The 269,368-nt window shown below is 46.1% G+C and overlaps 11 protein-coding genes and 2 long non-coding RNA genes across 47 annotated transcripts; 7 read left to right on the top strand and 6 right to left on the bottom strand.

Moving 5' to 3' along the window:
• Positions 1–4,152: 4,152 nt before the first annotated feature.
• On the top strand, positions 4,153–19,653 carry CABLES2 (Cdk5 and Abl enzyme substrate 2). 4 transcript variants are annotated; one of them, XM_015881665.3, is made up of 10 exons: positions 4,153–4,787; positions 11,988–12,059; positions 12,258–12,350; positions 12,702–12,779; positions 13,769–13,877; positions 14,499–14,664; positions 15,346–15,449; positions 15,836–15,942; positions 17,188–17,392; positions 17,843–19,653. In XM_015881665.3, exons 1-10 carry the CDS (start codon positions 4,294–4,296, stop codon positions 17,981–17,983), a joined length of 1,569 nt encoding a protein of 522 aa, XP_015737151.1. In that variant the 5' UTR covers positions 4,153–4,293; the 3' UTR covers positions 17,984–19,653. The 4 variants fall into 4 exon arrangements, with proteins under 4 accessions (XP_015737151.1, XP_015737153.1, XP_085375817.1 ...); XM_085519690.1 differs by lacking the exon at positions 4,153–4,787 and adding an exon at positions 5,072–5,352; XM_015881667.3 differs by lacking the exon at positions 11,988–12,059.
• Positions 19,654–22,203: 2,550 nt separating this feature from the next.
• Positions 22,204–26,119, top strand: RPS21 (ribosomal protein S21). Its single transcript, XM_015881687.3, has 6 exons — positions 22,204–22,246; positions 22,465–22,550; positions 23,832–23,895; positions 25,108–25,179; positions 25,828–25,883; positions 26,056–26,119. The coding sequence occupies exons 2-6, from the start codon at positions 22,501–22,503 to the stop codon at positions 26,063–26,065; spliced, it is 252 nt and encodes an 83-aa protein (XP_015737173.2). The 5' UTR covers positions 22,204–22,246; positions 22,465–22,500; the 3' UTR covers positions 26,066–26,119.
• Positions 26,120–47,372: 21,253 nt separating this feature from the next.
• On the top strand, positions 47,373–122,271 carry LAMA5 (laminin subunit alpha 5). 4 transcript variants are annotated; one of them, XM_085519663.1, is made up of 80 exons: positions 47,373–47,919; positions 52,749–52,901; positions 78,095–78,212; positions 79,781–79,899; positions 80,382–80,552; positions 80,705–80,802; positions 85,082–85,197; positions 86,049–86,167; positions 86,684–86,774; positions 87,029–87,163; positions 87,502–87,564; positions 88,850–88,990; positions 89,348–89,485; positions 89,888–90,022; positions 90,442–90,576; positions 92,038–92,175; positions 92,351–92,403; positions 92,603–92,702; positions 93,211–93,263; positions 93,662–93,767; positions 94,431–94,530; positions 94,751–94,907; positions 97,000–97,129; positions 99,489–99,631; positions 99,733–99,839; positions 100,259–100,412; positions 101,079–101,239; positions 101,798–101,906; positions 102,177–102,274; positions 102,779–102,977; positions 103,297–103,423; positions 103,647–103,786; positions 104,111–104,226; positions 104,372–104,583; positions 104,686–104,890; positions 105,072–105,216; positions 105,495–105,635; positions 106,004–106,165; positions 106,289–106,390; positions 106,474–106,557; positions 106,880–107,110; positions 107,507–107,620; positions 107,898–108,025; positions 108,208–108,288; positions 108,726–108,940; positions 109,510–109,610; positions 109,786–109,966; positions 110,250–110,393; positions 110,465–110,616; positions 110,695–110,805; positions 111,119–111,230; positions 111,752–111,922; positions 112,281–112,477; positions 112,564–112,680; positions 112,755–112,909; positions 113,139–113,280; positions 113,576–113,678; positions 113,771–113,884; positions 113,989–114,168; positions 114,517–114,659; positions 114,849–115,025; positions 115,152–115,288; positions 115,544–115,697; positions 115,810–115,943; positions 116,061–116,223; positions 116,664–116,789; positions 116,997–117,148; positions 117,501–117,633; positions 117,870–118,010; positions 118,217–118,347; positions 118,433–118,603; positions 118,700–118,832; positions 118,932–119,083; positions 119,193–119,379; positions 119,483–119,635; positions 119,748–119,907; positions 120,014–120,144; positions 120,243–120,333; positions 120,634–120,753; positions 120,887–122,271. In XM_085519663.1, exons 1-80 carry the CDS (start codon positions 47,632–47,634, stop codon positions 121,039–121,041), a joined length of 11,055 nt encoding a protein of 3,684 aa, XP_085375789.1. In that variant the 5' UTR covers positions 47,373–47,631; the 3' UTR covers positions 121,042–122,271. The 4 variants fall into 4 exon arrangements, with proteins under 4 accessions (XP_085375789.1, XP_015736975.2, XP_015736974.2 ...); XM_015881489.3 differs by having other exon boundaries at positions 102,776–102,977; XM_015881488.3 differs by lacking the exon at positions 97,000–97,129 and adding an exon at positions 96,574–96,712.
• A 156-nt stretch (positions 122,272–122,427) lies between these two features.
• On the bottom strand, positions 122,428–129,336 carry ADRM1 (ADRM1 26S proteasome ubiquitin receptor). 6 transcript variants are annotated; one of them, XM_085519665.1, is made up of 10 exons: positions 129,311–129,336; positions 128,630–128,859; positions 128,185–128,301; positions 127,982–128,105; positions 127,486–127,572; positions 125,222–125,303; positions 124,761–124,990; positions 124,302–124,459; positions 123,353–123,455; positions 122,428–122,652 (listed from the first exon to the last, which is right to left on the bottom strand). In XM_085519665.1, exons 2-10 carry the CDS (start codon positions 128,837–128,839, stop codon positions 122,546–122,548), a joined length of 1,218 nt encoding a protein of 405 aa, XP_085375791.1. In that variant the 5' UTR covers positions 128,840–128,859; positions 129,311–129,336; the 3' UTR covers positions 122,428–122,545. The 6 variants fall into 6 exon arrangements, with proteins under 6 accessions (XP_085375791.1, XP_015736978.1, XP_085375792.1 ...); XM_015881492.2 differs by having other exon boundaries at positions 128,630–128,840; XM_085519666.1 differs by lacking the exon at positions 127,486–127,572.
• A 177-nt stretch (positions 129,337–129,513) lies between these two features.
• OSBPL2 (oxysterol binding protein like 2) lies at positions 129,514–158,279 on the bottom strand. Of its 3 annotated transcripts, XM_015881491.3 has the most exons (16): positions 158,212–158,279; positions 157,864–157,961; positions 154,703–154,801; positions 149,612–149,776; positions 143,835–143,982; positions 143,502–143,577; positions 142,394–142,528; positions 141,664–141,761; positions 140,789–140,971; positions 138,926–139,033; positions 137,937–138,026; positions 137,165–137,288; positions 135,197–135,325; positions 134,372–134,495; positions 133,698–133,788; positions 129,514–132,915 (listed from the first exon to the last, which is right to left on the bottom strand). In XM_015881491.3, the coding sequence occupies exons 4-16, from the start codon at positions 149,646–149,648 to the stop codon at positions 132,813–132,815; spliced, it is 1,446 nt and encodes a 481-aa protein (XP_015736977.1). In that variant the 5' UTR covers positions 149,649–149,776; positions 154,703–154,801; positions 157,864–157,961; positions 158,212–158,279; the 3' UTR covers positions 129,514–132,812. The 3 variants fall into 3 exon arrangements, with proteins under 3 accessions (XP_015736977.1, XP_085375790.1, XP_015736976.1); XM_085519664.1 differs by lacking the exon at positions 154,703–154,801 and having other exon boundaries at positions 157,857–157,961; XM_015881490.3 differs by lacking the exon at positions 154,703–154,801.
• Positions 158,280–172,860: 14,581 nt separating this feature from the next.
• Positions 172,861–176,862, top strand: HRH3 (histamine receptor H3). 2 transcript variants are annotated; one of them, XM_015881696.3, is made up of 3 exons: positions 172,861–173,127; positions 173,547–173,713; positions 174,544–176,862. In XM_015881696.3, exons 1-3 carry the CDS (start codon positions 172,914–172,916, stop codon positions 175,402–175,404), a joined length of 1,242 nt encoding a protein of 413 aa, XP_015737182.2. In that variant the 5' UTR covers positions 172,861–172,913; the 3' UTR covers positions 175,405–176,862. The 2 variants fall into 2 exon arrangements, with proteins under 2 accessions (XP_015737182.2, XP_085375814.1); XM_085519688.1 differs by having other exon boundaries at positions 172,884–173,127; positions 173,589–173,713.
• An 8,574-nt stretch (positions 176,863–185,436) lies between these two features.
• MTG2 (mitochondrial ribosome associated GTPase 2) lies at positions 185,437–189,961 on the bottom strand. Its single transcript, XM_015881591.3, has 6 exons — positions 189,802–189,961; positions 188,412–188,559; positions 187,729–187,844; positions 187,239–187,457; positions 186,470–186,608; positions 185,437–186,061 (listed from the first exon to the last, which is right to left on the bottom strand). Exons 1-6 carry the CDS (start codon positions 189,943–189,945, stop codon positions 185,667–185,669), a joined length of 1,161 nt encoding a protein of 386 aa, XP_015737077.2. The 5' UTR covers positions 189,946–189,961; the 3' UTR covers positions 185,437–185,666.
• Positions 189,962–190,133: 172 nt separating this feature from the next.
• Positions 190,134–204,239, bottom strand: SS18L1 (SS18L1 subunit of BAF chromatin remodeling complex). The gene is made up of 11 exons (XM_015881590.3): positions 203,805–204,239; positions 202,169–202,245; positions 200,973–201,057; positions 200,049–200,193; positions 196,727–196,924; positions 195,620–195,784; positions 194,589–194,690; positions 194,095–194,187; positions 193,184–193,303; positions 192,265–192,392; positions 190,134–192,076 (listed from the first exon to the last, which is right to left on the bottom strand). The coding sequence occupies exons 1-11, from the start codon at positions 203,871–203,873 to the stop codon at positions 192,050–192,052; spliced, it is 1,209 nt and encodes a 402-aa protein (XP_015737076.1). The 5' UTR covers positions 203,874–204,239; the 3' UTR covers positions 190,134–192,049.
• A 153-nt stretch (positions 204,240–204,392) lies between these two features.
• Positions 204,393–209,109, top strand: PSMA7 (proteasome 20S subunit alpha 7). 2 transcript variants are annotated; one of them, XM_015881592.3, is made up of 7 exons: positions 204,393–204,549; positions 205,916–206,042; positions 207,032–207,156; positions 207,492–207,614; positions 207,954–208,073; positions 208,559–208,621; positions 208,876–209,109. In XM_015881592.3, the coding sequence occupies exons 1-7, from the start codon at positions 204,454–204,456 to the stop codon at positions 208,966–208,968; spliced, it is 747 nt and encodes a 248-aa protein (XP_015737078.1). In that variant the 5' UTR covers positions 204,393–204,453; the 3' UTR covers positions 208,969–209,109. The 2 variants fall into 2 exon arrangements, with proteins under 2 accessions (XP_015737078.1, XP_085375815.1); XM_085519689.1 differs by having other exon boundaries at positions 206,962–207,156.
• A 1,068-nt stretch (positions 209,110–210,177) lies between these two features.
• On the bottom strand, positions 210,178–221,745 carry LSM14B (LSM family member 14B). Of its 17 annotated transcripts, none has more exons than XR_014935772.1 (10): positions 221,563–221,745; positions 217,448–217,611; positions 216,997–217,132; positions 216,428–216,544; positions 214,487–214,657; positions 214,293–214,389; positions 213,281–213,451; positions 212,948–213,101; positions 211,862–212,041; positions 210,178–211,508 (listed from the first exon to the last, which is right to left on the bottom strand). XR_014935772.1 is itself a non-coding variant. In XM_015881582.3 (10 exons), exons 1-9 carry the CDS (start codon positions 221,681–221,683, stop codon positions 211,870–211,872), a joined length of 1,287 nt encoding a protein of 428 aa, XP_015737068.2. In that variant the 5' UTR covers positions 221,684–221,745; the 3' UTR covers positions 210,178–211,508; positions 211,862–211,869. The 17 variants fall into 17 exon arrangements, 16 of the variants coding, with proteins under 16 accessions (XP_015737068.2, XP_015737069.2, XP_085375802.1 ...); XM_015881582.3 differs by having other exon boundaries at positions 214,293–214,373; XM_015881583.3 differs by having other exon boundaries at positions 214,293–214,370.
• Positions 221,746–221,944: 199 nt separating this feature from the next.
• LOC107323013 (uncharacterized) lies at positions 221,945–232,407 on the top strand. 2 transcript variants are annotated; one of them, XR_014935773.1, is made up of 4 exons: positions 221,945–222,000; positions 223,253–223,327; positions 223,498–223,697; positions 229,459–232,407. It is a non-coding gene; the product is annotated as an uncharacterized LOC107323013 (long non-coding RNA). The 2 variants fall into 2 exon arrangements; XR_001559129.3 differs by lacking the exon at positions 221,945–222,000 and having other exon boundaries at positions 223,202–223,327.
• On the bottom strand, positions 231,569–233,802 carry LOC146757845 (uncharacterized). Its single transcript, XR_014935774.1, has 2 exons — positions 233,711–233,802; positions 231,569–231,778 (listed from the first exon to the last, which is right to left on the bottom strand). It is a non-coding gene; the product is annotated as an uncharacterized LOC146757845 (long non-coding RNA).
• A 799-nt stretch (positions 233,803–234,601) lies between these two features.
• Positions 234,602–268,735, top strand: TAF4 (TATA-box binding protein associated factor 4). Of its 3 annotated transcripts, none has more exons than XM_085519673.1 (16): positions 234,602–235,020; positions 236,885–237,973; positions 253,128–253,294; positions 253,762–253,881; positions 254,982–255,101; positions 255,279–255,401; positions 256,140–256,229; positions 257,125–257,367; positions 258,403–258,550; positions 258,908–259,022; positions 259,664–259,833; positions 260,430–260,560; positions 261,830–261,955; positions 263,371–263,427; positions 263,511–263,630; positions 267,153–268,735. In XM_085519673.1, the coding sequence occupies exons 1-16, from the start codon at positions 234,708–234,710 to the stop codon at positions 267,318–267,320; spliced, it is 3,300 nt and encodes a 1,099-aa protein (XP_085375799.1). In that variant the 5' UTR covers positions 234,602–234,707; the 3' UTR covers positions 267,321–268,735. The 3 variants fall into 3 exon arrangements, with proteins under 3 accessions (XP_085375799.1, XP_085375798.1, XP_085375800.1); XM_085519674.1 differs by lacking the exon at positions 234,602–235,020 and adding an exon at positions 252,325–252,499 and having other exon boundaries at positions 237,837–237,973; XM_085519672.1 differs by lacking the exons at positions 261,830–261,955; positions 263,371–263,427; positions 263,511–263,630; positions 267,153–268,735 and adding an exon at positions 261,104–261,267 and having other exon boundaries at positions 234,603–235,020.
• The last annotated feature ends 633 nt before the right edge of the window (positions 268,736–269,368 follow it).

Here is a 269,368-nt window from a genome sequence, read left to right as displayed (position 1 = left end):
AAATGAGCAATGCCTTGTGCAATGACCCAAAATCTACCCATGATGAGTGTGTGAGTTATGTCCCTTGGAGCAAAAAAGCAAAAGAAAGACTGTCCCAAAACCAGCTCAGTCCTTCTGGAGGGCTGGCAGCCCATGTTGGCTGTTTGATCAAATCATAGATCAGCTGCCATCCACATAGATGTGTGTGCAGGTTGGGTGCCTGTGCCCATGAGCTGCTTTCCCAGAGGACCAGACTGGGAACACAACTTGGATGCAGTTCACTCATTGGCTGCGCCTGAAATTGTGCAAATCTGAAAGAGCAACAGGGTAAGTGTTGCTGTTCCCTTTTAGCCCATCAGAAATAAATAGCACGGCTGGCTGCCTCGCAGGCCGTCATGCAAAACATTTCCGATTGCAGACCACTGCAAGCTTTTTGCTTGCTGATCCTTAAGCATTTGTAGGTGCTGAATCATTCTCCCTGCGCTGCTGGCTGCTCTCAGCCCGCAGACCTGGGGGATGCACACCAGCCCCTTGTCCTCAATGCATCAGCCTCCCACTGACTCAGCAGCAAAGTGACGTTTCCAGCTACCGGTTTGTAAAGTGCTGTAAGAAATATGTTTGCGCAAGCCTCAGTGTGAGTATAAATCTCCATCTCAGGGGAAAAAAAAAATGCCACCACACAAAGGTTCCTCTGTTGCACTGAAACTGAGCTGCTGCTGTGCAGGGAGGCAGCAACAGAACTGGGAGTGAACAGGGCTGTGCTGGGACACAGGAACTAAAAGCACCACTAATAGAGAACTGCACACCAGATTTTCCTCCTTCCCTTAAAGCTTTCAGCTTTCAGCAGTGTCATTCCCTCTACAGCAGGAAGTATTTTGAAGATATCCTAAGGCTGTTTCTTTTTCATGAGGCTGACTGCCACCTTCTCTGTAGTGAAATCCCTTTAAATGGGATCTGCTCAGTGATGCCCATTTATAGTGCTGGCTTTGGGAACACAACTTCACCCCTCCGCTCACCACAGGAACACTCATTCCAGGCATTGCTGTGCTCTTGCTTAAGTCCCGTTTGGGGGATATGAGTGGGATGGACATTTGGGTGAGTGCTTCCCAAGGTCAGATGCACCCTGCAGGCATGGTACAGGCAGCCACGACCCCACAGCTTGCTGATGTAGGACAGCTGCGGTGTTGGGACAAAGCTTAAGGGCAGGACTTGAAGCCTTACTTGTTCATGTGGGAATGGTACCCTGTAAAAACTTCTGAGGCTTAATATGTAGGAGAGTCTGGAGGAGCTCACAAGAACGTGTAGTCCCAAATGTGGTAGCTGGAATGATTGTGGTGATTGTGATGGTGGTTGGAGAGGATTTCATGAGGATGAGGGGTTTGTGGCACAAGGACCTTGGGCTGGAGCCTGCTCAGGAGAGGGGATGAGAATCACAGAACCACAGCATCAGTGAGGTTGGAAAAGAGCTCTAATATCCCCCAAAACCAACCCCAGCCCACTCCAACACACCCACTACCCACATCCCTCAGTGCCACATCTCCATGGCTCTGGAACACCTCCAGGGATAGTGAACCCACCACCCCCCTGGGCAGCTGTGCCACTGCATCACCACTCTTTTGGAGAAAAGCAATGTTTTATAACACCCAACCTGACCTTCCCACAGAACAACTTAAGGCCACCAGCTCTTGTCCTATCTGGGAGCACAGTCTGACTCCCCATTCTCGCCCCAACCTCCTTTCAGGGTGTTGTTCTGCCTGACATCTGACATCCCCTGGGCTTGAGCTCTTCACAGAGGAGTGCTGAGGGCTGTTACTGTGCTGGCCAGGCTGCTGCAGGGCCTGAAATTGATGGGCACAGGTTGCGCTGCTGTAACCATGGGTTATGGAGAGTATTTCAGAAGCTGCCTGTGGGATTACGGCTGTTTTCAAACCATGCCCCAGTGTTTGGGCTCTGGGACAAAAGCGGCATTTTTCACTGTTTCTCTTTCATTCCCCAGATGACACAGGCTGGCAGAGAGGAGCACCTGAGCAGTGTGGCACTGCAGAAGGGTTACACTGTGCTCGGGGTGGAAAATGTACAGAGATTCCTTGTGCTTCATCTTCGTAGGAGCAGCTGCTCCAACTGGAAGGCTGCTCCTCTGGCTCCCAGCCTAAATATATTCCTGACCTGCTTATCTTTGCTTGAGCTCAGGCCATGATTTTGCAAAAACATAACACCCAGCCCACATATGTACTTTAAATGCTGTCTCATATCAGATGCTCAGGCCAAATCCTGCAGTCTTGTATGTAGGAAAAAAAAATCTCCCAGTGTCTTTGGTACCTCTATTCCCCACATAATATATATAAATAAGAGCCAGAGCAGGGCCTTATTCCAGCAACTCCTGGCTAACCAGCCATAGATCCAAATTATTCAGGGCATCCTGTAAGGTCCATCTGTTAGTCCAGGAGCAAAATGAAGTGAGTTGTGTATTGGAAATTCAAAACAGTGCTTCACTGTGTGCATATCCATTCAGTGATGCTGCTAGAAATGCAGAACCACCTGCTTTTACCTGAGGTTTGGCAGAAGTTGAGATTCCTATGTGCTCCAGCTTGGAACTCAGAGCTGTGCAGACACACAGAGACAAGCCCAGCCCCTTTCCAAAATAGCATCCCTATGTTTGCAGTGTGCTCAGCCAAAGCAGAGCTTCCTCAGCAGCAGCAATACCCCATTGCAAGGAGTAAAGAAGAGCAGAGATCCCCTGCCCTGCACCCAGCCCCTACCTCGTGAGAGTGATGCACTGAGGCCGCCCATCTCTTTTAGCAGCAGATCTATGAAACACAGCACCGTGCCCACTGCAGCCACACGCTGTGAGCCCATCAGATGCAGATGAAAGCTCTCAGCATTGCAACACTCAGACCTCTGATTTCAGCTTTGAAGGCAGCAGTCCACCAAGCAATGTAGGCCACCTCCACCGTTTCATCCTGTGCTGACTCAGAGGGGCCATTTGCGTCCTACAGATGCTTTTGCAAGGAAAGATGAAGAAAAAGAAATTGCTTTTTTTATTTATTTTTCATGCATTTATTTGAATCCTGAGTTCTAGAGAACTGTTTGCCTAGTGATGTTTCCATGCTCATTTATCCCGTGGCTTATTTGATTAGCCTGCCACCAGGAAGGATTTTAATTCCTCTTTATGCCAAATTCTTTTGTCACAGCTGTGATATGAGATGGTTCTGCCAAATAATTTTGGCTCCAATTCTGACCTATATGGGTCTTAAGGTACTGAGGATGTTCTCAGGACTTTGAGGGGAGACTTTGTGCTGTGCTCTCTTACTTTAACAGTCCTTAAATGAGAGCCTACAAGAAATATATATATATATATCTTCCACTTTATTGCTGATATTATTAAATGCTATAGATGTTATGGTAGAAATGTTAATGTACCATTTGTAAATGTAAGCCAAAATAATCTCATCACACAGCCCTTAGCTCCTGTTTGCATCTTACAGGACAGTTTCAACATCTGTTGGCTATTTAGGGCACACATTTAGTTCATGTCATTGGCCATCATTTGGATTGTTGGTGTTTTGCTCCCAGCCAAACACCCCAGAGCACATCTGGATGCTGCTGTATGATGTCAGCAGCACACACTGCCACCAGCTGGGGTGGCACATGGGGCACAGCCCTTAGAAGTGAATACTGGGAGGTGAGAGTGTGCCACAGGGTGTGCTTATATTACACAGCATGACGACGAGACTGGGAGCAGTGTCCTTGCCCAGCCTTTCACAGAATCACAGAATGAGCCGGGTTGGAAGGGACCTCAAGGATCATGTAGTTCCAACCCCCCTGCCTGGCAGGGCCACCAAACATACACCTTTACTACATCAGGTTGCCCAGGAGACCCCATAGATCCTCATAGAGACCCCATAGATCAGGTTGCCCAGGGCCCCGTCCAACCTGGTCTTGAACACCTCCAAGGACGGGAGCCTTTCTATGGTGATAACAGTTTATGCAGCTGTGCCATCCTCACTTGCAGGAAGGCGATGTGACACTGAGAGCGGAGATGGAGAAGTTTTTAAAAGTGTTTTTGTTTCGTTTTAAAGCGATGCGATGGGTGGTTGTGTGGATGTGGGCGTGGAAGGGACACTGAGCTCCTTATCTCAACCCCGGCGGGGGGGGGAGCAGAGCAGCGCGATGTGCAGCTCTCAGCGGCAGCACTAGGACCCTGCTCAGCTTCTCTTCGCATTTAATTTGCATGCAACCAATAAGCCAACGAGCCGCCGGCGGCTCCGCTGTCCGATCCGCCCCACCCGGGCTGCCGAGCGGCTCATTCGGAGAATGGCTGCGGCCGCTGCGTGCGGTTCCCCGGCCCCGCGGCCGCCCCGCGATCAGCCGGCACCGCCTCCAAGGAAGCGGGGGGACTCCCGACGGCGTCAGGCCGCTCTCTTCTTCCTCAATAACATCTCTCTAGACGGCCGACCCCCTTCCTGCCCGGAGGCTGAGAAAGCGTCGCCTCCCCCTTCGGGCCCGGGAGAAGCGGAGGAAGCTGTAGAACCAGCCGGAGCCCCCCAGCGTCTGCTGTCCCCGCCGCGGTTGCCCAACGGGCCGCCTCCTGCTCTGCTGCTGCCGCCGCCGCCCGCTGCATCCCCCGCGGGGCTCAAAGGGGATGCGGAGCCGCCCCGCGGGGGCATCGCGTTGCTGCTGGGCGGCCCCATCTGCCCCCCGGCCCCTCCGGGACCTCCCGCATTGCTGGGCGCCGTTAAACCGGGTGCTACGGGGCTGCTGAGCCCCACGCAGAGCACCGGGTTAACGCTGGAGGTGCAGCGGCAGAGGTGAGTGAGGAGAGCGGTTCCCTGCTCGGTTCCCTGCTCGGCTCCTCCCAGCCCCGCCGAGCCCGGCCCCGTTGGGGCGTGGGAAGCCGAGGGTAGAGAGGAGCTTTCCCAGGGCCCTCACCCGGCCCGGTGCCCCCGGGGGTGGGGAGCGAGCGTGGGAAAGCGGTGGCCCCGGGGGAGGAGGAGGAGGGGGGCGTGGGATGTCTGCATGGGGAGCACCTGCAGGGGGCGGGCGGGGCAGCCCCGGGGCCGCTCCGGTTGGGAGATGCTGCCTCCATCCCTACGGGAGCGCATCGCTCGGCCCCGGGATGCGGAGTTCCCGTTATGTGGCTCCTAACGCTGGAAGGCAGCGTCCGGTTCGAATCTCTGCGATTTGAGCTGTAAAAGAGCTCCTTTCAGGCCGCTTCTTGCTTTGTAAAGTGAGCTGAGCCCAGAGCCTGACGATAAGGAGGACAAAACCGAAGGCACCGACGGTCTGTGGTCCAGAGAGCGGCTCTCGGGGCTCTGTCAAAGGCTGGAGCTGATGTCGGTGGCCCTGAGCTGGGAGCTGCGGTGCTTTGCCCAGGTGCTGAGCTGTTCTTCTCTTTAGTGCTCTTTGGTTTTAATATTGTGGGTGGTGATTTTGAGTTTAGCATCAGGAGCTTTAGAAGTAGAGAGATTTCTGTGATGTTATTTGTTCCTTTTCTGTGCTAAGTCAATCAGGTGCTAAGAAAATACTCATTACATTCAGAAAATACTCAGTACGTTCCTTGGGTCTGCTCTTGTTCAATGTCCTTCCTGCCTCTCTTGGTATCTCATCTCAAGCTGTCGTGCTCTACCAGTGGCTCCAGTCAACCCAGCTGAAAAGAACAATTAGATTGGGAAACAAAGGTAGAAAGAAGCATAAAGAGGTAACCAGAGAAATGAAAGGGCTTCTGTGTGAGCAGTGACAAATCAGACCAGTATTTCAGCTTGGGAAAGAGATGGCTTCAAGAGGGCATTGCATTCAGCATTTGTCTGCTTGTATCTCCAATCTGTGTTATGTACCATAACCTGCCTATGGGACGTGGTGGGGAGTTCTTGAGCTGCTTTGTGGCTTTCAGGTCCTTTAGGATGGAAACTTCCAGCATGAGCTGGGTGTGTGCTGGCAACACTCCTTGGAGGCATGGTTTGATCTGAATGCTTTGCCTTCATAGTGCTGCTTCAGAAACCGAACGACTTAACCTCCCACTTTTGTTTCCCTTCAGGTATCTTCTGTTAATGGCATCTTAAATTACAATGCTGTGTGTGTACTGCTTCCTTACCTGCCTTGTTCTCTTCCCTTCTCCCTTTCCACCTTACTCTGTTCTTTTGTTCTGTCAAAGAACAAGTGGAACAAGGGGCATCAGAAATGACTGAGTTAATCTAAATCATTTCAAGGTGGGAGTATGAACAGCAGTGGTAACAGCAGTGCTTTGGACCAACTCCGCATGGAAGTGTTGATTGGATGCTGTACTGCTGACATAGGTGTGATCAAATCAGTTCCCTGTGTGCAATAGCAGAAGTGCTCCATCAGGCTTTCCTGCTGGTCATGGCTAATGCAGTGTTTTATCCCGCTGTCAGCTCTGCAGCTGCTTTCATTTTGAGAAACATTTGTTTAAAAGAAAGAAAAGCACAAATCCTGTGCTAATACACTCTTTTTTTTTAGAGTCGAATGGAACATAATGTTTAAAAGCTTTAGCTGTGATTTCTAAGCCTTCTGTACAATAACCTGTGTAGGCATGGTGCTGCTAAGGAAGCAGCAGTACAGATTGGAGCCTGTGAGCTGTGACCTTTGAGCCATGGCTGTGGGCTGCTGTGCTGCTCAGGGCTGAACATGAACGCATCCTGTGCCTGGGCTTTATTTAAAGCTCAGCTGAGATGTTACGGCTGCACTCTGCTCCCCAGCAGCATTGCTCCAGCACACTTCTCCCACACTGCGCCCACAGGTGAATGCATGCGGCCAATAACAAATGCCTGACAACTCATAGCCGCCTCTTTTATTGATTGCCTGTTGTTCCCAGCCAGGTACATCCATCAGTCAGCAGCAACGGGTGTGCCTGGCAGCTGTAACTCTTGACTCTGAAGCCTGCAGGATCTCAGCGTGCTGCCTTGAAGCATAGTTTGTTTGGTTTGCAGTCTGGAGTACTTCCCTCCATTCTCTTCCTTCAGTCCCCCCCAGCTGGTGCCTCCCTTTTGAGCCATAGCACTTGGGTTTTGCAGAGCCCACCCTGAACAGGGCCATACGCTGGATGCTTTGTGCACATGATGGTGAATACAGAGGTCTGAGGTTCTCATGCTTCTTGCATAGCTTTGCTGAGCACAGAAGTCTGCTGCAGTTTAGCCACAGGACAGCGCTTTTACTTTGGATTTGGGTTTGGCTTGCTAGGCCTTTTGTTTCAGGGGGGAAAAAGAGAGAGAAGGAACATTACTCTCACAAATTCTGTATTGTGATGTGCATGCAAGCTGTGAAATCTGGGGTTTTCAATGAGGTACTGTTGATAATGCAGGTGGGTGGTACTTAGCAGGGCTGCAGCTGAGCTCTTTGGATATGGAGCTATTAAACACTTAACCTTTGGTTTATAGATACCGTGTGTACAATCCACTGTTTCAACCTGTGAAGATGATGTTATGTGAGGAGTTCTTTGCTCATCTTGGAAGTGCAAGGAAAGGGAAAGTGTTTCACAAGGCAGTGCCCAGGTTTGTGGGAAGCACTGAGACTGTAACACAAGAAGCTTCTGCAGGAGCTGGAACACCTTGGCTGTGAGCAGCTGCCTTCTGGGAGCGCTGCCCTTGGGTTGTTTGTTGGGTTTTTTCTCTGGAGTTTTATTGTGCTGAAGGCTCTTATTTTAGCAAGGCACATGATGAGATGCATCATCACTCAGGGAAGTACTTGAATATTTCCATGATGCATAATGTCCTATCTCTTGCGTTTCACATGCTTGTTTTGGTCAGCATTTTGGTCATCTTAGCAAACAGCGTGAAGGACAGGGGGACCACACTGGTTCTAGCTAGAGATACCCATAATACATGGTAGAGCCCTGGGGCCAGTGTCCCGACCTGCATCTCCTTCTGGCTTTGGGTGCAGCAGCCCCATAGGGTTCTCCAGAGGTATAAGTGTGCTTTAGGAGAAGTGGGCTCTGGGCACTGCAACCTTACATCTGCCTGCTTGCCATGGGGCTTGATTGCAACAGACTGCTTTCGTAAGGCTTGCTGGAAGGCATTGTTTTCTCCTTGGATTGTCAAAACACCCTTAGCACCAGAGCAATGTGATATATGGACGCCATTTCCGATTAGCATTAGGACTTAATCTTATGTGGTTGTGAACCAGCAATGAGGCAGCAACCACTGTGACAGTCTTACAGGCTGCCTATGTGCTCTGCGTTCACTTCCAGTCTTGCTGCAGTTTCTTGTCTCCTTCTCATTTGCCCCATGTGCTGCATGCTCCATTCCTTGCATGGGGCTTTGCTGCTCTGTAAGGAGTGCAGGATTTGCTCTCAGGTTTGAGACCAGCAGGAAAGCCCTGCAGCCCTTCAGTTTTACAAACAAGCCTCAAGTCACAGCACAAAGGTCAAAGATTTGGGTCTTCCTCTCTAACCCTGAAGTATGACACATAGCCCCGCTCCACACTTTGGAGTGTAGTTTGTGTACTCAAAGTCATGTATTGCACCAAATATATGGTGATGGCAGTGGTTTGAATTTGATTTACTATCAGTGTGGTTTAACTTCTATGTGTGTAGTTGCCACAGAGGTGTTGCTGCCAGTGAGCTGCACTCAATCTGCTTTGGAGGAGCAGCAAATGCTTAAGGCACTGACAGCAGTGAGGCATGGGGTGTGGGAATAGGGATTCTCACATGCTACAATGCTAGCTAGGAAGCAGCAGCGTCTCCCAGGCTGTTTACATAGTAGCAGTTGAGAAAAATTAAGCTTAAAGATGGGATCAGGTTCCCTTAATCCTCTGTGCTGCTGTGACCGGGTAACAGCAATGCTGTCAGTTCATCGCAGGTTGTTGGCTCACCCGCAAGGAAGGGAAAGCCGTGCTATGATTCTGCATGGTGTGTCCTGACAAAGCAGATCTGACAGGTATGTCTCCCTATTGCAAGCAAGGTTTGGGATCTATGGGATCCTCAAGCAGGTCACCTTTGGCTGTTGTCAGTAAGCCCGTGCCTGCACAAACCAGTAACTGATTTTTGTCATCATTACATTAATAACTCAGTCTCTTGACAGCTGTGATTACACTGAGGTATGTGGAACACCTTACAAGGGGGCAGCCATGCAAGTAACTTCGGAGTGAGAAATAAGAAACCAAATTTTATTAGCCCTAATTTTACACTGTAATTAAAATTTCTTTACCTTCTCTGTTCTGTTCATCTATTAGCAGTGTGTGTTGTAAAGGAGCAGCAGAGGCTCTGAGCCCACAGGACACTGAGGGATTACTGGTGCTATACATAGAGTGCTCTTAGCTGTGTCCTGTCCTGCTGGGAACACTTAAGAGCTGGGTTAACCTCTGGCCTGGGATCCAAGTGCTGCTTTGCTTTGTTACCTCCCTGCTGATACAAATGTGAGGCTGGAAGCACTGAGAAGTGGGGTTCTTTCAGTGGGATGTCTGTCAGAAGGGAAATTAGGGCTGGCTGCTGCCTCCCAGGGTGGGAGTGGGAATGAAACCGAGCACACGTGGTTGGGTTTTATCGGTTCAGAAGGTGTCTGGTTGGTGCCTGGTCAGCTCAGAGCAGTGCTGTTGGATTCTGTGTGCACACAGATAACAAGGCCAGGCTAAACTCATCTCGTCCCTTATCTCTGGACACATGCTCTGTGTAATACAGCCCTGGGTGGGTCTTTGTTTACTGGCTCTTAAAACAGTGAGAAAGCACCAAAGAAGGCCTTGACTGGGGCTGGATAGACAGACAGATACAAACCAACCCTCTGTGGTTTGTCCAGGAGCAAGTTGTGTTGGCTCTCAGGTGGTTTGAACTTCCATTAGGGTCCCACTCATATTACAGCCTCCTACACAGAACTCATCAACCTTTTAATATTGGCTGCTTTAGTTTCTAATTGCCAGGTAGAGTGTTAGTGAGGTGTGTAGGGTAGCAGAGTTCTGGTTTTGGCTTTCTGCTGTCATATTGAGGTCACACTTGGCAGCGTGTGCTCTGTGTAAGTGACTTGAAGTCTTTTGAACTCAGCAGATCAGATGCGAACAAGGGGTGTTATCCTGGGTGACTTTGCTTAGCACAGGGTGCGTGGCTCTGCTGTTCCTCATTGGACAGGAGCAGGTTTGCTGCATGACCCTGTGCTTCCTGTACATGTGAACTGACTGAGTGAGAAGAGCACTGAAACTAAAACAGGTTGCAAGCTAAGTGCAGACAGCTCTAAAAAGCCTTAGTTTGCAGCGTGCTGCGCTGTGTAATAAGAAGTGTTGCCAATAGCACTATTCCAGCAAGGCTCTGGTACTGCAAAATGTTTGAGTACACCGTGTGCTTTGGACCAGTGAGACCACTGAGATCGGAGGAGAGCATCCTGCCTTGCCTGGCACGTTGAATTTCTCTGAGGTGACAGCTTCATATTAGGACAGAAAATCAAAGCTGAAGTGCAGCTAAAAATGAAGTTTCCTGTTGGCACAGCAAGGATGAGTCATTGTGGCTCTGAGCAAAGGGGCAGGATCCTTTCACTGCGGCAGCAGCACTTGATGAGATGTGCTCTCACAGCGCCGTGGGGTCAGGTGCTTAGTGCTCTCATCCCTGTTGTCATTGGCTTTGGGTTTGCTTTTCCTGGTTGGAATTTAGGGTGGTGCTGTGTAGAGCTGTGTAGACTCGATGGTCTCTGGGGTCCTTCCAGCTGTAGTTCCATGACAGCAGTGGAGTTCACTGAGGGCTGTATTCATGCCATAACATTTGAGATAGAAAACATTTCCATGAAATGTGTAGGTTTTATTTTAGATTGAAGGATAAATGCCAAAGTAAACTAAAGCACGTGTATGTGAAGGCATTGAACTTTACTGGAAAGCTTCCATGGGCAAGCAGAAATATTTTGAAACTAAAGCCTGGATGAAAGATGTGTGGATGCTTATGTCCATGTATAAGGAGAAACCAGATCATGCTCACATCCAGAATGCCACTGGACCTCCTTTGTAGCAACAAAGCTGTGTGTTTGTGTTTTTTATCCAACTTTGCTGTAAAAACTCATCCATAGCTGCTAGCAATTAAGAAATCCCATGTTATCTGTCCTCCCTGCCCGTTGTTCCATACACCTACTGAGGTGCCATGGTTTTGGTCTAGGGCTGGGTGTTAAATTTTAAGCTTTAGGCCTTGGTTAACCCAGAGTCCTACAGTGTATGCCCATAAGCTTCTTCCAAGTTGGCTTCCATGGTGATGTTTTCTGTCTGTCAGTTGAGTTTTGGTGTCACTTTGGCACTGGAATACACGTGGTTTGTGCTAAAAGCACAGCACAGTGTGTGCTTAAAGTGAAAAACCTGCAGTTTGACAGCTGTGGTGTCAGTATTTTGATAGTGTTGGTTGAATCTGAGGATCTTGTTCCTATAGAAAATGCAGCCAATTTCTTTGTAGAACTGTCAATAAATTTGACTTTCTGCTAACTGTCGTACTAACTCACAAGGTTCCTATTATTACTCCCTTTGTATTTTCCACCTGGGGGTTTCAGATGGGCCTTGAGTATTCTCTGCTTCCTCTAACAGCCCTCCCTGCTGTTCTCCTGAGAGCTCTGTGTTACTGAGCTCACGTCCTGGACTCAAAGTCTGCTACTAGAGCAACACCCTGTGTTCTGGGGCAGGAGTGGAGCTACAGATGTTCTGCCATCATACAGATGTGTGTGTTGATGTGTTTTGGTAGGCTGATACAAAATGCCTTGGTATGTGTAGGGAACTTTCTGTAATATTTCTGATAAGATTTCAAATGAGTATTTGGAAGCTTTTTAGGTGTTGAGCTTAGAGGTAGGTGTTCTTCTGTGTTGAGTGTTCTTGTTAACGAAGCCAGTATAAATATGTACCCAAAGATTTCAAAGTTCCTAGCAGGGAAAGCAAGTTCTTGGCCTTTTTAGGAATGTGGAACTCATAGGTAAGCACTCTTCCAACAAAACGAATCCAAGAAAAGCTGCCATTTGTCCTAAGAGCTCATACATCTGTTGCAGTTCATAAACTCAGAGGCTATGAACTAATATTGTTCACTCTTCGTGGTGTTGTACATTTTACAGAAGGCGTTTTATCTCCCAGCGCTGCTCTCTAGACTTTTTAGAAGACATAGTGGAATATGCCAGTGTACAAAGGTACTTTCTTTCAAAAGCAGCATTAACCTTGACTCGTTGCATGCAGTCCTCTCCTCCCTCCACCCTCTTCCACGCCAGTATCTGAGGTCCTGCATGCTAGTGCTGCCATCTGATCATAAATCTGGCACGGTTTTTCCTTTTTTGTTGTTGTTGTTTTTCAGAGTACGTAAGTGTTTGGGTTTTGTCTTCTAATTGCAGAACCAAGCATATATCTGGGTCTCCGAGGCACAAGAATTTGAAGAAGATGCACTTCATCAAGAACATGAGGCAGTATGACACGAAGAACAGCAGGTAACACCCAGAGACCAGCTGTATCCTCATACTTGTGTGAAGTGAGATGTGCCCATAAACAAACTCTAGTTCCACATGATTAGTTGGTTAGCATCAGTGGGAATAATGCAGCATCTTCCTAATTTTAAACACCTTTTATGTTGAAGGCAGTGGGTATTTGTATCTGCTACATCTGCAGCAATCAGCTGATAGTTCTGCCCATCTGTCCCAGGGAGGTGTTTAAGCCATTCTGCCCTAACACCATCCTCCTTTCTAGTACAAAGAGAAGTCCCATGTTTGTGTTTCATAGAAAGCTGCTTTGTAACTTCTGGATCATAATTCTTATCCTGACCTTTTCCCATCTGCTTACAGGATCGTATTAATCTGCGCTAAACGAACACTGTGTGTGGCTTTTTCTATCCTACCTTATGGGGAGAGTTTACGTATCAGGTGAGTTGCCTTTAACTGTGCTGTTGTTTGCAAGAGGTCTTAAATGAGTACATCTGCTAAAGGTCTGCTGCTTCCTTTATTGGGAAGCCTTCAAGGTTCAACAAAACATGAGAAACAAGTCCTGCTAATCAGATTTCCATGCAGCTTTGCTCAGTCTCATGAACTGTTAAGTTGATTCTGTGAAGGTCTGACCTGCACGTATACTATAGAAAATCATTTTATTTTAATCCACTTCTGCCAAAACAATTGTGTTGTCACTTCTGTCCTGTACGTAACATACGGCAGGAGGAAACGGATGTTTAGTGGTGGGAATTGTATTGTATTCAAATTCACTTGATGTAAAAATAGTTGATGGGAAAACGTTTTCCCATGTAGTGGAAAAGCAGCAGGGTTGCTGGTGTTATTTTAGGGCACTCGTGAGCTCAGTGTTATTGTGCTTGTGTGGAAGCTGGCAGTGCAGTTCTTCAACTGAAGGCTGTCTTTTTGTGCTGGAATATAGGTGACAATGCTGCATGCTGCCATCACTGAAGCAGAGTTGCAGCTCACATTCCCAGTGTGAGCTTGTGTGCTCAGTGGCTGGAAAATGGCAACTGAAAGGCCAGCATCTGGTCCTGGAAAACTAGTCGTATAAATTATGCTTGTGTTAGTTAGTAGTTAGAGCATTTCTGTCTTACCAATGGTTTGTCTTAGGCAGAAGGACCGTACCTAAAAATAACCCCATTTTTTGATGGGTACATTGCTGCAGATTTGACTTTTAGAATGAGGTGAAGTGCAGTTCTTGACTCAATGTACATCTCCATGTTTTGAGAAGAGTAGTGAAAAATTAGCTCTTACTTGGAAATGAGGTTGGTGGACAGTCCAGTTCATGCATAGTGGAGCTCTGACCCTGTGGTGCTGGTAGAGGCACAGGACGGGCCCTGGCATTCACCTTAAAGGCAGCTGAGCTCATGCTATGTTTTCCAACAGTGCATTTTCTTGTCTGCATTTAGTGATCTGAAGATGGATGGACAGAAGCAGCGACATCCTTCTGGGGGTGTTTCGGTCTCCACTGAGATGGTCCTTGGAATGGAAGGAGTAGAGCTGGGGGCAGATGGCAAGGTAAGGAAACACTTTGTCTCCTGATCTGTAATGCTGGTGCCTGGCATGGAGCGATGGGTGGGTCAGCTGGCTGCTTTCACCCTCGTAACTGTTTGATATGGGGGCTAATCACTTGTTTTATGCAGCACTTCCATAAACTGAGAACTGTAATTTAATGGAGTAGTGGAAGTCTGCTTAGATCCTTAAGGTTTTGAATGTTTGACTTGTGATGATGCTCCTGAGGAGGCTGTCAGTTTCTGGTCATTTCTGCCTCTGTTTCTGGAGAATTATCTTCACTGGCATTTCAGACAGTATGTGAATATTTTTTTTTAATATATATATTTTAAAGGATAAAATGTATAGCTTTTGTATATTGCCAGCATTTTATTGATGTGATTCTCCCCTTCTTTCCTACATCCCTCTCTTTCCCTTTCTTTTCCCCTACATCCTCAACTTTTTCACATTGAAGACCACAAAAGCAAAGTATTTCCACTTACAGGCTTTTTTTTTCCATTCCCTCCCAATTTCAAGGTCCTCACTCTCACTGGGGATCTCAGAGCTGTAGAATCCTATATGACTGGAAATAAGCTTCCAGTATTTTTTATTCCCTCCCCCCATAACTACAACTTTCCTTTCTTGAAGGTTGTGTCCTATGCAAAATTCCTGTACCCAACCAATGCCCTGGTTGTTCGCAAGGCTGACAGCCATAGTGCTGTCCCTTCCTGTCGAGCTGGTGCTTCACGGAGTCTTCCTGGGTCGAGATATAAACCTGTGGCTGCAAAAATGATACCAGCAGGAACAGAGATCGGTAAGGATGCGTGCTCACCACTTCTGCACAGAGCAGAAAGGGAGAGGGGTGTTTATCTGAAACAATTGCAAGTGTTGATGTGTTTGGAAGGAGACCGCTTGGAGCCGAGCAGGGAAGGTTTGTTAGTGAAGTATAAAGTATGAGGCTTAGGTCTAAGTCTTGTATGCATTCCTTGCATCCTCTGTATATCTGGTATAGCTCATGCAATTCAAGGATTGCAAAGCATTTCCTTGGAAATATGAAGCTTAATATTGCTCAGCAAGAAACATCTGGTATGCATGGGTACAGATGGCCTTCCTTGCCTTCTAGCACTGTAACAATGCACAAATCAAAGGCTTGTGTTAAACTGTGTGAAAGAGCAAACCTGACAATGCTGTCATCTGTTAGATTTGAGCAGCAAACTAGGTTTGTGCAGTTCTCTGTGTGTACTTGTAGAAGACAAACTGTTAGTTTGTGCTGTCTAAAATGGTGTTGGGCATATGTTGGAGACAGCTTGTTTGTTTTGTAATAACTCTCATACCTGACGCTTGCGGAATGCAAGAGAGTGACCCAAGCTGAAGCTTGCCTGCCCTGTGGGGTCTGCCAAGACTTCTACTGTTTGCTGTTTGAACACTTTAATAAAAAGGAAACAGGAAATTTGAAGTTCTGTGGCTCAATGTTGTGCTTTCTTCATTCCTTCAGGAAGTGAAGCTGGGGAAGTGGCAGAGTATGATCCTAATCTTCTGGATGATCCTCAGTGGCCCTGTGGAAAACATAAACGGGTTCTCATCTTTGCCTCTTACATGGTGAGTGCTTGTGTACCTGAGCAGGGTGAGTGCCTGAGAGATCCTCCTATAAACAACTCCCCTTGGAAAGGAAAAAGTCCTTGAGGAAGCAGTTGTGGCTTCTTAAGAGCTGACTGGGAGATGCACAAGTGGTTGAGTTTGTATGCTGAGCTTGTCAAGGACCAACTTGTCATATCTCCATGTTGGCATTTATTTACGGTAACTGTTTGCTTACTAGTTTGTTAAGATTCTTTTTCTGTGGCTGAGACTCAACCTGGGCTATTACCCAGAAATTACAGAGTTATAAAACTTGGTTTTGCCCTTGTAGTGAAGTCCTTGACAGATCTGTTCTGTTCAGCTGCCAGTGCTGTTCACAGGACAAATAATATATTCTTCCTGTATTTCAGACAACAGTCATAGAATACGTGAAACCCTCGGACCTTAAAAAGGATATGAATGAAACCTTCAGAGAGAAGTTTCCTCATATCAAGTTGACGCTGAGCAAAATCAGGAGGTAAGAAACATGCAGTGAATAATGAGAAGAACATCTACACAGTGCTTTTATCTGCCACTTGTATGGAGCAAATACTAGATCTATTTATAGTACATATGATTAAATGCTAATCTCTTGTTGCTGGTTGAGCTGACTGTAGGATGACAGGAATGCTTAGGTTTCTGGGAAAGAGTAGCAGTTGGTTTTCATCATTCAGCCTAGATGAGTTTTGTTTCGTCAACACTAAAAGCCAATTAACAGTGAAGTAGTATCAGCTTTGAAACAAATACTTGTAACTTGATTGTTTGGCTCTCATGCAGTCCTGCTGTTATCCAGATCATCTCTCTGTCTGTTTTCACCTTTCAATTACAAGACTTGCTGATGAATGTAGACTCAACAAGACTGTAGAATAAAAAAAGTCTGTTCTGGGAACACTTAGTAAAGAAAAGTATTTTTTGAAGGCAGGACTGTGCGCACAATTCCTCACTGTCCAGGAAATGTCTGACTGTTCACCAATTAGACATAATGTTATGCCTTCTGAGTGCTGTAATCTTGCTGGTATTACACCAGAGTTAATGCAATTAGAGCCTTCTGAAATAGCCAGCTTAGAACATGATATTGCTGAATCACTGGCACTGCAGCTCCCAGCTGAGGGCAAGGTTTGCACATTTAGAGTCTGGCAGTGCCCTGCATGCTCTTCTCTGTAGTTGTTTCAGGGTTTTTTGCAGAGAGCTCTGTAGCGTGAGAATAGCAACAAGAGGGAGCATCCAGCATAATGTTCACCTTCATGCAGAAGTGAAGGGCCATCTGCTTTGGGATATGAAGCAGTTTGCCCTCCCTTCTCTGAGGTCTGTGGGAGACAGGCCTCCCTCTGCAGAGCATTGATGTGACAGTGTGTAGGTTAGGGCAGTTGGGTCTAATGATTCATGAACCTGTTTGGGATCTCAGAGGGATCCGTACAGCAAGAGCCTGTGTTTCAATGAAAGAGCTGAACCCATAGTGCTCACAGACGGATAAGGAGCTGTGTTTCCACAGTAGATGCAGTCAGGTTAAATCAGTTCTTGGATCAGCTCCAGCTTGCTGCCAACTGGGCTGCTCCAGTCTGGGATAATACCAGTTCTGGTCTTCCAGATAAGAGTCTTAAATGTGTCCTCTTCTGAGTTTCCACACTGAAGTGTACCTACAGCATTTTCTAAAAGCTCATTCCTGAAAACAGGAATTTTGTGTCTCATAGGATGTTTTTTCTTTTTCCCTCCCTGTTCTTAGTTTGAAGAGAGAGATGCGGAATCTGAGTGAAGAATGCAGTCTGGAGCCAGTTACTGTGTCCATGGCTTATGTGTACTTTGAGAAGCTTGTTCTCCAAGGCAAACTCAACAAACAGAACCGCAAACTGTGTGCTGGTGCTTGCGTTCTGCTTGCAGCCAAGATCAGCAGCGATCTCAGGAAACATGAAGTTAAACATCTTATAGACGTAAGTACTATGAGGCACGTTTTGGGTGTGGTCAAAACCTTCCTTTTTTCATAGAACAAAGTAAAGATTAAAAAAACAAGATTTTCAGTAGTGCACACTGCATTCAAGGCTGTCTCTTTCAGTCAGTTTCAAGCTTCATCCAGGGCTCTTCTTTTTGGATGCTTTTCCTAATTTATGAGAAGCTCCTGGCTGATGCAGTATAACGTCCTACTGATCCTACAGTGAGGTTATTTCTGTGTTTAGTGGTTGCCTGGAAAACAGTAACTGTTGTGTGGGTGTGACAGCTGTGCTGATCTACATATTTGATCTGTGGCACTACTTCTCTCTGGCCTTGCATCACTCATTCCTCTTTTATGCTGACTTAGTCTGAAAGTGCATTGATAAATTCTGGATAACTGATTCTGTTTCTCCCCTTCTGCTTTTTTTTTTATTTATTTACTACCATCATAGAAACTAGAAGAGAGATTCCGATTCAACAGAAGAGATCTTATTGGTTTTGAATTCACTGTCCTTGTAGCTTTGGAACTGGCTCTCTACCTTCCTGAAAACCAGGTGTTACCTCACTACAGACGGCTCACACAACAGTCTTAACCAAAGCTACACTCCAGCTGGAAGCTGGCGGCGCTGGGGAATAGCATCGCTGAGCTCTGCTGCTGACATTGCCATTGGCCTTTGTGCCCTGGGAGCATCCTGCCAGCTCTAGTTCTGAAGTCTGCAGTGTGTTTTCGGACAGTCAAGGTTTGCATTATGGACACGTATGCAAAGTCTGGGAGATGGTACGAGAAGAGTTGTTGAACTTCATTTTGTTTTGGACATTCAAAGCACAAATATTCACCAGTCAGCTGTCGTGGCTGCTGATTATTCCTTATTTATCTTTTCAGTTTAACAAACTGTTCTTCCCTATGAAGAATCCTATGGTATTGTTTCTTTTTTTTTTGTGTTTACTTTACTCCTTGAAACTAAAGGAAGCATCACTTCCATTCCAGTGCACCATAAAGTCCAGATGTTTTTAAAAGTCTTCTTGCATTTTTACATTAATGGAACACATACTTTATTTTTTTTAAAGATGTGCCTATAACTGGCTGGTCTGGTACCAGTTCTTTTTAAGTTAGTTATGTTATTTAGTAGATAATCCTGAGTTTATATAGCCATTTATTCTTTACCTGCATTGGCCTTGTGTATAAGGAAAATGATTCCAGTATATCTGCACTGGTGATACCCAGGGCAGGCATCTATCCTATACTATCTATAACTAGACTGAAATTGCTGTTTCAATTTAGTTAACTATAATATCTTAAGAAAATACACTTTATTTAATGATTGTTTTGAAGTCTGTCATGAAATACCACCTGTTGAACAAGGTATCTGCAGCAAAGTGATTACTGGCCCGGTTTACTCTTAAATGAAAGATGAGTGCTTTTGATAAAGAGCAACTTGGTCTCAAATACATAATTTCTTCTATTGATTTGTGTTCTGTTGTCTGAACTAAGCACCTTTTTCAGTAGGACTGTATTATATATGGTCTTACATGCTCTGAGCAAGTACTTAAGTCAGTAAAGCTATTTCTGCCAAACCAAGCCAATGACACAAAACATGCTTGATATTGAGAAAGCTACTTTACTCTGTTCTTCCAAGCATTTGCATCACTGTGACGGTCCTCATAATACAAGCATTTGTTGCACATCTGAACAGCCACTTACAAGCTGGTGCCAGGCAGCACCCCACTGCTGACACAGAGGTTAATAAGTTCTTTGACCATTGACTATTCCTTCATCTGTTCTTTATAATATCCAGGTTGGGAACGAGCTCTGATTACATGTGAAACCTTCTGTGATGTTGGCTCTTGGTTTTATTTTCTGAAGCAATATTATGATGCAGGTAGCTGTGTCCATTTGCAAGAAGCAAAACTGATACTTGGCCATTATGACTGAGAAATGTGTAATTTGTTTGACATCTAAATGGAAATGCTAAACCTTGTATTGAGGTATGGGTACCTGCTATCTAATATGTAAAGTAATGTAAATTTCTGTTCTTTGTATTAGATGTTGTAGGCATAAACAAAGCTGAATTTCTGTTCTTCAGCCATGTTTTGCCTGGAGCTAATTTTGCTTCGTTAGAGTTGCAGCAAATTGTATTGCAGCCCCTTGCTCTTTATGTAGGGCTCAAATTGTATTTTTCATATGTAATAACCACACTGACTATTGAATCCTTTGTAACTGTGTTCAGCTGTACGTAGCTTCAAGTTATTTGTGTGAACTTAATATTCTTCTGGCTTCTCTTTAACACAGAAGGACTTTCCAGTCTCTGTAAGTGAGATGGTAGGTAATAAGTTAGCCTTGCCAATATTCTAACAGAAGGGTTTTAAAGCTGCCTACTGGTCCAGCTTTCTACTGAATAGAACTGTCATTGCATGCAACTAATAACAAAATGCTAAACATTGTCACGGTTTGAACGAAAAGTTCACCTGCGCCCGTGACAGGGGCCGTGGGCCCCGGAGGGGCCCTAGGCCGAAAGGAAAAAGTTAATTAGGAAAAGAAAACAGCGGCAACGATCTAAGGAGGCACACTTATTTACTAAATACTATATCGAAATACAGGATAACACAATATAATACAATATAATTGAAAATTGAGCTAACGAATCAAGCAAAATAGGAGAGAGAATGAGTCCCGTAACCGAGAGGCCTACTGTAAATCTAGGCGAACGGCTGAAGGCTCCCACACACTCCCCTGAACGCCAGAACTCGAAAGACGTCAGTCTGTTCTGCGACAGAGTTAATATAGAGTCCAGGTCCCGTGACCTATCGTGTTGTTCCCTGGGAGATGTAGTCTTCTTCTGTAAGTTGCAGATTCAGTAAAATTATTCATGCTTAATATGATGTTATGATGTGGAATACTGATAGCAAAAATTACAAAATTATTAAACCATGACAAACATACAGCGAGCATTGGAATTAGTCAACAGCGGTGAGCACAACTGAAGTGTTCCACTGCTCCCTATGGTCATTGGGCAAGGAGGAAGAGCTGAAGTTGAGCAGAGAAATGTTTCAAGTGATATCTCCAGAAATTCATAAACCACTTTGTTTAGTGAGAATGAAATTGGAGGATGTCTCTGGGGATTTCTACTTAGGATGAAGAGTGAGTTATTAACTTTCTCATAATATGGGGGAGGGGGAGAAAAATGCATTTACTTCTGGAGTAGTTCAGTCTGTATTCAGTGGAAGGAAGTCTCTGTAGATCCAGTGGGTGTTTGGGCTGGAGTTCCTCTAGCAAAACATTAACTATTTTTTTTTACCATCATAAACAGGTAGGATTTTGGTTATGTTTTGGTTGTGGTTTGGGGTGTTCTGGGTTTTTTTCTTCAGAAGAACAGATTAGGATCAGGAGAATTACTTTCCAACAGTGTTCTATCATTTCCTGCATGGGGTGCAGGCAGATGTGCTACCCCCTGTGGGCTGGTGATGTTGGAAAGGAGCAGAAGCACCGCTTTGGGCTGATACAATACAGTATCAGTATCGGCAATACAGTAGCAGCGTGTATGTGTTTATTGTTCTGTTTCCAGCTTCCAGCCCTCTTCAGTTCTTCCTTTGTGGCGATATTTATCATTTCACCTAAAAGCTGCCACCGTGTGGCAAAGGACCATAACTGCAAAGCACTATTACTGCAAAGGACTATAACTGCAAAGCACTATTACTGCATTAGGGTTAATACAGCGGGTATCAAACCTTCATCATCAGCTCCATCTGCCCGCAGCTCCTCCTGGGCCAGCTGTGGCTGTGCAGCTCTATACTCAGCACGGGAGGTTCTGGATAAGAGATAAAAAAAGGTTAAAAAACAAAACACAGAAATAAGTGTAAATGTTTTTTGTCTTATTATGTTATTTAAGAATCCAGCTTAGGCTGTTCCATTGTACTTTTATTTTTTTTTTTTTTTTCCCTCTCTCCCCCCGTGAATTTGTGCGTTTCAGATGCTGTGAAATAATAAAAACCTGTTTTGATACGTTGTTTTGTAACCAAAAGTGGCGTTCCTAATTGGTGCTTGTGGGACGGGCGAGCAGTGAACGCTCCTCGGTGCGGCCTGGTCCGCCTCTGAGAGAGCTTAAAGCTACGTCTGATGCCATGACTCCAGCAGTGCGCTCTGCCAGCCCAGAAAGCAAATGGGATCCTGGGCTCCATCAGGAGAGGGGTGGTCAGCAGGGATAGGGAGGTTATTGTCCCTCTCTACTCTGCTCTTGTGAGGCCCCATCTGTTGTACTGTGTCCAGGTGTGGAGCCCTCAGTACAAAAAAGATATGGAGATTTTGTTAAGGGTCCAGAGGAGGGACAGGAAGATGATCAGGGGGCTGGAGCAGCTCCCCTATGAGGACAGGCTGAGGGAGTTGGGTTTGTTCAGCCTGGAGAAGAGAAGGTTGCGGGGTGACCTCATTGCAGCCTTTCAATACCTGAAGGGAACTTACTGCCAGGAGGGGAGGAAACTCTTGTAAGGGCTGACAATAGCAGGACACGGGGAAACGGTTTTAAGTTAAAAGAGGGAAGATTTAGGTTGGATGTTAGGGGGAAGTTCTTCACTAGGAGAGTGGTTAGGCCCTGGAACAGGCTGCACAGGGAGGTTGTGGATGCCCCGTCCTTGGAGGTGTTCAAGGCCAGGTTGGACGGGGCCCTGGGCAACCTGATGTAGTAAAGGTGTATGTTTGGTGGCCCTGCCAGGCAGGGGGTTGGAACTACATGATCCTTGAGGTCCCTTCCAACCCGGGTCATTCAGTGACAGTGTGACGACATGCAGGAAGTACATCCCCCCCCAGCTCTCATTTCCTCTTCCGTCGCTCAGCCCTTCCTTTCCGGCGCGGTGTGTGTGCGGTATGGCGGCGTTGTGCGGTCGCTCCGCGGATATAGAGCGTGGGGCGGGGCGGGGAGCGGAGCGATGGGGTTGTGAGAGCCGGGAAGGCCCCGGGGGTTAAAAGGAGAGAGGGAGGATAACCGGAGCTTTGCTCATGGCGCACATTGAGGCGGGGTGGGGGGAGCTGTAGGGCTGGGCCTCGTGGTAACGGCGCTGAGCTCTGCCTGGCTCTTTCTAGGCCTTAGCGCTCGGTGCTCGGTTCGGTCCATCCACGATGCAGAACGACGCCGGCGAGTTCGTGGATCTCTACGTGCCTCGGAAATGGTGAGCGGAGCTGCGGTATTGCCGGGATGAGAAAGGGGCTGTGGCAGATCGTTTGAACTGCTTCAGAAGGAAACGTGATTGTAATGCAGTAGCATCTCTATATTGCAGACTGATGCAGATAACTGGTGGTGCAGTGGTAGGAATGCAGCTTTGCAACACAGAGTCACAGAATGAGCCGGGTTGGAAGGGACCTCAAGGATCATGTAGTTCCAACCCCCCTGCCTGGCAGGGCCACCAAACATACACCTTTACTACATCAGGTTGCCCAGGGCCCCGTCCAACCTGGTCTTGAACACCTCCAAGGACGGGGCATCCACAACCTCCCTGGGCAGCCTGTTCCAGTTCCTAACCACTCTCCTAGTGAAGAACTTCCCCCTAACATCCAACCTAAATCTTCCCTCTTTTAACTTCAAACCATTTCCCCGTGTCCTGCTATTGTCAGCCCTTTCCAAGAGTTTCCTCCCCTCCTGGGAGTAAGTTCCCTTCAGGTATTGAAAGGCTGCAATGAGGTCACCCCGCAACCTTCTCTTCTCCAGGCTGAACAAACCCAACTCCCTCAGCCTGTCCTCATAGGGGAGTTGCTCCAGCCCCCTGATCATCTTCCTGTCCCTCCTCTGGACCACACCAGAGGCCTGGGGTTCGAATCCCCACTATGGTGCAAGTGGTAGAAGTGCCGCTCTGCTACACAGGAGGCTCGAATCCCAGGGGTTGGACTCGATGTTCTCTAAGGTCCCTTCCAACCCACACAAGACTGTGATACTATGAAATGCTGGCTGTGTCAGGAGCACATTGTGTAGATAAAGCTGAGTCTGTAAAAAAAATGAGCAGTTTGTTGGTTTGGTGTTTTTTAGCTGTTTTTTAAGCTAGTAATTTCTGAGCGGACTGAACAATCTGGTTCAGTCATTTTTTGGTGACTTTAATGGTTCCAAGCGTATAAAGGAATAGAAAATCCATTTGTTAAGAATTACGGTGACCTGATAGTTCTTGCACGTCAGAAAAGTCGTATTTAATGCTCTGTTTTGAAGGTCTGTGCTTGTGGCTGCACTGAATAGGAATAAACTGATCATACCAGACAATAGGGTTCGTTGGCAGCTGAGAATGACTAAAGGGAAAGTCTCCATTAAACATTCTTAAAACTGAATTCTGTGGGGTCTTTTTGTGCACTGAATTGTCTGAGCCTCATGTTGTTACGTGCAGCCATTACTTTCATGTAAGTCTTGTCTATTTGTACTGTTGTCTTACTTCTTTTTGATTAAATATGCTTCATTATTTACTCCCTAGCTCTGCCAGCAACCGAATAATTGGTGCTAAGGACCATGCTTCCATTCAGATTAACATTTCTGAGGTAAGTTTCTTAACAGAAGGGTTTGATAAGGGAGCAGTACCTTTCAGTTTTGGTAGAAGGTAGTAAAGATAAACGCTTGTAGTAAACCTCAGTAACTGTAAAAGTGTAGAACTAGAGGGTATTCATACTTACTATGATACAACTATGCCACTCATGGTTATTTTTCAACCCATTGGTTGAAAATGACCCGTTCCTGACCATTTAACTGCATGACTAAATAAAACATCCAACTTTAGATATGGGAACAAGTGCTTAATTGTGGAAGGTTGGTATCCTGTTCAGTTTTAGCTGTCCAAAAAAGCACGTTTCTTCAGCTTGTTCTGGTGCATTCAGTTCTTCATTTTATGTTCTTATTGAATCAGAAGTTGGAGTATTAAAAGAAATGAGAAGTTTTGTTTATTTCTTCTTCAGCCAGAGATCATGAGGGCTACATTCCGATATAAACCAAGAGATCCTGTTGTTTAAAATCCATCTGATTTAAAGCATTTTTTTGAATTATTTTTGTCACTGGCAAATACATCCCTTGTTCACTCTGACCTTCAGTGATCCCTGTTGCTTGCTTTCTGAAGATGGGAGATTAGCAGAATTTGGGAACTAACCCATGTGATATTACAGCAATCTGTTTTTCAACACTGTTTAATTTCATTATTTATATTGTGCAGTCTTATTTTTCCCATTAAATTTCTCAGTGGTTGGACAAAATGAGACCATTCATGTCCTTCAATTTGGTCATTTTAGAATGGCCCAGGTTGGAAGGGACCTCGAAGATCATGAATCTTCAAACCCTGTCACAGGCAGGGCCACCAACCTCCCCATTTAATACCAGACCAGTCTGTCCAGGGCCCCATCCAACCTGGCCTTGAACAGCTACAGGGATGGATCATCCACAGCCTCTCTGGGCAGCTGGACTTAATAACTTACCTTGAATTAATTAAAAGAAACTGGAAAAAAAATTAAGCAGGCAGTAATATTTACCATTTTTTGTTGCATTTTGTAATGCTGTGTGATCCATTAGGTGTTATAGCTATGTTATGCAGTAAACGATATGTTTGCTTTGAATACATACCTTGTAGATTCTAACAGAAGTGTTTGCCTTGGGGTTTTGCAGAAAAACAATATTTGTTTGTGAGCTTTTGGCAAATATGATGTAAAACCAGAAAATTTGGTAAGAATTCTGTAAGAATCTCTGGGATAATTTGCTTGTAATTACAGGTTGACAAGGTAACGGGCAGAGTCAACGGCCAGTTCAAAACATACGCCATCTGTGGAGCGATCCGTAGGATGGTGGGTATTTACTGAAACAGAATATGATTGTGTTCGTGTTTATATTGATCAGGGATTTTGGAGGTTTGTTTGGCCCTGGAAAATGAAGTGTGCTTTCAGCACATTGTGGAGGAAGAGCTCTTGTTGGACTAATAAAGAGAGAATGAAGACGTGAGCTAATTGACTTTAAGAACCAATTTCTTATGTTTCTTCCTCTATTCTTTGATTTGAGTTCTTTGATTTGGAGAATCGTTTATGTTTGTATTACTTAAAAATCACTAAAAGATGCAAGTGAATTTTTGTCTTCCAATAATACACCAAGCAACTGATAACCTGACTTGTTTTATCATTATCAGGTATAATGCTGTCTTAGATTTGTTGAACAAGCATTTTGTGAAGCTTCCTGGAGTTCATCAGCAGTTCATTTAGTCAGAAATATGTCTTGTTAATGCAAGTGAATGATCAAGTTCTGTCTCTATATTCTGAAGAATTCAAATTGAACAGCTTGTTTTAAAAGCAGTAATCTGTGGCAATAAAATGTACTCATCTGGTTTGAAAGAAAGAAATAACGCCATGCATTTCACTGCCAGCACTAAGTGCTGCTGCATTCTGTTTTCAGTGAGTATCAGCAATCCACCGCTCACCTAAGAATTACTGTTTTTATTACAGGGGGAATCAGATGACTCCATTCTGCGTCTGGCAAAGAATGATGGAATTGTTTCCAAGTACGTGTGTTTATCTTTCTATAATAACATTTGCAGAGGTAACTTTCATGTGTAAATCTAAATTTCAGGATGAAAATGTATACGTTGTATTTATAGGATGCTTGCAGAGTTGAATACTTACTGGAGCTCTTGAGGTGTAAGATTGTAACATCTTTGTTTTATTTTCTTCTAGGAACTTCTAACAACTGAAATTGGAATGGATACATTGGATGTAAAATAAACAGTTCAAACCTGTAGCGTGCTGTGTCTTTTGTGCTAGTAGGGAACACCAGTGGATTCATTGTGGTTTGCTTATGAAGTACTTAATAATGTGTGTCAATGAAGGGTGCATTATACAGATACTACTTCTGAATTCCTAGGACAAATCAGGCTGTAGAACAGCGTCAGAGCTGCAAATCAATTTCCTCTTCACTCTTTGTCCATTATGATCTTTCTAATTATAACAAGCTTTGCAATTATAGCTCATCTCTTTTCATTTCTAGTGGAATAGATTGCAATGGAACAATCCAATCCTGCTTGCTGATTTTTCACTGTCCAAACCAAAGGCTTTGTTTTGGTTATGATATCAAAGTTTATCTTTTTTCCTGCTGATAGAAGACTCACAACATTTGTTCTGCCTTTGATACACGCTCTGTAACTGAATAGCAAATGCTGGAGTTCATGGAAAATTGTGTGTTAGCAGCCTGATTTCAACGTGAGAGAAACTGAGTTTTAACCCCTTAAGTCTGACCTTGATTCTGAGGAGTGAGGAGGTGGTCTATGGAGAAATAACTCTTGCAGTCTGGCAATATTTTGATAGCTGATTTAATAGTCTTTGAGTGGCTAGATAAACTTCCTGCTTGCTGGCGTGTTATTTCTTAGCTATCTTAATAGCAGAATCCAGGGAGTCTGCAAGCGGTGTCAGTGAACATTTACTGACTTTGCATTTCTTATCTGCCCATTCCTTTTCTCTGGCCATTTTCCATCATTTCATGCTTTTGATGTAACATGCAAAGAAATGTTTATGTTTTAATTTGGAAGAGTTGATTCTTGATTTTGCCTGCTGTACTTCAGGTATTTAATTAGAACTGTTTCTGGACTGCTGAATGTACTTATAAAGCAGTCATTGGGAGAAAAAGTACTGTGTTGCAGGAAAGAAATATTGTATCCTGGTTGTACTTTGTTAACTCCTCTAGGACAGTGTTAGCAATTGTTTTTGCTCTGTCAAATTCAAAGTTTTCTGAAGAGATAGATTGTGTTGCTATGTAGCTGTTCATGCTATAAATCGTCTCCACATAGAACTGGTGTGGGAAGCTTCAACCTCAGACTTCTCTTGAGTGTGAAATAGTGGCACTGTCAAACCCAGGAGGATCATTTATCTCAGGTTTTGTATCTTCCCACTTATCTGTGTTTTGCCCTCTTGACACTTCAAGCTGCAACATACATCTTTGGAAGATTGTATCTGTTGAAGTGAGGTGCGGTAGATCAGCTCATGTTAACATGTAGCTGCAGAGTAAAGCAGACCTTTGTTTCACAGGCAAATTCTGCAGAGGGCTAAAATCAACTGTTAGCTCTTGTCAGAATAGCCATAAGGTAAAACACCTTTGCTTGTACATTCTCTATTTGCACTGATGACCCTTGAATTTATGGTCCTCCTCCAGCGTGACAGAACCTTTGAACTCCTGCATTTCAACCAAGCAGGAGCTCGCTTGAAAAGACTGAAAAAAGGGCTTTGTGTTAAATTCACTTTTTGAATGCCACACTTTATTCTGGAGTTATTTTCTGGCATCAGTGTCCAGAGAGCTCAGGGAGGAAAAAAAGAAGCTTGTAATTGTGCTGTGTTTGCAGCAGATAAATCTCTAAAAGCACGTTCTGGAAACACAAATACAGCATCCAAATAGGAGATATTTTGGCTTGGCTGATGTCCAGTCATTACTTTCTTTTGTACGCAGTAGGAGGAGATAAGTTTTAATTGGACTTCATGTTTCTGATGTATCTTAAATTAGCTGCTTCTGCCTCAGCACTAGGGAAGAACACTAAATAAACCAGTATCTGTTTACCGCTGATAAATGCCTGGTTTACCAGAGAGTAAATATTGTCAACTTCCATCTAATCCTCTGGGACTTTGCTCATCCATGTGGATTTCAGTGGAATTCCCCCCATTAAGAGAAAGTGAACTGACAGCTTAAAAGTTCAAGATGAAGTTGAGGTCATTTGAGTGTCTCTTAAACGATAAAAGCCCATTAGAACTTAAATATACCAGATGAAATTTGCACCAAGTATTAATGATATATTTAAGAATTACAATTCAAAACCTTCTGTGCTACTTATACTGTCTGTTGCTTTTTGTTGTTAGTGTTTTTTACATTCTGAGCAGCGAGCATCATTTTCTCATTAATTTCTTGTGAAATAAACTGATGAAATGCTGTGATGCTGTTATCCCAAACGTAGTTCAGCTGGGAGGGGATTAATGCTGTCCTGAGGGCTTTGTGAAGCTCACTGTGCCGTCAGTGGTAGTGCATCCAGCACGAGGTGTTGCAGGGCTCTGCGGAACACTAACAAGGAAAGGTATGTGGCCCTTTAAAATCAAATTTGAGTTGCAATTTCTAGTATTGTGGTGTAAAATGTTCTTTGTTTTCATGTGACAGGAATAGTTCAGATCTTCTAGAGCCAAGAAAGGGAATGAACTGTACTTGCGCTATACAAGATGGACAGAGTTGCCCTTACATGGTTACATTGCACCAAGTCATGAAATTCTTTTCTGTTACTTGCAAGGACTTGGCAGTGGCATCCAAGACATCTGATTTAGCTGGGGCTATTTCAGTGTATTTGGCCAAAATGTTGCTGCTCGTGCAGTCTGTTCCTTGAACACCTTGGTTTTGGGTTGGAGCTTGTAGGTGTCTCATATTGATTTGGTTTCTTCAAAGCCTCTGAATTCTTTTTATGACTTGCATGGTGTTGAAAAGCTGCTTCAGTCTCAGCTGCGTGTTCTGATAGAGGTCTGGGGTTAGGAGGCCACTGTATCTTCTGTTGCTGGGAGCACAGAATTAGATGTTTTGATGGTATCAGCTTTGCTTGCAAGGTGCCAAGCAGGCAAAGCACTGCCAAGGCTGGGGGGAGACGTCAGGCAAAACGTCTCTCTGGCATCCTTTGTGCTTCACTCAAACAAGGAGCAGTGTGACTCGGAGGAGGAGTACAAAGGGTCAAGAGTTACTTTTGCCTTCGTGTATGTCCCTTAGCACTGCTCTGTGCTGCCTGCTTCCATCTGCCCAGGAGCGCAGGCTGCTCACAAGTGCTCCCTGCAGAAAGGAAGCTGGGATAGCTTGGGAGCATTGCAGTTTGTTTTCCTGAAGCAAGCAGAGGCTCAAAGCTGCTTTGATGTGAAGCTGCTGAAAGCCTGGCTATAGCTGAGCTGTACCCCAGTTTTGGCAGCATTTTTGGTTTTCATTCATCTTTTGAGGATGAATGTCTGTTCCCACCCCACGCGTTTTGTCCACTTGCTGTCACTCTTGGTGATGGACAGAGACAAAACACCTCTCTGGTGCGAATACTGAATAGGTTAAGGATACTTTTGTTTTGGATTAATTCACTGAGGATGGTTTGTGTTTAAGCATTCTGGGGCAACAGCTTCCCTACATGTATGTAGGAATGATCAGCCATAGAAGAAACACAGAAAACTAATGAGTTTCTTTTTCCTGCTGGGAAATACACTATTGTCTAATATCAGGCAGGAGGAATTCCCCTTGGCTAAATCCTCACTAGGAGCTGTAGGAACCAGGAGTTTAAGAACTGGGAACTGCTTTCAGACTCTTGAAATCAGCATCCCAGTGTTGGTTCTGCTGCTGGCTGCATCAAACACAGAGAAGTCTTGAGGCAGTCTGACCAAAATCCGCACATCTGGGGATCAGGAGCCTTTGCAGGAGGCAGCATCCCTCCCTGCAGTGACACTGTCCCCAGAGCTCGCTTCTGATCTTAGCTATGTAATGGTTGGTATCAGATCTGCTTTCATTTTAAGGCCACAGATGTGGGGTTTCTTTCCCTAACTGTTATTTGTCACAGACATCTCCACGGGTTTCCATTTCAAGCTTATCTGGTTGGACAGCAGAGTTAATTCTGAGTTCAGCTGCAATTGCTGCTGACTTTCTGTTGTGAGTCTTAATTCCTTCCAAAAGGAATATTTGGGATTTTCATATATAAAAAACCCCATTGTACAGTTCACCCATCTCTGGAATGAATGTAATGAATGAAGCATTTGCAGAATGACCAGGAGATGTGATGTGAAGTGGCAGTGTTGATCAAATAACTGTTGTGTAAGGTGTATGTACTTCAAAGACAATCTGTATTAGATTCAGTAGAGGTGAACCAGACATGTTTTAACCACTGCATAATGTTATCCTCTATTCAGCAGGGCAGTGTCACACAACTTGTGAGTAACCAGATATCTTTTGTTCTCCTCTTGTATCCTGAGCGGTTTACAAGGGTGAGATGGGCTGAGGGTTTTTCTTCCTGTAGGGCATGGGTGGGGAGGGGGAGGGTCATATCAAAGCTGACTGCTGGGAAGGGCCCCTCTGATTTATGGTGCTCTGCAGCTCGAGATAACGCCTCTGGGACTTTGGGATTCCAAAATGCAAGTAGTGCTCCTTGGGAGTCTGCTCCCTGTCACCCATCTCTTGCATCTAGAAGCTGTGAATGATGCCAGGACTGTGCATTGTATAACCCACTGCTTCTCTGCAATGCACAACAGTCTCTGCCTTGACACTACTGCTGCACAGCTTGTAGACCTTTGAAAACAATGGAGTCTTTAATAGTTCACAAGAAGCAATCAGACTTTGATTTCCACCTTCATAAACGTGCACAATGACAAAGCTACACCAGAATCGCTCCAGAGGTGCTCGGAGCTGGGAACAGCAAACTAAGAGATATTCCAGTGAAAGGGCGGTGACTGATGCTGCAGATAGCAGTTATCAGAGGAGCTCATAAATCCACCCAACCTAAACACAGTGTCAAGCAGCAGCCCTTCTGCCTTGAATGTCGCCTCTGGGGATGTACAGCTGCTTGTTCTGATCAACAGTTTCCATTCTGTCTTTCAGGTTCCCAGAAGACGCTGTTTCCTGGGAAATGTCTTTGTGGTGCTGGTTGAGTGCCTGCGTGGCCTCAGGGAGAAGCAGCAGAGCTTGGTGTTGTTCTGATGTACAGCCCCAAACTGCTGTTAGGCTGCCATGGGGTGGCTGGGAAACGTGCAAGTGGGTAAAACAATGTGTATTGGTGAAACCAGCTTGCTGGTGTTACAGAGCTTGTTTAATCACGGAGTCATAGAATGGTTTGGGATGAAAGCGACCTCAAAGATCATCTCATTCCAACCCCCTGAAAAGTCTTCATTAAGAAACAGTACCAGCTTCTCTCCTGGGGCTTGTAATTAGTCACTTAGTAGCCCCATGCTGTTTAACACGATGTCTCTCCAGTGGCATCACTGTGGTTGCAGTCACCCCATTCCTCTGCAGATGGAGATTACTTGAGGTGAGATGGAGGGGATGCAGAGATGGAAAGCAAGGAAGCCACAAGACTAGAGCTGATACCACCACAGAGATGTGCTGAGTGTCAGGAGTTGGCCGGGGCTGCTCTGCAGGTAAGGGGTGAGGTGGGGCAGTGCAGCAGCATTGGGCACAGCGAGGCCAGAGGGGCTGGTGAGCTGATGCTGAGGACGAGAGGTGTGTTGTGGATGAGGCTTGGGAGAACTTCAAAGGTGCATTGAAATCTGCAGGTGTGAACAATGTGGCCGGAGCCCTTTTGATGAAGTCTAAGGCAGCTTCCCATGCTGAGCTTCCTAATGGCTGACAGCAGGACTGTCCCATTCCCATTGCAGTGGGAAGCAGTTGTTCTGGTTGGCTTTATCTGAACACCTGGATTAATGGTAGGGAAAGTCCTGGCGTTGGTATTGGAGCCGGGAAGGAAAATGAGTTTTTCAGGAGTCCTTTAATAGCGGTTTCTTCATTAGTTGTCAGAACTGCTGGCATTATTTAATCGTCTGTTAAATCCCAATCACATGAGCACTTTCCCTGAGTGCAGTGTCCTGTGATAATTGCCTGGTGCTCGTGTCAGAGCCGTGTTCTGCTCTCCAGCCCACGTTAGGCTGAGTGCCCTGTGACTGCTGCTGATGTCTGCACAGGGAGGAGAGGAGTGGAATGTGTTTTCAGTGTAAATTGATTTTAAATGACCAACCCAACCCATCCTCACCACGTCCACCAAACCATGTCCAATGTAAAGCTATGGCATATCATACAAAGAAATCAAACCAGGAATCATTGCATCCAATTGCCATTTCCCTCCTCAGTCCCAAATCATCCAGCATTGCCCATTATCAGTGCCTGAGTGCCACTACCAAAGGAGTGTTTTATATCTCTTTCTCTCCTTTGCTCTCTCTCGGGTCCCTTTAGATCCAAAATGATTTGTACTTCCTTCTGACCCCAAAGGCGGTCAAAAACAAATGTATTGACATGGAAGTGAGTACCTTAATCAGCAAAATTCATGTTCTGTTGTGTTTTTTTGTTTATGTTAATAATTATAAAGGGAGACCGAATGGAGAGAGAGAGAGAGAGAGGCTGAGAAAGGAAGGGCAAATATAGAGAAAGGCGATGTATGTTCTGGCGAGGAGCCAGAGGCCCTCTGGGCCAGGTTTGGATAAATCAGGGCTTAATTCCTGGTGTGAGAAACCACTAGAGTGAGTCTGCAGCAAACAAAGGGCGATTCACAAAGGGACACTGCTGTGGGTGGGTGGGATGGGGCAGCCTGCCAGGCCTGCTGGCTCCTGGGCCCTCAGCGTGTCTTGTAATGCCCAATGAGCTGCTCAAGGTTTCCTTTTCTGCTGGTGTTTTTTAAAGAGTGTTTATTCTCACAAAGGGATGGGCAAGAACCAAATACCTTGAAATATACCCTATGGTCCAGAAAACAAAAGGTAGGTAAGAAACACCAGAGTATGTTAAATTGATGAAAATTAAATTGAGATTCTGAAGTGAGACTTGAGAGGGAGGGGAGATTTCTTCCTTTAGTATTTGGGCTGGGCTCTGTGAAACACTTTCCTGGACCATCAGCAGTTGTTTACATTGGAAAGGCAACTGTGTCAGCAGCCCTGGGCTCAGCACTTAGAGCCAGCCCCATCTCCATGGGGTCCCCCCAGAAGCACCAGTGCTTGGCACTGCCCTCTTCCAGACCCTAAAATGTTCTCCTCCATGGATCAGAGAGATGGCATCCATGCCCCCTGTGCTAACTGGGCAGTACAGATCTGCTAGGGGAATTTGCTCCACAATGGGAATCTTGCCTGATTCTTGGAGCTTCACTCCACTCTTTACCTTGAGACTCTTTCAAAGAGCACAACCCCAGACCCGTGGTATTTCCATCACAACCCACAGAATGGGTGGTACCAACAAATTGCGCCCACATCCCATTGGGTTCTCCGGTTCTTCCCAATAAGGGGAGCAGAGGGAATAGCTGCAAATCTAAAGCTGCTCCATTAGTTGTGCACTGTACTTAATAGCCACCAATTAAGCCCTTGGCTGGTGGAATATCCTCTTTTAATTGCTCAGCTCTGTGTGGTATGTTCAGTTGTTAGCACTTAGGGAGGCATGCACTGCAGTTTCAGAAACTAAAAGCAGAGCTTGCAATATGTGCAATGCACACAGCTTCTGGGTCCCTCTCAAGCAGCTGTTGGGGACACAGCGCTGCTCCCCTGGGGTTCATCCCTCTGTTTTCCCATCATGTTATCTGACTCCTGAGGCTGGCTCTGCAATTCTGCCTACACACATTTCTTGTTGCTGTTGGATGTCCTGGTATGACAGTAGGTCTGCCCACACAGGGCAGCCTGTGGTCATTTACCAGCCCAGACCAACATTGGCTGATTTCTAGTATTTTATTTTGGAAAACGCAATGATGGGAGCACAGGGAATTGATCTTTTGGGTCTCCATATTCACTTTTGGTTCATGGGTTTTCCCATGAGCTCATGGCTGAGCCAAAGAAGGTGTGAGATGTATCTATGGAACAGTTTGGGATTTGTTTTTATCCAGTTTAAACTGCCAGAATCTGCTCCTTGAGTTGCTTCCACTCAAGTAGGCTGAATCTATTGGAGTTTCCAGGAGCAGACATAGAGACACTAAGACGCTGTGATGTAGGTGGTAGAGAAACCCACTTCTATGGTTGGTTCTATGACTCTATGGGTCTGTCTCTCCATGTTTCTATGACCCCACTGTTCTGAGTTTATGTGGTTCTATGAAACATACCAGCAGATGATAATGACTGGGAGAAGGCTACCAGCCATCCTGGCACTTTGCATAGCTGTACCTCTCTGGGAAAGGAGATACAGCCACTGGGTTCTCAGCCATCTTCCACCACTCTCATCCTGCCTGTGTCCAAGCCCAGCCCTGAGACCCCAGCTTGGTGCATGGAGGTGTGCAGGTGAGGGCTAACTGCTGCATTACACAGGGTTGGTGTGACTAATGGAAGGGAAAGAAGTAATGTTTGACCCTCGCTAGTGTCACAAAAGGAAACGATGCCCACCCATTGTCTGAATAGTCCTTTCCACTCGCAGGGCTCTGACAAAGAGGGCTGTGTTCTGTTCGTGTATGATTAACTAAATCCTGTGTTTGATGTAGAGGGCTGAACGGCGGCTAAGGGCGCTGTTTGCAGAGAGAAAGGAGATGCAATGGTAGTGGCAGCAGCTGTGCCTCCGCAGCAGTGAGATTTGGGTGGATAAAGGCTGTGTGCTGCTCCCACCCTGTTCGTGGCCGTGGTACTCACGGTACATACCTGAAATCTGAAAACTCCCTTTGTTTGGCCTCGCCGTGGAAAATGTGTTTGTGCGGACGGGAGCGTGCAGCGCTGAGAACACAGTGTGCTTCGTGCTGCATGAATCGCACACTGGGGTAGAGGGGAGGGAAACGTCGTTTATCTGTGTGTGGAGAACTGCTTGGTTAATGGAGGCTCGGGAAGCCCCTCAGGGATCGCTTATCACTTATCTCCTCCTTCCCTGCCCCCGGCGTTTCCCGCTGTTCAGACATGGACTCGCTCACAGCACGTTTTTCCTCGCTGTTCCTACTTGCCTCCCATGAACCACATCTATCAAAACCACGAGGGTCAGCTCCTTGCAGACAAGGAGATACAGTTAAATCCCCGAGATTTTTCATGCTTATTCGTTTCAGCATCACCTGTCTCTGCTGCTCATCGTCTAACACCGCTTTTATTGCTCTTAATTGCCTTTCTCTGTTAAAAAAGAAAAAGCAAAAGTAAAACCTGGCAACTCAATTTGACTGCAAATGCTTTTGAAGATTGACAAGAACAACACTGACATTGTTGCATTCCAGCACGAGCTTGCCTTCCACGTCAGCAATCGGGACAAAAATGATATATCGTGTTGGTGTCCCAGGTTTAATTTCACCTACAGCATCTGTACATTATACGGTAGCAGCCATTAGCGTGAATGATGCCAAAACTAGACAGAGCCTGTGCTCTTAATTGTAGGGAGCATTTGCTGTGCTGATGACAGACAGTGGCTGCCTGTGTGTGCTGCTTTCACCCCACTCACTTCTTCCTACTTTTTTGCTGCATCGTTTGGAATGGAGGTAGATAATACAACTTTGCACCGTTTGTGGCTGTTTTTGTAGGGTTTTCTGTTTGCTGGTTTGTTTGGTTTTTGTGCAAAGCAAAGCATTGCAGCGTTTGGTTTCCTATGAACACCTTCACTGCTGGATATCCTTTGGGAATCCTAAGAGCCTTCCTGACAGCTCTGACCAATTGTCCCCATTCATGAAAATATGTCTCAGTATCCACTTCTTACACCCAGTGTCAGACAGGCAGCTTCACTGTTAAAAAGATCAATTATTCCATAGTAACACTGTTGTGTTATTCTTGTTAGGCCAGAGCCCCACATCGATGGAAGATGCTGGGATGCAGATGTTGTGCTCTCTGCCATTTTGTGGCCGATCTTAAAGGTCTGTGAAATAACCACTGCCTCATTCTTTACCTCTGTCAATGAGTCGGTGCCCCCTCCCCCAGTCCCAGCTCACTGAGTTGTAAATCAGAAACTAAAGTGGAGCATCTTTTGTTTTGCTGTCACAACTTTTATCTCCTGCTGCAGTCACAAGTTAGAACTGGGAGCTGGTCTGGGGCTATTTACAGCACAAGGGTTTCAATAGCAGGCACTCGCTGCAGACTCCAAGAGGGGTCCCCATACATGGAGAGTTTAAACTCTTTGCTACTGTGTCATGTGCTAAGACCAACTTTTTCCCATGGATTGGTATCAGACAGACATGATCTAACTGAGTTGTGTTTTGAGCCAGATTCCTGGAAGAGCGGGCTGCTTGTTTTTACATCATTAGGAGGTTTTTCATGACCAGCCATTTGGGTTTTCAAGCACCTTTGGGTTTTAGTGAGCCTACGTTAAAAGGCGCGATTACACCCCGACATATGTTTTAAATTACTCCACTTGGGCTGTCGGGAGTCTAATGTAGAACAGATTTAAGTAGCTTGAGTTACAGTCAAAGATCCCCACGAGATTGAGCTTGGCCAGCTGAATGCTTGCTAAGGGATGACTCATTTAATCTTTGTCAGCATGGTAGATGATGCATGTTAAACCACGCGAGCGGACACATCTAACAGTGGAGCTTTGTGCTGTGGGAGCTCACAGGCTCTGTGCAGTCGCCTGGTTTTGTGTGTGAGCGATGGTAACAGCAGCCTGGGCTGTAGGGGAACTGTGTTGGACTGGAGTTTGTTGTGTCCCTTGCTGGAAGCACTGAGTGAGAGGTCTGGAGAGTCAGCGTGGCCTGGGGAAAGTGATTCAACAAAGATATGGGGGCCCAAGGAAATGCCCTGATTAGCTGAGATTTATGAGCCAGGGATAGACATGTCACTTGAAACTGCTAAAACGAGGGAAGGGACCTGGCCCTTCCTGGATGCTGTGGAGAGGTGCAGGCTGTGCTTTCCCATCTTCTTGTGTCCGTATGTTCCTGGTGCCCATGTATTTGTGTCCACATTATTGGTGTCATTGTGTTTTTGTCAATGTCCCTGGTGTCCATATACTTATGTCCATGCTTCAATGCCTCTGATATTTCTGCACTCATTAGCTTCACGTGTTTAGGCTCTTCCTTTGGGTTCCTGGCCTGGCTTACTTTCTTTTACTAAAAGAGCCCTGCAGCCTCAGTCATCTTTACATCTTTGGTTTAGAAGAATCAGATATTTTCTCTACACAGACCTGGAATTTTCTGCAAATCTCGTACTGAGCAGGTGAGCTTGGGGCAGGAAATGTGGGATCCCACATGTGCTGTGCAGGACACATATGACAACAGCAGTGCTCTGCAGAATCCAACTCTGATAGAGCTGCAGTGTGAGCAGCAAGGAAGGGGGGGGGTCTTATGGTACCTTTTATCTTTAAAATAATTAGGGAAAAAAATGAGCCAAGGCAGCTGGAAATGGCAGCCAGGCAGGGGCTGACTTCAGAGGAGAAAAATGCCAAGGAACCTCAGCGCTCCTTGGGGCAGGGGGGAGCTGCCAGCCATGCTGGGGCATGTCATCCATCAGCTGTCAGTGGGGCTGGGAGTGCTGCGGGGGTATGGGCACACCTGTAACCTTTGCCTTGTGGAGCTGCCTGTGCTGTCCCCAGGGTTTGCTCTGCACAGCGGGCTGCAGGGCAGCAGGAAGAGCTGTGGGTTCAGGTGGGAACTTATAGCTGTGGGGGGAGAGAGGGACATGGAGTGTGCATGGCCCACCCCTGCACATGGGGTCCTGCGTTACCCAAATCTGTAGGTGCTTCATTAGATACTTCCCCTGCTTCCCCAGGGGAAGGGGACCCAGGGGCTGGATTTGGTGATGCAGTATCACTGATATCCATGTGGTAAGCACAGCATCCCCAGCACTGATCTGCTGCATGCAGGCTGCTCCTGTGGCTGCAGGTTGGGTGCCAGGTTTTGCTTCCAAGGAAATGTAAAGGGGGTGAGCTTCAAATGAGGGTAAAGGCCTCCCAGTCCCATTCTCCTTGGTTATTGTATAATTTATACAGTACTTCAAAGGTACTCTGCAAACCAGCACTTGAAAACCCTCTCCTCAAGGCCTGTAGTATGACCTCGCAAGTATTAAAATCCCCAACTCTCCCAGCCTGGAACCCTTTCCAGCTCTGAAATATCTCCCGAGGTTTCTTTTCCTTCCCTTCATCAGCTGCTTTGTTCTAACATCCAACTTCCTCCACCAGAGCAGTCTCTGTTCTTCCTGATATTTAAGAAGATGCCGTTACACGCCAATGAATCAATTTCCTTTTTTAGTTGCTAAATATTTACAAGCATTTTAATGCTTTTTTAAGGCCCTAATTTTAATGTCTTTTTTTTTCCTTCTGTCATTCTGTCTCTGAGGGAATTGGAAGTGAGGAAATACCACTTGTAACTTCAAAAACAGAGCTTAGAGTATTCCTGATAGCAAGGCTGTAATGTTTGCTGAGGATCAAAGGAACCTTCCCAAACTTCAATGTTTACCCTTAAGAGCTGGCAGCTGCATCCTAATTAACCAACCAACCCATAACGAACCAGCCAAAAACCAGCCAACCCATAACCTACTAGCCAATAACTAATCAACCCATAACAAACCATTTCATAACCAACCAACCCATAACCAGCTGGCCAATAGCCAACCATTCCATAACCAACCAGCCAATAACCAACCAACCCATAGCAAACTAACATATATAGCCAACCAACCTATAACCAACCAACCCCTCTCCAATAGAGCAGGCAGTGCTGGCTGAGCTGGCCTCACCTCAGCAGTGTGAGTAAGAGCTCGGTTTTCCTCTGGCCCCTTTGGGCAGCCCAGTTCTTGTAGCCAAGCTTTGGCCCCCAGGGGGTGGTTTGAACTTCAGGATGGATTTAGCTCAGCTCTGTGATTTTCCTAAACTCTGCCTGCCAGAGGTCTGCAGGTCACTGGGCTCTTTCGTCAGCAGTGTGGGAGAAGGGATGCAACTCCTGATGCTAGTCACAAAAAAAGCTGGATGTGAAGTGGGTGTAAAAACTACACAGTGCTCTGGGCACATGCTTGCTATTGGAGACCGCTGTGTATTGAAGAAGTGCTACTCCCAGATGTGTGTGTCCCACATGGAGCACTTCTGACACTGTGGAAATGGTTAAAGAAGTGCTGCTCTTCTTGCTTAGATAAACAGAGTCCTGTGTGAAGAGCTTGGTCATAATCCCTTTCTAATCTCTGGTTCTAAAAGTGATATATGGAATGTAAACACCGTAAAGATTAGAAATCACACACACAGAAAAAAGAAGTAATGGGAAGAATTGTGGAGTTGTTCTGCATTCCTGAGGAATGCTGCAGGAATTCCTTTCCTGGTGCTGCTCCCCAGTTCACCTCCTTCAGACACACGAGTGCCTTGCAGAGGGATTTAAAGAAACCTGGTATGGGCTGGGAGTGACCCCAAGTAAACAACGTGGCTGTTTGCCTCCATTTCTGAAGCCGTGAGGCAAAGTAACAGGATGCAGCTACTTGTCAAGGAATTTGGGGATTTACTTATTGCTGGGCACTCAGGAAGGAGCGTGTCAGCTGTGTGTTACTGTCACATGGGGAACAGCCCTCTGTCACTCTGTATTTCAGTATATTCCTGTGGGATCCCTCTCTGACCCTCTGCACGCAGGGCAGCGCCGCTGAGCAAAGCTAATCACACTGGGTGTGCGTGTACCAGGTTTGGTTTTCAGAAGCTTACCTGTTTACCTTGAAACCTAATGATGTTAAGGTGTACAAATTTCTGCTGCGAGTGGGGTGGGTTCAGAGGGCATGGTGAGGAAGGATTGGGTCTGGATTTAGTGATCTTAAGGGTTCTTTTCAAATCTCAGCCATCCTGTGATGTATCTCCCAATAAACCCTTGGTCCTGGAGTTCACCTTGTGAAATAGCTGAAGTTAAAAAGCATGAAGGCAACTCTCCCCCCCAAAAAAACCCTGAATACATGGGGCTGAGCTGTGGCAGCTGCAGCCTTTGAAGAGCCCAGCTCTTTGCACATGGGGGATTTCCAGTATTTGAGATAGACTCCTACCAACTGGTGAAGGTGATGTGGATTGGAGGAGGGGGGATGTATTCACATTGTGCTGGGTCTTCCAGTCTGTGAGTTATGGTATTTTGAGTCTTGAGCTCAGTCTGTACCAGGATACTTGGGGATCCATGGCAGACGGGAGGAGGTCTGAGATGGATTGTTTGTGCTCAGCAGCACTGAAACAGAGGAACTGAACCTGTGGGCAGCTCTTGCTTGCTGGGTGCAACACATGGAACTGGGAAGCAATTTACAGAGCTGGAGGGGACCTGTAGGAATTCTGGCCCCGGTGCAGAGCCTTGCCTGAGTGAGGGCTTGAGGGGAAACACGAGGTGGTTTCACTGCAGTTTCTGCAGGGTGTTGCTATGTACCTTCCAGAGCCCTTGGGCTGCGTGCGGAGCAGCTGTCAGGCTGAGCAGGATGCTCCGGGGATAAAGGTGGGCTCTCATTGAGTAGGAGGTGTTTGCAATACATTGCCAAGGCTTTTTGGCTTCTATTATATTTTCTTTGTCAGAGACCACCCAGAGCTCTCCCTGAGAACATGGCTGTGCTCCCAAATTGCTGCCAGGAGATCCCATTCTCATCCCGTACCTGCAGAAGTTCAAACTGCCTGTCCCCTGCCTGTGCCATGTGCCATTCTGTGGGTCTAGGGACCCTCAGTATCCTACTTACACACCCTGTTCTATCAGCCCTGTACAGAAATAGCTGTGCTCCTGATGACTGACCTGCGTAGCCTCATGGGGAGAGTATTTCTTAAATGGCTTAAGATAGCTTAAGAAAAAAAAAAGTAAATAAGCTGTAACAAAATGTATTTACATTCTTTTTATACCTGGGTCAGCTCTCTATGCTGGTTCATAGCCCGGTCCCACAAATGGTGGTGTTGGCATGGCCAGAGGGGGAAGGAGAGCAGCAGAGATTAGGGGATGTTGGTGCCAAGGATAACATGAGTGTGGGGAGCAGCTCTGCTCTGCTTTCCCTTGACTCCAAATGCGACCAACGCTACAAAAGAGAATCTTCCTCTCCAACATGCAGCGAGCACCTGCAGTAATGAGGATCTGATAAACACCCCAAAGCACTTAATCAGGGCTCATACAGAGGAAGCGTAGGTACCCTTGTTAGCATGCAAATCACATTCTCCCTCTATCACTGTCTCTGTGTCCTTCCAGAGCAGCTCAATGGCAGCAGGCATGAACTAATTAAATTCCTTTATTCATACCTCATGCAGAAGTGTGGAGCTTGAGGCAGGAATGCCAGTGGGCACACACCCATCCCTCTGTTTCCAGCTCTTGGGATGCCTCATTAGGGAAGGGATAAATCCCTCGCATCAAGCCGGGGGCATCAGCTTCCATCAGCATGAATCTCATCAGGGGTTCCAAGGGCTTTCATCCTGGGAGTCCTTAATGTTCAGAGCTGTGGTTCAGCCCACAGTGGGTACCTTTCATCAGCGATTCCTCACCCGGAGCTCTCTAATAATGTGGCTCCTTTAAATGAAATCCTGAACGCCCGGCCTGGCTGCAACAGCAGCATACCCTCAAGTTAATGACTTTAATTGCTGTAAAATTACCAGATAGCACATCTGTAACTTTAATCTCCTGATCCACAAAGCACTTTTTCCCTTTGGTGTTTTTAAAGCAGCCTTTGGTTGCCGTGCCAGTTCTTTTGGGATCTTTGGAGAGAATGCTCCCATAAAAGCCCTGCTGTGGTGCTGAGGTTCCTTTTATCCTTACAAAAATATCATCCTTTGTATTCATTCAAAGTATTTGGAAGCAGGAAAAGGTTCCTTCATGATCCATCCCAGCAAACCAACCAAGTTAGAAAGGTTTCTTTGCTTACCTGGATGACTGTACAAAGGTTCTGCACAATGCAAACCTTAAAGTGCTGAGGAAATTGCAGATTATTGCAAGCCTCGATTTACCCATTTGCTCTTTGTTTCCTACTGGGGGGAATTATTTTTAAGTGCAAAACAGCAAGGTGTTCCTATCGAGCTACCGGAGGAATAATCTGCATGGAAAAAGCTGAGAGGCTTTCCCAAATAGGAAGCAATTTAGATTTCAGATTAATGCCTGTGACAATGGAAATATGAGCAGTCTCTTCCTGAGATGGAGCCCCAAGCACGGCTTGCTCTTATCTGCAGTGCACAGGGGTGTGAAAACTCATGCTGCTCAACCAAAAGGCAGAAATCCTACACGTGGCATTGCACACCCAGACATGCTGTTCTGAAGGTGATGATTGCTGGTGCTGATGGCAGCTGGAGAGAAGGTAGCACTGTGTTTTCATGATTCTCCTCCAGACTGACTCTTAGAAGCTGGTTCACATGAGGCAGATCTCATGAGGAGATGGCTCATTCAGGGCAGGTGGGCTCTCTGCAATGCATTTCCTATGTCCCAGTTTTCTCTCACACCAGTGGTTTTAGCTGCTGAAAACTATGTTGCTGAGGACCCTGCAATGCTCCTCACTTTGCATTGCATGAGGGCTCTCTGCATTCCTCACCTGTTCTGCTCACTGATAAGGTTAACAGGGGAAGGAACGCGCTGCCAAACTCATTTTAACAGATGAGGGCCGTTTTCACCCAGCTGTTGGGCTGATGGCTTTTCTGACCTAGGAAATGCAGAGTGGGAAACATTAGTGCAAAGGGGAAGATGAAAGAGAAGAGACTGTAAAGTGCAGCCCTGTGAATTTCTCCTCCACTCAGTCAAGCTACAAAATAATCAGATTAAGCCGTAAGTGTATAAATGGAGCTGGAGTATGTTTGCTCTGCTGACTCGGTGGTGCATGCAGGGCTCTCTGAGAGTGCTGTAACTGTAGCCCTGGAGGTATTAGTCACGCTGGGAGGGCTTCAGTGAATGTAAGAGGGCTTCATCTGGGCAGTTACCAAGGCAACTCTCACTAATATTTCATCACAATGCTTTCACCCTCTCCAAATCCCACGGAGTAGGAGTGGGAATCTCGGAGAGAAGAGTTTATTGTCAATATTGTGCTTGGACTGAGTGTATCCCTCCCCCTTATCCCCCTCCCTCAAAAAACGCAAGCATTCTCCATGGGCAGAACTCACAATGAGCAGCTGGAGCTGAGCTCTGCCATTCAGCACTGCCTTATGCCCTATGGAAGGTCTTGTGTAGTAACCAATCTTCTTTCCAGCTCTGAAATAAGTGGAGATGCACCATGAGCCCATCTCCATCTTACTGAGATGACACTCAGACCCCACAGTGCTATACCAAACTCATCACACCAGTGCCACTCACTGGGATGGGCCATTCCAACTCTTGGGGTCAGGGAATGATGTTATTTCCCACGTTCAAAAACTGCTTTGTAAGGAATGAGGGCAGAAATCCTTAATTTGTATTTATTTATTTATTTATTTATTTATTTATTTTCCCCAGACTTTGCATCTAACTTCTTTAGCAGCTGGCACTGTTTGTAAGACCCACTGCTCTCATTTCATCTGGGAAAACACGTGCAGAACAATTAGAAAAGCTGCTGGGGAGGAGCAAATAGCAGAGCCTTATAGCCAGAATGTGGCTTATCTGCTCCCTTTAGTTCCTTCTCCTTAGTGCTTGTAATGCTGCTGGGATCTGTTGCTTGTCACCTGCAGCTTTAAGGTTGGATGGATGCACAGCTCAGGGCACAGACAATGTAGCAATCACTGCTGTCTTGCTTTGCCAGATCCATGTTAGTTCTTCCTTCTGCAGTGTTAGCTGCAGACTTTGGGACCTGTTGTTTTCAGTTATTTGTGACACCAGCAGCTCTCTAGAAGGGAAATGCAGTGGATTACACTCAAGCAATCCTTATTGCTGTAAATCACTCCTCCTGCAGATCCTCACCCCTAGGAATCACCACCTTCAGTTTGCAGAATGGGATGTGATGCAGTGTTTCTGAGGGGCAGCAAAGCACAGCAGTGACCTCATGCCTGCAGAATATGTACACACAGCCACAGGGTACAGGAACAAACCCAGGAGCATGAACCTCCGGGTATTCCAAGAAGCTGGAGCTACATAGTAGGAACAGTCCCTGAGTCAGGCTGGAGCCAGGCTCCAGTTAGCAGTGCTGGATGTGTCCCACCTCTGGGCGTGCTCTCTGCCTGCACCCTGCTGGCCTCTCACACATGAGTGCACACATCAGCACTGCCCTCGTTTCCATCCTGAGTGCATTCAGTCCTCCCCCACTCCCTCCATGGCTGCAGTGTGACATAACTCCATGTCCTCCTGGAAGGATTTGCCCATGCTGAGCTGATGGCTGCTGACACCATGGAGTCCTCTGCAGCCCTTGGGCTGCAGGGAGAGCTATGGTGTGCATCTGAGCTTGATGTGGCTATTAACATAAAAGCAGCTGATTCCTCGTTTGATCTATGCAAAGAAAAACATGTTGCTGATGGTGACCAAGCCTAGAGCAAGCTCAGGGGACAGTGCATATGTGTGTGTGTGTGTTCAGTGCTCTCCAGAGCAACACAGAGCTCGGGCAGTCAAACAGAAAGTGTTTGGGTTCCTGCCAGCCAGGCAGGCAGCATGAATGGAACACCTGTTCTGGCTTTGGAGAGTTTGGAACCATCCGATGGCAGGGGAGGTACAAACTGACCTGAATTGGATTGAATTCTCTGGTGTAGAGTAACACGTCCTGCTGGGCCGTGGGACTGTGTGATGTGCAGATGTGTTGTTGGTATGTAAAAAGTGCTACCCAGGAACAGCAAACCCAGCAGCCATGGGCCAGAATAGGCTTTTCCAAGTCTGAATCAGTGTGAAATGGGGGACACTGTAAAGGAAGTACGGGTGAGATACAGAAGTGATTCTACAAAGAGAAAGAAATAGCAATTAATTCCAGATGTGTCCTGATTCTGTTCTTGCTAATGATTACTTGGAGCATCCTTCCCCTCTGTGCACTCCAAGGAACAAAGCTGAACAAGTGAAGCCCCTGAGCAAACCCCTTGTGCCTTCCAGAGAGCGTTTCCCACTGCAGATGCAAACAAAGCCCTGTCCCCATATGCAGGAGGGTTCACAGCTGTGATTGAGCCGTCAATGTGAAGCACAGACAGGAAGATGTACTCTGAGTCTCCGTGCTGTTTGCAGAGCTGTCTGTGTGTGCACGGGGTCTGTGCAAGCACACACACTACTGTCCAAGAGACAGGAGACATGAAACCCAATGGTGGTTTTGTTTTGCTTTGTATTATTTTGCAGTCCTCTCAGGTAGTACAGCCTGTAAAGCGTGTACAATGATAAAGCTGGAGATGAAGGCTGCTGCTTGTTCCTGCAGCTTGTGTTGGTTCCATTCCAGCTCAGGTGGGATCAATTCTGAGCACCCAGGAGCTGCTCTCGTGTCTTGCCCCGTGTCAGGAAGTGTTCATGGAAATGGCGATCTCAGCTCAGTGCTCTTAGGTCAGCACAGAGGAAACACATTCCTTCACACTGCTTGCGGCAGAGCAGCAGAAAAGTAATTAAATCTTCCTTAAGATAACGAGTCCCTGACCCCACATAATGCATGGTACAGAAACCATATGCTCTGCTGTTTCTCTTGGCTCAGACACTGACAGCTCTGAATGTAGAAGTACCTTGCTGGGGAACACCACAAGTACGGCACAGCTCCTCTTCCATTGGACATATGTTGGTTTTTTTCCCAGAGCAAATAGCACCTTATTTAATTTCTCTATGTAATAAACACCACAAAGCCGGGTAATTTCTTGGTATTACTTCTGAATTACTCAGCAGGTTTCCACTTTGTGGCCACTTCTCTGCATTTCTACCACAGGGTAAGAATGGATGTGGGGATGGGAAATGTGTTGGCTGTAATTTGCTGAATCTTTGTTCAGGTTTAAGCACTGGGTTCCCTAATTCAGGTAAGGTTAAGGGAGAAAGAGCCTGCTGTGTTTCCAATGGAGGCTTCTGGCAAGATCCTCGTGGTCTGTAAGGAGGCAAAATTAGACTTCATCAGAGTTTGGATGCTGCAGTGGTTGTGGCAACATGCTCAGTATCTGAACAGCATCACCAGAGGCCAGATAGTTCCCATTCTTTCTATATTCAGCGGTAATGGGCTGCATTGGAATGGAAAAGTCTTTTCTGCTCCAGCACCTCCAGTCTGATTGTGTGACTGTGGGCAGCAGCTCTGTGGAGCCCAGCACAGGAGCATCAGTGCCATCCCTGCAGCCCCAGTGCTGCTCCCAGTGGCTGGTGGTGCCCAGGGCTGTGGGGCGGCCTTTGGTTCTGCTCCTGTGCCTGAATCCATGCCACAGAACCCACGTGCTCACAGTGATCTCACTCTGGATGGACGGTTCACTTTCCTTAATTGCATTTTGGAAGGGTGATTAATTACATGCCACAGCGTTGCCACTAGAGGGATTACGGATATTAGAGCGGTCCCAGTGTTTTGCTTTGAATCTCTCGTGGGGGTGGGAGAAAGTGATTTCCCTAATCTGTGCGCTGCTTTCCTGGTTAACTCTTCTGGTGTTTTCACAGACGCCATGGGCTACAAGCAGCTAATTAATATGGCATTTGATAAACTTGGAGGAAGTTTAACTCCAGCTCAGTGAAGTGCTGGTTTCCTGTTCATAACCATGTTGGTTAACGATTACTGCGCTCAGAGGCGGCTGTTCCACTCTCCTCAGAGCAAGCTGCCCATTGGAATGTGCACTTTAAAGGGCAGAGACTGCCCATGCTTTCTAAAAGACTTTGTTTTCAAGGGTTCCTTTTAGCCTTTTAATTGCGTGTTCATCTGCTGCGTAATAAGACCTTGCATGAAGGTGGGTAAAGGGGAAAAATCTCCCAAGAGACAGACAGCAGGAAGGGGTTAAAGGCACTTGGATGCTGGTGGGGATCCTTCCTGCCCCAATGGCTTTGGCAGCTGTGCTCAGTGCCTTGCACCATGCTGCGTGCACGGGTATGATACTGGGGCCACCATGTGCCATGGTGGCACAGCTGGATGCGGGCTGCAGCCCTGCACCTCCTGTGATGCTGCTGATGCTGTTGGGTTCCTGCAATCTGACATTATATGGCTGCATGTTCATCCAATAGCTGCCTTCCCCCGGCAGTACAGGAGGTGCTGGCAGCGCTCCCGTTCTTATGAGCCATGGGGACACGAAGGACATCGGGAGCAGAGTGATGGGGAAGGGCGGCTCAGTGGTGCTCCTTTCCCCCCTTAGCTAAGAAGGCAGAGCCAGTCCCCAGGGGGCCTGGCTGCCTTTGGGGCAAAGAAGGACGATTTTTCACTGTCCAAATTAAACAAACAACAAACCTTGAGGAGAGTGAATGGGACTCGGGGACCTTTTAACGTTCTGTTAATTAGTAATAGAGCTTTTCCCGGAGATAAACCATTCCATTGGTTAATGGAGTTTATTAATGCACTACAACACTAGACACTACAACAGGAGGAGGGCAGCGCAGCCCCGCGGCCACAATAGACACATTGTTTCCGCGAAGATCCCGTCCCTTTCATTCTTCTTTTTCTCTTCTTAGGAGGAAAAGAAACAAAAATAGGTTGTGGTGGGGGGGAATCCTTTCACCCCATTTAGCCTCTCCTCCTCACAGCTCGGGGCGGTTCGCAGGGCGAGGCCGGCTCTGGGTTTGGGGAGGGGGGGACGGACGGGACCGGGGGCGGTGCGGGGCGGGAGCGGGCGGCCCCTCCCCGCTGCTGGGGCTGAAGTAGAGCGGGTGCGGCGGAGCGGAGCGCAGTGCGGGACGGGAGAGGGGAGAGAAGCCGCTGCCCCCTCCGTGCTGCGAGGGCGGCTCGGGGAAGATGGCGAGGGCTGCGGAGCGGGGGCTGCGGCTCGTGGTGCTGCTGTTGGGACTCGGAGCGGGGCTGCCCGACGCCGCTCGCCCTCCCGCCTCCTTCCCCGGCGACGTGAACGGGCACAGCCTCCATCCGCCCTACTTCAACCTGGCCGAAGGGACCCGCATCTCCGCCTCCGCCACCTGCGGCGAGGAAGCGGCGGGGGCTGCCGGCAGCCGCCGAGCCGTGGAGGATCTGTACTGCAAGCTGGTGGGGGGGCCGCTGGCGGGGGGGGATCCCAACCAGACCATTCAGGTAGGGGCCGAAGCTGGGGATGGTCGGGGGTGCTGAGGGCGGGGGTCCTTTCTGGGTCCCCCCGGAGCCGCCCACGTGCTCTCCGCTGCCGGGCTCGCTGCGGGCTGCGCACGTGAAGCGCTGCTCGCCCAGTTCCCATGGCGTTATTTATAAAGGACTCGGAGCTTCGCGTTGGTGCGATGCCGGGCGAGGCTCCCCGGCCTCCTGCACGCACGGGAATCGCTGGGGAGCGGTTGGCCTCGTGGGTCCGAGCTCTGTTCCTTGGGGTCAGTGTGAGATTGCGATGAGCGGAAGGCAAAGAAGGAGCGTTTATCAGGTGACTGATCTCAGGGGGCTCGTTTTAAGCAGAGCAGAGGGAGCTCGCAGCTACCAACAGGGAGGGCAAAAGGTGCTGTGCAGCTCTTGAAAAGAAAGTAGAACTGTAAACCAGGTGTAGAGCACGAGAGGAAGCTGCAGGAGCTCCAGACCTGCTGCTGCTGCTGTCTCTCCCCTTAGAGAAGCTGCTGAGCCCCCACGTGCAGCCCGCACCGTAACCACCAGCCCTGCAGCGTGTCGCTGTGAGGCTCCCGATGCCCGGCACCTGTTGCAAAGCAGCAGCACAATGTGATGGTCATGAAAAGCAAAGATCTGTCGGCTCCTTATGCAGAGCCTTTCTTGGCCCTTTTGTTAGGGCTGCCTTTGTTGTGGGATGAGCTTTTGAAGCATTTTTCTCATTCTGGCCGCATTCTCCTGAGTCAGTGCTCTGCTCTGCGAGGAATTTTCCTGCTGTAGTGTTTACAACGTGACATTTCGTCCCCTTTGTCATAGAAATTGTTGAAGATGTTACTGGAAGGCAAACGCTGGCGTGGGCTCCTCTGAGCTTTGCTGCTTTTTAAAGCGATCTGTTTCATTCTGCTGCACTGTAAAATAGAGCAGCTCGAACACTATTGGGAGACAATAGGGACCTAAGCGAAGTAATCCTGCTTGTGCATCGTGCACGTGAGTTTTCATAGCAGAAGGCAGTAAAGAAAGGTAAAGAATAACTGCTTGCTATGTGTGGTTTGAAAAAAAAAGTAAGTGAATAATGTGCCAAGCAAAACTAGGAGGGTAAGATAAAGCTGGTAGATGTGAGCCTGCATTTATCGCTTTGCTGCTGTCCACCCGTGCTGCAGCCACATTAGCTGATGGATGTTGATGCTGGGGTACAACACATGAGCTGCAGCTCTTCCTGAGTCCACTCCTGGTACCATGGGGGTCACATCCTCCTGCTTTCCCCAACTCAGTGGGGGTCCTTGGCCATAAATCTATGCCACCCACCTCTCCTGTCCCCAGTGAAGCTTTGCAAAAGTCCCTTTGATCCAATGCTGCTCCCCAGGCTGGAGCTTTGGTTGGGCTGAGGGCTTTAGAAAAATCCTTTTGTGGCAGCTTTCCGTGACCGCAGGCAGCACCTAGCAGGGAGGGGAGGAAGCAGGCAGCTGGAGCAGAGGTCAGAGCTCTTCATTCATCCCCCTTAGGGAACTCAGCACCCTTTTGGTGACCAAAGCAATGGGGAAGTGGAAGGGCAGTGTGTTCTATTTAGGCAGGCTGAGGTGACAGTAATGAGCTCTGCATGCTCGTCCTTGGTGCTTGTTTGTCCCACCAGTCCCTTCCCTCACCCATCTACCTGCTCTGCTGTCTGGGCATGATGTTGTTGTGGTGAAAATGGACTCTCCATCAGGAAGAATGCCTCTTGGGGACACCCCAAGGGTCTGCCTGTTACTGTGGAGAAGAGATGTTTGCTTGACTGAGGACCCAGTGTAGCATTAATGCAACCATCAGCTCAGTCCATCCTGTGTTCTGCTTGTTGTCACCTGGCACTGTAGTAGACTTCCAGGAAAGAATTTTCATTGACTTAAAAGCCTAATATTCTAAAAATGTCGATAATCATTAAACTCTCTAAAGTAGTGCTGCCCTAAAGACACTTGCAGTGTTTTTGGCACAGCTTGTGGGAAGGCTCTGGACCTTTACAAGGAGTTTCCTTTGCTTTATTCAGGGCTCTTTGGCAGAAGACAGCAGCTCTAGCTGCAGGAGGCTTTTCAGGCTGTGAGGATGTGATGCAGAACGCTGCTGAGGTGTGCTCAGAGGAACTCATGGAGCTTTGTTCCTTCATCCCACTCACTGATCAGCATGGGCAGTCCCACCTTAATGCAGAGTGCCTTTCACTGATCTATTGAAGATGAGACAAAGGGAAGATATTATAGGTTTGTTATCCCCACGGAACTTTGCTGAGGGTGCCTGTAAGCTGTCTGTTTCGGGGCAGACACAGTTCTGCAGAGGCTCTGCTCCCAGCAAATCATGTTTATGGATGGTGGCCTGGCTTCAGATTAGTAGCACAACAATAATGGAAGTTACTAGCGCAGCAGAGAAGGATGGCTCAGCCTTGGTGTCTCTGCAGGTTGGAGGCTGGCTGCCGTGGAACCTCTGAGAATCTCTTCTGTGCTTGTGTTGAAGGGACTAGAGCTCTTTGGTCTAACTGCATCTGGGTAATTGCCAGTGAAAGAGATATCAGATGAGACAGCACCTGCCTGGCTTTGTGAGCTGTTGCTTGGCTGTGGGGATAGCCCTGGGAGCAGCTTGTGAACACACACTTTTATCTGGAATAGCACCTCCTGCTTCCCATTTCCTGCCCTATGTCTCTGCCCCAGCAGCCCTGTGATCACATCCCTGTGGTTTTGGGATGAGGCTGAAGCAGGGCTGTACCCCAGCACAAAGCTCTCCTGGGGGCAAGCATGGCTGCAGGGCAGCAGGCAGCCTTTGTGTGTAGGGGAAATGGCTCCTACTGATGTGAGGGGAATGGGATCAGGGTTTGCAGAGCTCTGGAAGCTGTCCTTTATTCAGATGTCCCTCCTTATCTCCCTCCAGTTACAGTTTGCTTTGATAGTGGACTGTTTATACCCTCTGAGCTGCCTTTGCAGCCTCTCTTTTCCTCACATACCTTGGTGATGTCTGTGCCCCTCCTGCTCCAGGAGCCTGCTGTCTCCCCTGAGCCTGCAGCTCACAATTGCTTTTTAATTAAAATCCTCTGCTGATGTCAGACCCTCTCATCTCCCTGTAGAGACCTGGCATGCTGTGCAGGAGCATGAGCTGCTTTAAAGTACAAATAGCTAGGAATGATTCACATGAGGATTAGGTCTGGTTCTAACAAAATAACTAATGAGCAAATGGTGCAGCAGAGGGGCCAGTGATGCTTTTATCAGCAAACCTGGCTCAGCTGCTGACACGTTACCCAGGGGCAGCTAACCCTGCAGGCTGCCCAGCGTGGGGAGGGATAACATCAGCATTACAAATGTGTAGCAGCTGATCCTAATTTTCACTCCCTTCTTGCTAAACTTGAGTTGGCTGTCACCTGTCCATGTGAACTTTGGGTTCAAGATGGCTGTCACATCTGTGGCAAGAATTTAAAGTATGAAAACGCTTCATTTTTCTGTTATTTATCCTGGTTTTGTAACCTTGCCTTGCTTCTCCCCCCCCACCTCACTGTGCAGTAGAAATTTCCACACAACCTGTTGCACCGGTTCCCCTTAAAGGTTTGTGCTTCACAGTGGGTCAGTTTTATCTGGTCTGCGTTCCCTCCTCCTTCCCTGCATGTTGCCCTCTTCAGCAGAGCTCCCCTCTGTATATCATGGCCACCTGGATGCTTCCATCTGCCCCATTCGTCACCCTGGCACTTCCCCATTAGCTGTTTTCATGTTTCCAGAGGAATTAATTGAAAGGCATGTTTATTTGACACAATTTGCATTGCATAATTGCCTGCAAATAACATGGCTGTGGGGAGGAATGCGGGGAATTCTTCATTTCTTTTGCAGTGTAATTCCTGCAGAGGTTGAGGCAGCTGGAGGATCATGGCCCCATGGCTCTGCCTTGCCTCAGCCCTCGCAGGGGTGTGGATAGAGCAGGCAGGAAGGAGCCTGCCTGCCTTGAGAACGTGCACTGGGTGTAATATTAAAGCAGGCAGTAGCTGGGAGAGGCAGCCTGGGAATAGCTGCACCTTTTAAAGGGAGACTGCCTGCAACAGTTCCCTTAAGGGCTGTCTGTAGTAGCAATTCAAGTGACAGAAGTGATGCTCCATGAACCAAATAACTCCCTGATTTACAGGGCTTCTTGCAGGCTTCCTTAAGGGCAAGTCAGATTCAGTTGCCCATTCAAGGGGAAAGAAAGAGTTGCCCTGAGCAGCTCAGGGCTTTTTCTGATGCTGCTCAGGTTGTGGAGCTGATTTTCTGGCTGTGTGGCTGACAGCCACTACACCACCAAAGCAAGACAAGAGGCTCTGTGAGTGCAATGACAGCCAGGTCCCTGGCCAGATGACAGCAGGGGCCATCCCTTTCTGGCCTTGTATTGCAGCATCACCAGCGTGAGAGTCTTGGCTGCCACACTATTAAACTTGAAAATGGAGCTGAAAGGACTATACTTGTGAAATGAATAGGTTGACGAGCAGCAGATTGCAGGGAGCTGGGCAGAACTGGAAGCCTGGGTTCATAGCAGTTGCTGAATGGTGTGGGTTGGGATCTCTGGGTATTGCCAAGGCTGTGAGTGGCAGTTCAGCAGATCAGCCCCTGTGGCACTGGAGCTTAGAATGGCAATGTATAGTGCGAATGTCAGATACAGAAGGGGCAGTCAGAACTTTACATCAGGTTATTGTGGGTTTTCAGAGCTTTCTTATGTCCATTTTTCAGTCCCTGCTTTAAACTGGTGCATACTAGAAGCTTATATATAGTTTCATGCTGTATTCTGAGCTGTTCTGGTACCTGCCTGCTTTGGGTCATGTTTTCCTGGACACAGCTAAATGCTTTTTTTTTTGTGCTTTCCCTCAGGGTCAGTACTGTGACATCTGCTCCTCAGCAAACAGCAACAAGGCACATCCCATAACGAACGCCATCGATGGGACGGAGCGCTGGTGGCAGAGCCCCCCGCTGTCCCGTGGGCTGGAGTTCAACCAAGTCAATGTCACTCTGGACCTTGGACAGGTAAACCAAGTCCTTCTCATGTTGTAGGCTGTGCTTTGCTGGCATGGACCTGTCCTTCTGTTCTTCTCAGGTTTATCAGTGGATGGGTGAGGTGAAACCTCATCTAATCCAGGGCAGGAGGCTCTGTTAAAACTATAAAGTTATTTGAAAAAATTAAGTCTATGCTGAAAATCTTTCCCTAAAAGACAAAGAATGACAGTGAATGCTTGGTGATTGGAATTCTGGCAAGTCAGAAGGAATTAACATTGTAATGGCAATGGCTGGCAGCCCACAGCCCTCCTCTGCTGCTCCCATTCAGTCACAGAAGCATTCCTCTGGAAATGAGTTGTTCTCTCAGACCTTCCTTGGCTTAGGAAAGATGTCCCCATCTGATGCTGCAGGAACAGGAGGGGTTACAGACTAGGAGTGAGAAGGGCTGAGGGGTGGGGGCTGCTTGCTGCAATGTGACATTACTCCAGATGGGATGTGGGTGCACGGGACATCCCATTCTCTTCCCCAAGCACTTCACCAGGGACTGTCCTGTTTGGAGGAAGACAGGAGTAGGGAAGGGGTTGTGTGTCATGTACAGATCCATGCTTTGAATAATGAGCTTGGTTCCTATGGGTGATCCTGCATGAATCCAAGAGCTGAACTTAGTGATCTTTGTGTCCTTTCCATCTTGGGGCATTCTGTGATTCTGTATTAAATGGGCCTTGCAGTTGTGCTGCTGGGGATGGTTCAGTTCTGGGATGAGTAATGTGGCTGCTATGACTGCACAGTGGCTGAGTGCCCCTTAATATAGGAACTTGCACTGATTGTGGTATTTTCAAGCCTTGTCAGGCACTGAAGCTCTGCACTGACCTTGGAGGCTGCTTTCATCCACTTGAATGGAGTGAAAGCTGGTTTGTCATCATTCTCTGTCAGAGGTCTGACTCCAGCTCTGCAGCTGTCTGGAGCCGTGCTATACACAGCACCACCAAATGTCCCCTGGTGCCTGGGGCATTGTGTGTCACACGAGCTGGGTGGGCACATCCTTCCCGGACAGCACATAGTGTGCCAATCCTCTTCGGCAATATAGGTGGCTCCGGCAGCATCTCTGGTGGCTCCCAGCAGGCAGGGTGTGCTGGGGCTGTGCTTGCAGTCTCTGTGTGCTGTACCCTGGGGTGGGGTTGCACTTTTGCTGCTGTGAGGTTGGTAGCATGGCTTGCATCTGATAGTGAGATCCTCTGGGGCTACAGCTCACTCAGTGATCCTCCTGCAGGAATATGAACCTAATGGACCCATGCTCAGTAGCTTTCTCTCAATGCATGCCCATTCTGCACATAATTGCTGTAATAACCTGTTTGTACTCCTGGGGAGAGTCGGTTCTTTGCTTTTCCCCCCCTTTGTTTTGGTGGGTCAGGCAACAGAAACAAAATGCTACAGAATCACCAATTTCCTCTTCTTGAAGTTGAGACTGATGAAAAGAGAGGGGAAAAGAAAAAGGGATTCTTGGGACCCAGCAAGGTCTGCAGGGTGAGCACTGGAGCAGACTGCATGGCAGCCAGGTCTGCAAATTCCTCAGATACCTGTGAAACAGTGCAGGTAACACCCACACAGGCATGTCTGAGTGCAGGGCTTTTTTTCTTTTAGGGCTGGCAAACAAGCCCTCTCCTTGCTCCATGTAACCCTCTGGGGAGCTTTTGGACCAATTAAGGTTTAATTTAAGGAACTGACTGTTATGGAAACTCTTTTCTTTTTGTCCCTTTGGGGGAAATGCTGGTGCCCAGAGTGGCCATGGCATAAAACTTCAATGGAGCGCAGTGGGATGGGATGGTGTCAGCCCCCTCCCTTCTCTGTGTCCCTGCCCTTTGTCCCTCCTTTGCCATAACTGCTTAATTAGTGGCTGGAATCGAGTTCCTGCAGCATTTGGCAAGGCTGTGGCAAGTGGGAGAGGGGCTGTTAATTAAGCAGCCTGTTGGGCTCTGCTTTTGCTGGCTGGGAGCTTGCTCTCCTCACAGGGATGTTAAAATCGGATCAAAGCTCCTGCCACAGCAAGGGGAGGTTGTGCCTGGTTATCTGCTGAGGGCTTGGGGTCTGATTTGCTCCTGCTGCTGCCATGTCTGTGTGCTGTTGTAGGGAGGGGCAGTTTATCTTTGTAGGGTGAAAAGCTGGAAGATGCTGAGGGATCAGATCTGACCCTGGGAACCAGAAATAATGCAAACTGCTCCAAGGAGCAAAGCGAAGTGAGTTTTTGAAGCTACTGGGGGTAGAAGCTTGAGTAGGGAATGCTTGTTTTATTTTCTCACTTTTAATCATTACTTCGTGCTTAATGCTTTAATATGGTTTGGATGAATGGTTGGGTGACTGCATGGGTTTGTCTGCTGCCAGATTCAGCACTTGCAGCACCATGGTGGAGCACAGTTCTGGTTTCACAGGCTGGAACAATTGGAGGATGCCATGCTCGGGGAGAACACCATTGTACATTGTGGTACTGCTGTGCTCACAGAGGGACAAGAGACCATGACTCATGGTCACAGTGGAGATCGTCCCCTGTGATCCTGCAGTGGGTGGAGGGGAGGAAAGGGTGTGATGGAAACTTCAACCCCCCCCCCCCCAAGTAGGTCGCTTGAGTCAGAGCTGACAGAAATCAGGAGGCTCACAGAGCCATGAATGGCTGGCGTCCCGCCAGGGCTGACATCTTCCTTGCATGAAGGTGAACCCAGGCCAGCCCTTCCCTGAGATGTTTATGGATAACTGGTGCTTTATGGTAAACTCTGGGGGAGAAGGAATTCTTGTGGTCGTGCAAGAGCTGGAGCTTCGTGCCAGTGCTTGCTGGAGGTTAATTACTGCTGTGAGATGGTGATGGGATCGCATCCCCCCACCCCCAGAGCCCGGTGACACTGGAGAACAGCAGAGGCTCAGACTGAAGCTTTGCAGGGAGTTTTGATTTACACGCCTCAAGCTATTTAACGCTTGTTGTAGTCAGGAACGAGATTTATGTCTGAAAGCCTCTATGTAAGGGGTAAGCTTCTGGCAGGGCCCTGCTCGCCAGCAAGGAGTGCCTGAAATCAAGGAAGGAAATGGCCCAGTGTCTCATTAATGAATGTTAAGTTCTGGACTGGGTGAAATGGCCTAATGCTGGAGGGACACTGCTGAATGAGAGCACAGCACTGGGCACATCACAGCACTATGAAATCCTTCTCTTCAGTTTCTGTCTCCCTGTTGCTGTTCCATTCAGATGAAAATAAAGGGGGGCTGCTCCAGGCTGCCTATGGGATGGTAGCTGGAGGAAAGCCCTGCAGGACAAAGGGCTGAGCTCTCCTACCTGTCCTCAGCAAAAGCCTTCAGCACAGAGATGAATCTGATGTTTATTACCTGGCTTAGTTAATTCAGACCTTCTTGATGAGGAAACTGGTTAAATCTCAGGCGAGAGCTCGTGGTTATTCTAGCATGGAGCCTTCCCCAAGCCTGGGGTGGGATGGGATGATGACCATTGGAGAAGGATTTTCAGCTTAAAAACTGGATAAACCTCTCTGCTCTCTCACCTTCTCCCATTTACACCCTTGTTTCAGTTGCTGTGAGGTTTCTTATTGCTGCTGGGAGATTTCTCTGATGCCTGTTTCCCTCCAGGGTGTCCTGTCCCTTCTTGCTACATGCAGAGGGAAACTTAATGAATCTCTCCTTCCCCCTTGGTGGGGATGTCTTCAGCATTCCTGTTGTCTGCACACACCCAGCAAATGCAAAGCTTCCTTTTGTCCCAGGACCATGCGCTGCTGTATCCGCCTGGCACATGTTTCAGAAGGTGTTGCAAAAATGGGGCAATATCTGAGGGTTTTTGTATGTAGTTCTCATTAAAAAATAAAAAAAAATCATCAACACTTGACTGTAAGGACTCCCAGTTCATCATCGTGTTGGGGCATTGCTGTGGGAAAGGGGTAGGAGGGCTTAGCAGCGTTTATGGTGGGGTTTTGCACCTTAAGTAAGGGGCTGGGGCAACAAAGGGGCTGGATTTGCAACAAAGGCCTTTTTTTCTCCAAATAATTCTTTGCATCTCGGAGCAAAAGCAGTATTAAAAGTAAAGCATATTAAGCAGGCTGAACAGAAATCCTTCTTGCTTTCAACAGCTGAAGCAACAAGCTCTTCTCCTGTTTAGAGTCCTCTGCCGTTGCCTGTTCTCCAAAAGGAGATCAAGATTTCCATTTGCTTATAGGCTTCAAAACTGCAGTTTCCCCACCTGGAACAGCTCGTGGACTCTCTTTACATAGGAGCCTGCTGAGCACTGCTGCTTCCAATTGAGCATCAAGTGGAAGCAGAGCACGGGAAAGCTGGGAAGGTGCGAGTGTGAGAGCAGCGCTGGGGCTGGCACTGAGCCTGCCTGCATTATTCTTTTCCCACTGTATTTCCCCCTTTATTGTTTGAAATAACTTTCCTTGTACAGGCTATTTTTTTCAAAGTTTCAGTTCCCTTGACCCAGACCCAACAGCTTTTTGTTGCTTTTTTTCCCCCCTGGTGAGGGAGATTTTTTGCCTTTTCTCAGCCCTTCCTGTGCTTTCTGCCAGCTCCAGCAGGATTCCTGGCTCCAGAAGCTGTGTGAGAGCTGCTCAGGTGAGCAGGGAGTGCCTGGCTGTTAGCCAAGCAGGGGTCTGTCTGCTCCAGCAGCAAGAACAAACCCATCCTCACCCCATCCATCACCCTTGCCAAGTCAGATGCCAAGTTCCCATTTCCAGGATCCAGAGCAGCCAAGACTGAGATTGTTGTTTTTTTTCCCCCCCTTTTCTTTGTTACCGCTGTTGCTGCAGGGGAACAGATGTGGTGAATATCACTTTGAGGTAAATCATGGGTGGCATGAGTTAGAATTCTGCGTTACATTTACTTCTGTCATGAAGCAGTAGTGCTTAAAATCACTTCTCCTCATCTGAGTAGCTGGTATTTCACTTGGACCATTTGACTTCCCCAAAAGCTGCTGCTGGCACTGAGAACAGGGCTGCTGGTGGGGCAGGAGGCTCTGAGCACATCACTCAGCACTGTTACACCTTTTGTGCTCTTAGAGGAGGCTATTTCTGCCTGTCCTTTACATCTTGCACAAACAACCCTTGTACTTCTTCTGCTTAATCTTCCTGAGGCTCTGCCCAGTCCTGAACCGGCTATGGGGAACTCGCACGTTAAAATCCAGCCTCAGCCTACCCCCATTAGAACAGCTCCAGGTAACAACTGATGAAAACATAATGAGTGTTTCTAAAGAAAAGAAACCTGTGCAAGACTTCCAGTGTAATTTCTCCCTAGGTATTGTTGCTTATTTTTAATTTCTTTGTGCTGAGAAGCAAGGTGGCTCGTGTTCCCCTCCTGGCTGGGCTGCCTGTTCCTGCCCCTATCCCTGGGATTCCTCAAAGATTAGGAGAAAGCCTCCAGGCGAGCTGGGGAGAGGTCAGGCAAGCTGTGAGCTGGCATATGGGAGGCTCTGCTTTGTAATGAATAGCTGGAAGGCAAGCCTTGTAATTTCTTGCTGTTCTCCTGGAAAGTGCCTGCCTGGCTGGGCTGGTAAACAAGCGTGTGCCTTGGGTCAGGTGTGAGTGTGCTCTGGGGTCGGCTTTGTCTGCCTTGTTTGTGATTGCACCCAGCAAGTTAAAACAACCCAGAGCCATCTAGGTCAGCCCCTGATTACTGGAGAGCTGTGTTTTTCTGCTTCAGACAGTGGTGATTTGTAAAGGTCAGGGTACACAGTGGAAGCAGATCTTCGCTGCTTTGACATAGAGCACAGTGATGCCCAAGCATGTGGCTTTGTGTTTTACTGCAGTTTTGCTTGTCCTATCTCCAAAAACAGAAATAATGCATCTAGCTCTGCCACTTTGTGTGCATCCTGTCACCAGCCTGAAGCATACAAAGCCATTTGCTGGACACACTCTTGGGTCTCTGCTGTGGCTGAGGCCTATGGGTGCAGCCCAGACCAGGCTGGGAGATGCAATCATCCTGTGGCACTGCACACTTGATACCACTTGATCCAGACCACAATGAGAAGTCTCTCAAGTGAGCAGTTGCTGCTTCCTAGGAAGGCTTTCTGGGAGCTGTTCCTGCTTTCCACTGCTCCATCTCAGACCCCACTGGGCTGGTGTGCAAGTCACTAAGTGTGCATCTGCCCAGCCACCTCTGCTTTTCCAAACCTATTTTGTTTACCTCACCTCACACCTCTCTCTCCATGCTCCACCACGCCTGGCTCAGCCCTGCTTTCATCTCTGCCTCATCCTTTTATTACAGTCATAAACACGGACCTCCAGGCTATGCCCAGCCTTGATCCTTTGTTTCCTGTTTTCTGGATTCAGTTCTCCTCAAATTCTAAACCTCCCTTCCCCTGTGTGGTGCCAAGCAGTGCAATAAATAGTGTAATGTTGATGGAAGACAAAAGGAAGACCAGCAGGAAGGCACAAGGTGAGATGCAGTGCCTGGTTGATAGGACAGGAACACCTTTCTGAAGGCTTCTGAGTGGCTGGAGGGCAAGCAGTAGCTAATTAGGGAGTTGTGGTCTAATCAAAGAGAGCTGGTAATTAAGTATGTGCTTCTTGAGGAATGCTGAGGGGATGCATAGAGAGAAGATGTAGGAAAAGGGATGTGTGATACGGGGAGACCTAGGAAGGAGGACAGGACCTGGCACATAGGTGAGTGCACAAAGCAAAAGCAGTTTGGTGGCTTGGAGCTCCCTTGGATGAGATCACCAGAGACTTCCAGGAGGAACGACTTTGTTTCGTGTTCCATAGAAGGGCTTGCCAAGTGTGACTATAAAAAGGCTTTTGTTAATATGAGGTCACTGCTAGTGGAAGGTGGGTCTGCATGAAGCCAGCTTCTGTTGTGCAGCACAGGAAGTATGGAAGCTTCCTCTGAAAGCTCTGGTCTTGCTGCGCAAAGCCTGAAAGGCAGCCATCCATAGACATGGAAAGCAGTCAGGGGCTCTCAGTGTCATTTAGGGACTCTGCATCCCCTTCTCTTCTCTGTCTTCTTAGAGACCTCAAAGATGGTAATTTGACTGTCCTGTCCTTCCCTCCATTGAGTAGCAAGGAGTGGAGGAGCTGTTTGGGTGGCAGTTCATGGGAAAGCTGAGTGGCTCCTGGATGCAGCAGGAAGCTTTGTGCCTCTTGTTCCAGCTGTGTCTACTTCAAGAAGCTGTGGCTGTGCTAACAGGGTTAAATTAGACAAGCTCTGGTTGCAGAGATACATTTGTCTGTGTTGAATGGTGTACAGTTAGAATAGTTTGTCAGAATAAGGTGCCTTTATCCTGGAAGAGCTGCATACATTGATGGCTTTTATGTTGTGCCTGTGTATGCTGAGAAGACTATATCTGATGAGCAGATTTATTGGCAGAGCTTTTATGTAGCGCTCAGCTCTATTTGGTGTCCTCTGCATGAGGATAAGTTATAAGTTTTGCATCTTCTGTTTGGCACGCTGAGCCTTTTTAGCAATTGTTTGCCTGACCCATGCAGTGACAAGCAAACAGCCAAACCCTGAGAGCTGCCCATTTTTCACACGTGTTTTTAGCTGCTTTCTCTCGTTTGTTTCTTTTCCTGCTTGCATAAAGAGCACTGCTGAGCTCTCACACACACGAACGCTCAGCCGAGCTCTATTTATGGGTTTCTATGTGTTCTCATGATTGTGGATGACTAAAAAACAGTTACCACGATGCTGCAGGCATCTCTTGGATCCAGTTAAGTGCATGTGATGCCAAGCCAGGGAAGGAAAAAGAATGGCTTTCTGGTATTTGAACACAGTTGTACATCTGTGTTTATGGTTTACGACTGCAAACAAACCTGTACTGCTGTCTTCATCGTGGCTTTGCTGTTGTTGTCCTGACTGTTTGCTAAGGCTGCTGCTTAATCCTTTTTCAGTCTGTTGCTAAGTCTGCATCCACGCAGATACAGTGGGCATGAAGATTGTGGCTGAACTCCAGGAAAGGATTTTCTTTTGTTCTTTATTTAACAGTAATTGCTTTCTGCCTTGACGTTAGCTTACTTCAAGTTTCAGTAAATGACACTGTAGATACAAGGAGGTTATTGGGGCTCATGTGAACACAAAACCCACGTTCTGATGAGCTTTGTGTGTCCAAACAGCAGCAAGAACCGCTGTGCAAATGCTGTAGCTGCAGATCTCTGCTGGTCTTAGTGGCATTGGGAATGTTAATCCCACTGTGGCCCTGGTATGTGCTGCTGTTGGGTCAGCTAACCTGGCTCTGAATGGCAGTGTCATGGTGAGGAAACTTGCTGACAAATGCTAACATAGTGCATGGCTCTAATGCAGATTTTTAGAAGAATAAGCTTGCTTGCACGTGTCAGATTTGACATTGTTGAAATCTGCTAACAACTGAAGCTTTAAACACAGCGTTGCCGGGGCTTGCAGGAACCATGCAAGAGAATTACAAAAAATAAACCAGCTACCAATACTGCTGAAATGTCTGGAAGCTTGATTTAGTTTAGGCTTGGTGCACAGAGCTGATCTGTGGTGCAAGGAGTCAGTTTCTCTAAGGCTTTATTAGCAAATCCCCATGGCCCAGCCTGGGGGCCAGAGCTCTGGGGTGTAATCCATGCCAGGATTCCTCTTCTGGAGGAAGGATAAGGAACTGTTGAGGCAATGTGGTTTGTGTTGGCAAGGCGAGGTCCTCGTTGGTGTGCTCAGGGAGACGCTGTGGAGCCAGGACTTCTATCTTTGCAGGACCTAGAGCTGCTGTGCTGGTGGCACTTGAAAGGGACCTTCCAAAACCACTGCCTGGCCCTGGGAATGGGCAGATAGGAAACTGCATTGGTGTCCTCATAGAACTGGGGTCAGAAAGAGGCAGAAATCAGATGTCAGAGATGGAGCATCTGCATCCTCTTCCAAATCCAGCGGAGAAAAGATTTAGGTGTATTGCTCTTAAGTGCTGGTGAATTGGAACTCTTCTGAAGCTTGTCTGAGCCTTCAGCATTTGTCCATTTCAAACGGAGTCTTTTCAGTGTCTTTGGTGGCATGCTGAGATCTCTCACATGGTGCCAATTTTTAGCTTATCCATCATTTTCCCTTTCCTTCCCCTCCCTACCCTTCCCAAGTGCACAGGTTTGTGACAGGATATCCACTTCATTCAAGAGATTGGGGGAAATATTTGCTTGTAGCGTGGCCAGTTGCCAAGGCTGCTTTGTTCTCCTGGTTGCTGAGAGGACGGCCCAAGGAAACATGCAGAGCTGGAGCTGGCATGCAACTTGGGGTGGATTTCCTGCAGCTCTGGAAGTGAAATGTGTGACACTGGAATTATTATTTTAATCCCATAAATGTAAGGAAAGAGAAAACCTGGGTGGGCTGCAGACAGACTGGGTTTGAAATCCTCTTTGATGTGAAATTGCTGTGTCACAGCTGCACAAGTTGTGTCTTGGCAAGGTTAAATTGGACTCTTTCTTATTTATTGCTGAGCTTGTGGCAGACCTGAGTTTTCAGCTGTGTGGTGAGGAAGATGGTCACTATTGAACCATTTGCAATGCTGCAGCTGGGGGCTCTTCTTGGTGACATCCAAGCCCTGCTGTGAGTGCAGAAAGTCTATTGGTAACAAATTCAGACCTGCAATGGTGATGCCAAGAAAAGCAGTAAACTGCAGGGGCTGAGTTTTGACTCCTTGGTGTGGCTGAAGTGCCAATGTCCAGGGCTGTGGTGTGCAACAATGAGGTGTACGGGGACAGTGAGAGCTCTTGCATGGTGAAACAGGTCCCTGGCTATCGGGGCAGGCTAGAATGTCTAATCATGAGCAGATCACAGAGACAAGCATTCTTTTGTTTGGCTTCTCCATTCTGGTTGTGCTCATAAAAACATTAACGCTGTCTTGAGCAATACATCTGCATTGGTATTACTTACTGTAACTTAAACAGTGTGTAAAAGATACAGTCAGGAACACTTTTGCTCTGGATGGAGGGAATGTCCTGTGCTTTGGTAAGTGTTAGTAGAGGGTTTTTCTACCCCCTCACCCCTCCTTTCCAGGTTTCTGAAGGCCAAAGTCTTGAAACAACTTAGAAAGGCTGCTAAAACTGTGCTGATAAGATAGGCAGCAAATGTGCTTGAGAGACCAACGTAGGAACTGAAACACTTAAACTGTTTGCTTTTCCCTTAACAGTGTGAGAAATGAGTGTGTCTCATTGGGGAACCGGGGGAATCGTGTACTTGGGGTAAGGGCTGCACCAATGTGTTGTCTCTTGTTTATGTTATCACTGGGACTGGCAGTTGGTGTGCTTAGTTTGGGTGTACTGGGTAGGAGGCTGGAGCTGGTTTGGGCTCTGTGACCCCAGTTGTCAGGGGTCCATTTACAGCAGGCTCTGTCCAGCCTTTTGAAGCATGGCACAGACAGGGATGCCTGGACATTATGAGCATCTGCACAGCGCCTTTCTATTGAATGTGCTGGCTGGATGTGTGCCGTCAGTCTGAGGTACCAAGAGAATAGCAATGCCACTGCTTAAAGATCTGTTTTTAAACTGCCAGGAGAAAGATGTAGTTGTGTGATGTTCCCACCCTGGATATGTGCTGCTCACGTGCCCATTTGCAGCCTTCATTTGCTGGTGGTCTTTATTTCAGCACTGTGTGCTTACACACCCAGGCCTTTTATCTCTGCTAAATCGTAGCTTTCTTAAACCCTTGGTGGTTTCTCTAGCACTCCCTTATCTCTGTTCCTTTCCAGGGCTGGGCAGTGGGAGCAGGGAAATAGGAGGTGCTGAGCAAGCTGTAAATGTGTGTTTGCACTGCAGTGATGCAACATGACTTACCACAAAAGGCAAGGCTGAGTGTGGTAGAGCACCCATAGGGCTTTTGGGTTTTTCTGGCCATTTCTCTGACTGTATGGCTTTACCCCTACTGCCATGTCCTTCTGGCCAACCATCACAATAAGGATGCTGTGAAGTTTGGGAAAGGTATTCACAGGCAGCCTGAGACTGGTAAGCATCTGCACTTGTGGTCCCTTTGATGGGATGGGACTCTGTTGGCCAATCAGTTGGTGGTTCCAGGCACTGTCTCTCATGAAGTCATGGTTTCTGATTAGAAGAGTTTTGGCTGTTGCTTTTGTTATCTTTCCCTTTTTTACTGTAGGCATTCAGCAGAAGCTTTATAGTGTGTAGTCATCTGGCATCCCCCCCACTCTGGATCTGCTCTGTGCCTATGGGTGTGCATATAGCATTGCCCTCTGGTGGCTGAACCTGTGGGGGGAGGGAGGGGGGAGAAACATCAGATTTTGTTGCTTCTCCTTGCAAGGCTCTATTTCCTGACTGTTGAAGTGAGAGAGCACAGAGGCTGAGCTCTGCATCCCAAGGGGGCACATCTGCTGTAGGGAAATGTCACCATCCACAGTGAGAGGCAGCAGCTTCACAGCTCACTACAACTTTGCCTTATTCTACAGCCGGAATGGAAGGTTTGGGGCATGATGCATCTTTGCACACTGTTTGGGGGGAAACCTGTACAACGGCCTGTGGTTGTGTTTGGATGCAATATGACACCTGCTGTGATGCAGGCAGCAGTGAGGACCTGTATGTCCTTTGAATAGCACGCAGATAGTTGTCTAGCAGTGTTGGTTTTGCACAGTTTATAAGGCATCTGACCTTTCTTTTGCTGAGCCTTTCAACAAGCCAATTTACAGCCTTGGAAGAGACCACCCAGTGTCTGCTTTCATGGGCAGTTGAGGGGGAAGGGAGTGAGCTCTTCAAAGAGCAGAGGAGGTGAAATCTCTACCACGGCCCATATATTGATTTCATGAACTGTCAGGCTCGGAGTCAGATGCCGGCATGCTTTGCTCTGATCTTAGCAGAATGTCAGCCCGTCCCTCAGCAGCAGAGGCTCGTAATGATTGTGTTTCCATGGGCAGATCTGATTTCTGGAGGCTGCCAGGCAGTGCTCCATGGGAGCAATGCAGGGGCTGTACTTGGTGGCCACACTATTAGGTACCACTGCCCACTGCACGGCTTTGGAGACAAGTGCCAAGCAGCACAGATAGCTTGTAGCTACCCTGCTTGCATGGATGGTTTGCCTCCCTGCTTTGAAGATGATGACTCCTTGAAAGCAGATCAAGACTCGTGTCTGGGATAAGCTGAAAGATGCTGTTTACAAATGTTTATCCTGGAAAATATTTATAAATCTCCCCCTGGGAGCAGAGCTGTGCAGCACGGCCCCTTGGCCTGTCAATACAGCTATGTAATGCCTGTGAGCCAAACTCTCTTGGGGCAGCGTACATCCTGCTGAGTGCTGCCACTCGTCCCCATGGCCACTTATTGTCCCCACAGTGCTTATATTGCTGTTACACGCAGTGAATGCGAAATTACATCCCCTGCTTTTAGGAGAACTGCAAGCATTCAGCAGAGAATGGAAGTTAAATGGCTGCTGTCTGCAGCTGCTGTAGAAATGTTTTGGGATATTCACACCAGGTCATTAAAAGCTTCTTGTTAATCTCATAGAAGCATGACATGTTACAACAGTGCTACTCCTGCTTCCAAAATAACAGCCTGACTCCTTCGCTCCAGCTGTGTGGCTCAGAGGAGCGGTGTGGATGTGGTTGGTTTCTGTAGCAGTGCTGGGTATTCCCATCCCCACCTGCATCTGAGTGTTGCCCATTCCCATCCTGACAGCAGAGGCCACGTGGCTGGTTATTGGAGGCATGCTGAGTGTGTAACCTGTGTTTATGCTGTGCCGATGAGTGCTGCTTAAATTGCCAGTTTTCTTGTGCTGGGAGTATGGTAAATCCCCTACTCCAGTGATTCTGTTCTCCAGGCAGAGAGAGGGGTTAGAGGCTTGGTTTTCTGTAATGGTGGGTCAGATCTGCTTCCACATACAACACCACCAGGAAGGAAGAAATGTGAGATTGCTGTTGGGATGCTGCCTGTGATACCAGCTTTGGGGCTTATTTTACCCACATCCTAACGTCTGCATCTCACGTCAGCAGTGAAACCTGGTGCTCAGCGTTCCCATCCCATGTGGTTCGGCGTCCTCAGGGCTGGGACAGGACGTGGGCACATTCACAGCGTAGCTGCCCCTGGGGTCATGTTGCTGAAAGGGAGAGGGAGGGGAACAGGTGCATTGCTGGGCACACGGCCGGCATGGCACAGTGAATAGAAACTGCCTGGATCCTAAACAGGGTCATAAGCAGGTCCCTAAGCTGCTCTGAGTATAGGGGCTGGGAGAGGTTGGACTGTGCTTCTTCCTCTGATGCTGGGCTCTGTCTGAGCAGAACAAGAGTAATGTTCCTTCTAGTTGGCCTCTTTCCATGCTGAGACATTTCTGAGCAGGATAGTTGGAGATGCATTGAAAGCATCAGTCCTCAGCTAAGCAAAACTGTTACATTTGTACTGAGCTTGTCAGCAGCTGGAAGAACTGAAGTGAAGGTACCTGCAGGGCAGCCCTGGGGTGGGGTGGAGGAAAGCAAAGCTCTGCATTGAGCGAGGTGAAGTGTCAGCAGGTGGCTGAGCAGCAGGAGTGGAGTGACTGCACGTGTCCACAGCGTGCTTCATCTTAATGCTTTGTTTATTTGATGTCCTGTTTGTTCTGGCACAGCCTGGTTGCCTGCTGAGATAGATAACTGAATGCTGGAAAACAGCACCAGTGAATTCTGCTTCCAAAGAAACAACAACAACAGAAACCCTTCCATTTGCTTTCCGCTGAGTGGCTGGTAAGTTGCAGGTGGGGATCCAGTAAGGGAAGGGAGGCTCATCACCCATCCCCAAGGCAGGGGAGATGGCACAGTTCATTTTGGAAGTGCCTTTGGGGTCCTGGATAAATAGGAGTCCAGAACGAAGGCTTTAAACTCGTTGCCTTGCAGCTATAGGAGATGGGGAGCTGTAGGATGTGGCACGGGGGAAGGCTTTGCCCTGATTGTGCCCTCCCTTCTCCCTTTAGGGTTGGGCCCTTAGATGGGTGCCTGTTGTGCTGGGGGCTGCTGAAAGCACAGCATGTAGCTGTGCTGGGGACAGTCAGCAGCCTGCCCCGGAGGGACTGCTGCTATCCCACCACATAGCGAGCCACCGATTTCCTGTTATTAGTTAAAATAACACAGCACATATTTTACAAAAACAACCCCGCGTTAGTCCTCCCTCTGAAAGAATTCGAACCTGTCATGAAATTTAGAGGAGGAACATTTTCCCAGGCAGCCTGGACGAAGCAGAACAGTTCTGCCCTGGTCAGCTGCTTCTGGGAAAAGCAGGCAATGCATCCAAGAGCAAAGCTGCCTTGGGAGCACAAGGAGCAGGACCTGCTGCAGCCTCTGGGCAGGCCTACCTCCAGCAGAGCCCATTTTGGGCTGCCTGGCAGCAGCTTCAAGGCCTTGTGGTTTGGAAATGAAAGGCTTTCAGGCCTTGGGGTGCACTTAAGGAGTAGCAATAGGGGGACAACGTGTTTGGGATTTGGTGTTTGCATGAGGCAGTTGGTGAGAGAAGTGGGGCAGGAATTAAAGAATTCTGTGATACTTCAGTGGCTGATGGAAACCACGTTGCAAATGTCTGCCTGGGGGAGTTACTGGATTTTATTAAATGCAGGCAGCCTCTTTTTACCCTACTGGAGCTGAGCTGCTGGGGGCACTCAGAAAACATGCGGTTGGTATCATGCTGATCTTATCAATTCCTGCCTCTGAATTGTGCCCAGCTTTAATTGATGCTTTCCTTGGACTTGGGAGGGTTCCTCTTCCCCGGCAAACAAGTTTTCCAGATGCTTACTTTAAAGGGGGAAAAAAAATAATAATAATAAAACAGGGATTTTCTTTGGCTACCTCTCCAGCTTCCAGATGTTAAGTACTGGAAATGTGTTCTTCATTATGTCCAAGAGAGAAATGCTTTTTTCTTCCGATTGGGGTGGCAGTAAATAATTCAAAACATAATGTGCTGCAGACAAGTGAGTTAGCAGCGTTTGTTTTCCGCTCAGCGGTGTGCAGCGGGTCGGGAGCAGACACAGCGTGATGAACGGGGCTGGGAGTTGCTGAGCTCTTGTCGCAGTGCATCAGCTGTCCTTGGTCTGCACGCTGCCTGTGTGTGGCTATAGGTTTGATAACTGTCTGGTTCTTTGCATTAATTAAAATATAAATACCCAAGGCAGTAGTAACAGGCGATCCTTGGTGGGATTCCCTTTGCCTTAACCTCTGAGTGTTGCTGCTTTTGGGACATGCCTTATGTTGCTGCCTGTGTGGCACATCCAGCCCATGGCACTGCTCTCCTTATCTGACCCTGCATTGAGCTCCATGCAGCAGAGCTATTTTAGATGAGGAGGAGGGGTAAATTCCAGCTTTATTGGAGTATTGCCTCCTCTGTTAGCCTTGGTTTTGCTTGTAGTATGGGTGCTCCAGCTTGTGTGCTTCCAGTGATGTTGGCCAGGCCAGTGCAGCCAGAGCACTCCTACTTATAGGGGGATCCTATGATGCAGTCATGAAAGTTTTTCTCCTAACCCTTAGGTAGCTGAGTCCCCAGAGTTCAGTGCATTGCTTCCCTCTATGGTCAAGGCATCAGTTGCTGTCCACGGACTGTGATGATGATCCCTAAGAGCATCAGCTTGGAAGGGCAAAAGATGCAGAGATGTCATCAGTGCTGAAAGTGATGTTGTAACTGGGATGTGGATGAGCCCTCGGAGTAGAGCAGGGCAACACCTGATGTGTTGCTGTGGATGATGCTTTGATGTAAGAGGAAAAAATACTGAAAGTTTTGCTCCAAACTAACTAGAATTCAAAGGAATGTGAGTCAGGATAAGTCCCAACTGGGAAATGAGGTCATTGAAACAGTAGGGCAGAGCTGGAAAGTGTCACTGGAATATTTTTCAGTCAGGAAAGGATGAAATAGCCTATAGGGTGGGAAGGTGGCCCCTGAGCTGAGGTCTCTCTCAGCTCTCTTTTAAGGCATCTGTCCTCCTTGTCTCCTGTTTTCCCTCACCATAGCCCAAAGCTAATGGCTGTGAGAGGACTTCTCAGACATCCAGGATCTTCATTCCCAATATGGGAAATACTTTAAAATATCTGTTTTGTCCACAAGGACTGTAGCATATGGTTCCCTTTAAAATAATACTTAATAAGAATATTTTTAAAAGCTGAAGTAGCAATAAAAGCAGGAGGGCATAAGCCAAACATTAGGAAAAAACCCTTGAGGATAGAATGAGTTGGTGAGCAATTGAGTCTTGAACTCTGTGGGAATTGGATTAAATCTGCGAAGCCTTCCCAGATATCTCTACATCATTTGAAGCCCTGAAAATAACGCAAGACTTGAATAGCCCCAGTGACCCCAAAGCTGTTTTGTTGGAGGCTTGAACGCTTTGCTCTCAGACTCTTTGCTTCAGAAACCCCTGAGGACGGGATTGCTAATTGGTGGTTGCTCTTCATTAACATCAGGCTTTGAGGGATAGGGCTCTTGAGTTTGCTTCTGTGAGCAGTGGTGGAGGACAGCTGCCTCCTTTCCAAGGGCTCTGTGGAGGAGATGCAACGCATGCACAAAGGTCCTGACAGCGGAGGTCCGGCTTGAAACAAAGCAGCCAATTTCCTTTCACCACAGACAAGCCTTATCTGAGGTGATTACGTTTGTCTCGAATGGAGCCTCTGGTGTCATAACTGCGCTCTTCCTGGGCGGATGGAGGCTTGGGCAAAAATCCCATGCGGGAGCCTGGGCTCTGATTGCGGCTGTGACTCACGAGCCTGGGCTGATGTGGGGTGTGCTGGGAGAGGGAGCCGTGGGCTTATTTTATTATACGTGTTATCCGGTTTTATTTCTTTATTATTCTTATAGATATAGATTGAGGACTGGAGCTGTGGGCTTGTTCTCCCACTGCAGTGCTCAATGGGGCAGCACAGTCCTCTGGAGGGCTCCAGCCTCATTCAGAGCTACCACTCTGTCATGAATGGGATGATGTCCTTAGGAAATGGCCTCCTTGACCAGAGGCAGGAGGTTGTTTTCTTTAGCTCCTGGGGAAGAAGCATTTTTGTAGTGTATCTTCAAAAATGTAACTCAAGCAATGCTTTGCAGTTGTTGTCCAAAAAGGGTTGCAACACCAGCTGCGGATAGGCTGCTTAATTAGTTCACCGTATCCAAGAGCAGACTGCTTATCATCCTGATGCAATGTAGTGGAGATACTGACCTTTCTTTTCCTGTGAATCATTCTGTGTTGCCTTGCGTGAGGTCAGAAGGGACCTACAGGTGGTCGGTCCTCTGTTCTGGTTCAGGCTGAGTTCTCACTTTGTCGAGATGCACTGAAGGTGCTGGAGGAATTCTGCAGTTATCCTGTCCCTGCTGGTCAGGGGAGATTGCTGCTCCTTTTCTGTGTATCCAAAATCACATCTCTGAAAGTGTTCTGCTGAATAGCAAGATTGCCAAAGAGTTTGGACTGGAGTCTGTGTGTGTATAAATACAAGTATGTATATTTAGCTCATTTGTTCTCCTCTGTGATGCGAAATGTTCTTCTTGAGGCTGGGGCAGGAAAGGAGCTGGTGATAAGGGAATAATAAGGCTGTGAAGTAAATCCCGCAGGCAGAGATAATGCAGTGAGCAACACAAGAAGTTCAAGGAAACTCAGATTGCCCTGCACAGGCTTGGCCTGTGGCATACCTGAACCAGCTTTTAGGTTAATTTACACCATGTTCTTAGAGATGAGTTTGTGTGATATCATTTGTGTCATTTCACTTCAGTGGTCTGTACCATTTCCATACAGAAGTTGTGCAAAAATAGAAGGCAGTGGTGTACAGCGCTGCTCTTTGGTTATGGAGCAGAAGAACTGAAGCAGTATGAAAGGTCAAACCAGATTTCTGAGCAAGGAGCTATTTGCTCTTTGGAGAAAGTTGAGGAATTTTGGCCCAGCGCAAGCTGAAATTCCTGCTTGGTTGTGTGGGAGCCTTTGGCTCAGGGGAAGGCAGCTTCACTTTGAATTTACTAGCAAGGACACACTTTGCATCATAGAGGCCATGTCGTAGATGCCCTGAACTGGCTGCAGCTTGCAAGAGCAGAAATAGAAGGAATCATGCAGAAGCACCCCAATGCTGCCCCTCAGCTTCAGCAAGGTTGCATAGGGAACCAGGGGGAACCTTGCTGGATGGAGGCTCGAGGCTCTGCCCTGCTGGGCTGGAGACCTGGGCTTCCACACAGCTGTGCCTGCGCTTTTGGAGCTGGAATGTGCCATGTTTAATGACTTTTAGCACGGTTGCTGCCAAAGTAATGGATTCCTTCTATATGTTTTAAGAGCAGAACAATCTGTGACTGTGGATGCTTTATTCTCAGCATCCTGGCACGCATGCAGCTGGTTGAACAGTTAACTGAATTAACCAAGAGCTGTTAAATTAAAATCAGAGGAGATGAGAGGCTGGGAGCAGTACTGAGCACTGACTGACAAATTTAGCATCCCTGTGAGAAGGCTTCACTGTCTTTAGCTGGTAGAGGGACGAACACAGTTTTTAATGGGATACTTCTTGTTCTCGAGGTTGTAGTTTCTATCCTGTTATCCTGTATGCTGATAAACAGGAGGTACCAGGCAGAGCCATGGTTGTTAAAGGAAAACAGCTCTTGTCTTAAAGCCCTTTTTTTCCTCTGTGTTAGGACTGGATACTCTGGGAGGTCTTTGCATGTTGTGTGTACAGCCCCTGGGACAGTATGGCAGTAGATGGGGCCCAGGCTGGGCTCTTCTCCAAGCAATGCAGAGAAGTCAGTCACTGGAGGAGAAAAGAGGGACATGGTTTTTGTTAAAATTAGACCTTCTCCCTCCCCCACAACCCTTTGAAAAATGCAAGAAAAATGCCTGTTTTGTCTCAGTATATATCCCACAACTGCTTATGCCGAGACTGCTTCTGTCGGTTGTGTTGGGGATGATTGAATTGTCCCACAGCTCAGGAAGGCTGTTGTAGGATTGCTCTCAGCATCTCATCTTGAACAAGCCATTAGATTGTCTTCTAATGCAAAAAGTAATGGGTTGGGTGTTACAGACATGTAGGAAGAGGTTGAGGCAATGTACTGTGCCATTCACCCCTTAATACGTGTGTCATTTGAGAACTCATCCATGGGGATGGGGGCACTGCAGAACAAACAGATGAAGTGGGTTTACTGGGTTCATTTTCAGGGCTGGGGTTGCTGAGAGGCACTGAGACCTTCATGATGGACATGGAGACCCACCATGTCCTTCCAGGTTAGGGAGATGCTCAGCATCAGAATTTGCTGCAGAGAGGTGGGACATTGAAGCAGATTTTGTTCCTGAAGTCCACCTGGCATTAAAAGCTGAGATGTACGGGGCACAAACAAAACTGCATCTGCCCATAGGGTTCGGCAACGTCTTTCCTTACTTTGATTATAAATTGGTTTTGGCTTCATGCTGTTGCCATCAGACAGACAACCAGCCGTCTCTTTTTCTTCTATTAATAACCGTTTTGAAGTAATAACTCTAAAAAAAACCCTTTCCTGTGGAGATCTCATCTTCTAGTCGGTGGTTTTCATTCATTTAATGCTTTGTGTTATGCAAAATAAATTCACTGAATGGACGAGGTAACTTTACGTGCACAATGCTCTTTTGGAAGCATGCTGAAATTCATAAAGAAAACTTCAAAGAATAACATCCTAAAGAGAGAAAATAAGTCTGCAGCATTAGCAAAGAAATAATGCTCTCTCTGTGTGAGCTGACAGCTCCCTGAAGGTGCAGCTCTCAAGTAACTGCTATCATATCTCATCCCTCAACCCATGCTGCTGCTTAGCAGTTTCAGATTCAGGATGTGAGCACTCCGGTTAGTGCTAGCAAGCAGGAACCACCTGAGTTTTCTGGTCATGGAAAAGCACTTCTTTTTCATGTTTTTTGATGAGTTTGCTAGCATAGTTTTCTTTTTGCTGAAACCAGTGGCAAATTTGTGTTATTCCAGGGGACAGAATGAAGGCAATGCACAAAGAGTCTTTGAAAAATCAGCCCTGGGAACAATGTGGTGTTTTTTCTCAAAGCCATCCCTGTGTAGGTGGCTGGCTTGGTTCAGCTGTCTGCATTTGGGTCACTTCCAGTTACATTCCTTTGCAGCACTGGGGCACCTGCTTCATGCCCACCTCTATGCACTGAGCTGCTTGCACATCAGGCAGTGCTGCGTGTGCATGCACTGTTTTGCAGCTGGGGCCCTTGATATCTGCTCATCTGCTGGTGTGCTGCTAAAGCCCAGAAACCAGTGTTTTCCTATTTTCCAATCAATCATTTCATCTCAAATAATGCCATACTTTACTGGGAAGAACACAACCCTTTGGAAGACCCCAGTGCAAATTGCCACTAATCCTGTCAGCAGTTAATTACAATGCAGATAGTTTCCCAGAACATCTGATTCTAAGAAGCAGCCCATTCCCAGAAGATCCCTAGAAGCGTTTAGCAAAGACAATTAACACCTCAAGGTAAGCAGCCTGAGAACCTGAAATGCTGCATATAGTTACTGTGTCTTATCTCTGAATGATTAGGAAGGTTTAAGAGCATCTTTGCTGCTGTGCTGGGCTTGGAGTGGTGTTTGCAAAGGGATTAAAGCAGGAGGGAGGGTTTCAGCCCCTGTGCTTGGGGGGCCTGCTCCTTTCCTCGCCCCTTAGGCTGGCAGCTCTCCCCTTGTGCAAGGTGCTCAAGGACATCTGCTCACTTAGCCCTTCCCCAGTGTTTGAGAGTTCAAGTTTGGGCTAAAAGGCAAATATTTGTCTTGTCTCTAAGGAGTTACTTTACACTTTTCCCCCCCAGTGTAAAGGCCATTTCAGCTGAGTGCTGCTATCTCCTAATGCACAGTGAAAACCAAGTGTAGGCAAAGCTCTTATCTGTGTGAGCGAAGCCTCCTCTCAAGGAATTCCAGCCATCCCCTTCTGCCCTGAGTGTACTGTGCTCCACTGTGATGCCTCTGGCTCCCCACACTCACCCTGAGCACATCTGGCTTCACTAAGGGATGCTCAGGTGGTCTCTGGGCAAGCTCAGATGAGACACTTGTGAGCAGATGCATCAGCATTCCCAAAACACTGCGGGTGTAACTGCACTGCATGTGCCGTTTGCAGCTCTTGGATTATCCCCTAATCCCTGCATCCCACCTGAGCTCCTCCAAGCCCCATCCTTCGCAACAGGCAGCTGAAACACTGCACATCAGTCTCCCATTCCTGTCCTGCTAGAAGTTATTTCCAAACTCAGCCATACAACCTTCAGTTCAGCACGGTGCAGGCTGCCAAGCCGTGGCACTGCTTTGTCCTGGCTCATGCCAGGTGCTGCCAATTGAGTCCCCAGAGGGCTTTTGGCAGGAGGCTGCATGGTGCTGGCCAGGGAAGGGACAGTGTGCATGGGAGGATGCTGTGGAGAGAAAGCAGTGCTGTGTGTGAAATTAGCCGACAAGCCAAATCCTTCTCAGAAGCGGCGTTTGAAGAAAAAATCCTTTGTGAAAAGTGCTCTATCAGCTGTTCACCTAAGCCAAGCTGCTTAGAAAGGGAACAGGCACTGTTTAGAAAACAGCGTCGTAAAACATAGGGTTGCTGTTAGCAGTGACAGCGAGCAAGTTTCGTGCTGGCTGGTGTTTGCTGGTCTGCAGTTCCCAGGAGATAATGTTTTCTTTGGTCTCTCAATAAAACTCAGAGGTCTCAAGTGAGAAACTTGTAAGCAGGTTGGTGCAGAGCTCCATCCCTTTCTTCTCCCTGGCAGTGTTCAGATATCCAGAACTCTATAACAGGGCTTCTGCATGTTATTAAATATGAGTGAGATAAAAATCAGTGCCTGCTTGGAGGGGAAGCATCTTTTTGCTGTTTGGAAGGGCTGAAATTGCTCTTGAATGATTAGAAGGTAGGTAGCTGCACCAGCAGCTTGATGGGAGATAGTTTAATGAAGAGGTCTGAAGTCAGAGCGAGGAAGAAATAATGCTGATGCATCTCTGAATTGTTTTGGTTTCTCTCTCATTCAGTTTGTGTTCTGGGAATGTCTGGAGCTGCAGCTCAGTGCTCTGTGGGGCCCTGTGTGCCCTAGTAGAGAGGAACTCGGTGGCATGCAGTGCGCACACCTGCTCGTCTGCTCCATCCGATACTTCCAGGAAATCCCAGGCAGAGACACGGCAGTAATGCTGTCCACACACGTGCTCTGCAGGGATACTTTGCAGCAGTTAGGAAGAGCCGGATTGTTTTGCTTTTACGTGGTGCTATTTTAATAAGTCAGCGCCAGCGGTAGTAAATCTGTCCTGCGGAAAAGGAGAGAGCTGTTCACGGTATAAATGCAGCAGCCAGCACAGCTTGCTCCTTCCTTCTTGTCACAGCACCAAAAATGGGTCTCTTTTGCTGTTTGTCAGCGTGTAGCTGCCAGGATTGCAGCAATGGGAAGACTTGCTTTACTTATTAAATGTTGCTGCATGGTGTTGTGGCACCTTGGAGGGAAATTAGTGAGACCTTGCCAAACAAACTTAGATTGTGTCTGCTTCTGGTTTGCTGCCTTGGATCAGCATCATATTTCCATGGCATTTTGGTGCTCAGTAAAGCTGCCCAATGTCCAAACTTGCAAAGAGACAGGATGGGAGGGATATGGAGGAAAAGCTCTCACCTCCATCCTCCCCTGCTGCCTCCATCCCTCCTGGCAGAGGGGCAGCTTCATGTGATTGTTAGTAAGGAAATATGCTTCAGAACCACTGACACCATGGAGGTGGTATTCGCTGAAAGTTGTTTGCTAATTAAAACACTCATTTGAATTTCCTGGCTGAAGTCTGGCTTCATGTAGTGAAGGGAGTTAAGCTGTACCTGGTGTTCTTTGAGAGAGGGTGAGAGTGAGGGACCTGCTTGCCTGCAGACAGGTGTGCATCAGCGATGGGTGTCCCACCTCCCTCCTCCATGGAAAGGCAAAAAGAAATTGCCCAAGAGTCTGGGAGCATAGAGGTTGTTATTCATCTGACCAATCATAGGAGCTAAATAAAGATTTTGGAAGAAAACCAACCATTTTTTCTTGTAATATTGGTTGGGCAGAACTGTACTGGAACTAAACATGGAATGAAAAGTCTGGCTTTTTTGCCAGCTCTATTTTTAGAGCCGCTGCTCCATCTTTGTGAGTTTTCTCAGCATATGCACTTGAAGCAGGCAATCTGCCTTTATTTTTTCCGCCAGGCTGTCATACTCTGCAAGATAAGGACGTGGGATGGGGAGGCTGGGGACTTACCAGATTTGACTGGAAATCCCTCTGAATACCAGGATGAGTGTCCCGTTCCAGGATGAGGTTCAGTGCGGTCACGGGCTCCTGAATGCTTTCTGTGCTCCAGTCAGGAATGGTCCTAACCCTTCAGTGCTGGAAAGAAACGTGTGTGCAATTTTAGCTGGCTTTTTGTGTCCTCAAACCGTGGCCTCAGCTGGAATGAAATCCAGCCTAACACTGTAGCACTAACAGCAGTTTGGGCTGTGGGATGGAGGAGCAGCATCTGACTTAGTGAGTGTGAGCAGGGTAGGCATTCCTGACCTGAGATCTGCTGGCTGTGCCAGCCAGGAGCCAGACGTTCCTGCTGTTGGTGTTACTCCTCTCACACCAAGCTGTGAGCAGTTCGTTGGCTCTCCCAGTGCCTGAGACCACAGCACCTGCAGGCACACTGGAGCTGCAGCCAAGTCTGTCCAGCAAAAGGCTCTGCCAGAACCCAGCAGGAGCCATCGTTTATTCCCTGTTGGATAAAGCTAGAGGAGGATTTTAGTGGAGGGAAGGTGTAACTGTGCTGGTTGGTGCTCAGCCCTGTTCCTGTGCCAAGAGGCAGATGTGCAGCTGTGAGAACTGATCCTGCAGAGAAAACTGCAGCCTGAGCTGAATCCTTTGGGGCTACTCTAATAAAGAACAGGTCCAATGGGAGGGTACGTGGGGCAGGAAAAGCTGCTCCTCCAGAAAGGCTTAGTCTCATACACCTTGATAATATGTTTTGAATTTAAGGCAGCATTTAGGTTTATCTTAATTTTTCAGCAAGTTGAAAAGAATATCTCATTCCTTTCTTGGGCTCATCAGGCTTTTGGCAGCCAGGAGCTGTACTGGGTGACCACTTTGATTTCTTTGTTCTGGGTCACACCAGTCTTTACCAGCCCCTGAAAGTAGCAAGAAATCAGTGGATTTAAATGCCTCCTCCTCACCTCTTTTCTTTTTTCTCCTTGAAAAATCATATATGTGCAGTCAGGGCTATTTTGGAGGCTTATTGTTAATAGTACTGGCCCTCTGTCACACTGATGTGTGCAGGCTCCTACACCTGGTCATAGGGATGGGCACAGAGCCGGCCTTTTCTGTCCCTTGCAGAGGTGTCCCTTTGGGTACCTGCTAATCTGGTGGTGGTGGTGGGGGTTCATGCTCATACACTACCAGCTTTGTGTGAGGAGGGACTACTGAGCTGTAAATCTCTGCTTTTCAGGCACTTAAACTCCCTTTTGGGTTGGTTTTGATGTCAGGAATTTTCTCTGATAAGAGAACTTTATTTGCCTTTAAATATCGCTTTGTGACAGGATGATGGAGTGGGGATTCTTGGAGGGAGCCTGTGTCAGCCGGGGAAGGGGGAAATTCTGCTGGGGCTTTTGTTTTTCTCTAGCACTGACATTTTAGCTCTTTAAAGAGTACATTTATTTTATACTTGGCAAGGGTGTGTGTGCACACATCGGCATCCAGACAGATGGGCGCAGCCCGGGGTTAGAGCTGTGCTGAAGCCAAGTGGGTCTCTGGCTCTCCTGTGGCTGTGGCACCTGGGGAAGAGGAGCTGTGCTGGGTCTTTTTCATAGTCAGCTTCAAAATGTGGGTTGCATGCATGAAGCAGGGCTGCAAATAAAGAGATCTGTGGCATGATGTGCGTGGTGCACAGAATGATGCTGGGCTTCTGGCACGTGTTAACAGTTCAGTGTCAGCTGTTACCCCAAGAACAGCCTGAAAGCCTTCAGAGCAGCTCTGCAGCATTTAGCATCTTTTGGTGACCACGATGCAAAGGTTGGTGGGGACCAGATTTTTGCCTCGCCAAGCCAGGATGTGTTCCCCTCTCAGGGCATTGAGTTTGTAGAGCTGAGGCTAAGCCTGAGGAGCTGCCCAGCCTCTGAGCAGCGCCTGTAGCCACAGAGTCTGTGCTTTGTTTGCATTCAGACCTGTGGGAGCTGAGCTTTGCAATCTGCCTCTCTCCAGCAGCCAGCCCATATCTCAGCCCATTTAGATAGGGAGGATTTTGCTCCACGGGCTGCTTGCATGCAGCAGGCCCTGCAGAGCAGCAGCTCCTTCCCTCGGCTCAAACACCTATCAGCAATCCCTGGTGTCTTCCCTGAGCTTCCCAAAAGCAGCGTTTCACTTAACTCTGTGTTCTTCTCTTTCAGCTCTTCCATGTGGCATATGTCCTGATCAAATTTGCAAATTCCCCTCGTCCTGACCTCTGGGTGCTGGAACGATCTACTGACTTTGGTCTCACCTATGAGCCCTGGCAGTACTTTGCCTGTGAGTATGGCCATGAGCTGAAGCTCAGCTAGGGGAAGTCATTGTACTCCTCAGGGCAGGAGAACTGTTTTGCTTTTTGTGGGGCTATGTGTATTTATTAAAGCATTGTTATCACTGCCCACCCAAATCCCTGTGGATGCCAAAGCTGGCAGCAGCAGCAGTGGTTGGGCATTATTGGTCTCTCTTCTTTGCTGTTCCCTCACAAAACCCAGTCTGTGCATTAGAAGTTCCTTCTTCCCAATTCTCTGACTAAAACCTTCAGAAATATCTGATCCTCTGACTCCTCTGTCCCAGAGGTTCTATAAGGCAGCCAGACTCTGCTACTACTCCCCTCCCCAAACCAGCAGAACTAATTGTGAGAAGTTAAGATCTACAACCAGCATTTAAAACCTGGCACGGAAGGACCTGGGAGCGCTCAGAGGCTGCCCCTCAGGGCTCGTATTTCTGACTTTTCTGTCAGCATGTGCTTCAGTTTTGCTGCAGTTTTCCCATGCAGGAAAGAGCTGCAGGCATTTTATGCACTGTGCTGCCCTATGGTAGCTCCTTTCCAGCATGGAAGTCTTCTCCTCTGCAGTGTGCTAGTGGGGACTGCTGTCAAGTTGCCTGCTTTGCTTTTTTCTTCTGTACTGTGAATTCTCTTCCCATTTGCTCCTCCCCTGGGGCTTGCTGTAGTTATGTTACTGCATGATCTGGAGCAGAGCAGGGAGCTCTTGCCCTGCATGCTCATTCCTGCTTGTAGAGGCATCACTGCAGCATCTGAAGCTCTTCCCTCCTGCAGCACTGAGCCCTGCCTAAGCCAACCCCCCCCTTGGGAAATGACATGCAGTGACTGCCCAGTGGAAAATTCCTGTGGAAATAAAGAGGTGACTGGTCCAATCCACACCGGGTTCACTAGCACAGCAAGTCCTTTGCAGGGGTCTATTTTTGGTTTGGAGAATTCTGTAGGTAGTCTAAGAAAAAACACTGTTCTGTTCACTAGGATGGTTATGAGGGGTTCAGTTCCCTGGCCATCCTGCCCCTGTCAGCTGGGAGCTCTGCCTGCAGAGGGACGGAATGACTGTCGTGGGAATCATCTGCCGGAGCAGCTGATGGGACCATGGCAATGCAAATCCTCCATGGCAGGATGCCTTCCATGGCCACCAAAGGAGAAATGGGGAGAGATTTATGGGAGTGTTTGTCTACTTGAAGGGTTCCCTATGGAGCATTACAAATGGGGACAAGTCAAGAAATGTGCTCATTCTGGCACAGCCCTCCCTGCCCTGCCCACAGCTCAGCATGCTGTGTGGGATCAGTGTTTCATGGTGCAGAGCTGCGATGCTGGGGATGAGGTCAAGGTGGAAAAGCCTTTGTTCCAGTCTTTTTTGGGGATGCCTGTTACACTTAAGAGTTCCTCCCTGCTTTCTTAGCAGTGAAGCATGTGAGTTAGCAATGAGAGAGTTGATGCAAAGCAATCTTAACCTAGCAAATGTTTAATAAGGAGTATATACCCATCTTGTTGGCCAGCATGGAGAAATCAATTCTGAATTGTTCGTTTTGTCTTACTGCTTTCATCTCTTGTTGATAAACAGCTTCAAAGAGGGACTGCATTGAGAAGTTTGGACTGCAGACCGTGGATCGCATCACCAAGGATGACCATGCTATCTGCACTACTGAGTACTCCCGAATTGTGCCCTTAGAAAATGGGGAGGTGAGCCATCATGTTTTGCATCCCTTGGGGCTCCCAGGGTTTCTGTGACTGGAAATAGAAATTAATAATAATAATTTAAAACACGTAGTTAGAAGAGTGGGCATTCAAACAGACAGAAGAGCAGCAGGCAATGTATGAGCAGTGGCATAAGGGACAGAATCATGTTATGTTCCGTGCTGGAAGTTTGCTTAGGGAACAGACTTCTGAGGCTGATTTTTTGGCCATTGTTTTGTTGTTTCAAAGGGCAGCAGACTTCTAGCTGTGTTATTTTTTCACTGACTGAAGGTGCTCTCATTAAATGGTTCCCTCTTGACTACTTACACATGCTGCTTAAGCTGTTCATTTTTAAGACAAATAAGGATGGCAGAGAATTGATTCAGTTGTCTTGAAAGAGAGTAAAGGTTGGGTTCAGCTGAGGGAGACATGCTTTTCCTCCCTGTCAGAGGATGATGCTGATTTGTCTCCCCTCCTCTCATTCACAGATAGTTGTCTCTCTGGTAAACGGGCGCCCAGGAGCCATGAACTTCTCCTACTCTCCTCTCCTACGGAATTTCACAAAGGCCACCAACATCAGACTGCGCTTCCTGCAGACAAACACTCTGCTGGGGCACCTGATGGGCAAAGCTTTAAGGGACCCTACAGTGACCAGGAGGGTAAGGCAGGCCTTGATAGCTCCTAATGAGCTGAAAGTGTTGGAGCACTAACACACTACTGTAGTGAATAAAGTCCTGCTGAATCTTGAGTAGGACAATCCTGGAGCTCATTTGTAATGATACTAATGGACAACTTCTCTTGTGCTCACCAGTATTACTACAGCATCAAAGATATCAGCATTGGAGGGCGCTGTGTCTGCCATGGCCATGCAGATGTCTGCGATGCTAAAGACCCCAGTGACCCTTACAGGTATGTTTTTCAAAATACCAGCTCTGTATAAAAGCATTTGAATTGTTGTACTAAGAATGGAACATACCGGTGTGAGTTGAGTCCTGTCCTGAGCTCCTAATTGTGCCAGTACTGTTGCTCTTGGCTCTGCCCTAGGAACAAACTAGAAAATAGTTCAGCCAAAATAGCAAAACTGAAACCTGTTTTGTCAGGCTATCTTTCAGGCAGATCAGCTCCCTGGTGTGGTTTCCATGTACACAACTCTGCCTTCCTCATGGGGAAAGAGTGCTGCAATGGGAAGGTGGGCACACAAGTCAGCACTGTTGTTGAACCCATGTTCTTCAAAGCCCAGGGTTGGTTTCTGAGCATGTTCTAAGTAATTTCTTGCTTTTCATGTGACTTCCTAAGAAGTGGAGCAGTGCTCCATAAGTGGATGGTCTCCCAAGAAAACAGAGACTGCTGTCCAGTTCTTCTCATAAGACCCATAGATGACTTATATATGTAACTAAACAAATATTCTTTGCAAAAGAACAAGAGCATGCAAAACAGCTTTATATTTTGGCTCATGGGATCCTTCCCATCCGCCTCAGCAATTTGAAATACCAGAGAGCTGCTTCGAACCATGAAAGTGTTGCTTCTTAGCCATCTGTTTGCATCCTGAATGTTGCCTTTATGAAAGGGATGGGTAGTTTCAGCTGGACGAGAGAAGCTTGTATTACTTTCTCATAAGGATCATGTAGAGCATTTGGATCTTCTAAAATAAAGTTCTAGTGAGTCCCAGCCAAGATTAAAAGCTACTAAGTGTTAAAACAAAGATGCATTGAAAAGCAAATCTGTGTCAGTGTGCTTAACTCCTTGACAAAGGAAACTTCATAAATATCTGAGCGCACAGTTCTTGTTTTTCTTTTAGATTCTGGTGTAGGCAGCTGCACTGTGTGCTCATGTACCAGCAAAAGGACTCTGTGGTGCAAAGTGATTTGGTTTTTTAGCCTAGAAATGCCCTGATGTTGATGCCTTCCAGGAAAGGAGGAGAAAATTGTTGGGAGCCTTTTCAGCGCCACTTGTGCTGATGACTCCCTGTGCCTCCCAGAATCCATCTCCTCCACTCGCATTTGGATGCATTTGGCATCTTTACTTTTGAGCCCAAACTGTGCTGTGAGGTTGCAGCACATGTTTGTAAGCAGCTGTCACATTTCACCCAGAGCAGATTGCTTTTGCCTAGAGGAGAAAACTTTGTATGGTCAGCATATAACATCTGTAAGGTCTTTTGGGAGACATGGGGACAAAGATGCTGGTTAAGCAGAAAAACTTCTAATGGTGTTATTGCACCCTATTAGCAAGACCAGAAGCACAGAGCCGTCAGTAGAAATGTGTGACACCTGCCATAACCCGGCATGACAAGAGGCATTGCAGAGGCAGCTGGGGCTCAGGACACACCGTCTCTTTGTGTTACTGACTTCAGCTGTCAGGACTGAGTCACTCCTCCAGAACTCAGTGCAACCCGTCTGAGGAGGAGGTGTCCTCTGGCAGGCATCCTGCCCCTTCAGACACTGACATGGCAGGAAGAGGGCAAGGAAATGCAGAGGGAGACAAGGAATTTGATTTGGCCCAACACTATTAAAAACCCCAGTTATGTCCCAGTCTGTCTGGGAGGTCTCTGCCTCTCATTGTAATTTCACTCTTGAGCACATGCCTGGTTTTTGTGTTGCCCAGAGAAGCAGGTTGAGCACTTCCATGGATGTGAGGTGAGCTAGAAATCTTGGCAAAGATTGGGGGACATGATGGAGCACGTTCGTGAGCTGACTTCCTGGCCATAAATGATAATGTTTATCCAGCTTTTCTGAAGTGCCAAGTTACGGAGGCTGTGCTTCCAGACGCGTTGTGTTGGCAGCATGTCTGGTCCCAGTATGTATGTGTGCATGTATGTGCAAGGACTCACGCTGTAGGGGCAGCTACAGACTCCTCTTAAGTCCTTTGAGCTATTCACAGTCATCTCTGTTTGCACTGATCTCAAATGGGCTGAATTTAGCAGAGGGAAGTCAAGTTTTCTTGGGTTGAAGGTGAACACCCGCAGGATTGAGTACAAACCTTTTTGCTGACAGACTCTGTGAGCAGTGAGATAAACATCAGCAAGGACTCAGCATATTGCAAATGGAGAGCCAGGCAGGAGCTGTGCATTGGCATGCAGCTGCTTTGGGGATGCTCTCCCCCTTTGGATCCTGAAGCTACAAAAATGCTGGGAAGAGCAATTTCCCATTTGGAAAGGGAAGCACTGGGTGTGTTGGCACCTTTGTGCAGCCTGAGGGTCCCAACGTAGGTGTCAGGTACAATCAGAAGCTGTTAGAGCAAGGGGCCCCTGGCCAGGTCCAGATCCTGCAGCACTCTTGTGCCACTCTCAGCTGTGACACAGTTACTAGAAAACTGTTTATACTGACGGCTATTGAGCATCAATCCCAATGGAAGGCTGTGGTTTTATATTTATGGCAGGATGGCCAGGAAATACGTGTGCTATGTGAATGCAGCTGCTCCCTCTTCTTCCTTGTATATATTCCATCAATGAAACATGTAAATATTGTAGCTTATGAACATTTGTCCATAATTCATTAGCAGCGTGGACTCAGCACAAGGTGCAGTAAAGCTGCTGTGATAGATGAGCTCTCTGAGAGGTCACTGCTAACTCTGAACAGCAGAGACTAAATAAATGGTTCCTTCTGCCTCTGAAGTGTGAGTAGTCATTGAGGGCCATCTTTGTGCATTCTGGGAACTGAACCAACGCTTTTCAAACATCTCAGATGGGGTGCGTGGCTGGAGCCGTGTCTTCTAGCCAGGGAGATTAGGGCTGTTTAGCAGGTTTATAAGTTCCCTGACTCAGTGACTGTCTTTTTTAACACGTATGTATTGTGGGGTTAGTTGTCATCTCCAGCTGCTGCCATGGGATGGAAAAAAGCACAAAACAATAAAAGATAAGAAAATGTTTCACTGGAGGTGTTGGGCAGTGGTCAGCCCGGTGAGGGGCGTGCAAGGGGTTTGTTACAGAGGTATGGCCAAGGTTGGTCTTCCAGTGGGGCTCCTTGTGAAACAAGGGAAGAAGAAAGTGAATGCTTCAGAGCTCGTTTCTACCACGTGGGCTCCAGCCAGCCCCTCAGGGTCTTGGTTTGTAGCCTGGACTCTCCTGGCTGCAGCCCAGCGTGTGGATGTGGGTAAGGACAGGGCATCGTGAGATTGCAGCTGCACGTTTCATGGCATCTGCATGGGGAGGGCTGCCCGTGGGGCTGGGAGCAGAGCCAGGACCTCCTGCCTCAGCTTCTTAGGCTGAAGCAAATGTGCTGGAGCATGGGGTACTGCCCGTGTTTCCCAAACTTTCTTGTCATTCCATATCTCATTAAAATGAATTCATCTGTCCATATCTCTGTCTGGCAGTTCAGTGTATGCACGCTTGCAGGTCTCAGTTGTTAAAAATACACTTAGGTGGAAAACAACTGACTGCAGCCATTGTGAAGCATGTCTGCACCTCCGTGTTTCACCCAGAATGACTGCTCCATTTGTGTCTAATGTTTAAAAAAAAATGCTTTTATTTTTAAACACTGCTTTTGAATTGGAGAAGGGAGAGATGGGAGTGGCAGGCAAGCCTGGAGGGGAAATGAGTAATTGCACAGATAAAAGCTGGAACATGCTGTATTATCCATAAGTCTAATACAACAGAAAGCATTTGTCTTGGATGGGGATTGCCTTCTGCTAAGTGGAAGTTTTGTGGGTGATGTCACTGATATTAATGAATCACTGCTGTGGTCAAGCAGGATGAAATCCATTGCTGTGCTGCCGAGCCCCAATTCACATTTCATGGGGGCCTTTCTTGCAAGCACAGGTACACCTGGAGGAGCAGATGGGCTGCACATGGCCCTGTGTTCCTCTGCAGCTCAGGGCTGTCGTTTATCCCTTTTCCACCAGCCCTGCACAGTAGCACAGACATCTCTCTGACCCTGCACCATGCAGCTCCATTAAGTGCTGGTTTGCTTCAGCTCAGGTTCCTCCTGCTCCCCCCCTCCAGCTGCCTCATGTTTGTACAGCACATCCAGCAGTGCATGCTGATTTGTGCTGTGCCTCTTCTACTACACAAAAGCAAAGCGATGAGGGAGGAGGAGAAGAAGGGGAAGGTGGTGAGTGACATTGGAAGAGGTGTTTGGCTCAGGTGAAAATAAATAAATAAATAAAACTGAAAATTAGGTACAGTGCTTTAGAAGCCTTTATTTCCAGGATGTTTGGAGAACAAACCCCCATGCTTTGTTCTTCTCCCCTGCAGGCTGCAGTGTGACTGCCAGCACAACACCTGCGGTGGCTCCTGTGACCGCTGCTGCCCTGGCTTCAACCAGTTCCCGTGGAAACCTGCCACTGCTGACAGTGCCAACGAATGCCAACGTAAGTCAGGTTTGGGTTTGGCCTCCTTCTTGCCAGCTGTATCACAGAGCAGAGGCTGACCACAATTGAAATTGCAGAGCGATGAAGTCCTTCACCCAAGCGGCGCGCTGGGAGGTGTGCAGTGCTGGGTGACGTGCAGCTCACTGGCACAGCTGCAGCACAGCTTACACGGTGGTTAATTTTGTTTAGTCGAGGCTCGCCCTGAGATCTGTGCAGGGCTATGATTATAATCACGTTTCGGTTCCTCTTGCGTGTCCAAGGGTTCACACAGGCGAGTCCCATTGCTCAATTCTGTCTCTAAGATGAATTGCACTTGGGTCTGTTTACATACACGACATCTTTATTTGTCTGGAGAAACCTTTGGTAAACGCCGACGCTGGAATTTGTGCTGCTGTGGGAGTGCAGAGCACAGAGTGTAGCTGCACCACCATATGAACTCATAGAAAGGCAGGGCAGCATGGCAGGGCTGGGTCCTACTGCCCTATGGGCAGCACCCCCACCTGGTGCTGGATCTCATAGGTGGGATGAAAGAAGCAAGAATACTGCCCTCTAAGCCAGACTACTGGAGGCCCCAGAGGTGGTAATTTCTCGTCTCTACATGCCTGCACATATTTTTGTCCTGGTTTTGTGCCTGCTGTGTTTTTTACAGTTTTAAACACAGCCTTATGGCAGAGCTGTTTCTTCTGTGCTTTTGGGCTCCAAAGTTTGGGTGATCCCCCAGATTCATTCAGGTGTACTTCCTCATTGAAACATAACCCATTCAATAGCAAACCCATCAGGAGGGGTTAATATCTTGAGATCCAGGACCCCCATGGGCTGGTGACTTAGCTAAAACCTCTCTGTGTTTTCAGCTTGCAATTGCAATGGCCATGCTTACGACTGCTACTACGACCCAGAGGTGGATCGTCACAAAGCCAGCAAAAGTCGTGAGGACAAGTATGAAGGAGGAGGTGTTTGCATTGACTGTCAGGTAGGACAGTGCTGGAAAAGGCTGCTCCAGATCCCTGTGCTTGTTTCTGCAGTCACACCTGGAGTTCAGCTCTGTGCCCCCACCCTCTGTTATCATAATTAGGTTCTCCCCCTGGAAATCTGGTCTGTTTGCCATAGGTGAAAGGAATATGCTCCAGTAATAAGAACAGCACACCTGGGCAGTAACATTTTAGCTGTACCATCTTGCTGGAGAAAGCAGATTAGTCCCATCCTCTTAGCCCTGAGCAGTCAGGGTGTTTTACCAACTGAAGCAAGCAGAATGAGCTTGAGGTCAGATAGGAACCTGGAACTCAAGCTGGAGTTATGGGAGGACGCGGAGTTTACACAGGAAATGCTTTGCTTTCAAATCAGTGTATGGAATTTTGATCAGATTTAGGCCTTCTGTGTGCTCCCAAGTCACTCCCTCTGGACCCTGTTAGGAAATCTGACAGATGAGCATGAAGCCATTTCTGCAGGCAGAGGAAATGATGCCCCTCTCACCCTCTGTGTCTTTCAGCATCACACCACTGGTGTTAACTGTGAGAGATGTATCCCAGGATATTACCGCTCCCCCGACCACCCGATCGACTCTCCATACATTTGCTATCGTGAGTGTGATCTCTGCAGTTTATAGACACCCTCCTTTACTTGGTGACCCTGGAACAGGTATCTGTGATCTCCAGGCAGCAGTGGGTTGTCTGTCCTGATGGGGATCCCAGCGTGGTCTAGTGGCTGTGACTGGTGGTGTTCTATCCTGAGACTTCCAGTGCCACTTCTGCCTTTCCAGGGGACCTGGGAGTTGTACTGTGTTGTAGCAGTGCCCCTGTTGTGCTTGTGATGACCACTGCTGTCCCCTCTGTAGGCTGCAACTGCAAGTCCGACTTCACCGATGGCACTTGTGAGGACCTCACTGGTCGCTGCTACTGTAAACCCAATTACACTGGGGAGCACTGCGATGCCTGCGCTGAGGGATACCTGGACTTTCCCCACTGCTATCGTAAGTACAGCGAGAGAGGTCATGCGGTGGCCAAGTCCAGAACCTCTTAGATTCAGCAGGTGCAGGAGCGGTCAGGGCCCTGTTTGGGGCTGTTCTCTCTCTTTATCCCATGCCCCATAAGCACTCCTGTCCTAGGAGTGGTTCCCATAGATGTGAATGAGTCTGGGCTTGGTGTGAGTTGGGACGGAACCAGAGGGTCATTGGGAACTTCCCATTTGTCTGATGTTTGATCTCCCACTTGTGCAGGAGGGAAAAAAACATCATTCAGGAGCCCAGGTTAAGAGTGGCTGTAATTGATTTTTGGTGTGGTGACCTGTGCAATGTCTCTCTCCATGCAGCTGTTCCAGCCTTTGCTTATAATGATACTGGAGAACAAGTGCTCCCTGCAGGACAGATAATAAGTAAGCACTGCAATTTTCCTTGCTGCTTTGGCAATTACTCTGCTATTATCGTGCCCTCTAAAGCAAGATCAGGTCTTCAGCTTAAAGGGATTGTAGGTTGTAAGAGACAAGCCTGACACTCAGCGGTTCTGAGAAAGGAGGCTGCTGAGCGGTTGGGGAAGGTGAGCTTTATGATCCCCTTGTTGTAGATAGGGAAACTTAGAGCATGACTGTGTTTTCTTCTGAGGTTCAAACCGTGAGGGAATGTCCCTTCTGACCTCCATATAAGCAATACCCTAAGATTGTAGAGGGGCTGTGGCTGAGCTGGAATTCAAGCTGTGTTCTCCCCGATCTCAGCCTTTGGGTTTTGATATAGACCTGTCCTGCTATGCATGCTGTGCACTCTGTGGGCTGGAAGATGCAGTGGGTCTTTGCTGACAGCCCCTCTGCACAAAGCCATGAGCAGCACTGCTGCAAGTGTCTGGGAAGTGTGTGCATTCAGCTGCTTGCTCCACGTTGCTTTCTCTGTTGTTTGGAATTCTTAGCCATGCCCCCCTCCACCTCCCTCCTCTCTGACAATCACTGCTCTCAGCTGATCTCTTCCTTTGTCCTTTTCCTTCTCTTTTCCCACGGTGTCCCCCTTCATCCCCCCCCTGTCTCATGCTCCCCAGTGTGCTGCAGATAACCTTTTCCTTCCTTCTGATATTCTAAACTCTCTATCTTCCAGGAAGGTTTTTCTTTCCTGAACTGGAATTTCTCACTTCCCTTCTTATTTCCCTGCCTCCCCCTCCCTCTGCTTGCTGGACAAGTTTTGCTCTTCCCTCCCCCAGCCCATCACCCATGCTGTTGCTGAGCTGGATGAGGGACCTGACAGGGAGAAGGGCTCGGATTCAGCAGGAAAAGAGCCAAAGCCTCACCGTTGGTAGCTGAAATCTGTGGTAATTTGTGCACAGCACGTGGGCAGTGCTGCGCCAAATCAGCCCTGAGAGAGCTGTGCAGACAGCGTTTATCTGCTCTGTGCATTGCCCTGCTGCCACACCAGCACCTTGTACACTGTTTGATGCTGAGGTTTCCCAGCCATCCTGTGACCCCATGAGCCAGCCGTGCTGCTCACCTAAGCAGGCTTTGGTTAAAACATTTGCATCTGATACGGAGGTTATTAGGGGACAACCCTGTGAGCTGTTTTCTTGCATTGCATCCTCTTTGCTGTCCTTATGGACCTCTGCCAAGCAACAGAGATCAACTGACAGCCGATCTCATCTTTTGTCCTCTTCATGTCGTTGCCTGTTGCGTGTCTCCTCTGCAGACTGTGACTGCTACGCTGGTGGGACAGAAGGCAATGCCTGCCGCAAGGACCCTCGGGTGGGGATGTGCGTGTGCAAACCCAACTTCCAGGGCACACACTGTGACCAGTGCACTCCAGGCCACTATGGACCCCTCTGCCAGCGTGAGTGACTCAGGGTTAGCGGTCCCATGCCTCCCCCTGCTCACCTCCCTGCTTCTCCCCACCCTCCATTCACTCTGCAGGGAGGAATTCTCCAGCCTCACTTCCAAGTGACAAATTCCCAGGACTTCTGCTGGTATTTTCCACCCGGCTGTGACTCTCAAGTATCCTCCCAGCCCTGGGGGGCTGTTGAGAAATTCCATATGGATATGAGCTCTGGGCTGGGCATACTTGCTGTCAGCTCTGTCCCCTGTGGTTTCTCCAGTTTCCAGCCCAGAGGAAGCAGCAGTTTGGTTCCTTTCTTAGGATGGGAAGACACTAAGAAGCTGTTTATTAACTAATGCCCTTCTTGCTTTCCAGCCTGCCAGTGCTCTGGCCCTGGTCAGTACGATGGCACCTGTGACAGTGAGACAGGACAGTGCCTGTGTCGAACAGGATTTGAAGGGCACTTGTGTGATCAATGTGCTCCCGGCTACTTCAACTATCCCTTGTGCCAGTGTGAGTATCTGTCCTCCCCAGGGTTGGGTGGGTTCCATGGGTAGACCAGTGTGCAGCAGGTCCTCTTGTGCTGGCAGAAACGGTCTAAAATGATCTCTGCCTTGCTTCCAGATCCTTTGCTAGAGAAGAGATGCACAGAGACAAGGGTGGCACAATGGCTGTTAGTGTGAGAACAGCAGTGTGCCTTTGCCAGCTGTAGAGTAGATATAGCAAAGACAGTATCTTATGGTAGGATTTTGGAGGAAGACTAGAAAGTGGCAGTGTGGGCATTTTGAAAGACATGCAAAAATGGGCAGAGATCAACAGCTTGAAAGCTTATGTGGCTGTTCAAGAGCCTCAGAAAAAGCCCCGTTGTGCCACAAGCTTTGCTCCTGGAACTCAGGTGTTTTCCCTCTGTTGCAGTGTGTGGCTGCAGTGCTGTTGGGACTCTACCAGGAGGCTGCGACTCCTCCGGGAGGTGTTTCTGCAGGGCTGAATTTGCAGGGCCACGGTGTGAGCAGTGCAGCCCTGGGCACCACTCCTACCCCCACTGCTATGGTAAGGAGCAAAGGGATGGGAATGGCCTCGTGTCAGGGTGCTCTGTCTCCCCAATACATCTGTCAGGGGAGCTGTTTGCTCCATACAGTATAATTAATGTCTACTATTTTTTAAAATACTTTTTTTAATTAAAGCATTTAAAAAGAGGGCAACAAAAGCATTAAACTGATGGGTTGGACACATGTTTTAGTACAATAACTTGCTGAAGGAGCATTGAATAGAAAAGAAATTCCCCACCTCTCAGGGGCATTTTCCTGATGGCTGTGACTCTAAATGAAACTATTCCCCATCTCTCTGTGGAATGAAGAAATGAATTTATTTTTGATATAAATAACCAAACCCTGTGGGACTTACTGATAATTCAGACCAGTAGTGCTTGGCCGTGGTTCAGGTGTTTCATTGGAGTCCTGCTCTTCCAGCTTGTTCCTGTGATTCCCGGGGTGCTGTGGACAACAACTGCAGCCCAGCTGGACAGTGCCGATGCCATGTGAATTTTGCAGGGCACATCTGCAACCAGTGCACCCTGGGCTTCTATGGGTACCCCAGCTGCACACGTGAGTAAACAAGGATCTCAGGGGTGGAAGGGGAATAGCTGCTGTTACTGGCTTAGTAATGGTTTCCCTTTCTGTAATGCAGCTCCAGGGGTTATATATGAATATAACTGGCTCTTGCAGCAGGAATCAGTTCTCTTGTGCACAGTTCACCTGGCTATCTCACCAGATAGGCATGCTTTGTAATGAGGAGACATCTCTAAGGAATGCTTCCCCAGAGGCTGTGCAGTTTTGTCTCTCCAAGCTCGTTGTCACTAACAGCAGCAGCTCAGGTCTGCTGGTTGGAAATAAAATTCAGAGTGGTTATATGGCCTCTGAAACAGACCTGTGGATAATGAATAGGTTCAGACTCCCTCTCTGAACAGGATTTGGGGTTTCATGTCAAATTCAAGGAGAGAGCTTTCCAATGATTTCCCTGGGCACCGCCTCACTCCTGCTGGTGCCAGGGCTGAGCTCTGGTTACTCTAAATGGCCCCCTCCAGCTCTGGGCAGTGTCCCCATCTCCCTCCTGTCGGCAGCCTGACTGGAAGCCAGATGTATTCTTATGTCTCCTAGCAAGAATTTACCGCTCATTAAAAAATAATCTGCGATACCGTTTCCCTGAAGCAACAAAAGAGCATCATCACCCTCTTGCACCATACTAAATGTAGATGCCTGAGCTGAAGCCAGCTGGCAGAGCACTCCTTGCAACTGCTGATGCCGGCAATATGCCTTTGAAGAGGCTGGAGGAATGGCTGAAATGGTCTCGTAGGAGTTCAGTAGTCGTTTTTTTTTCCCCTCTCCTTAAGCAGTATCCAGATTGCAGAGGTGTAGAGGAATCGAGGCAGGAAAAGAAGAGGAAAACCTGGCTTTTAAAAAATCAGTTGTTTCATTAGCAGTGCTTTGCTGTATCCATGTCCCCCTTGGCATCAGAGCAGGGAACTGAGGAGTGCTAGCTGTGCCAGGAGGGCAGGGGCAGCTCCCCAGCAGCTTGCTGACCTTTCATGTGATAGGGCAGCAGGATCACTGTGTGGTTTGCAGGAGGCAGGTTGTGCAGGAATCACAGTGCTATGGCTGTGCATGGTGCTGTGCTGCAGAGCGGCTGCCTGCATGCATCATGGCTGAGTATTGCTCCTTGGTATCTGGGTGCAAATGAGCTTTTGCGGATCAGTTGTTGGTTGCTGGTCTGTTTGGAATGAGATCACACATTCCCCTTTTCTTTAACCAAAACTTCTCCCCCTGCCACTGAAAAACACATAGATGTGCATGAATGGCTCTGATAAAAAATGTGAGAACATTGTTTTCTTAAAAGATTTTTATAAACTAGATCAAAGAATGAGTGCATTTGTTATTTATAACCTGTTTTTGACTACTTCAGTGATGGTGAAGGTCAGGCAGACAAAAGAGGTTGCGCTGGAAGGAGGCCTTGAATGCAGGAGTCTCTGTGCCCTGCAAGCCCAGCAGTTTCTCTCCCCTCTTTTGCAGCCTGCCAGTGCTCCAGGGAGGGCTCTTTGCACAGCACGTGTGACCAGGAGACGGGGCAGTGCAGCTGCCGACCCAAAGTGACAGGGCTGCGCTGTGACAGCTGTGTACCAGGCGCCTATGGATTTCCACACTGTGAAGGTAGTGGCTCCCTTCTCCTCCTGGGGCAGGGATTATGGGGTCCTGGACATGGTGTGATGCTGGTAAATGGGATGTCGTTCCCTAACAGCTATGTTGGGAAAGAAATAACTGCTTTGAGGAGCAGTCAGGATGTGAGTTGTCTCTATAAATCCCTCCTTGTGCCTCTCTTTTCTAGTGGGCTCCTGTAACCCAGCTGGGTTAGTGACTGCGGATCCCTCGCTGGCCTCAGTGAGTATCACCAGATGAACCTGCCCAACCTCTAAAGGCCATCTTATTTAGTTAGTTAGTTTGCATGATCCCTCTTTTTCTCACTTGGGCCTAAAGAACAGTTCTGGAAGCAGCCATTGCTCACCTTAGGGTAGCAGACACTATGTTCAGCCGCTGTTATGGAAATTCTCACCTGCTCTTTTCTCCTCCATTTCTCCAGGGCTCCTGTGCATGTCGGGCATACGTTGAAGGCCCAGCTTGTGACAGATGCAAGCCCTTGTACTGGAACCTGACTCCAGATAACCCTTATGGCTGCACAAGTAAGGAAATGGCAAATGCACAACCCCAAAAAGTCCTTTCCATGCTATAATTGTACAAGATTCAAACCCAAGCCAGTGGGACCACCACTGTTGGATTGAAGTGATACCTTTCCTTCCTTCTTACCATGGGATATGTCAGTGCTGGAGGCATCTGGGACACTTTGTGGAGAGGGGAAAGGCTAGAGTATGGAGCTTTTCACATGGGCTGGAACACAGATCTTGTGCAATGAGTTGTGCCATTCTCAGCCCTTGCTGAAGACCGTGCACATTTAGACTTTCATGGCACAGTGTGAAGAGAAGTCAAATGTCTTTGGCAGTTGTATCTGCAATGGTAACTGTCCAAAATGAAAAGCGAGCCCTTATGCAATCCTACCCTCTACATGACCAGCTCCCAGGTCCTGTTATCTCAGTCAGTGTCCTCTGGTGTGGTGGGTAATGTTCACCCATCAGGCTTCTTCTCAGGTGCTGAATGCTCTTCTGACTTTCTTGTTCAACTCCTTCTCTCCAGGCTGCAAGTGTGAGACCAAGGGCACCATCAGTGGAATTGCAGAGTGTCAGCAGGTGGGTTTGCTCCTCTCTCTCTCCAGGCACCTCTGGATCTGTGCTGTATTGGGTGTGTTTCAGCTCTCTCTCCAAGCATCTGCTGGAGACTCCCATCCTGACACTGAACTCTCAAAGGTCACACCACTGTCTGCTTGCATTACAATGTAGGATTAAGACCTGTCATAAATTAGGCACCTAAATATTTCTTGGTCTGGCCCAGGATGCCTGGATTTTTGTTTGCCTGCATTTTTGGGCAGTTGCACTTATCTGGCCCTTATCTGGCCCACCCACACACAGGAAGCATGAAATTCACAATGTTCCTCCAGCACCTCTGACTGGAACCCACATAGCTGAGTAATGGTTCAGCCACGAGGAGCAATGAGAGAGAATTAGCTCCCATCCCTCCTCTCTCCTAGGGCAATGGGCAGTGTTTCTGCAAACCGAACACCTGTGGCCAGTTCTGCTCAGCGTGCAAAGATGGCTACTTCAGTATGGAGAACGCAAATTACTTTGGCTGCCAAGGTGAGTCCCCTTCTGATGTTTCAGGTGATGGAAGGGAGCGTGTGGGCTGGTACTGCAGCAAGCGTGTGTGTACCTCAACTGACTGTTGGCCTTGGAGAGAAGCAGCAGATGTCCCACCTCTTTCTCTTCAGCATACTATGACCTAGAACATGTACAGGATCTTACTGGGTATCTGGAGACCCAAATTCACACTTTTACCACTGGTGAACAAAGGTCCGTAAAGCTGAGTGATGGGAACCCAGTGGTCTTGTCCTCGAAGCTGTACCCGTTCTGCCTGTTGGGAGCAGGTGGACATGGATACGTGGGGTTGGCTGCTCTCCATCATGACCATGGGAATAGGGGAAGGAGGAGATCCGGCTGCCGTCGGCCGGCCCACACGGTCCCGGAAGGGTTGGGAAAAGGGAACAAGGCCACTGCGTTGCAGTGCCTGGCTGTGAGGGCTTGCAGGCCTTGTTCCTCCCGCAGCCGTCAACCGTTTGCAAATATCTCAGCGCTGAGGTGGAAGAGGAGCTGATCCAAGTGGGGCTGGAGCCAATATGAAAACGGATACAATGGAATAAAAATAGTGGCCCCAGCCTCCCCACCCGCTGGGGTGCGCCTTTGATTAGGGACCAGGAGCTCGTTAGCGTGTAGGGAATGTAAACAGGCACTTCCTGCCCACAGGCTGCCGCTGCGACGTCGGCGGGTCACTGGGGCCGTCCTGCGAGGAGCGGAGTGGAGCCTGCCGCTGCCGGCAGAACACACGTGGGCCCACCTGCACTCAGTAAGCTGCACCTTGGGACCCTGCCTTGGGGCTGGTGTGTCCTGCATAGGGACCTGGTTGTTGGGATGGCAGCCATGTGTTGGCTGAGGTGTCCTCCTGCCCACAGTGAAGTGTCTGAAAGTAGCACCTCAAAGGGCTAAAGGGGTTGGGGGGATGAGCTGGGTGAGTCCAGAGCCTTTCCCTCTATATAAAACTAACAGTGCTCCTTTCTCTTCCCCAGACCCGTGCGGGACCATTATTTCCCTGACCTCCACCACCTGAAATATGAACTGGAGGAAGGGACCACACCAGCTGGCCGGGCTGTGCGCTTTGGCTACAACCCGCTGGAGTTCGAGGGTTTCAGCTGGCGAGGATACGCACAGATGTCCTCCATCCAGGTATACTGGGTGGCTCCATTCCAGCCCAGCTCCCCCTAGGGAGGATGCAGCCAGCAGAAAGCTGTCGTGCTTTTGGCACACATCTGTTATCCCAAGCGCTTCTCAGAGCCACATGACAGCCAGCATAAACAGCACTGTGTATATCTATAGCCTGTTTGTGGAGATATTTCCTGTAGTTCTGGGGACAGCATAGACTGATGAGGGGAAAGATCCTAAACTGGGAGTCCCCTGACATCCTAATCCGGTTAGACAAAAGTAGTCGCTTGGTGATTGCTTACAGGGATGTCTATAAACACTGTCTCAGGGTTTCCTTGTGGCTGTTTCCTCTGACTCTGCTCTTTCTTGCAACTTTCCGCATAACCTTCTCACCCTTTTCCAAAAATAAAGCAGATTCTTTGCTTCCCTATTCAGCTTAGACCTCAGCCTCGGCTCTTGCTGATAGATGGTTTGCCATAACTATGATTTTCACTAACCTGGAATTGTCTAAGCCCCAGAGATGAAGCTGTTTCATCTGTTGACTCTTACTTCTCATTGGACTCCTCTTCTGCATGGCACCTGCTGAAGTGTCACCTGTATGTGTGTTTGGGGATGGAATGTAGAGCAGTCATTCTCTGACAGTCTTGTCCCATTTAAGGTTCGTTATTCTGGTGTGTGTACTTTCAGTTTTCTTTCCTTCTTTTCAAACTTAAGTGAAATAACAGAGAGGCCAGAAGTGTTGACTCTTTTCCATTTAATTTGTACTTAGGAGCTAGGCAGCAAACTACTGTAGGTTCCCTTGAGAAAACTCTAGCCTTAAAGTTTGAGGATGATGCTCATGCTCAAGCTCTTGGCTTTGTTTTGCATCCAGTGCTGACACCGAGGTAGAAATAGACCTTGATAGAAGGGAAAGCTCATGTCTTTCTGCTGGCAGTTCTCTCCTGTAGTTTGCATTCTACAAGGTCTTTCCCATTTGCTCTCCTGTGGGTGTACAGCTGCAGCTCCCAGGACCACAACCCTCCTGAGGAGTCTCCCCAGGCAAGCCTCCTGCTTTCCACCATAAGCAGAGGGGTATTCAGGCAGGTGTTTAGATCTCTTTAAAATGAGTAGGACCTACAGAATCTGTTTAACTCAGTATCAAGATAGGCGGAGGACTGATGCACACTCAGTGGCACATTCCCTCGGCACCAGTGGTTCTTAGCTTTGCAGTTTCCTGAGGATGAGGAATGATCTCCATTTTCAGCCTTGTCTGTAGGCATCTTGTCAGAGATGTGGAAGTGCAAGGGCAATAGCTTCAGCATTTGCTACCTGCTAGCTGGTTATGTCACAAAGCCCGAGAGCATATCTAGATAAGAAAAGCAAGTATTTCTTAAAACCTCTCCTCTGACTTGGCATGTGTACCAGGCTAGCTGAACAATCCCTCTGTACCAGAGAACCTTCCAGACATGATCAGAGGCTTTCCACCCCTTCCCACAAGCAGCTTACATGCTCTGCAGGCAGCTCTGGAGGAGATGATGTTGTGAGGTGCCCATGCTGGGGCTGTAGGGCCAGGGTGCTTGTCTTCTCCTTGCGCTGTGGCATGTCGCTTTGGGAGCAGTGAGCCAAGCGGCTGCGCTTGGGCTGGTGGCTGTCAGCGGTGGAGGTAATTGAAGGTGTGCTCTGCTTCTCTCCCCTTTCTCTCTCCCACCAGCCCAAGGTAGTGGTGACTCTCAATGTGACCTCCCCCGACCTCTTCCGCCTCGTCTTCCGCTACGTCAGCCGGGGGTCCGCCAGTGTTGAAGGGAGGGTCTCGGTCGTTGAGGAAGGAAAGTTTAATATTTGTGGCAACTGTAAGTGCATTTTTCACTTCTAGACTAACTCAGAGCATCCCACGCTACAGCACTGCTCCTCTACCCCTTCTCCTGTTTGAGGTGTGACCGTCCCAGGTGTGTCCATCCTGAGTGTGCCCATCCCAGGTGGCTGGCCAGTGCCGTGCCCTGGGATGGTGGGGAGGGGAAAGAGAGACAGGCAGGCAGGCAGGTAGGCAGGTGGGTGAGGCTCCCCTGCAGAGCAGGTGAGTGGCCAGGAGCTGGCCTCCCAGTGACGTGCGCCCCATGTGCTTTTTTGCTTTTTGCAGAATAAAATCAGAGTCACTGTAAACGTGAAGGAGGCAGAGCTCTATCTGTTCCATGTCATCCTGAGGTATATTAATTCAGGAGGGGCCACTGTATATGGCAAAATTACAGCTTATCAGCCACGAAGGAGAGGTAAGGATCCCAGACTGCTCTGCTCCCCTGCACCATCGCCACCTCCTCCCCATTCCAGGCAACCTTCTACATCATCCTTTTCAGAAGACACTTCCATATGGCTTTACCTTTTAGACCTGCCCTTCCAACTCAAAGGCTGATTTGAGCCTATAGCTTTTTTTATTCAACACAGCAGTAGAAAGCTGATCTCCAGTTCTGGGGCTACACATTGAGGACTGTTATCAGTCAGACTGTTGTTGGATAAGGCTGCTATACAACTAGTTACAGTCTCTCCAGCAAGGGGCAGAGTCACCCCAGTGCTACAGACAGAACTGAGCTGAGTATCCACAAAACCAGAACCTGCCAAGTGCTGGCAATGGGATCCAAACTTTGGCAGCTGGACATAGTCTTGGCAGCCACTCTAATGTGTGCAAGCTTATCCTTGCTTTGTGCATCTCCTAAACCAGGCATCACAGGCTTTGGATGTGACTTGAAATTGCATGTTATACAGGCAGTGCACTCCAGTGATTAGCTTCTTACCAAGGCACAAGTTGCTGAAGAGGAAGAAGAGCCACTAAAAGGTGGCTGAACAATCCTAGAGACCTAGGCATCAATTATTTTGGGAATCTGTGTGAGCAGAATTGAGTGGGTACAGACCTGAAGCCATGCAAGTACCCCAGGGCACAGCTGGCTGATTGATTTTGCCTCTGTCAACTGTACAGCCATGTTATCCTTCTGTACTTGCACAGTATGAGGTTGTTGACATCAGCAGATTAATTTATCTATATGTGAAGTTCTGTTCTCTCTCTTGAGTTGACATGAAAGGTGTTTTGCCTTTGATTTGATACACAACATTTGAAATGCCAAGATTTTTTAAATATTTTTTTAATTTTTAATTTTTTGAGGGGAAAAATAGCTGGTAATTTTAAGGCCAGCCATATTACACAGCAGAAAGCCAAGTGAAGCATGAATGAAGCTCATGCTTGAGGATCCCACTGAAGGTCAGGAAGTATTTGAACTTTCCTGTCCAGCAGCAGAGCTTATTTACCCCATGATGTGCTTCTCTCTTTGCTCAGAAGCAGCATTTGATTTTTTTAGTGCTGAAAGGCAAACTGCCGGACTGCTACACCAGCAAAGGGATCCAGGACAGCAGCTTCCTTCATAGACCAAATTGCCCTGAGAAATGCTAGACCACCTTCTGCCTGGGTGGAATGGGCGAGTGGTAAAGGACAAGCAGCCTGGAAAGAAGATAAAAGGTCATATTTGACCATTTAGTCTCTCTCTGCTTGAAGAAGACAAGCAAGATGTGGCTTGTGAAAAGGGAAGCCTTTTCCAAGCATATGGTTTACTGGCCAGTTCTTCCCACTCCACCTCCACAACTTGTCTGAGTTTGAGTTGTGTAATCTCTCAAAGGAGTCCTCTCAAACTTCAGCTTGTCAAGAAATCTGCCCTGTGACCTATTCAGGGAAGTCTCTTCATTCCTCACATCCTCACCTCTGCTTCCCATCTGTGAAAGTGAGAGCTTGGCCCCAGCTGAAGCCAGGCTGTTGCAGATCTAGCACACATGAGAAGGGGCTGACTCTTCCCAACAGCAGCAAAAGCCCTTGCTTTAGCTTCTGACCTTCTGCAATTTGCCATGATGTCCATGTACCATACCAAGACAGTCAGCGTGTGGCATTCTCCGCTTCTTCATGTCATCTGCTCCCCATGCAGCCATACTCAGTGAATCCCTCTTAACCATGTGCTTAAAAACCCTCCTGAGACTGCTGGGCAGGCACAGTCTGCTTCTAGATGCTCTGCTGTTTTTTCATCCAAAGTTAATGAATAGAATGGTTACAGAAATGTATCAGCTGAGCCAAGGAGCCATTTAGCTGCACTCCTGTGGGTTAAAGTCATTATCATTAGCTCAGTCTATGGCTGACAAGAAGAACAGGAGCTCAGACTGGGAGTCTGAGAGTTTGTGAGAAAACAGTTAATTTGCCTGTGGACTTGGGATCAGAATATCCCTAAGGAAAAATGTATCTGGGCAATTCTTAGGATAAATTCTTCACAAATGAGTGAACGCTCTTTGGCATATAATACTCTGAGCTTTGCAGTCCAGGTATGCAGAGCACACTGTGAGAGCTGTGGATTAATGTTAAGGTTTACATTGATTTTAATATTTTTCTCCAGTTAAGCTACTTAGAAGATTCAGAGCAGATGACTCTGTTACGGGTCAGTGTGGGATTGTGGTGCCTCTTACAGCAGCACCAAGACAGCAGCAGCCCAGGGCTCCTTGCTGTGCTAGAGCTGCTCTCCTGAGAGCAGCCTCTGATTTGCAGCCCCAGATTTTCCATCCCCTCCCCAGTGCCTTCACAGCCTCTTGTCCCTCCCGCTCCAGGTACAGAGCAGAGCAAGCAGATTGTCTTTGCTCCCAGCACGGAGCCAGCCTTTGTCACCGTCCCCCAGAACAGCTTTGGGGAGCCCTTCGTACTCAACCCCAACACCTGGTCTCTGATTGTTGAAGCAGAGGGTGTGCTGCTGGTAAGGACCAGCCCCTATATTCCATCCGCCACAAGGAGCTTCAGCAGCTCTGCGGGGGCAAGTGTCCTACATGGAACTAACTCTCCTTTTTCTCTGCCTAGGACTATCTGGTTTTGTTACCCAGCTCATACTATGAAGCTCCAATACTGCAGCTAAAGGTCGCGGATCCATGTACATACCAGCCAGCCCCAGAGCAAGCCACCCAGAAGTAAGAATCTCTGTATCTTTATGCCATGTGCCATTCCAAGTGTTGTATATGTCAGTCAGTAGTGCTGGAAAAAGGCTACAAGTTCATGCTTGCTGGACTATTAAAAATGAATGGGCAGAGTCTGGTCAGTTCTTAGAGCATCTCACTGCATCTGCTTTGCTGCCCAGGGCCCCTCTGTCCAAGCTGGTAGGGAGGTTGGGTGGGTTCTGGACATTCTGCTATAGCAGCGCTCCCCAGTGTAAAGCACACTGCAAGGGGAGAAGTTTTTTGTTCTGACTGTCCTTGCTGGTCCTGTAACACATGGTCTTGTACCACAGTAGCCAGAGATGATTCTTTGGGCAGCACAGTCCTCATGGGTGCCCTTGGCTCTTACAATTGTTATGTAACAACAGCTCTTTTCAAATTCTTAATGCTTTTAGCTGCCTCTTGTATAAGTACCTGTCTCTGGATGGCTTCCCTGCTGTGGCAGGGGTCGGTGCAGTGTGCAGGCTGGACAACCGGTTACCCAGAGGCTGTCCCATGGAGCAGCTCACCCCTTCCCATCCCTGGATGGCGATGTGCAGCGGCAACGATGTGAGTAGCGCTTCTGTTTCATCCCTTGCATGGTGGCAGTCATCTCTGCACTGTCTGGTGCTTTGCACAAACCTGGGCAGGTTAACAGAAGATGTTGCACCCAAGTTAGTTAGTCCATCAGTGTTGGAGCTGTGTGCTTGCATGCCCTGTTGCTCAAGACCAAAAGCAGTGTCTTGTATGCAAACAGCTTGCAAAGACATGCATGGTATGTGCTAAGAGTTGTTGCATCATCCCTAAGTCCCCTGCAGCCTTGGCTTGTATCCTTAGAGTGTTCCCTGAGAGCTTACAGCATGCAGGTAACAGAAGTGAAGACACTCTACAAACACCTGAACACAGGGACACAAACCTCAGGGTGTGAAGCTGGAACAAATCACCCCATGCAAACAAGTAGCACATTCTTCTGAGTATGGCTTGTTTTGCTCTGTTTCATTCAGAAGCAACTGCTGCACAGGGACAAGGAGAGGTTGATTTGAGGACCAGAGCTGTGAACACCTTTTAATTCATGATCACTTGAAATGCCACAAATGGGAGCCATTGTGTATCTTTTCCCATGAGGGGTGCAAACTGCAGTGCTTGCTGCAGAGGATTTGTAACATGGGCATCACGTGTACTTGCTATGGGGGGTGGGACAGGAGCCCCCCCTCCAGCTGTGTCTCTGTTCTCCAGGTGGAAGTCCAGCTGTCGCTGCCTATTGCCCGACCTGGAAAATATGTGTTGGTGGTGGAGTATGCCAACCCCAATGCTTTGCATCTGGTGGGTGTTGCCGTCAGCTCGCCGCACTTAGCCATGCAGCAGGGCACATTCACCTTCTACCCGTGTGTCTACAGGTACGGTGAGCTCTGAGAGAGTAAGTTCAGTCCCCCTGTGACCTGGCTAAGGCAGACTTCCTTGGTTGAGCTTTTTCTGCCTTATCGCATAAACAAAGCAATGCTGCAGTGTTGTATATCTAAGCTGCACGTGTCCAAACTCATTCTAACTGGGCATGGATTTTACTGACTGACTGTCCCTGGGAGCTGCATGGCATCCTGGCACATTAGCGTGCCAATGTAGTTTTGTAATACCTCTGCCAAGTGGCCTATTGCTCCCATTTACAACTGGGTACGTTGGTAGGGGCCCTGGTTTGGGGAATGACCTACAAGCAGGTTTATTGGAGCCACTGGTGAAGGTCAAACCGTGCCCCTAACTATAGAAGTGTCTGACTTCAGGCTGCAAACTTTGCAGTGGGAAACAAATGTCTGAGTTGTCCTTGGGAAACCTGCCAGAAAAGGCATCAAAAGATTTACAGGGACTTTGTCTAAATGCCTCCAGGACATATAGCTGGCGAGACAAGAAATGTGTCACAACCCTGCTCAAGGCTGGCCTCAAAATCTATATTTGTCTCACAGTTTCCTTTGTCGAGGGGTTGCTGTGGATTCCCAGAGCAGACTGGCAACTTTTGAACTTACCTCGGAGGCCACGATTCGGTTCATTGCTGACCTGGCTGACTTCTTCCTGGTGAGGCTCCCAGTGGGGGTTGCTGTTTGCAGGTTATGAGATGGAGAGGTGGGAGTAGTACTGGCAGAAGGGCTTTCTGGCTCTGGTTGGGTTCAATGCTGCATCTCCATCCATGTCATGTGCAGTCCAAGGTGGAGAGGGTGCTCAGCAGCGTGTTTTAAAATAGATCACAGGACTTGGGTTTCTCGTGCATGGGTGGTGGACTCAGAAGCCACTGTAGGCTCCCAGAGGCTGTTGTTTAACTGGGTGTCTCCTTTCCATGCATGGCAGCACAAAGTGTACCTTGTTCCTGCTGAGCAGTTCACCATGGAGTTTGTTGAGCCGAAAGTGCATTGCATCAGTGTCCATGGCATGTTCTCATCCAATAGGTAAGAGAGTCTCGAGACCATCAGGATTTTAGCATGAACGTGGCTGTAACTCCAAAGAGTTGCTTGCCCACTTCCCTCAGCTTTGCAGCCTTTTAAGTTTTTGACCCAGCTAAAAGAAATCAGTGGCATAGGAGACTGAGGTGAAGCACCTTGTCCACATCCACCAAGCAGGTGATGCTGGAACAAGGGCTGGAAGCCAGGCTGCTGGCCCCATCCCTGGGCTCCATGCTGCTTCCTGTGGCAGGTACTGAGCTGTCACCATGAATAAGCTTTCTTGTCCTTGCTTGCATACAGCAAGAGGTACTTGCTGTACTCTTGATATGTATAATAATGTATTAGCCTCTGCAAGATTTTGTTCTTACTGTCACAGAGCTGCCGGTCCCAGTAAGAAGCTCTCCCTCATCAGTTATGCTTTGTCATCTGCCATGTATTACAGGGTGTGCTTTTCCTGCCAGGATCCCCAAAGTCTCTCTCTTTGCATCCCATTGTCTCCTCTTGCAGCAGCTCCTGCATTCCCTCAAGGTTCCTAAAGCTTTCCCAGTCAGTCGTTTTGGAGGGGGGCCAGGCTCTGCCTCTTGCCCCTGAAGTCCCTCTGGCTCAGGCTGTCCATGTGGCTCCAGCTGGGGTCCCACTGGAGCCTGCACCTCGACCTCCCACAGCAATGGACTCCACCATAGAGCTCATCCTCCTACAGCCACCGCAGGTAGCAGCATTGGTGCGGGGTGGGCTGGATTTTTTTCTTCTTTCTTCTGTAGCTCTTGGAATTTAACCAAGACTTGAACCTTGTATCTGAAGCTGTAATTCCCATGGGCTCCTCTGTCTTACCTCCATTCGACCCTGCTTTGCTTGGTTCTCTGGGCTCCCAGGGGCAGCTTTGCAGGTGATACCATTAAGGGGGAAGAGTGGGGAGCTCGGGATGTGGATTCACCAAAAGTCTGACTGATACAGGACAATTGGGAAACTGGGGCAAAAATCACAGATGTGGGGGTTTTTTTTGACTCTGTTCTTATGTCTGGGACCAGGCTGCTGTTGTGTTTAACAGCCGGATTCAGAACTTGGGGCGCTATGCTTTTGTTCTGCACTACTACCAACCCAACCATCCCACCTTCCCTGTGGAACTGTTGATCAACGGTGGGCGCATCTGGCAAGGTGAGATGGGCAGGGTTCCAGGGAAGGCTGCTGGTGGGCAGAAGCCCTCAAGGAGGGATCCCAGAAAGCTTTTCATGTCAGAGGCTAATGGTGGGTTCCCCAAGGATTGCAAATGTGAAGAAAGACTGATTTATCTCTTTGAAACCAGTAGGGTTTCACCAGCTTCTGAAGGGGTGATGGGTACTCCAAGGGAACTCTGGGACCAATAGATTTGCTTTTTCAGGTCAGACCAATGCTACTTTCTGCCCACATGCCTACGGGTGCCGGAGCCTGGTAGTTGCTGAGGACCAGATTGTCCTGGATGTTACTGACAATGATCTGATGGTGGTTGTTCGAGTGCCGGAGGGCAAGCAGCTGTGGTTGGTGAGTGTTTCCTTGGGCAACTCCTGGGGCATGTTGGACCAGGCTCCAGCCACATGGCTCCAGCAGTGCTGGACTTCATCCTTGGGGATTTCTGTGGCTGTGTCACCATAAGAATGTTTCCCATCATCTGTCAGTTCCTGAGCCAGCTTAGAAAGGTGCAGTCTTCAGCATTAGTGTTGTAGAACTGAGGGCAGGATCCACAGGATCAGGACCTGTATATGATGGTGGCATTAAAGATGTAACTGGACTTTTGAGTGAGCTCCTTTTGGATTGCATTCATCAGCTCAGATAAAGAGCCTGGCTCACCCATCTTGTCCTCTGCAGGATTACATCCTCGTGGTGCCGGAGGACAGCTACAGCTCTCAGTACCTGCAGGAGGAACCCCTGGACAAATCCTATGACTTCATTAGCAGCTGCGGCATTAACAGCTTCTACATCAAGTGAGGCACTTGGCTTTGGGTGGCTGCTGGGTGTCTGGGGATGCTCTCCATCCCACCAGTTTAACACATGTTGATATAAGAGATCCTGCTGGGTTTTGGGGTGGTGGGGAGGCTGTGTGACATTTCCTCCTGCCTTCCTCTGCAGTCCCAGCACATCATCGAGGTTTTGCCGTGACTCCGCCATCTCGCTGTCCCTCTTCTACAACAATGGGGCACAGCCCTGTCAGTGCCATGAGGCAGGAGCACGGGGCAGCCAATGTGAGCCCTTTGGTGGGCAGTGTCCCTGCAAGTCCAATGTCATCGGGCGAGAATGCTCCCGCTGCGCCACTGGATATTGGGGCTTCCCCAACTGCAGGCGTAAGTTGTCCTGTCTCCTGCCCTGCTTTCTGCAGCACTGTGCCTTCCTTGGGTTGCATGGCTCTTGCTTTTCCAAACACAACTCCTTTTTGTTTCTTGCAGCCTGTGACTGTGGGACACGTCTCTGTGACGAGGTGACGGGGCAGTGCATCTGTCCTCCTCATACCCTGAAGCCGGAATGTGTTGTCTGTGAGCCCCAGACCTTCGGTTGCCATCCCCTCATTGGCTGTGAGGACTGCAATTGCTCTCAGCCTGGAGTGCAGGAGCTGACAGAGCTTGGCTGCGATGTGGACAGCGGGCAGTGCAAGTGAGGAAGCCCTGTCCCTGTGCAGGGCACAGCTGGCAGTATCTGTTTGCTGCTGGGGTGACTGGGAACACTGGAAGGGTGTAGGGAGGAAACTGTGCGCCTCCCAGCATGAATGAAGCTTTGTAAATGCAGCAGCATAAAGCATAGGTTTCTAATGCTGTATCTTTTGCATCCTGCTCAGGTGCAAGCCCAATGTAATTGGGCGACGGTGTGACCTCTGTGCCCCTGGCTACTACCGCTACCCCAGCTGTCGGCGGTGTGACTGCCATCCTGATGGCACTGAAGCGAGCGTGTGTGACCCGGTGACAGGGCAGTGTCACTGCAAGGTCAGTCCTCCAGTGCCTTCATGTCATACATTTGTGCTTGGCTCGAGTCTCCTTGCTCTGGCTGTACAATTGGTTTAACCTTGAGGCTGTGGGTGTTTGATGCCTGCTGGACTGTGGGGTGTCAGGACACCCTGACAGGCTTCTCCCCATCTTTCCTGGCTTCCAGGGCTCACTCACCAGGTGTCTTGTTGGGCTTGATAATTCCTAGAGCCATCTCTGCCCTCTGCTAATGCCCAGCAAGGAGCCTCTGATGCTACTGAGCTTTGCATATCTTCCAGGAAAATGTGGAGGGCCCGAGGTGTGACCAGTGCCGCCTGGGGACGTTTTCTTTGGATGCCAGCAACCCCAAGGGATGCACCAAGTGTTTCTGCTTTGGTGCCACCAATCGCTGCCGCAGTGCTGTGAAGTACCGAGCTGAGGTGAGGGACCAGCAGAGTGGCTGTGCTCCTGTCTTGGGTCTTCATTGTGCACTAGTCTTACCCTGCTGGAAGTTAAGGTGTGAGGAGTGTTATCCTTGTCCTGCTATGCCCATCTCCCATTTTCAGCCCCTTTTCCTGGTCTCTGGAGTCTCATGGGGTTGAAAGTCATGGATGGCATTTGGGGATTATGCCAGTAAAGGGTGGTGCTCAGTTTTCTAGTAGCCTCATCAGGATGTGTGTGAGGTTGTGACCCTGTTGGCATCTTTTCAGCCACAATGAGAATTGTTCTTCTAAGCATCATCAAACTCCTTCTGTAGACCCTCCAGGGCACAAAAGAAGAAATGTGTATGCTTGATCTTCCCTTACAGTTCATCGACATGAATGGCTGGCTCTTGATGAGCAGCGACCGCCAGGAGGTGCCAACAGCCCTGAGCCTGCAGGAGCAGCTGCTCCGTGCTGATCTCAAGAACCTCCTGGATGCCTATCAGGAGCTCTACTGGGTTGCACCCAGCTCCTACCTTGGGGACCGGGTAAGAGCATGGTGGCAGCTAGACCAGCAGTCCTGCACATCCCTGACTCCACTCTCTGGCTGATCATGGACAGCTCTGAGTCAGGTCACAGGTAGCAGCTGTTGCAACTTGGCTCTTCCTTAGGTTTCCTCCTATGGCGGCCACCTGCGCTACGAGCTTCACTCTGACCCACGGAGGGGTGATGTCTTCATTCCCATGGAGTCCCGTCCAGATGTGATCCTGAAGGTACAGCCTGAGCAATTCACCAGTATTTCCTGCTAACGTGAGCAGGGCGAGGTGGTGACCAATGCCTTCCTTGCTTTTCTCAGGGAAATCAGATGAGCATCATGTTTCTGGAAGGCTCCTACCCTTCCCCAGGGGAGGTACATGAAGGCCGGCTGCAGCTGGTGGAGGTGAGTGAGCACACTGAAATGTACCACGTGCTCAGATGCTCCTGAAAGGAAATGACTGGCTTGTAGGCAGAAGAGAGCATTGCTTTGAGCTCAGTAGTTTTTGGATGGTCCTTTGTGGAGCCAGGAGTTGGATTTGATGCTCATTATGGGTTCCTTCCAACTTGGGAAATTCTATGGTTTTTGATGGTGTTTTTTTGCAGCAGAACTGGCTGTTGAAAATCCAAGAACTGCTTTTCCTGCACAAAGGGAGCTGAAGGTTGAACTGGATGACAAAATAAGGGTTTGTTCTTCTTGCCAGTAATGTCGGATCTTTCCCCTCTAGAGTAACTTCAGACACACGGAGACACACAACCCTGTATCAAGAGAGGAGCTCATGATGGTGCTGGCAAACCTGGAGCAGCTGCAGATCCGGGCGCTCTTCTCCCAGCTCTCCTCCTCCGTGTCCCTGCGTCGTGTTGCCCTGGAGATTGCAACAGATACAGCTACAGGTGTCCCCGCAAGCAACGTGGAGTTGTGCTTTTGCCCAGCTAACTACCTGGGTGACTCCTGCCAGGTAGGAGCAAGAGGAGCTCGCACTAAGAGGGCAGTTGACCAGCTGCTGATAGTCACCCCTCATGCTTGGTGCACGTGGTAGTTTGAGGGGTCTGGATCACTGTGCAGAGCAGTGGTGCCACACAGTCTGTACCAGCTACATCTGGCCTCTTGGAAGGGGCATAATGGGGGTATTTGTTGAAGACCTGAATCAAGTTTGTGCCTTGAGACCTTGGATGAAGTCCTCTGCCTGGCCAATTATCTCTTACTGATGAGGAATAGAAAATATTTGTTGCTTTTAATCTCTTCTCCATCAGTACAACCCAGTGGGAATTCTGTCATGGAAATTAAATGGGTCTGTTTGCTTTGCCTGAATGTTTCAGGCTGTTTTTCACATCTCCTTCTGCTCTCTCCTCAGGAATGTGCTCCAGGTTACTACAGGGACACCAAGGGGCTATTTTTGGGGAAATGCATCCCATGTCATTGCAACGGCCATTCAGACCAGTGCCTGCCAGGGTCTGGGATATGCCTTGTAAGTAAACAGTGAGACAGCATGGCAGTTTGGAGCTGGAAAGCTGGAGTTTGGAGTCTGTAGCTTGGGATTTAAAAAGCTCTTCAGATGCAAAATGGGCCAGTGGGACCATGGTTGAATTAGACCTTTAGCTGCATGTGCCATCTTGGGGATGTTCTTCACTCAGGGTCAGGTAGAAAATAGTTCTGGGAAAGAAGAGGGACTGCAGTATCCAGATACCTGGTGGGGGTATTTCCTGCTGGTGGTGTGGAGCCTGCAGCATGCCTTGTCCTTGCAGAACTGCCAGCACAACACAGAGGGAGATCACTGTGAGCAGTGCAAGGATGGCTATGTGGGCAGCCGCAACACTGACGGGAGCCTGCAGTGTGTCGGATGTCCGTGTCCTCTTTCTGTTGCCTCCAACAAGTGAGCACCCTTGAATGGGATTGTCCCCATGTCTTAGAACTGGTTTGGCCCTGGGGATGTCCCAGTGCCAGCCTTGTCCTTGGACCCACACCTGCTCCCTAGCAGCCCACACCATGGTGTCAGTGCCTTGGCACCACCTCAGGTGATAGCAGCACTTTCCCATTAACCCCTTGTTGTTTCAGTTTTGCCATTGGTTGTGTGCACAAGGGCTCCAACACACAGTGCCTCTGCAAGCCTGGCTACGCTGGACCCAACTGTGAGCGGTAAGGATGGCACCTCTGTTTCTTGGGCCATGGCCCCATGCTAGTCCCATGCAGCCACTGCTGTGGCAGAGGAGATGTCCTGGTAGAGAGTGCATAGGAAATAGCTGGCTTTACCTTGAGTGTGCTGTGCTCGAGCAGGATCTCTTTCAGTCCATTTCAGATGCACATACCCCATTGCTGTCTCCGATGCTGATATATTTTGATACTGTGGTTGCATTGCTTTGCTGTGCTTTGCCTTGACTTGCAGACTGTGATAAAGGCACCTTTCTGGGGTATCATAGTGCCAAACACAAAGTGCTTTGAAATCCCAGAATGTTGCATCAATTACAATCCTCTTGGATGCACTCACTGCTATAATTGCTTAAGACTCAGGGGTGGTGCAGGCTCTGGGATCCCCCAGTGCCCTGGCTGTGTTTTAACTCGCTGTGTTTCTCCAGGTGTGCCCCAGGATACTACGGCAATCCCCTGGTGATTGGCAGCTCGTGCCAGCCCTGTGACTGCAGTGGGAACACGGATCCCAACATGCTGTTTAGCAGCTGTGACTCCCTAACAGGCACCTGCACGGGCTGCATGCATCACACAGCCGGTGCGCGGTGCGAGGTCTGCGCCCCTGGCTTCTATGGGGACGCAGTGGCAGCCAAGAACTGCACACGTGAGTGGCACCAGAAACTGGGGGAAGAAGGACAGACTGATCAGGGACATGTCAAGAGTTTTAGTGAGGTTGTACAGCATTCATTGGGCTGTGCATCGCATGGATGAGTCACGCGCTCAGTTGCGCACATGCCAGGATAGGCAGCTTCTAAAGATGGTAATAAGAAAGAAAACAGCTCCAAAAACCTGCCCTCCAGCATCACAACTCCAGAGCTTCTGATCCAGCCCTGTCTGCAAGCTGCCAAGCCACACCTGGGTTGGAACAGCCTTGCTCCAAGCAGCTCCTGCAGCAGCGGTGCTGGCACTCCCTGCGAGCGTGGGTGTGCACAGCCCACTGCCAGCACTGCTCCTGTCTGTCTGAGGAACAGCCAAACTGCAGCTCACCAAAGGGGAACTGGGCAACCATAATGGAAATAAGCTGTCAGCAGGAGCAAATCTGAGCAGAGAAAAGCTGTGTATTTAACTGTGATTGTGATAAGATAGGGGAGAAATGGGATTCCTTGTAAGGAGGTCTGGGGTGGCTGATGGGTCTTTTCATTTCAGCCTATAACTGTGTGTTTTCCCTGGCAGAGTGCAACTGTTCTCCTTGTGGGACTGACTCGTGCCATCCACAAACCGGGCAGTGCTTCTGCAAGGCTGGAGTGACAGGACAGCACTGCGACCGCTGCGAGGTGAGGCTGCCTGTGTACCACGATGGTACCTTTGCTTGTCATGGGTGCTGAGCTGCAGCCTCAGCAGTGGGAAGCTGCAACAAAACTCATTTGCCTGCATGTATCCAGCATGAGCTGTGCAGGACAAAGGTGGGTTTGCCCTGGACAGGGCCCACACTGACCTGCTTTTCCCTAGGATGGGTACTATGGCTTCGAGGGATGCTCTGGCTGCCGGAGGTGTGACTGCGATGTCGGTGCCATCGGGAGCAGCTGCCACGCACAGATGGGCCAATGCCACTGCCTGCCCGGTGTCAGTGGCTTGCATTGCCAGCAGTGTGCCCCGGGCTACTGGGGCTTCAGCGAGAGGGGCTGCAGAAGTGAGTCCTGCTTCCCAGCTGTCAGGTCCCTCTCATGGAGGAGCAGGACATGGTTTTGGTGGCATGTGTGCTTGTCAAATTGCTTGGGAAGGAAAACAACCAACTGTTGTTTGGGGTTCTGTGTGTGTTGCCAGTTTGCATATAGAAACCCCAGCAGTGCGTGCGTGTAAATGGGCAGAGATGCAATTGCACAGCTGGAGTAAAGCCACCTGTTCCCCTCCCTTCGATGTAGTAAGAGCACAAAATGATGACACTGGTGTTTCCTTGTTATTGAACTTGGCAGAGTGTGAGTGCAGAGGGGGCTCTTGTGACCCACGCACCGGGGAGTGCACCTGCTCCAACGGGCTGACGGGGAAGCAATGCGACGTCTGCATGCACAACTATGAGATCCCGGTGGCAAATGGCCCAGACAGCATGAGGTGTGAAGGTGTGTATCCTGGGGAAGGAGGTGAAGGAAGCTGGCAAAGGGCTCTGCTGACTGTTCCATTCTCTGGGCAGTGTGTGACAGCTGCGTCCTGCTCCTGCTGGAGGATCTGCAGAACATTGAGATGACCTTCCCCTCCATCCGGAGCCTCCTGGTCAATCTCAGCGCCAGCTCCATCGCCTGGGCTCGCCTCCATAGTCTCAACAGCACTATGGCGACTGTTGCTGTACGTGGCAGGTCTGGTTCTGCTTTTTGCCTATTTGTCCTGGCCTCCTGGCTTGATTTCAGCTCTCTTCTTTTCCAGAACCAACTGCGTGAGTACCACAGAGCCATGGACCAGGTCAGGCGAAGGACTGATGAGCTGGAGGATGAGAACACAGACCTCACACAGGACTTGAATGCGCTGCAGCACAGAGTAGGATATTTCTCCATCTTCCTCCCATCGACAGAGCAAGAGTTCCCCTTTTAACCTAAATTGAGGGCTTTGAAGGCCGTGAGAAACACAGCTCAGTCAGGCTGGGTCTCCTGCTCAGCCCAGCACTGGGTTGTGGCTGCAGCGATGTCTGACATGGCCAGGCTCCATTGGAGGGCTGTTAAACATCTCATGACATCAAGATGCCTGGAAAAATGTCTTTGTGTACATACATACATGCTTTGAACAGCCCAGTAGCAGAAAGGTCGTGTTAAACATGAACTTATACTTCTACTAATAGTGCTTTGTGTTTCAGATGATGATGACTCACAGAAAAGCAAACCATTTAGAGCAGCATACAAGGGAGACTTACCACAGAGGAGAGCAGCTTCTGCTAACTATTCAAAGTATTCAGAAAAGCATTGGAGGTGGGTGAAGTGTCTCTGCTTTGTGGGTTTCTCCTTTTGGGAATGCCGCATTTTTACTTTGCAAACAGCACAGAGTACTGCATTGCTTAGAAAGGGGCTGTGGAGAAAAGAAGGGGAAACCAAATCGTGATGGAGATCCACACAGACTTATGACTGTATAGGTAGACCAGGGGATGCTGAACCTTAGAAGAGGTTCCGGTTGGATGTTAGGAATCATTTCTTCTCAGGAAGAGCAGTGATGCAGTGGCACAGCTGCCCAGGGAGGTGGTGGGGTCACCATCCTTTAGGTGTTCCAGAACCATGGAGATGTGGCACTGAGGGATGTGGGCAGTGGGCATGGTGGGGTGGGTTGGAATTGGAATTGGGGATCTCCGAGGTGTTTTCCAATCTGAGCGATGCTGTGATTGTGAGTTTGAGATTGCACAGAGGCTGCCTGTGTTTTGGTGAGAGTAAGAGATGGAAGGTCTCAGCTGCAAAGGGACTGGGGTGAGGATGCTAATGAGATCTGCATTTCCCTACAGACCTGGTGCGGCAGATGGCCACGTTTGGGGCAGCAAATGCCAGCATCACCTCTACCGAGGAGTTTCGGCAGAAGATGGCAGAGGTGGAGAGGATGCTGAGGGAGATGAAGGAGCGGAGCCTGGCTGGCCAGGAGGAGCTGGCAAGGCGTGAGCACGAGGAGGCTCAGAAGTGTAAGTGTGGGTTAGCAGCATGGGGCAAAGCTGTGCTGCCCCTGCTTGGTCTGGTTATTGGCAGCCTGAATAAGTCACCCTGTGTTTCTACATATTCATTGCATTCAGGGTACTGTTACTCAGAATAATAGGGCTTCAAGGTAGGGGTTCTCCTTCATATTGAGCCTTTCAGATGCAGCTGGGTATCTTTCTGAAAGAGATCCTATCCTTCTTGCTAGTTGGGTTTGTAGACAATATTGTATGAGAACCTGTGTTATCTAGACTGATAGAGGAAGGGATACCTGAAAAGTGGGACCAGAATTAGGCATTGGCCAAGCACAGGAAGATGAACACCAGTTCTCATCTCCTCCACCCTCAGTGTTGCACCGGGTGAAGAGCGAGCTTCATACCCACTGGGAGTCCAACCAGGCACTGGTGAGCAGCATCCAGGACATGTTGGCACAGCACAGCTCCCAGCTGATGGATCTCCGCGATGCCCTCAATGAGGCTGTCAACAAAACCAGGCAGACAGAAGACCTGAACAGTTTGAACCGCAACAACCTGGAGGAGAGTCAGGTAACCTGCACCAGATGATCTGCCATGCAGTGAGGGGGAACCTCCCCTGACCCTGCTGGCTCCTAACTCCATGCCTTTGTGTCTAGCAAAAGAGCCGTGAACTCCAAAAGCAGTATGGGCTGGTGCAAGAGACCCTGAGGATGGCTGAGAATGCCCTGGCTAAGGTCTCCAACTTCCTACAGAAGATGGAGAGTGCGAAGGAGGTGAGTGATGGAGTTGCTTTGATGTGGGCAGAGCACAATGGGGCAACCATTGGGGGTGACACATGTCTTTGCAGGCATATGAGAAGCTGGCAGCCCTTCTGGATGGGGCAAAGCTGCCTCTGACAGAGCGAGTCAAGAAGTTCTCCCCAGCCAGCAGTAAGATCCCCATTGTGGAGCAAGCTGAGGAGCACGCCCGGCTCCTGGATGAGCTGGCAAGGAACCTGTCCAGGTGAGGCTTCTGCCCAGCTATATGGCTGTGTCATGCTGCTGGGGTTAGGGATGGGACACCACAGCCCCAGCACTGCAGCAGATTTGCAGCAGGGTGTTTTCTCCAAGGCTTGAAGAACATTCCTGCACACTTTAGTGTACCCTGAGGAGCCCAAGATTGTTTGTCCTTGGGGACAGGAACCCAGCATGAATGATCTCTGTGGCTCTGACAGCTTTGTCTTCCCACGCAGCATTATCCAAGGCACGAACCAAGATGGCTTTATCCAGAGGGCGATCGATGCTTCCAACGTCTATGCCAGCATCATTGAAGCAGTGAGAAAAGCTGAGCGAGCAGCCCACGACGCTGATGAAGCTGCTGGCGAGGCTTTGATGGTATGTGCTGTGCAAATGAGAGAAAGCAAAATCCCATTGGCAGCCGTGCAGCTTTTCATACCTGCACACAATGGTCTGCTGCCCCTTCCTTCTGGGACTGCAGCACTTGGTGCTGGAGAACAGAGCAAGTGGTGAGGTCAGGGCTGGGTTGGGAGCTTTAAGTCACCCCATCGCAGCCCTGCAGCTTATCCCACTGCAGTTGTCCAAATGAGTATCTGTATGTGTGCTCTCTGGGCCAGGGACTTGAATTCCTTTTGCAGACTCTGTGGCAGCACAGCAAAGGTTTGTTTTACAGAATGTCATGTCAGAAAATCTCGGGGCCATCTCTAAAGAGCTGAAGAGGAACAGCAGCAACCTGGAGGAGGCTGTGAGGGGAGAGCAGACAAAACTCAATGGAGGTGAGGGGGGCTCCGTCACAGAGCAGTGGCTTTAGGCTGGATGGAGACCCAACACTCAGAATACATGTGGTTTTGGTTTTTTTTAATGGCAGCTATTAAAGGCACTCTGCAGACAGCAAAGGACAAGCTGGCTGACCTCCGCAGGAGGAAGGAGCAGCTCTTGAGCCAGCTGCAGTCTGTGCAGGATACACTGGGCAGGGACCAAGGTTTGTCCTGGGTGTCCTCTGCCCCGATCCTCACATCCAGCTTGTGACTGAAGGCTGCTTCCTCCCCTCTCCTGACCACCTCAGGGATTTTCCTGTTTTTCCAGAGGACACCAGGGAGACAATCCAGAATGCCAAAGCAGCTGCCACAGAGGCCAATGAGACAGCTGCAAGAGTGGAAGATACCCTGAGCAGCATGAAGAAGAATCTGGATGAGTGGAAAGACAAGTATGGAGGCCTTCGAAATGAAGACCTGAACCAAGCAGTCCAAGATGCCAGGAAATCTGGTAAGTGCTGATCCTGCTCAGCCTCTGGGGCTGAGAACACACCATTCAGAAGCCATGGTTTGCAGCTCCAAGTCAGGAGTGCAGGGAAGCAAGGATGCCAACACTGGGTGCTCCAAATCCTGCCCCTTCATTTTAAATCTCAGTCTCTAGAATGTACATCACCTATGGCTTTGTTGCAGGAGGTTGCACATGCTGGAGCATTTTCAAAACCCCATATCAAACCTGCTGTGTGTGGGGAAATGTTGTGTGATTCAGCCTCCACTGCTTTTGGTTTGCATGTCTCAGACCTGCCTGAGCTTCATGTCTCCCTCACTAGCATTCAGAACTACCGTTTATCTCTCATTCTAGTGTCCAGCCTGGAAAGCACCATCCCGCTGCTGCTGGGGAAGCTGAGCAGCCTGGAGAACAGAAGGAATAAGAATGCCACTGTGTCAGAGAACATTGTGCGCATCCGACAGCTCATCACGCAGGCGAGGAACGCTGCCAGCAAGGTGGGTGAATGGGGGCATCCCTGGGGTTGCTGTGTGAATGGGAGAGGTATCTAGGATAGCTATGGGGCTACCAAGCAAGGTTGCTTTCTCATGGGAGCACTCCTAGAAGTGCACTTGGAAGAGCTGTCAGGCACATGAGGTGGCAGCAGTGCGTGTCAGCACTTCAGAGCTGGATTTCTTTCCCTCCAGGTGAAAGTCCCCATGAAGTTCAATGGCAGCTCGGGCGTGCAGGTCCGGATGCCGAGCAACCTGCAGGATTTGGCAGCCTACACATCCCTCAAATTCTACATCCAAAACCCTGAGCCCAAGAGCCAGCAGGATGGGGCAGAGGAGGGGCGGTTTGTTCTGTACCTGGGCAGCCGGGAGGTGAGTTGGGACAGGAGGGCAGCTGTAGGAAGCTGCTCCCCAGCTCTGGTGCACCAGGGAGAGCATTGCTGGGTGCTCTTGTCCATCTTGATATCAGCATCTGGCCCTGTCTCTCCCTACATTCAGGCCACTGGAGACTACCTGGGTATTGTGCTGAAGGACCGCAAAGTGCAGTGGGTCTACAAACTGGGCAATGAGGAGCCAGCTTCTCTGACCATCGATGAGGAGATTGGAGAGCAGTTCGCTGCCATCAACATCAACAGGTTGGGGATGGGTGTGGTACATTGCGAGGCAGCTCACTGGGAGCCTGTCCCTGCAGTGCATGTGGGTAGTGCTGTGCCCAAAAGATCAGCACCAAAACACCTCAAAAAACATCATGGAGGGTCTGGGGGTTGCTCTCAGATTGAAAGATGATGCTCTTCAGCAGAGCTGTGTGGGGATGCCCTTTACTCAAGGAGAGCAGGGCTGGCTCCTCTTTGGGCATCTCCACTTGCCTTGACCATCCCTCCTTGCTACAGGATCCTGCAGTACGGGCAGATGTCAGTGATAGTGGAAAGGCAGACGGTGCATGAGACCAAGGGAGACAGCGTGGCCAAGGGGGAGCAGGGGCTGCTCAACCTCGACCCACACAACGTGGTCTTCTACGTGGGCGGCTACCCACCCAGCTTCATGGTGAGACAGGTTTCCTAGGAGGTATCAGCAATATCTTTGGAGCTTCTTGGCAGGAGAGCCCATGATGTTTTTATGACAAAACCAAAATCAAAATGTTTGGTTACCTTCCCAGCCCCCTCCCACTCTTCGTTATCCCAACTACCGTGGATGCCTGGAGCTGGACACGCTGAACGAGGAGGTGGTGAGTCTGTACAACTTCCAGCACACCTTCCAGTTGGATACCAACACTGAGAAGCCCTGTGCAAGGTAAGGCCCTGCAGCCAAGTGGGGCAAAGCCTGTCCCAGGGGCTCACCCTAACCCTTGGCTGCCCCATTTAGGAGCAGCTGGCTTTGGAGTGATGCTTCATGTCTTGTGTGTTTCAGGTCCAAGTCCACAGGAGATCCCTGGCTGACTGACGGCTCCTACTTTGATGGCACCGGTTATGCGGAGATCAAGTTTGAGAGTCAGTTTGGCACAACCAAGCGCTTTGAGCAGGAGATCCGGATCGTCTCCTACAATGGCATCCTCTTCTTCCTGGAGAATCAGGCAGGTGCCACTCTTCTGGGGAGCCTTCACTCCTCAGTCAGTGTGATTTGGGCAATCCCAGCCCTGCCTGCAGGTGTTCCCCATTCAGGGTTGTGAGGAGAAGATGGTTTTGGAGTTTATAGTGCTGTTTAAAGCAGTACTTTTGCACTATTGTTAAAAGCCACCAGAGGGCTGGACACAGCCCTCACAGCCAGGGTAATCCCTTGTCTGGTACCAGAAAGACTGTCCTGAGCTCCACACCCATGCACAGAGCTTTGAGCTGGACCAGAGTTCACTGTGGCAGTCAGTGCTGCCAGGACTGTTTCCATTGCCCCCAACACAGGGTTGCTGCTGACACAGTCACTTGTTGCTGTCACAGTGACAGGTCAAGGTGTCAGCAGCAGGATCTGCTTCTGCCAGTGCTGAGCCCTGATGCTGAGCATCCAACCTGCCTCCCACAGGGACAGTTCCTGTGCCTGGCCATCCGGGATGGGAAGCTGGTGCTTTACTATGACTTCAACACAGGCCTGGAGATGGCAAAGCCCAGCAGCAATTCTTCTTCCATCAGTAGTGCCACAAACAAAGCGGTAAGGGGGAAGTGGGTGCCCAGCTGGGGGCTGGCTCTTCATTCAGAGTGCCAGCTGGGACTCTGGAGCCTTATTTTGGGTCTATGTTTAAAGCCTGCAGGCTCTGAGCCTCCTTTTTGAGTGTTCTTCACCTGGAAATATGAATTGGACATCTCATGCTCTGCTCTCTAATGGATCCAGTTGCTCACTGTTCTTTTCTGTCTGCAGATCCAGATCTTCCTCCTCAAAATGAATAACAAGAAGCGCATCCTGGTGCGTCTGGAGCGCCTCACCATCTTCATGGTGGAGCAGGAGAACTCCTTGGAGAATGCTGTCTCCTACTACCTGGGCGGCGTGCCCCCAGCAGTGCTGCCCTCCAGGTGGGTCTGGCCCACCAGATGGTGTGGGCAGTCTGCATCTTCATCTGCAGTCTTTGAAGGTTGGCCTGGCCCTTCCTCAACCTTATCCAGGGCTGCTTGAACTCCAGAGGGAGTCGTCTTCTTGCTGCCCATCATCATGGGCTTGAGGATGGGACATCTCCAGGGAGGGATGGGGTTCTGGTGGGCATTGCTGAGACTCCTTAGCTAAGCTGGATGCTGTAAAGCAGCCTTCTGCATGAAGCGTGCAGCCATACCTGGTTATCCTGTGTCCTTCCCAAGTGCTCTGTCTGGGGGCTGCAATGCCAGATCCTCATTGAGGTCGTCCTGTTAACACTGTGTGTTTCTCCTGCAGCCTGAAGGCACTCTTCCCCACGGGTGGTTCCATCCGGGGCTGCATGAAGGGCTTGAAGGCTCTTGGCAAATACGTTGACCTGAAGCGCATGAACACTGTTGGCGTGAGCTATGGATGCACCTCAGACCTTCTGGTAAGTGCAGTGCTCCAGCAGCTGGGGGTGGGTCCATCAGGGAAAGCAGCGTGGGACCCTGGGACAAATTCAATCTCCTCTTCGTGCAGAAGTATAAACTCCACAGTTCCTCAGTGCTGGGGCCCATGGCGAGGTGCCCCCTATGCTTGGCCATGGCATTGGCCAGCCCAAGTGAGATTCTGGATGCCTTCACACCGGGGCTGGTTCTCACCTTGCTTCCATGGTGTTTCTCACAGGTGGCTCGCTCCATCAGCGTCCATGGCTATGGTTATCTGACCCTGGCCCTGAAGGATGTGCCTGGGCTGCGGGACTTCTACAGCGGCTTCAGCTTCCAGACAAACCAGCGTGAGGGGCTGCTGTACCAACACAGGACACAGGTGGGCACCCACAGTCCCCCCCAGTTGTCTTGGTAGGGAACAACCATCAGTTTGTGCAGGAGCATCAAGTGAGGCTTCTGCTGGGGAAAGAGAGGGATTCTGTTGAAATGTGAGTGGGGATAAAAGGGTAAATCGGGTGAAAATGTGGGTAGATGGGCCCTACCTTGGGGCTTGGCTGCCCAGCAATGGCACGATGCTTTCTGCAGGAGGGGACGTGCCAGGTGTCCCTCCAGAGGGGCCAGCTGGCCTTGGACCTGCTGGAAACCAAAGTCACCACTGAAAATACCTATGCAGATGACAGGACCCACTACGTTGCCTTCTACAGCGATGCCCAGGGGTATGTGCCTTGGTGGTGACTCACAGTTGCTGAGGGGCCAGCAGCCCTGGGGCCCTGCTCATCCTGCATCACTCATGCCCTATAGGGTGCGGCTCTATGTGGATGATGAGCTGCAGGACACTGCAGCTGGGGCCAGGACCAGTCGGAGGCAGCGTCGGCAGCAGGATGGCCGGGCACTCTTCCAGCTTGGAGGCTCACCAGAGCCTGGTGCCCTCAGCAACCTCACTGGCTGCATTGGGAACGTCTTCGTCAAGCGGTGAGCATCACTGTGCTGCTTCCCGGAGAGCAGGACTCGGCCCCATCCTGCCTTTCACCTGTCCTAGTTATGGGAACTTCTTCTCCCTGTACGTAGGAGGTCGGAGCCACAGATGGTGGTGGACCTGCAGCAGAACGTGGAGAGCATCAACGTCACCATGAGCTGCCCCTGGGGAGAGCGGCCGCAGCAGCTCAGAGTTGCTCAGAAGAAGGACAGGAGGAAACCCAAGGTATCCCCACTGACAGAACTCCCATCTTCTCCAGCCACCACCAATACCCCTCAGTGGGGGACCCTCCCTTCACTCTCTTCCTCAATGCACCCCATGTAGGTGCCCAGCAGGCCCAGCTCCAAGGACCGCCGCCACAACCAGGCTGGGCTCTGCCGGCCACAGCCCCGCACAGCCAGTGGCACCTTCCGCTTCGGGGGGTCCCCGAGCAGCCGCTGGGAGTTTGAGGAGATCCCAGCCTCCTTCAGCCAGAGGTGAGACTCACTCTGTGCCCAACCCATGTGGGCTCAGCCCTAGGAACCATTGCTTGCCCATTGCAGTGATGGGAGGGCAGGGTGCTCCTGTCATCCCCTGTCCCTGCAGGTCCCATTTCTCCCTGGAGGTGAAGCTGAACTCTTCCAACGGGCTGCTCTTCTACGTGGCGGGCAAGCGAGGCACCTTCATGGCGCTCTTTGTCTCCAATGGGCGCTTCATCTTCCTGGTGGTCATCGGTGGGCGCCGGTTGCGCATCCGCAGCAAGGAAAAGTACCACGACCAGCGGTGGCACACGGTGAGCAGAGCACTGGGGCCTCGCAGAACCACTTTGCTCTCCCCTCTGGCTTCTCCCACTACACAAAGCCCCCGGCCCTGGTAACCATCTTTGGTCCTTGCAGGTCTTCTTCAGCAGAGACCGGAGCCGAGCCCAGCTGGTCATTGATGGGCTGCGAGCCCAGAGTGCTGCAGTGGCCACCGCAGAGCTTTTTGTAGCCCAGACCCCCTTGTTTGTAGGGGGGGTCCCAGATGGAAGAGCCAAGGCTCACATGCTGGTAAGGGTTTTTGGGGGTCCCCTGGCATCACCCCATCTCTACCGGCTGTTGGTCCTACAGCACTGCCCCATTTCCCTCTATGCTCACTGCCAGGGTCTGTCTATCTCTGCAGGGCACATCAGTCTCCAGCTTTGATGGCTGCCTGAGGAACCCACAGCTGGACGGGAAGCCCCTGGGTACCCCCTCACACACCTTTGGGGTGACACCGTGCTATGAGGGTGCTCTGGAGAGTGGGATTTTCTTCTCTGCAGACGGCGGGTCCGTCACTCTAGGTACCCCACAGCAGCCCGGGCTGGTTCCCATGGTCCTGGGACTGGAAAGGATGTGTCTGGTGGGAGGTCCCTTGTTGCCTTCTCACCAGTGCCACTGCATTTCCAGCTGATGCACTGACAACTGAGCAGGACTTGGAGGTGACACTGGAAGTCCGTCCCCACAGTGCCTCTGGGCTCATCTTCCACATCGGGACAAGGAGAAGCCACCATCTCATGCTGTACATGGAGGAGACAAAGGTAACCGGAGGGATGGCTTTCCCATAGCCCCAGTGGAGGCCACCTCCTACCCACTATGCTCAGCTTAGTGAGCTCTGATGGGTTTGTCTCTGTGTCAGGTCACCATGAGAGCCAGCACTGGGTCTGATGAGTTGTCCACGTCGGTGACATGCCCATCTCTGTGTGACGGGCAGTGGCACACCATTACAGGTGAGGGGACAGTGCTTTGACCCTGGGGATACTGCTCAGCCCACATCCCATCCAGTGCCCTTCCTGGGGTATTTGAACCCCAGCTCCCACCTGTATGTACTTAACCTGAGAGATTGCAGCTGCCATTAAGTCATTTACTCATTAGAGTCCTCACCTGATCTTGTTAGTGCTGTCAGACCTGGCAAGCCGGGTGGATGGGGTGATTACCAGGTCATGGAGCCACTTGCAAGGCCAGGGCTGCCTTGTGTACTGCTGGGCTCCAGCAAGCAGCACTGACTGACTCTTTGATTTCTTTCTAAGCTACCAAAAGGAAAAACATAATCCAGATCGAAGTGGACGCAGAAAGAAACTATGCAGTGGGACCTAGACGGCCTCCTGCACCCAGTGCAAGGGCAACGCTCTACCTAGGAGGGCTGCTAGGTGAGTTGAGAAAGATGCACTCCAGATCAAAACACCCCAGTGCAAGAACTATTATTGCTGTAGCAAATAAGATGTGCTTAATCCCTTACTCTGTTACTAGTCTAATGCTTGCTTTTATTTGTTCTTTTTGCAGAAGCAGACGAGGCCAATAAAGTGTCAGCACTACCTCCCATCCCTCATTACGTGGGCTGCATAAGGAATCTGCTGGTTAACCAGAGCCGTGTGAACCTGCTGCAAACAAGGACTGTCAGGGGCTCTGTCGGCCTGAAGGGTTGTCCCGTGCTGTAAGTGCACCTCGGGGTACGGCCTGACATCAGGAATCTGCACTGCTCCCTGGGTCCCAGCCATCAGCTGCGAGCTCTGGTCAGCCAGTCCATCTCCAGCGCCTGCAGCACAAGACTGTAGCACAAGTCTGGGGCCAACATCAGGGAGAGGCCACAAATCCATGGGGAAGGAGAGCAGGGGAGGAAGGTGGAGAGAAGGGAGCGCGTCAGGGGCACGTTTCACATATAAATAGAACCAAAAAGTTGGAGCAGGGTATGGAAACAGGTCTGCCTCCTTCCCCAGTGGTTGCAGCAGGCCTCATGCTGGCACACAGCTTGTGTTATGGGCTGGAGCACACAGCAGCCAGCTGTGCATCACATCCCAGATCCCATTCCCTTTACCCCACACTGACAAAGCATGTAGGTTTAGGCTCTAAATGACAGTCACAGGCCGCCTTCTGCTAAAGGCTGTAGGCAGTTTGTTTTGTAACGCAAGTAGGACAAACTGGATTAATTCCATCACTTTTGGGTTTTTATAAGCAAGGATGCATTTAACCCTTCCCCCTAAGGACAGTCTCTGTTCACCTGCTACTGCTGTGCAAATACAGAGCTCTGCAAGGGGGACCTCGGACAAAATTCTGCTTGCAGAATTAGCATCTGCCAATCAGATTAATTTATAAGACTTTTATAAAGGAACAAAGTAGGCTGGAAGAACTGCTGAGGGAAAGCAGGTCATCAAAGATGCCACCCTGAACTCCCTGCAGTTGCATTCAGCACAGATAGATACACTGATTGATACGAGTCCTGTTGCACGAAGCAAGAAACTGTTGCTTGAAAGGGAAGAAATAAAGGTTACCTCTGTCCAGATTTGCAATGTCACTGCAGTCACCTGCCCTGCCACCAGCTGCCCAGCCTGGCTCACTCCTGCTAACAGTGCAACCTGCACTTGGAAAAGAAACCAACACATTTTACTCCCAAAACACCCAGCTCACTTGTGCACTTACACATCATATATATATTTGTGTGTGTATATATATATCTCTAGCCACGTGGGGACAAAATCTTGCTTCCAAAATGGACTTATAACTTATATATTGTTTTGTTTTTTATGAGGGGTAAATATTGTAAAATGGGTTTTTAACATGTCCATTTTAAATGTAATTTTAACCTGTTTTTAGTATTAAAGGTGGTCTTCCTTTGTAAATCACTGGTACATACTTTGGAGTCAAATAAAGTTTTATGTTATTCTCTTCCACTTCACTAGCAAGGAGCAAATCTGAGGCAGTTTTCAACCCTCTGGTCTTCTGTTATGAGGAAAACTGAAGACTGGAATTAGCCTGATACCAATGACACCAAAACCCAACTGCACCGAACATAAAGAACAAGTTAAATAGACTGAGAAAAAACAATATGGCAGATAAAGAAAATTCCTTTATTTGTAGATTTATATAAGCATAATATGAAGTTAGTAATCCTACTGCAGCTGCTTAAGTTAGTATCTAGGATATCTGTAAGGAAGAGCAAATAATTTAATCTAAACTCATATCTTCCTCTTCGTCTTTCTTGTCCTTAGAGTCTCCTTCCTTTTGGTCCGACTTCACACTGTTCTGCATTGCTTTGGCAAATGCTTCTACATCTAAAAGTCAAAGAAATTTGTTATTTGCAATAGAAATTAAGCAATTTCTGGGACAGAATTCATTGTCTGCACGAGGCTGTGCCATCAGTTGGAAAGCAACCAGTTGTTTCAGTAAGAAGCAAAGAAGAAATCCTTAATACTCATTCACTAGAGAGCATTTGGATCTGTGCAATTTCAGCTCATGCACAGGCAGCCTCAGCACTGAACTGCTTTAATAATGGAACAGACTCTAAATGTCCATCAGGGATAACTGCCACCTCCCTGACTCAGCTGGGATAAAGCCCAAGCTGTGCACTCCATTCAGCTGAATGGCTGATGACTCACAGAGAACAAACATTCCTAAGTAAGGTGTCTGACAGCTCCAGTCATTTGTAGCTCCTCCAAGAAATGAACCACAAGTCTGCAGAGCCTCCAATACTCTGAATGCAACCCTGACACCAACACAGTGTCTGCAGGGCGGCTCCTGAGCCACTCACCTTTTCGTTTTAAAAACAGCAGCACAAGAGGCACCTTTTGGCAGGTGTTCCCAAACTAATCATTGCCTTCTATGGTTCAATGGCTGCGTGCAGTGCCAAAAAAAACCCAACCACCAACAAAAGAATAAACAAACAAAATGACAGAGCAAAAGAACAACCGCAGCAACAACTCAAAATAGCAAATCCCACCAGTTCACCGTGTTCCCAACAGCACTGGTACATACCTCCTTTATTTGCTGCATCTATGGCCTCTGCAGGTAAGCCAAACTGACTCATGAGTGGGCCCAGCTGTCCTGAAGCTAAGGCAGCACTGAACATGCTCAATGCCTGTGAATTGGAGTCAAGAGTGTCAAAAAAACACACTGGTGTGCATTGGGTTTCTCCAGCACCTCGAGGCTACTGCATAAAGACAGCAGTTTGGGGATGCCTCCACACCCTGTTATAGCACACTGACCACATGGCCTACCTGGAAGCAGCCTTTATCCCTCAGAGAGCACAGATAGTGCTGCACTTTGTCCAGGCTCAGACATAGCTCTACACCACAGACACTGTGTTTTGTAATGAGGAAGGGTTTGCTCTTAATCAGCTAAATGCCAGTAATCACAAGGCAATAAGCTGTGCTAGACTATGCAACACTAACATCACCTCCTGCCAACTAACAACTTTCTTCTTAGCCAGTGGGATTTTGTATATTGGGAAATTTCAGTCAATATTAATTAAAGTAGACCCAACAGATTTAATCTGACAAAGTTTGTCTGAATGGACAGGCCTGGAATGAAGTACTGGGTTTTACAGAATTAAAAAGGAATGTAGTGCTACAAACAAGAGCATCTCCTCCATTCTGTGCGTTCACTTTAGTAGCTGAACTTTAAAGTGACTGCTTACAGTCCATTCTTTGACGGGCAGTAATGAATTTGCTGCTGCTCTGCTGCCAGAATGTTTTAAATAATGAGAAAGGTAAAGTCCAAATCTAAAATTGGAAGTAAAACAACCTTTCTGGTCTGCCCTTGGCAGGAAGGAAGAACCAGTGCTCAATCATTAAATCCTTCCCACTTCTAAGGAGTAACCTCCTACTCTGCACAGGGGCAGGAATCTGAGAAAACAGGGTAATGTGAATGATGACACGTTGGGAAGAGGGAAGGAGAGCAGCACTCTATGGCAGTGGGTAACTACCTGCTGGAACTGAGGAGACGTCAGGGTGTTCTGAATCTCTTCTGCAGTTTGTGGCAGAGACTCCCCAGAAGGAAGGTAAGGCATCAACCGCTCCTGAACTTCAGCATTGGCCAGAATGGGAGCCATTATCTCGGGAGTCAGAACTGTTGCCAGGTCAACTACAAGAAGAAATGGTTGGCTGTTAGATTAGGCACAATAACCCACATTCTGTCTCATAAATGAAAGATTCTAGTTAGTGGAGTACTGAACCATATTTAGCCCACTGCTGCCATCCTTTCTCCCCTTCTCAGTTTTAGAGTAAGATTCTCGAGGCAGCAAAGGAAAACAGGACTCAAGTGGAAATACATAAATAAATAGAATTTTAAGACACCTTTCAAATCAATTTGGAGCTGGACAGGACAGTAAAACAGCTCCAAAGGACTCCTAGATCCAACGGCTGTCTGGTCAGAATACTGTTACCTTGCTGTCCTGCTGCTCCAGATGGCACGTTCATAGTAGCTAAAATGTTCTGGAGGTCACTCAGTTGGATGGGCTGGGTTGGGCTCGTGGCTGAGCTGGTTCCGTTACCCGAACTCGGCACAGGGCTCGGGCTGGTCACAGATGCAGCTGCAGGAACGGCCGGGGCAGGAGTTACACGGGTAGAAGAGGTTGTGGAAGATGGTGTCACAGCAGCTGACTGGCTGCGAGAGCTGGAAAGACAATGAGGGAATTAATTCCCTATAAAAAGCTTTGCCTCTTCTTTCTGAGAAGCTTCTTTACAAGCCCTTAAAAAAAAAAGGCTAATAACCTCCTCTTAGAGAAGTACCAAGCAGCCTCAATCCCCATTATATTTTCTGTACAGTAGGCTATCATTCCTCCCATCTACGCGGCAATGTTATACTAGAAAAATAAAGCAGACCTGGACCAAATGAGTGCCATACCTGGATGATGAACTGCTGGTCGGGGGTCCCCCGCTTCCAAGCAGGCTGGCCAAGCCAGGACCCGTCAGTGCACCCAGCCCACCTTCCATAAACGAAAGAAGAACAGGTTTAGAAATGTATTCTTTTTCAGGTTTCCTGCACCTCCCTGGTCGAGAGAGGTCACTCTTGTACCTGAAAGGTTTTATTTGCTAAAATAAAGGAGGAGGGGGTCAAAAGAGCCCAGACCAGCCCTCCCCACCCCTCCCTGTAAATACACAGCTCTCATTTTCTGATTTCACATCCCTATTACAGAACTGTCTCAGAAGATAGTTGCACATTTTGGGAATACTCAATTTCCAGACATACACAAGGATTAAATTACTTCGGTTCATGCTGTACACACATGATCAGTGTAACAGAACCCCTTCCCTTTATCTGCTAGTTTCCAAAACTCCAACTGTTCTCTAAACCCTAAAGTCAAGGCCCTCTGAATCACACCCATATATCTGCATTTATTGTAGCTTCACACCTAATGCAGAGATGTAGCAGAAGGAGATGAGTCCTTAAGCAAGTCACAGACAGAACAAAGACCAAGCAAAGTGTGATGCAGGGAGAGCAGTGACCAAGGAACACAGCAGGAAACCAACACTTGGTCTTCCAGCAAACTGACATAAACAAAAGAAATCAGATCAGAGCCTCCTTCATCCCCACTGCTATTCCTGGCCACCAAAGAATTACTGCAGCATCAAGAACACCAGCTAAAAAAGAACTGGGAAAAGACTGGGCTCCCAAGTCTGTTGGAGCTGGCAGTGACTGATTGTCCCCCTACAATTCTTCTAAGCCACATTTGCCAGCTGCTCCATTTACCACACGCTTCCTACTCAGTAGTTTCTTCACTACATCTGATTAGATACACTTTCCAACCCAAGCATCTGTATTTGTCATCCACCTTTTGGGAACTCATCTGCAAAGAGGACAAAGTGCACCATTAACAAACACAATTAACAAACTGTGGAACACTGGAGCCAGAGCAAGCACCAGCCATCTGCCCAGTACTCTCCTTTCTATAGGACCCAGCCGTGCAGTATGGAATCATGCCTGTAATACTGTTCATCCACCACAGACCTTTCACAGCAGCAGGATGAGGCTAACCAGGCTGCATCATGTGCTGTTCTATTCAGTTTATCATGGCTAGGAAAAGTGTACCTGAGAGCTGCAATAAAAGCCATGACCTGAGAGAGATGCAAACCAGATGTAAAAGAATCAGATGCTACTTGAGGAAGAGATCCACAAGGATTCATCACAACCCATTTGCTGAGGCAAGCAGATGAGTTTTTTGGCACTACATGTCAAGCCATCTTATAGCTAAATGTAAAGGCAAGGAAAGAAGAGCTGTTGAAAAACGTGTTCTGAACAGGAGGAAGCAAGTTTCAGGTGTCCTGAGAAGCTTCAAGAAGGAAGCAAGAAGGTCTTTTCCAAACACAGCCTAAGAAGCTGGAATCTTCCATCTGCACATCTCAACAACATCAGATTTACACATGAAGCTTACAAAGACGCTACTGCTACATCCACAAAAATGGACTTCAGAGTCTAAGCACAGAACCCGAGTCACTGCCACCTGCTGAGCATTCCTTTGCCTACTTCCAATTCCAGGAGCTGATTTCTTACTAAATGCTTTGCTGGCCTTGGAGCACAGACAGCATTAAGAACAGACTGCTGCAGTAACTCCAACTCAGCTCACATTTAGAAATTAGCAGGGCAGTACTCAAACTCTCCCCAGTGTCACCCAGAAGAGGAAGCCCTCACCTGAGCCTTCCTCTACTGACTACAGGTTTCTGCAGGGCAGCTACACTCCAACCTTCCTCTCAATCTCCATTCTGCACACAAATAGTCACTGGCTCAGAAACAGCATGAAAGAATCCACAGCTTGACAGCTGGGACACCCATCTGGGAATCCCTGGTTTCCTGCTCCAGTGAATATTTAGGAGGAAGAAGAGGGGACTTAATAGGGAAAAAAAAAAGGCAGAAGATTCAAGAGAGCAATGAGCAGAGCAGCCGTTCCTTGCAGCCCGCGCTGTCAATGTACAACTTGCTACCCATTTCCTGCCTTTTTGTTTGTCTGTTTGCTTTTGAGCCCCATAAGTCACCTTTGAGGCACAGCTTTGCTTTCTCACATGAAAGAAGTGCTACTCAAATCAATAGCACTACTTGGAAATATTGTCAGGTAAGATTTAACCTGGCAGGAGAAAATACCATTTTGGCATAAAGATATTAAAGCTTTTTACCAAGTCCTCCTAAGCCCGTTGGTCCGATCAGCTGCATGAGCTGGTTATGGCTCATGTTTCCAAGAAGGCTTTGCAAGCCACCCTCACCTAAAAACAAAAACATTCTGAAACACAACATATTCACATAGGTTTTCTTTTTCACAGCACTCCAGCTCAAACAGCAGGAGATTAATTGGCATCACATTCTGTACGGAAAAAAACAGTTTCAAGTGTTTACTGATTCATGATGCTCATAAAAGATAAATGCAACTTGGCTTCATAAAAGGTAAGACTCCAGAGAATCCACTGAACACATCCTTCATCTGGCAGTCTTAGCTTTCAGCCTGCACCTATTAGTACAGCACAGTTTATCTTGCTAAAGGCACGTTTACACTTTTCTGGTATTAACGCTGTCCCCAGCTCACCCTCCAAAGCCATCAGGAATTTCTCCCTAAGGAACTAAATGCTTATTCTAATAAAAGGCCTCTCACATGAAGGAGCAGAGAACGGACTGTACCTCCTAATGCTGAGAGCTCGTGGCCTCCGCTCGCATTTCCACCCAAAGCCCCGGGCATTGGGGGGTTGTTGAGATACTCATTCACTTTACGGCAATGTTCTTCATCTTTGTCTGTCTTTGGCTCCTGCAAGAAAACTCTTCTTGGTACACAGAGAACTGCAAGTCATTGATTCCAATGCTTTTCTTATTTACTGCCCACAAACCTGCATCCAGAAGAAGAGTCGTTTTGATCCTGCCTTGAACTTCAATACATACACACGGCCAGTAGTACATTGAGGTACCCTTTTGAATTCACAATCATCGGGAAAAATAATCAAATCCTGCAAAACAGCAGCAGGAAAATACTCAGGAAACACATGAATGTTACTGTCAGCCTCCCAGAGACCTCTGGCCCCCTCCCAACCATCTGTTCCTGAGGGGGTACTGAATAGTAGTTTTGATCTAGTAAAGGTGTATGTTTGGTGGCCCTGCTAGGCAGGGGGTTGGAACTACATGATCCTTGAGGTCCCTTCCAACTCGGGTCATTCTGTGATTCTGTGAGTAGGTCTGTCGAGTCATTGTAGCATTCTAAGCCATCTCAGAGCTCATTTAGCAGAGCAGAAAACAAGGCCAAGGTGACACAGCACTGACACACAAAGCCATACTTACATCTTCAACGTTGCCCGAGGTCCTGTCCTTCCAGCAGAAATGGATGAGGGAATCATCGGTCTGCTGGATGTAAACGAGGCCTTTCCTCTTGTCTGGGGTCACAGTGCTGCCCTTCAGGGACATCTTTCCTGCCCGGAATTCCACCAGGTATTTACTGGAAGAGCCACGGGAACCGGGCACCAGGCTTGGAAACAGAGCACCTGAAGACATCCTGGGGACAGACAGGTCAGCTAACACCATGAGAAATGTCAGCTAACACCATAAAAACGATCCCATACACGCTATTCTCAACGGGTCACTACACAAAGAGACCCCCAATGCTAATTTACCCCACTGCCTCCAGAACTGCGTTAAAGCCGAACACACAGAGCAGGCTGAAAGCAGGATGAAGCGCTGCTCAATACACGGAGCTGATAAACGACGTGAAATGAGCTCAATGATCTCAATGAGCTCACACCTCCCTTAGTTCCCCACAGCTCCCTTAGGCTCCACACATAGTGAAGGCCTCACCCCCCCCTCCCGGCCGGCCCTGTCCAGCTCCCTAAGCCCGGGCCGGCCGCCTTCCCAACGGCAGCCAACGGCTGCCGGCTCCTCTCTGTGCCCACAGACACCCAGGTGCCCCACAACACACAGCAGCACCGAGTGCCGGTACCGGTACCGAACCCCCCCCACAGCCGGTACCTGCCGCCTCCGCCACCCTCAGGCCCAGCGCCGCTCCCGCTTCCTGCCCAGCAACCCGGAAATCCGCCCTCTGCGATTGGACGACGCGGCTGTCAACCAAAGGAAAATCCCGCCCCCTCGCCCTGCTGTGTCATCACGGCGCAAAGATGGCGGCGCCCCCATCCCCCCCCCAATGCGCCAAGCAAGAGGTCGCGACCCCCCCCTTGTCTTCTTCAAAACGAGCTTTATTCGGATTTACAGCTTTACAGTGTAACATTAACGTCCGCAGACCTGTACAGACTTGTCTAAAAAGCTCAAAGACGGTTGTTAATAAGAGACGGGCATCTGCAATTATTAAATATTACAAAAATAAAAGCATTTCACTCAGGGTTCCACAGGGCCGGGATTCCCTTTTCCTTCCCCTTCTCCGTGTGTGACAGCACAGACACAGCGCAGGGCAGAGCTTCAGCCCCACAGATCCCACTGCTGGGTCTCCATCCACTGAGAAACCATTTGCAGTCATTACACAGCTGCAAACGCAGCCATTTCGTTATGGGGTTCTTTGTTTTTATGTCTATAATTCAGGGCATATTCCTGCCTATTGTCAATGTGGTATCAGCCATTCCCACAAGCAATTCTGAAGCAGCTGCTCCCACCCCTCATACACTGCTACACAAAGCACACAGCGCCCACACAACACACTGCCAGAGCTCTCAGCAGCCCCTCCATCCCTCCATCACCTTGAGGTCCCCCCTGGCACCCAGAGCTCAGATTTTAATCACTTTTTGCACCATAAACATCGTGGTGACCATAAGGGACCCGGCTGTGTAACTGCCATCTCAACCCCAGTCCTCTCCCTCTCCCTGCACACAAACCTCTCTCCCCACCTATAGGGAGTTCTACACAAACCTCTTTCCCCACCTAGAGGCCCAAAGGGAATGAAGCATTTATTATAATTTTCTTTCTAGATGGTTACTCTACAGTATTAACATATACTAACACAGTTATCTTATATACAGTGCTTAATCAAGTTATAAAAGTGACATTCTTTTAAAAGGTGCAAAGTTAATGTTTTGACATGTAAACTACGGAGGCGAGATCTGCATTTAAAATACATTTTGTTTCCACGTTCAGAGCCATCACAGCGTGCTGTTGGGTATCCTGTGGCTCACCAGGCAGAGATTTTCAGCAGCAATGAGAAAATAATTTGTCAATGTTTTCAGTGAAGAATAATACATTAAAAGAACAGAGTTGGAACCCATTGGAGATTTCCCTCAGAACATTACACTAAAGAAAGGGGAGGATGGGCTAAAGACAATTTGTTTTTAAATTACGTGAAAATCCTAAACTGAAGTTTCAAATAAACATGGTGTAATTCTGTTTTTGCATCATGAAAAGGGTCTTTCAATTAAAACTCTAATTCAAGAGGAGAGGGATGCGAACCTGTCCATTCCTTCTTAAAAGCAGAGCATTTCTCTACCAATTGCTCTGCTCTGCATTTTTTTTTTCCATTCTATTCATATGTTTTTAAAGAGCACTCGACTCCAACTTTAAACGTGTAATTTAGCTTCAGCAAGTTTTAATCTCCTGTGAGATGTTAAACTGGCTTAGCCTATGAATCTTTTCAATCCTCATCCAATAAGAATGGTTCCACAGTCGGCAAGCAGAAAACCTGCAAGGAGCATTTCCAGTGCCTGGAACAGTAATTAAAGTTAATTTTTACAGAGAGACTCCCAAGTGTTGTTATGCTCTCCCACAGTGATCAGCAAGGTCTTTTTAAAAGTCTAAGCATTTATTAGAAACCAATATAAATCTGCTCTCTGAGCCGTATTACCACGTTTCGTTTGTGTGTAAAGGAAATCAGCAATGTATGATTTCTGGCAACAAATAACGTTGCCATGAGCACGTTTCAGGTTAGGCCTGTTTATTGCCTGGAATTTTTACCATTTGTCTCAGTTTTCCAATGCAGAAGACAACTCAAATCCCCCAAATTAACATTAGTCCAATCGCGTGATACACAATCTGATACAAAAATGTTTCTCTGTGAGTATGTAAACTTTCTTTTGCTTTTTTATCCTATCACTGTCTGCTCTTCAGATGAAACCACGAATGCATTTAGGCATCAGTTGGATCAGTTCTTCCACAAACTCCTCAATGTGCTGGTGGTTTAGCACCAGCCATCTCTGAATCACTGTAAGCCTAAATGCAGCGTAGCCACTTTCCTTTTTTGCCTAGTTACTCAAAAGTTGTCATTAAAACTAAAAAACAAGCAGCCTTAGGATTAGTTTTAATTACTAGACCTAATTTTTCAAGATTCCCTTCCCTCTCTCCCCATCAGAAGTGCATCACTTTGACAGGAAATTATCAGTTCAGTAATTGATCTGCAGTTCAATTATCTTCACTATATGGCTTAGACGTTTCAATATGGAACAAAAAGAAATTCCACTTTTATGACATCACATGCTCACAGAAAACATGTAATAGGTAACTATGCCACAGCTTGGAATTAATTCTGCTCTTTCACAACATACAAAGCAGACATGACCTAATGATGAAAAACATGCAAACAAAACCATCCCAGAAACATGAGCTCTGTGTGGATATAACATACCAAGTGCTTCCAAATAAAAGTTTAGTCTAGAAGCGTATTTAGTGCCAAAGCTGCCAAAAGTAGTGCAGAAGATCTAAGCCTCCAAGTGGTAGCAAGCAATATATTTTACATTGTAACCACCTCTGCATTCCTGCAATTGCTTCTGAAGTTTTTCATACTTCAAGAACAGCATCTGACTTCAGAAAAAGCGCACGTCATTTAATGCACCTTAACATATGTTTTATGTACTTTTATCACAGGTATATAGTTGAATGCTCACAGTGACCAGAAATTGTGAAGACTTTGTAACAGACGACTACAGCTTGAGAAGCTAAAGTTGTTTTTTTGTTGTTGTTGTTTCTCAACGTCTTTGAATTATTGAGTCATATTGAGAGAGAGGAGCCAGGAGCTCCAATCCCCACATAGTGCTACATACTGTATGAGAGTTTCACATGCATCTCTTCATGGGAAATATCCACAGTACTAGATTTTATCATGTTCGTACCATATGAACTTTTCATCCTTGCTCCAAGTTCCAAAAACTTAGATTCCTCACTACTCTAAAGATGATATTATCTCTATTTTCTTATAGTTACATAGTTCTCAAGGATGTTATGAGCTCTACCAGATACAGCATACCTTCCTGACAAAAACTAGGGAAAAAAAAAGTAATGGAGATCCAAAGGTCCCTTTAAAAATTAGTGAAAATATGATCATTTCAGATGTAGCTTTATGAAAAGAATGCAACAGTGTTTAAATATTTGGCAATCCAACATTAGTGATCATTAAATCCTTGATTGTTGAACGATTGATGTTTTGTTATGATTTACTTAGAAAAGCTGAGTTTTGTTATTCACAAAACCAGACTAACTGGCGTACAATGTAATCTAATAACTAAATGTCCAGATGAGATGAGCTATTGGTTCTGTTATTTCAATATATGTCCGGACAGTCTGAGAAATTTCTATCAAAATAGCCACCTGAGTACAGCCAATCTGAAGTCCCAGTGTATGGGTTTGTGCCTTGATGAAACCACCTGGAGGAAAAAAAGAAGAGAAAGGAAAAAATCAAACAGTTGGGAGGGTGAACAAAAAACCCACAACTTTGCTTCTTCCCAAAGAACACTGCTGAAAGATACTGATATTTCTTACTGGAGGGGGAGAAGGGGAGCCCTGCCAGTATTCTGAGCATGAAGAACAAGGCATGAAACTTCCTGCACAGGGGTCACTGTTTTACCATTCGTTCTTTTTTGCATGAAGTCAGGAAGGAGTACGAAATGCATTTTGAAATAGCTGCCTTATTCCAATTAAAAACAGCACTAATAGTTTTGATCACGTATTGATTACAGATCATTATTTTTTTACTTAATGAGAATTTTTTAAAGCAGTTTCTGAAGTAACCATCCAAGAAGCTCTAGAAGATGGAAAGTAAAAGGGCCTTAAGGGGCCACCGCATGCTACTCAACTGCCAAAAGCTAGACAGGAATTGGTTATGGGGGGAGATGGGATTTAACGTTCTATTCAGTCTATGAAAAAAGATATGGGTTCTGAGGGCTTAAAACAAAATCAGAACAACAGCATTACCGGTTATTTATGACAGGTTTCAGCATTTACTATAAAATTTCTCTAGCACAAAATTATCAGCAATTTGGTTTTCCAGCTGCATTATTTAAGAGCTGACCCAGCAAATTACTACAAAATACTACAAATTGTGCTGTATGCAGGAAATCAAACACATGTTGTCTTCAGTAAATGCATTTCAGGCAGTAAACAGCACCATTCAAAGCATTACATAAATGCCCAGCTTCCTGCTGCTCACCGTGTCTGCCACTCCACTTCATCCTTTGCACGCTCCTTGCGAGCAGCTCTTTGTTTCTCTTCTAGTCTCTCTTTTTCTTTACTAGCCACATCTAGCAAACATTTCAACAAGAACAGTTATTTAGCAAAATGGAAATAAAAATGCAGATAACAGGGAAAAGAAATCAAAGCAATAAAACAGTTCAATCAAATGAGAGAAAGCATTTGCTGGACACAATCTAACTCAACAATGATAGCTACAGGTGACGGGACTAAAATTGTCGTATCAGAAAGGCAATGACTACAAATAGAGTACATGGTAAAATTACAGAGTTTTATCCACCCAGACAGTGGGAAAAAATTTAGATTGAGAATAACAGTGTGATTTTTTCCCCCACTATCTGATAAACACCAGAGCAAGAGAACATGTCTGCCAGCATCCCCAAGTTAACAAACATGCAGATGTCCTCTAACAGAGGATAGCAGCCTTGGGATCCACCTGGGACAAACTTGCTCTCCCAGGCTATTCAAGGAGAAAACAGGCACTATAATGTACGACAGCATGATCATGATGAAAAGATGTTAACATTGCTTTGAGAATGAGAAACTGAAGATAGCATTCTGATAGCAAACAACCCCATTCAGTTATTCCTCTCGTATTTTACTAATGTGAAAACATTTTCCACAGACACATACCCATGTTTCCATTTTCCATGTTTCTGATATCTGGACGTAGCCGACAGTCAGTGGGAGCTAATATTGCCTCCATGCCCTTCTCCAGCTCATTGAGACTCACAGCAAAACTGGTGAAATTGTACATCTTAAAGGCAAATCATAGATAATACATACGTTACTTTGGCAAAGTGGCAATAGGTTCCCTATACTAAATGGATATAACAAAGCTTCGAAGAGAAATTACTGAGTCAAACCCTCTTCCATTGGCAGGCTCAGTCCAAACAGACCTTTTTTTTCCCCTCTTTTAAAGGGGAGCAAGGAACAGCTTGGAAATCACACCAGTCTTTGCTTCAGAAGATAAAAACTTATTTCCTCTATATCTGATACTTACCATCATGATTTTTCTTTATAAAGAAAAAAGTAAATACACCTAAAACTAAGAAGACAAGTCATTTATCCCAGGAAAGCATGCATGTTTTCATCATTAATTTCAGAGAACATTAACTTAGGTTAATATCCAGGTGCCCAGTTACTGCATTTTTGGAAGCCTGCCTTCTAACTGCAGGGTTTGCAGTGGGGAACACACATCCGTATTTCAGCCACTCCTAGTGCAATGATCTGAGACCACACAATGAAACAGCTACCAACTCTGACACAGGACTGCTCCTTTCAGCACAGGAATGAAGCAGACAGTTTGCTGCAGTTTGATTTTGCTGCTGCAGCAAGAATCTGTCAAGAAGCTCACTAGGGACAGACACTTTCAATAGGGCTTCCCTTGAACATTACTCATGTTCTCTGGGATGAGTCACTAGCGACAGGAACAAACACATTGATTGAAACAGTTACCTGAGATGAGTTGGGTGGCCTACAATTTATTCTCCAAAGCAATTTACTGCCTGGTATAAACTGCACGGTGTCTTGAACTTCTGGCATATCGTCAGCCTCATCGTTTTCTGATTTTATAACATCTTCACTCTGAAACAGAGATAACACCATTACTTCCTCAGGTTCAGATGAGACAAGTCTGCAGTTCAAACTAGTTTCTGTAATGGCATAAGAAAGATAAACAGCACATGCTTTCCTTTTGGGTACTGACTCCTTTGTCACTTGCAAAAGCACCTAGTTTATTTAATTAATGAGGAATTAATTAGTGTACAAGTTCATCAGTTTTATTTCAACTAAAACATGCCACCTTTTCACATCAAGAGTCAAGCTCTATATCTGTTTATATACATTAATGCATGTGCTGTCTAAGTTGCAATAAGAATTCAACAGCTACTCTTAAAAGAAACTAATACTTCCCAAGGCTTTGGCCAGCATTCCCATTGTCAGTGCCACTGCATGTATGTTAGCAGTGGCAATCTCATAGAACTGGACTGTAATTCCTGAATTCTACTCGAGGGTAGAAAACAGGATAAAGATTTTTATTTCATCACCTCACTATTTTTTCTTCCACTGCTCACAGTCCTCAATCACTTTTGTTCTGGCTTTATCTACTTTAGGAAGAAAATACAATCTGGTTCTGCAAGCAGTCAGAGGAAAGAAAGAGGCTGCACACAGCCCAAACACAGCAGAAAACAACATCTTCCTCATACAGCTGAAAGGCAAGCAGAGCACATACATGTCAAGCACTATCTCTACAGAGGATTAGGCCAAACAACAACTTTAGTGCCAGATACTGTTTAATCTACTTGAACAGACCACTGATCTCTTGACAGCTTCCCTTGACTACCTGGAAAACCTGCTTTCTGCATGCTTGGTTCATATCATCAGCCTAAACCACAGGAGAATCTGTCTCAGGACACAGCTGCGCTGTAAAAGTTCAGAGGATTTCAACATGAGAAATCACCTGAAAGCACAACTACCAGAATGGAAGAGAAAATATCATTCTATTGTTCGAATGTCAGTTCTCTCCTATTTTCCTTCTGCCTCCTCTGATGTGCCCCGTTTGTTCTCTTCAAAACAGCTCCCCCTCTAAATATAAATTCCACAGGAAGGAAGGAAGGAAGGTGTTGACTTTCTTAAGATGAACAAAATCTTATTATTTAAAAAAAAAAAAAAAAGTCAAAATACAAGCCTGCACCATGACAGAATCCAGAGGCAAAAACCAAGGCCTGTTGTTGCTCTGGATTCCTATCATGTAAGTATTTAAAAGAAAGACTAAGTCTCCTAAGCAGAAGCTCAACTTTAGCTCATTATTTTCATTTTGTACAAGCAACCAGAGCCCACAAGACTTCTGTTGATACTGGAAAACACAACAGTCCTCTGCATCATACAACATCCTGCATTTTCCATATAAGCCTGAGGCTTTGGCAGTAACTTATCTGATCCAGACTACATGTGACAAAAAAAAAAATCCCCAAGTTTCCAGACCCCTCTGCTTTAAAGGCTGTTTGCATCAGAAATTCAAAAAGGCTGCATCACCCAAAAAGGCATAAATGACTTAAACATGGTCCTTAGAGAATTTTCTTTTCAAATGCCTACACTCAAGATACTTTCACATCCAGAAGCAGCAGCACAGCCACTTTCTTTGCTGAAGAAGCAGCTTGGGAGCTGATACATAACGACACCTCTGACAAGTCTCTAGCAAACACTATTTCTCTAAGTTCTCAAATACCAGCAGCTCTCATTAAAGCCAATATAATTTTGAAGTACAACACATTCTCATGAAGCTGCACACCTCAGATCCCTACCAAAAGATGAACCATTATAACCCTCCATGCACCACGACCTGACCATTTCTGAAAAGAAGACTATCTCCTCTCACTTTATGTATTTCAGCATTTATATTCCCTAGAGGACTCTTAATCTTACCGACTTCAGTTTCTTTTGTTCACCACCTCTCTTCTCATTCTTTTTGTAAGTCTCATACGTAGTGGGATCAGTGCACCACAAGCATTCTGTCCACTTGCCATAGATGACACACAGCTTCTTTCTGCTGCAGAGAGAGTAAAGGAGAGTCAGCTTTTGCTTCCCATAAGGCCTTCTAAGCCAAGTCATACAGATCCTGGTCTGCATTAAATAAAATACACAGCTTTCTACCCTGTTGCCTTTTGTTTCTTTGCAGATTCCTTAGAACTGAGATACTAGATTCATGCAAAGAAAATGATTCACCTTCAACTAGTCTGTTTGGTACTCAGTCTTACAGAACACATTCTCATGACTTAGTCACACACCTTTTGCTATTGTTGAAATGAGTGTGGGCACAGCAAAGCCAGCAGCTTCCAGTACAGACCCCAAGAGTCACATAACTGCCTTGAGCTTGATTAAATACTTTCAATAACTGCGTTCTCATGATTTTAAGCTGAAGACTTGAATTGCAACTGTGCAACTGTGAGATCAGATTCAACTACTCTCTGATTTCCCTGGATACCTTTTTATATCAAGTGACTGGACTGGAGAGTTTTTCCCTAATACTGCTTAAAACCCTCATCCCAACTAAGGAATTTAATACTGACACAGAGAATGCAAATGGTTATAAACTGCATCACTAGCAACTTTGTGCTCATATCAGTCATGGTCACATCAGCACTAAAGCAATACCACAGTGCTCAGAAACAGAGAGACCAACAGACACAGCACTTACTTTTTATCCTGGATGTATCCCTCTACTCTGTGAAGCTCTTTTCCAAACAGTCCACACGGTTTAAAATTAAGGACACATTTATCTCCAGTACTGTAGAGAAAATTTCAAGTACACACATCAGGAATTGAGCCCCTAAACACATTAATATTATCCCTTCCTCCCACCTCCCCAGATTACCTTCACCTTATTTTAGCTTTTTTTTTTTCATGTAAGTAATGAGAGGTAATTACTGATATCATAATTTTTCTTTAGCTATGGTTTATTATCTGAGTGAGTTATCACAGTGAGGTATTTGGCCATGTTTCTATTGTAAGCATACAGAGACCATCCTGGGTTGCAGGTGTGAATTTAAGAGACAAATGTAGTTTTGACGAGATGGAAGTGCCAGCACAGCAGCCTGCTGGAATAAAGCTTCAATCTATTCCCCAAAAGTCAGGTGCTGCATTACAGGTGCTGCATTCCTCCATAATAAAAAACATTCAAAAAAAAAATCTCCTATTTTACAGGAGATTATTCTTTACTTTATATGAAGTAAAAAGCTTTTTTATAGGCAGTTTGCAGAGCAATTGATATGCTCTATGTTCATGTTACATGACTATTCTACAGTCATTTATCTGTGCTGCACTTTTAATTTAATACATTTTCTATTATCGAAATTAAAAGAGAGCCAAATGAAAATCAAGCTGATGGAAGTCTACAGCAAGCCTCCAGCAATTATTCCATTTAATGTCCTGGAGTTATGTTTAATTTCTGTTCTCTGTCAATAAAGCTGAATTTGAACAGGTAACTCACAAATGTAAAAGCTTCATAGCCTCTTCATTTACATTATTATGATACTAAGCTCAGCCCAATGAATAGCTCGCATTTGTCAGAAGATGAGATAAAACCACTCTGGGCCTACAAGTACTAAAGGTGTATATCCCAGGAAAGGATCTGCTTTGTAACACAAGTGAAAAGGACCACGCACCAGCCCCCATGATTATCATTACCTGTGATTCACAATTTCTACTGTTCCATATTGCTCTAGCCACAGTTTACCGATAATTACATTATGTACACAACAGGTTGGATTTGTCCATGTGTAAGCTTCGTTATGTCTGTAAAGAAAGTAGAAAAATAAATCTGTTTCTTGAGCTTGCAATGGAATGTAAGCCTGTTGTAACTCTATTTGCAGCAGGGCAAAATATTTACCGCTCCCATGCACAGCCAGCAGCTAACTTCAAAACAGAAAAGAAACAGACTTTTCTTTGTAAGCCAACCATGCTGCATGTAAACATGAGTGCAAGTTAATAACACAATAGGCCCTTTCCTTTTCTTCCTTATTAAAGAGTTGAATTAGCAAGTTTTACTGTTGCTGTGCTTTTGATTCCTAAGTCCAGCTCAATAACATGAGCTGTTAAAGTTGTCTGTGATAGAAAACAACACTCAGATGAGAACTGGTCTGACAAAGCCTAACGTTGCCTTCTACTCAGCTCCCACAGCAGCACTGCAGACTTCTTTCTAAAGCACTTTCTTGTAAACCTGTATGATAACCTAAACAGTTTGGTTAGGTTTTCTTATAACTCAAAGCGTTCTGAGTTTTCCAGCAAATTTAGTCCCCATCAGATTAGCAATAAATCCACATTAGAAAAGCATGCAAACTCCATTTTAGTACCAAAAAAAAAAAAAAATATGCAGAAATAAGCAGCATCCTCTGTAACAAATGCCTTGTGCTTCTACTTCCATTAAGTATAGAACAAACAAACATACTTCATATTTCCAACTGTCAGTTTCCAGCACAGAGAAAAAACAGATTAACAAAGTCTGACCATTTTCCAAAGCAAACTATATTCAAGTGTCCTTCAGAATAATGACTACTCTTCAAGTGGAAAAAAAACCACCACCACCCCCAGCCTTCGTATATGTTTTTATTCATGAACTTATTGACAGCAAAATCTGTGGAGCGTAAAATATAACAGAAGACACTCATGCCCTGTGAAGATGAATTGAGACATTTATTTGTGCTGGAAAAGTGGGAACGAATCATGCTTTCTAAGACAGAAAACACAGTCAGAGTCAACATAAACGCAGCACTTAATGCTGATTGATGATGTTGTTCCCTAAACTTAAATCTGGCCCAGAATAACTCTCAGACTTCTCAAATCAACAGACTGGTATGAATCACAACATTAAGGAGCTCAAAATCTGAGCTCAGCTTCTGCTGCTAACTTGATGCAAATATTTAAACCAGATGCTTTAGTCATTTACACTGCAATTTAAATCTGTGCTGTGATTTGATTAGGCAGAGCAAGAATCCTAATTTGACATGAATGCTCTCTCTCCACTAACACACATTTCTGCCAAGTCTGCATTCTACACTTGTGTTCATAGTCATTTCTATATCCAGAGATTTCCTCTATTTACATCACCATGTACATCCAAGACCAAGCTTTGGAAGATCAGATATCAGCAGCATGACAAACAAACTGTACTTGCAAAAGAAACTACAGGAAGAGTCGATGCTTGATATGGCATTAAAGTTGCCTTGTTATTAAGATCAAGTGTCTACTTTTTTCCTACATGAATGCCCATCTTCAAAAGATATTTTAAAGCAACCTCAAAGTGAGGCCTGAGGAAAGCTTTTGGAAAAGAACCTTTAAGTGTTCACCTGCAGAATGCCTGGTGCAAACCGACTTGTGGACAGCCACATAATTTGAGACTGATTAGGAGTAATATGGAAAGGCACTGATGGAGGTGAGAGAAATCCTGACAAGCTTCTCACGTTCTGCCATCGCATAAGGAGGTTATTCTGAAGCAGCAGCTCTTTTCATTCAAACATACAAGCATAAAAAGTGTTTGCTTCTCATACTCACTTTAGAAGCTCCAAAGTAATTGTTCCCCGTGGCTCCGCTTCTATACTCTTTCCCCAGAATTTTAATTTGGGGTAGATTGATCCGTGAAAAATAAAGTCGTTATTGAGGCCTTCAGAATAAAATGCACTAATAGGTGGGTGGTGGCTGACTTGCTCAGATATAAACCTAAATCCTAAATCCTCCCTGTCAACACAAGAAAGAACATTAAACATTTAATCAACTTTTAACATTACAGGAAAAAAACAGAACTTGATACTTCAGTTTTTTTGGAAGGATTTTTAATTACTCTGAAGGTGATACTTTCCCTTTTGTAGGCTCATGACGCATTTGAAATTAATAAAATGAAAGCAATAACCTGAATACTTTTAAAACATCCATTTATACCCAGAAACAATCTCAATTCAAATACCCAAGTGACTTTCTACTTACAAGAGCATCTGAAGAAGTTTGACTGGAATAACTCTTGAAAACACTTCAATTCCCCAGGCAGCAGTGGAAAGATTGGCTGGAAAATGTAACTTATGTATCTCCCACTTCAGCAAGCTGGAAACCTCTCAAACTAACTTATCTATCTGATGCTATAGGCACAGCACTCTTACAAATTAGTTAACATTCTCTGAGTGTCTTCAGGAGAACTTACACCATTTTTTCCCTGAGCAATTCTAAGAATACCCTGCATGAGTACAGAAATAAGACTGCTTCTATAAAAATCTCTCAAACATTTGTGTTAGTTTGGAGAAAATAATTTTAGCTAAACTCAGAAAAAATACTAAACATATTTTAGTAGCTTTCTATTTGCTTTGGTGAATGAACAACTAAGCTAGCGTGACAGTCTGCTCACACAAAACAGCCTCAGATCCCAATTTAATTATTACCTTGTTAATTCATAGGTTTCTCCTAACAGTGGGTTAAATGGTTTGCCAGTTCTCTCCCACTGAGAAGCTACAGCAGAAACTGCAAACGCAGCTACAGCCTGTAAGGAAATAAGAACACACTGTTATATTACTCTTACAAAAAGAAAGATCTATATATTGCTTAAGGCCAAAATACTGGCAACCCATGATTATAATACAGAAGTAGGGCAATAAAAGCAGTTAATAAACATACCATTCCAAAAGGAGTCATTTCTGTAGTAAATTTTGCTAGGTTATATTCTGTTCCATACTTCTCTCTTACCTCTAGAAAGCATGGAGCTACTCAATAGATCAAATTAATGCTTATGACCTATTTTGGAAAGTTCAGGAGCCTTTGTGTCAACCAGAGCACGAAACAACTTTATTTTAAGGTGATTTAAAGCCACGTTCTCATCTTCACAACACATAAATATCAAAGAGTCACAGCTAAAACAGTCCTGAACAGGCTGAGTGCCTTGGGAAGGGTCAGTAGTTGCACTTCCCCGCTGAAGTATCAAGTAGAAAAGCATCACATGTAACTCATGTCAACCACTATTTAACAAGAAATTGCTCTAGACAGACAATCATATGTATTCTTACAATAGCACCAGAGAAAGAAACACATTCAAAAGGAAGGTTACACTAATATGAAAGACCCTTGAGAGAGAAAAACCAATTCTGAACTAACAAGAAGCTGGTAGCTGGGACTTGCCTGCATTCTTTCCAAGGGGTCTGAATGACTACAAGCCTTATTAATGAGGTATATGTGTTCCATATATTCAGTTATCCGTTGAAGGAAACTCAATGGCTCGTTGAAGACAATGGGCATTGTAATCTTAGACAACTCCTGGGTAACAAAAGGACAAGTTAATTTCTTAGGCAGAACATCATTATCAACTGAGAAAACTAAGAGTTCTGGAAGTAAGCTGTGAGTTAGTTGAGTTGTAGAATGTCTTTTGAAGAATGCTACAAGTCTGTAGTTACCTTCTACTGTGTGTTCTACATGAAAGAACAGAGGTTAAAATTACTGCAAAGTAATTTTATACAAAGAATACCATTTGAATTGCTCTAACATATATTAGTGGCTTTATTAAAACAATCTGTTATTTGCATCAGTATATTTCTCATTTCCCATGTGGATACAAGACAGACACAAAGCTTATACAGATTTCCAGCTCCCCACATCTTTCACTATGTGCCATCAAATCTGGCTGTTTATTAAAACAGCTGCACTAATGACTGAGTACTTCCATCTTTTATGTGCTTGCAGTTTAGTGGAGCAGAGAATGCCATCACATAGTTAACAGTTTCTTCACACTGTCACAGGCAGTAAGGAAAAGTCACTCCTAGCTAACCCAATTTGGTCAGGCAAATCATTCTAGTAGATATGACATTCATCCTAACCAAAGGAGTTTTGATGGTACATTTCTCTCTTTTAGATGGCATAAACTAAGTTGGCAAAGTAACTCACTGACCTGCCTGCTGCATTCACTAAGTACTGTGCTGGCAGATCTACAGTAGATATGAATGTCTAAAACCAACAACAAAAAAACAGCAACAAAGGAGAGAACGTTGTGTTAATCAAAGCATAATTAACCATATTGTTAATGACTTTAGCACAGCTCTTATAGGACAGTGTTAGAAACTCACATGCTCCAACAGCTAAAGTGAGCGAGGCAACAGAGGTGCAGTGTAAGATTATGTTCCTTGTAGGAAGAATGTAAAACGCAGCAGGAATATTCTGTATGCAATATTCTGTTTTAAGCAATACAATTAATGAGTCAAAGTAATATCAGCATATTTAATCTAGGCTAACTTACCAGTCCAATGCATTTTTTTAATATGCTCCACACACTAAAATCACTTCTAGAAAACATTGGGGCAGGTAATGATGTCCTGTAATAGGAAAGAAAAACAACAACAAATCTGTCACGATATGCTCCTTAAACAAAAACACAATTTAATTTAAAGGTACCAAAGTATTTAATAAAGGAAATGAAGCATTAATTTCCACTTCATGTTGGAAGCAGACAAGTGAAATGTGTGCTCAGTTTCAGAGAAATAGCCTCTTCCTTGGTGAGAACAGTAATGCTCCAAACGATCATGAGCCAGCACAGTCATTTCTCATTTCCTACGTAGTACTGTGCAATTACCTGTGTCTCTTAATTCCATTTTCTTGAATTTCTGTCTCTCCATTGTGCTTTCTGGTCCTACTGCTTTGGTGAGGATCTAGATCAAGCATTTCTTTAACTTTATGATTTGCTTCTGAAAACTCTCCTGAAGAATTGTCGGAATCAAAGCCTGTATGGAAAAAAACACACAAAGCAACAACTTCCTTAGGAACCTTATTATGCCACAGAGTGCCACTCACATTTTACAGCTCTCACAGCACAAGCACACTTACACAAGGCTATTTTATTCTAAAAAGCATCAGAGTGAAGAACTTCTATCAAGTGACCAAATTCCCAAGAGTATTTAGAGCTAAGTGTTGCATTAGAATCAGGCATTCTCATCTGTTTTTTCATGCTGCTGAATATATAATCAATTTAGAATCTTGCAAGCTCTTCAACAGCTCCTAATCATATTAGCTCCATTGCCTCTTCATTAGAGCTGTGCTGTGATTGCAATAATTTTGTTTAGCTACATAGTTCTTCTTAAAGACCTTAAAAAAATTAATTTAGCCTATTCACACCATCAGATACAGAGCAGTTAAGGAGGAAAAAATGCCCATTTCACAACCTAGTGGCAAACATCCATATTACAGCAGCAACAACAATATAGGGTATCTAACTTTTTTGCCATCCGTGTGTGCAAACTTCACACATAAGAACTCAAACACATCAGAACAAAAGTCTTCAACTGCTGACCCTGCAGTGCTGAAGCACACAAAACAAACAGGCTTCACTCCAGACAAAAACAGTGTGATATGATGATAGCATAAGGTCACAGCTACTGATGTCCCTGAAAAACTACCAAAAGCCTACACTGTAAGAAAGGCTGCATGCAATTCAACCTCATCCTTTAAGAGATTAACATGAGATCATCACCAAAAACGGAGCAGAATAGACTTGCTTTTTGGTTCTGCAGCCAGCAGAGCTCCTTGGAGGAAAGTTTTGAGAAGAAGATTTCAATACGTGTAAGGACAAACAGAAGCCTAGAAGTAGTTTGAACATTCCATAGAAGTGTTAGAAAAGCAAAGTACTGGAGGGATAAGCCTAGAAAGGAACAAAATGACAATATTTTGAGGGAGATTTTTTTTAAATGTGGAGATTAATGATGGATTTTTATTATTATTTTTCTATTTATGTTCGTGTTCCTTTCATTCCTGTTATTACAATCTAGGCAAGCACTTTTCCATGCTGACAGTTACTATCACAAGTAGGTGCAGCCAATTCTGAAGTTCAGCTGTGGATGCAGAAAGAATCCCAGATGTTACAAAGCATGTAAATGCCTTAACAGAGTAAAGAAATCAGTTTTGACAAAGATTATTTCAGTTTTAGAGCAAGTAAAACAACGATCTTCTGGCACTAATTTTGTTAAAAATGCAGATGTTAATTGTAACGTTGCATATTAAACCCTCTCCTACATTTTGATGTTACAAGCGTGTAATTACAGAGCGATAATGACACCTTAGCAGGTCTTAGTACTTAACTGGAAAATATGATAGTTATGTATAACCAGGTAATGGAAATGAAGATTCATCCGAAACACCTGCCTTTAAAAGAAAAGCAACACCTGTCTATCTCCAGTCAACCCACAACAGAAGAATAGCTGTCATTTTTAAATGGTATTTTTAAACATATATCAGCTTTTTTAGGAACCTATTATGGTACAAGGAGATGGAGAAAGCAAATGCTGTAGAGTATAAGGAAATAACTTTGACTTGAAGTGGGGGAAAAACATTTGGGCTTTCAGGCAAACCTGCCCTCAGCCAGAAAGCTGATCAGCCACACACAGCATATGGAACATCATCACATTTAATGGGCATTTTGATGAATTAAAACACAAGGCTTTCCACTGTGCTTTCAATCTTCAGTAACAGCTGGCTCATCTGCTACAAGCCCAAACAGAAGTTTTAAAAGCTGCTTCTGAATGTAACTCTAAATATTATAGTTCTGAGAAGAACTATCCAGATGATGTTCTTCACAGAGGAAATACTGACTTGGAATATTTACTGACGTGCTCAGTTATGGTTTTATTAAGTTCCAGGTCTTTCAAGCTACCATTAAAGCCTTGAATTTGCAAAACTGAGTATCTGATCTTCAATACAGGCCATTTTTTGTACTGAAATAAAGCTTCAAAAACTAACTGAATCCAAAAATTAACTTAATCAAAAGTCCAAGCTTCTACATGTCAAGTGTAAAACCAAGCTTTTAAAGTCTTCAGTTATCAAAGTCAGATAAACTGGTTACCAGTGCTAATCTATTTCAAGAACTTAAAGAAAAATGACTTGCCAGCAGCTCTAGTTTTCAAAGTCCTCTTCTTCCCCATCCTGCAGATGAAACAAGTCCACTAAGCCATGTTACACATCCAGCTATAAGGGAGCAGAGTGGCACAGTACTGAGTACACCGTACACATGAAGACACAAGACTGCCCTTTCATACAGTCAGCAGCTTCCTCAGATACTCATTAAGATTTGTCACTCAAGACAAAATAGCAAAGTGGTGAGAACCTTCATCCCTAAAATGGTTCCATCAGAACTGGGATAAGAAATGCTGGTGTGTGCATAGTGAGTGAAATAAGAGGTCACTTTTCCTCAGTCAGAAATTATTATTTCTCCACCACTTCCCAAACAAGTCAGTCTTCACACTACATGGCCGCATCACGCTGCTTCCAACAGGAGGCACGATGAGCTTTCACAACATCTGCAGCACTTCAATACTGGGGCACAATCTGCTGATTCAATCCAAACATGATGTCAATATATTCATATGGCAGCAGGATCCTCACTTGCTCCTCCCCAGGAGGAAGCAGCAGTTTACAATGAACAAGAACCAAGCAGTAAGAACAGAAAGGCAACCTGCTCTCAAATAGACTGCACCAGATTAACCTCACAGACACTGAACAGGCTTCCCCTGAATAGCAGGTTAATGTGCAAAAAAGTAAAACAAAAGCTACTCAAGCTTGTCTAAAATAAATGATTACTCTGTAACTAACTTACTGTAGCAAGCATTGTGCCAATCCTTCTGCAAACCGCTTTGGCAAAAAGACATCTGACAGAATTAATGAAAGATAAGGTCTGACGCAACAAAAGTCAACAGCCTTTAACAAATTCAAAGTAGAATTAATAATCCCAAGGTGATGCAGGGCAGAGCTATGTGATCAAAGCCATGTGCTGACATAACATTTGGAAGAATTTGAATGAATTTGCCAGGTTTCCTGATCCAGTATCAGAGAAATCTTCCTCCTTTGAGAAAAATCAAATGCTGAGCTACTGAGAAATGACAGACATCACACACAGCATCTCTGAGATGCCCACAGTAAGTACTCAGTCATGTGTCCAACTAATCAGCGATGACAGTCACCTCTGAACACAGAGCAACTTCACTCTGGAAGCTCTTCACCAGCCAAACTGACTCACCAGCTACACAGTGTACTGTGTCCATCCTGGACATTTACAGGTGTACTCATCACCAAACATTGTTGGGTCAAGCCACCTGCCAGGAGGATGACTCCCAACCACACAGCACGCAATGCCATCACATGAGGATGACTTCTGGATTTGATAGGGACAGTGTCAGAAGCAGGAAACTTCTTAACCTAAGAGATTAAATCCATCACACCAAAACCCAAAGGTCCAAAGGGCAGATCTCTACTTGAGATGTGGATGTTATCAATCTTGAGGCCTTCTGAAGGAGCGAACTCACATTTTAAAAGGGAGAACACATTACCTAGGCTAAGACTGCTGCAGAATTCTAAAGCACAACTTCCCATGGAGTTTCACTGCCCTGCTAAGCCTGGTTTGCTATTTGTAAGGCAGAAACAAGAGTATCCAAATTACTAAAATCAGGGAAGGTATAGGAAAACACTGCAACTTCCACCAAGGAATGCAGAGAGCCCAGGACAACTGGGGAAACAAGTGGAGAAGAGCATGGAGTGCACACTGTTTTCATTTCAGTATGGAAATGAGACACAGCTGGAGAATGAGCTTGTTCCTGGTAACCATATCCCAATCATGGATTTAATGGAAAACCAGCACATGTCTCAAGTTGGCTTCTGCCCATCTACTGCTCTGACTTATGGAATGGAGAGTATGCTCAGAAAGAACAAGCTGAGGAGTCTCCCAACAAGGGCATGTTGCTTTCTTAATCAAAATTTGGAACTCAAAATCCTGAAGTTCTTACTGTGCAATGCAAAAGCTCACTGTGACTCAGAGAGGACCTCAATTCTGAGCTTAAACTCCTGGGGTATTGAACGTACACCAAGCTGCTACAGGCACCAGCAGAAGAATGCAAAAAGGCATTAACAGTAGTTGTCCTTAGCATCACATTTAGGTACGACCTGAAGAAGTCAAAGATACAAAGAAAAAGGTCTAGACTTTACTAGGTGCGTGCAAGTAATGCAACAAATGGACAATAAGATCTAAAGCATCGACCTGGAAGAAGAGATGGAATATTTGTCTTAATAGGTAGTCTCAAGAGAGAAAGACTTTGAAACATATCCAAACCTAGCGCCCCAGTTTAGGCAAATACGTATGTGGCATGCTGCAGGGCAACATATATACGGGATAAAAAGTTCAACCATGTTTAGTTTCTGGAACATCTGCAGCAGACAAAAAACTGTCCATCAGAAGAGGGCTGGGCTATGAGCACATCGAGACATCTGATCTTTTGCTTGGAAGCTTCTCTCCTCCCATCACACACTCATGGAAGAGTAAGCTTAGGAAAGGACAAGGAGTGCTCTCAGGTGGACATACAGCATCCCACCTGTGAGCAGAGCCAGCAAAGAGTACAAGGCAAAAGCATACCTGATGCACAATAACTTTGAAGCCATTACTTCCTTGAGCATTTGTAGGGCAAATTTTTGGGGTTCAAGAAAGGAAAACCTCACTACTCAAACAAAGACTCAAACTCTGAGCTATGTATTTCTCCAGACAGAAATAAAGTAACACACCAACACTGAAGCTGTCAGACAGACCTCATACTTAGATGTGCATTTCTGTTCAGCTTTTCAAATTGGAGCATTCCTGGCACATTCACAACACTAGTCCTAAGCACCTGAAACTATGAGATTACCAAGGATGAACCCAAACAATTCACTGCATTCTCAAGATTTTTATTCATTTTTTACAGTAAAGACTTTGATTTACAGAGGAATTTGGAGCACCGTGTAAGGATCTCACATCATTCATCCTTGTTACTTCAGAGGAAAGCACTATTCGATGCACTGCTCCAGAGTGATGCAATTCCTGTTTGCTCTTCTAGAACCAGCACTGGATTGCAAAGCCTTTCAGCTCCCTATCCTGAAAGCATGCTTTTATAGCAATCTGTACAGATGTAGAGAAATACTTCTCTATTTCAATTCTTTGAAAGAAGTTTTCCATTAAAATAAATAGAATAACAGGAAAAATAAGCTCTAGAAGATATTTTCACCTTTTAAAGGGCCTTAAAAGCATTACTTCTCAAGCTGCTATAAAATTACCTGCATTTCATGGAGAAATGAAAGCAAGACTCTGGCCCAAAAGAACTACTGTAGTGGTAAAATAATAGCCAGCACTGAGCTTTAAAAAATAAATCTAATATTAAATAAACACATATTTCCAAGGTCGAGCCCAAGCCTTTCTTCTTTTCAGAACACAGTACTACAAGTTTCACAAGAAGCACATTTTCTTCTTTATTCCTTTATCCATCACTGGTACCTTAACGCACACAATGCAGTTCAGAGCTTCTTTTGTCCCCTCCTCCTTTTTAGCACTGTGCCCCCACTCACCCGTAACGGCATCATAGAACTCTTCTTCACTATTCATCCTTCAGCGTGAAATCTCTGTACAGCCAGCTCAGCTTCCTCTAATGCATCGTTCAACTTGATGTAGAGCTTAAGTGTCTGTACGCTTCTGAAGTCTTCTTTTGCAAATACCCAGCCACTTTAGATGATCTATTTGACAAGACAGGGAAGAAGAATTAGCAGCTGCCATACTTCTTGCAAGCACAAACACACACACTTGACAAATACTCATTTTCCTACTTCTTCCCATGACAAAAGAAAGCATTGGATTCTTGCATTCATAAAACAGTCACTATGATTCTGAAGTCCTTCTGAAGATCAGTTCTACCTACTACAAGAACAGCCAACATACTACGACATACTTGTTCTCTCTATATAAAATCATTATGTACACTGTTGTAAAATATACTCTACTTATTGGAAGTTACATTTCAGATAAGTACAGCGAGAAGGAAGAAAAAGACAGCTGGCAAAACAGAAATCCCTTCTGAGCCAAAAGATAAACCTCACTGCATTCAATACTCAAACCTCATTTCATTCAATACAAGAAAGCTGGGAATAAGAACTTCACCTCATTGTTGCATAAAAGTGTAGGGCCTCGCTTCACATCACGCATTCAGTGGCTACTAGGTAAGTTCTGTCAGGTTATTGCTGTGAACATTTGAACACACAACAGGAGGTTGTGCTCTCTAGATAGAAAGTGTCAAGAAACAAAACTTTTTCTCACTAAAGCCAAGCACGCTACAAATCACTTATAGATTTATGTAGCATTCCAGCTCTGCATTATGGACAGACTACATTAAAATTATTCCAGATGGTTGGCAATGGTGTAACATAAACATTTTATTTCGCCCATCTTTAGTCAAAGCAGAACAATCAGAACATTTCAGTTCCACTCTTGTCAATGCTCACCAGGTACCAGCGCTGAGCCAGGCACACAGCAATGCCACCAGCTCCCCCAAAACAACCTCAATGTGTCAGCCTTAATTTTTTTCTGATCCTTGAAGATCCCACTGCTTTTGTGAGAGTGGCTTTTCCAGAGTAATTATAACTCGCACAGTTCCATTCCAATTAAGGGAAACAAAGCCAGAAGCACACTCTATTCCTAGTAGAGGAGCATGCCATGTTTAGAGCCAGTTCCCTCTCTCCTCTCTGCAAGACACCGAATTGCACGATGATGCCCCCTGAACTTCAACTCTTTTCTCCTCACTGCTCAGCACAAAGCTATGCGAATGCATCACACACTGTCCTTTCAACTCACTGTTTCAGGAGGAGGAGCTGAAATAGGCTATTTCACAGCTTCTCCCAGTTAATGAACACAATGTTTATCTTGAAGCATCACACCTCTCAGTGCCAGGTACCTGACTGTCACCTTTTCCTTAGGAACAGCCTACTTTGCTCACCACCAGAAGATTTTACATCAATCCGTGCTTCATTAACATCTCAGCTTACACATCACCTTCAGCAGCTTTTCCTTTACAAGTCCTCACCTCCATAAGGACTGAACTTCACACAACTGCTTCTTCTGCCTGTTGCTACACTGCTGTTGCAACTGCTTTCAGCTGAACACAGTTTCCTTCCCTTTTCCTTGTGCTCCGGTCACAGACCTTTAAGCAAGAAAGCTGAAGAAGGCTTATCAGCTACAGATTTCTGACTCGGGTTAGTCAAACTGTCTCACTCTCCCAGGGAAGGATGCAAGAGCTCAAAACACTGACACACTACAGACAGGGATGAATGAAGACTTCCAGTGCAAGGCTACCAGCAAGTGCTCTGCTTGCAGAAGGAGTAACAGCTTTGCATTAAGAAGATGCAGTGCAGGCTGCTGGCAGAGAACCAGAGAAAGGCAGAAACCCTTTAGTAACTGGTTCAAAAGCAGCAGCTAGCCCAGATTTCTGGGTGAACTAAACAGGATGCTATGCTTCTTCTCCAAACAGCAGCAGAATTAATTACACTGCTCTAAGTGCCTACCTCTAACACAAAACATACTGCCACAGCTCACAGCAGACAGGCAGGGGAGATGTGCATGTGTCCAGCACGCAGCTGTCTCACGATGAGCACTAAAATTCCTGAATTTTCTCCATGTGTTCCCTCATCTCCCATCTTTATATCCAGCCCTTGCTTTTTATCCAAGCTCTGGCAGCAGGGCCGCCCTACCACTGCATACAGCTCATGCAGTAGGATTCTGTTCCCAAGCAGTTCTACCCACCTGCAACATACGCCAACCAGCTGCCAACCCACCCCTGTTTAATTACACCAAGAGCACACTCTCCCTATCCAAACACATCCTGGTAGGAATGCCAGCACGCCCCAGCCCTCCAGAGGAGGCACTAAGGAATAAGAAGTCTGACTTACTGATAATAAGGGCACTGACTACAAAGCCAATGAAGCTTTTCTATGAAAATAACCACCAAATATAAGTGTGGTGACTGAAGGGAAAGACCTGAGTGAAGCAGAAGCCCAGGCTGCACTCTGTCCTTGTGATACGCACCTTGCACCACACCCTGAGCTAATCCCTATTTGAGAATGAGGGTTTGGTCATACACTGTAAGTTACAGGCAAGTACTGCAGCTATCACCTGAAGAATATTCATGGCAGGCACTTTAAGCAATAGTCACAAGTTGTTTTAAGGTGTTAGGGGAATTTTAAAAGGATAAAGCAATGTATTTTGCACCTTAGTGCTCATATTACTCCTTTTAAATTCAGCTCTTTATCTTAGCAGAGATTAACATGGATTTGCACACATGAACACAGGATGGTTATCAGCATCCAGCTCTCAGGAGCCAAAAAGCAAGGACTGCTAAAAGCAACATTGAAAAGTTTCTCTCAACCAGGCTGAAGTGCCAGCAGACAAAAACATCCCGTTTGCTTCATGTTCAGCATTTGTAATCTGTATTTCCTCCACACTGCTCACTTCCACACAAGCAACTGCAGGGAGCAGCTTCCATCCAAACAGAGCTGTCCAAGGAAAGGTGCACGAGGAGACCCACTGGGGCTTAAGTCTAATCCAACCCCAGAAAACCTTTCATAAAGTATAAACATAATTTTCACCCTGTTAGTACTGAAGTGTAGATGAAATCCAAAGTGTGTATGTATGAGACCCGCGGCCAGGTGAGATGTGCTGCCTGCAGTTGCCACTTGCACACTGCAAACCTGCACTCCAGGGAAAGAAAAACAACAGCCACCAACCAAAAACCAGCAGACCCACCAACGACTGCCCCACTAAGATCTAAGATTCTGGATCCTCACCACTCATACACAGATTAAGAACAACAACAACAACAAAAAAGCACAACAAAATACCAGGACTTGTCCGAAAATAAACCTGCAAGATCTAAACACGCCATCCCCGTGATTTTGCCAATGTCACACAACTAGCTACTCCATACTAACTCGTTCTTCTAGGTTAGTCTTCCACGAGCCCCTGCTGGTTGACCAGAAGTTACTCCTCCTTAAAGAAACATTTCCATTGCTGTAGGAAGGTGAGCTTCCACTGCTGGGGCAGCTCATGGTGCTGGAATGCTGCTCAGCAAGCACGAGGTTGGCTGCTGCAGGGCTGCACCTGCGCTGTGCTGCTCCTCCAGGCCTGACACTGAAGCTTCACATCGTGCAGCACTCCTGGAAAGCAAATGTGTTCCATTCTGCTTCCTTTACAAATCCTGCTCTTTCTCTCCAATAACACACTTTTAACCCTGTGAGAAGCACAGACTGCAGGAGGCAGCCATCACCCAGCCACCCCATCCACCACCAGAGCCAGGAGCGCTTAAGCAAAACCACATATGGAAACAGCGAGCAGATGTGCAAACAAACCAAGGTTGGCCAGCATGAGCAGGCTGGGCGTTAAGAGCTCAGCCCAGTGGCATTTAGTGCCACCAAAGAATTAATGAAGCAGCACATTCATGAGTTTTTTCCACATGTCTAGCAAGGTTATGCTGGATATGCGCTTCCATAGGGAGTTTTAAAACAAATTAAGTTTATTAACTTGAGAGGAGAATACTTGTATAGGGGAAAAAAAAAGTTAAAAAGAGTGAAAAAGAAATAATGACAATTTGCTGTCAAGTCTCACAATAAAAATACCACACAGATACTGCCAGAGGGGTGGAATAGAAGGGGCAAAAACCTGCGAGCTCTGAAAGGACCCTCTGTTTTCAGATGTTTGCATGTCTTTAATAGGTCAGAGGGACACAAACTCAAATTAATAGAAACCAGCTTGGTCAGAATGTAAAGTCAGCCTGGTACAAAGGAAAATTAATTCTATGGCCTGTTTAATCCACCTAAACATATGGAAATAAAAAGCAGATTTTCCATTAGCACATCTCCTGGGCTCAGGATGCAGCTTCTGTCCAGCAATGGGCTCCTAAGGAGCAACCTGCAGATCAAATACATGCAGCCGACATACCAACACTACAAACAAGCTCACAACCCTCTTAAAACACGACTGGTGAAGTAAGAGTCGAGCCCACCTCTTCTCAAGTTGCCAGCTGAAATAAAACATAGCTGCTGTACTTCAAGGGACAAAATAAATAGCTTGAACCAGAAGATAAATATTCATGCGCTTTTGCTCCGTATGTATCTCCTGAAAGCATCAGACTGCAGTGTTTCATCTCTGAATGAAAGCTTCAGCGAGGATGAATCTTAATTGACTCATGAAATTAGGTTACCGACAACAGTGGATCTAAAACATCTATAAAAAAAAATTGCCAAGAAGTCGTTTTAATTGGCAATTTAGATGCCTGCTGTAATTATGATGCACTTGAAATCTCTTCAACCAGCAAACAGCTACACAGATGGCGGAATCCAGAAGTGGATTTTATTTACCAAGCTAGAATTGTTTTTTACTTCAATGTAATGCAGCAGCACCTTCCACAAAGGGGTCTAGGCCTAATGAGACTCGCTCAGCATCCCTGCTCAAGGAGGGCAGCTTCCATCTCAGCTCTGTGCAGCACTGAGCACAGGGGCTCGGGGTGAGGGAAAGCCTGGCCTGCTGCACTGCACAGCTCCTTTGCAGACTGCATCTATCCCTGCTGTGGGCCTTAGTGCAGCTGGGAGCTGTTAAATGTCCTGAGAACAGAGACGTACCTGCACCGGCTCTGAAGGGATGGAGCTCAGTTTGTTCCTAGCTGTCTTTATTGCACTATGGTTTGGATCTGCTACCAGAATCTCCCTCCTGGTGAGCACCTGCGGTTAGAGAAGAGGTTGGGAAGGAACGCTGCTAACCCAAATTAATTCTGTGCTCAGTGTTAATACAGAATCCACCTCACTATCTGCTTGGAGACATTAACCCTTCTAGATAACAAGGTTGTACAGCTCTCAGATCTACATTCAAGACAAAATAAAGCAGTGTGGATGCATGGATGGACACATCCAGCACTTCGGGACCGTAAGAGGGCTGAGATTCAAAGGTTCATATTTCAGTTCTGCAGCTGCAGGAATAATTTGTCTCCTGTGCAAACTCCTGTCAGATTTATGGATAATCACAGGAAGAAAACACTATCCAGCCCCCTGCATTTTCTGAATGGAGGGCAGCTGTAATTCACTGGAAATCTGTCCGATTCAATTATGTGCATAATAAGATGTACTGACAGAATCTGAAGGATCTGTCTAGACAAGCAAATGAATATCCAGTTGTAACTGTATATATTAAAAAAAGCAAATCCAAGTAAGCTTAGTCTATTCTTATATCTTATTGATCCTGAAAATTAAGACATTATCTTTGTGCACTGAGTCAACAATACGTTTGTGAGGAGTATAACCGAAAGCAACCTAAGTCACATTTGACACATCCTAATTGCTTACTCCGTCCATGCTCTGAGGCTTTCAGACATAATTACACCATCATTCACTCTTTCACACAGTACACTGTTAGGAAATAGAGGTCTGAGATCAAGCGTTTTTAATTCCAGATTACATAGTGGTCTATTCCTTAAACTAAAGAAACAATTGAATCCGTATCACATGTAACCTCTATTTTTTGCAACAGGAAGCATATGAACATCCCTTATCTTTCAAAGCAGCAGATAAACAGTGCCCAGCTTTCTCATGGGTCTCACTTTCCCATTTATTCAGCTTGATGATGCCCCTTGTGAGCAGCTGCATTCAAAGTCAGCTATAACATTTACACTGAGCGCTCTGTATTTAACACACGCTCTCTGTGGGCTTGATTTTCTTCCCCCAAAAAAATCCATCTTAGATATTTCACAGAAAAAAAGACAAAGCAGGAAGCATTTAAGAACATCGTGTTCATGGCAAGGACAGACGGTTCTTTTCAGGTGTCTTTGTGACTCAAGCGACAGTATTTGATGACGAGTGAAGGACCACAAGAAAGCCAACTTGTAATTGGGAGCCCTGGTTACCAAGCAGTCTGATGCAACATCACACTGTCCAAGAATATGTTATTTCAGATATCAAAGATAATGTATGATCCGCTTTAAATAATAATAATACACATGCATGTGAATCTCACTCTTAAACAGAAAGAACTGCCTGGTTGGCACTACAAACAGTACTTTAAAAATACAGCCTTATCAAAGCAGAAAAGCCTGCTGGTCTGTTTTCCAGCCAACATGAAAATAACAGAAAGCTGAGCTTTCCACCTTTGTTCTAGGTCAGCATGTGTGAAGTTCACACAGTAGAATTCACAGGAAGAAAGGCTCAAAGCATTAACAGTTTCAATCATAAGATCTGTCAGCTTAAGCGTATCATAGAAATCCCTAACAGTTTGAAAGCTGATTTAAAGAAAACACCCAGCAGTGAAAATTACCCTCCATGAGCAGTTATCAAATCACAACACTTACACAGATGTTAGCAAACAACTACTTCTACCACACTCAATTTCCTTGCTTGTCAGTATCACTGAAGCCTTTAACCCATGTAAGTCTTCAGCTACTTCCAGGCATAGTTAAGTTATTTAATCATCATTTTCTCTCCTGAACTTTTGTCTCCCGTTTGCGATGTTACACTGACACAGCCAAAGAGTTTGTTTTGGAAAGAACAGCGTATGTATTCCTGGACAGCAGATGTTTCAGTGCTTCCTTCGGAGCACTCCCTGATGTTACGAGTTCACTAAGAGGTCCAGTCAGTTCAGCAAAGCAACATCAAGAACTGCTCCCAATCCCATCCCAAACTGCCTTCAACTTTCTGTCACGTGGCCATCTGCACGACTTGACAAGTATTTTAAGCATAGCTTTGTTTACAGTAACTGAAACCCAGGGGATTACTGAGGGAGAAATCTCTGCTCGGAACGTCTTGCTTCTGTGCTAGTTTAGCCAGTTCTCCTGCTTCCAACCCACAGTGCAGGGCTGGAGCTTTGGAAGTTACGCAAGTGACTGCTTCCAGAACTTGCCCTGAGGTTTTAGGAGTTCTAAAGCACATTGATATGGAGTTTGTACGACCGTATGTACCCGCGGTTGTACACTAGTAGCAACGTGAGCGCAGAGTTATTGCATTCTTGAAGAATAAGTTGGAATTGAATGGAATCAACTCTTTAAAAAGACCATGAGAGACTCATGTCTCTTTCATTTTGAAAGTTTAAGTGAAGGTCACACACTTTAATTGAGAAAATTCACGGTAAATGAACGTTTCTGCTTGCATTGAACACGCTTTGGTGGTGGGAAACAGATCACACACAGAATCACAGAATGACCCGGGTTGGAAGGGACCTCAAGGATCGTGTAGTTCCAACCCCCTGCCTGGCAGGGCCACCAAACATACACCTTTACTAGATCAGGTTGCCCAGGGCCCCGTCCAACCTGGCCTTGAACACCTCCAAGGACGGGGCATCCACAACCTCCCTGTGCAGCCTGTTCCAGGCCCTAACCACTCTCCTAGTGAAGAACTTCCCCCTAACATCCAACCTAAATCTTCCCTCTTTTAACTTCAAACCATTTCCCCGTGTCCTGTTATTGTCAGCCCTTTCCAAGAGTTTCCTCCCCTCCTGGCAGTAAGTTCCCTTCAGGTATTGAAAGGCTGCAATGAGGTCACCCCGCAACCTTCTCTTCTCCAGGCTGAACAAACCCAACTCCCTCAGCCTGTCCTCATAGTGGAGGTGCTCCAGCCCCCTGATCATCTTCCTGCCCCTCCTCTGGACCCAGACTATGGCTGACAAAAGCCTGAAGGTGATTTCAAACCCAGGTTCTGTCCTGCAAGCAGAGCAGAGCTGCTTCATTAAGCAGCCCTGAGTCCACACACACACAGACAACACATCACCACCCAAAACCAAATCAATACAACACACCATCTACCTTTCTCACCACGCAGCACTCCTGGTGGCATGTTATTTAAACAGGAGCCTCTTCTCCGTCTATCCTCCTCATGTCGCTCACTGTCCCCCTCAGTAGCTCTGTAAGAGAAGCACACAGCTGTGATCAGCAGCACACAACTCCAAAGCTCCCATTGAGGAGGAGCTGGGGCCACAGGCCCGCGGCCTCCTCTCCTCACAGACAGCACAGCCCCTGCCGAGCTGACAGCACCAACACGGCCCCAGGATGGGCCCACACAGCGCCGGGACCGCGGGGTGGAGGTTCGGGATGGAGGTTCGGGATGGAGGTTCGGGATGGAGGTTCGGGATGGGGCCGGGCCCGAGGCGTTACCTGACCCCGCGTCCAACGACGGCCCCGACACGGCACAACCCGCACCGCTGACACCAAGGCGGAAGTGCGGCCCTCGCAGCGGTTGAGTGACGAAGCTCTCAGCCAATCGCGACGCGAGGCAGCGCACCGATGGAGGAGGATGGACGAATCGGCGGCCTCGCCCTCCATGCAGGAGGCGGGGAATATGCTAATCAGGAGCAGAGCGCCGCGGCCGCACCACGAAGCTAGGGAGACAGCTGGCCAATGGGAGGTGAGATGGGGCGGGGATATGTAAATTAGGAAGGCTCCCATGGTACCACTGTTATCACTGCTATCACTGCTATCTATCACTGCTATCTATCACTGCTATCACTGCTATCAATCACTACTGTCACTGCTATCACTGCTATCACTGCTGTCACTATCACTGCTATCACCACTGCTATCATCACTGCTATCATCACTGCTATCACTGCTATCATCACTGCTATCACTGCTATCACCACTGCTATCATCACTGCTATCATCACTGCTATCACTGCTATCACCACTGCTATCATCACTGCTATCATCACTGCTATCACTGCTATCATCACTGCTATCACTGCTATCATCACTGCTATCATCACTGCTATCACTGCTATCACTGCTATCATCACTGCTATCATCACTGCTATCACTGCTATCACCACTGCTATCATCACTGCTATCATCACTGCTATCATCACTGCTATCACCACTGCTATCATCACTGCTATCACTGCTATCATCACTGCTATCATCACTGCTATCATCACTGCTATCATCACTGCTATCACTGCTATCATCACTGCTATCATCACTGCTATCACCACTGCTATCATCACTGCTATCACTGCTATCACCACTGCTATCATCACTGCTATCACTGCTATCATCACTGCTATCATCACTGCTATCATCACTGCTATCACCACTGCTATCACCGCTGCTATCATCACTGCTATCATCACTGCTATCACTGCTATCACCACTGCTATCATCACTGCTATCACTGCTATCACTGGTACCACTGCTATCACTGCTATCACTGCTATCACTCCAAATTCCATCTTGTCCCACCTGCGAAGGCAGCTATCACAAATCCCATTCACTGCAATACTGCTTTTCATGCTGCTGGCACTGAAAAAAGGAAGGTATTATGACAAACGTAGCATGGCATTAATCTGTTTCATACAGAAAAGCCTCCTCTTTACAACAGCCCATGTTCCATCGTGCTGCCTCCAGCTTATCCGCCAGCAATCAGTGGTGCCTTATGTCCTATTAGGGGTTTATTTGTTGAACTGGTCCATGAGAGCGTCTTACTTTGATATAATGACAACGTCTGGTTTGAGCTCCGTGCTCAGCAGCCAGTCATTGCTGTGCTCCCCACACCACGTTTCTATTGACGGATGGCAGCGCTTACATCAGAGATTAATTCAACAGTAGGATGCTTTCTTTCTGGAAGTTTAAGTCAATGGGAGCTAATTATACCTATTGATGCAATACCAGAATTGATGGGTGAGTAAGATCCAACCTGATTGAGTGCTGCCGTGGTAACTTCTCTCTGTCCCCAGGATCTCGTCCATCACAGCACGCAGTGAAGGGATGCATCCCACAGCTATAGGGGGGCTTTCCTGGGGACACCCGTAAACAGAAAAGAAAGGAAAGGTGGATATTGGAGACAGCAATACTATTGACAAAGCCATAGGCTGTTCCAAATCGGTTCAGTGTGTAATTTTCTATATTTTTGAAGGATTAGCACTGTTGGTCCAGCAGATAACCTGGATGTGTTCAACATGGGGAAAAGAAGGTGGAGGGGGAGGTTTGATTCATGTTTATAAATATCTAAAGAGAGGTGGGAGGCAAATGGATGAGGCCAGGCTCTTCTTGGTGGTGTGTAGCATTAGGGCAAGGAGTAATGGCCTGAACTGGAACATAGGAAGTCCCATATACCAACATGCAGAACTTCTTTACAGTAACGGTGATGGAGCACTGGAACAGGTTGCCCGGGGAGGTAGTGGAGACTCCTTCTATGGAGATATTCATGACCCATATGGACACCGACCTGTCTGACCTGTTGTAGGGCTCCTGCTTTAGCAGGGGGTTGGACTCAAGGACTTCTTGAGATCCTTCCAACCCCTGCAATTCTGACTCTGTGATTACTTGCTGGGACAGTTTTTGTACTGGATGGAATAAAGTCCTGCTCACTGGTCCCTAGGCAACTACCAGAACAAATTACTTACCACTAATTCACACGCATCCATCAAAATAAGACCCACATTCATGTTATCCTTCAGTATCTTTTGTGCTTGAAAATCAGCCCCTTAACTTTCCAGAAACAAATGATACTAATCTGCAGATTTGTTTTAAAAATACAAGTGTTAAAAGGGTTTCGCTGTGAAATTCCACAAAAGCAAACAGTAAAAGAGATGGAACTTGAGCATAAGCAACAAAGCAAAACAGCTGCTGTCCCCGATGGAGTTGGGAAGCTGGGCTGCAGATTGAGCTGTGGGGTAGCAGCGATCACTACCGTGCCTCCCCCATCAGCTCCCATGTCAGCCTCTGCTGGCTGCCTGCTTGTAGCCCAGAGCAGGAACCGGGAGCAAAAGGAAAAGAAAAACCTTCATTGATATTCACAATGATGTCTTACGTGTTCAGCATTGTTTTTGTCTAAGGGAGCTCTTTCAGAAAATGTGAGAAGACGAGTTATTAGGTGGAAGAATGGTCATCCGAAGTGAAGAAAGGTCTCTGTTGGGAAGGAAGGGACTGTACTGCTCTGTGTATTAAAGTACCACGAATCCTTTTGATTATCATTTTGATTACTGTGTGCGTATATTTGATAAGATGGATTCAGATTGGGAACTGTGGAAAAAAACAAATTAATGACCTTAACTAAGCTAAACAGCAAATTAAAAGCCTCTAATGATCAAGGTACATGAGTTGAATTTGCAGCTGACGATTGTTCCCTTGCTCTGCCGGTAGCTGAATGGTAGCATCCCTCCTTGTCCCCATTGGCATGCAGCATCATCCTGAACCCAGCACCAGACCCAGCCCAGCCCCAGAGCTGTGCTGCCAGTGGGGACCTTCAGAGGGGACCCAGCATCTGCTGGGCTCTGCAGGAGCACCGCCAAGTGCCTGCCTGCTTGTTCCCAAGCACAGAGCACAAACCCCATTTTCCAGCCATCCGGCCCCAGTGCGGAGCAAGCAGGAAGGAGCCTCGCCAGCTGGCTGCTAGCTGAGGGCTCCAGCAGGGAGAAGCCTGAACAAGGAGTCCTGCACAGTGCCAGCATTGCTGCCCAAGTCCCATTTCACATTTGGAATGGTTCCCAGCCACCAGCTCCACTCAGGGCAGGAGCCGGCTGCCCAACTCTGCCAGCTCTCCTCATCCCGGACACTCTGTTTGCAGAACACACTGACAGTTTTCAGTCCGTGCCATTTGGAAGCAGACCTTGCAGGTACTGTCGCCTCACATGCACAAAGGGAAGGTTTGGCTCAAAGCACAGCATTAATACTGGTGTGAGTTGTGTCCAGAAAGTTTCACAGGAAACTTCTCATTGACTAAGATGTGATTTGTTACCAGGCTTACACAGTGCATTCAAATAGCATTACAAGAAAGAACCCCAACCACTGAACAAGTGCCCCAGTAACTCTGCCTTGATGGTGGGGGCTCCTGGTGCTCCCATACCTGCGTGCAGAGTTGGGCCTTCAAGCAGGTCTTCACATGGACCAGAAACAGCCCTGCTTCATGAGACCAGGAGCTGAAGTAATGCAGGGACAGAGGGAGAAGGAATGAAATGGATCCATTAGCCTCTCATTTCCTCAATGTTTCAGCTGTCACGAACACAGACCATCCATTCCAGAAGTGCAGAGCAGAGATCAGGGAGGTCTTCAAGCAGCAAACGGACCTCAAAGGAAACCCCAACTCCTACCTGCAAACTAAAGGCTGCAGCAAGGCTTGCCATCACCTACTGCCATCTCTGCCTTCTCCAGCTGGTCCTCAACCAGCTGCAACATGCACTGCTTACACAAAGCAGGGGAGAGCACTGTTTCACTCATCAGCTCAGCACAGCAGCCTTAGTGAAGTCCCCATAGTGAAACCTTTGCTGCTTCACTCTAGTTGGCTCCATAAGCATGAAAACCATTCTGAAGAACACGAGCAAGTGCTTGGCTGTGCCATACATGGACCACCTGATGAAGCTCAACCCTCTGTCCATTGTAAAGGATAAAGGAAGGGACACTCCCAGGCAGAGGGATGCTGTCACATTGAGTTTCTGAGATGATAAAATGCAATAGGTGGAAATGAGACAAATAGCAGCACCCTGTTTTTTTCAGTGAGAAAAACAGATCGTGTGCTCACAACTGCAGCCTTGGAGGGCAGCACATGTTCTCATTGCTTCAGGTGAACTGAACTAGAAAAGCTTTTTCCTACCTTTTGTATGTGCAGCTGCTATTTAATGTAAATGAACTTACCAGAAATTGAATAACACCCACACGAGTAATTTTACACCCATCCAGCATTTAAATTCTGAATGCAATAATTTGCAGCACCACAGCAAGGCTAGAATTCCCAAAGCAAGTGGTCTATTTTTAAACCTTTCAAGCTCTATTTTTCTTTATGAGGTGTAGAAATTTGCTTCCTTCTGCTGCTTCAGAACTTAATTCACAACAAAAGTTTCGGGGATGTGCCAGTAAGTACCTTCTACACCAATCGTGGTTCAGAATTACAGTGGTGTGAGAAATCTGAAGCTTGGCTCAGACTGAACACTGCCATGGCAAGAGCTGAGCATCGCTCCTGAGCACCCAAATATCACATATGGAGAGTGCACTGGAGCAGAATTGAGGTCTATGAGGGAGTTCAGACTGCCCCATATGCCCCATAAGACTCTGGTGGAAGAGATAGACCCAACCTTCTTTCCCTCTGCAGTGAGATGTGCTGCCTTCCCTGATGCTGTTGGGCTTTTCCTCCACTTGGGAAAGAAAGAAAATGTTTGTGGCAAATGGAGACGCAATTATTTTAAAACGTTGCCTTTTCTGAGATGTAGCAGCAACAAAAATTACACGCAGATCAAAGAGAAAAGAGGCTGTGCTCAGGGACAGCTCAAAATAACACAGGGCAGTTGCTGAGCAACTTTCCAGTGCAAAGTCTTGCTTTTCTCTGGTTCCTCCCCCATCTGTACAAGAGGGACGGTGTCTAGTATTAGTCAAAGGGAAGTCTGTGTGATTGCCTGAGTACAATTAGATCTGAGGTCTTTGCAAACAGCTCCCATCAATCAACCCCGAGCCATTGATCTTACATCTCAAGCACTTATTGAAAAATAAATTATGCTTTTTTGATCTAATCAACTATTAAGGATCCTTCTCTTCCTTTTAGAAGCTGGGTAAATAAAATTCTTCTATCAGAACTTGCTTAATAATTATTCTGGACACACGGTAGACTGAATCCTGAGTGCAAAGCAAAGCTATGATGCAGAAACCAAAGGCTGATTTCTTTTTCCTCTGCTCCTTTATTTTGTTGGAGCATCTATTCTTCCAACAGGCACTCACACAATTTGGTGCACAATGCTAAATGCAGTCCCATAATCAGGGCATTGTTTGTTATCTGCACATGTGCTGTGGGGATCTGCGTGCTCCAAAGTGGTACCCAGGGATTCCACCTTCCTCTCCTGTTGTGGTTTGTCCCTCTCCTGCTTTTGAGCCACATCTGTTAGAGGCAAAAATGCTTTTGTGCTCTGAGGAGGGATGGTGAGTTTCCATCCATGGGGATCCTTTGGCATCAGGAGTGAAGTAAAGCTGGCTGCTGTCAGCACTCAGGGGGCAGCAGCCACGACAGGGCTGGGATGAGCCAGTGTGGGCAGGGGCACTGGTCAGGTGGTTGCCATCCATCTGGGGACCCCTAGTAGGAGATCCCTGATGGCCATAAAAATAAGATGCTTCCTTCGTTTTGTCATGGAAATGAGAAATCTGACACTTCAAAAAGAGGAGTTAGCAGGTCTGCCTTAGGGCTGGTGCAGGTGAGATGGGCAGGGAAGATGGTCTGTGTGTTCAGCTCTCTGCCAAAGCACATCTGGAGCACATCTGGGATGGAGAAGCAGTGCTGGGAAAGGGTAACAATGTCACCCATCGGGTCGGAGACCACCCAGCACCTCAACCCAGGAGCCAAACCCGAGGCAGAACTGATTCCTGACCCACACGGGCACTGACATAGCACGGCGTGCCCTGATATTTTCCAGCTTTTTAAAAGCAACGCCCCTTTGCACGCAGCGGAGCAGCACAGCTCTGCCTCTTGGATGCTGCTGGCGCGTCGCCACCCTTTAATTAAGTCTGACGCTGGCGGCAGCGCCTCGGGTCGGCGGCGTGGAGGCTGCGGGAATCGCACAGAGATCGGGATGCTGCGGGGCCGTGGGATGGATGGGGCGTTCAAACTAACAAGGCACAGTAATCGTGTCAGTATTACCGCACTCATTGATCAGATCGATGGAGAGCACAGACCCAGACAGTGCGTGGAAAAACTCCTTTGCCTGCAGGGAAGAGGTTGGCTGGGAGCAGAGAGCAATCGTTTGGAACCCAAATCCTTGCTGCATGGCACAAGCCACGGGGAAGTTGCTGCTACGAGGCTCCCTGACATCCCTTGGCACCAAAGTGCACGATGAACCATTTCTAGTACAGGTTTCCAGCAAGCACTGGCAGCACCTGCGGTCAGCTGAGTCCTGCAGATGGGCTAAAACTTCAATTGGGTACTTTGGAAAATCAGTCTCTCCTCACAAAGTGCTTTGGGATCTTAACAGGAAAGTGAGGCTGCCTCCATCAGCAGAAAGAAGAGAACAACACCTGCTCGAGGCTGCTCTTCTGTCAATGCAGGCTGTGGTGGGCAGCAGTGATTTGAATTCTGCCTCTCGATTATCATCAGCTGTACCCTGCTGACCCAGAGAAGCTTATCTCTGCCTCGCCCACACAGGGCAGCCTGATTTGGTCTGCTCTGCTTGCACATAGTGCCATATACAGAACAGCATTGCAATTAAACATTTTCTCTGCTCTATGCTAATGAGAAACAGGAAGAGCTAACAGGATGAACAATGGCAGATAATTACAGCCAAGCAATTACTGACACAATCCTCCGTCCTTGTCTTCACATTGCTTTTTCCACTGCTCAGTGCTTGCCATGAGCCTGACACGGTGAGCAGGGCCATAGAGAGGCCCTTGGAGGCACAACCCTAAAGCAGCCCCACATAAGCACATTTGTAGCTTTGTATCCAAACTTTGTTGTTCCTCTCTGTTTGCCAAGCAAACTGCCAAGGAATCCTTCACTTGCCAAGCAGCAGGACAGCCTGCATTAGCTAACAGTACCTGCAAAAATGGCACATCACAGACTTTGGTCTGTTTGACTGTAGTTTTCAAGCTTTCCAGTGTCTCTCGTGCCCGGTGAAAGAAGGGAAAGAAGAATAAGAGATCCAGGTAGGGAATTATCTCTCTCTTCTTGTTTCCTGCAGGTAGGCAATGTGTCACAACCACAGCTCACTGAGGCTTGGGGAAGTGGCAGAGCCAGCTGGGTTCCTGTGGCTGTTGGCCTTGGGATAACCAAGTACAGGGTTCTCAGGCAATCATAAAGGAGGGCTGACTCCCAGTATCCCTAAATTCTGGCTTATATAACATGCAGGAAAGTAACTGACTGATTGCTGTCCCCTGGAGGCACAGGCACCAGCTCAGTGACCTGCGCGTCACTGGCCAGGCTGAGATGGAGAACAACAAGAACAAAAGTGCTCCTGATGGAAGACCTGGCTCCCACGCAAGGTGGCTTCATATCTCTTGTGTGATTCACTCCCTTAGTTTACACTGGATGTACATAACCTTGTTTCTAGTTCTTGGCTTCTCCCAGTTCACGACATCCTACCTGCAGAGCAGCTGCACCCCACCCAGGGGATCAGCACTGCAGGACCTGATTTCTTATCAAGGACAGGAAGACGTTCAGTCTTTCTGTTTTCCTGTTATTCCCCCATGGCTCATTCCAGCACGTTCTGAACTCAGTGAGACCTCAGTGACTGTTGTGTTCAGCGGCAGCTCTGTCACACCGGAGCCCCCTGAGATGGCTGAGCTGAGTGGTTTCACAAGAAGAAGGGTCTCATAACTGCAGTAAGGAAAACAAGAATCCTGTTATGGACTGCAGCAGCAAACTCCCTGTCTTTGCAGAGACACAGATGTAGCACAACAGGACAGAAGCCTTGGCATGCACGACGCTGGCTGGTGTAACAGCTCTTGTTGCTGAAATGTCATTCATTGCAAACTAACCCAATAAATGGAGCTGCTTTAGGTTCCAGCTCTTCTCAGGACCCAGGGGAGCTCTAAGTTTCTTTGTCCTCTACTATATCTCTGTATCACTCTAACTTCAAATTACTGGCTTGTCTGGAGGTCAAAGCAGCCAGGAATGTTTGTTTGGTCCTGGTAGAAGGAAGACAGGTAAAAACATCCTGAGCACTGTTGTTATTTCTCCTGCAGAGAGCTGATGCTTCCTAAATGCTTTGCCTTCCTCCTATCACTGTAACCCTTTTAATCCCTCCTCACTGTGATTTTATATTCAGATGCCTGACGTATTCCCTATTAGTCTCTGCTGACTTATAGCAAACATCAAAAGGAAGCCTGAAAAAATAAGGAATCAGAGACTAGCAAGGCATAGTTCAGGGCCTGTGAGGAAACAGAAAGGCAGAGGAGGCAGCTTCTGGCAATCTTCTGGCTTGTTCAAGCACAGAAAAGGAGGGCAGAGGAGCCGGGGTGACCATGACTCACAGGGGTGGGTCAAGGAATCCAGCAGAGCTGATGAGGGCTGAACAGACAGATGGCCATATTTTCCTCTAGCCTGAAAGACATCTTCCTTTGGGGGAAAAGTGCTTTGATAACTGACTACAATGCTGCTGGACTTTACAGTGCAATGCCTTTCACAGATTGCCCTTGAAGAGATGCTTAAAGTTCCTGCAGACTTGCTAGGAACAATATTAGCAGCATCTCCGGTGACTTCTGCCTGCTCTTCATCCACAAGAGATGGGTGTGTGGGTTGAGCTCTTCTGATGAAGGTGTCAGTCACCACCCAGACTGTATGCTGACATTTCAGACAGTGGGTATCAAGGCAGCCTCAGACCAGCCGAGCTGATTCTGTCTGCATCTCCACTTGCATCTTGCTGGCATCTCCTTCCCATCCTCCTGGGCAGCAGAGTGGAGGTTTTGATGTGATAGAATCACAGAATGACTTAGGTTGAAGGAGACCTTAAAGTTCATCCAGTTCCAGACCCCTGCGATGGGCTGGCTGCCCCCCCCCAGCTCGTGCTGCCCACAGCCCCATCCCAACAAGCCTTGAACACCTCATCCTGTTCTCTTCTCATAAGAAATCCACACACTTCAGATAAAGTCTCCATCCACCATGGAGGTCTATAGTGACAAGCCAGCTTTATATTTCTGCTTGGAAAGCATCTGGAGGAAAGGGAGCTACACTTTCCTTCCTATTGCACACAATGAACCAATATGGTAATATCTTTGTAAGAGAGAATTGGGCCTACATTGAGTGGCAGTAATGAATTAAACAGAATTAAACTTTGATACATATGAGAGATATGATAGTTAGTACATAAAGTATTATAATTAATCGGTCCAGGAAACCTCTTAAATATTACATGAGGTTACCAATGAGTTTCCTGCCCGTGGGCCCCCACAGACCAGCAGGGAGCTGACATTTGCAGATCTTCTCCCACAAGAACCTCATGGCAGCTCTGAAGAAAGCCATGGGCGCCATAAGTGGGCTTAAACTCTACTCCTCTAATTGCTTGGCACCATTAAGTTTTATAAAATTTGATTAAGAATTAAGGAGCACACAGCTCTGCAGCTTGCAGCAAAGCCCAGAGAAGCCCAGCTTGTTTCTCTACAGCTGCTCTGTTTTTATGCCCACCCGAGAACAATATCAGCATCAACTTGGAACTGCTGGTACATCCTTGCTAAGCTCCACACCTGCACTACTTACTGCCATCAGAAGTGCTAGGAGTGAAATCCAGCCCAGCTTCTTTAAAGCCATCCCCTAGCAGAGAACCAAATTTAACTGATATTTTGTCAACAGAACTGTAATGTTTACTCTTCCACATGGCAAAATACTTCCAGTGCTGATTACAGCTGCTTATGGATATTATGTCTCGTTATTCAGACCCTGCTGTCTCTCTCTGAAAACATCTATGGGCCTTAACAGCTGCTGCCAATTGAGTCCAAGCTGACAGATGCAGGATGACTTTTGGTTTTATTCCCCTTGTGCTCTGAAATTTTCATTTCAAAACACAATATTGAATTGGCCTTGACAAGAACCAGGTGCTAATTCTGATCAGACACACTGCATTACTCATTGTGCTGTACCTGTTTTCCTCCCTCAGAGCAGAAAAGCTCAGCACTTTGATGCTCACAGCAGTGCTGTTGGTTCCATAAAGCTAGAAATGGGGCTCATATCCAACACAAAGCTTGCTCCATTCAGTCTCTTGCAGTGTGACCCCGCCACCAGTAGAAGTCATTTTGCCACCTGGCTCAGCAGCCCAGCTGCTCATTTCATGATGTTCCATGCAGGTTCAGCTTGCCTCGCTATTTATCAGTCCTAATAGCTCCCCAGGCTTGACAGACAAGTTGTTGCTGGTGTCTAAGAGCAGCATTTTGCTGGAGAAGTATCACTACTGTGGGAAATGGCATTTTCTGTATCTCATCCTCTGATGCTACCTATACAAAGCTCCTGTTAGGGTTTGGCTTCCCTGTTTGTGCAGCAGCTGGGCTCTGGCAAAGCAGGAGCTCAGAGTCTCCTCTGGAGATTTCATCCTCAGCCTCTCTGGTCTCTCTTCTCTCCACTGAGCTGCCCTTACCAGGCACTGCCAACTCATGAAGGGATCTCAGAAAAAGAACTTTTCCAAACTGAATAAACATTTCCTACGATGAAAGGCAGAAGAAAAAGAAGTAAAACAAAGGGATGGGCTTCATAGCACAGATACTTGTGTGAACGCCAGAGCACTTTCAACCCTCATCAGTAAAGGCATGAATAGAAAGAGGTTATTAAATCATTTCTTTCTTTAAAGTTTGTTCCACAGACAAGCTGGCTCCACAGGGCAGAAATAAGCAGAGGGGAAAAAAAAAAGGCAATAATGCAGAGCCGTAACAGCATCTGGTGGAGGTTTGGGGCTTGCTGTGCCCCAGTCTGTTCTCCCTTCTCTGGGGAAGGGCAGAGACCTCTCTTGTAAAGCTCTCACTTGTGAGAGTGCAAAGACAGACACGCATCAAAGTGAAGGTGTCTTGAAAGATCTCATTTCCCCTTTAAGCAGTCCTGGTACTGTGTCTTCTGATTTTCTTATCTCTCCCGTTTCAGGACACAGCTGTCCTTTTACTTTGTAATTGCATTGATACATATCTGAACCTGCACTGAAGTTCAAGTTCTTCTGCAGAGGGATGCTGAGAGAAGGCTGATCAGCATCCAGAGGACACATGTCTATATGAATTACAAATAACCCCTTCATCATTAGCACCTGATACACTGGCTTTGTTGGGTCTATTCCAGCTTCCATCTCTCCCCTTGAGCAAGCAGCCAACAGGAGCTGCACATGGGCTGCATGTGCCTGTGCTTCTGCACAGCTGAGCTCAGACAGTGGTGGGGTATTTTGACCCACAATAGAGGAACTTGTACTGATGTAAAAGCACTGTATGACTCTGGAGCTGCAGCCAAGATCATCAGAGCAAGCACCAAATGATAGCTGTGTGTGGAACAGAGGCACAGTGAATTTGTGAACCCCTCCAGCCTTCTGCTGCTGCATGGAGGTGGTGGTTATTCGTATGTAGAATGGGGCTGTCACCACCTCTACTGGTTCTGACTGAGAAACGTGTGGAAGATTTCAGGTCATGAATACTCCAAGGCAAACTGAGAGACAGCGTGGTTTTGTTTTAATGATTCAGTCCTGATTAGCACTTCATTATTTGTGAAAGATCACAGTCCCTGAAGGTGGGAGCTGTTGTCAATCATGTAATTAATAAGCCAGCTGCAAAGGAATATCCTCCCAGCTCTGGGTTTGTTATGCTGGGAAGTTGTCAATGGGTGCTGTTTTTAACACATGCTTCAATATACACCTCAGAGCTACAAACCTAAGTGATAAAAGATACAAATACCAAAGTAAGCCAACCAAGTTGTCCCTTCACAGTCACACTGACATGCATCCCAGGGAAGGGAGCAATCCAATCCTCACATCTGGATTTTGTGGCTCATTAGATGCTGAGCATCCAAGAAAATCTAAGACGAGAGCAAGCATTTAACTGAACAGCACCATCTCTACAACTCTTCTAAAGCAACTGAGAACTGGTTTTGTAGCATGGATGATCATGGAGAGGAAGGTGCTACTCTAAGAACAGATCCCAGCACTGCATCTTCAGCAGCCAGAACAGTCCCACATGGAAGCTCCTGTTGTTTGTACAGGAGTTCTTGGGAAGGCAAAACTTCTCCATCGCTCTCTGTTTGGCTCGTAAAACTCTGTGCAATTCTGCAAGTCACGAGAGACAACGTAAATGAGATGCTGAACTGAGGAAATAGAGCTGAGCAAAAGAAACTCCAAATTGGTCCCTGTAGGACCGTCAAACTAAAATAGTAAACAAGGGAAAGAGAAGCCAGTGTCACCAAGCCAGATGCCACAAAGCACATCCACAACAGTCCCTGTGTGCTTCCCATTGTAAGCAGCAGAGCAGGCTGCCCCAGCCAGGCTCAGCCCAAGGTCCTGGGGCAATTGGATAGATCCCACTCTAGAGTAACACACACAGATTCCTGAACACCAGAAAGCTGCAGAAGTTATTTGCCTCTTAGCCTGAAGGTTTCACATCACAGAGAAACCACCTAGAACAGCCATTTTTACAAGGTTATTTACTTCTTATCCACTCAGTGCTTGAGTCTAAAAGAAAGTTCAAGTGCAGATATCACTTTCAGTATAAAGCCGCTCCAAAATAGACACGCATTGCCCTTGTCTGCTTTGAAAGACATAGAGCACCTGTGGAATTCACATCCAAACTCAGTGTTCCTCAAAAGCAAAGCTGCCCCCAAACTCCTCACTCCTGCCCTTACCTGAGAGCTTCTGGTATAGAGCAGAGCTGCCAGCACAGCTGTACCGTGAGATCAGGAAGCATTACTTGAGAGCATTGGCTGCTCTCCGAGGCTCCTCAGTTGCCTCATCACACTCAGCTGAGACATTCCAGAAGCCTTTAAGAATTGGGTTGAATAGGGAGCTTTGGGTTGGGATCTTTATACTGGTTCTTTGCTCTTGTATCTGCCTGAGGACCAGGTGATACACAGCTCTGAGGGCAAGAAGAAAACCCTGACAGGTGACAACAGACTAATCAGTGCACCCTAATGAACAAGCACTTATGAACATGACATCTACATGTGACTTATGTAGTGCATAAGCCAGGTCAAAACATGAGCCACTGTACTAACTGCTTGCATATCAGTATGTAATCTGCTAATTAACCCTTCTAGGCTGGGTGATTTCCTTTGTTTCTTTACCAACACAGCATGACTACAGAAATACATTGGATTGATAGTTGTCCTGCTGGAGCAAGAGAGAAACAGAGCAGGAAAACTCTGTTCTGCCCAGCTCTGCTGTCCCTTACTGACCCAAGGTGCCAGGCAGGTCATTCTGGTTAAACAGTAATTGAAAAGTCCAGGTAACATGTTGGAATCCCTTTGTAAATTACCTTCGGTCCAAAGCATGATTTCTGCTTTCTGTTCTGATGGAACAAACTGAATAATGACTGACAGCTAAGGAGCAGCTCGCAGAGTCAGTGCCGCCCTATGCACGCAGTCATTTGGAATGCATAGATGTCTTAATGAATACTAACAACTGGCTGAATAGCTGGTGATTACAAACAGCGCGAGCTCTCAAACAGCCCCGGAATGAAAGAGTCGGCTGTTAAACATCATCCCACCATAAACCCGACTCAAAGCCCCGCTCTCTGTCCCCGGCAGCGCTCCGCGGGCTCACAGTGACCTCCTCTGTTGGGACGCGGTGGTGGAGCCGGGGCGGACACAGCGATTCCTGCCAGCCCGGACCGAAAGTGAAGGGATGGGAAGAGGTGCCAGCAAATGCCAGCCCTGCCGCGATGCTGGAGCTCCTTCAGCCTCTGCTCGAGCTTTGGAAAAATAGATATATATATAAATTCAAGCAAAAGTAACTCCCTTAACTATGAAAAGCCAAACGAGCTGAGGAAGGAGGAATCGACTCCCTGCAGCCAGAAGCAAAGGGCAACAAGCCCCCGGTTTGCAGATCGTGGGCTGGGCAGGGCGAGATCTGTACCTTTCCCTTGCTGCCCGTGAGGACCATGGGCAAGAGCATCGCTGCTTTCCTCCACCTGCACGGGGGCATTCGGGGCTGACTGTAATCAGGCGTTTACATCCACATCGCGACATCGGGGCAGAAATCGTCAGCACTCCCCACGGCCTCTCTCTCTGGGGGGATGCTTAGCGGGACTCGCGTGGATATTACGGAGGGATCGAGGGAACCGAAGGGACAAAGGAACGAGGGGCCGGCAGCGTTCCGTGCGAGCGGTGCATCGGGGGCCGCGGGGATGCTCGGGGCGGCGGCGGGGAGCGGGGGATGCGCCCCGGCTGCGGGAGGCGGGGCCGGGCCGGGGAGGGGCGGCAGCTCCGGCGGTGCGGAGCGGTGCGGGCCATGGAGAGCGGCGGGGCGTTGAACGGATCCGCCGCCGCCTCCGGGCGCTTCGCAGCCGCCGGCACCGCGGCGCTGGGCGCGCTCATGGCTCTGCTGATCGCCGTCACCGTGGCCGGCAACGCGCTGGTGATGCTGGCTTTCGTGGCGGACTCCAGCTTGCGCACCCAGAACAACTTCTTCCTCCTCAACCTGGCCATCTCGGATTTCCTAGTAGGTAAAGTGCCGCCCGCCGCGAAGCAACGCGTCCGAAACTTCGCGGCGAGGGCGGCGCGGGGTCCAGCCGCTCTCCCGGCCGCAGCTCCGGGCTTCCGTCCCGCAGCGCCGCTTCTCCCCGACCCCTCTGCCCCGCAGCGCCCGCTCGCATCCCACATCCCACATCCCGCATCCCACATCCCACATCCCACATCCCGCATCCCACATCCCGCATCCCACATCCCACATCCCGCATCCCACATCCCACATCCCGCATCCCACATCCCACATCCCACATCCTACATCCCACATCCCACATCCCACATCCTACATCCCACATCCTGCACCCGGCGGAGCAGAGCCCAGCTGAGCGCACGGGCGGCGGTGCTGCTGCAGGTCACGGCCCCGCGTGTCCGAACAAACGGAGCCCTCTGGTTGCAGGTGCCTTCTGCATTCCCTTGTACGTGCCCTATGTGCTGACAGGGAGATGGATCTTTGGGAGAAGCCTCTGCAAACTCTGGCTGGTAGTTGATTACCTTCTCTGCACCTCTTCGGTCTTCAACATCGTGCTGATCAGCTATGACAGATTCCTCTCGGTGACAAGAGCGGTGAGTCCCAGCACAGCAGCAGAGAGGGAAATGATTCTCTTCCTGCTTTATTCTCCAGATAAGCCTCAATAATTAAAAGCTTTCTGAATCATCCACAGAACTGTTAATCTTTCAGCCTGGAGATGGAAAGGAATGGTTATCCACAAATACCTAATTGAGCTCTGGTTTCTGATGAGTGTTTTTGGCGTATTTAAAACATATCCCGGACCCCACTGTGCTGGTGTTCCTTTGCAGATGACAGGAAGGCAGCTATGAATTGCAGAGATCTGTGATCTCCGGGGCAGACAAGCAGATTGCAGACCCAAAGCTGGGGAGATTTCAGTACCAACTTCAGCAGGGCACTGTGCTCAGTCTGTGGGTACTGCGAGGTGTGGTGCAGCCTTGCCCAGGCTGATCACAGCCACAGGTGCCTGGTTTCTCCTTGACTCTGAGAACAACCTGGGTCAGCTGCACGGTGCTCATGTTCAGATCAAGGCAGAGCTGAATGCCCGGTGTGTGATGCATGCCTGTCCCCAGGACGTGCAGCATAGCTGGGGGCAGCTCAGGTATGAGGCTGGGAGCAGCAAACTGCTGGGTTTGAAGCAAAGCAATGCATTTCCACTGAGCAGAACTCATGTCTCTTTCTGGTGCTGCAAGATGAGGGTTCTAAGTCTTCCTGGCAGGTGTGTGATATATCCAGCAATTGCTCCTGCTGCCTGTAGCATGGGGATTTGTTAGAGCGCTGTGATATTGCCTTGCAGCTGTACCAGAAATGCCAACAGCGCGTTTGTGAAATGCCTCAACCAGTTGGTGTGCGTGGCCGTGCTTACAGAAAGGTTTCCTCATTGCAGGTCTCCTACAGAGCCCAGCAAGGCAACACCAGGCGAGCAGTGCTGAAGATGGTGATGGTGTGGGTCTTAGCATTCCTGCTTTATGGACCTGCCATTATCAGCTGGGAGTATATCTCGGGTGAGAGCATCATACCCACCGGGGAATGCTATGCTGAGTTTTTCTACAACTGGTACTTTCTCATGACAGCCTCCACGCTGGAATTTTTCACCCCTTTTATCAGCGTCATGTTTTTCAACCTGAGCATTTACCTGAACATACAAAAGCGGACCAAACTACGCCTGGATGTTTTCCACGAAGTGCACAACCAGTCCTTCGCTGAAGAGATGGAAATGAGCCCAGAAGCAAAGCTTCCTTCAAAGTGCTACAAGTGGGAGCAGAAGGAGACGGCTGCAACCCTCAGCCTCTCTAAGAGCGAAGCACAAGCAGCAGCTTCCACTGGAGCAAAAGACCTGCTGACAGCCAGCTCAGGGAGATCCCAGTGCTGCAACAAAAAGGGCTGTAAGGATTCAGCACTGTCCTTAGAGAAAAGGATGAAGATAGTCTCCCAGGGCATGACCCACCGCTTCAGGCTCTCCAGAGACAAGAAAGTAGCCAAATCGCTGGCAGTCATTGTGGGTATTTTTGGGATTTGCTGGGCTCCGTACACCCTCCTTATGATTATTCGTGCCGGCTGCCACGGCCACTGCATCTCTGACTACTGGTACGAGACTTCCTTTTGGCTGCTGTGGATCAACTCAGCTGTCAACCCCGTCCTGTATCCCCTCTGTCACTACAGCTTCAGAAGAGCTTTTATTAAACTCCTATGTCCAAAGAAGCTGAAGATTCAACCTCACGATCCCCTGCAGAACTGCTGGAAATGAAGCTAGCCTTGTGTGCAGGAGAGCCTTTGTAACACAGGCGTAATATTGCTTCTCCAGAAGCTGGGATCACTGCTCTGCAGCACGTGAGGAAGGCAGCTGGGAGATCACTATTAACTTATGCCAGTTCATCACCAACAAAACCAAGCAGAAGAGCAGTGAGGAGGTTGGTTTTTTTCCATGTTAAACGTTCACCACAGGCAGTGATGTGTCCTCCACCAGCACAGCAGAGCTCTGCTGCCACCTAGTCAGCCTGAGCAGCACCAACGTTTTGTTGAAATGAGAAACCCAGAAAATAAAGATCTACCCCAAACCCACCGGGCTACACTCATGTTTGAATCATTAAACTAAAGTTTATGTCATTGCAAACCTCATTTGTTCTGCGAAGGGGTTTTGTTTCGTTCTCCTTACATTTAAGTTATTATGAGAAGATACAGCAAGAATGAATCCCAGAAAGAAAAAATGCCTCATTTATCATTACTACTACAGCAGCTACAGCCATAATGTTGATCCTCATTGCATACGGTGCAAGGTATGTCCTCTCCAGTCTCCAAGAAGGGGCACTTCTCTGCCCCAACCAGTCTACAGCCAGGCTTCCTTTTAGAGCAGGAGACTTTGGTTAAGCTGATCCGAGCGACACAATTATCATTTTTTTTAATTGTTTTTTTAAGCAATCAGCCAGCTTTTTCCACAGGCAGAACACCAGATTCAAGAGATCAGGGCTGTAACCTAACATGAGATACTGGGCATTTTATTTCTACTTCCCATCTCATTCTTTGTCATGCTTGCCCACGTCGACTCGATAAGCTCTTTGGGAACAGGCAGTATGATCGCAAAGCAAAAGACTAACTCCCATCTCTGCTGGCACTGCTCACTGCTGTAGTAATACAAGTACATCATCAGTTGCCATGGCAAGCACTTGTGTTTAGCAGTATTGCAAAGGAAGCTTGAGATCATACATCTGAAAACTACATTTATAAATGGAATCCCAAATGCTGTGAAGTTGTACCCACAAGCTTATGATGCTGTGATTGCCAACTACACTTAGCTGCTGTATACAGTTCCTTGGATGTTGCTAGGAATAAACAAAAGATGCCATCCTACTTTATTCCAGCGATGTTTGTTGAGCTGTCACCTGAAGCCAGGTTTAAATGATCTCTTGTTCTGTGTACATGATATTACAGTCTTGTGACTAGTTCCGTCAGACCATGAAATATGAACTAAAATACGTGTTTCGAAGTAAGTGTACTAAGAAGTGCCAGTATGCACTGCTGAGCCTCGTGTACTTCCCTGTGTTCACTACCTTCTGAGAATGGCAGTAAAGCACTTATATATGAAGTTTGCCAAATATTTCATGGTAAACAGGATGTTGTTAGAAATGATGGAATCCAACTGAAAGCAAAACGTGAATGTATTTGTCTAAAGAGACGATTAAAGCCAATAAAGAAAAGGCTCCTGAAATGGCTGCGTTTCTTGTACTGCTGATTAAGTGGGGTCTGGATGTCACCCAAAGTTGGTGGTGACAGCGTGGCACTTAATTCTTTCTGCCTATAGTTCTTTTCCAGAGCACGTTACGCGCAGCCTCCATCTGAAAAGCTTACGTTAAATCTTTGTGACTCATGAAATCCACTCAACTGCCTAAAAAAGACTAAATCATAATCACAGAATCATTGGGGCTGGAAGAGACCTCTGGAGACCGGGTAGTCCAATGCCGTGCTAAAGCAAGTTCCCTGCAGTGGGTGATGTGAATGAGGGCCCAGTTTCCAGCTGTGTTTCTTTTCATTCACTCATAAAGAGAGAGAAGGCTACAGGATCCAGACTGATAAAAGGAAAGTTGTGTTACACCTACAGGAAAGGGTGGAGGAATTGTTGGTTCTGACTGTCATACCTGATATTAAATAGCAGCTTTCATGTTTTCATCCTCCAGAAAAAGTACTTATCTATCGTTTTACCAGGAAGGAAATTTAACAGAATATATTAAGAACTCTTCCTGTTCTGTGGCTAACAGGTAGATCTCCGACAAATCAGATGTGAGAATACCTCCCATGCTGTGGTTTGTTACTTACTGACCAAATGAATTCACAAAGGATTTATCAGTCTTTCCTGTGTGAGGCATTTGCCTGAGTAAGGACTGACTGGTAATTGAGCTTCATAGTAGAGTAAAGCAGGGAGATGTCACAGGTGGGTGGTGGTGTTTTTCCTTCTTCCCCCACACTGCAATACACATCATACACATTAACATGTTATTATGTAAGACCAGAACTAAGAAGCAGGGAACAAATGGTTCTTTCTTTCTTTATGGTTATCAGGTTTGTTCTCCACTTTCTATATAACTGTTCCTTCCTGGAGTCTGTATTCATTGAATCAGATAGAAAAAGAAAGAAGAGTTGCCACTCCTGGCTGGTTTTGCTGCACGGGATGAGCTGATTTCAGTGGTTTCCATCACACCAATAATACTTTGACTGCATGAAAGTGATATCGAGATAAGCAAAAAACAGCCCCCAAATTAACAGAAATTATTCAATAAGATGGGAGCAGTGCATCATTTTGCTATAAACTGGGAAAATATAATTTGGGAATCTTCTAGAATTCTTCGTGGTGATTATCTCTTCTTGTATGAGAGATTGCACATGCCCATGCTTGTACCAACATGTGCACAGATGATTGGAAATAAACCTGTGCCTCAGTGATTAAACACATTCATGCTTCTTTAATTCCCGTGAAAGAGGATGATTTGTGCTTGCGGGTTTGCAAAGAGCAGGGTTTGGGGATTTGACATTATGAAGCATTTGAAATGTAAAGCAGGGGTTCAAGACATGCTGCAGTCATTACTGAAGAGGAAGAGAACTGCTGTAAAGGTCGGCTGTGAATGTACAGCTTCAGCTCGACAGCACAGAAGACATCACATTCAAATGCCTCTGCAGCCCTGGAAGGGCTTCCACACAGCCCTGCTCAGTACACAGGTACTGTATGGACCTGCCACCCAAACCTGCTGCTCCAACTGAAGACTTCTGAGCTGGTTTAAACTTTCAGAGCAGCTGATGATTAAGTACAACACGGCTAAAGGAATATGTGAATCCCACCGATTATTAGCGTTCACATTATAAATGTCTCTGTGCACTTGGCCAAAGGAGCCTCCAGGCATAATTAAAAATGAACTGTGAAAACAACAGTGCCATTAGACAACACAGGGCTTCTCATCAACTGTCCTAGCAAAGCACTTGGATAAAACCTGCCAAACAGTTGCCCTGTTGCTATTCTCTAGACAGAAACCAGCAGGTAGGATCTGTTTTCAATAAAAAACAAGAGGGATGACTAATTGTAATTATAATATGCGTCAAATATAAGTGGAAGAACATAGGCATAGAGGGGGAAAAAATTAAATACAGCTATTTCCAGAGAGAAATACACAATTTATGCTATTAAATTAGTGATGTTAGTAAACAATATTCACACAGTTGTAAATTGTCCCCAGAAGTTTTTTAAAGAAACAGGCTAGGTGACCTGCTGTAAGATCTGCTGGGAGGTGATGCCAGCTCTCATCTCTTAATACAAACCTACACTTCATTAACAACAGGATGTAAAGGCCAAAACAATGAGGCCTGAGGTCCCCTCCCAGAGCACTGCACATCAACAAGCGACCAAAGAGTATTTTTCAGCACAGCTACGTTCTGTGTAGCTCTGTATTGCTTCCACCCCAGTCACCAACAATGAAATATTTCTTAATGCAGATAGAAGGCCCTGCTCCCACAGTCTCTCTTCAGAGCCCTTCCTTAGTTATGGTTCCTTATTTGTTCTTGCCAACCTGTCGTTCTATAAATGGCCTCATTGTTCCAGAGGCTGAAGCTTCATTAGCTGGCGTAGGAGGCTACAGGAGAAGAGATAAGGCAAGGAGCCTTTGTCGAAAAACACCTGCCTGGGATAATTAATGAGATTTGCCAAGAGGGAAACTGGGAAGATGTAATTAGTACTTGCTCAGATCGGAACGCAACGGTTTCCCTTCTAAGTGAAAAGGCATTCTTATGGCAAAACGAGGATGGAAAGACACTAGGCTAGCAGCCTTGCTAGAGAAAAGTTTAACAACTTGGCTTCTAAAAGTGAGGATTCATCTTTCACAACCCAGCCCTGGCGCAGTGATAGCACCCTGACTTTTAAGTACAAACTCAGCCTTGAAAGAGGCCGTCTCCACTCTAAATGACTTACCCTACAAATAGATGGAGCTGAACAGGGAGTGTTGTTACCTTCATTTCTGACGTAGGAATTGCAGGCAAGAAAAAAAGCAGGTTGCTAGCCAGCCTGGATGAGTGCCAGAAAGGGAAAAGCTTTTATATTTATTGCTGTAGCCCAGGCCACATGACTATTGCTTATTACTGGGTATGTGCAAACCACAGTTTTACTCCCTAATTTACAAGCCGCTCGCACAGTCTGGGTATAAAAGCCAGCCAATATTTAATCCAATTACCAAACATTATGGGCAGTGCTAAACATGCACATTTGAGAGGGAAAAACGGGACTATTATTTTTCCATTTGTAAAATTCTACAACCCGGTACAATGTAAAAAGTGACTCAAATGCACCAAGCAGGACTTCTTGGTGTGTTATAAAGGCTTTTCTTATAGAACAGAACCTGCCAATAACACCAAGCCCCCCTCACCATAACATGCAATGATTGTGCATCAGGGATAGCAAGGATAGAAAGGAGGAGTGATGGTGCATAGGTGTACAAACACAAGTATCCATCCTGTGCACGTCAGTGTGAAGTTCATGACAAAAGTGGAAGTTGTACAGGCAGGTTGGGCCCACAGCATGACATCTGCCCTTTTAGGCATACAAATGCACCTGTGATGTGGTTTGGACTAGTGAATTATTTTATCCCCACGTGCTAGGGATTCAGCAGCACAATTAATGCACAATTAACCTGCTTGGCGTAGCTAATCATCTCATTTAAGATATCTCAGCACTCAAAAACAACGAGCTCTCTGCTAGAAGAGCAACGACAGCTCTGGCCAACACTTGAGCTGTTAAGTAACAGCTCACACACAGCTTCAGTCATTAGAAGCCATTTATTGAGCAACAAACAATGATGGGAGTTGCACAGAGAATTTCTTGAACATTAAGTTGCACACAGACCCTGCAGTGATCCTGAATTGATGATGGATTGACAAAACAGAGCTATTACCCTCCATTATGAAAATAATACACTCCCTAAAAAGCACAAATTCAATAGACCATTGCAGCTAAAACACTGTTTAATATTTGATACAGCTTGTATTCAAAAATATATATGGATGCAATGATATGTGTAATACTGGCATGCAGCCTACGTCAAGCACTCTCATGACTTGGAATTAAGCTGTTATTCAAAAGCTTTTGTGAAAGTCACAAGTGGGAAGGGTTCTTTGTTGTTGCTGCTAATACTTCTAATCTACGCTGTGATTGCAAACTACCCTGCAGGACTATGTGCACAGAAGAATACTGATGCCTATTCCAGAGTAAGGCAAAGACTGAGGTCAAACATGCACGGATGGTGAGCACTGCAAGGACAGAACAGAAAGGCAAAGCAGAACCTCAGCAGAGGATCAAAATGCCCACAGTACCCATCCTGAGATTCTCACTGGGAAGAACTCACGTGGACAGAAGCGTGCAGAACAATTCATAAACAGCTGAAATCCCTTAGAGTCTCCCATTGGAAATCCCACATACTCCCAGGTCGTTTCAAAATGACCATCTCAAAAATGCTTTCTGAAAACACGGTTCTTTGGGTAATTTGCCTGGAACAAACAAGAAAACCATCCCCCTTTCATTCATCTCTTGAGAGCTGGCCCCAGTTCATGCAGTGATCAAAAGACTAAGAACATTCAAGGTCTTCATATCAAGTCATTCGAATAACTGTTTGCATTAATATTAATCACTCACAAGTGTGGTGTGAGAAGACATCAAGACAGCAAGTAATGCAACAGAACTGCCTCCTCCATACCAAAGCGGGCTGAAACATGAGCATCAGTGAGCTGAAATGCAAGCTATGCAATGGCCAAGTTGGTATTTGTACTGACAGGATCCACCAAACTGCAACAAAAGAATGGGTATATTAATTATCATGAAGAGGAGCAAGCACCAAACACAGGAGGAGTTTATTCTTTGTTCCATTACATCTGTGACGCTCGTCAATTATTTTTTCCATTAGCATATAAATATTGGGGCTTTATTAAAATGAAAGCAGGCAGAGCTCTATTTTCAGCTTGAATATTCACTAAAAGCAAATCCAACTTTTGTACTCATTCACCAATAACGAGTGAAGTAACTCAGTTAGTTCCAGGTTATATTGGTTTTCTTCCAGACTAAACACATTAACAAATTAACTTCTGTAGCACTGACTTTATTTAGCCTTAATATAGGATTCTAGAACTGTTTGATGCTGATCAGTTTCATGAGCCATCTGAGTATATTTAGTGAGCATTAAGAAGTCACTATCTTTAGAACGCTTGATGATAATTTCCATGAATGAACGGTAGCAGTTAATGAGCTGCACGTGCTGATGTGGCAAATCCTGTTCTGTCTAATGTGGGGAAAAACCTGAATGCCTGCAGATGTGCAGCGGGGCACAGACAGATGTTCTCTAAAAGAATCCAGTGCAAACATCAACTTCATGCAGTGACCTTCCACAAGGTTATGGTTTGCATGGGATAAATGTGGACGAAGCAAACTCATCTTCCTCATTCCTAACAGCGGAAAACAGCAGGAAATGAATGGCCGCCCAGCAGTATGATTGCATGAATAAGATAATCAAAATACGGATAGTCCATCTGTACCATCACAGATATCTTCCTGACAACCAGCATATAAAGCAATTACACTGCCTCACAGAAATGTTTTTCTTCATAAGCATTTTCCATTCGTAGTGGAAGATTAATGTATCTAGATTTGGACAGTGAATAGCCAGCTTCTGTCCCTGGCTGATTAGCGCGTACACAAAGGATGTACTGGGGGGGGAATTCACACGTCCTTGGAAAACAGCTACGTTCCTTTCTCAATGAACATTCAGCAAGTGTCAAGATCCAAATGAAAAGCATATTATTAAGACTGAGTTCCTCCAGGTGGTGGTAAAATCCAAAAAAAACCCACCCCTTTGTAAGATACCGATTACCTGCACATCCATGGAGCGTGGATTTCTCTGCTTCCAAAGATAAAGAGGCACCTGCTGGGGATTGGAAGAACAGAAGATAATTTGTTCTGCAATTGGTGTTTAGTCTCACTTTGTAATCAGCATTAATGTGTCTGGATCTAAATGCATTACTAATGCATGCGTTTTAAAAGGTGATTCAGCCTTTATAAAACATTTTCAGCATATGTGAATAAGCACAAAGCTTTTCATGTTTTGTGTCTTATTTTACCCAATACCCAGGACATGAAATAACAGCATCTGAACGTGCTGCATTGCTCCATTTCAACAGTCTGGACCAAGGTCAGCAATGCATTATGGCAGAGTGACTCCAATTAAAATTAATGGCATGTTAGCGGAATAAAATGAATTGTAATAAAGTTACCCATTACCTCTTACTGAAAATGAGCATGCAGACATGAACAAGTTTTTAAACCATAATTATACGGTCCAGTAGTACAGCTGGCCTGCTGTTTTGGCTCCAAGGAAATAGGGATGTAACACATGAACACTTCCATCCTGGTGATGTAACAGGACAGCAAAAAGCAGCCCAGCCAAGGAATGCTCACTCCAAAGATTCAAAGCAATGCTTCACGTCAGCAAGGACAGAAGAAAAACAACCAAACAGAAAAAAAACACAAAACCAAACCCTGTAAGAAATCAGACGCTGCTAAGGCTGCCTTGGACAATTCTACTGCAGCGAAGAAAGAGGAGATGAAAAATTACTCTCAGTGGGAAAACGAAGGACAAACACAAGCTCAATATTAAAAGCTTGATAAAAACCTCTCTGCCTTTTTCCTACCAGGTGTACGTCAGAAAAAAAATGGGCACATCCCACATAATAACCCTCAAAACCACCTAGAAGAAAAACCAGGAGTGCAGCCTGAAGGTGTCTTTGTTCTGTTATCAAGGGTTGTCAAATCATTCCTTATTATTACCGGCACACATACAAAACCTGTCCCCCAAAAATATGAGTAACTTCATTCTTTCCAGACCTTTGTAGCACAGGAACAACTAATTCCCATTTTAAAAGATGGGGAAACTTAACAGAGAGCATCACTGGAAACTGCACTACGGAAGACAGAAGACGACAAAGCTGTGTTTTAAAGGCCAGGCAGACTGCAACATTAGGATTAGCAAATGATAGGGCTGTAGGTGGATAGAAGAGATACTAAGCAGAACACTTACCCACTCTCCCTACACACATTGTACAGTGGGTCCAGTAAAAGATACTATGAGGGCTGCTTAGATATTGTTTTTCTCATAGAATGGCCTGGGCTGGAAAGTACCTCAAAGATCATCTGGTTTCAACCCCCTGCTGTGTGCAGGGTCACCAACCAGCAGCCCAGGCTGCCCAGAGCCACATCCAGCCTGGCCTTGAATGCCTGCAGGGATGGGGCATCCACAGCCTCCTTGGGCAACCTGTTCCAGTGCGTCAACACCCCCTGGGTGAAAAACTTCCTCCTAATATCCAACCTAAATCTCCCATCTCAGTTTAAAACCATTCCCCCCTGTCCTACCACTATCCACTTCTACCCCTTTCTCATCTGTTCCTACCAGTGGAACAAGTTTCCTGTGTAAATACCTTATTTTCAGAAGATTCAGAGGTTACTCCTCAGCGCTATACCTTGTAAGAAGCAGCGTGTACAGGAGACCTTCTCACTAATACTTTAGGAGCACTACAGAAAAACATGACCCAAACTATCAGCTCTGCATTGGACACAGTCACACCTGTTCTGCAGTACCTTAGAGACCTTTCTCATGAGGTTACTTCACTCAATATAGATTTATATGGACTACAGAGAGGTCAAGCTCCAACAAACACTTGTTCCAACAGTAAAATTGAAGCTATTTGGCACTTTTTATCAACAGATGAAGGGATACGTGCTCCTGTAAAACCTCCACAAACACTGTAAGCCTGTGGTTAAGAACCTGGTCTGTCACCTTAGAACAGGTGGCTAAATGTTAAGAACAAACCAATTACACGATCCATAGGACATTGTTGATCCATCCAGCAACCTGCTGTGCTGTTTGTACATCAGTACACAGAATGTTCTGCAGTGAAAGCACCGAGACTGTACGAGCACTAAAAGTTGAGAGTGAGATCTCCAGGTAAAGGGTGCTGAAAATGGTCTTTGTCATTCTCAAAATACTCAAATACATTCAGACATGTTGAGTATCTATAAGCACCAAACAGCCTGCAAAGTCACGCGTTGCTGAAGAACACAAGAAGTAATAGATGGGAAATCCAGTGAGGCCAAACAGTGCTGTACAGAACTGATAAATGACAGAACTGAATATTAACTTCCACCTAATTCAGTCTGCTAAATCCTAGGGGAAGAAGCAAGTATGAAACAAAACATGAGAGCTCCTATGGGATCTAATCCTTATGGTCTTATTTTTCCCTGATCGTACCTGGAACAATTACTCAGAAAGTGAACTTAAAAGAGGTAATTACCCATTTTACTTTTCTTACTTAATAATTCAAGCACTTAAGTCACACTTGCAATTTTTCAGAACAAAAACCTGCTGCTGTTAAGAAAGGGCACACCCTCGCTTTCTCACATATATAAAGTTCTAATTCATAATCATAATCACAGATCTCACCCAACAGCAAAAGGATATGAGGGTACACAGACCGAACCAGACTGCTCCTCTGCAGCCACAGGCAGCCGAAGGGGGAACAAAAGGACATCACTCATGAAAGGCAAGAAAGCCTGTTTGTTAAGGATGGGCTACCCAGAAGAATTAAGTATTTGGAACAAAACCAAACCAAATGTTCGAAGGGACAGAAGTAGAATTATCAGCTTTGCTGTAGAAAAAGCCACAGTTCTAAATCAAAATTTCCCAATTCCTCAAGAAGAAAACTTAACACATTTTGTAAATGTTCCCACCATAAAATCAAAGCATTGCATTTATTTTACGACACCTACAACACCTCAAAGGTGAATTCAAGTCTTTCCACTTAAGCAGCCCAGAACAAATCCACAAACTGTGTACAATACAATCAAAATAAAGAAACTACAAAGAAAACAACACGTGCAGATGTTATCTAATCAAATTATGATCGTTTCTTCCTTCCAGCAGTTTGTAGCAGCTCTGCTTCCTACCACTTCACCGGGCTCTGCCCTTGTGACTGTTCCACCTTCACGTAAGTGTCATACAGCTCTTTCAAATGCAGTATCAGTTCCTCCAGGTTGTCGCCTGTCAGTGCAGACAAGGCAATGACTCTGTCACTTATCTGTTCTTTAAGGAGTGGTAGATTAATCCTGGACTCAGCGAGGTCGATTTTATTCCCAATGACAACACAAGGCCTTGTAGACAATCCTTTTTTATATTGTTCAAGTTCATACTTTAAGTCTTGCAGCTGAATCCATGGCTGAGACACAGAGAGATCCACCACATATAAAAGAAAGCAGCATCGTTCAATATGCCTTAGGAAGGCCAACCCAAGGCCCCTGTTCTGATGAGCACCTCTTATTAGGCCAGGAATGTCAGCAACTGCAGGGAGAAAATTTCACAGTGAACCCAAGACACTAAACAACAAGGACAAAGTCTTTCCCAATCCACTGCAAGTGTTACAGAATTACATCACAGCACATAAATACTATGGACAACTCATGTTAAAACCTGGCTGCTATTATCTTACACCCCTCAGATTTAAGTTATTCCAGTGAAGACAGAATTCAGATGGCTATTCTGATATTAAGGCTATGCATAAGTGAATGTGAAATGGGGTGAAATGGGCTTCCTGTACTTTTGTTACATCAAGTTTTAAGTTCCATAGAATTAATTCAACAGCACTGCTAACTTCTACAGCATTCAAAGATGAAGCTGTGTGACACAAACTGCTATGAAGGCACACTCAGTACTATAATTTTATATACATAGGAGTACTGTAATTTTTACCTGCTACTTGTTCATAGTCTTCATAGCGGACAATGCCAACATGGGGGTTTAGAGTTGTGAAGGGGTAGGCAGCCACTGCTGGCTTTGCATTGGACAGTGCTCTCAAAAGCGACGATTTCCCAGCATTTGGTAAGCCCACCTGGAAGACAAGCACCCATTAAACCCATTAAAGCCACAGTTGAAGGCTAATTCCAATAATAACTAAAAAAAAAAACCAACAAATGAAAGCTCCTACAGATGTAGAAACGTTCTCCCAGTGGGGATTAACATTAACTTTGCATGCTCCCTGGTTTCCCTCCTTTATGTATAGGTGACATTTCTCACAAAATACATCAAACACAGAAAGATCTCCATGATTTATTTTTTAGTGCGATACAGAAGGACTTATTTTAACCTGGAAAAACACAATGTCACTTTGTTCTGCATCTCTCATTTCATCTGCATTCTAATTTTTATCTCCACGCTGTACTGTTCATCTGTAGACTCTGCAGACAATACCTGCCGTACGTATTAGTGAGCATTAATCATTCATGAATTTTGGACGTTGCTTTTCTATAGATGCAATTAATTTTAGCGAAAGTAGGATGAAGCAGCAAGAGCCTGACAGCTCTGCAGATCATTTTGGATAGTCTCCTACCAAATAACAGCAAGAAAGCATCAAGTTGCAAGCAAGCCAAACGGCCAACAAAAATGTTACCAGACATTATTCCTTCAGCCAGTTAAACGTCATCCTACAATAGGGAAGGTGAAGAACCACAGCAACACTCACCAATCCTGCATGAGCTGTTGTCTTGAGTTCCAAATGGAGGATCCTCTCCTGACCTGGCTCTCCTGGAGTAAATAATGTTGGAGCTCGTTTTTCATTGGAAAGAAAGAAGCGGTTACCTTTCCCTCCAGCTCCTCCATAAGCTGCAACATACTCTTCACCATGTTGAGTGAGGTCAGCCACAACTACCCCGTCCTCCTTTACCAATGTACCTACAGGGACCTTACAACAAAGAGAGGTTAACTTCAGTGTAGCACCTCCAACAAAGCCTGTTGTGCTTGATTTCTCTAGGCATATTACACCACGAAGACTAAAGCAAGTCAGGACTGTATTTTGGTCAGACTGACCTTCCAAATAAGTTTAATTTTGATGAATAATGAATTTTTTGTTCCCTGTAGAAATGTACGAGATACATTCCCTTCATGAGTTCATGGACCTTGAAAACGAGCAATGTAAACATAAAGCTAATATAGCAACTAGAACCTTAACTTACTTTAACATAAACACATGCTCCATTGGCTCCGTAACAGTTTTTGCTTCCTCCTCTCTCTCCATGAAAACCCTGATAGAAAGGGAGGACTGAAGAAAGTGATTTCACTTGCTGGTCAGCTGTAAAGCAAAACGAGTATTTTAAAGACATTGTTTTAGCAGAACATGCAAAGTAGAACTCTATCCTGACTGTTCTTTCTGTTTCTGAATGCTACACTAATACATATCTGATTCACCGTCTCAATATAATCTACTAATATCAGTGTAAGTTGTGAAGTTTAACTGCCTTTACTTATCTGCTTAGCTTTGTTAACCATGTATTTCATGAAGTGGCTCATTCCAAAATGCAGGCAGCCATTACAAAATCACCTGGATTTGGCAGATTAGCAGCAGAGTGGTAGCAGAAGCACCTTAACCAGCTTAAGGGTAAAATGTGTTGGGTTATCTTTATACAGCCAGGTAGCAGCTGCTAAAACGTTTGCAGAACACCATGATTTTTAAAACACTTCCTAGGAGACTCTTCTAAGGCTCTTATAGGACATAAGTGTCTCTTATATCCTCCTCACTGTAGCTCAGAACAAAATATAGAAGCAAAGACAGCTTTGAGAGAAATAACTTGTGGAAATGAGAAACCAAACCAAGCAACAGGTGGAAGTCAATAAGAGGGGGCAAAGTGCTGAGTTTTACCTTTCAAAATGACATGACCTCCATCGCCTCCATTTCCACCGTCAGGACCTCCAAAGATTTTTCTAGGTTCACTATGAAAGGACTGACTTCCTCCTCCTCCTTGTCCCCCAACCACACGCACCCTCCGGTGATCCACAAAATAGCGTGACTGCAAAGATGATATTTATCACAGACACCATTCAATGAGCTAACTGGCCTGCAGAACTTAATAATGTGCAGGTCTGCTCTTTTTGACACAGTGAGACCCTCTAAACTGTTGTAATTCCCAAATTAAATACGTCTGTGTGATGTTCTCACACTGATTCATCGCTTTCTGTACCTGGTGATGAAAGCAATACGTATTCCAAGCTATTAACAAATAAGAAAATTAAGAAAGGAGAATGAAAAAAAGTAGAATAAGTGGGGTTGTTTTCAGTATCTGTCACAAGCAATGACTCAGGGGGTAGAGGGGGGGAGAATTGCAGATTTTGGCCCTATTTCTGACATAACCTCAGCATCTCACTTCTGGCTGCGCTGTGCTTTGGCTTTCCAGCTAGTAACAGCAAGCTGAAGGGCCCTATCTATGGGAAATGCCTGAAATCCCCAGTGTAAGACTGGGAGGAATCAGAGTTGCAGCCATGCAGGTGGATGGAACTGTTCAGTGTGAGCTCAGTGTGTACCCGGGCTGTGCTAACACATCAATTCTGTGACGGGAGCTCCATGAGGAGCATGGAACTCTGACAAACCCTCATAGTACAGGCTCTGGCACCACCACACGGCGACGGGCTGACAATAGCAGGACACGGGGAAATGGTTTGAAGTTAAAAGAGGGAAGATTTAGGTTGGATGTTAGGGGGAAGTTCTTCACTAGGAGAGTGGTTAGGCCCTGGAACAGGCTGCCCAGGGAGGTTGTGGATGCCCCGTCCTTGGAGGTGTTCAAGGCCAGGTTGGATGGGGCCATGGGCAACCTGATCTATGGGGTCTCTATGGGAATCTATGGGGTCTCTATGGGGATCTATGGGGTCTCTATGGGGTCTCTATTGGGATCTATGGGGTCTCTATGGGGATATATGGGGTCTATGGGGTCTCCTGGGCAACCTGATGTAGTAAAGGTGTATGTTTGGTGGCCCTGCCAGGCAGGGGGGTTGGAACTACATGATCCTTGAGGTCCCTTCCAACCCGGGTCATTCTGTGATTCTGTGACACGGGAAACCAGCTTTAAACCGAACTAAGAGATAAGAAACTCCCTCCAGTCACGAAAAGAAGGTCCTCTGATGTTTCCCCAACACCAAAACCAGGCGGTGTGGCAGCTGCCCCCTCCACAAACCTATAACACCCTATATAACACCGACGGCCTTGCGGAGGGCAGGGCTTGGAAGCGAGCAGCGCGGCGTACAACGCAAGCACTCACCAATTTCTTCTCCGAAATGAGTCTTTTTTGCCTCAACCTCCTATTCTTTGAGCAAGCAGCACAACTAGTGGAGAAAGCCGGCCGGGATACGGGTCTCCACACTAACAACCCCCGTATCCCCAATGCACAGCGCAGCAGCTCCATGGCACCGCCGCTACGCAAACAGCGTAACCTCCCGCCCCGCCCTACGCTCTACGCATGCGTAGCGCTACGCTGCCGGCCGTTGAGAAAGAGCGGGAAGAGCGTCGCCGTGCGTTACCACAGTGAGGGGGGAAGGAAGGTGGTGTGAGGGGGATCCCTTCAGTCTGAGCAGTAAGAAAAGCACCACCAGGTTGTCTTTCAGATAACGTTTAACCTAAACAATTTCCAAGCATTCTGTATTACAAAACAGGTAACGGTTACAGTTAGAATGAAAGAAAAGTCAAAATGCTGGCGTCACGTCGGTGTTCCACATCGATACATAAAAATGGACAAGACATTAAATAAACGTTGGTTTTTTTTTTTTGTTTTTTTGTTATTAACAGTTAGAAATATTAACACCAAAATCATGTATAAATTAGGAAATAAATGTACAAACTATTTCCAAAGTGCTCTTTCAAATACATTATATACACAACATTCAAGAAGTTCTTAATGTAAGACATTTCGGGTTGGTGGGATGTTGCTGCTTCCTTCCAAGTGTTGTTCATATTATCTCCAAAGTATTTCAGCTCTTTTAAAAGCCACGGGAAAGGTGTACATCCGAGCTGGCCAAGAGCAATATTGCATTCTGGCTACCTGTGATATTGATATGTCATAAAGAAAAAACCTCCTTCCTTTCCATTCCTTGATATTTGAGTACTTATTTGTATGAAAACACCAGCAGGAAAGATGAATGAAATGAGGACGGGCTGAAAACACCTCGTGTTTCATCAGTAATGGAAAGCATTAACATTGCAAGGGCAGTGCTTGGACAACATCCCATAGCAAACTGTCCACTTAAAGACTCTTCTCTACAGGAATAGACGTAGTGAAGTGAGATATCTCTTGTCTTACTGGGTTCCTGGTTGTTCAAAACACAAAGTGCTAGATCTCAAAACGCTGTAAATTACACCGGTTTGAACAAACGACAGTCCTACAGCACAAGGTAGATTTACAGCATACATTTCCAGTTAACCTCCTATTCAAAACTGATTACAACCATCCTACTCTTTCACCAGGGAAATCTGGGCATGTTATTTCATCTGTCAGTTGCAGAAGCACTTCATAAGTGCTTTATTCAACAGCCTATAGGGACATATAAAACTGAGTAGAAATAACTCATAGTGGCTCTTTCATATCCCCAGTTCATATTTCTAGACTCTCCCTCTGTAGGTATTCTCTCACCGGTTGATCCCATTAACAATTCCCCCTCTATATGCATGATATTGTTGCACACTTAAAGCCGAATTTGGTTGCTTTTCTGCCACCACTAAATAAATAAATAAATAAATAAATATTCAGACATCTGATAGGAAAACACTGCAGATCTCTGTTTTTCTTTCCATGACAGAAATACCTTCTTTTACGTGGATACATAAAAGGTGCCACCAGTGATTAACGTTTCCTTGATCATAGCTTTCGATCATCTTTCTGTACCTTTTACAGCAGAAATAATGGAATTATGCAGATTCCTGAATGATAAACGCTGGGTAGTTTGCCCAGTAGGTACTTCAGAAACTGCAGTTGATTTTATAGCGTGGAACTGTCTTCACATAAGGAATATAATCTTTCCTTTATTCTTAAGAAGTGAAGAGCCATGGATTTCAGAGGCTGGCAGGTAACCTGCAATGCATTTAGTTTAACAAAGGCTGATAACCTACCATAGGACACTTTCCTGGACTGAGATATGACTGATGGCTTCGTATTTACTTAGAATGCAGAGTAACCTGGCATTTTGTCAGAACGGGACACAACCGTGATCAAATGATCCTAAAACTATTTAGAAACATCAAGAATGGGGTGGGAGGGGGGGGGGGGAATTAAAAACTTCTGCGTCGTATCAACATACAGTACTATACACAGCACCAAATATCAAACCATTAAAGCATTGCCTTGTTACCAGTAGTGCACTGCTTCATATCCAGCATGAAATGAACACTGTTCACATACAGACGCTGCTTTGTGCTAAGGGGTAACCAACATATTACAATTAATCAAAACTGCCGGTACATCCAGTTCAAAAGATGGAAATACTATTGAAATGAATCTGACACAGGATCATATTATTTTATTGCTGGTAGTTTCCATATTGTCCCTAGGGGGGAAAAAAAAGAGAGAGAGAGAAATAAATATTGGAGAATAATATATCAGAGATGAATAAACAGAGTTAGTTTTCTGCTGGTTTATAAATTCTGATATGCCTGCACCAAAATACCAGATAGATTTATGTGCAGAGCTAACAGCTAAATCTGCTTTTTTATAGCAGGGATTTAGACAGTTTACCTGCTCATAGCCATAAGGCCTCTGCTGCTGAGCGGATGGCCCTGTCTGAGAAGCTCTGTAACTCCCATATTGCTGCCCCTGTCCCTGTTGGTAGCTGGAATACTGTGAAGATGCTCCTTGTGCAGGACCTGAGGAGACAGAGACATTTATTAATAGGAGTCCATTTGCTACAGGGAGTTCCTATGGTTAGCAGAATGTAAAGCATGAGGGTAATAAGATAAGGTTAGCGAGTATGTACTGCAAGGCAGTCCCTTGCCTTGAAACTAGTATTTAGAGTATCCTCATTTTCTCCAGCCCCTGTTTTTGTACTGATTAACCTGAAATGGTTTCTTTCTTCCAGAGACCAAAGATGCCTGCAATGGACCAATGAACAGCTCAAACCTGATTTGATGGCAGTGAGGAGCCCTGCCCCGGCAACCAGAAAGGTTCCAAAGCCCCATGACAGCATTAGCTCGATGTTCAAATCACTTCCACTTTTCTCTTTCACCTTCTTTCCTCACCAAGGAATTAAAACCTTTGCACGATATTGCAAAGGAATAACGGTTCTCTGGATTGTTGATGTCAGTTTGGATCGTCTGAAGTGTTTTTTTATGTCAGTTGCAAAACTATTGGATGTGTAGGAGGCATGAGAATCCATGCAGTGACCTTCTACCGACACCTACCAGTCAACACGAGTCCTTTATAACTTTCTCAGGTTATCAAGAGAGAAGGCAATGGGATGCTAACATAACAGTTTGGAATGCAGTGCTACATTAATGGATGCCACTGCCCAGAATCTCTTTTCATGCTATGCTGTCTGATTGTTTATAGTACATGGATGGCCAAGGTTAATCAATAAGATAGTTTACAGCATAGTTTAGGTGAGGAATGGAGGCATCAAGATGAAGTACTGCAAATACTTGACCGGTGGCAGTTTTACCATATCCTTGCTGTTGTCCTGGGTAACTTTGTTGATTCGGGTATTGCTGCTGGGAATACGTTTGCTGTTGTGCAGCTCCCTGTTGGTATCCTGCCTGCTGCTGGCTGTACTGAGAGTTTCCTAAAGGGGGAAAAATGGACACAGTGTGGTTATGCTTGTAGCAGATCTTCCTCTGTACCTCTGCAGTACGGAGCCTTGGGCTGGAGCTCATGGACAGGCTCTTTTCAGAAACACATGTTTGCATTTCGCCAGTCATGATGAGTTTATTTCTCTAGTGACTTCTAGTTCTTCTGAATGGGAGGGAGTTGCTTATTTCTACACATCATTAAACCAGCGAACAAGCAACCTGCTCCCCAAAGGGGGTTTTACTGCTGAAGTGGTTCAGAAGAAAAAGGCAGAGCCACAAAGATAAGGGTGCCAGGGTAAACAGCTGGCTTCTCAAAAAGCCCTCCCAGTATATTGTGTTCCAGATAACGATGTTTATTCATACATCCCAGAAGGACAACACATTTAGTTGTCACTGACTTTTAGAAACAACTACAGTGGAAATTCCATTTGCAGTATCCTAACAAAACAAAATGGAATTCTATCTGGTTCAGCTACACCTGAGGATAATTTGTTAATGAACATGAGGCTATGCATAAGCTCATAGTGATCCCATAAGGCTGCACAAGCATAACTACCTCACCATACGGTTACTGACATGCTGCATGCACAATCTGATCATGGTGTTGGTATAAAAGTGCTATAATAGCTAAATTTTGTCTTCCGGACACTTAAATAATAGCTGAGTAGCAGATTAGTAATGTAGGCAATGCAAGTCATATTTTACATCTCCATAAGCATGCTGTTTCCTTATTGTTTTAGGGGGTTAGAGCTTTGGGTTTCAAAGATAACTGATATTTTCCTACCTCCTTCATAATAGTGTTGTGTAGAGTCATCAAATGACCTGTCATAGCTCTGCTCAGTATAGGATGACTGCTGATAGGCATAATCACCATGTCCTGTAAGAAACAGCAAAGATTCATCAGATACACTGTGAATATAACTATAGATACATGCTGTTGAATACATATAGTATGAAGTTGCTAATGCACAAATATGGGGCTAAGAGAAAATAACCCAATCTAAGACAAGAGGTTGAGTATGTAGCAAAGAAGTTCACACCTACAGATAAATCACTAGTATATATTATAAGATATCACTAGTATATATTATAAGATAAATCACTAGTACATATTAATGCAAACTTGGCTGCATCCACCCTCTGAAGCAGTTTGATAGCAGTGTGCACTGACATGTATGTGTCTGTACACTGCTTCCACACGGGGATTAGAACATTCCAGCACTTAAAGTGGAAACAAATCTTAATGTGTTTGCCATGACAACAGTACACAGGAATTACCATCTGGATAATACTGCTGATTCATGGGTTCTGATGAGCCTTGGCCATGACTGTACTGTTCACTGTAATATTCCTCCTGACCCATGTACTGCTGCGAGGAACCTGCAAGGCAAAGATGAGACAGAGCACACTGAGCCCATGGGCAACTGAGAGACGTTCGTGCTGATTGGTTTTGTTTTAGGAGGACAGCATTTACATCTTGATAAGTAAACAGGCTGTGTATGCTATAAGGAAACAGGCTGTGTATGCTCAGAGCAGTTTCTAAGAAGTTTTGCTCACTGGCAAAAGGAAACAATTTTGTATTTTTAGAACACAAGGCGAGTTGAAATGGAAATTACGCTACTGTCAGTAATGGAAGTCCGAAAACCGCTCTTTTGTACGGCAATACCAAAAGGAATGGCAACGTTTCATCTACTGATCTGAGCTATTAGAAAGCACGGGAATGGATTCCATGCTCATGAACACAGTTAGAATTAAATATATTTTAATTAGTGTATTAATTTGTTTCTTAGCAAAGTTCAGTTTATATTAGAGTCAGTCTAACAGCTTTGTTACCTCTTAGAACTGTTTCCATAGAGGTGTTAGAGCATGGTGGTTTTCTTCTGCTGTTTTCCTTGCTTTGGCCTAATTTTCCCTATTAATTGCTGGCACATTTTATCTTGTTTGCAGAAATGTGTTCCTTGTTAATTGTGCCATTTTACGGCTGATCCATTCAATACCATTCAAAAGAAATGAGAAGGTTTCCAGTTACTTCAGTGAGCTGTACATCGAACTGTTCGTCTTTTCTTTAGAGCTGCACGGTCTCTTTTACACAGAATTGTTTCTAAACACCCGAAATAATTAAATAAACTTGAAAAGAGATTCAAGTTCTTCTGACTGTCATGGCACATCCGGCATTTCACATTTCCTTTCTTTCCATATGGGATTCCTCATGCATAAAAGTGACTTCTTGCCCTGCCTACCCCACAGGGTGGATGGAATATCACCAAGCAATGTACTACCACCAGCAATAAGCTAATCAGAGATCTCACCTTGCTGTGAAGCTCTGTAGGGGCCCATTGGTCGCTGACCCATCATGCTGTTGCCCTGGTTGCTCTGACTCATCATGGCAATGGAGGACTGCCCCTGGTAATGCTGGCTCCCTCCTTGTGCCGAGTTGTAATGTGACGTCGCTGCTTGCTGGTGCATCATCGAGACTACAACGTACATGGAGAATCTGTTTTATAAAGGGATGTGGCAGTTCTCTCTCTAGTCTCTTTGGAAGCAAGTTAAAGCGTTCAACTAAATCACATCCTGACCATTCTGTGAGTTTTCCACAGGGGGAGATGTTTTCCTACTACACACATTGAACTCTTCACCGTAATCCACCATAGATGTTATTGCACAGCCAGCTCTTGCCATTTGTTTCGGTCGCAAATTCGACATCACAACTAACTCTGATTACTGCTAGTTGATCTACAAAGAATGTAATCGTTACTGGAGTACGGTTAAAGAAATAAGAACTGATACTTGTTCCCAGTTCTATCCTGACTCATTCATCGCTGTATTTGTCCACTAATCAATTATCTTTTTTCTAATTCCATCTCATTATATATCCAATGATTACGCAATTTAAATAAACCAACATCCTAGGATTGATTTGCCCCCTATATTTCATTGAGAACTAACATTGGACAGCCCATTCAATACTCATTTTTACAGGTCAAGAGACAAATTCAGAGCTGCCTGCTAATCTCTCTCTATGCCCTTCAAGCAGTGTTAAGTATCGCTATAAAATCATAAAAACATGGCAGTAATGTATCAATGATAAATGATCGATCTCTGGCTGGCAGGCTCCTTCAGACAGCATAAAGATGCCTTTCCATTCCCTCCCACAGCCGGGAGATTTGCTGCCAGGGCCCATCAGGGAGCTCTCTTTTCCACCACCTGTTAACCACGGCAAGTCAACGTCAGTTCAAACAAGTCCTAAACTGTTCTGCAGCCGGACACCTTTCATTCAGAGCCAGCCTAAAGCTTTTCTTCTTGCGTCTTTGTTTGCCCCTGTCTACAGAAAACATCTACAGAACACATTCATGTGCGGTAAACCTCTGAGGTCACTGAAATGTCAAGTTGGCCCAGAAGGAGGAAGAGGTATTTACCTGGATTCGACTGCATGTTGATGTTTGTTCGAGAGACATAATTGCCTATTGACCCCTGGCCTTGCATTGGCACGTTCTGAGATGCAGGCACTGTATGGCTGTAACCAGGCCCGGTTCCATGACTGCTGACAGTCATACTCAGAGATGTTGTGGGCATGGTGTTCTGGCCTGACTGCTGCATAGGCACGTGATTGGGACCTAGAAAAATTAAAGAGAGCAACAAGAGAATCCATGCTATTATCAGCAATGTACAGTGAGCATTAAAGCCCCCATGGCCTTTCTAAAATACAATAAGGCAAAACAAAACCAAAAAATCCTCATCATTAGAATTCTCAGTTATTGACAGACAAAACTGCTTCCTGCAAAGTTAGAGCGGTGCTTCTATTCCTGCCTGCCAAATGGAGCTGTACAGAACTGCAGACAAGGAAAGACTCAGCAGCTGTGCCCTATAAGCAGCTCATCCTGGGCTTCCACAGATCTTGCAGGCAGCAAAACACACAACTGCCAGCAGTGCCAGATACTGCAGAAAATGCACAGACTGGAAACAGCCCAGCCTTCTGAAATGCCTTCCTTCCTCCGTCCTGCTGTTAACCCCATTCACACAGATGGTGACAATGGGAAGGCACAATAGTGGCTGATAAACTCTGCACGTCTGCATTCATTCATTCATTCATTTCCCCTCCAACCAACTGCACTTCTCACTCAGGCTTAAGAAGCATCAGGGCCCCCCTCATCGGACCGGGAGGACAAGCTTATCTTTCCATCTCTGGAAGTCTGATTGAAACCACCTCAGCCTTTCTGAAGGCATATTTTCCAAGTCTCCATCATAACCACTGCTGTTACAGCACCTTGTAACCAGTATCACTGTCCATAACCACTGGGCTGCTCCAGTTGTACCCCAGTGAGCACCATTCTGCTTCCCCTGCACTGCGCTGCTTCCTTTTTCCTTTCTTAAATTCTCTTGTTGTTGGATAACAAAAATTAGGTAAAATTTGCTCCTGATGTTTGTTGTTAGTTGTTTTAAGTACTTTTACGGGTGAGTTTTGGGAAGCTGGCTATCTAAGTTCAGCTGTGTGTTGTTGTCTACCAAATTAATTTAGATAGAATGGAAGACAAGCAGGATCCCTAGAAGAGACAGAATTATATTCCAATGGTGATATTTCAATTTGGTTATTAAGCCTATCTACAGCCTCTGAAAAAAATGTTTAATTCTCTTACTGCAAACCTCATTAACTGCTCCTAATGATATTTATAGTCATCAGAAACAGAAAATTTGCTGTTGGTTATTATATTTTCCTCTCATGGAGAGAAGCAGCATTTCTAATAGCAAAGAAACTGAGCTATTCCTACTGAAATCTGCAGAACCAGAGGGACACGCTGCGACAGAGCTCTGTGCTCCCTGAGTTCTCTGTATCTTCTAAAGCTGATGCTTGTTTTCGTGCAGCACAAAACCATGTGCTGTTTGAATGGCATCTGCAGGCACTGAGTGAAAGAGCCTGGGCTCACAGTAAAGCATCTGTTGGTAAATCTTGCCCTATTAGCATGGGAAAATGTGAGAATCCGGGCTTTCTTTAAAGTACTCCCCCAAAGAAACCAACATCAACAAAAAACTTTGGCCAATTCATGATTGCAAAGGAAAATACAAAAGCGTGACCAAAAGTGTTTAAATAAAAATACTGGAACAATAAGGCAAATACAAAGCACTGAACCTCTTTCAGACTCCTGTGGATCTAAGAGAGCTGAGTTTTGTCCTTGAAAGGCCTCATTCATGACTTCTGAACAGCGAGGATTCCCCAGTTGGTTGGGAGCTGAGCTTCCCTACCTGATGTCTGAATGTACAGGCTCTGCCTGCAGGGCTGTGGCATGAAGAATCACCGACTGGCTGTTGGATTACTTGAAACAAGTATGTCAGTCAGTTTTAACCTGTCCCCACAGGCAGAATTACCATTAGTTATCATTAGTTTTTGACCTAATGTCCACTGCTGGTAATTATCATGCATTTAAGGTATTACCTAGCGACTGCTGCACAGGTGATTCCTCTAAAGGCCAGTGTGAGGACAATAAGGGATAACACGTACTAGTCTTAGGTCTTTCCCTGCCCTTCCCCCTTTAACAATGCTGTACCTGCTGAGGGTTGGATGTCGTATAGCTTAAGGTGCCATCACTGCTGCTGTTCCCTGGGCTACTCACAGCACGCCAAGAGAGGCAGGCTAGTGCATTCACAGTCACACCTTCCTTTTGGAGAGCAGCTCTGCCTTCAGACCAGCCTCCAGTGGACCAGTACTTTCATAACAAGCTGGCACTATGCAGGTGCAGAGCCTTGGTCAAAACATCTGGACAAAGAGTAAGCTGTCCACTTAGCACTGGGTTAGGGACTGATGTACTGTAATACTACTTAATAAATCTTTCGGAAAGGCGGCACAGATGAATTCCTCTCTACAGCTGGAAGTGTATCAAAGTAGGCACCTCCTCCATTTGTTCCAGAGGTCCCACCAGCTTGGCCACAAATAGATCTCTAAAAACTCAGAAGTCATTTCATTGCTTGCATCTGCTCCTGAGCTCCCCTGCCAAGGTCTGTGATTTTACAGTCACTTCCTTCTATTTATAGACATTGTTTTTGTCTCTCTCACTTTGGGACAGACCCACATAAACAAGAGCTGACAAAATAACCTTGAAGTACAAAATAAGTAAATGGATGATTCATACTATGGACTATTAATACAACGTAAACAACAACAACAACAAAAATCTCAGCTTCTTTTTAGTTGCGAGAACCAAAGAAACCAATAGATAAATGTGTGTGTATTTATCTTAGCCATATAAAATGTCTGTGCAAACTCTTTGGCTGCGTAGTACAATCCCTGAAAGCTTCTGTAGAAGACAAAGGCTGATGTAACACCATTTTGTCTTCCAAAAAGCCATCTAGCCTAGAAGAGCTCTGCAATCTAAAGGCTTGGTTGTACAGTTAGTCATGCAACCGATCCCATTTTACCCCAGCCAGCCCCACCATCTTCAAGAGCAAAGTGCTGCAATAGATCATTTTGTAACTAGAGACTTGGAGGCGTCTTTACTTGGTGATTCTCATTAGACATTTTATAACTGTTTTTAATTTCTCCCATCGAATTACTAAGCAGGCTGGAGGCCTGGCAGAACCCAACAGCGTTACAGACTGGAGCCATTTTGTGATGATTCCAGCACGTCCCAGAAATCCCCATCTGCCTGAAAGGTGAGTGAGATCTTTTACAGCTCCGTAAGTATTTTCTGCATTAATGATTTTGTTGCCAAGCAACAGCAAAGCAGCACAAAGGGGACCAAGGCTCACCATTGCTAATCTGACTCTGCATGAGGGAGGAAGGAGGAAGGCCCGTCCCGATTGCATCACTGAGATTGCTCTGTGAATGAAGAGATTGGTTGGATGCGCTCTGAGTCATTCCTCCCGGGCCCAAGTTTATGTTTTGCGTTGGTGGCTGCAAACAACAAGGAGGAGAAGCAAATTTTGTGTTAGGTTTTATTTAGAAAAATAATCACCCTCAAATTAGCCCGAGCGTGACTAAAAACTGCCTCAAGTGCGTGTGCTTCCCTTGCTTTCTGAGCAAACCTGCTCCCATTTGACTAGCGTGTGTGAATGACACTCAGCGTGACACGGGGAAGCCAGCAGGCAGCACAGCAGAGGTCTCCAAGCTGTGCTTCTAACAGAGATCGGCTTCTGTGCCCGTTCTGCTGTACTTAGATGAATTTCATTTGGACCAGACTGAAAGTAACTGCTGTGGGGAAATGCCTTTGCAAACACCATACAGCAGAGTGTTGACAAATTGGCCTTTCCCAAGCATAAAGCTATTGTGCATTTCGTGTTATGTTGGATACTTCTAAAATCAACCCGTTCAGCAATAACTCGGTTTTTAAAAGCAAGCCAATGCCCAAATACTGAAGGAAAATTCTGATACAAAAGAGTGACTTTTACAGTAAGAACAGGCAAAGAAGAATGAATCTGGACCAAATGGATCCTGCTCAGATACGTAACACTGCAGCATTTCCAGTATTTAGAAATTAGGCCACAGAGACAGATATTAACACAAATATCCCAAAGAATGCATTTGAAACACAGGAAAAGTAGCTTTTCATGTGGTTGCTGGTCTGCACAACCACCAACCAAAAAGAAAGGTTTACTGACACTGATCAGTGTCTGCATCAAAGCACGTTTCCCTCTGGCACAGTAAATATACGTGGTGGTAGCATCGGTACTTACAGCAGGAAGCAAGGACTGCATATTCTGGTTAGAATCTGCTATTGTTGCCAAGTAAACGAGGTTTCTGTGCAAGATTTGTTGGTATCTACAGAATAAGGAGTAAAGCTTATTTGGAAAGGTTTAACAACACAGAACATTCCAACTCCTTTTTTTTTTTGCTATGCTCAAACAGTTCATTACATTACATGATCCCACTTTATGTCTGTCAAAGAAAACAGTGACCATCCTGACCTATATCTGTGCTGTAAACAGTGACCATCCCGACCTCTATCTGTGCTGCTGTGCTTTTCAACAGCGTGTTCAACACCCCTTTGACCAACAGGTAAACACGTGAGAAGCAGGAGGTAAAACACACACTGCTTTGCAAGCACATGGAGCGCGCTGTGCAGTGGGAGCTCAGGCTTGAGAACTGACATGGGGTCAGCAGCCTGAACAACCAGCCACAGATTGTTCCTCTGTCTAACCAGGGTCCTATCTGCAATGCCATTCCAAACCCCAAAAGCTGTTTGCCCTGCCAACAAGCTAAGAAGAACAAGATTTGTTCAAGAGTGCTTTAACTGGAGTGTTTACTCAAGTCAGCAGCACCTGAAGCATCTCTGCTTCTTCACAGTTCTCCATGAACTGGAAAAGTTCATACAGAAGAACAGGGGGGCATCCAAAAGCAAACTACAGATGTACCACTGTGCAAAGTGAAGAGTCAGACCTGGGGAGTGTGAGAAGAAGGTAAGAGAAAATCTATTTTAACATGATTTTTTTCCTTCTGATCAGGGGAAGACGTGTGGGAAGTAGTAAAATGGCAAATATGAAGCCAAGGTTGTGAAATGAATGCAAAATCATGGGATGTGGTGTCTCCTCCCAAAGGCACACAGACACACAGCACTGCCTGCCTTGCAGATACGTTCTGTGACCCTCATTGCTCGAAATCTTCAGTGGCTTTAAGTTCCAAGCAGGAGGTGAAGACATTGTCATGACTCTCCAAACTTAATAAATAATCTGTTAAATATATTCTAAATACTAAATTCTCAAACACTTGGGGGGAAAAACCCAACCCTCTATCCCAAGAACAAGATACATTTTGTAATAGAGGCCAATCTAACCAATCAGTCCAAGCATTTCCTCACTGACAGCACTGCTCATAGCACAGCCCTAGAGAAAAAGCACACCAAAAAACACAGCCCGAAACTCATCATACTCACTGAGTGCATTCTGCAGTTTTCCCCTTGCTCTGATAATCCATAATACATTGTATTAGGTGGTGATTTTCATCTAACATCTGCATAAAAGAAACACGATCAGAACACGTGAGAATCACATTACAGACCCGTATTTGTGTCATACTCCACATCTGCTCCCTGTAGCCAATGATGGAGTTCTGGGCACTTTGCTTTGGGATACGACCAAGTCCCTGCATAGCACAGCACAGGTCCTTGACCTGCTGGGATGCAGGCGGCCCCGACTTCTGATCTCCACCACCCACAAGAAACAGCAGCTCACTGCCCTACAATTACTATTTGATGAGCATTTCAAAGCAGCGCCATCACTGCTGTGCGGCCAAAGCTCTGACTTCCAACACGTCAGTGATCTCCCGATGGTCGGCAGTGCTGGAATAATTAAAGCTTGCAGAGATTATTGAGTTAATGAATAAAAACGAGCTGCTTTTCTATTACAAACACGAATAACAACGCACTTGTTTTCCAATGGCATCACAACAGTCTAAATAACTCGCTTTAGATAACGAGCCCAGCATCAGTGCCTGATCTGACCGCTCCATTACACCGAACCAGAACATCCATTCAGTCTGTGCCTGCAGGTCCCCAGCTCAGCACCACCAGCTCTGCAAACAGAACCACTGCCAGCAGCCACAGACACCGACTGCCAGCCCCGAAGTCCCACAGCAACAAACGCAGTCACACTCCCCGTGCTCACACGCAGCTCCATCCCTGCTCTGTACCATCCTCCAGCTGTTCTCCCTTGAAGTCATTTATTGGCACATGAGAATGAGCGGTTTGGCTGTAACACCTCTTGCCGATCCGCTCGTTGCTGGGTTAAACATCAACCCCGCCTCGCTGCCCATCATCACCCGCACCTCGCTGCCACCGCACGGACAAAACGGCTCCGTGGTGGGGAAGGAGCTGACAGGCAGCACAAACGACAGATAGCGCTCAGAGTGAAACATGCACGGACTTTATTGAGTCTCCAGCCGCTTCGTGATACAGTTCCCTTCTGGGAGGGACGGGATGGGGTGAAGGTTCGGCAGGTGCACGCAGCGCCTGTGCCAGCCAACGGGATGGGAAACCAGCACTTCCCAACCGGGAGCCCTGCGGTACCGGAGCTCAGCGCAGAGCAGATCTTCACCACCTTTGTCATTATACACCAATACACACGTCACCAGCAGCGGTAACAGCAGGCGAAAAACACCGCTGAGCGCTGCTCCCTCCGGCATCCAAACACAAAACCCTTCCCAATGCCATATCGGATTTTATTTCACCGTCCCCAAACACCGTCAGTAATCACACATTCAACACGCTATTGCGATTTTCCAACGCGTTATTGTGGCTCTTTTTTCCCACCGGCAGCACCCGGCTCATTCCATCCCGTTCCCTCCGGCTCCGCAGCTCCGCTCATCTCCGCTTTGTTCCACCTCCTCCTTCCCCCACCTCTCTCTGTCTCTCTCTCGCCGTCCATCTCCGCATTCCCGGCCATGCACGACTTTCCCTCTCTGCCTCAATCCGCCTCGTTCCATCATCGGCTGCGGGATCGCGGACGGAATCACGTCCAGCATCGCGTCCACCCCGCGGTACAAAGCATGCCGATATGCCGATATGCCGTTACCTTCTGGATAGTTTGCTGGGTCACCTCCCCTTTGCCTCTCGGCCGAGCAGAAGCAAAGGCAACCGACATGGTGGGCTTTATTTTTTTTACGTGTCTTTAATGTACGGGTCCCGTGCTCTAATAATATTGTTATTATCTCCTGCTATTGCCGGCCCACGATTCTCCGCAGTGCTGGGGCAGGGGAGGTGCCGCACATGGTACGATCTGAGCCCGGCGCGAGGCAACGGGCAGCGCAACACGGACCCGAACACAACCCCCCGCACACGGGGCCGGTCCCGGCGGGTCGGAGCGGGTGGAACCGAGGGAGGATTATCGGGATATGAACAGAACCGGCCGCCCTGCGGCCCGCAGCTCTCCCCGCTGCCCGCACATGGTCCGGCCCTGCCGCCCGGTTTCCTGTCGCAGCCGAGCGCCGTCTCCCTCCCTCCGCCGGCCGCCTCCAGCTGCGCCAACTGCGTAACAACCGCCGCCATCTACTCCTAGCGCAGCTTACGCTCTTTGCGCAACGCCCGCTCCTGGCGTAAGGAGCGGCGGATGGAGCTCGGCGGCTGCAGCGTACGGAATTGGCGTAAGGTGCGCAATCGGCGTAGTGCGGAAGCGGGCGGGGGATGAGTGTGCTGTTTTGAGGGAGGCGGCGCGGCCGGCAGCCATGAGCTACGACCGGGCCATCACCGTGTTCTCTCCGGACGGGCACCTGTTCCAGGTGGAGTACGCACAGGAGGCGGTGAAGAAGGGATCGACGGCGGTGAGTGAAGGGGAGAACGGAGGCGAGGGGATCCCGAGGGGCTGGGGCGGGAGGGAGAGGACGTGAGGGGAAGGAAGGGCCTGAGCACGGAGCGGTGTGGGGAGAGGAGCTGCTGCTGGTCGGTGGGGCTGAGTGTATGGAGTGAGCACCGAGAGATCGGGGCGGAGGGATGGATAGAGATGGATAGAGATGGATAGAGATGGAGGGATCCCCGTGTCCATGTGGCGGCTGCCCGGGCCCGAGCCTTGAGGCCAATGCAGCAGCTCTCGCTCCGGCTGTACAGGCTGCGGGAAGAGCTGCTGAGAGGAACCTGGGCGTCCTGGTGGATGATAGATTGACCATGAGCAGCAGTGTGCCCTTGTAGCCAAAAAAGCCAATGGCATAATGGGGTGCATTAAAAAGAGCGTGTCCAGCAGGTCAAAGGAGGTGATCCCCCCCCCTCTACTCTGCCCTGGTGAGGCCTCATCTGGAATATTGTGTCCAGTTCTGGGCTTCCCAGTACAAAGAAGACAGGGATCTCTTGGAAAGAGTCCAGCGGAGGGACACAGAGATGGTGAAGGGCCTGGAGCATCTCCCCTATGAGGAGAGACTTAGGGAACTGGGTCTGTTTAGCCTTGAGAAAAGAAGGCTGAGAGGGGATTGGATCCAGGTTTATAAATACCTGAGGTGTGAGGCCATAGTGGCGAGGCTGGTCTCTTTTCAGTAGTGCGTGGGGATAGGACTAGGGGTAATGGGATGAAAGTACAGCATAGGAAGTTCCACACGAATGTGCGCAAGAACTTTCCAGTGAGGGTGACGGAGCACTGGAACAGGCTGCCCAGGGAGGTGGTGGAGTCTCCTTCTCTGGAGGTATTTAAGATCCACCTGGACGCCGACCTGTGTGACATGGTGTAGGGAGCCTGCTTTGGCAGGGGGGTTGGACTCGATGATCTCTAGAGCTCCCTTCCAACCCCTACAATTCTGTGACTCTGTGACTCTGTTCGGGCCCATATCGCTGTGAGCCGCTGGGCTGAGCCGGCCTGGTACCGCCGGGTGTTGTGGTACCGATGAGCCCACACGGCACAGCAGCCCCGGCACTGCAGTATCACATACAGTAAGGAAACAACCCTGTGTTCGGTGTGGCAGCTTTAAAGTGGCTGCAGAGAAGTGCTGGTGTTGGAGAACACGGTTGGGAGGAGGGGTGGGAATGTCTGCGAGGAATCACACAGATTTCAGCTGGTGAAAACAGGTGATGAAACTGAACTTGGGATCTGAATGTATTTGTTACATCAGTCCTCACCCGGGTTGTGGCAATAGGAAACAAAGTACTTCAGGTTGAGGTTGATGATGTTTGGGGTTTCTTTCCTTTCCTTTGAACGTGCTGCAGGTTGGGGTCAGAGGGAAGGACATCGTTGTGCTCGGCGTGGAGAAGAAATCTGTGGCAAAGCTTCAGGATGAGAGAACTGTGCGGAAGATCTGCGCCCTGGATGACAACGTGTGCATGGCTTTTGCAGGTACGGGATCCCTTCAGAGCTTGGGGGTTGGTACGGTTGTTAGTTTGCCTTTGGGTGAGGGGATGGATTCAGAGGGTGTGTGTAACTGAGCGAGGACTGTGGGGAAGGAGCATGTTTCCAGTTACTTCCACTTTTACAGATAGGTGTCGATATGTCCATAAGGGAGAAGCAGTGATTGAATGAGGATGAAGTATTGGTTGGAGTTCAGAAGGTCCACTGAGTTTAATGTGAAGACTGGGAAGGAACGTGATTGATGCAGATATAGAAATGTAGCATTTAAAAATAGATGTGAGCTCATATACTAGATATATACAGCAGATATCTCCTGTCTGTAAGCACTGCAGGCTTTGTATCAGAATTAATAATGCTTTAAGTGGAGATGTGATTTGAGCAGGTAGAAATGCTGATGTTGGGGATGTAGTTTGCCCTGCTTCCCCAGCTCAGGGTTGTGGTGTGTGCAGGTGGATTCACAAGCTTGAGGAAGAGCTCTGTAATGGAAATGGGGCTCCCAGCTGGAAATGGCATTGATGGCCAAGGCGTACAGCAAGAAACGTACACAGATTTTAGCCAGCTGGTGTCATGCTGCTGTGGTTCCATCAGCTGGGTGTGATTTACTGTGCAGATAAACTGATTTATAGAGAGAGGTGTTGTAAAAAGGAATACAACCACTGTATGTGAGAACTGGAGTTGCTTATGTGCAGTTGGATGGAATGCTTTCAATCACACTGGGGTCTCATTGGGCCTGGCTCAAAATTGCATGTTATTTAATAGACAATCATAACATCCGTAAACAAAATGTATGTAATTCTGATGCTTTAGCTTATTTCTGTTGCCTTTTAAATGATGTCCTCACTCAGCAAACCTAAGAGTGACCTCTGCTGTGCTTTCCTTCCCTCACCTTTGGCACTGACCTCGTGAGCCTTTGGGAGCTGCCTGTGCTCATGGTGTGAAGCACGAGTGTGAGCACAGTGAATCCGCTGTCATTGCAGGGCTCACAGCTGATGCCAGAATAGTTATAAACAGAGCTCGTGTGGAATGTCAGAGCCACAGACTCACCGTGGAGGATCCGGTCACCGTGGAGTACATCACGCGTTACATCGCCAGCCTGAAGCAGGTGTGTTGTGTGGGGGAACCTCTGTCTGTGTGTCCTGCTGTGCAGTGCACGCACCCAGTCACTGCCAGCAGCTCCTGGCAGCCAAGGGAGTCTCTTCTGACAGTCACAGCGGTGCAGAAAACTTGTGTGGATGGTAGGAAAAGAGGATGAAAAGTAGAGTTAACACTACTTGCTTATGGCCTTTGGTAGGATATCCTGCCTTTAATAGGTAGGTGGGTAAGAAAGCCTCCTCAAAGTATTTCTGCTGCCTTTCCTGGTTGTAATGTATAGAACTTCTGCCTTCTGCTCTAACAGTAGAACTGCTTGTGAGATGAATGTCTGTTCCTCCTGCACAGAGATACACTCAGAGCAATGGTCGCAGACCTTTTGGTATCTCTGCTCTGATCGTGGGATTTGACTTTGATGGAACCCCCCGGCTGTACCAGACTGATCCCTCTGGCACGTACCATGCCTGGAAGGTGAGCTGCTTCTGTCTCTTCTGGAGGTGTCATGAGATATTGAAGAGTTACCATCTCCTTTACAGAGGGATTGATGTAGAAAGAGATGAAAAAAATCCATCTACTTGCAATGGCCATCTGTAGTTACACTCTACTTGGGAAACATTACCTTGTTTTCCAAGTACATGCAGGTACCTGACAGCTGACTGCTTGTGCAGTGGGGGAAGTGATGTGTTCAGTCTTTCTGAACAGCACATGGTGACCACAGGAGACTTTCAGATCATCAAAGTGAGATCATCTCACTGTACAGCTCATGTTTCATGCTAATTCCAAGCTTCTTCCCACCCCCATCCATTCCAGGCTAACGCCATTGGCAGAGGAGCTAAATCTGTACGTGAATTCCTGGAGAAAAACTACACTGATGAAGCTATTGAAACAGATGATCTGACTATTAAGCTTGTCATCAAGGCTCTTCTGGAGGTGAGTCTCCCTCAGGAGCTTCGTGTCGCTCTTCACCTTGTGTTGGGATCAGCTTCTTAATTGTGGGTACGTTAAATCTTCATCCACGCAGCAGGACAGCGGTACAAAGGGATCTATGGAAAGGTTCAGTTACTGCCTGTAACTTACATGGCAGAACTTGGACCGCAGTCCTCGAGGGAAGGGAAAAAACTTCAGCTCTTGCAGTTAATATACATAAACTAAACTCCATATGCAGGATGTGTTGTCTTTGTGTTGAAATTTAAGATGAGGAAATCAAAACTCAAATGGTGGAAATACGGTGGCTTTAAGCCTCAATAGGATGCATTGATGCCAAAAGCTCCTTTTGGGGGGTTACCCTACTGCTGGGACAGAGCTTAGAGCTAAGGAGGAAATACTCTTCTACAGCAGTTTTTCTTGATGGATCTGAAAGAGGCATTAACGCTGTTTAATGGATCCGCTCCTAATTGCTGTTAATTTCTGCTCAGGTTGTGCAGTCTGGGGGGAAGAACATCGAGCTGGCTGTTATGAGAAGAGATCAGCCCCTGAAGGTAAAGGCTGCTTTGGCTTTTATCCCTTGGTTGCCCATTTCTCTGATAGAGCTGTTGTGCGTCACCCCCAACTTCACTCCTTCATCTCACATTCTGCACCAGCAAATACTTGTTTAATAGTAGCGGCCAAGGAATGTTGTGTCTGCACACTGTATCTGTGTCTCTGCTCTGCCTTCCTTCCATGGCAGAGCTACTTAAGTGTGATAAAAGTCCCTTAAGTGACATCTTAAAGGTCCCTGTTTCCCTTCCTTTAGATTCTGAGCCCTGAAGAAATTGAGAAATATGTGGCTGAGATTGAGAAAGAAAAGGAAGAAAACGAAAAGAAAAAACAGAAGAAAACATCATGATGAACCAAATCCAGCACCTGCTTCTTTTTAACTGAAGCAATGGGTTGTTCTGTATAGACAGGATGTAGGCATTCCGTTCATTCATACTGTGCCCTTCTGGAGACCTACAATAAAACCTATTGATTTTTTTTTAAGCTCTTATTTTAGAGCTTGTGTGTTCCTGATCTTTTAATCACTAAAGATTACTTGGTCAGCTACAGCAGAGCAGCAGTGACCCATTAAAGGATGAGGATTGGTGGCGTTTTTCTTCCTGGCTCTTTTCTTAGTGAACGAATCTCAGTTGTCACTTATTTGCTTGTTGTTGAAGTGGTGATGAGCAATAATAACTGCTTCTAATGCATTGTGCTTTCTCTGTCCCTTAGCACTGTTTTCCAATGTAAATGAGGCCAGCTGTAAAACACTGTCCCAGGTTGTGGTGAGTCTTATAGCACAGGGGTTGGGGGCTGTAATGGTTGGGGAAACGAGCATGAGAACGTTTGGAAGTCAGGTCATAAGTGACAGGAGGTGCGTGGATGGTGCCTGCAGGTCATTGCACAGTTCATCTGATTGAGAATAAAGCAGTGCTGTGATTGCCCTCCAGGGGGGTTTATAGACCAGCAACTCCCTCATATGAACTGCAGGTGTGCTAACGCAGTGACAGAGCTCTACTTGTCTCCTCCATCCACCCTGCCCCAGGTTTGGAGCCTAATTCAGGTTCTGGTCAGGCCCATGTCCTGGCACAGCTCTTTCTTTGCTCATTTCTCTTCTCTTAGTAGGGGTAGATCACATTCTATCAGTGATAGAGACCTACCACTGCACACCCAAGTCACCGCCAGTGGCTGTGTATCTAAATGCAAGTTTTATTTCCCATCACCAGCTGCAGTGTGAGGCAGCTCCAGCAGCCTCCATCCTGACCCTCTGCTCACACCCAGCACTGGGTTAAAGCTCCTGGGGAGGGAGAGCTGTACCTTCCTGCTGTTGTTACCTGTGGTTGAGCTATTCCAGTGCTGGCTGTGAGCTCTGGGTGCTGGAGACAACAGCAACATCCCTTCAGTTGGATACTCAGATATGCCTAAGAGAGCACAGGGCTGCAGCAGAACCTTCAGCCCCTTCAACACCGTGCACCACTTCCCAGGCCAGCTCAGTTTCCTCTTAGATTTCAGCCTCCAATAAGTTGCATGGACAGATGCTGCCGAGCTGCACGCGGAATAAACCAGCAGGAAAAACATCAAACATTTACATGTTTATTATAATTACAATTTACATTACTCCGAGGAGCGGCCCCCACTGCTATGTTCTAATTCTTAGCAATAAAGTCCTACAAAAATAAATCCAAGCTTTTACAGTAACCTAAGTCAACGCGTAACTAAAAAGTTGTAGCTATGAACGGGGTTCGGTCATCAAGGTGCTTTTTTCAACAGAATTCCCTACCAACAGAAAAGGGACACATGCCTACAGCGATTTAACCCACTTATTCATGCAAACAAAGGTAACCCCCCATTCCCTCCCAGCCCCTCTCCCCACATACAGGTTTTAAAAACAAAAGAAAAAACTAAACTATGTACAGTATGGGGGGTACAGAGGAAAAAACAAAAAGAAATGAAACATGCCCATCTGTTAAGCTTCATCGTATGGACTCCCCATTCCTAGTTTAAATGAAAACATTCCATAGCGTTCCACCACAGTCTACTAGCGTACAGAGAACTGTTTGCGTTTAGTACTGTATGAATAAGGTACAAAGCAAGGCAAGAAGCCGGCGCTCCGGGCTCCTTGTCAGGCAGCCAATTGCTGCCGGGGGTTCTTCATGCTGAGCACACAAGCAGCAGCACCTGCTGCCCGTCCTGCTGGGCACAGCACCGTGCCCTCATCACCCCTCACTCACCCTGCAGGATTCCGAGCACCCTTCAACTCGAGGGAGGCACAGCTCGACAGGAGCCTGCAGTACCTCCATGTTAGTACTGATAACAAACAGCCGTACAGTCATTTTACACTACTACATGATCCACAATCCAGTATTCCCAAGTGACAATACACATAACTCCTCAGCACCAGGAGTCCATTCTTTTAGGTACCAAGTGCTACTCCACACACACTGCTGAGTACAGTAAGACCAGCAGCACCAAAAGAATCCATTTGGTTACTCAGAACAAACAAGTTAGCTGGTTTATTTCAAGTGAGCTTTGGTTCCGTGTTAAAATACCATGATTTAACTTCTTCAGGGTTCAGAAAAGGAGTCTGACTTCAAGCTTAAACTATAGCAGCCTTTGAGAGACCCGAAAGAAGAACCATGTAAGTTAATCTGCACTTAAAAAAAAACAACAAACAACAGAAACAAACAAAAAGACACCCTGAAGAAGGTACCCCTGAACACATTCCCTCTTCCAAAGAACATTCCAGCTGACAGTTGCTGGTCCAAAGTAAGTCCAGAATATAAGCAGTAGTACATGAAGTTCTGTCATTTGAGCTGAGACGGCAAACAAGATGAACCATTTTCCCACGTTAGTGCAGCAGTTGGTTGTTTTCTATGTACATTTTCATCCTCTCAGGAGAGATGTTAGAACCTACATGGGAAAAGGGTACAATTAGATTTGATAATGCAGAGAAAAAGCAATAAGTTCACACCTACATATTAATTAATAGGTCTCTATAGAAAGTCTCAGCTGAAACAAACAGCTCTTGGTTTCAATACAGGTGAACCCCAGGAACCAACAGATCAACCAACATGTCAGAACTGCCTGTATTTCCTTCCATCGCTTAGAAAGATGGAATAACAGGTAAGAGACAACACAAAACAACTTCCCATTTATCTGCAGAATTGAAGAGCAAGAGGAGGCTGCAGACAGCTCAGGAAAGGGGTAAGAATCACGCTTTGCTTAGTAGTTACTAATGGCTCAATAGAGGAAGTGAGGTTTACCTGTGAAGTTACACTCTGCCGGTACCAGCTCTGTGGGTGGTTTGGTTCCTCCTCGCTGCTCCGCTCCCCCTCCCACCTCGAAACCCCCCACGAAAGCTGCGGCCACGAAGGAACCGTCCCGACACTCCGAATGTCTCAGTGTTGAGTTTCCTTTCTTCAGCCCACGTGGTACGTCTAGAACTGAATGGGACTGTGTCAGATTTAATAGCAACATTAAATAACACACAACTCACTCAGCGAGGAAGCCCCAGCCACCCTATTTTATTGACTAGAACTACAAGAAGAACAGCTGCAGTATGAAGACACTAAGTCAATTCCTCTGCTAAACATGGGTCCTTTGGAAGTGACAGCTGGTGGCTTTTACACGCTACTTCCAGACTGGAGAACTATGGAAAGACTTGAAATACAAGTGAACGAGGACTTGGTAGCATTTCACACCCAGTCTTGTTTTTCTGGCAAACACAAACTTGAATCCCATGAAGCCTCTCTGGACACGGCTGAGGTTCAGCTACAGGACCAGCTCCACAGCACCAGTTATAACTCCTTACCAGAACCTGCTTACCCCCAGATACTGCCTCATAGCAAACACTTGGAATGAAGCTTTGCTAAAAGGAAACAAACACCACCAAGGGAATTTTACATGCTGACACTGAAGAAATGCCCTTCAACTTCATTGAGCTGCTCATAACAACAAAAGACAGCAGCAGCAAATGAAACCTTCCATTAATATTTGCAGCACTTCATCTGGTGTTTCTACAGACAGAGCTGCCCAGACTCCAGGCTTAGCTTGCTCCTGGCTGCAAGTTGCAACATCAGCACAGAGTGATTCTGTTGCCTCCTCCCACAAATGTGATTTTAAACACTTTATTCTATAGGCTCAAAGTCAGAACTATGAAACAGAATGGGATGTATTAAATACAGCACAGCCAGCAAGAAGAGCACTATATTTAGCATTGGTAACCTGCTTTGATTTCCTCACGTTCTCTTGCATTTTGAGACTTCCAGAAAGTTACATCATGTTACACATCTCAAATTATGCCTAAAGGCAGCCAAAAGAAATCAAAGCATGCTTAAAGAAATACTCACCTGGACTTCAGTTCTGAGGAGATGTTGTCAAAGAAAGACTTGGATTTATCATAATAGCAGTTGGGTCCCAGAAGATCCTCCTCTGCATTACCATCATTGTTTTGAGTTGCCACTCCAGGGTCCCCTTTCTCTTCTTCTGTCTCTGCCTTGTCATCTGTGGATAATAAAACGCATTACACCTCCTTGAATTATACTGAAGGCCCATCTGTTCTCATGCTCCTTCAAACAAAATCCGAGATGCTGCCACACGTAACGATGCAGTTTCGCACAATGAGTCTGTCTGTGCAAGGTTTACTACTGGCTCAGCAACTCAGATTTAAAGAAGCTACAAACCTTTGAAGTTTAGTTTCTTCTTGAATTCCTTATCAAGTTCCTCTCTGTTGAACTGTGCATTTGCACTTTCAAAGTCGAAGTCACCTTCAAACTTTATTGTATTTTCCTTCACAGCAGTTGGTCTGTTTTGCCCTCTAGAACGATTTCTGGTTCTCCTGTTTCCCCTGTTTCCTGAAAGCAGGAGAGTTTAAACACTTGGTAACACGCAGAAGTTAAATGACTTGCTGAAGACCAGAGGAAACCTGGACTAGAACTCAGAATCTCGGCTTCCAGTCCTATGGTTAGGGCACACCTCTTTGAAAGGAACTTCTGAACTTGGCTGTAGGAAACATAACAGCAACCTCTCAACTTCCTGAACAGCATTCCCACTATCAGCCTCACCACTGAGACGGAACACATCCAGCTTTTCTTTCAGTATGAATTGAGAAGAATAAGAGCACCACATCATGTAAAGCTGAGGGAAAGGTTCAGAATTATCAACTCTATTTGCTACTCATCTACTACCATGTTACTATGATTGGTTTACAAACCTGTCGTGATAGGGACAAACAGGCCACTGGTTACAGAAAACCTACCCAAAAACGTACAACCTCCCTTCCACAGCACTGCCTTCAAACTAGTTTGAAAGCCAATATCAACTTCCACTCCCTGCCTTTTCTCACTTTGGGCAATGATGTCTAGTTGAATTTACCTTCGCTTTCCTTTCACCTATGCTTAAACAGTCTCAAGATAAGAGCTTCATTCTAGAGAATCAATCTAGATAGATCAATTTCTCTTTCTTAAAAACACAGTACACCTCTAGAGCCCCGAGGACTCCAGAATGTTAATCCTGGAAGGTTCTCTATTTCTGTAGCTCCAGAACCTATTCTGTTATGGAACCATCTCCACACGTCCAAGGACTTATTTATGAAGCCTTACTTTGGTCTTAGTCTTCTGCCTAATAACCCTTCACTGATTCAGCAATATTTGCCTTCATAAACTAGAACAAGTGTTCAGTGCCGGAGTAACCTACCTGATCTTCTCCTTTGAGGCCTTCTGTTTTCATCATTCACCTGCCCTTGGGTTTGTACAGGAGTTGCTGGAACTGTATCTACTGAACAAGAAAGAAACTTAAAGGCACATAAGAACAAGACAGAAATAGCCTGGCCTTGCTCTGAACCTTTGAAGGATGCTTGGAAACAGCACTTTGAAGCAGTACATACATACCAGCTGCCTTGGTGCTGCTCTGTGGGACCTGCCGTCCATTGCGCTGAACCGCTGGAGTTACTTTCACTGGGAGTGGCTTCTGTGAATTGATGTTGTCAACGGGGCCGGTCTGGACAGCCTGCTCTACCATGGGGCTCTTACGGACAGGGTGGACTGAAGGGAAGCCAGCACCTGGAAAGAATTGCAGTGACTAAGTGCTCCTCAGAAAGAGCGCCAGCGTTAGTCAAACCCTACCCACTTCTATGGAGAAAACATGGACCACAGTTATTCAAAACCTTGGATGTTTATCGTTATAGGCTACATTTAAGCGGCATATAGGGAAAGCACTACTGCCATAGTTCTGGGCTCACAAATCCAGAGCCTTAGAACAGAAAAACTACACGTTTATTTCTTAAATCAGATTAGACACTTCAGATAAACAAGCCAGGTCAGTCACCTATAGAGAGTTGATAAGAAAAACAAGATTTCTAGGTGCAACTTTGGTTACGCAGGATTGTACTTTACATGATATCTGAAGCAAAACACGACCAGTTTGAAGCTGAACACTTCCCCATCTGTCTAAAGAAGTTCGCTGCTAAAGCTTCGCCACCTCAGCTATCCCATTCTTTAAGCCACTTTTTAGAAGCCCTTTGACTACATGAAGTACTGTCATTGCTTACTGTTAGCTTTCAGACAAAGAAAACCTGAAACCAGACCAGGATCTCAAAGTTACCCTTTTAAATTCCTTCTTGGTCAAGGCCAAAGTGTTACCCAAGACTTCTGTTGCTCTTCCATCCAGGCTTATTTATTCACACTACAAAACACGTAAATACTTTTCATGGTTTGGTATACCTTACACCAATGATATTAGAAAGTGACAGTCTTCAGTACTCAGAAGAAATACCGCATTCTAGGTTTAATTAGAAGTTCTGGAGCACTACAGGCTTTTGTAGTTATGCATAAGAACCGCTTGGAAGCAAACTTTAACTCAATACACTTTAAGAGCAAGAAAAGTGAAAAAGCTGGAGTACACACAAACCAAGCCACTGACACTTCTGGGTCACCCAAGTCCACATGAGATATACCCAGTAGGTAACATCATGCAGGTTCCCAGTTATGTACACCTGGAAAACTCGCAAGGAAGACAGACAGAGCCTAAGGATTATTCAGTATGACAAAGCTGCAATGCTTAGTAAGAAAACTGAGAAAGCAGATACAGACAGATGGCCAAACAGAAAGCAGAAAGTTTCATGCCAACACAACCATACATGCTAATTTAAGAACAGATTAAACTAATTACCATGTTTAAATGCAGGCTGCACCTGGTCTCTCTGCTCTGAAGATGGGTCAGTCTAGTTATCTCTACTCAAACTCCTTCAAAAGTTCTTAAGCACAGAAGCAAGCACCCGGAACTATGTTACCTCTGCTTATCACAACTGAAATTGTTCACTGTTAGTTGTGCTTTACTAGCTGGCAATCTTTGCAAGGTACGCTGCCCCATCATGCACGAAACATATCCTGAAGTTTCCTAAACTACAGTAATATTCTTGAATTTTCCTCTAATCTGGTTATTTTTGAGCTGTAAATTCACCCATTATTTAAACAGTGTGCTTGGCTTTCTAGGAAAGGCCAATTAATTCTCTGCTTAATGACTAAGCTAACACATATTACTAGGGAGGATGCGACACAACATCCCCCTAAACCTCAGCCCTCTCCTGATACTTACACGAGAGGATCCACAGTTCTTTACTTTTAACATTCTCCTGTCTCTCTAATAGATACTTCTAGAGCAGGAGGAAGTAATAATTCACATGTGATGACAAACAACAGCCAAGAACAAACTCATTTCACTAGCATTACCCGTGTAAGTACTATCATTCTAGGAGGGGGTTAACAAGAACAGATTATTTTCAAGTGCCATGCAGTTCTTCCAAATATTTGGAGTCCTCAAACTGCTGTTACCCTTGGAAGAGAGCTGATGGGGCTCTGAAGACATGTCAGGCTCTGAAACAGGTTGTGGAGACGGAGAAGAACTAGGACTGGAAGCAGCTGCTGATGCTGGAGGGCTTACCAATTTCTCTAAAGAGATAGAGGGAAGAAGAGAAAGCAAAAAGATATATGGATAAGACACAAGGTTGTGTAACATCTGGAGGACTTGGAAAGAGATACAAGAATCTCTAGAACAGCTTTAGAGCAGCTTATTTAGTTCTCTTTTGGAACACAGGCTCTTTTCACACATGGGTTGTGCATGTGAGGTATGTCAGACCAGAAATGAACTGACCTCAACTGTTTGTTATTCGTATTTCTTTCAGAGAGAAGCTTCAGCTCTTTAGTTTCTTTCTTGGGTACATGTGTATAAGTGAAAGATGGGCCTCCTTGCAATAAGATCATCACAAGCTTAACTATTTATTCACTGCTTCTTGCAGCCTGATATTCAGCATGGAATTCATTATTAGATACTGCTACATGTCTCCAGTGTAGCTGCATACAAAGACTGAACCTTAATTCTAGCAAAGAAAGCTTTTACTTACCTAAACCTAATGAAGCTGCGTACTGCTGGCTAAGTAAAGAGCTGGCAGCAAGTTGGCTGTAAGGTGGCATACCTCTAAATGGGCTGTAAGGCACATGTGGCTGAAAGGATGATGTAGAGGCAGAGCCCAGTGAAGACTGTAACAAGACAAAGCACATTTCCATTTACAGTGTCCAGAAGTCAACTTGCTTTGGCAGTGATTCTTCAAGTACAGCACTAATACCACTCAAATAAACACTGAAGTCTCTACCTGCATTCTCAGCCTGTACACTAGCTACAGTTTTGTCAACACAAGCCTTAATACCATTATTCTAAACACTGAAACAACTCAAAACTCATCCAAAAAACCTGAAGATTCCTGGAGACAATAACTTCATGTTTATAATTTTATGCCAAAACACAGTCTTTTATCAATGTTTCACCACATCTGTCTACACTGCAGGCTGACCTACCTGAACAATGGCAGGATCCTGTGGCAGGGTATGCTGAGCTTTCGGAGGTTCGCAGACAGTGATGTCTTTGATGTCACTTCCTCGAAAAATAATGTATTCATAGATTTCTTCCCTTGGAGGAGCTGGTCGATCTGTGGGCCGGTCTTCGGTACCAAAGGATCGCACTTTAGCATTAAAGAGACTGCTATTAGTTTGGCTTTATCTTTGCAACATTGTACAAGTTAAGACTTAGAAAATTAGGGAGCACTCCTACAATACCTGCATAAAGTAATGAAAAAGTAGGTTACCTCTAGAATCCCAGCTCCCCATATCCCACACATCTGATCCCAAAGACCAAATCTTCCAGCAGCCTGCATAGATTTGTTCACCATCCTGAAGGCCAAGATCATAAACCAGTCGGAATGAAGAAGTCTACTCCAAAACTGAGGACCTCCCCACAGTGCTCTACTGCCATAGACACCCCTGCTCTACAGATCCTGAGCCACATACACAGCAGACCATGAGGGAGACCTGAAGCAGCAGGGAAAAGTTCCTCAGTGACTTTAGAGCATAAATCCATATCTTCGTTTTACCAGGTAGTTATTATTAATAACAAATTGACTATCTGCATAAGAGCTTCCTATTTACATTCTCCCTATGCCATTGATTTCACATTGATATTCACATCAGCCTTAAGTGACTAATCTAAAGCTTAGTGCCTACTGAAGCTTTACTGAGCCTCACCTATCAGAGCACTCGAGTACTAACCAGAAGGATGTTCCACTGTAAGTGGGAAAGAAGGCTGTAATTGACTGTGTGCCTACCAGGGAGGAGCATACATTAACTCAACCCATTAAACAGGAGGAGGTCAGATTAAGACTTACTTTGTTAGTGCAGGAAAACAAGGGGCAGTCACATTAAACACCGGAGTACAAAACAGACTAGAGAATGAGCATCATCTACATGTATAGAGACTTCCTAATACACCTTACAGAAGTCTCTCAAGTCTGCTAGCATAGTGTTCTGCCTCTATGAAGCTTTGCCAGTTCAGATAAGCAGCAGCACATATTAGCTTGACACATCCTTTTTGGCTGTGGAAGAACTCTAGATGGGAGCTGCACCAGCCAGTTCTAACAGGTTGACAGAGAAGCATTCAAACTTTGAGTCAGGATGCACCGAGTTTGACAGTGCCTTCCCAAGCTCCATCCTGAACTGACCCTTTGCCAAGACCTGCTGTAGCACAGCCTGCAGCTCCCACTTCAAAGCAGGGAAGATAAGTGCAGATGGCTCTGTCACGTGGATGATAGTGGACAGGGAAGCACCGCAGCTCCCCCAGATAAAGGATAGCAAGAATTGGATCAACTCAACCCCACTCTTAGCATTCCCAGCGCCCTGCAGACATACTAACAGGTAGGAATACTCATCAGAAGCCATTCTCGGATGAGGAGCTGCCTTCAGGTGCTTTCCCTCAAAACAGCAGCTGATGCTCCAAGCAACCTTCAGCTTTCATCTATTCCACATAAAGATGAGCTCACAGGGAACATTAGCCCAGTGTACAGCAGGTCAATGCCAAACTCTGTCCCATTTTGCTGTTGCTCTTTGGCACCTCTGCTCATACCTAACTGGTGCAAGTGCAAACTGTCAGTCGCTCCCCTTGAGCGCAGCCTTCCATTAGTAACCAGGGTATAAAAACTCTTCAGTTATTTTAGCTCTCCAGCTGCTGTTTGATCATATTACAGCTGCAACCCAGTCAACTAGAAGCAGATTATCAACTGAAAGTGATACTCGCAGCCTTTTAGACACAAACCATAGCACTGATATCCCTGTTCAAGATTAGCTTATTACAGCATACAGCTCATGGCAGCATATGCTGAAGCTGCCCTGGAGCTACTGCAGGATCCCACAGGCAGCTCAAAGCACAACTGCCCCCAGCACCAGAACCAGGTAAAGAAACACAAGAGCTGTGAAGTCCAGAGCTGTTCAGGCAGCTTGATCCCAGGGTCTGCAACTAGAAGGGTAGAGAGACGATGTCCTTACTGCAGGCAGAACAGCAGCAATGGCATTTGTGAGGCCTCCAGGAGTGGAGCACACCCACTCCTTGTATCTGAAGTGTTTAATGATTCCTGGCACAGCACAAAGCTCAGCTTGGTGTTTCTGTGGAGGTCTGAAGGGCTGTCTCTCCCATGAAGAGTCACAGTGACTATTGTTTACAGATGAACAGGAAATCAATCCCACGCTGTGCCACAGTCAGTGCTTTACAACACTTGGTATTCACAGGCAGGACTGCAGGGCTCAACCACTAAAGGGTCAGGAGGCATAAGAGGAGCGAGCAGAGTCTGGAAAGCAACACTTACACAGATATTCCCTGCCTAAAGTCTAGAGTTCCTTCCGACCAAGCATGCATTGCCCCACAGCATCAAGCATTTTAATCACACATGCCTTTGGAACACAGCACTTTAGCTCTGCAGAGCGTTACGTGGAAGCCAGAACTATGTGTGAAGCCATCCCTGCTTTCTGCTGAGCAAAGGTTGGAGGCCTTTCTGTGCATACAGTGAAGGAATCACACCCTGCACACAAGCTGGTACTTAAAGCAGCTTTATCTGGACATTCAGAGACTGGGAAATTCGAGATAACCCCCATTTTAGGCTTTAGAATGAACATCAATAGGTGTCAATGCTCATGTGCAGCATCACACAAATATCACTGCACTGAAGTTTCAGATCGTGGCACAAGCTGCTTAAAGTAGAGCTGAGAAGCAGGTATGAATTCCAGCAGACAGACTTGAGAGACAAAAGATACTCGGCTTCTGAACAGCCCATCAGGTGTCCAAGGTTTGAACTCATAGAGCAGAGAAGGACAAAGCTCGAGGGGAAAGGAACAACCGATACACACTACTTGGAACAGCCAATTCGAGCAGTATAACAACAAGACCTTGTCCGAGAGACTAAACAAGATAGGGCAGGCTTCTCTGAGAGCAAACACAGGAGCTGGCGGCACAGGTGGCGATGGATCCCAAATGACACCAGCGGAGCAGCACATACACATCGCTGCTCATACAGGGGTGCGAAGCAACGTGCCCACATGTGGTCAAATCACGGATATCAATCCGGATAGGAACAAAGGGCGGCCAACAAGGCTCTGCCCTCCCTGGCACCGAACCGAGCTGGGCCCAGCACTGCCTGACAGCAGCCAGAGTGACACACAGAATCACAGAATAAGCCGGGTTGGAAGGGACCTCAAGAATCATGTAGTTCCAACCCCCTGCCTGGCAGGGCCACCAAACATACACCTTTACTACATCAGGTTGCCCAGGGCCCCGTCCAACCTGGCCTTGAACACCTCCAAGGACGGGGCATCCACAACCTCCCTGTGCAGCCTGTTCCAGGCCCTAACCACTCTCCTAGTGAAGAACTTCCCCCTAACATCCAACCTAAATCTTCCCTCTTTTAACTTCAAACCATTTCCCCGCGTCCTGCTATTGTCAGCCCTTTCCAAGAGTTGACTCCCCTCCTGGGAGTAAGTTCCCTTCAGGTATTGAAAGGCTGCAATGAGGTCACCCCACAACCTTCTCTTCTCCAGGCTGAACAAACCCAACTCCCTCAGCCTGTCCCCATAGTGGAGGTGCTCCAGCCCCCTGATCATCTTCCTGTCCCTCCTCTGGACCCTTAACAAAATCTCCATGTCTTTTTTGTACTGAGGGCTCCACACCTGGACACGGTACAACAGATGGGGCCTCACAAGAGCAGAGTAGAGAGGGACGATCACCTCCCTATCCCTGCTGACCACCCCTCTCCTGATGGAGCCCAGGATCCCATTTGCTTTCCGGGCTGCCAGATGCTGTGAGCGATGTGAGCGCTGAGAGACGGAGCAGCCGCATCACGGCCCTGCTGCAGCCAAGGGAACCTCACACACACACGGCTCTCAACGCGGGGATCCCCCTCCCGCACAGAGGCGGCCTCCTGTGCTGACTCACCCGCAGCCCTGGAGGCGAGCGGCTCCCACCCCCAGCACAACACAACACAACATCACACAACACAACGTAACACAACAACACAACACCCGGCCGCATTGTTCAGCCCCACACCCCCCGGCCCCGCTCCGCCCCCCCCCCCCTCACAGGCCCAGGCCTCGCTCACCCTTGGCCAAGGCCACGGTGGAGTTCTCGGTATCGATGGTGTACAGGATGCCCTCATAGCGGATCTGAGCCTTGGAGATGAGGCTGATCTTGCTGCCGATGTAAGGGGTCCCCGAGCTCATGGCGGCGCTCCGAGGGGCAGCGCGGGTGGCTGCAGCGCCCGCCCACACACACACACTGCGGTGACGGCGGCCCCGCCGTGCGCGCCTTATATAGGGCGGGAGGAGACGGGATGAGGGGGGCGACGAGAGGGGGCGGGATGTGGGATCGATGCGCATGCGCAATGACAGCCCGCTATTGACCAGACGGGAGACGGGGTCAGACGGGGAGGGGGAGGGGAGGAGGGGGGGGAAACCCGGGGAATGAGTCACGTGATGGGGGGTGCCACGTGCGAGCGGGTGGGGCGGGAGGGGCGGGGAGAGAGCGGGAGGGATTAACGGTATGGGGATAGGGGGATGGGGTATTATGGGATATTATTATGGGATATTATTATGGGATATTATTATGGGATATTATGGGATGGGGTGGGATGGGATGGGATGTGACAGGAATGGAATGGAGTGGGATGGGATGGGGTGAGATATTATGGGATAGGATGGGGGGGCAGGGATGGGATGGGATGGGAAGGGGTGGGATGGATGGGATGGATGGGGTGGGATGGGGTGGGGTGGGGTGGGATGGGATGGGATGGGATGGGATGGGATGGATGGGGTGGGATGGGATATTATGGGATGGGATGGGGTGGGATGGATGGGATGGATGGGGTGGGATGGGATGGGATGGATGGGAAGGGGTGGGATGGGATGGGATGGGATGGGATGGGATGGGATGGGATGGGATGGGATGGATGGGGTGGGATGGGGTGAGGTGGGGTGGGATGGATGGGGTGGGATGGGATATTATGGGATGGGATGGGATGGATGGGGTGGGATGGGGTGGGGTGGGATGAGATGGGATGGATGGGGTGGGATGGGATATTATGGAATGGGATGGGATGGGATGGGATGGGATGGGATGGGATGGGATGGGATGGGATGGGATGGGAAGGGATGGGATGGGATGGGACGGGATGGGATGGATGGGGTGGGGTGGGATGGGATGGGGTGAGGTGGGGTGGGATGGATGGGATGGGATATTATGGGATGGGTTGGAGAATGGATGGGATGGGGTGGGATGGGCCATGACAGGGATGGAATGGGGTCGGGTGGGATGGGGGGGCATGGATAGGATGGGATGGGGTGGGGTGGGATGAGATGGGATGGATGGGGTGGGATGGGATGGGATGGGATGGGGTGGGATGGGGTGGGATGGATGGGATGGAATGGGGTGGGATGGGATGGGGTAGGGTGGGGTGGGATGTGACAGGGATGGGATGGGATGAGACAGGGATGGAATGGGGTGGGGTGGGATGGGGTGGGATGAGATGGGATGGGATGGGATGGGGTGGGATATTATGGGATGGGGTGGGGTTGGATGGGGTGGGATGGATGGGGTGGGGTGGGATGGGGTGGGGTGGGATGGGATGAGTTGGAGAATGGATAGGATGGGATGGGATGGGATATTATGGGATGAGTTGGAGAATGGATAGGATGGGATGGGATGGGATATTATGGGATGGGTTGGAGAATGGATGGGATGGGGTGGGATGGGATGGCTGCTAAAATATACAAAAATATTAATGATTCCACAAGTATAAGGTGTATTTTGGAGTATCGCAGCCTGTGACTGTGTTAACAGCACACAATCGTGGCATAAGCTGTTGACAGGTAAGGAGCAATGTGTAACCGTATGGAATTTTAGCTGTAATCATCCTGGCTGTAAATTGGCCTGTCTCTGGAATGATACTCATGTAATTAGTTACCTCAGTAGCTGAGGTAGCTTAGATGAGTATCTGAAAGAGGTGATCATTTCTTTTATGCTGTTGTCTATATTTTAGGAGGTGGCAGGGGGAAAAATAACCAGAGATGGCTACAGTGTGAAAAGGGAGCGAAGAGGAGGAAAAATAGGTTTGGCTGTATGTGTACTTCTGTATTGAAGTGAATACAAATGGCAGTGTATCTTGGCTAACCAGATGGCAATTTATACATGGACTGTGGAAGATGGAGGTATTTTTAACAGATCCTTCCATAGAAATGGGTAAGTGGACATGGTGTGTGATACAACAAAGAAAGGTTGGTACAGCTGGAGTTGTCAGTTTGGTCACAAGAACTGAAGGATGGAGCCTCATAAGCCAGACCTAGATTCTAACATAAGGTGTGTTTAGGCATCTATCTTCCATTCAGATGAGTAAGAGAATTCAGAACTAAGTTTAGAAATAATTAGGACAAAAAGAGAGAGAACTGCCTATCTAGGACAGTGGGGAGCACTGAACGTAGCCTGAGATACAGAGTTCCGCTAGGAAAAAGCTCTTGGCTGTTTGTTTTGCTGCACAGGCTGCTCTGTCTGGGGTAGTGATATGGTGAAGCTGCAGAATCACAGGCTGATTGAGGTTGGAAGGGACTCTGGACATCTGGTCCAGCCCTCTGCACAAGGAAGGTCCCCAGAGCACAGTAGCCAGGAGCTTGTCCAGATGCTTTTGTTTATCTCCAGTTTTTCCTCGTGTTCAGATAGAACTCCTTGTGTTTCAGTTTGTGCCCATTGCCTCTTATCCTTGCGCTGAACCACAACCCTCTGTATATCCTCACAGATACCCCGATAGGAGGGGATGGGATCATTGAGTTCTCTCTGGCATGAGATCAGAGACCTTCTTGGTTCACTTTACAGTAGTCTCAGTGGAGACATGAAGGAGCAGCCAGGAGAACAGCCCGATGCACTGCTTTGTGGGCAACAAAACTAGATAATATGTTTTGGATAGCACGAGTTGTTGCATTTGGTGCACGCTTCAGACCTGTAGATGTTTTAGGGTGTCAGATTTTACCATTCCCCATGTAGAGGTCTATCTTTAATAGTTGGGTTTACCTAAAATTTCCAGAACTCTCCATAGCAGTGTTCCTTTAAGAGCTCCTCCTGTTTTAATACTTCTTTCTCTCTCCACAAAATATGGAGTACATTCAGGCTATCAGAACTGAACACTACTTACCTCATTGGGACTGAGGCCTGAATAGGGCTGAACCGAGATCCTGCTGCACAGTTCTTGCTAGTGCAAATCGAATCACAGGACAACATACATCATCACTAGGCTGAGAACACAGGGGAAGAAGGTCCATTATTAGATGTGAAACGGGGGCCACATTTGCATTCATTGTCTATAGTGGACTCTGTTTCAAGCCAAAGGAATGAACCTCCCTCTCCTTGTGTGTGTTACAAACAAGCAGGAGATTCTACTGCTTTCTGTTGAGTTCGGTAATGTATCATTTTACCTACACTCGGCAGTATGCTGTGCTTTTCCTGCCTAACATCTGCTGCAGTTTTCATAGCTTGAATTGCTCTTTAACCAGTTGTGAAAGGCACGTTTCAGAATTGTCTTTAAAGATGTGAGTTATTATTCACCCTTTTCTTCATCCTCTATGTTTCTTATTTGACTTCTTAAAGAAAGAAGAAAAAAGAAGTTCAAAGTTTTAATTCATGTTTATGTTAAAAATAGCAGGATTAGTAAGGCTAACTCATGGCAGTAGGATTTTAGTGCCGTTTCAGAAAGTAATTTCTTTTCGTGTAACAATAAACTGGCATTTAATCTCCTTCAGTTCTTAGAAGCTGAGCTATAAATCAGTCTTCACTTAAGACAGCAGTGGCTCTGGCAGGTTGCTTCTAACTGGCACTTCTTAGTGCTGTGCTATTGGTGTGCGTTCTTTCCACATCCACCTGAAAACTCTGGCATTTACTGTTCCGAAGCTTTTGCGTCATTTGTATTTCATACATTGTTTTTCTATTACTCAATGTATGCCAAAGATTTTCTGAATACACTTTTAAACCACATTTTGTTTGGTTTTTAATAAAATAACCTTAATAATAACATCTGAGGTCCAGCATTTCAATTTTCACGCTTGTTTCATGTAAATGTGTTTAGTTGTTTTTTCTTCCATTGAGCCTCACAGCTTTGCCTTGGACTCTCCATTGCACAGGGCGGCATTTACTCAGCTCATGACATCAGATGTGACAAACCCCTACTCTTATAAAGGCTACCTGGGAAATAAAGTTGTTACGAAGATGTTTTGAATGAAAGAGTTTGTGCAAATATAACTCAGAGCAGAAATTGGTCTAAAGCAATTCAATCATTGATGATGCATAAAGAACCAGAGGTGGGGTTGAGAGCGATGTTGTGAGTGGGTGAAAAACATATTTTAATATAAACTGCAGGAAATCTGGTATTTGCATCCCCAAGAGAATGAACCAGAACCCAAAAATGACAGTACTGAATGATTTCCAGTAAGTATCTGAGACTATTTGAGCAGTAATAAGATAACAATGCTGTCTAGTCTGTGCAGGACAAGAGTTAGTGATTCAGTCCCTTTGTGATGCAGGTGGCCTCTTGCTCCACCCAGACATAAAAGAGGACAGTTTACCTCCTGGAGGAGAGGTGGTCCTTATGAATTATAAAGTTTGGAACTTGGAACACCTAAAATCAGAGAAATGTCAGGTTTAAGGGCTCTGTTTTTCTGTGACTCGTTCTGACTGGGTAAGAGCCAACACATTGTACGATCACGCCAAAACAAAACGTGTTCCAGTTTGTAACTTGACGTAACTTTTAGGGTCACAAGGATGTTAAGTTTGAAGAGTTCTTGGTGAGGATGCTGCCAAGTCGTACAATTCGATGTCGATTGCTGCGTGTCAAGGAACAGTAATGAATGAGTGAATGTATTGGCCCACTAAGCTGTGCAGAGCAGCAAAACTCACTCCCTCTTTTGCTCTGCTGAAAATAATTAAGAGAAACAAGGTTTGAAGTTTCACAGAAACAACTGGACTTTCTTGCAGAAGAACATACAAACTGTGACTTCCCTCATTAATCATCTTCTCTAAACGAGATGTGGCATTTCTTGCTCGCCATTTTGTCCAGTTGCTACTAAATGATTAGTTTACACAGATGGATGGGTTTACTGCCCTAGCTAGAAAATAAAGTAACAGTGACTCGCTCTAAAGAACTCTGCAGTAATGAAAGGCTATTACAAGTAACCTCATGCAGGAGAAAAAAAAATTGACAATAAGGAATAAGTTAACATAGAAAACTTGGCCCTCCATCTGGAGTATCATTTCCTTTGGGTTGGCAGTTTTCCCCTTCTTGCGTTATGAGAGATAAAATATTTGTCTGACTGCTGCAGAAGTTGCACTGGTTTCTTCTGTCAACTGTGGGAACTCGTCCCATATTTAATTGAGTTATTGGATTAGTTTGGAGTTTCAAAAATGAGCAAAAGCTCGTTAAAGGAATAGGGGCATGGCCTTCAACTCTGCGTCTGATAGGGGGGATATATTTTAGGTAGAGTAAGAAAGTAACATCCAGTCTGGAGTAATATCCCTGACTGTCTTGTACTGCTGGAGAATTCAGAAGAAACCAACAGTGTGTAAGAGCCTTTCTTGCTGTGCTTTCATTAAGTCCGAGGCAGCTCAATAAAGAAGCTACAGCATGATTTATTTTAATCAATCAATACGGAGAATTCATTAAATTAAACTTGGCAAAATGTCACTTACATACTTCTTACATTCCAAATCCACAGAATGTTAAGATACCATCTCATTTCACTATAATCACCAGAACAAACCCCCTTTACCACATTTCTTTCATTTTCTTTGCACTGTGCTGTTCCTGCACTTCTATCTACACCAACTTTCCAGCTCAGCGTCGTTTGTGTCTGTTTTCCCTGTGATGTCACCAGGATTAGTCAGGTTGCTTCTACCATCCCATTCAGTTCAGTAAGAGCACTTGGCAGACTGATGAGGGTTGGAGTAAGGAGAACAATTCAGCCATTGCTGTCACCTGAAGGAGACTTTCAGTACCTGAAGGGAACTTACTCCCAGGAGGGGAGTAAACTCTTTGAAAGGGCTGATAATAGCAGGACTAGGGGAAATGGTTTTAAGTTGAAAGAGGGAAGATTTAGGTTGGATGTTAGGGGAAAGTTCTTTACTAGAAGAGTGGTTAGGTCCTGGAACAGGCTGCCCAGTGAGGTTGTGGATGCCCCGTCCTTGGAGGTGTTCAAGACCAGGTTAGACGGGGCCCTGGGCAACCTGATCTAGTAAAGGCATATGTTTGGTGGCCCTGCCAGGCAGGGGGGTTGGAGCTACATGATCCTTGAGGTCCCTTCCAACCCGGGTAATTCTGTGATTCTGTGATTCTGTAAATGCACATGTGATTATTCTTGCATTTATAATCTACAGAAACATGGATCTTGATCAATTTGTTTTATGTACACTGAAAGTTTTACCAACTGTGCCCTGTTAATTCTATTTGGTGTTTCTTATTGCTGCACTACAATGTGTATATTGGAGCACAAACACCATCCTCTTTTTAAATAACAACTCTGTTTAAAGAGAGGAGCACTGCAGGGCTTTTAAATGATTTAGATAAGGGTGTAGGAACAAAGAATGCTCCCAGCTCTGTTCCTATAACTTACCATCACTACGCTTTGTGACAAAACAAATGCCAATCACATGCCAAATATTTTCATCTACAGCAACTGCTGTTTCAGAGCTGACATGGCTCTAACCTGTTCTTGGTACTGACCAAAAAACCAAGCAAGATGAAGATTTCTCTTTTATGGTTCATTTCAGGTTAGATTGTTTGTTTGATGAAGATGAGGGATTGGGGGGCAGCTCACGAAGAAAGAGGATAAAGCTGATTGCCATTACTGGCCAGCTGTTAGGCAGGTGTCCAGTAAAAACTACTTCTGAGGGTGCAAAAAGACAACAGGCAGGAAATGTCTTATAATTGTGCTGACTGGAAAAGTTCAAGCAGCCTCCAGGTCTCCAGGGAGCTCCAGTTGTAAGTGCATGCTGCCCTGCTTTTGATGCACAGAACGGAGAGTGTAGTAACATCACACCTTCTGGGTTCCTATCTGCTCTGGCTTTATCTGATACACAAAGGAGCATTAAAGGGAGCATAAAACAGGAGGGGGAATGGCTGTATATGAGGGTGGATAGGTGATAAGACAAGGGGGAATGGTTTTAACCTGAGACAGGGGAGGTTTAGGTTGGATATTACGAGGAAGCTTTTCACACAGAGGGTGGTGATGCACTGAAACACGTTGCCCAAGGAGGCTGTGGATGCCCCATCCCTGCAGGCATTCAAGGCCAGTCTGGATGTGGCTCTGGGCAGCCTGGGCTGCTGGTTGGTGACTCTGCACACAGCAGGGGGTTGGAACTAGATGATCTTTGAGGTACTTTTCAACCCAGGCCATTCTATAATTCTGTGATTAGAAGGACAAGTAGGCAATGCACAGCAACACCTTGGTGTCAAGAAAGCAATCTGTATGTTGGCATAGACAGGGAAATCTTGTGGACTTTGAATCTCAGTTTCAGTCAGACCTACTGTACCTTTCATAATGAGCTGCTGACAGCTAATTTAAACTGTAGCTCGCTGTTTACCTCAAGCTGGTCACTTTAGTAAACACTGTGTTCTTTTTTTACCAAGGTATTGATTGGCATCTCCCATATTTTCCTGAATATACTTCGTAGGGAGTAGAGAGGAATTAATATTCTTTTATCAGGTAACTATATTTGCAATTGTTCCAGCTGATAGTGGCAACATGTAGGAAAGCTGAACTTGGAAGAGGAACAGTGAACAGATTTAAACAGCATGAAGCCAAGGAAACTGCATAGAGCCTATGAGTGCATATAGTGCAAAACTGGTAGGAATATGTTGCATCTCAAGAGATCTCACAGAGTCCAGGGAATAGGGAAAATCTACAAGGAAGACAGTTTTTTATTTTATTTATTTGTATTTTAAAATCTTTTCTTTCTTTTTCTGCAGGGTTCTAGTGATGATCCTTGAAAGGTGAGGCTGTGCCTATGTTCCCCTTTGGAAATACAAGGCAGTTTGTCCAGTGGCTGGCACAGCAGAAGCTGGGGAGGTAAGGAAGATATTAGACCTTTACCTATCCTTTTTTTTAAAGAGCCATTGGGGTCCTGTTGATTTACCTGTTGGTTTTCCAGTGCAGGGAAACATCAATGAGGAAAAGGAGCAGTGATCCGTACTGCTTAAACAGTAAACAGTGAGTAACAGTGAATAGAATCTGAGATACTGAATGATGCTGGTAAGTCAGGGAAGAACTAGAACGGCTCTGAGTTCAGATGGCCTAACAGAGGCCAGAACTGAAAGTTCCATTGTATCAGTATGCCACGGCTCGGACCTCTGACGATATATTGTTGACAAAACAGCCCTGTCAGGGTAACAGTTCACTCACAAAGAATCCCAGAATTGAAGCCAAAACTGAGAAGACCACCTCTCAGTAAAAAGGAATATTTCAAACCTATTCTAACAAGTCCAGACTGTAAAATGTGCAAATTGGATTTGCAATAATGAGACCCATCAGTGGGCACATTTTCTTGACATTCTCTGTCAGAGAATCATTTGGAAACAGGGACTCGAGTTTCCAAAAGTTACTTTAATTTGCTTAGAGAAAAAAGCATTTTCATTTTGTTCAGTCAGTTCTAATCATTTGCTAAATTCATAATATGTGAAATGACCAAATCTAGCTGTAAGTGTCCAGAAGGACCATTCATCTTTTAGTAACATTATGTTGTTTTCCACGAATCATGTAGACTCGCACAAGACTTCTTTTTCATAACAAATAGAACACAAGCCTTCATTGACATGTCTGCTTCTTGTCTCTTCAATAAACATTATTCTGGACATTTGCTAGTAATCTCCATTCAGAATATTTGCTTTAAAAAACACTAGCTGCTGGGATGTGTCATTGGAAACTTCCATTGTCTTGTATGAGTTCTTTATCTTAGTAAAGTTCCCCAGTTCTTCCCTAACAGATGAGTCTGGATATTGATACATCCAATCTTGGCAAGCAGTAGCAAGCATGACAACTTAGATTAAGAACAGTTGGGAATGGAAAACACTATTCCACAAGTCTTTTATACTGTGAAGCCTCGGAGGCTTTTAAACAATGATCCTCTATCCTACTGTACATTCCCTATTGGGCACAAGACATTGAACTGCATGGACTTTGGGAGGTCTCAGTACTGCCATACTTCAGTAACTCCCATATGAATTGCATACAGCATTTATTAGGGATGCAGTCTTCAAACCATCCCATAAAAACTAGAGAAGATTCCCAAGGCATTTGAGTGTTCAGCTGACTTTCCTTTGTGAAACCTTGCTCATGAGTGGCTTCTCTTAAAGGATCATTTCTATGTATTTCCCAACAAATAGGTATCTTTAAAAGGAGGAAATCCCTTGCCATATATTTATACAAGCATATCTCACTATACATCTAATTGGTATCATTGATGAAAAAGATATTTCCACTTCTCTTACAAAGTTCCAATGGCTGTTATGCACAAACACTTCAGTGGGTGGTTTTAGCATCCCTCTCCTATAGCAGCCTGATGTTACATGTCTCTGACACCACACTGCAGTTGAAGGGTTGGTACATCTGTCTGCAGGGCAGACACCATCCTTAGGTGGAAATGGGAACGTAGGTGGGTAGGGTCACAGTAAAAGAAACCGTAGAGTTTCTTCTGTCCAAATCTACTGTTTATCTCTTTTTCTTTTACACTGTGAGGATTAAGGCATTTTCCAGGAACATACCATGCTTAATATTGAATATAATCCCTGGATAGCTGGAGCCTTAGGCCTATTCAGAGATTCACCAGCGGATGGCTGATGTACACGGCAGGATTTTAACACCAAGACTTTAACAATATCTCACGTTTCCAAGGAGAAGATGGTAGAGTGCAGAGAATGCAAAGAGGTGCTGAAGTTGTTTTATTTATCTCCATACGCTTGTCTGTCCGAAGGCAGCATTTACCACCAATTCCAAGTAACTTCCACCATTTCAAATTATGGGCAGGGAACAGAAAAAAGAGCAGAGAAAGAGAGCAAAAGAAATTATCAATCAAAACTATCGTTATCGGGTTTTCATCCTTTTATTGATGGAGTTCAGAGTTGTGACTGGGCAGCTGAGACTCCTAAGAGCTGCATACGGACACCCAAAAGCAACGACCCTTCTTCCCCCAAGCCATCTCCAGACTGCAGGCTCTTCTGATACATCCCTTATTACAGTAATCCATATTGCTGCCATCTCTGCTGGATGGTCTTGGAAGGAGTTCTCAGCTAACTACAGGTATTAGAAAATAAGAGAATTGCATTAGCACTTGTATCTCAAAACAGTCCCTGTGCCATGGTCTACACAGCCTATTTCTAGGGGAAAAAGAATAAGTATTTCCAATGATAAAATACAAAACAGAGCATGTTAAGAGAGCTGGCAGCCCTCTGTGTTTCCTGTATAGCTCCTGCTGATTTGTACTTTGACACTAGGGAGAATCCATACTTGCCTCTAACGTTCAAGACTTTATGATGTAATTGCTGATGGGTGAAATACGTATTATTTCCTATACAAAGTCTGACTCTTTCAGCACCAGTACCAGTAAGTACCAGCAATCCATTGCTGGGATACTTACGCTAGTTGCTCTTTTTACACAGTTTAACTTACACTTTACCACTTAACAGAAGGTGAGCAGTACAAATCAGGGGAGCTGGAGTCCCAGACCTGAAGAACTCAGACTAAAAAGTGACTTCCAATAGCAAATGAGAGGCAGAGTATGAAAAGATGCATTATTCAGTAATAAATGCTACACACGACGCACAAGTTGCAATGCATCTCAGTTGCTCTTGTAATTTGGTACATTTACCTAATATGGTAAATATGCCATATGGGATACTAATAAAGAAAAGCGTTAGAACAAAGACACGATGATTTCTAGGTTTTTATTTCTAATTTTGTATGCAACTGTCAGCTGTATTTCAGCTGTCCTAAAATACAGGCAGTAGAAGAACACAGGCTGCTCTGCTCCTTTGTGCTGACTACCACTGCCATGCAATAACTCAATCCATCTCTCATGTTCCTCCTACCAACACTGTCTCCCAGCTCCAGGCCTTGCTCCTATTTGGATGCTGGGCAAGGAAGATGTGCAGCCACTGCACCTCCAGGTTGCTGTAGCTTAAGCCCAGCACCCCCCAACCCCGATAAATCGCTTGAACAGCTGAGTAGATTAATTCTTGCACTGTTTCAGGAACGCAGAGGGACTTTCTATTCTAGATAGTTCTTTGGTATGTTGCTTATAGAATTTCAGCATAGCTAAAACTAGCAATGTACTTGACTGTGGCAGCAAAAACGCAATAGAGATGACCCTGCTTGAAGCAGCTTTCTTGCCTTTTAAGCAAAGGGCAACTACTCCACGTTATCATAACCTGGAAAAGGCTGGATTTAAAGATGCTCACTATTTGTTGAGGCCTATCCATTAAGGTAAGTAGCTCTCAGTTTTTGCCATCCCCACTGTGAGCTCTTGGCAGACACCTCCCATAGATGCACTCACATATCTGTGGGCAGGACACAGCACTGCACTCCAGTATTGTTCCTATCACTCACGGGGCAAGCCAGTTCTTTTTGATTTTCACAGAATCACAGAATGAGCTGGGTTGGAAGGGACCTCAAGGATCATGTAGTCCCAACCCCCCTGCCTGGCAGGGCCACCAAACATACACCTTTACTAGATCAGGTTGCCCAGGGCCCTGATTTTATTTTATGCCATAGCACTGCTAATAAATTAAAGCATTGCCACAGATGTGTACTGCAGGAAGCTCTGACACCCATCTTTGGGCAGCCCTAAGTACAGAATCCTCTCATCCCTGACCTATTTAAAGCAGCCCAGTCCCTGAGCTGCAGGTCCCCACTGCAGCACTATGGCAGCCATAGGTTGGTCAGTGCTGGGCACTGGCAGGTGCAAAGCTGCCCTCACTGTCACACAGCTCCAGCCTTTGCGCAGGGGAATAGACAGAATTGTTTCAGTGTTATGAAATAAGAGGTACTATTTTAAACTCGACACTCCTTAACACACGCTATGCTTTATCTTCCAGTTATCACAGAATGACCCGGGTTGGAAGGGACCTCAAGGATCACGTAGTTCCAACCCCCCTGCCTGGCAGGGCCACCAAACATACACCTTTACTACATCAGGTTGCCCAGGGCCCTGTCAACACCGCTCGTTACCTTTACAAAGAGCAGCCAGCGAAAGGCAGCGGGTTGGAGCTGAGCTTTATTTACTTCCTTCCCGGTTGCACAACGGGTCAAAGTGCATTACATTACATTACATTACACCGCAGTACAGCCCTGGGCCCGGCCGTTCCCCGAAGGGTTAAGCGGAGGCGGGGGTGTAACGCGGGGCTGACACACACACCCGGGGATGGTCCCCGGAGCTGCAGCTCCCCCTCCTCGCGGTGCCGGCTGGGCGCTGGGAGTGGACTGTTTAAAATTACCATCTCCCTCTCTTTTTTTTTTCCCTCTCCTCCTCTTTCTCCCCTTCCCATCGCTCACATCGCACCGCCCTCCTCGGGCCGAGCTTCCCGGGGCTCCCCTCAGCCTTACAGCCGTGCTGAGTCAGCCGGATGAAGCTCTCCCGGCCCTGCAGGCTCCTCGGCGGGCACAGCTCCGTGCTTCAGCGCGGACAGGCCGCTCCTCCTCGGCCTGGGCCGCCCTCTGCCCCCCTCGGCCGGCGGTGGATCAGTTACACGCAGCTGGCACAGGTGTGGGCCGCCGCTGAGGGAGACCCGGACGCAGGGAGAACACGCAGCCATTTTGGGCTGACACAGACAAAGAGCCGCTGTCTCCCCGCCGTCCTTCAGGCCGCCCGGCTACAGCCCCATCCGCTCCCACAAACCGCCTGCTCCGCCCGCTGTCCCCGCACCACCCCAGCTCCCCTCATCCACTCCCCACCGCCACCAAAGCGCCTCCACCACCCGACTCCCAACTGAGCCCTCACAGCCATTTGCGCTGCCTTTTATAGTGGGCAGCCGACCAATGAGAGGCCGGCGGAATCCCTCTCCGACCGGTGATGTGAGGCCGGGCCGGCGCGCATGCGCATTCAGGGGGGTAGGCCGAGCGTGTGTGTGTGTGTGAGTGTGTATGTGTGGGGTGGGGGGAGGGAGGGAGGAGTGGAAGGGGAGGGGGGGGAGGAGGGAGCAGCTCACAGGAACCCTCCAAAAAAAAGATGGCGGCGGGCTCGGATCTGCTGGATGAGGTTTTCCTGAACACGGAGGTGGATGAGAAGGTGGTGAGCGATCTGGTGGGTTCTTTAGAGTCTCAGCTGGCGGCCTCCGGTCACCACCACCAACACCATAAAGCGCAGGAGCCCCTACGGGCCGCTGGGGGGCTGTTGGGGAACCATGTTGTGAGCGGCGGCAGCGGCAGCAGCAGCCCCAGCCCTGGAGGAGTTGTAGTAGGAGGCAGCGCGAATGCCCAAACCGAGAGCGGCGGCGGCGGCGGCAAGATGGGACTGAGCGCCCCGGAGCTCACAAAAGCAGGTAAAGGAAAGGAGCCGAGCCGTGGGCAGGGCTGGGGGGCTCGGGGCCTCCCCTCCCCCTCCTCTCTCCCCCTCGGCTCTGTCCCTTCTCCCCCCTTGGCGTTGTGACACCCCCCGGGGTTCCGAGGTGTGTATCGACCCGCCGGGGCCTCCCCTGGCCGTGTCCCCCCGCTGCCCGTCCCCTCGCGCTGCTCCTCGCTCCCTCCCCTTTATTTTCCCTCCCGCTCACCGGAGGATGTTCAGTCTCGTGTGTGGGGGGTCGGTTCGGTTCCCCCAGCCCGGCCGTGTCACTCTGCCGTTCCCTCTTCTTTATTTTTTTTTCCTTTATCTATTTTTTTTCCCCCCTCTCAGCTCCGTCTGTCCGCGGGTTCAGGACGCAGAGCCCACCCCTGAGGTGACGGCGGTACCGCGCGGCCCGGGGCTGACCCCCCCCAACCCCCCATCGCCCCCTCAACCTTCTCCTCATTACCGGGGTGGGGGCTGCGAGGGGAATCCCTCTCCATATTGCCCCCCTCCCCCTTTCCCCGAAGCGCTGGGGGTGTTATTAATCATGACACCTATTTCCTGCAGAGGAGGAAGCCGGGGGGGATTTGAAGGGGAGGAAGTCCCTCGGAACGCTGCCCCCCACCCGCTGTTCCTCTCCAGCCGCCCACTCCTCATATCGGGGGGTTCTTAGGGGGCGATCCGCTCCTCCCGTTCCCCCGCTGCCCTCAAGGGGGTGTTGTGACAGCGCGGGGAAGGGGGGGGGGTCGGGGCTCAGGGATCCCTCCTGGGGTTATGCCCCCTCCGTGTGCTGTGATGTGTAGGGCTGGTGGCAGCGCTGGGACTGAGGGCTCACCCGTTGGGAATGGAGGTAAGCTGGTTTGCAGGGGAATAGTAACAACCACAACGATTAAGAAGTCTCCCAAGAATCTCACTGCGGTTCCTCCCGTCACCTCGTTTTTATACTTTGTTTTGCTTTTTCTCTTCTCGCTAAGGCCTCAGAAGATACAGCAGCCCTTCTGGCACAGTTAATGAAGCTCTTCCAGGAGGACCTCCTTCACCTTTACAACCTACATCTCAATATTTGCCTGTCACTACTGCCTTCCCGTTTCCATCTCCTTAGGGCCAGGACCCAGGCTGCCTGTGATGTTACTGGTGATAACACCAGGCCTCATCTGAGGGCAGGGGGGGGCCACAAGGATTATTCAGGACAAGAAGCTACATCATCTCGTGCCTTCTTAAAATCAGCTTTGCTTTTTTATTTATTTATTTATTCAATAACTGTCTTTAGCTGTGGGAACTTCAGATGCAGCAGAACAAATTCGGTAATAAGCTGGCATGCTCTTCTTGTAGACCTCTCCAGGTCTTGCAGTACTTCTTACCTCGTCAGGCTGATGATTTTTCCTTCCCTTCAAGTTTCTTATTTTGCTGTCGTTGAGCCTCCTGCTCTAACTCTGCAGGAGATGAAAGGATTAGTGGATAACATGTGCTGGACGTAGGGAATGCGTCTTGTTAATGTGTCTTCTATTGCCATTTTCCCCTCTTGCAGTTGCAGCCCTGCTGATAAGCGTGTTTTCAGGCTCTAGAATGAAGAAGAGGTCTAAGATGATCTTCTTTCTTCTCTGTTCATTTCATGTCTTTTTTTCCCTATTTTCTTTTACTGTAGTGATGAGAGTGAGGATGTTATAATTTGTATTGAACCTGTCGGTGTTTGGTGGGAAACTGGAAGCTGCGGGATAATGTCTTTAAATCCATCTTCAGTTTGTACGCTGTCCCATTTTCTTGGCTCCATGGAGAAGGCTTGGTGATGAGGGAGAATGTTCCGTCTTTGGCGGTTCTCCTCCCGCTCATTCTCTCTGTTTAACCTTGTTGTTGTTTTGCAGGAGCAGGAGGAGTGCAAGGAGGTGTTATTAATCATAACACCAGGTCCCAGACTTCAGCTCTGGATGGAGCCACCACGACGAGCACCAGCACCACCACTGCAGCGGCAGGAGGATCCGAAGTCACTGCTGCTCCAGGGACCCTCAGTCAGGGCAAATCGGTGGTTATCAGCACCATGGCGACCGCCTTGTCCACCAGGAATGGCAAGATTGGGACCACGACAGTGCAAACTTTGAATGGTAGTAATGTGGTGATGAACTCTCACCACACAGGAAGTGCTGCTTTCTCTGGGACTCCTGTGACCGCCAACCCCGCTTCTGCACCTGCTGTTGCCCCTCTTGTTAACAATGGACCTGGATCTGTGGGAAAAGGAAATACTGTTAACGCCGTTTTGCCATCAGCTTCCAACACTGTCATCCAGACTTCTTTCCTTAATACTGCTGTGTCCTCTGCATCTTCCTCCTCGCCCACGGTTATCTCTTCACAGCCTCCACCGAGCGTTGGAAGTGGGGGCCCTACAGTCACGCTCGTGAGGCCCCCGATTCACACAGCAGGACCCACAGTAGCCGCAGCTGGCGCGGCCACTCAGAATGGGAGCAATACTGTGATCAATTCAACCATCAGTGTGGGGAGTTTTCCTGCTGTTGCTACAGCCACTGTGGGATCTGGAGTTTCCCTCCAAACAACACTTGTGAATAGTCAGTCTGGTTCCAGTGTGCCAGCAGCTCCTACCACACAGGTCATCAAATCTGAGTCTCCTAAAACTATAGTACAGGCAGTATCCCAACAGCAGACGCTGGCTACTGCTGGCCAGCCCAGTACTACAGGGGGTAACATGATTATTGGGCAAACTATGCAAGCTGGGCTCACCAATGTTGCCCCCAATCCTGGTGGGATACCTCCTGCAGCGCCTGGCACCCCTACGGGAATGGCTAAGGGCACTGCCAACACGGTGGCACAAACTCTACCGAGGACTCCAACAGCAACTACGAGTGGAATCAGAGCAACTTTGACTCCTACAGTTTTAGCACCTCGTTTGCCTCAGCCACCCCAGAATCCCACTAACATTCAGAATTTTCAGTTACCGCCAGGTAAGCAGAAGCTCCAAGGGCTTCTTGTTTTGGGAATGTGATTGTTGCAGGGAGGAAGATCTCTTGCTGTTTAATTGTGAATTGTGGAAAAAAGGCACCAATGGGAACTGTCTGGTGTGGTGTAGTAGTATAGTAGCATTCCACTACTTAGCGTGTTTTTTCAGGTGACCAAAAAAGTCTCGTGCGCAGTAATCATTTGGAAATAACTCTTATCCGGTGTCATCTTTACAATGTTGAGTGCAGATGAAGCTGCAAACTGCCAAATATGACAGTGAAACATTATCAAATGGAAGTGTTGCTATTTCATTTTCACAGAAGGCGTTTTAAGGCAGTTTTGTTGGTAGTTTGTATAACCTTTGCATGCTGTTCTGTTCCCTCTCTGTCCCTGCATGCCCCCGGTACCATAGAGCTCTCTTGAATAGAGAAACTGCAGATACAACACAAGAAAACTACCTTCTTTTCCTTTAAACACCTTCAAAGTGTGACTTAAAAACTCACACATTTGAAGCTTATGATGATCTTTTCAGTCCCTGTAGCTCTGATACAAAAGCCAGTCTTCCTCTGTCCTTACCTCACCCTGTTGTGTCTAGGGTTGCAGCTTCTGTAGTAGCTAGTATCGTGCTTAGTGCAGAGCATCTCTGGGCAAGCAACGTAGTCCTGACCTCAGTTGTTGAGTAAAAAGCAGGTTGAGAGGCATGTCTGGCTTGAGAACTGTTCTGTTCTTCTTTAGATATTCTAGATTTGTACATTTAAAATTACATGTTTACTCTTATATCGAAGCTGGCCTGGATGTGTATCCAGCTTCATTTTTAACTGAAAATACTCACATGAACCTACACGTAGTCTTCTATCTTTTTAGTAGCGTGTAGTAATAGGTATATTCTCAGTATTCACAGTATTCAGGGTAGCATTCAGTGAGCACTTATCTGTGTTTTATCATGAAGGCAGCAGCATTTGTGTATCATCTGTTTCATTCCATCTTTGTAAAAGTCCACCTGTTGGGACACCTAAGTGGACCTCAAAGCAGTGCACCTGCTGTGTAGGGCGGACCAGAAGCTGGGCTGCATTACTATGCACTATCTGTTAGCGTAACATGCTATTTGTGATATGTGATGCTGTGTAGTTTGATGAAGTCTGCGGAGCATTCTGCACGTGGCATAAATATTCCTCATGTTTTGTGTGTGGAGGGAATTATTCCCTGTATGAGTAGTTTGAATGAGACGTGAATGATCACTAAAACTCAAACCTTGAAATCTTTGTGTTTAATTTGGGCGTTGTAGGTTGATTGGCTGGAAAAGCCTTATTTATTGCCACGGTGTATCAAAAGATTCTTCAGGCTTGCAGTCTATTGCCTTGTATACCTATGTCCTTACTAATGCTGCATTATAAATCTGATTATGGGAAAAATGCTACTGTTGAGTCCAGTGGGACCTTTTTTTCCAGGTAGCTGCTGTTTTCAAACCACCACAGCATACTGAAATGTGTTACACTTAGAAGCAGCATTGCCAGTCTTTAAGCATAATTGGGCCATAAATTGCTCCTTTGGAGGTCTCGATAGATCAAAGTAAAGCAATATAGTCTCTAAACACTTGGGCTTTTTTTATTAAGCACTTTTCTTGTCTGTCCTACACTTTTAAGAATATTTATAACTTCAGAAGAATAGCATGACTTGTAAAATAAGCATACCTACATGAGTGGGTACATAGGAATTAGATTCTTGCATGGTAACACTGACTTAATACTGGAAGTGATTTTCTTCTTTATTCTAACAATTCTTGCTTTTTGTTCTAATTCCTTTGGTTAATTTTCTGTACTTTGCCCATACAGCCAACTTTGCAAACGCTTTGAAGCACATCTTGCGGAACAGAACGCTTAGCAATTGGTGGATGCTGAGCTCTTAGAAGCATCTCACAGGTGCGAGGGCTGAGCACTGCTGAAAAATCTGTGCAAGTGCTTTAATCTTTAGTAGCGTTCATATGCATTCATAGTGAAAGCAGAACAGGTGACTGTTTGTGAGATGTAATTTCAAGTTACACTGTGACAGGCCAGATTTTTAAGGGCAGCTTGGTAGTATGAAAGTGCAGCTGTAGTGCTTGTGTGTTGTACATCTACTGCATGCACCAAATCTGCAGCTACATGTGTGTGCTTAAAGTTAGCACTGTGCTAATGGTTTTATAATACAGTGCATGAAACAGCTTGAGATTAGAGATGGAATATGTAACTTTTTATACCACTGTTTACAAATACTCACAGAATTCTTGTGGAGGTTTGACCAATGAGCAGCACGTGCTTTATTGATATTTTCATGTATTGATATACTGTTTCTGGCTCTCCAAAGTACTGTTACAGTTTCACGGAGCTGAAAAGCAGAATATAAGATGTTGTTAAGCTGGAACTTGGCTGAAGGTTTCTTGTTCTCTTAAGAAGAGCACATGGAAAATGTTTGATCAACACTCTTTAAAATACATTACTTTTAGAATAATGCTTTATATCATATTGAAGTGACTGCATAACAAACATTAGAGGTGTTTGAACTGCTAATGGGATGTAGTTGTGACCTTACTGCGTTCCGCTCTATCGTTTCCCAAAGAAACTGGGCTACTCCAAGCATCTGTGCATTGATAAGTTCCCCACTATTGTCATCCTTGAGGAAGAGGACTGTTGTGCTTCATGGTCCGGTGGGGCAGATCAGGGCCTTATTTATAGCATTTTTTGCAGAGACAGAAATGTTGACAAATAATTTGCTAGGGGACAGGGAGGGAGGAACCCAAGTCTGTTTCTCTTTATACATGCTACTTTGAAGATGCAGCATCTTTTGAAACTGTGACTGGAAATAAATCATACTGGGTTCTTTGTTTTGGAGTACTTCAAGCAGTAATACAAAATGTGTCCTGTACAGTCATCTGGTAAGAGATAGGGAAATGTATGAGTTCATTAGAACATTGTCAGTGCTTTGCTGTTACAGATGTGCTTTTCTGCTGCATTTCCTAAGATTAAACTTTTGCAATGTAGGAGTTCACAAAGTGACTCGAGGCCATCGCTGGTGCGTGGTACAATCACCTTGTAAAATGACTAACTCGTGTGCTTTCAGAGCTCTCTTCAAAATACCATCTTCTCCTGCAATGCTGTAATAGATTTAGAACCAAAGTCCAAGAGGTTATGCTCACCTGAACAGTATTGTCAACTCGAGGGTTCAAAGATTTGGTTTCTGTTCTTGGAGGTGCTTTATGTTGTTAATTTCTTCCGTTTCATTTTCTACGCACAAGCATCTCCTGATAAATGCCTGCTTAGGACAGGGAGCAGACTGGGAAGTGCTGCATGTGTGCAGTAAGAACTAAATGTGGCTGGGAGCTCTTCTGGGCCGTTTTCTAGCTTAGGTGACAGTGAAATCTGGAAACCTTCGCTTCCTTCAGTTTCTTCTTCCCTTTATTTTCTGATAATATCAATACTTACAAAGAATTGCTTGCTTGATCCTGAAGACTATTTTTTTTCCCAAATAATCAAGGTTGTGACACTTCATTCTGTCTGAAAATAGGATAGTTGGTTTTACAGGCTTTTTTTTGAGCTCCTGACCAGCATTTGTGTTACCAGTAGTGCAGCCGTAGTAGAACAGCTATCACATTTTATCTTATGATAAAACACCTGTATTGCTTTTACAGAATTCCACTGTGTCCCCCAGCAGCTGGTGATGGGGGTGCGACTTGGCTTCCTTCATCATATTCTGTTTTGAGGGACTTTTCTTGTGCTGTTTCTGTGGTGGCTGCAGGATGGGACATTTCTCAGCTGCAAAACTGACTGCCTCTTTAAGAAGTTGGGTTCTAGAACTCTTAACAGCTCCTAACAGCTGTGCAGGTGAGCCCAGCAGTTGGGCTCAGCTTAACTGCTGATCTGTCCAGGAGTGAAGGGTGCTGTTCAGTGTCGGACCTCGGAGGATGGCCTACTACTATTCACCCTTTGGAGGTGGGATACTTACCTTGGTTTCTCCAGGAATTAACTTTCCCTTTCAAACCAACGGTTTTCAGCTTGTGTCCGTTGTACAGTGCAGTCTGATGTCCCAGTCCTTGAATTTTCTGACCTTAGGATGGGAAAACTACTGATGCATATGTTTAATTTCAAATGTGTTCAGGTCCTGTCTGCTGGAGCAGTGGTACTTTCTGGACTTGGTATCACTGAAAAGTAATTTCTACTGTGGTAGTACAGTTTCCTTTGGTAATGAGTTGGACTCTAGGCTGTGGGGAAAGGCCAAGTGGGTATGAGAAGGAGAAAAGGTGATAGAACGAGAGGAATCAGACTGCTCTTAAGCTGTAAAACACTTTGTGTTACTTTTTCAGACTGAAGTTGGCATCCTGCAGGTTTCTTTGTGCTTAAAACGTGTACCCCAGAGCTGCCTAAAACAACTAGGAATAATACAAATATAATACAAATACCTACTTCCATGATCTTAAGCAGCACTGAGAGAAACAGAAGAAATAATACAAAGTAGTGGAATGTAGTTCTTGCTATTTCTCACCGACTGGGAAGCGAGTTCAAACATATCCTGATGATAGCTTCCCTGTGTAATGCACGTGCTGCTGATGTTTTGCCTATGAACTGTGCTGGCATGGCAGTATTTTGTTAGAAAAAAGAAAAGAGGAAAAAGTGTAATGCACAGTGATAATACGAGCTTATAGGATGTTTAACTTTCGTGGCGTTTTACAGAACGTAACCCTCGCAGCGTGCTCGTGTGGTTGATAAAATAGTACGAGTGCTGCTTTAGTGCTGGAGGAAAGAGCACGTTGGAGAAGTTCTGACTTGCTGAAGGCCATGAAGGAATCGATATTGAGCCAAGATTTGAGCTTAGTCCTGTAGCTGGCGTGCAGAGTGCTCGCTCCTTCTGAAAGATAAGCATGGATCGCTTCTGCGGAGCTCTTCTGGGTGAGGGGTGGTTTTCATGTTCAAATCATGCATCAGCAAAAGGAACATTCTGCTTTATTTGAAATCTGTTACATCAGATCTGCCATATGTCACCAGACTGAAAGTTGTGTTTGTTCTCACTGCGACTTTTTAATTAAGGAATCCTGCGTGCTTAGCTTTGTACCCCAGAGAACTTAAAAACGAGGGAGCTGTGTGATCGAATTTGCTGCTGCTGTTCAAATGAGTGTCACGAAGCCAACAAACAAACACTTTGTTTTTGTACAATTGATAAAGGTATCTCTAACTGTTGAGATTTAACGGGAAATGGCAGAAGTTGTGCTTCTAAGCTATGAACACCACTAACTTTGACTACTTACTGCTTAGTTCTGTAATGAAATGTATTCTTGTTCCCAGCAATCTTTGGAAGAGCACGTTGTGGATTTGTTTTATAGGTCTGTCTACACTTTTAACTGTGGTCTTTGGGGGTCTCGGTTTGAGGACCACACGTTTGGCTGCTGCCAGGGCTTGAGCCACTCACACAGGGTGCTGCAGTGTAGGTAGCAGCTGTAGGTGAAAACGTGACTGCTATGGGTGCTGGTGCTCTGAAGACACAAATGAGTAGGTATCACAAACTCTCTTCAAACAAAACCTTTTAGTGCATGAAAATACTTAACTATTGTTTGTCTTCAGTGCTTTGGGAAATGGTATGTAAATAGAATCTGAAGAAATGTGCAAAGTAGTTGAGGAACGCAGTTGAAAATGCAGGTATTGGTTTAAGTGGGGTTTTAACATGGAGAAGAGGGGTCTGCAGAGAGCCTGCTCTTGTGAAAGCTGTGTGGTGGGATACAGGTGGTGTCTTCGCTTTGAACCAGAGAGAGAAGCTGCTAACAAACATTTTAAACATTTCTGGGTTGTTATTTGCAGTTTTTTTCCGTGAGAAGTGTCTGAAATGAACATTCATACCTGCAAATACCCACTCTTGCCAGGGGTTTGGTGGACTGAAACTTTGTGAAAGTTTGGCAACACACTTCAACTGTCTGAATCCACTCCTGGGGTGTGATGTCATGCCTTGATGGGAGCAGGAATTATTCAGCCAGCTGGGAGGGGGTGGAACCACCTCAAACTTCATTGTTGACTGTGTTATCTCTTGTGAGAAATGCCTAAAGAAATGAGATGCATGAAAGAAAAAGTTGAAAATTGTGTTTCCCACAGCTCAGCACAGAGGCAGGAAGGAGCACAGAGTGGTGTTTAGCTCACAGCTCTTTCATTTGCTCATCACTGAGTGTGGCAGAGGTTTCCTTGGTGCTGCTGGGGCTGCAAGCTCACAGTGCTGGGGATGGCTGCTCCTCTGGGCAGGTTGTGTGCAGCTGTTCCACTGAATCCTCTGGGGGTATTCCAGCTTTGTCTTTTGTGTTGTTACAAGTTGGTAATGCCTTAACTTGAATTTGCTTCTGAACTAATTAGGATCTCGGCTGAATTCAAGAAGTTGCTGTTTGTTTATATTGATATTGGCTCCTTAAAAGCTGCGTAACCTTTCTCATCTGGGTTCAGGTTGTGCTGTGCCAACCTTCTGTCAAACCTCTTCCTGCTAAGGGCAGTAGATGATGCACTAACTGTGCTGTACAGTGACATGGTTACATCCACGCTGCAGGTCGTAACTGAATTATTGTGGCAAAATGGTCCCATTCCCACCTGAAATGTTGGGAGAAGTACAAAACCTGAGTGCAGAGGCTGTAATTAAACAGGTGTAAAGGCTGTCATCACTCATGCTTCAAATTAAACGGGGCTTTTTTCATTGAGGCCAAAGACACATGAATAGATCACCCTGAAAAACACACTGCTGCCTCAAGAGGAATTGACATTTTTTCCTTCTTTTGCCTCAGCTTAATCTTGCCTTTTTACCCCAGTTCTATTCTGTAGTCGTTTCCTTCCAGAAATGCTGGTGTCTTCCTGGAGGCTCAGCACTCTCAAGGAACTGAAGGCCAAGTTTTTACCACAGGGCCCTTCAGCCTTGGAGTCATTCTCTTCATGTGTCCTCGGAGTAGAATCAAGGTAAACTGAAATAATTCTTGAGGCCTTCTGTATACCTAGAAGGTTTTGTATAGATTCCTTTTGATGAGGACATCGTTTTTTTTTATTATTGTCTCTGTGTAATGATATAGGTTATCAATATATAATCAAGAACTAAGTGATACCTGTAAGGAGCCCATACAGCTGAGTGCTGCTCCTGCTGGGAGCTCTGCATAGACAGACTTTGGCAGCTCTGCTCTTAAAGCACTGTACGAATACAGATAATCTTTGGCCCTGTAGCTGTTGTCAGGTTAGAAATAACATTTAAAAAATATGGCTTTCTGTACTTGTATTACCAGTAATGAGAAGGTTATGCTTTGAATATGAAAGGCTGACTCTCAGCAAAGTGCATAAATAGATTATAAATCCTTTTACCTTGGGACGGTGCTTTTACTCTGTATTTATACAGGAGTTAGTGCAAGATTTGACTGTTGCCTTGTTCTTTTTGGGGTATTTAGAAAAATATACAGATAAAAATTGAGTAACTTCTTGTCCGTGTAGAACTATTTCTATGTTAGAACTGCAGTTTGTGAACAAGTTAGCTTTGATTCATGCTTTTCTCCTTATAATGCATTGCTGAAATACATTTTCTTTTCCCCATAATGTGTTGTAGCCAATACCTGGACAACTAGTAAGATAGGATTAATAATCCTATAAGGTAATATTGTTCTACATGGCTAGTGGGACTGTTCCATGATGTTTTAGTGAATCAAGCCACTTTAGTTAAAGTGGTCTAGATTATCATTATAACTCAATTAACACATGATTTCTAGAGTAGCCGAGCTGTTAAAAGCCACCCCTGTCCTTATGCATATGGAAAGAAGGATGTGCTGGATGCTGTAATCACCCGGTGTAGGTTTGGCTGCAAAATATGTTCCAGGTGTCAGAGAATAACCAACACTGAGCTGTGAGGTTCAGTGCCATGCTCCTGTCCTTCCTAAATGGCTTGGGGTGCAGCAAGGCCGTACTGAGCTGTCCTTGTACCTTCCTTCAGCCAATTAGTTGGGTATTTCTGCAAGGGAGGGTTCCACTGAATGCATCTCCCAGGAGTTACAGCATCAGGTGCATTTAGCATAAGCAGCGGTGTGGCGAGTGGGACCAGTTGCACCTATGAGTCAGAGGTAGCAGCTCCAAGGAGCAGCAGGGAGCAATTGCACACCTGTAGTCACAGAATGTGACCAGAAGTGTTGGAGGGGTTGGTGCAGGAGACGGGACGGGGTCCGAAGCAGGAAGGCTGAGAGTGGTTCAGTTGTGCAGAAGTTTATGGGAAAGCTTGAGCAGCTGTTAGTTCATAATAAACACACATGCGGTCATGTTTGCAGTAGTATTAAGGCTGGATTGGAAAAAGAGGCAAGTGTTCACGCCATGAGCCTCAAGCTCGTGTTTCCTACCATTCTTCCTTTTTTCCAACATATCCTTTGGGTTTCTTTCCTCTCTCTATGGGGGAGGGGAGGGAAGGCACTAATTATTTATAAGCGTTAGTCATACCCAGTCATTAAGCTTAGTCATTACTCAGGACTGTGCATTTGATGGTTAGGAGAATCAAAACTAGGCTTCGCTTTGTTTAAAAGCTTAGAGTGCAAGCTTACAGGTGTGAAAATACTTCTCTTTCAGTGTTCAGCTCTAACTGAAAAGCAGTGCTACTTAATAAGCGTTTCTGTCAGCCAAGTGACGTGTAATATCGTGGCCCCATTACTGGTTTGTGTTTGAACTCACAGGCGCTGTGCATGGCGTATTCTCAAAGCGATGTGATTTCTACATTGGTGATGAGAGCCTTAAAATCACAGGGTGTTTCTGCAGGGATTGGGAGGTGAAGGATCCTGTGAGGCTGCCCTGTAGCTGTTGGCCTCAGGCATTTGCCCAGCGTGTGCTCTGCAACTCCAATTTTAGAGGCAGCACCAGCAGGGGATCCATCCTATCACTGCAACCATCGCCCAGGGTGCAGCTAGAGTACGGCAGTCATGGTGTGCTTGGTTTGGGGCATCACTGTTTGAAGGAAGGTGATGGGGATTTGCTACTTTATTCCTCACTCTGTTTACTTGCAGACTGCTTAGTTCAAAGCTTGAACATTACCATTTCATCCCGTGTTTGAACCACTGCAGTGTGCTGATGCACCTTGCTCCAGACAACCTGTTCACCAGAAATGAAGACTAGTTGAGTTTAGAATAGCATCAAAAGAATTAACTACCTCTCTTTTTGCATCTTCCTTTCTCAAAGGCAAATCAGATTTTGGTATAGCTGCATTGTTGGTTGGTGCGTGTGTATTAAAATCAGTGGCGGAGCTACGTTGGGGTCCCTCTGAGATCAATAACTGTAGTTGTTAGTTTAGAGCCTGGTAGTGTTTTCCTTTCTTAGTTCTTTCTGCACCAGACTAAGGACTGATCTGTGTGATGATTGCATTGCAGTCTGACAGCTCTCTGCTGTTTTGGCTTTACGTGCTCGACTAGAAAGGATTGTTAACACACTCTCAAAGAATATACCTTTCCAGAGAAGTCAAAATAGTTTCGGATCACATTGTTGTTGAAGCATTTGCTAAATGTTGCTGTACAAGAAGAGATGTTTGGCAGAACATTTCTTACACATTTTTCCAGCTAAGAAGATAAGATTTCTCCTTATGGGGATCGCTGTTAAAGACAGTGGCTTTTTGGCATGTTAATGTGATGTGATTCCTTTAGCTATATTCCTGAAGGGCTTTGGAATTGATACTGTATGAATTGTTCACTTCATAAGAGTATGGTGAAGTTCTGTAGTTCGAAGCTGAGCTCTTGCATAATGGGAGCAAGGAAAAGCCTTCACTTGGAGATTGTCTTTTGTCTTCTGACTCTTACTAGGAAAAAAACCAACTTATCAGAACGTGGATTTGCTGAGTTGCCTTTACAGAACGTTTCTGTCAGGATCTGTGATGGTTTTTGAGGCAGTTCTTTCACTTCTGTAAGCGATGATCACAGATCAACTGTTCAGGAAATAGTCATCTCTGTTATGGTCTGTGCTGTGTGTGTTCAGATTGTGTGTGAGTGGAGAGCTGCAGTAGGTGAGTGGAGTGCTGTAGTAAAGTAACGCTGTTCCAAAACTTGTGGGTTATGTAGCCGGGTAAAATACAGCTTTGTTCTGCCTGAAACACAGCAGGTGCTGAGCATTTAGCAGCCGCTCTTAAGATGGACAGTGCAGTGCAGCTGTGTGCTTGGTACGGGATGGCAGGTTTCTCCCGTGTGCTGGACAGCTCTAACTGCCAGCAGCCGCCTGCTCTGAGACCTGTGACTCAGCAGATGTGCTGGGAAGCTGGAATTGTGCGTGCTGCTTGTCACAGGTATGTGTGCTGTTTGTCACAGGTAGCAGCGGGTTCTGTTGTAGCTGGGAGCTTTGTAGGAGCTTGTACCTGCACAGCACATTTAAACAACGCAGTGTCACAAACCAGCCAAGTTGGTGTGTGAAACTCAAGAGCCTGGATTGCTGACCACAACAGAGGGTTTAATGGGAGTGTTCCAGTGAAGGCTTTCCTTTTCTTTCCTGGATTTGCTGTACAGCACGGAGCACCTGAGGTTCTGAGCACCTAAACAGTGTTTTCCCCCAACAGTGAGCAAGGAAATCCATGACAGGAGGAAAGGTCTGGGCGGGAGAGTGACTGGCTGTGGATGGAAACTGCTGAACAACAGTCTGGGCTTCCCTCATTCCTAGTGTGGTCTCATCTTGATGACATACTGTCCAAGTCTATATGTGACAGGAAAACTGATGCAAATTCATTAATGCAATTAATGGAAGCTCAGCTGAAGTCCTGACCCATTTATACAGACCTAGCAATATGTCATGTTAAGTCCAAGGGACTTTCTCTTTCCCTTTGAGTTTGTGGATATTACTTGGCACCCCTTTTTTTGGAGTTATGCAGTAATTCAGACTGGGAGGTACCTTTGAAGATAACTTGAACTAAGCCTCTGCTCTAAGTGCAGAGAGCTTCAAAGTGAGGTCAGACTGCCTGGGGCCAACTCCAGCACCCTAACCCTTCTAGTACTTCCATTTGTCAGTGTTTCTCCAGTACAGGAGAGCCCAGAACTGAACATGGTATTCCATATGTGACCTTGCAAGTGCCAATTAGTGAGACTCATCACTTCCCTGAACAAGCTGGCTATGTTCGTGCTGTTACAGTCCAGTATGTGGTTTGCTTTCTTCCCTGCAAAGACTTGCTGCTGACTCACATGCAACTCCTGTCCACTGGGACCCCTCTGCTTTTTTCTGTAGAGCCACTACTTCAGTTTTTGCCAGCACTATTGCATGGGGTTTTTGTCTCCCAGCTTCAGGACTTTACAGCTTTCCTTTCTAGCACATCAGCAGCTCCCCATATTTGTTGTCCTATTCAAACTAGATGACTGTTTTCCATTCCATCATCCAAGTCCCTGATGATATTGAGAGGTATTGGTGTGCCAGCATCGTGCCCTGAGGGTTGCCAGAACCGACAGTGCATCTAATGTGTTGGTGCATGTCTCCCAACAGGTATAAAAGAACGCATCTTCAGTAACAACTAATCCAAAGCTTTGTTGCCAACTTCAGTTCTGTGCTATTCATCTTGTTTGTAATCAATACTCCTTGTGAGCTGGTGTATAGATTGTCTTTCGTGAGTGCTCTGTGTCTGACAGTTCATTACAGAAGCTCTCCTTTGACATATATAAGTAACTCTAAATCTTCCTTCACTTGTCTTGTGTTAAGGGAAGCTTTCTTTAGTTACTTAGATTGTCATGAGCTGCAGTGAACTTGCAGACGAGTAACCTATGCCAGTAGACTTTGATGGGTTCTTCCCTCTTTTTCTCTCTTTTCGCTCCTGTAGAGTGAGAACTTTCACAGGCAGTTCACATATCATAAGAGGAGGAATGGGGGATTCCTTGATAACATTGACATCTGTGCTGGGTTATCATTTCCTTTTCTGCAAGAAGGGATGCTATCATATCATTTCTACTGAACATTCTTCCTGTAGTTTCAATAGGCGGCTCTCCTTTGCTCCAGTTTTCTCTCCAGTATTCTTCCAGCTTTTTTGTATTGGGGAAATCTTAAAGCTTCATTCTTTCATCAAGGTTTTCTCATTCGGGGGTGTCTATACAACCTGATCAGATCACCTAAATAGCATTGACCCTTTTGCTTCTTATGGTTTCTGTTGTGTACGATAGCAACTCACTTAACCTTACAGACATTTCCTTTCCTTTTCATCTGAAAAGAATCTCTCGTAACAATAGAGAACATACACTATTGCAAAGCCTTTTTTCTACTAATGTGGCACAGTCTGCTTATGATTACTGTCAGATTTTTTTCTGCCAGGTCAGACGTTTACAGCATCTTGTCACAAATGAGTGTGTGCTTGAGAGCTTTGGGCACTGCTGCTCTGATGGTAAAATATCCTCGTACGAGAACTTTCCTGGCAAATCTAAATAGGATTTGAAGTTTTGTTGGATGTCAGTGGACTCTGTGATCAGTTACCCTGTTTTCTAGAGATACTTATGAGAACTTTGCCTGAAGTATCAATCCTTTAGTTATTCTTTTCTGGGTTGGACATTCTTTCTGAACATTGGCACGTGTTTGTTTGGAAGGTGATTCTTTGCTGCCTAGCAGTTCTCCCTGAGCCTGGTTGTGTTTTGTCGCTGGAAGCAAAGTTCAGTTATTCTTTGAGAAGAGGGTTTCTTCAGAAGACTGGAAAAGTCTGTTTTCCATGTGATTTCAAGAGCATACATTCTCTAACTCCTCCATATGTTACTGCTAAAAAAAAAAGACACAAAACCCCAAACAACATTTATTAAAGGGCTGCATTCCTTAGTTGTGGATCTGAATTGATCTGTGAGCAAGATCTGATTTTCAACCTGTCTGTTCTTCTGGTCATCATCAGAAAGGGATGCTGTCACTTCACATCTGGTGGGTGCTGTCTTGATTTTATATTTCACAGGTACCAAGGAGTTTCATTCTTGCATGCTGCTATGTGTAGTGAGGAGCACGGGCACACCTCATAGCGGCCTTGATGTTAGGTGTGTGCTGAGCGCAGGTGAACTCCTGCAGTGTGCCTCCAGCTGGGTCTGAGGGTCCTTGAGAAGAGCATCCCTCATTCTGAGCATGGCTGGCATCTGTGTGTATTGCTGTGCGAGTGCCTGCCTGCTCAGCAGGCGGTGACCTGGAGATGCCTGCTCAGTCTGCAGCAGGTTTTATAGTGGTCATTCTGAACTCCAGCGATTCTGAAATCCAGAAATTCTTTCTCTTTAGTCTGTGCTGAGGTATGTCATCTTTCAAATGAGGAGGGAGGGAGAAGGCAGTAGAAGAAAGCCTGGTTTATTTATCTGACATATCATATGGGCAGAGGTCTTTTTATTCCACTGCATGATTTTACAAGTTTTATTAATTAAAAAGAAAAAAGAAACACACTCAAATAGAACAAAACCCTCGGAAAATAGAGTTGCATTTAGCAACTAGAATACAAATAGAGTCAAAGGCGACACAACAGCTATCTTGTAAGTGGGAGATCCAGGAAGATCTCCAGCCTAAGAACACACAAGGTGACTGTGGCACAAGGCAGGAGGGCAAGTCGTGTCAGCATAAGGAGCAATCCAACTCAGTTTTGCTACTCCTTTATTTGGAGCTGTGATGAACTGCAGATGAATTTGATGAATTCAAAGTTTGATGAATTCAAACTAAAAAGCTAAAATTCGAGCCTCCTTTGCGATTCTGTTGAGCCTCAAACAAAAATGGTAATTAAATTTTATTTAGATCAGTTTTTTTATGAGGGACTTGGAAAGAATGCTTGAATGTTCACATTTGTAATAGAGAATATGCTTTTGTAGTGTACAGGATCAAGCTTTTTAGGAGAAAAAAAAGGCAGAGGTACTTAACATGGAACACAGCAATGTATTGGTCGGTGGCAGACCCTCACTTATGGGATGCTAGAGACTCAATCCACTTTGGTGCATGTAACATCTTTAAGCAGAGAGGCATTTGTAGTTGTATTTGACTTTCTCATTTGCTGGAAACGAAATGATAATGATCTATACAACATCTTTTTCAGACAATATTAAATAGCTCTCTAATCAGACTTGCACTGCACTTGTGTATTCAGTTATAATAATATTGAGGATTCCCGCTGATTGAGTGTTTAGGTTCTTCAGCTGATTATTGTGAAAGATGACAAAGATGGGCAACAAGAGTTCAGCACCGAAGATCTCACGTTTGTGTGTAGTTTATGGTGGCCGTGCTCTGGGATTGCATAGAAGAGATCTCCATGTGTTTTTTGTGGAGTGTATGGCTTTTTATTCATGGAATTTATCACCTAGAAACTCAAATTCCAGTAGTGCCAGTTGATTTTCATGGTGAAGTTTCCTCCTGTAGTTTTGTTGCTCCAATTTTGGGTGCTGAGATTGTTTCCTTAGGTGCCTTTTTGCAGAGCTTGTGAGGCTGAACTGGTGGGGACTGACCGAGACGTGGAAGGAATGAGCCTGGAGAAACCATTCGTGTTGTCCCAATCCTATCTGTGCTTCAAGAAGAAGGGGCTGGCATCTGAAAATCTGCCTGTTGAAATCTGGTTCCCTACAGCTATCCAGTGGGGTTAAGTGTACTGATCTGAGTGACTGAGCAGGGAACGACTGCTTCCTTTCCTTCTTTGTTTTATTTTCCTTTTGGGGTGTAATGTGGCACAGCGCGCTCTGTTGCAGATGCACATGAGAGAAACGATTTTATAATCACGTTCGTTACTAAATTTGTTATGGGGAAATTAATTTAGAACTTAGATGATTGTGTTCTTGTTGCTGCTGAAGCCTAGTTTATTTATTTTTCTTAAAGTAATAGGAGTTTTGCTGAGCAGTAAGATTGTTTTAGTTGCGGTGCTCATAGAACATTTTTCTTAGCAGAAAAGAGGTACATTTTTTAAGCTATTGCCAACTTTGACCTCTCCTTATGGTACATTAGATTGGGAGGGATGTGACTCGTGTTCTGACACACCATACTGAGCATTTTGATGATATAAATAAAGACTATTTCTGTAATTAAGACATTCTATACAAAATATAGGGATGCATCAGACTCTTCTGCTTTTATTTAAAACTACTTTTACCAGCTGTGTAGAAGCAGTGCATTAATTCCACATGTACCTAACTTGGACAAAAATCTGAGGAAAATACACTCCTTCATGTTTGAAAAGGGCAGCGTGTTTGTTGACCAGTTTCTTTTTTAACAGGCATGGTCCTCGTGCGTAGTGAGAATGGGCAGTTGCTGATGATCCCTCAACAAGCCTTGGCGCAGATGCAAGCACAGGCACATGCCCAGTCTCAGCCTCAAAATACTATGACTCCTCGTCCTGCTACACCTACCAGTGCTCCTCCAGTGCAGATATCAACAGTGCAGGTTAGTTCAGTGATTTGCAGCATTTCAAAAAGCAACAACTGAGATTCAGCCTGAGAAGAATATGCCAGAAAGTTCAGCCTGAAGAAGAGAAGGCTCTGGGGAGACCTTGTTGAGCCCTTTTGGTACTTAAATGGAGCTCATACACAGGACAGAGAGCAGCTTTTTAAATGGTGTCATAGTGACAGGATAAGGGGGAATGATTTTAAACTAAAGGAGGGCAGAATTAGTCTAGATGTCAGAAGTTTGGGGTGGTGAGACACTGGTGTAGATTGCCTAGAGGAGCTAGGCATGGATGCCCCATCCCTGGGGATGTTAAAGGCCAGGTTGGATGGAGCCCTGGGTAGCCTCATCTGATAGGTAGCATCCCTACCCGTGACAAGGGAGTTGGAACTAGATGATTTGTAAGGTCACTTTAAACCCAAGGCATTACAGTGAATTTTTTTTTTTTTCTATTACTCTCTCCTAAGGCTCCAGGAACGTCTATTATTGCACGGCAGGTGACACCAACTACTATTATCAAGCAAGTGTCTCAGGCTCAAACGACAGTGCAACCCACAACAACGTTACAGCGTCCTCCTGTTGTGCAGGTAAGTTTGTAGACACAAAATATATGCTTGATTTTAAGACATGGTGCAAAAGTATGAAGTTGATCCATGTGACTTCCAGGCAGCAATTATATAATGTGAGTGCTATCACCTAAACATTGAATTGTGCTTTCTTCATCCTCTGAGTGTACAGGGTTAGATAGTTATCATTGAGAAAAATGCAGCTTTTGCTATACACCCAGTGAACCTTTTTTCCCTCGGAGCCTTTGCCTCTGTCAGTGATCTTTCCAGGTCTATTTGTGAATATACCTGCATCCCACTTGTTTACACTGCTGTTATACTAGAGGAAAATATCGTTCAATCTGTGTATTTTTTCCTGTAATGTGTATCTCATTGTTCTCATTTACTCTGATTATGAAAAATGAGACAAGTTAAATCCTTGTCTCCCTTTCTGTTTCCCAAATATCAGCAAAGTAGCTTTGTCACCACTGGAGCCTCATTTCTTTTGGATCTTTATATAAAGAATAAGTTTACAAAGGAATTGCCAAAGTTTGGAGAGCTGGCTTTGGCTTGATAAGTACTGATTGCCAGTAGTAAGTAGGATATGTTGGAAGTCAGTGGGACTGTATGTGTGAAAAGTTCCTATTTACAGTGCTGCTTCTTTAAAGATGATAATCCTACTCTGATTTATCGACTTGTCTATGAAAGCAGAAAAATGCTGTATCCTGTTGATCGTTAAAAGACCTGGAGAAAGACCACAGCTTTTGGGTCACTTCTTTTTGTGAAAGTGGCATTTGAAGAAACAAGTCAAAAGGGTTACGCGTTGACAGAAGTGTACTTACTTCATGTTGGGAAACAATAGTGTATGAGAGTATGCTTCTGTATTTTGCTGTTTAATTCAGTAACCAGAAATCGTGCAATACTTAAATCAACTTTTGCAGTTCCAGTCTCGAATGTGTAGCATATTGTGCCATCTGGTGGCTCTTTCTTTCCACTGCAACAGAAAGTGGATTATCCTTTATGCAGTAGCTGGGATAGATGGGCTACTGTCCTGTGGCTTGGTTTGTTTGACAGATCAGGGAGCAATCATGTTTTGATAATATATTCCAAGTGCAATAATCTTATGTTTGTGTTCTCTGCAGCCTCAGATTGTTCTGGGTGGTACTGCACAAACAACTACATTGGGGACAGCAACAGCTGTACAAACTGGAACTCCTCAGAGAACAGTGCAAGGAACAACAGCAACCTCCACGACTGCCACAGTAAGATACTGAGTGCTTTTAGAATCAATTCTGTTGCCCAGAATTTATAGATAGTATTATTCAGTGATGAGCTGAGAGAAGGACTTTACTTCTCTGAGTTTGTAGTCTTAAGTAGTTGTTATAAAGAGTTTATCTTCTCTTTTGTTTCCTTTCTTTACCCTCATCCCCCACTAACAGGAAACTATGGAAAATGTGAAGAAATGTAAAAACTTTCTATCGACGTTAATAAAACTGGCATCATCTGGAAAACAGTCCTCAGAGACAGCAGCTAACGTGAAAGAATTAGTACAGAACCTACTGGTAAGAAAAGTTTAGAAGGATTGTAGGAAAGCATTATGTGGGCCAGTTCAGCCTCAAAATTGACTTGTTTTTATGATGAGGAGAAAGATTTTTTTAAAAGATGAGAAAAAATGAAATTGAAAAAACTTTCTGAATTAAAATATATGCATGGACTTTTCTTTGAAGCTTGGAAAGCAGACATTCTTGCTTATGTTCTCATGAGAACTTAACCATGACGCTCATTAATCTACTGTAGTTGACTTAGGTGAGTTAAATTTAAGTGCCAGTAGCGTAGGTGTTAACTCTTTAAATTCAACAATTTTTATTGATATAACAGGGAACAACAGATGAACTGTGTGCTCCAGGGAAGGCAGCATGCCTGGCGCGATGGCTGAGTGCAGGAAACCACAAACTTACAATAAAGTAGTAGCTGAAGCTAGTGCTAAAGCTTGACATGATCAATATTTATAGAATGAGGTTTTATTTCTATATTACTACTGCTTGGTGTAATTGTTAGTGGCCTTTAAGATGAAGTTGTGCGTTTCAGATGTTATCGCAAGATATCCAGAGGTAGTCACAAAATCAGATCTTGAATGTATTTTCTCATGAGGAACAGCTGCATTCAAAGCTTGTTACTGTGACGAAACTACTGATAACTAAAATAGTGGAGAATGATAAAAACGACTAATTTTCAATAGATAGGCCTTTTGGTGTTGAAAAAGTTAATTTCTACAATTTCATTCATTTTTCTTTTTGTAGGATGGAAAAATTGAAGCAGAAGACTTCACCAGTAGGCTCTACAGAGAACTTAATTCTTCACCTCAACCTTACCTTGTGCCTTTTCTGAAGGTAACATGTGTTCACTACGCTTCATGGTTATCTGCTTGCAGCAGTGAGTGCAAGCACATCTTTTGCCACTACAGGTGGAATTCTGAGACATTGTAGATGGAATTTGAAGTAGTGCCTGGTTAGGCTCTTAAAATAGTATTCTTTGTCTCCTGGTTCTAGAACTTTGTTAGTATAATTCATTGGCATAGTCAGTAGTTGGCTGTTTTAAATCTGAAATATGAGGGTTTTCTATGACTTATGAGCTGTTTCTTTCCATAGTGCCAAACCTTCGAGCTGATTTATTATTGGTTTTAGAAAAATAGGGATTGAGAGAGAAAACCAGACCTTCTGGGCAAACTCATAGTCTTACATTTCTGTGCATATTTGTGTGGACAAACAGGAAATTTGTCATCTCTAAATAATAAATGCCATTTGCCATAAGTTTTATAGTAATTGGGCACATCTCAAAATAATGTTTATTTTGAAATATTTTCTACCTGAAAAATCAGAGAAGGTACAACAGCTCTTTATGGTAAGAGTATAACTTTGCTTGACTAATGTATGATTAAGGGGTGCACGTACAGTTGTAGGTGTGTGTTGACATTTCTGGTGTCTTAAATACTTGTTCATACTTGAGCTATTCACAAGGACAGAAATTGTTACCATACAGAAATAACTAATGTAAGTAAAACACTGCAGTCATCTAATATATTTCATCTTATAGCTTGCTATGTACAGTTAGGAATGCAATCAAGGAAGGCAGCGTGAGCTTAGACTGTTACATGTGTGGAAGGTTTCTAGGTGGGCTCAATCCTGTTAAAATGAACTGAAATTAAATAGCTTTTTATGATTAATGTTTTCTTTTGTGATGTAGGATTAAAATACTCAAGTAAATTCTTTCCTTTCCTCTTTTTAGAGGAGTTTACCTGCCTTGAGACAGTTAACACCAGACTCTGCAGCTTTTATTCAGCAAAGTCAACAGCAGCAGCCAACAACGCAAGCAACAACTGCACTTACAGCAGTGATGCTAAGCCCTTCAGTTCAGCGCGCAGCAGGGAAGGCAACTGCAACTGTAACAAGTACTCTACAACAACCTGTAATCAGCCTAACTCAGCCCACACAAGTTGGTGTTAGTAAACAAGGACAGTCAACACCACTGGTACGTAAGTTGAAGCGTGTCATCTGTTGCTAAACAGGTATTTTTTCAGAATGCAGTGACTTCACTGATTGATTGTTTAATTCAGTTGGAGATCTCTGACCATTTTTTGAGAAGGGCAGTTAACTAAGGAAGGGAGCAATGTAAATAATTTAAAATCCATTCTCAATTAAAGCACTATATTTCCTCTTTTAACAAGAAATACTAGCACATTTTCTCAGTTACTCCATATCCATGAGATCAGTGTTATGGAGAATTTTTCATTTCCCATTCCCTAAGTCTAATGACAAATTCTCTCTCCTCTTCTGGAATAATAATTTAGATCTGTAGGTAACTTCCATTGAAACCAGGTAAGAGTAGGATCATGTGCACACCACCTCCTGTCCTCTTCTCATAGAGAAACAGTGCCTGCACATAAGCTTTTTTTAGGGTAGCTGTTGACTAATGTGCGTAATTGAATTACTAGGATTTCTTGATACTTAGTATATGAACACTTGCCATTTGTCTGAGCTTCTCTATCCATACACTTTTGTATGAAATGGAAAGTAGAGATCATTGTGGTCAGTTTGTAAATATTCAGTGTAACCAAAAAGAAGGGGAGGAAAAAAATGCAACATAGTACAGAGCTACACAGCTGTGGCTTATACTGATTCTGGATGAAAACAGTATAGGTAAAACCAGCTGAATTATCTGTACCAAGTTGCTGTTATTTCTAGTTCTTAAATTTATTCAGGCAGATGCAATTTGCCTCTGACTGTTTTTCTAATGTAGAAAATGCATCTTCGTGATTATAGATTGAGTTCTTAAAGAGAAATAGGACATTTTCTGCTGTGGTTTTTTTTTTTTTTTTTTGTCACAGAAAGTGAGATATTCATTTTTCAGTGAAGAATGACTTTAACCTAAAGAAACTTTAATACCTGAACGTGTGCTGAACTTAGATCGATGAACAGATGTGTTGGTTGTTAGGATTTGTTTTTTTCCACCTGATTCTTAGCCCTACTTGTTTCAGATTTGTTTACAGTTCTTTTCTTTCTACAGGTTATTCAACAGCCTCAGAAAGCAGGGACATTGATAAGGCCCCCACAGGTAACGTTGACACAGACACCAATGGTAGCACTGCGGCAACCACACAGTCGTATTATGCTCACTACTCCTCAGCAAATTCAACTGAATCAACTTCAGACAGGTAGGAGGTCATCTGATATGTGCTGTCCTAATAGTGTTAAGATGGCTTGGTTAGCATCAGTTTTGAGGTGCTGATGGTGATTATTGCAGCACCGCTAAAATCTGCAGTGCACAGTGTAGTGGCTGGGGGTGCACACACTACAGGGCAGCATTTACAGTCAGAGAAAATGTGTGGGTGCTGGAACTGTATGGGAGGGCGCTGTATGAGAGGGCAGTGTTCTAGGTGGGTGAGATACTGACAGAAACTGTTGAGACAAAATCTTTGTGCCAGGCGTATTGTCATTACTACCTGTGACTGGCTTGTAAATCTAGGCTCTGCCACAAATTTGATGTACAAATCTTGTCTGTTTTCCTGCAGTACCTGTGGTAAAACCAACAGTATTACCTGGAAACAAAGCTATAGCCACTGTTTCAACACAAGTAGCTGCTGCTCAGAAGAATAAACTGAAAGAACCTGGGGGAGGTTCTTTTAGGTGAGGAACCATGTGCTTATTTGTACTCATACATACTGCCTGGGCAGCCTGCTGAACTTAGTGGGAACCTGTCCATATACTCTAGTGGTGCTAAATCAGGCTAGGTAAATGCACAAGAACTGGAAATTGATTTTCTGTAGCTAGATTTGCTACTTAAAGACTTGTACAAACAGCTGTGGACATGCTTGTGCCAGATTGGTTTTAGCATTTAGCTGGCACTAAGGGTAAATATTTAAACTCTCAAACAATTCTTGTCTGGACAAGCAAATAGAATTAATTCTTCTGCTCCTTCTAGCTCTGCTCAGGTTGTTTGGATGTACAGCCTGTTTTACAGTGATGAGTGCAGTTTATTACTGTTTGTGGTAGCGATGCGTCTAGTCTCTTGTTTCTTACGGTACTAAAATGTTGCATAAGAAAAGATCTCGAGAAAAACAGTTAGGAAATGCAAAATGATGAAAATGCTCCTTGAGCTCTTTGGAATCAAATTCTGTTAGTTTTATGTTAGCACATAATAAAAGCAAAAATGAAATGGAATACTCAGGTTTATTGTGGAACTCATTATGTGCAGCCATGGTTTTGTAGCAGTGTGTGTAGATATAAGTGCTAAATTTAATGGTTGTAATGAATTTTTCCGTCTTAAGGGATGATGATGACATTAATGATGTTGCATCAATGGCTGGAGTCAACCTGTCAGAGGAAAGTGCTCGGATATTGGCAACAAACTCGGAGCTGGTGGGCACGTTAACAAGGTCTTGTAAAGATGAAACCTTCCTCTTCTCAGCACCTTTACAAAGAAGGATATTAGAAATAGGTATGCTGATGTTTCTAGAGATTTAGTAAGCACGTTTCACTAGTGCTGAGTTCAATTAAAGCCATTCACCTTATAAATTAATTTGAATAGTTTGAAAGTTGTTAGAGTAGTGTAATTTGTGTAATTGGATGCTTGTAGGTGATCATTCAGCTTATGAAAACAGAATGGTGTGAGGAATAACAAAGCTTTACGAGTATGGCAGTTCAACACCAAAATTACTGTACGTGGTTAAAACTGACTGTATAAAATCGTACAGCAACATAAATTATGAAATTTGTTTGGAAAAAGAGATAAATCCAGGAATAACTTTGTCAAATTTACTTACGAATTTACAAATGGTAGCATAACAAAAAAGCCTTCTTCAGTTACTTGTTTTGCTGTAACATGCAGCATTTCTTAACAGTCATAAGCTTTGCTAGGATAAACTTGTGTGTTTACAATTTCCTCTCTAATGCTTATTCTCTTAAATACATGAAAGCCTTGCTTTGCCAAGTGTTTACATTTCTGTGATAGACACTGGCCATGATGTTTAGCTGAATTGTATGATTATTGTTGTGATTTATTATTTTTTCTATAACTTTTTGTCCTGATCATAGGTAAAAAGCATGGAATAACAGAAATCCATCCTGACGTAGTTAGCTATGTATCACACGCTACACAACAAAGACTACAAAACCTCGTGGAAAAATTATCAGAGACTGCTCAGCAGAGGAATATTTCTTATAAGGTAACTGTTTAATTGCACAAATAACACTGCACAAATTCAGTGGGCTGTTACATGCATGTGTTCGGATGTTCTTCATTCTCTGAAGTTAGGCTGTTTATTGTCTCTGATTCATTTTACACTAAGATATTAATATATGTGGATGACTAGTAGGCTTTGGATTGCCTATGTGAATTTCTTAAAAAAACTAATGTAGATGAACTATCCATACCCTTTAATTATGTCAAATGTTTAAAATCTGAGTGATTGTACAATGGGATAGGCAGGTAAAAGATGTGGTTTATTTTTGTTCACCATACCCCAGCATTATGTGCCATCTGTGAAAGGTCAGCATAAAGTCTCCCAGCGTAAAGCTGAATGATGTGATAGATGAATACTTCATCTCTCATTTCCTTTGAATGTACAGCAACATTGCCAGCTAGCTTTTTGATCTCCAACTGAAGCTACCTGTAGGAGCTGCTCTCCAGAAGCCTTTTTTGTGTGCTTGGTGATGATACAATTGTAGAACCCTTGTGTTTCTTTGTTTCTGTAATTCTGTCTATGTAGGCCCACTGGGTACCAGGAGGAAAGTGAATCATTGAACATGCAGTTAATATTTCCTTTCAAGGAAATATTCTTTGTCTGCTCTGACCCTCTAAAAAGGTATACTGTGAATCATAGAAGTCCAACTCTACAAGTGCCCTAGCAAGAAGATGCAGCAAAATCTAGTATTGAGGCTTACACCAGTTTATTTCCTTCCTTCCTCCCAGTGCCAGTGTACAGGAAGCATATTTTTCTACTCCTTTTTGATGGTAACTAATGCTAAATGAGGCACTTTGTTGGGAAACAAGTGAGCTACTGAGTTTCACCTGCTTTCACTCACCTGGTTGCGTTGTATTAGAATGGGTAGCCTGCATCTGTTAATGCTGCTGGGATCAACGTGGGACTAGGGAGCACTGCTCTGAATTCTCAAGTCTGCTGTATGATAGATGCATATACTTAATAGATGCAAATACCTAAACAACATTTGAAGAAAAAAAGACTCTAAAACATGTTTGTGAGGTTAAATGATGATGGCATTAGCGTGGAAGTCAAAATCTGATGAATTCATGAAATAGAACAAAATGCTTTTAAGAGCTGGTTTGACTGGTGTAAATACACACTTGCTATTTGCTTGAAAAGGACAAAGTGAACAGTTGAGATTTAAATGTATATGTTCTTCTCTAGTACAGTACAAGCTAACAGCTTTGTTTTTAAGATATATAATGAGAAACATATTTGCCATGTTTTCAGGATGATGAAAGATACGAACAAGCAAGTGACGTTCGGGCACAGCTCAAGTTCTTTGAACAACTTGATCAAATAGAAAAGCAGCGTAAAGATGAACAAGAAAGGGAAATCTTAATGCGTGCAGCAAAGGCAAGTGCTTGGGTTTCACACACATTTGCAAATTGTCTTTTTTGTTTTTTATGTCAAAAGTGCAGAATTTCTTCTCTTTGTAAAGGACATCCAGTGAAGGGAAAGAGTAATTTTTAGAGGTGGAACTTGATGAGGGTGTTCTTTAGATACAGCTCTGTTCTGCTTTTCACAGTATGGGCAGCTGCTTTGCTTTTCTCATTGCATTTTCCCAAATTTAGTGGGCCCTCAAAGCCAGTCTTTGTGCTTTTCACTGAGGAAAAAGGTTAATTTTATAGCTTGGTTGTATTCCTAAATTAAATGCAATAGAGAAGTTACAAGTATCTTGGGGAATAGAAATAGAGTTCAGAAATAGTTTGATGAACTGAAGACATGTAATTAATAGGAAGCAGTTGACATAAACCCTGTGTTTTTTGGTTGTACTTGATGGCCCAAGTGTAGGATGAATGTGACTACTTAAAAAGGAGCACAACTCACAAAACAACCCAGGATTTCTGTTGGGCTTATGGTATGGTAGGAGTTGATGACATCAAAATTGATCAGCAAAATACTTACGCATAAGATGTCAGCAAACACTTTAACTTTGGTTGGTTCCTGTTACGCTGAGCTGGGATACACTGTGCAGTTCTGGAGCCCTGTGGCAGGTAGATTTCTGAAGGAAAGCAATTTATAAGTCTAGAAAATGTGACCTATAAGAAAATACATTTTTTTCAGAAGAGGAAAGACTGGGGTGTGAGATATATGTAAATAATTGTGACTTACTCTTTGAAAGAGTAATTTGCGTGTTCTTATAATTTCCTGTGTTTGCTGCACCTGGAGTGCAGCAGGAAAGACCTTGGTTAATCATAAGGGAAAGCTTAACGTCTGAAGGATGCTTGAGCGTTGAATTAGAATGATTTATTTTGTTGCTGGTCTAGAGGGTGTACGGGATTGTAAGGACCATTTGGGTACACATGATTTTGCTATGTGAAGAGTGTGAATGAAAGATTGTATTGAAGTTCTTCCCATTTTCTGTTTGTTTGACTTGGGAAAAAAAAAAACCACAACAGAAAACAAGAAAGTAAGAGAGCTGATACATGTATCCCCAAAGAACACAACCAAAACCAATGTCTTAATATCTTAGACAATAAAGTTCACTGAAGTAATGCATTCTGTTACTTCTAAGAATATGAAATAAAATGGGCAGGTGGTAATGCCTGAGGTCTGTTGGCCACCTAAATGGCCTTCTGTTCAAATAGCAGTTTGAGTTTTCCTTCTGTGTCTCGCACTGAAAGTGGTATTTACTTTCTGCTTCCCGTGAAAGTTTAAGAAAAGCCTTCATATGCAGTGTAAGATGTATCATCCTTAACTACTTTTGTAAATTAATCGATTTTTCTTCTTTTTTCCTTATCCCATCCATGTTCGTCATCTATCAACAGTCTCGATCTAGGCAAGAAGATCCAGAACAGCTTAGGCTGAAACAGAAGGCCAAGGAGGTAACTGTTTCATTTTAACATTAACATTTATTTGGAAAATTTAAAAGAAAGATAATTAACAGTATTCATTCTGACAAATGCAGATGCAGCAACAAGAGCTAGCACAGATGAGACAGAGGGATGCCAACCTGACTGCATTAGCTGCAATTGGTCCAAGAAAGAAAAGGAAAGTGGATTCACCAGGATCTGGATCAGGGACAGAGGTATGGTCCAATCGCAGTTCTTGGTTTTGCTGCGTCACCACTCCCTGTTAAAAAGACTCTTTTTCAGAGCTCTCTTCCCTCATGTGTTGAAGTTTCTGAGTAGCAGAAAAGTATTTTGAATGTGTTAAGATTTTTCTTTCTCCAGGGTCAGAATCAATTTTTAGCATCAGTGTAATGACATGGGGAATAAAACTGAGCAATGTCCCCTGCTTTGTGGGCCTTGGGGAATGTTAGAAAGCAGTTGCTGTTTGCTCACATCTCTGCCTTTTTGGACCTCCATGGTTTTGGAAGAGATTGTTATAATTGTAGCCAAACTGATTAAATAATAGCACAGACTAATTAGTGCCTTTAGTGAGGTGGGTGAAGTTGTAGAATTGAGTTTCCAATTATAGGAAGTTGCCTAATTTATTTCACCAGCTTTTGATTGGCCTTAGTTTTAGCAGCTCTGCAGCAGATCAGCTGGACAAGTTCTATATGATTGTGATGCTCACCCATATCCTTTGGATATCTCACAACTTAATCCAGGCTTTTGAGAATTAAAAATCTCTACTGACAAAGTTATCAGTCTGTTCAACATTTGATGGGTTTAATGTTCATTTGCCTTCAGGTAGATTGATTAAACTATCTGCAGTATTTGTAAACAAGTTAATGAACATGAAATGGTATAGAATTGCTTTGTGCATGGAAGACACTGAGTATAGGGTTTCCCTAATGCTTAAATACTTGTTATTTATTATAGGACCAAAAGCTCTGTTTTTGTAATCTGAGGTGTATTCCCTGCAGAATGTTGTGTCTGATAGCAAGTGACAGGATAGTAATAATCAGATAATTCTGCTTGTGAATGAGCATCCCACATTTTTGCTGCTAAGGCAGTTCATGTTGTAGGAAAGCTCTGTTTCAGGATAGTTCACCTTGTTTTATACTGAGTTGTTAGCAGCAGTCATTTACAAGTCCTTGATATAAAATATTACAGAACAATCTGAATACTAATAGATGGTATTTTTATATTAAAGTCAAACCTGTTGAGCATCTTCATAAATAATTCTGAGTTTTGAAAGCTAGTGAAATGCCTGTTATCGATAGGGTTGTTTTTATACAAGATAACAAATCACCAAATTAAAGTTTTATAAACGTAATTTAAAATTAGAAAGTTTGCAGAACGTGGCACTGAGATCAATATTGATATAAATGATGTGGTCTCTGAGGAGTATACTGAAATATCTCATACATGTTCCTGTTGGCATTGCCTACTTAGTGTGCTCAGCTGTGCAGCAGTGTGAATAGTCTGTTCGTGTCACTGAGGTTATGAAATGTGTTTTATATCTTCACTGAACACTTGTTTGTATTTCATCGAAATCCGGCTAATTTAGTTATCCTAGATTAATCGCTCACTGGTTAACCAATTAACCACAGGTTTCCAGGAAATCTAATTTTTTGTCGTTTAATTAAGAACCAGCTGCTTTTGATCTGATAAACTCACAGCTGTGCTTTTGCTGCTCCGTCACTTGACATTTTTAAATTGAGCTCCACTTGTCGCCATTTGTATGCAGTTTGTAGTTAAGGCATATTACAAGAAGTGTGGAAAATAAGGTTTGTCATTACTTAGACACAGATTTGTAAATGTAAGCTTTTGATGTCTAGGAATGCTGAATCTTAACTACATGTAAAATCACCTCTAAGTAATAACTGTACTGTTTCAAAATCCAACAGAACAGGCTGCTGTCATTTTTACAATCTGAAGTCCACATGATTTTATTGACAGTTATAAGAAAGCTGCTTAACTCGTGCTGTGCCTACAGGAGCATTAAAATAACTCTCTTTAAAATAACTACTAGAATTTCTGTTGCTTTGAAATATAATGAAATCAGGCTTGAGCCTCTCCCACTTTAGCAGAGGGTTGTTAGGGTAGTATGGTCAGGTTGTGGTTGGATCTGATGATCTTTAAGGTCTTTTCCAACCTGAGCAATTCTATGATTCTAAGGAATGTTTGAAAGACAAAAAATAAATAAATAAATAAATAAATAAATAGAACCTTACCCAGCCATTCTTTCTAGACCTTTTATTCTTAACTTGTATGTATCTGATATTCAGCATCTAATGCTGTCCTGCATCCAATGTCCCTTGAAGTAGATAGAAAAGAAGCACATGTATTGTGTAAGTGCTTTAAAATGTGCCTTTGGAAATCCGGCCTTTAAGCTGTGCTGAGTACAGTGGACTTGGGACTCAACAAATAACGTGCTTGAGAAGCAGAAGTGTGACTCATCTTCATTAGAGCACTTGTTTTGGTGCTCCAGAATGGCAGGTGATGGAGTCAGGACCTTCTGATTTTAAAATTAATTTAAAGAAGAGTCGTAGACCATTCTAGTAAATGAAATCGAGGTGAAAAAAGTATCTGGAAGCAAGCCATGGGAATGTGGTTTGTTTCCAGTTGTTCTCAATGTATGTTTTCTTTCCGTGCACAAAGTGCAACTGCCAGAAGTATCCCCGGCTTCAAAAGCTGGAGCTGAAAGTTGCTTTTTGGTCTCTTTGTGCCATCTGCTGGTGGATGAACTCACTGCTGCCGCTCTGTTCTGCCGGGCTGTGCCTCGGGATGGGGAGCTGGTACATGTGTTGGAAACTCCAGCATGTGATACAGCCATATCTTTCCTGAAAGAGACAGGCTGTTACTCCTGATAGCTTCCTTGCTGGATCTCATGGCCTTTAAAGCACTGTGGGATTTCCTTGCTTATATAAAGTAAAGCATAGAAAACACAGGAGTTGTATTAATCAGCTGTGCCCTATCGCAGCTGTGATTTCTCTTCTGTGAGTGAGAATTAGACTCAGCTGTAGCAGAGTTGCTCTATCAACTTGTTTAGGAGCCCCATCTGCATGTAAACAGCTGCTGTGACACAGCTAAACATCTCTAAAGAAACCTTATGGTCTTTCTCCTGTTTTTCTTGTTCTTTTATTTTTCTGAAGTGACAAACAATGCACTACTTGTGGCAAATGACCAGTGTGTATCAGAGGGATAAGCATTGCCATACGATAGACAGGAATTCAGGGATTGATAGAGAATGTCTGCTGGTGTCCAGAATAGCTGCTGCTGCTGCTTAATATAATCCTGAGCTTGGTTACAGCTGTCGTCAGCAACAGGCAGAGCTGGTGGCATTGTGCTATGAAGATCAGGGGAGATCAAGGGCATGACTGGAGAGCTCCCAGCCAGGTGGTTAGATGTGCTTCCCAGTTCAGTAAGAGCTGCAGGGCGAGGGTTCTGTACAAACACTGAGACTTCTTGTTTGCTTTAGTTGGTGGGATTGCCGAACTGCAGATAGAAGCAGTGCTTTTTGTTAGGGCTTTTTGTCTTTTAATTGCGTTAAACATCACTGATAGCTTTTGCTGATTGAGCCTAAGTTGATAGCACACACGTCTGCAAGCTTCCTGGACATCACCTGTTGGTTCTCACCTCATGTGCTGTCTCAGAGAAGCTCTGCAATATGTGTGGGCTCAGACCTGATCTGATGCTTCTGCTCTTCTCCCCCACAGGGATCTGGTTCAAGCGCAGCAGTCCCAGGCAGCTCTGGAGTTGGAACAACCAGACAGTTTACGCGACAAAGGATAACGCGGGTGAACCTCAGGGACCTCATATTTTGTTTAGAAAATGAGCGAGAGACAAGCCATTCACTATTGCTATACAAAGCATTCCTTAAGTAAAAGTGGAAAAGATCAAGGTATTTTTGACGGAGAGCCGCCTGAGGACTTTTTTTTATATATTTGCAAATTTCGCCTTTTTGTAACAAGCAAATGGGATATTGTTTGAAAAACAGCCACCTCTTTACATGGAACAGTTTTATATTCCTGTTTATAAATAAACTCTTCAGTGCGAGAGAAATACATTTCTGTAACAGTGAGGATGCTTACAAGGCCTGTGGATACTATAAAAGGACAATTAAACTTTAACTCATCTCTTGATTGAGTGGCCTTCTTGCCAAACAAGCCATATATAAAGACTGATGGAATCGTTTAGCAAATAACTAGCTACCCTGTCAGCCCTGTAGCAGTTTTGACATTAATTGTGCGTTTTAGTTCAGTTTTATTCAACTAAAATCAATTATATAGGCGTATGTCTACAGCAGATGACCTCATTTCATTTAGCTTTTTATTTGTTGGTTGAACAGTCAGTTAGCAAAGCAAACTGATTTTTTTTTTTTTTAAAGAATATTTATCTTTCCCCCCCCCCCCCCAAAAAAAAGTTCCAAATCTAGAGGGATATACAGTTAATTTTAAACATAACCTCAATTTTAATCACATTATTGCTTATTAGAGGCCCTGGAATCCCGTAAAGGAGGGTTTACTTCTGAATGTTTTAGCAGCATCTGTACAAATGCATTTTATTTGCTATAGTTTGTAAAGCTGTAAAGTTAAAAACAAAAACAAAAAAAAAAAAAAGGAAAAAAAAAAGGAAAAAAAAAAAAGAGAAACCTTTTCAGCATAAATATATTTTACTTGCACTGTGTTTTTTAGCTAAAGTGAGAGCTTAGATTAAATAAAATCAAAGTTGAGAGGAATCATCAGTGTGAATCAAGTGTTGAAAAATGGTTGGTGTATTTTGTCAGTAATTGTACATAATTTTTGGCACATAACATAAAAAATGGCTATGTAAACTATAATTATTTTGCTAAAAGACTGTATGCAAGCTGTGGGCCGACTTTAAAGATGTCCAGAGCAAAGTCCCTTCTTTGTACCTATTTTTTTATTACAAATATACTAATTGGTTCTTTATATTTTCAGAGGTTATTGTATTAAATTGTCTATTGATAGTACTTTTATGACTGTAAATACTTTGGCTTTCTTTGTGTGAACTCTCATGGTAGAATTTAACTCTCTTGCGTGTAAACTGAATGCTGATCAGTATTTTTATCAACACCTGACAACTGTTACACCCCTTTCATTTTGTCTATTAGGAAATCCTGTCTTTCCATTTATTTTTTTTTTTTCCATGTAAATTTTGCACAGTTACTTGTTCATATGTAAATATTTTACTTTCAAAAATGAAGTTTTTAATTGCTATTGTTTTATATAGGATTGAAAGAAAATTAACTCCTTTATTAAAAACAAATTTATCTGTATTTGCTTAATGTATTTTTCTCTCTAAATCATTCTCTCAAGTTTATTTTCCTTGGTACATCAAAAGGTGGGTCAGCCCCAGGGGATGCTGTTTGCTGCAGATGCACTTTGGTTTTCATACTGTTTGTCAGCCTTCTGGAGGTGTGGAACATAATCCAGCTGGGGGCATCGTTATTGTCTTGGGGATCTCAGGTGGAGGCCAGTGGCTCATGGGGTGTTTCGTGTTTGGCTTTTAAGCAGGGAAACTGTTTTGAAGAGATCTTAACAAGTATTTGGTTTTCATCAGGTGAAGGTGTAATAAAATCACCTCTGAGGGCAAACCTGCTTCATCAGACACAGGTAGTGCAGCGGGAGGTGTGATAGGATTATGTAATTCAATGGGCCATAATCAGGGACTCATTTTTGTTTACTAAGGTGCGAACCACAAGGTGCATTTCTGATGTTCTGTACTGAATGCTTCACTTCTGATTCCTTTTAAATAACTATCCCCGTGTGAGTGGTTAACAAACAATAAATGAACTCACAGTTGTGAGGGCCTGCTTTGCTTCCCCATTAGGTGCACAGAAAAATCAGTGCCTTGGATCGTTGTTTCTTGTGTACAGACAAACCTGCCCATGGGCTCCTGCTCTGGGTGT

The sequence above is a fragment of the Coturnix japonica genome, chromosome 19, assembly GCF_054131305.1.
Source record: "Coturnix japonica strain WE chromosome 19, WE-NBRP24, whole genome shotgun sequence".
Classification (NCBI taxonomy): domain Eukaryota; kingdom Metazoa; phylum Chordata; class Aves; order Galliformes; family Phasianidae; genus Coturnix; species Coturnix japonica.
The sequence above is the reverse complement of the archived record's forward strand: the minus strand, read 5'-3'. Positions and strand labels throughout refer to the sequence as shown.

Bases quoted from the DNA above. Each gene is read 5' to 3' on its own strand.
- LAMA5 (XM_015881487.3), top strand. From the start codon at position 47,632: ATGGCGAGGGCTGCGGAGCGGGGGCTGCGGCTCGTGGTGCTGCTGTTG. The intron at 89,486-89,887 runs GTGAGTATCTGT...CCTCTGTTGCAG, and splicing joins CAACTATCCCTTGTGCCAGT to TGTGTGGCTGCAGTGCTGTT. The intron at 119,636-119,747 runs GTAAGGGTTTTT...CTATCTCTGCAG, and splicing joins GAGCCAAGGCTCACATGCTG to GGCACATCAGTCTCCAGCTT.
- LSM14B (XM_015881582.3), bottom strand. From the start codon at position 221,683: ATGAGCTCGGGGACCCCTTACATCGGCAGCAAGATCAGCCTCATCTCC. The intron at 213,452-214,292 runs GTAGGTTACTCC...TCCTGCTTTCAG, and splicing joins GCCTCAAAGGAGAAGATCAG to GAAACAGGGGAAACAGGAGA. The intron at 213,102-213,280 runs GTTTGTAGCTTC...TATTATCCACAG, and splicing joins GAAGAAACTAAACTTCAAAG to ATGACAAGGCAGAGACAGAA.
- PSMA7 (XM_015881592.3), top strand. From the start codon at position 204,454: ATGAGCTACGACCGGGCCATCACCGTGTTCTCTCCGGACGGGCACCTG. The intron at 204,550-205,915 runs GTGAGTGAAGGG...AACGTGCTGCAG, and splicing joins TGAAGAAGGGATCGACGGCG to GTTGGGGTCAGAGGGAAGGA. The intron at 206,043-207,031 runs GTACGGGATCCC...CTGTCATTGCAG, and splicing joins CGTGTGCATGGCTTTTGCAG to GGCTCACAGCTGATGCCAGA.
- CABLES2 (XM_015881665.3), top strand. From the start codon at position 4,294: ATGGCTGCGGCCGCTGCGTGCGGTTCCCCGGCCCCGCGGCCGCCCCGC. The intron at 15,943-17,187 runs GTAAGAAACATG...CCCTGTTCTTAG, and splicing joins ACGCTGAGCAAAATCAGGAG to TTTGAAGAGAGAGATGCGGA. The intron at 17,393-17,842 runs GTAAGTACTATG...CTACCATCATAG, and splicing joins AAGTTAAACATCTTATAGAC to AAACTAGAAGAGAGATTCCG.
- SS18L1 (XM_015881590.3), bottom strand. From the start codon at position 203,873: ATGTCGGTTGCCTTTGCTTCTGCTCGGCCGAGAGGCAAAGGGGAGGTG. The intron at 194,188-194,588 runs GTAATTCCTGTG...TGTTTCTTACAG, and splicing joins TCAGCAGTATTATCCAGATG to GACATGGTGATTATGCCTAT. The intron at 192,077-192,264 runs GTAAACTGTCTA...TTTCCCCCCTAG, and splicing joins GGCCTTATGGCTATGAGCAG to GGACAATATGGAAACTACCA.
- ADRM1 (XM_085519665.1), bottom strand. From the start codon at position 128,839: ATGTCTTCAGGTGCTCTGTTTCCAAGCCTGGTGCCCGGTTCCCGTGGC. The intron at 128,106-128,184 runs GTTTGTGGGCAG...GTTTTCTTGCAG, and splicing joins GACTCTTCTTCTGGATGCAG to GAGCCAAAGACAGACAAAGA. The intron at 127,573-127,981 runs GTACAGTCCGTT...TTTTGTTTTTAG, and splicing joins CGAGCTCTCAGCATTAGGAG to GTGAGGGTGGCTTGCAAAGC.
- OSBPL2 (XM_085519664.1), bottom strand. From the start codon at position 149,648: ATGAATAGTGAAGAAGAGTTCTATGATGCCGTTACGG. The intron at 140,972-141,663 runs GTAATAATTAAA...TTGTGTTGACAG, and splicing joins GAAACCTATGAATTAACAAG to GGAGGATTTAGGATTTAGGT. The intron at 135,326-137,164 runs GTAAGATTAAGA...TCTCTGTTTCAG, and splicing joins AACAAAAGAAACTGAAGTCG to AGTGAAGATGTTATAAAATC.
- RPS21 (XM_015881687.3), top strand. From the start codon at position 22,501: ATGCAGAACGACGCCGGCGAGTTCGTGGATCTCTACGTGCCTCGGAAA. The intron at 22,551-23,831 runs GTGAGCGGAGCT...TTTACTCCCTAG, and splicing joins CTCTACGTGCCTCGGAAATG to CTCTGCCAGCAACCGAATAA. The intron at 25,180-25,827 runs GTGGGTATTTAC...TTTTTATTACAG, and splicing joins GTGGAGCGATCCGTAGGATG to GGGGAATCAGATGACTCCAT.
- HRH3 (XM_015881696.3), top strand. From the start codon at position 172,914: ATGGAGAGCGGCGGGGCGTTGAACGGATCCGCCGCCGCCTCCGGGCGC. The intron at 173,128-173,546 runs GTAAAGTGCCGC...CTCTGGTTGCAG, and splicing joins CATCTCGGATTTCCTAGTAG to GTGCCTTCTGCATTCCCTTG. The intron at 173,714-174,543 runs GTGAGTCCCAGC...TCCTCATTGCAG, and splicing joins TCCTCTCGGTGACAAGAGCG to GTCTCCTACAGAGCCCAGCA.
- MTG2 (XM_015881591.3), bottom strand. From the start codon at position 189,945: ATGGAGCTGCTGCGCTGTGCATTGGGGATACGGGGGTTGTTAGTGTGG. The intron at 187,458-187,728 runs GTAAGTTAAGGT...CTTTGTTGTAAG, and splicing joins GAGCATGTGTTTATGTTAAA to GTCCCTGTAGGTACATTGGT. The intron at 186,609-187,238 runs GTGAGTGTTGCT...CTTGTCTTCCAG, and splicing joins CAACAGCTCATGCAGGATTG to GTGGGCTTACCAAATGCTGG.
- TAF4 (XM_085519673.1), top strand. From the start codon at position 234,708: ATGGCGGCGGGCTCGGATCTGCTGGATGAGGTTTTCCTGAACACGGAG. The intron at 259,023-259,663 runs GTGAGGAACCAT...TTCCGTCTTAAG, and splicing joins CCTGGGGGAGGTTCTTTTAG to GGATGATGATGACATTAATG. The intron at 263,428-263,510 runs GTAACTGTTTCA...TGACAAATGCAG, and splicing joins TGAAACAGAAGGCCAAGGAG to ATGCAGCAACAAGAGCTAGC.